The 206,765-nt window shown below is 33.7% G+C and overlaps 4 protein-coding genes and 1 pseudogene across 4 annotated transcripts in view; 3 read left to right on the forward strand and 2 right to left on the reverse strand.

Annotated features, from left to right (window-relative positions):
- Positions 1–37,706, forward strand: part of LOC145293988 (sialin-like) — a 55,965-nt gene extending 18,259 nt beyond the window's left edge. The window contains exons 2-11 of the mRNA XM_080140881.1: positions 7,893–8,089; positions 9,701–9,937; positions 16,103–16,190; positions 19,002–19,097; positions 22,563–22,705; positions 28,900–29,046; positions 32,227–32,356; positions 34,038–34,193; positions 35,454–35,539; positions 36,265–37,706. Of these exons, the coding sequence (XP_079997007.1) occupies positions 7,893–8,089; positions 9,701–9,937; positions 16,103–16,190; positions 19,002–19,097; positions 22,563–22,705; positions 28,900–29,046; positions 32,227–32,356; positions 34,038–34,193; positions 35,454–35,539; positions 36,265–36,471 (1,487 nt within the window). The 3' untranslated portion in view covers positions 36,472–37,706. The remainder of the gene's footprint in view (positions 1–7,892; positions 8,090–9,700; positions 9,938–16,102; positions 16,191–19,001; positions 19,098–22,562; positions 22,706–28,899; positions 29,047–32,226; positions 32,357–34,037; positions 34,194–35,453; positions 35,540–36,264) is intronic.
- A 6,511-nt stretch (positions 37,707–44,217) lies between these two features.
- LOC145293990 (uncharacterized) lies at positions 44,218–65,189 on the reverse strand. The gene is made up of 7 exons (XM_080140882.1): positions 65,046–65,189; positions 60,146–60,209; positions 55,836–55,974; positions 54,037–54,190; positions 52,800–53,008; positions 49,045–49,193; positions 44,218–44,440 (listed from the first exon to the last, which is right to left on the reverse strand). The coding sequence occupies exons 1-7, from the start codon at positions 65,083–65,085 to the stop codon at positions 44,263–44,265; spliced, it is 933 nt and encodes a 310-aa protein (XP_079997008.1). The 5' UTR covers positions 65,086–65,189; the 3' UTR covers positions 44,218–44,262.
- A 15,982-nt stretch (positions 65,190–81,171) lies between these two features.
- Positions 81,172–204,949, reverse strand: LOC145293985 (enteropeptidase-like). The gene is made up of 17 exons (XM_080140878.1): positions 204,792–204,949; positions 194,554–194,689; positions 194,031–194,132; positions 186,038–186,169; positions 163,344–163,667; positions 157,995–158,105; positions 153,463–153,607; positions 143,500–143,675; positions 142,801–142,941; positions 138,648–138,758; positions 130,476–130,593; positions 122,107–122,217; positions 116,741–116,778; positions 105,094–105,268; positions 100,256–100,503; positions 87,445–87,578; positions 81,172–81,494 (listed from the first exon to the last, which is right to left on the reverse strand). Exons 2-17 carry the CDS (start codon positions 194,687–194,689, stop codon positions 81,333–81,335), a joined length of 2,364 nt encoding a protein of 787 aa, XP_079997004.1. The 5' UTR covers positions 204,792–204,949; the 3' UTR covers positions 81,172–81,332.
- On the forward strand, positions 172,176–180,744 carry LOC145294256 (uncharacterized). The gene is made up of 3 exons (XM_080141356.1): positions 172,176–172,346; positions 179,161–179,249; positions 180,741–180,744. The coding sequence occupies exons 1-3, from the start codon at positions 172,176–172,178 to the stop codon at positions 180,742–180,744; spliced, it is 264 nt and encodes an 87-aa protein (XP_079997482.1).
- On the forward strand, positions 201,535–201,672 carry LOC145294353 (U2 spliceosomal RNA; annotated as a pseudogene).
- Positions 204,950–206,765: the final 1,816 nt, after the last annotated feature.

Raw genomic sequence — 206,765 nt, forward strand, 5'->3', positions numbered from 1 at the left:
CATTCACCTTTGCGTGTTTTTTTCTGTCCATGTTTTTTGTTAATTCATTTTCTTTTCTCTTTTTTTCTTTCTCGATCACCTTTTTTTCTTTCTTTTTTTTCTATTCAAGTTTACACACACTTTCTTTACGTCCTATTTTTCTGTCTATATTTTTGTGTCCGTGACATCATTAATGAAATATTTTTGAGTCTATTTTTTTCTTTCTCTTTCTCGTTTACATGTAAACTCTTGCATTGTCTTTTTTCTTCTACAGTATTTGTTCACTTGCAAAGTTTAAGCATTTTATCACTCGCCTCTGTTGTGCTACATTCTTGAGTCTATTTTCTATCACTTTCCTTTCCTCTTGTAAGGGCCGGTCCTGATGTACGATCACCAATTGTTATACAAGGTATTCCTTCTATTATATTATGACCAGGCAGCATCGGATGTTCGGGGTAGAGAGGTGAATACCCAAGACTAGGCCAAAATCTTTGGTTACGTAGATACATGACGTAAGTTACGTAGATACATGACGTAAAAGTTACGTAAATACATGACGCAATGGTACGCAGATACATGGCGTAGATATGACGTAATAAGTTAAGTAGAGACATGTTACGGAGATGACATAATAAGTTACGGAGATAATGACGCAATAAGTTACGGAGATACATTACGTAATAAATTACGGAGATACATGACGTAATAAGTTACGTAGATACATGACGTAACGAGTTTAGAAATACCTGAGAAAGTTTTAGTATTGAGTCTGTAACGGACGGCCGAAAGAGATGATCGGCAGACGGGATGGTACCCAGGAGGAGCAAGATCGATAATTAAGATTAAAACAGGACTCTATCAGCGTTGAACCCTTCCAAAATAGAAAAAAACATTCTGGAAAAAAGGTTGCCGAAAAAAAAAAAAAATCCATGGCTTGTTGTTCTTGGTAGAATTTTTGTTGCAGGTTTCCGTCCTACGAGATCAAAGATGGAGCAAGTGTGTTCTCTAATTGGCCAAATGTTGTAACCCCATAGAAAGGTATTCGTCTCTCTTGTTGAAGGTATGTCTTCCTTTGTCTGGCAAGAAACAAAGATGCTCATTCCGTTCCTTATTTGTGGTTATATGTGAACATACACCAAATACGTTGTTTTGTGACATTTTGAAAATAGGCGATCACATGTAAATACATGACGAAGAGACGCACACTCAATAAGATACTCATCACATACACGTGTACGAGGGGCCTGCAATAAGTAATGCCCCTGACCCACTTCCAGTTGTCTGATCTAGCTGAAATTTTGCATGCAATGACTTATATCTCTACGGGTTATGTGGTAAATTGCAGCTCTGAACTAATTGTGGTTTCTGTTTTACAGGTGTTTGAACTGAGTCTGATGTGAAATGGAGTCTGTTGAATGTCGAGCAGTGACCCGGTTTTTGTATTTGAAAGGACGTACACCACAGGAGACGTTTGATGAAATGAAAGAAATGTATGGTGATAATGCCCCATCATATGACCTTGTAAAGTGCTGGCATCGTGAATTCAAACATGGCCGGAAGTCTATAGAAACAGCTCCAAGACCTGGTCGCCTCCACTTCTGCCATTGATGAGACATCTGTGGGTCAAGTTGAGGCTGCCATTTTGGAAGATCGGCGCATTACTATTCGCCAAATAGCCCAAGATGTCAAGATTAGTACAGGGTCTGTGGAAACTATCATTCATGACCATTTGCATATACATAAGGTGTCTGCCAGATGGATTCCCAGGTTGTTCACACCATTCCGGAAGCGAGAACGCGTCGAGTGCTCGGGGATGAATTTGGATATGTGCCAAGAAGATGAGTCAAAGTTTTTCAAAAGACTGATTACACAGAATGAAACCTGGGTCCACCACTCTGATCCAGAGACCAAAGCCCAGTCAATGCAGTGGAAGCACTTGGACTCACCACCTCCAAAGAAGGCAAGGGTGCAGCCCTCCGCTGGCAAGGTCATGCTCACAGTCTTCTGGGACCAGGACGGAGTAGTGATGACAGATTTCCTGGCAAAGGGTACCACTATTACAGGAGCCTGTTATGCTTCACTTTTGAGGAAATTAAGGGAAGCTATCAAAATCAAGATTCGGGGCAAGATCAGCAAAGGTACCCTCCTCCTGCAGGACAATGATTGGTCCACAACTCGCATGTCGCCAGATCAGAAGCACGGGCGTGTGGTTATGAAATCTTCCCCATCCTCCCTACTCTCCCGACCTTGCACCGTCTGACTTTCACCTCTTCCCAGCCATGAAGTTGTTTTTGAAAGGAAAGCGTTTCCCAGATGATGCAGCCTTGATTTCTGAAGTCACGCTGTGATTGGAGGACCAACCTGGGGTGTTCTACAAAAACGGTCTCCAGGACTGCATCAAACGATGGGAGAAATGTATAACTCTGGGTGGTTCCTATGTAGAAAAAGACTAATAACTGTGCCAAGTTTCGTTGCTCTACTGCTATAGGAAGCGGGTCAGGACAATACTTATTGCACGCCCTTCGTACCTATATACACGTGTACATATATACACGTGTATATATGTACACGTGTATATATGTACAGAATATATACATATCCCAACAGGAATACAACAGTACAACACTTCCTTAACAGCGCCGACGACCCCAACGTTGTGTGCTGAGGATTTTTCATTCGCCTTCTCCTTCGTTTTATCTGTTTATGGGCGTATCATCGTAGTCTATCACACTAGCGACCGTCGAGGGAAGCCCAAGGGACCACAAGTATAAAAATATAATAAAAAACAGGGAAGCAAAAAAAATAACTCAGCGCCCGACACTTTCTGTAAATATTCGTTTCTCATATACACCTACTGCCGAGACTGGGGTCGTCAGTTGGTTAATCAAATCATCTCGGTTTGCTCACGCTCTCTCAATCTGGTCCAAGTCACAATCAGCTTTCTTCTGTGTTAAAGTAGAAACCATCGTCAAGTCTAACTGAACTCCTGTCAACTGCACTGTCGTAAAGAGGACTTTGTCGTCTGTAAATCGTTGTTGCAGCCAACAAACTGGAAGTCCAAGAATACTCAGGTCTTGGACTTACGGTTTGTTAGCTGTCATGGCTCTTGTTAATTCAATTTAAATATTTTAAGATTATATAAAGAGAATTGAAAGAAATTATTTGCAACAAAACTAACTTAAGCTCAATAGACTACGTTCAATATATAAAATATGTATACTATATATAAAAAAATATGTGTATGTATAATAAACATAAAATAGTATATATAATCGCTATATAAATAAATATATATATGTATATATATTTAATATATTGTTAAGGGTACACAATTTAATAATGACTATATACAGATCAAATATCGTTTTATATATATATATATATATATATATATATATATATATATATATATATATATATATATATAAACGATAACAACCACAGAATTCGCGCATAAGCCTGAGGAGTCCTAGAGAGGATTAAACGCGGAATATTCAGTGTAGCTTAATCGCCATATATATTTTATAAATTACTATATATATATATATATATATATATATATATATATATATATATATATATAAAACTCAGTGACTGTCGCAAACCCGTAGCCACTCCCCAGCATCATAAAACCCAAATCTAAATATATCTCAGATCCATTGTGTGCTTCCTGTATTCCTTTGTCTACTCCAGTGACAGCTTCTTATCTATTGTCAAATACTATTTCCTGTTTCTTTTGTTGTATTTCCCCTCTTTTTTCCTTTACTTTCCAACACTTGGGTGGGGGCGCGTATAGTATCATTAGTATCATATATATATATATATATATATATATATATATATATATATATATATATATATATATATATATATATATATATATTATGGCCCATGGAAGCTGACAGGCCAACAGTGTCGCACTAGGTGTATCAGAATTTTTGTAGGAATTTTTGACACCCCTAACACGAAACTGCGAATAAAATATAAAAAAAACTCGTAATTTCTCATTTAAAAGTGGGTTGTTTATTTTCTTTATGGATTATACTTCCAAAATAAACTATTAAAGTTGTATAAAAGGTAATAGAAATAATATTTTCTATTAAAAAAAAAAACAGTAATGAAATTAATTGAATTTTACGAGTTCAGTATTTTTCAATTTTTAAACCTTAAAAATCTATCAAATTTTTTCTATTGATTCTATTTTTACAATATTTTCAGGGTAAATGCTCTTCCTAATAAACCGAATATAATATTTTAGACAAACGTTTTTTTTTAGATTCACGCCACCCTATTTTGAAATGTCTATTAAAAAGTAAATGATTAATTTATGTGTCAAAGTTTTATATATCACAAATTGAAGATAAAAGATCAATAAATAATATATTCAAATTTAAAACAACAAAAAAGAACATTTTTTTTTAAATTTACCTGTAAAGTCCGAAGTTTAAAACCTTTTTTTTTTTAAAAAAAGCACGTTGTTTGTATTTTTTTTAAATGAAACCTTGGTCCTTGCCCCTTTAATTGAAAATAAATTAGGGTTTGAATTACATTTTTCGAGTACTTATAAGCTTGGAAAGACAGGGGGTCGAATTAATTGAAGCCCCCCCATTTTGAAATGTCTATTAAAAAGTAAATAATTTATGTACCAAAGTTTTATATATCACAAATTGAAAATAAAAGATCAATAAATAATATATTCTAATTTAAAACAAAACAACAAAAAAAAAAGAACAGTTTTTTTGGAAATTTACCTGTAAAGTCCGAAGTTTAAAACCTTTTTTTTTAAACCACGTTGTTTGTATTTTTTTTTGAATGAAACCTTGGTCCTTGGTCCTTTAATTGAAAAACAAATAGCGTTTGAATTACATTTTCGAGTAGTTATAAGCTTGCAAAGATAGGGGGTCGAATTATTTAATATTTTTCACGAAGTTTCTTACACACCTAGTGTCGCACATATTCTCTTCCTGATACAAGTTCGTTTATTCAAAACTACCCCGATTCACGGATCTAGTACCATCCCCTAACAATTTCTTTGTTTTCTTACCAGAACTACACAGGATTAAATTTGCACCATCATCTTTTGTATCGTTTTTTTTTGTTTTTTTTTTTAACCCTGAAAGCAGCTATTTACATCCTTCACTGCAAGATGTTGCATATCGGGGGTTTCATTTTAAGAGAGTCTTAGGAAGAGTTATTAAGAGTCTTTGTCTTGAGAGAGATAGGCTTTTTCTTAGTGAGAGATGCTTATCTTAAAAGGAGTTTTATTACAGTGAGGGATGTTGTAAGACTCAGAGAGAGAGAGAGAGAGAGAGAGAGAGAGAGAGAGAGAGAGAGAGAGAGATGTTGTGAGAGACTTAGATAGATATTGTTCATGTTAGGAGATATTCTTATATATTAAAATGTTCTTTCTTAGATCTTGCTGATGGAAGAAGGGGAAAGCTCTTAGAGTGAAGGGATATAGTGTTCAGACAGTTCGGACATTGTGTAGACATGATGATGTTGAGACGTGTATGTAAATACATATAACACAAATATATAATACAATTGGACTTTACCTTTGTATAAGAAGCATGAACACAAGACGAGCTTTACAAAAAACACTTGATGGTTTATTCTTCACACGGCCGTGATTCCATCATCAAGAATTCAAAGTTTCACATTTCTTCTTGAAGTGACGTCTCGCTCCTGGACGTCTGACTGTCCCTGAGTCTCTTCACTGACTGTTTTCTAATTACAGTTTTTCTCTATTCCTCGAACTTTCTCTTTTCCGTGATGTCATACACATGTTAAAACATGTGCATTCTTTCACGTGTCCTGGACATACGTGTCCAAAACTTTTCCTATTTCTACAAAAGGAATTTTAACCTATATTCAATATGTTAAAACATTATCTTATAAGCTGCATTCTTTCAATTTAAAATTTCATAATAAACTTGACAGCTCACATTCTTTTCTTGAATATTTTATCTATATTCTAAACAAATGTTTCGTTTTACATTTTTAAATTCTCACACGTAATCTATTTCTAAACCAAGATTACGAGGTTCGAATTTCTCTATTGCCATCTCATTTCCATTTTAAACTAAATTCTCCATTTTTATACTTACATGAAAAGGGGACAGCCCTTATCATGTAACACAAGACATCTACAAAGGATGTTTCACACACTTGGATTTACCCGAAGCGGCTTAACTTTTCATTTTCTCCCTGCCTCCTCTATTTTTTTTACAAACATCACATTGCACAAACAATTAATACAAACTTTTTTACAAACAGTATTTTACATTCTATGGCCACAATCATGAATACAGTTTCACAAATGATAAAACCAGAAAATCTTCTAGCCCCGCTATCTATATGTTTTGCTCACTAGTTTTCAGTCCTCTGGAGAGAAAAATTCTTTGAAACTCCGCGGAATAATGAATATCACCTCTATATGTGTTTCCTATTTACAATGCCCCCTCCTCGGGACAGAGTTAGACACCAGGATCGTTTTTTAACGCGGAGAAAAGGAACAAAAATAAAAATTGCCTCAGTCGTGAAGGATTTCTCCTCCACTGACAGAGAACAAGAAATTGAAATGCAGCATCTGAAGAACAGATACTACACTTTGAAGTATTTATTTGCTCCCCCACTGAGCAAATTAGGCACAAGGCCGATTTTTAAAGTGAGGAGTGAAGGGGAAATGGGGACCAACTCCCCGGGGAGTAGGGGAGCTGGATAGTGACAATTGGCATGAAGGGTTGCCCCTACATTGACCAAGGTCTTATATGTGGGGTTTCCCCCACATATGGCCTTTGCTTGCAGTATCTGCCGGACAGATGGTATTTATTTGCTCCCCCACCGAGCAAATTAGGCACAAGGCCGATTTTTAATGTGAGGAGTGAAGGGGAAATGGGGACCAACTCCCCGGGGAGTAGGGGAGCTGGATAGTGACAATTGGTATGAAGGGTTACCCCTACATTGACCAAGGTCTTATATGTGGGGTCGCCCCCACATATGGTCTTTGCTTGCAGTATCTGCCGGACAGATACTACATTTTGATCTTGTCCCGAAGGCCACGTCTATATGTCTTTCCTTTCCTACTAACAAATGTTTTAAACACCTGCTAAAGTATTTCTCAACATATCTTATTAAACCTAAAACCTCTCTCTCTCTCTCTCTCTCTCTCTCTCTCTCTCTCTCTCTATATATATATATATATATATATATATATATATATATATATATATATATATATATATATATATATATATATATATATTTATTCTTTATGTAAATACAGTCATATCTTGCTACGATGTGCAGACCGTTTCAATCATATTTGATTTTATCAGGCAAGAAAAACTAAAATACAAAAATTTGTAATGTGCAGACCGTTTCAATCATATTTGATTTTATCAGGCAAGAAAAACTAAAATACAAAAATTTGTAACCGGCGTGAAACAAAGCTAAAGTTCTTGGATAAAAACTTTAGCTTTGCTTTAACGCTTGTCATGGCGTATTTTCTCTCTTCAAAATTCAAAAAAGTCCGGAACCTTTTTAATTTATGTAATTTAATTTTTCTTGGCTGATTGAAATGGCCAGCACATCGTAGCAAGATATCTGTATTTACATAAAAAATAATAAAAAATATATAATTTGCTCTCATTGATTGAGCACTATCAACAACCCTTGTTGAAATTCATTCATTCTTAATTTTTATACATTTTGATACCTGGAATATATATATATATATATATATATATATATATATATATATATATATATATATTTTATATATATATATATATATATTTTATATATATATATATATTTTATATATATATATATATATATATATATATATATATATATATATATATATATATATATATATATATCGAGATCTGATAATTTTTTCCCTTTTTCAGATTTGATTCCTGCTCGTTACGTGTTGGCAGCGGTGGCTTTTGTAGGATATTTAAATGCCTACTGTTTGCGCTTCGACCTCAGTATCGCCCTCGTTGCTATGGTGAACCGAACATATATGGATTCTACAAAGCATTCGGAAGATTTCAATTTGGTCTGCAATGCCAACAATTTTTCCCAAGATACCGTTAATGGAGAGGTAGGTTACAGACTAATAAAGCGTCACATTTAAACACATGTAATAGTAAAATAAATAAAAAAAGTAATTGATTTATTATTTAACAATTAATGATATGGCAATTTTAAACGATAAGGTTTACAAAGTGCAGCAAAATGTACATAGCATAAAATAAACCCAAAATTTTAGATTCATCTTAAATTAAATTGTAAAGCTTATAAAAGTGCTCTTTTAAAATTGATAAATTTTAAATTAGATTTTGTAATTCTTAAAGTTTATATAAAAAAAACCATTCTGTTTAACAATTTTCATGCTTTGCGAGAAATGCTTTTCTAACTTGAATTTCATTTTTTAAGATTATATTGTATTTTATTTTTTAGTCTGAAATGTTAGAAAAAGAAAATGAAAATGTTTTTTCATACTTGAACAAGTTGAAATTATTTTATTGTTTCAATATGCCACTTGGTTGGAAAAGTAAAAGATATTTGTAATAAAAAATTATTAAAATCTGATTTAAAAGTAAAACAGAAAATCTACCCTGTCTTCCTCCTTCCCTTTTTGCTTCTATTTCTCTTTTGTATCCCTTTCTTTCTTTCTTTCTTTCTTTCTTTCTTTCTATCTCTCTCAGCTCATATATATTCTATCCAGGGTATTAAGCACTGTTCGATTCAACATAAGACTTAATAAGAGTAAAATTATACTATAACACATACCATCTGTATTCAGAGTATTGAGTACATTTGCATTCAGCATCCACCACGTTGCAAGTGGCCTACTACATTATTGCCTGCACCTGTCACATATACGCATTTACTATTCATCGAGTTTCCTACTGCGTTAATACTTTATTGCTTCAGAGTTTGTCTCAGATTATTGACCTCGACAATAAATAACAAAGCAGTATTAAAAAAAGTTGCTTAACATATTTCTGCTAAAACTTATTTCTTTATCTCTCACTTGTTTTAAACCCAAATTTTATCTGTCACTTTCAGGCAAAATATAATGAATAAAACAAAAACAATTTCATAAGTGAACCGTAAAAAAACACAACCCAGAAAACCTCCAGAGCACTACTGGAAACATTAATTTAAATTGAGGAGGCCCTGAGAGGACTACTAAAACCAAGTTTCTAGCCGCCTCCCACAGAAAAAATTAATTTTGAGTGAGCAGTGAAAAAAAAAAAATCAGATCTCAAGAGCAGTATGGAAAGGACTAAATAAAATAAAGAAGGACTCTAGAGTACTATTAAAACTAATTTTTACCCCTACCCTAGAAGAGAAATTATTTTTTAAACGAGCAATACCATGCGCAGTATGTAGGAGGACGTTAACACCTCCTTGCAAGAATTGCAAAACCGCAACGTCGTCATCTCCTAGACGAGGATATTCATACAACTGGGGACTGCATGTGAATTTAATATTGCCTTGCGACTTCATCCTTCGGAGGAAGCTGGTTCAACCCGCTTAGGATAAGTGTCGATGGTTTTGCAGGGACTACACTACAAAATCACCGATAAATTAGAATAAAACTAAAATGTAAAATATGTCTCTTCGGTTTTTGTATTTATGTTTTGTGTGCTTTTATTAAAAAAAAAATTTTTTTTTTTTAATTTCATTCTTTCTCTTTTTGCAGAATCATGGTTCTTACCAGTGGAGTCCATCTTTACAAGGATTTGTTCAATCTGCTTTCTTTTATGGCTACTTTTTTGCTCAGATTCCCGGCGGCATTTTGGCACAGAAATATGGCGGGAAAATCCTGTTTGGCGTCGGCAATTTAGTCACGTCATTGTTGACCCTTCTTATTCCCTGGGCGGCGGGGTTCAATGTTTACGTCCTTGTGGCGATCAGGGTAATCATGGGAATGGCCGAGGTAAGACATGCTGATTATTTTTTTAAAATATAAATATGAATATACGACAAGTTTTACAAATAAAAAAGAAAACAGAAACTTCACCCCCCTTAAAAAAACAAGCAAAAAAACCCACAAAAAAACAAAAACAAAAAAGATTAGACCCTAGTTGGTTATAACTAGGGCTATAACAACAGCATATTCTTTTCCTTATTTTGATCCTGAGGTATATATCCATTGATATGTTTTTATATAGAGTAATGTGATCCTCGGTTGATCAATTGTGTCTGTGCCGTCGGATATATACTCGAGTCAAAACAACGAAAAGAATATACTGTTGTCATAGCTCTAGTTATAAACACTGATATCTATTTCCTCTGGTAGAAAGTACGGGCTGCGAAGTGATTTGATCACACGAGGACCAATCAGCATCCAGAACGTAATAATTTTCACCTCCTCTGAAGGTCTACTTCTAGATTCTGTACGAGTAAAACTACGGTATAAGTAAAAAAAACAAAAAACAAAAAAACATTAGCAGGGCTAGTGATAATTCCACAGAGTGAGAAATATACTTAATCAACAAATATGTTTTTTCTTTTTTTTTTTTTTTACATATGTATTACCACTTATCAAGGCCTTGAGGCCACTCGAGGATAAGGGTTAAAGAGTGTACAGTAGAAATTGGACAATATGTCTTCATAAAGGTGAATAGCGCAAAAAATTAGTGTTTTGGACAGAAAAAAAAAACATGCAGCAAATTTGACATTTTTTAAACATTTCTATGAAAATAGTGTCTATTGTATTTTAAATATAAAGCTGACCTAAATGAGATAAATTAATAAATATTGAGATAAATTAATAAATATTGAGATAAATTAATAAATATTACCAAGTAAGTGATATTGTGCTACAAAGTTCAATACAAATTATAAAATCACATCGTGAGAGACAATATTTCATTTACTTCTTCAATACAGTATCTTTTGACAGACAATGTTCTTATTTTGCCCTGTTTCTTTCGAATGTTCTTTTTATGTAACGTTTCGCTGACTTCTTCCTTCAGTAAAGAACTGCTGTATGTTGAAAGTACTATGGGTGTCTTTCTCACACCATGAAAACATTAATCATATATTATTATAATAATATTTGAAAACGAAGTTGCATCAAAGGGGGAATAATCTCATATTATTTTACAGGGTTCCGAAATTTTCCTTTTTAAGTCCAAATTTTGCAAATTTGAGCTTTTTTGGAAACAGTTTGGCCTTTAAAAATTGTATTTGGTCTTTTACAAGGCGTAACGTACGGACTAAAGAAGGAAGGATCGATTAGAATATTATCAAATTGATAAAATAGAGCAGGTGATTAAAATATGTTAAATATTGATTTTTGTTTTATGACATATCGACCCCTTTCGGGGTATTTAATGCTGAATTCAGTAATTTTAGAAAATGTTTTATATACCAAGTTCTTTATATCTTCAAATATTTATTTATGACGTTTGGTTACAAAACTGTTTAAGCGTTGTCTTAAGGAGAATTGCTTCCCATCACCCTGGAAAATCTCATCAGTATGCCCTGTGTATAAGAATTCAGGTGATCGCTCATCTCCCTCCAAGTGCATCCTGAGTAAGTTGCTGGAAATTAAATAGAGAAGTAATCAAGCATCTCAGCAAAAATAACCTTAGTGACATGCAATATGGTTTCCGTTCTGCTAGATCTACAGCAGATGTGCTTACAGTTATATCTCATAGGATTAGCGAATCTCTCGACGGAGGCTACCTTTCTAGGGCAATTGTTCTTGACATATCAAAGGCCGTTGATAGCGTATGGCATAAAAGTTTACCTCACAAAATCTCCAGCTACGGTATAGATGGAAATGTCTTCTCAATTATTAAATCATTTCTCTCTGATAGGTTCATAAGAGTAGTGGTTGAGGGGCAAAAATCAGAAGCTCACAGTATTAATGCTGGAGTCCCTCAGGGGTCAATCCTGGGCCCAGCTCTCTTCCTGATCTACATTAATGATCTTCCAAACCACATCCTTACATCATTCATAGACATTTATGCTGATGACACTACTATCTATGGTAGCACATCTAAGACCATAAACGACCAAGTTCTCTCCGATTCTCTCTCCTCTGACTTTGAGCAAGTGGTTCAATGGGGAAAGAGGTGGCTGGTTACTTTTAATGCATCTAAACCCAAGCTTTTATCTTTACATCATCAACGCTCTGATCCCCATCTGGCATCAATTGAAATGAATAGCTCTCGTCTTGGGGAGGCCTCATGTTTTGACAAGCTTCTGGGCTTGACCTTTATTTCTGATCTTAAATGGAACACATACATTAAATCTGTTGCCAAGGCCGCTGGAAAAATGGTGGAATCCTTCTATCGATCCAGTAGATATCTCACTGCTGATGCAATTCTCTATCTATATAAGAGCCAGGTATGTCCAAGGATGGAATACTGTTGCCACATTTGGGCAGGAGCTGCTAGAAAGGACTTATTCTGCCTTGATAGATTTTAAAATAGACTTCGTAGCTTCTTCTCTCCTTGCAGTTGTGGTTCTGTCTCTGCTTTATTGTTATTTTCATGGCAGGCGCTCGGCTGAGCTCCAGTCTATGGTCCCTCCTTGCCAAACTTTCTCAAGAAACACTCGTCTATCAAAAACACTATCAATAATTTCCCCCACTCTTTATCTGTGCCTAAACCTAAACATCTATTTCAAAGCTTCTTTCTTAGAACTGAACGCCTATGGAATTGTCTTCCGTTTTTCTGCTTTCCAGCTGACTACAATATAGTTGTCTTCAAGTCTAATGTAAACAAGTTTTTGATGAGCCGTTCCATATAAGTTAACAAATTTACCGAATTTCCATTACTAAAGGTTACTATATTGTCCAATTTCTACTGTACACTCTTTAACCCTTATCCTCGAGTGACCTATTGGCCTTGATAAGTGGTGATGTCTATGTGAAAAAATTTTTTTTTAATTACATTTTCACCCCAAACAAGGTACATTGCCACTTTGATGTAGGGGGCTTATATCAGGGACATAAGCTACAGTGGTACTATGTGGGGAGTTGGGAAGCAAGATGTTGGTTCACGTTACACTTGAACTTCTGCATGTCAGTACAGTTGGGGAAGCAGGAACCCGGAAGGGAATTCCAAAGTCTAGTGGTTCTGGGGAAGAAACTACTGGAGTAGAAGGCTCTCTTATATTTAGGGATCTCAACTGGGAAGAGGTGGGATTTTACTGCTTGTTGGGTTTGTCAGAGGTACTTACGTCGAGGAGGTACAAGTGCTTGCAGTTCCTCGGAGCATTCACCGTTAAAGTTCTTGTAGAACAGGCAGAGGGATGCTACATTTCGTCGATGGGATATATATATATATATATATATATATATATATATATATATATATATATATATATATATATAATTTTTTTTTGTAATAGCGGATAAAGAGTTCAGGTCCCGATTCCGAATCTTGCTAGATTCAGCCACTCTGATGAGTCGTAGACGACGAAACACGTGTAAGTGGATAATTATATTTAAAAAATAATGTATATGCGGCTCCCCATGTGGGGGTACCAAATTGGTTAAAGGAAAAATTATCCTCAACTTGCATTTAGGTAAAAAAAAATGCATTTTTGTAAATAATATATATATATATATGGCACTTTGCTGGTGTGTGTGTGTGTGTGTGTGTGTGTGTGTGTGTTCCTTCTCTATGGTCTTCGAAACAGCTGGGCCAATTTTTTTTTAAATTTCACACAAATGCATTTCATGTGTTTGGGAGTACGCTTGGGTTTTGTATCAGAATGCCTCCAAGAGTGTAGAGTATCAAATATCGATAATTGAAAATCCGATTAAAGAAGATATAGTTTGCTTTTGACCAAAATTAACACCCTTATACAGTCTAACATCACATGTTCATTTGAGAAGTTTTATGATCGCACAAATAGAAGGGCCCAGTGCATAATCAACAGTAGGTTCTTTGATAAGACATGCGTACATCCGAAATAAATGTTTCTGTTTAGAGTACAATTGAACCACAGAACGATATTTGCATTTACAATTTTAATTCAAGCCACTATATAAAATGATTTTATAAATATCCAGTGTTTAATGGAATATCATTATTTTCTGTGTTTACAACATATTTAACATTTACAGAAAACATGAATCGGAACAAATGGCTGCAATTAAAGTAGGTTCCGTCTACAGTGCTATAAAACTTTTGACACCTGCAAGTGTCGTATATCCTGTTTATCCGGCCATGTATGGAATGTTCTTATCACGTCTGGGATAATATCCCCATCTTATGTTGCATAGATGACGGATAACGCCAGGAAAATATCGGATATATTGCATACGCGCAAAATCGGATCCGGGAAAAACTAGATGTAAATTGGATTACTGGTAATGGCATCAACCTTACATTCCAATCAAAGAATCGAGATCATGAAACAATGAAAGGAATACTTAATTTTGGATTGGAATTGCTAAACGTACAAAGCATAATACAATAGAATAATGTCAAAATAAGTGAGCAGTAATTTTAATATAAAAATACACACACACACACCTCTGCCGTTTCCCGCCTGATCAGCCATACACCACCCCCATACTCACTCAACTCTCTCATCTTATACTTCACTAAAATAAATAAAACTTTGTTGATTTGAGAAGTGTTTGTTTGATTAAAAAAAAAACTCACGGCATTGGAGCTTAGATGATCACTTGTCATGAAAATAATGATAATGGTAAGGGAAGATAAATGTCGAAAGATTTATAAACTTGATAATGATATATATAATAGACTCCTCAACAACGAAATTACGAAATTCTATGAAATAAATGAATAAGGACAGAAATAATCCAAAGTAAAATTAGATAACACAATAAAAAAAAAAATACTAAATCTCAACGGTATATCAAGCTCAAAAATTACAAGGAAAACTTCACAAATAAAGTGTATTTAAGATTACTGACTTACAAAATATTATAAAAATAAACATAAAAGTAAGAAACAGATTGAACTTGAATCAACACCACTGAACATCGTTTAACAATATTAACAACAACAAAGAATTTACATACATTTACAAAGGCTATTTACTCTTCCATCAAAGAACACATAGCGCATTAGATTTTGCTAAATAGATATATATAGAGAGAGATATTCCTATTTAGGGCATACTGCTCCATAGTACAGTATACGAATAAAAATGACAAAAATAGAGCTATTTAGATCAATGCATATTCTTACATACAACTCTGATGTCACGATAGGTTACACGGACGGCGCGAGGTTTGCAAGTTACCAGAACTATATATATATATATATATATATATATATATATATATATATATATATATATATATATAGTAGAAATGGTAATTAATAAAAACTGAAGAAAGTGGTCAATACTGTTGTAGAGCAAATATGCGTTTTATTTTTTATTACCGTATCTTTCTGTTAAGTTACATTATTGTTTCAGCTACCCGGCCGTTTTTTTGGCCGTCTGTAGCTTCCTCAGACTTTTACAGAACACTGAATCAATTAATAATAATAATAATAATAATAATAATAATAATAATAATAATAATAATAATAATAATAATAATAATAAAATATATATTTATGCATGGATGGACTTTGTCTTTATTTCTCTGATGTCCCTATTTACACACTTCGCCGTGAGGACATAGTTAGACACAAGGTCATTTTTTAATGAGGAGAAAAATCCAGTTCCCCCAAAAGGAATTTTTTGATTGGGATAAAAATACAAATTGCCTTAGTATAAGAACAGATGAAGTTTAGTATAAAAATAGATACTACGCTTTTAATTATTTGCTATAAAGTAAAATTAAAATTTCACAAAATAGGCACAAGGCCATCAAAAGGGTGGTGAGTTAGGATTGGTGATCATCCTCTGTCATATTCTTAGCTAGAATCATTGCAGGCACCACAATATCACATTTACTGTATGGATAATCTTACTTAAAATATCCCCAAATTGTTAAAAAACGTATTTCTTTTATAACTAGCAAGACCCTTTTCCCGACGGTGCCCGGAGAAAAGAAATAAAAAAGAATTTAACTTAAAAAGGTAAATATAAACTTTTCGAATTCCCAATTTTCTCGATTTTGTTCTGTTTATTTTAATCCTACACATTCTTTCAGGGATTCAGCTTTCCAGGAATGCATCGTCTGTGGGGTGAATGGGCACCTCCTCTTGAGCGAAGCAAATTAAGTACATTTGTCTCATCAGGTTTGTATAAAAGATTTTAACTTAGATTAACAGTTTTTATTTTTTTTTTACTTGTTATACATGAATAGAATAACATAGGATTATAAATAAATTCATATTAACTTCATTATAATATATACGAGAAAAATTCAATTAAAAATTTAAAGAATGCTTCATTTTATTACTAGCGGGACCTGTGGAAATTCCACAGGGGACTGGTCCATATGTAATATATTGATGTTGGCATTCTGTAGATATTCAACATAAATGGAGACGCTCTTATATTATTGTATGTATTTTGTTAAAACTGCAAAAGTATTTATCCAAACTAGCAGGGACGCCCGCCGTAACCCGGTCGTAAAATTCGCTTAAATATGATATTTTAATTCTTGCAGATTTCGTATATATATTATTAAATAGCGTTCTATCGATTTTTATATATTATAAAGTTGCGATTTCAAAAATAAAAAAAATATATCTATATGATTTAGGTTCATCAGCTTGAATCGAAACCGAATCCTAAACTTAAAAAAATAGATGACTTAATAATAATAATAATAATAATAATAATAATAATAATAATAATATACGAAAACCAAAATCCAAATAATGAAGAATTCTTAGTAAAATTATTTATAAAAAAAATTAACTGACTTGAATGCCATAAGCTATAATCGAAACCGAAACCAAAACTTATGAAGAATTCTTGGTAAAATTGTTTATTACAAGAAATGGAAGTACATAACAATTAAACAACCCGGATGTAAGCGTGAGACATAAAATAACGCACACGCTATCGTATTATTATGTAGATGTGATTTTATCTTTATGAATATATATTTCCATGTATATTTGTATGTATTGTAGTTTGATCTGCATTAATTTGCATGTCAATAAATTAGCAGTCATGAAAAAAATAAATAAAAAGACCGAAGGGGCAAGGACAGCAGGAGACGTGATAATAAATTGTGTGTATGCTGGCTATTATTTTTTCCTAATTAATTTACAAGCTATTTCGGACAGAAATAAAGACATATAAATTACGAGATTCATTTTTACAGTTGTTATCGCCGTTTTAAAATACGATTCGGTTGGATTTTATGAAAAGACTCGTCGTTGTTAAATGGCGAGACTAAAATTCAATTAAAGTGTCATTGTTTTTAAATCGGTTGGACTTTTTGGAATTGGCGCCGTCATGTAGTGTAAGCTAGCTGCGTCTAGCCCAGTAGTGAGTGCTAGTTCTGTCTAGCCTTGTAGTGTGGGCCAGTTGTGTCTAGTCGTGTAATGTCTGGTAGCTGTGTCTACCTGTGGAGATGGGATAGCTGTGTCTAGCCGTAGAGATGGGATAGCTGCGTCTAGCCGTGGAGATGGGATAGCTGTGTCTAGCCGTGGAGATGGGATAGCTGTGTCTAGTCATGGAGATGGGATAGCTGTATCTAGCCGTGGAGATGGGATAGCTGTGTCTAGCCGTGGAGATGGGATAGCTGTGTCTAGTCGTGGAGATGGGATAGCTGTATCTAGCCGTGGAGATGGGATAGCTGTGTCTAGCCGTGGAGATGGGATAGCTGTGTCTAGTCATGGAGATGGGATAGCTGTATCTAGCCGTGGAGATGGGATAGCTGTATCTAGCCGTGGAGATGGGATAGCTGTGTCTAGCCGTGGAGATGGGATAGCTGTGTCTAGTCATGGAGATGGGATAGCTGTGTCTAGCCGTGGAGATGGGATAGCTGTGTCTAGCCGTGGAGATGGGATAGCTGTGTCTAGCCGTGGAGATGGGATAGCTGTGTCTAGTCGTGGAGATGGGATAGCTGTGTCTAGTCGTGGAGATGGGATAGCTGTGTCTACGATTCGGTTGGATTTTATGAAAAGACTCGTCGTTGTTAAATGGCGAGACTAAAATTCAATTAAAGTGTCATTGTTTTTAAATCGGTTGGACTTTTTGGAATTGGCGCCGTCATGTAGTGTAAGCTAGCTGCGTCTAGCCCAGTAGTGAGTGCTAGTTCTGTCTAGCCTTGTAGTGTGGGCCAGTTGTGTCTAGTCGTGTAATGTCTGGTAGCTGTGTCTACCTGTGGAGATGGGATAGCTGTGTCTAGCCGTAAAAAGTGTGCTAGCCTTGTCTAGTCGTGTAGTGAGTGCTAGCTGTGTCTAGCCATGTACTGTGAGCGAGCTTTGTCTGGAAGCCCTGAGCATAGGTTTATGCGAGATGATCTTTAAGGATTATGCGTGTGTTTTGTTTTTTTTACAGAGGTTTATTTGTGTCTCTGTCGTTTTAATTGATCCAAAGAAATAACACACGAGTACATATTTCAAAATATTTAGTGCGTTTGCAAAGCAAAAAGAATTTTTACTTCAAATAAACTATAACTGCTAAAATTCAAATTGTCTGATGCGTTCGTGAAATAACGTAAGTGGCTATATATATATATATATATATATATATATGTGTGTGTATATATATGTGTGCGTGTGCATATATATGTATACATATATACGTGCACGCACACACATACACACATGTATATATATGTCTGTGTGTCTGTATGTGTCTGTGTGTGTGTGTCTTATATGTAACTTTTTGTCGGAAATGTAGTGCAAAATAAGTAGCCTGGATCAAAATTCAAGTTCGGTTAATAAATTTTAAATAATAAATTGTAGAAACTGCTACGTTGTTTAATTGTATTTAAGTTTGTAACGATTCAAAAAGTCTCCGCCAATATTTATTTAAAATAGATTTAATGAGTCTAGCGTTCAAAATGCCTGTTTATAAGAGAAATGTTCAGTGTACATGACATATGCTTATTGTTTCTGGAAAATATAGATTCTAAACTTCAGGTGCTTTCCTTGGTGCTGTCGTCGTGATGCTGTTGTCCGGCTATCTCAGTAAGAACGGCTTTGCAGGAGGGTGGCCGTCTATCTTCTATGTTTTTGGTAAGTAAAATCACCATAATAATTAAATAAATATAAGTTTTAATAAAACGTAATAAATACTATTTTAATCAACCGAATCAATAACGGAAAATGCCCAATCAATTGTTTCGAATTCTAATACATTTTTAATAACAGTTGTCTTTTCATAAATTAAGTGGTGACCAGATTTTTTTATGGAAATCGCTCCAGACAAGGCGTCGAGCCACTTAATGTAAGGTACTAACAAGAACGAAAAATGATAATCGAAAAGACAGGAGATGCTTATACTAACCGTAGTCTTGAAAAGATCAAGGTTAAAAGTAAAGGGAAACAGTCAGCAGGAAGAGAGTTCCACAATCTGGTGTTTCTTGGAAAGGAGCTATTGGAATAGAAAGTTATGAAAATATGAATTTATCTTCATTGTTTTTATGACAAATTGTTTGTAATCATCAATTAAACAAAATTTCTTTTGAAAGATGGCGAGTCTAGACGTAACGAATCTGTTCAAAAAATCATCCACTGACGAGACTGCATGTGATAGAGGATAAGTTACTTTCAGATATGTTACTATAGCAACGCAGTTGAATTGCAATAGATAATTTGGTGGACATGTTGACCTTATGTGTAGAAACTAGAAACTTCACGATGACATTTGCTTTTATATCGATGGAGAGAGGGAATAACAATGCAATCACGATTGTTGCCAATATTGACTGATGAAAATGTCTTTAAGATCGACGCAACTAAAACCATATTGTTCACCATGGAAAAGGAACATAATAACAAATTGCCCCTATTAGATATGTTGATAAATCGCACCGATCAAATGTTCTTTGAGGAGACTTGTTGTCACTCAGACCCCAGGGAACACCACAAGTTGTTCTCAAAGATAAATTTTTGATGATGGACTGTGTGAAACCTCCTCGTAAGTAAATAATAATAATAATCGAAAGAGATGGAGAGTACTGGAAATCTGGGGAGACTTGTTGTCACTCAGAGTCCAGGGAACACCACAGGTTATTCTAAAAAAATTATCTTTGATGGTAGGCTGTGTGAAAACTCTTACTGAGCAAACAATAATAATAATCAAAAGATGTCGAGAGTACTGAAAATCTGGGGAGACTTGACTCCAGAGAACACCACAGGTTGTTCTTAAAGAGAAATCGTTGATGATGGCCTGTGTGAAAACTACTAGTCGTCGTCGTCGTCGTCGTCGTCGTCGTCAACAACAACAACAACAACAACAACAACAACGACGACGACGACGACGACGACAACAACAACAACACGAGGGGCGTGCAATAAGTAATGCCCCTGACCCACTTCCCATAGCAGTAGAGCAACGAAACTTCATACAGTTATTAGTCTTTCTCTACATAGGAACCACCAAGAGTTATACATTTCCCCCATCGTTTGATGCAGCTCTGGAGACCGTTTTTGTAGACCACCCCAGGTTGGTCCTCCAACCACAACGTGACTTCAGAAATCAAGGCTGCATCAGCTGGGAAACGCTTTCCTTTCAAAAACAACTTCATGACTGGGAAGAGGTGAAAGTCAGACGGTGCCAAGGTCAGGAGAGTAGGGAGGATGGGGAGGATTTCATAACCACACGCCCGTGCTTCTGATCTGGCGACATGCGAGTTGTGGACCGGAGCGTTGTCCTGCAGGAGGAGAGTACCTTTGCTGATCTTGCCCTACCTCTTGATTTTGATAGCTTCCCTTAATTTCCTCAAAAGTGAAGCATAATAGGCTCCTGTAATTGTGGTACCTTTTGCCAGGAAATCTATCATCCCTACTCCGTCCTGGTCCCAGAAGACTGTGAGCATGACCTTGCCAGCGGAGGCTGCACCCTTGCCTTCTTTGGAGGTGGTGAGTCTAAGTGCTTCCACTGCATTGACTGGGCTTTGGTCTCTGGATCATAGTGATGGACCCAGGTTTCATCCTGTGTAATCAGTGTTTTGAAAAACTTTGACTCATCTTCTTGGCACATATTCAAATTCATCCTCGAGCACTCGACGCGTTCTCGCTTCTGGAATGGTGTGAGCAACCTGGGAATCCATCTGGCAGACACCTTATGCATATGCAAATGGTCATGAATGATAGTTTCCACAGACCCTGTACTAATCTTGACATTTTAGGCTATTTGGCGAATAGTAATGCGCCGATCTTCCAAAATGGCAGCCTCAACTTGAACGACAGATGCCTCATCAATGGCAGAAGGGGGGCGACCAGGTCTGGGAGCTGTTTCCACAGATTTCCGGCCATGTTTGAATTCACAATGCCAGCGTTTTACAAGATCATATGATGGGGCATTATCACCATAAGTTTCTTTTATTTCATCAAAAGTCTCCTGTGGTGTGCGTCCTTTTAAATACAAAAACCGTATCACTGCTCGACATTCAACAGACTCCATTTCACACCTAACTCAGTTCAAACACCTGTAAAACAGAAACTACAATTAGTTCAGAGCTGTAATTTACCACATAACCCGTAGAGATCTAAGTCATTGCATGCAAAATTTCAGCTAGATCAGACAACTGGAAGTGGGTCAGGGGCATTACTTATTGAACGGCCCTCGTAATAATAATAATAATAATAATAATAATAATAATAATAATAATAATAATAATAACTCGGATGTGGAACATCAACGGGTAAGTTGAAATAAAAAGAACATCACATGAGGCAAAGAAAATTTAAACTGCCAGAAATTCCAATAAGTTACCCCCACTAAATATACATATACGCATATGATGGCACCAGCATTAAGTGATCCGGCACAAAATGGTCGTGAAGGGCAATGAGGATGGAAAGTCAAAGAAAGAATAGCACCAACCAGACTTCTATTGTAAGGGTGTGGAGAGTACTGGAAGGTTGAAGAAGTTTTCTGTCATCTAAATTTCACGAAAAACCCAACACTTGTTGACAGCGATAAATCAATTATCAACGACCGTTGCGATTATGAAAAAATGATTTGCACCAGCTATCGAAAGAAAAAGAGAAATTCTGGACATCTGGATAGACTTGTTTTCACTCAGACTCCAAGGAATATCATTCGTTAGCAATCACTAATAATGATTTACGTGGGAATCCTTAGTGAGTAAGTGATGATGATAATTTGGTTGGGAATCGCTTAAGGCGGGGCATGAAGCCATTTGATGTATTAAAAAAAAATGAAAAGAAAAAAAAAACAACTTGTGTTAAAAAAAAAAAAATAGCTACCAATAAGTTTTATATGGATAGATTCCGGCGCAGAAAACAGCAATTCTACCTCTTTTGTCAGAAACATCGCTCATGGAACGTGAGGACTAAAGGACAAAATAAGGGAAGCTAGAATTACGAGGTTCCAAAAGTAAGTCAAACGTCCACTTTCTACTCTTGAGATGATGATGATGATGATGATGGTGGTGGTGGTGGTGGTGGTGGTGGTGTAGTATTTCGGCTTTCCCGTTGCTTCTCGTTGATTGTTTCCACATTTTTTTACAGGCATGTTTGGCACCGTTTGGTTTGTTTTATGGATGCTGTTGGTTTGGGAAACTCCAGCCGCCCACCCACGGATAAGTCACGCAGAACGTAGATACATCGAAGAATCCCTCGGCGAGTCGCTCATAAAAAAGACAGACCCACAGGTATTAAAACAAACAACAATAAAGAAAACAAAGCTATGACTTTCATTAGACACCCTATTTATTTAGGTACACCATTATTATTATTCAAGCTATACAAGCCATATGCTTTGTTATGTGAAAACGGCAATACGCTTCCCGACTGAGCTTCAATCTTTAGTTTCTGTATATAACACATTAACGGCAAGAACTCGTTTTCTACTACAAAGAAAAATGACTTCCTTCCTCCACGTGTCAATTGTCAGGCATAATTTCTATGGATATGGTTTCTTTGCAAGGGATTCCCGTTGTAGAGCACATTGCTGTGAGACTGCTTCCTTTCTGAGTACAATTGGTTGTCTCCAAATCCGATGCTAACAAATTCTTGTCATTCACCTTTCCATGAGTAATAAAACGCCGTTGGCATATTTTAGTATTCCCATAGTGTTCTTCATCTTTTGGTTGACGATCATTTCATCTCACTAACTGTTGTGGCTTCAATAGTCTGAAAGAGCAAATAGAAAGTAAATTAAAAAGGGATTATATTATCAACAAGTAACAATGGGTTATAACGACTCTATTCATAGAGTCAGGAAGAGTCCATGCAGTGACGGAATAGGGTAGATCACTGTAACATAAACCCTATATTTATCGAAGACATACCAAACCTATCTAAGAACACTGCCAGTCACATAAACATTTATGTGAAATTTCATAAAAATTGTCACGGTCGTTTAGGAGCCCATAGTGAACGAACACACAGAGTTCCTTTTATGAAATAGTAGAGATTAGTGTTATTTATCAACAATAAATGCAGCAATGGAGTATCATTAAGCGGCTCGTTTGGCATAATCGTAACAGTGTTTGTTAATGGATGGTGAGACCAAGGTTCGATACTCGGTCGAGTCATACCAAAGATTAAAAAAAAATGTCATTTAGAGCCCCCTTGTTAAACACTTAGCATTATAAAGGGAGGATCAAGAACAAGTGGAGTAATCATGATAATCGGTGTAGCAGCTAATGAAAAGGGAGCATTCGGGTTGCCCCGACTATATTCGGCATGTAGCCTTTTTATTAGCAAGTACGATACTTATGCATTATTTGGCTCGGATTTTTTCGACGTTGGTGTTGGCGCAACCGATTACTAACAAGAATCGACGGAAAAAGCCGAGTGCACGCGAACGACAGCTGTTGAAAACAACACAACAAGAGAAAATGCGGTACTATCCGTGAACTTATCGATACTTAAATGAATTTATGTGGAGACAAAAGTTTAGAAAAAATCCGTTTGGCTCCATCATCATTCACATTGCAGAAAGCTACCCGTGTGGGAATATTTCTTCCACTTCTTCTACTCCATATCCTCCTTCTCTGGTATCAACGGTCTCCCAAACAGTCAGCCGAAAAAAAAGATTCCGAAAAAATATCCTATACTCTAATATGTTCCTTCCTGACGATATATATAAAAAAGAAAAATCGCAAAAAGTTAGATAATTATTTTTGCAAATTTATATATAAAAAAGAAAAAATATTTCTTTGATAAAAATATATTAAACTACAAAAAATCTACTTTCTAGAAGTTTTTTTTCAAAAAGAAATGCAAATAAATTTCAACTTTTCTTTGATATAAAAACATAACTACAAAAAATAAATAAATAAAAACACATAAAAACCACAAAGTTTATTTTCCCTTTTCTACAACTGTTCTTGAAAAAACATTCTTAAAAAATAAACATAAAAAAGAAAACAAAAAATGGATAAAAATTAATTAAATTTTTTTTTGTATTAAAAATTTATATTATAAAAATAACAGTAATTAAATTTTGCTTAAACTTCTCCAAAGTAAAACCACAAAAGATAATAAAATTTATTAAAATTAAGTTTTTTGTTATTTTATGTTGCTTTTTTGGTACGCTCTAAATCACTCTTGTTATTTAAGTTTCTCGGCATTTCCGATCACCACTCGGCTTTTCCCGTCCGTTCTCGTTAATTGTAGGTTGCGCCCGCACCAAAGTCACAAAAAATTCGAGCCAAATAATGCATAAGTACCGCAAGAATATTTATAAGTAAAAAAATTTGCTGCTGAGAAGAATATGGCGTCTATTTGAATACAAAATTTTCTGGTGATAAAAATTATCATAGGCGGATAAAGTATTTTTGTAATGAATTAATGTGAAATAACTGTTATTTATCTTAACAAGGCGGACAAACGATAAAGAAAACTAAATGGCTAGTCATAATTAAACTAGATGCATTACTATTTAGGTCTAACTTAGAAAATACGACAGACTTAATTGCATCTATACTGTTATTGGAAAAAAAATCTTATAATAAAATAGAACTGATCAGTTCTTAATGAAGAAAATAAAGTTAAAACAAAAATCTTCTTCTCAATAATCACAGTACTTGATTATATAGCAATATGAGAAGAATACCCGTCCCAAGAAAGGTAAAATTAATTCCTCAAATAGAAGAGTTTTGCACCACTTTTATGAATCTTTAAAAAGATTAAAATCAAGATATAATGACAAAAAGCTTCCGTCTAGTATCGCTATTCAAATTTTTAACAAAAACCAATTATGATTTTGATTTTAGAAAATGTAAGGATTAAGGAGTCACAGGAAAATTTAAAATTCATGGAATCTTGCTTAATTGGTGTCTAATGTGTATGGATCATATTTAATGCAAATCTAAAATATTTGAATTTTGAAATTGAAGGTTGTGTCCATATTAATGAACTACGTTCACTCTGCATATATAATTAGGAAGCAAGAGTTGTGTAATCTCCAACTATACTTCTCCTGAGTCGGCATAACCTGATTCCAGCGGTATGAAGAAGTCCAGGACGATTTGAAACACTGTTGAGATAAGTGGAGAGATCATACAGCGCCTGGTATACCCAAATAGTTGACCATTTTGATACTCACCAGGTTCAACGAAGCTTAACATCGGCGATCTAACAGGAACCGATATGTCAACGTGATTATGGATTATGTAAAAAACATATAAAATACTAGAAACTGAAATTTAAGGGAATATTTATTAACTAGCAAGGTTCATGGAAATTTTACGGAATGAAAAATATATTTAATCAACAAATATGTTTTGACAAAGCTGATAGTTTTCTGGATAGTAAAAAAAAAGGGTTTTAGACAGAAAAACCAATAACATGAAGCAAATATGAGTTCATTAACATTTATATGAAAATAGTGTTTATGTATTTTAAATATAAAACTGACCCAAATGAGATAAATTAATCAGTACTAATTAATACTCACAAAGTAATATTGGGCTACATAGTTCAATACAAATCATAAAATCACATTATAAGAGACAATCTTTAATTTACTCCATGAGTCCAGCGCCACTTCGCAGACAACGTACTTCTTTTGCCCTGTTCTTTTAGAATGCTCCATTTTTACGTAACGTTTCGCCGATTTCTTTTTTTGGTGAAGAATAGCTACAAGTCGAAATTAATATGGATTTCATTCTCACGCCATGACAACAATAAGACATTCGAAAATAGCGAAACGTTCGTACTAACTAAGGAAGTAACACGGAGAATATTATATAGATTGATGTCCAATATGTATTATAAACATTTCACAAAAATCGAATGTATATGAATTTTCAGGAAGGTCTTTTAGTTTAGGAGTGAATTCAATACAAAGAAACATATGTATATATATAAAAAAAAACTAGCAGGTTGCCAAACCTTACCCGGTCATAAAATACGCATAAAACTGTTTTAATTCTTGCGTATTTCTTATTTATTATTATAGAGCCAATTCTCTATTGATAATAAATCAAAATTTGAATGATTTTAAAAGCTATAAAAAAAATTCACTTGGGTACCGTCCGCTAGAATCAAAACCAGATCGTTTAGTGCTCTAGGCTTCGTCGCTATCCACTTCACCAGCGTTGTTACAGTCTCAGCTATAGACAGATGAATATGAAATGTAAAGAATTATGAATGTTTAATTTTGAGCACACGCGAAGGAAACAGCAAGAGTGTTTTATTCGACTTACCCTGGTAAGGTCAACCGTTTTGTTTTCAATTTTAACCCGCTAAAAACAAATTTGCCAGCTAAAAGCCAAGTCGAAATTGTGCTACAGGTCTAATACCGTATATATCTAATTTCAACTCCGTATAGCAAAATATTCAGAAAGGAGTTTGGTAGAGACTTTTTGCACTCACACCGACAAGGCCACTTATAGGCGTACTTTTATGTAGGTAAAAAATAATTAATAATAATAAAATAATAAAATAAATAAATACGTCCCATAAAAATAAGGGCGATCTATTCATATATATGAATAACAATAAGAGCTTATAGTTTAAAAAAACCGCTAAGGTAACGGAAAAAAAGTTGTTAATATCGCTAAAAATTCCAATAACAAAATCTTATATATATAATATAATATAATCTATATAATTATAAAACTCAAATGACCTTGTAACGGTTGCGCATGCGTACATAAACAAATAATCAACGCGACAATAAAAACGTATTGTTTTACTGTGTACGTTTTAAGCGTCCCAATTGTTTTTTTTTCGCGTTTAAATTATCCAAATAAACAATTGTTAATACTTTCTGCATTTTTTTTACATCGTTCATTTCTGTATTACGTTTAAGTTATTTTAACGCAATTTTCTTACAAATAAATCCACTTTAACCCGTTGACAACCATAAGACCATTTTACAACAGCGATTTACCCACCGCCTTCATTTAAAAGAAAAATTATTCTCCATGTTTTAATACACCTTTCTTAAAAAAAACATTCATACATTTTCTTCTACACTACCAACATAAATAAATAACCCCGAAAATATGTTTTTTTTAATTTGCGTTACAAATAAATAATCAACGCGACAATAAAACGTATTGTTTTATTGTGTACATTTTCAGCGTCCCAATTGTTTTTTTTTCGCATTTAAATTAAAAGATGTATCAAAATTTTAATTTAACTTTATGTATTATGGTATCTGTTCAGTGTACATTTAACTATAAGTATGGCAAACCACTTATAATTCAATGATTTTAAGTTTTTTTTCCAAAATAAACAATTATAAACAGAACGACTCATAGAAATCTATCTATGTTCTTTTTTTCATTTTTAATATACTTTCATAGAAATGTTTCTGTTATGTCACAAAAAAACTATTTTCTTTATGTCACAAGTGTCACGCTCATACATTAATTCCATAGCTAATACAACATACTGACCCAACGGGTCACGGGTAATCTAGTATAATATATATATACGTGTGCTAAAGCGTTTTCATCTTAAATTATGCAGAATGTAGAAACTATACATAAATAGAATTGAGTGAAATAATGAAATGAAACCAATCATATAATAAGACACCATAAAAAATGAATAAGTAATTAATTAGAGCATGTTGTTCAAAAGAATATGCAAATGAGTTACTCTTCATGTAGTCGCTTGCATCTCCATGACTGAGTATATTAATAAGTTTGTTTTAACAATTAGTAAGTAGAAAAAGTAAGATTTTTATATCGATGTCGGAGCAAAAAAAAAAAATAAATAAAAATAAGCTCAACAAAAGAAAAGCTATGCACATATCTAACTATATAGAGATATCTCTTGTAAATAAAAATGAATCTAAATCATTAAATTAATTTTCTTTTTTAAAATAACTATTAATTTAAGGCAATTTCATATTTATACATACGTTATCACACAGGATCCCTTTTTTTTTTTTTAAAGATAAGATCTGTCAATCGCCGAATATGCAATGCAAAACCTGCAAGTAATTTCAAAATTTTCATCTGATGCCGCTTTTCTGTCGAGTTTGAAACTAAAATATCCAAGGCTAAGATTCAAGTGTAGTATCTGTTGCACTGGAGTCTGTGTTCGCACCTACAAAAGTTTTGGAGATATTCCATATAAGACACCAATAACCAAATATATTCTGAAATTACATTATTACAAAGTACTTAGATATGTATGTTTCAGTGTGTAAAAAGGTGGCACAATAACATCGTCAGGTTTGCGTTCGCACCGGACGTTCATAGAATGGAAATATTTTTTTAAGCGCAGCAGCAATATACAACAGATGAAGTATACCGCTGTGGAATTTCTACGGGTCTCTCTAATAATAATACTTAATAAAGATGACAGCGTATGAAAATGATTAACCGTTAATTGGAATGCATCATTTTTATTTTTTTATTTTTTCGTTTAATTGCAGCCACGAATTCCTTGGAAAGAAATCCTTAGATCGACGCCAGTTTGGGCTTTAAACGCTCTCACATTTGCCAACATGTGGATTTTTTACACTCTCCTGACATTTCTTCCGACATATATGAAAGTCATCCTAAAATTGGACATCGAAGAAGTAAGTAAATAATCAACACACACACACACACACACACACACACACACACACACACACACACACACACACACACACACACACACACACACACACACACACACACACACACACACACACACACACACACACACACACACACACACACACACACACACACACACACACACACACACACACACACACACACACACACACACACACACACACACACACACACACACACACACACACACACACACACACACACACACACACACACACACACACACACACACACACACACACACACACACACACACACACACACACACACACACACACACACACACACACACACACACACACACACACACACACACACACACACACACACACACACACACACACACACACACACACACACACACACACACACACACACACACACACACACACACACACACACACACACACACACACACACACACACACACACACACACACACACACACACACACACACACACACACACACACACACACACACACACACACACACACACACACACACACACACACACACACACACACACACACACACACACACACACACACACACACACACACACACACACACACACACACACACACACACACACACACACACACACACACACACACACACACACACACACACACACACACACACACACACACACACACACACACACACACACACACACACACACACACACACACACACACACACACACACACACACACACACACACACACACACACACACACACACACACACACACACACACACACACACACACACACACACACACACACACACACACACACACACACACACACACACACACACACACACACACACACACACACACACACACACACACACACACACACACACACACACACACACACACACACACACACACACACACACACACACACACACACACACACACACACACACACACACACACACACACACACACACACACACACACACACACACACACACACACACACACACACACACACACACACACACACACACACACACACACACACACACACACACACACACACACACACACACACACACACACACACACACACACACACACACACACACAAAAAAAAAAAAAAAAGTAGTAGCCTTCGTGTATGTGTCTGTGTCTGTATACAATTCTCCTACAACCCGCATTATTAGGCTGTTCATGAGCAAACGTGGCATGATGCAGTACACACCATTTTTCAAGGTCATAGCGTCTCTCTCTCTCTCTCTCTCTCTCTCTATATATATATATATATATATATATATATATATATACTAACAAATGTACTCGTCGTTGACTGGGTTCAAAAACAGCCTACAGAAAAGGGACTCTGATTTATGAAAGTATGATAGGTTATGAAAACGAAGGGTTGTAAAGAGAGAGCTTCGAATTTCGGGGTATCAAAACCAAAGCAAAATATGATGAAAGTAAAAATAAAATAGATAAACCCCATAATTTATTATACCATACCTGTTCACACTGAAACACTTATCACAGTATTCTGTGGATCTATATTAAAAAACCTTGTTAAATTTGTGACATTCCATTCTATGGAGGTCAGGAGTGAACGAACACCCCATAATTTTATTATACCATATTTCTTCAAACTGAAACATAATTATCAAAGTATACTTACGCAGATAGATATGAAAAGTCTTTATTAAAGTTTGTGCCTATTTCAATTCTATGGAAGCCAGATGCGAACGCAGACCCCACAATTTTATTATACCATCCTTATTTAAGTTAAAACATATTTATCAAAGTATTGTTATGTACATCTATATCATAAAACACTTGTAAACGTTTTTTTAATTTTTACATTTTTTATTTTCATACTTTGTGGACCAGGCGCGTACTGAGACCACACAATTTTAACGAATCATCATTATGCCCGATCAAACATACCCATTCCTGTGTCTCGATACATCTTCTATCATTATATGTGATCAGTTTTCTTTAATAGTCAACCATATAGGAGCCTATTCGTGACCAGGCACACACAGAGACATTCAGCTTTATATATATATATATATATATATATATATAGTAATTTATAAAATGTATATGGCGATTAAGCTACACTGAATATTCCGCGTTTCATCCACTCTAGGACTCTTCAGACTTATGTGCGAATTCTGTGGTTGTTTATCGTTTTATATGCTCCTCTTCTATTGAGATTTTAGCTAGCCAATCAGCTTTCTAGTATCCACCGCGCCCTTCCTATCAGCCAATGGGCATGCATTTTTATCGGACAAAGGATCCTCTGTCCGATAAAATGCATGCACATTGGCATTAAATTGTAGCGGAGAAGGTTATTATATTTCAAATAATATGGTACAACAATAACAAATTAAAATTAACTAGTCAAACAGAAAGTTTCGTAGCGTCATATACTGTGTCATGCTAAACTCGTTCTTGTCGACTGCAAGAATAAGTGCAACGCCGAATTTACACATGCTCTGAAGTTTGAATGCCAATCTAAACTTTCTGAATGACTAACAATTTTTATCAAAAAAAAAAAAAAAAAAAAATTTGGGTACTTGTTTAGCTTAATCAGGACATTAAAAAAAGAAAATATTGAAAAAAAAATTACAGTGTACGTACTCGTTAAGGAATAAAGTTTTCATAAAAAAAATCACTTAATTTGATCAGGTTGTTTTTTTTTTTACAGAGGAAAATCCGATTTTAATGAGATCGATCATGTCGCGGCCATCTTGCAATTTCATGAACGAAGAGAAGGCGCCAGGGGAGATAACGCCAATCATCGTTTAAAGTTTGTCAAAATTTGACAAGAGATAAATATTTTAGTTTTTTTTCACTTATTTTACAGAGTTTCTTTGTCCTTTTTTAATCCCGTTTTCATTTTGTCCTTTGTTAATCACGTTTTCGTTTAAAGGCATCCCCTCCTCCTCTGCGAAATAGGCAAGATGGCCGCGTCACGATCGATCCCATTCAATTTTAATTTTTCATCCTAAAAAAACTTACTTGATCAAATTAAGTGATTTTTGATGAATTTTTTATTTTGTAATGTCTTGATTAAACTAAACAAGTAAAAAAACTTTTTTTGCGTTTGTATTCTTTGTATTCTTTTGTTTTGTTTGTTCTTTTTTCAGAACGGGTTGTTCTCGTCACTTCCATATTTGGCTATGACGTTCACAGCCAACCTCTCGGGTATACTTGCAGATTACACCCAGAAAAACCATGTTGATCGAACCAAAGTCCGGAAAATTATCACAGCAGCAGGTTTGAAACTAAAATCATTGTTATAAAGTATGTGTTCTTGGTCCAGCATCCACATGGTGCCATTCGAATGCTTCTATTTCGAAGCACTACATCATTTAATTAGATGTGTAATTCACCAAATTAAAAAAAAAAATGAAACAATTCAAGAGCTTTTTTCGGATGAAATTACAAGGCGCCTTCAATAAATTTCCAGACGTTTTTCGTGTGGCCACATGAAACTCTAGTCCCCTTTGAAGTAATATCCCCCGGCTGCAATGCATTTGTACCGTTTCAACAACATCTGGAAAACCCCATGAAAGTCCTCTTGTGTGAGCGTGTCAATGATGCTCGTCACAGCCTCTTTCATCTTCTCAATTGTCTTATAACGACAGCCTCTAAGGTTTTCCTTGAGTTTAGGAAATAACCAAAAGTCACAGGGAACAAGAGCTGAAATATAGGGAGGGTGAGGAACTGTCTTGATCCCCATCATGTCAAATAGTCTGTGACAAAGATGGGCATCCTTGAGACAATCTTCACGCAAATCTTCCACATCCTCAGTCCCTTACGATTAATTGTGTGCACAGTTCACACACTGACATCAAACTGGGCACTTATTGTCTCTATAGACACATGACGGTCCTTATTCATGAAATTCTTTATGCGGACAATCAACTCTGATGTTCTAACCTCCTTACTCCTGCCACACTTCTCATCATCCCTCGCACTCCCTTCCTTTCTTGAATCTCTCAAGCCACTCAAAAAACTGATGCTCGATTCATGAAAGATGGTCCAAAAGCAGTTTGAAGCATTCCATACGTTTCTGTAGCATTTTCCATGTTTAAAACAGAATTTCATTGCATATTGTTCTTCTAAAATGTCCTCACGTCCACATTGCATTTTTGAAATTCACCAGCTGTGACAATGAGGGTTTAGTAGGGTGCATTCCAATTCCTGCTGTGGCTGTTCATTTGGACTTTAAACCAAAAAATTGGTCAGTCACCTAATAAGATGTATGGAAAAAACATACTGAATTTTCAAGAGTCTACAACAATTCTAAATGCCTGTACAAAAAAAAAGCCTTGAAACGCATTGAAGGCATCCCGTAATTCAGATATGTACATTTTTAAATAAAACTAGATATGATTCAGTTGCCATGGTATTTTTTCAATACGACAAATAAAAATAAGCTCAGAGTATTAATCGGTTCTATCAATCATGGGTTTAATATATTAATTTGATACAGTTCAAAAATTCAAAAACATATTAAAATTGCAAATATTATAACAAAAACATTCGACAACTGTCTTCCACGCATATGCTTGTGTCAGGGAAATACTTTTATCATCAAAAGTACATGTAAGTAAAATTGTGAACGTATATGACTTCCATAAACAACATATTAGATTTTGTCACTCATAATTCTCAGATAACATTAAATGGATATATCTAAAATCGCCAACGACAATTTAAGATAGGAAAATATGTTTCAGCGCATTATCATCTACACCAACGCCATGTCAATTATGACGTCATCCCGCAATATTTAAGTCTTGATGAAAAAAAAAAAAAACAAACAACGTTACCCTCGTGTGGAAGCAAGTCAATAGGGAGTTATTGCAATAAATTTCTTTAAATATTTGTAGTATAATGTCGATTTATTTTAGGTAAGCATTTAATTGCAATTTTTTTTCTCTATTTTCAGGTGTTATTCCTTCCGTCGTGTTCTTATTGGCAGCGAGTTGGTCAGGCTGTAACAAGAAATTGGCGGTGACATTCTTTACGTTAAGTGTGGCATCCATTGGCCTCTATCAGGGTGGTGTTGGTGTCGTCCATCTTGACATGGCGCCCGTTTTTTCAGGTCAAGTTGCTCCCTTTATTCTTTACAATTCAATTTATATCAAATTATATCTTTCTCTATTCCTCTCTCTCTCTCTCTCTCTATCTCTCTCTCACATACACGCACCCTCCCACAGATAGTACAATTTAGAAATAAACAATATTTTGAGAAATTCATTTACATAAGTTCCAAGAATTTCACGTCATAATTGTTTAAGCGTACGATCGTTTCTTTTCTTTTTTGTTTGTACCTATCATTTTGTGACATTCTTTCTAGTTTTTGCTTTTCTTAGAAGTTAGCAGAAAAAAAAATAAACAGAAGAAAAGTAAAACCTTCCTTTCGTTTTTTTTTTCTACCAACCTTTCATTTATTTTTTCTTTCATATTTATTCATGTTTCTTTTTTTCTGATGTTTCCTTCTATATTCCCGTAATTTTTAAAAACCCTATCGTTTTGTCTTTTATGCTTTGCGTAAAGTTCTTCTTCTTCTTCTTCTTCTTCTTCTTCTTCTTCTTCTTCTTCTTCATAATTATTATTATTCATTGTTACATTTATTTTAATTTTTTTATTACTACAGTGGCTTGGATTAGAAACCCGGATTTGGCAGACATCTTAAAGGTTTAAAAAAAAAAAAATAGCAAATCCTTTGTCCACGGCATCAATGAGTCTAAAACAATCAACAAAAGAATAAAATATTGTCTTGAAAAGAAATCTGTGTAACAGATTGGTCGAATGGAACTAATAATGTAATTCCACGTAATCCTTTGTTATTTAAGAGGAGAGGGGCTTTGGAACCAAGAAATAGACACACAGGAAGACTGGTCAAAAGGCGGAAGGTTACAAATTAGTCGAGTTTGTTTTTTGTTCATTTGTGAGAGAAATCAATGATAAATTAACTCATTTTTCATGAAACAAAACCAATTGATTTGCTGTCTCTATCAAGGGAAATAACTCATGCCCCGACAAGAAACGAAAATTTTATTAGATTGCGGCCCTTATATCAACTACTTAATCCGACAAACGATAAAATTGATCCTGACCATGTTGCACTATTATTTCTTTTGTGTTTTCTTGTTAACCTCGTCGTGTATTTCGCCATCTCTTTTTTTCGTTTTTGTCGTCTTTTTCTCTTTCTTTTATTACTCATTGTTATACTTCTTCTTGTTCTTGATTTTATTTTTATTGGTCTTCTACTACTACTACTACTACTACTACTACTACTACTACTGATAATAGTAATTATTACATATTTTTTTCGTTTTTTTTCTCTTTCTCATCACAGGTGCCTTGTATGGCTTCATGAACACATTTGCCAGCCTGTCAGGAATCATTGCTCCAGCTCTCGCCGGTTTTCTCACAGAAGAACACGTGAGTCCTCCTTTTTTTCAGGTTTCCCTATTCTTCCTTCATTTTAAATAAAGAATAAAAGTAACAACCTTTAAAGGAAGCGTTGTGTAATAACGTATAGAAAACTGCATATTATAACCAGGAAAAGCTAACTTCGGAGAATTACTTTTTCCCCCACATTAAAAAACAGATCGTATTTCTAACTTGGCTCTCGTAGGGCTTTGCCTGAGAAAATCTAAAAATCGTTCTTAAAAAAGGCTATACAATATCTATGAAGCAAATGTTATTAAGCTGCGCATGTTAATATTGGAACCCTACGCCAGTAATTAGCGATTATGTTAACTAGTATGAATTTTGGCGAGGGTCACATTAGTACATGTCAGGATAATCTGGCGGCAAACGGTAATAGATGCAGCGGCAGGTGGCGTGATTGAATCAGGGTCAAAATAGGTTAAAACACAAAACACTTATCCAGGTAGGTAGAAGAGTAATTTATCTTGCCAATTGGTAACATTTATTTGTTATATATTTCAGTTTTTGATCCTTTTTCGTTTGTTGGCTTCTTTGCTAACTACCCGTGTAACTTTTATTGACTTTTGTAATATTTATTTGTTATATATTTGTTTCGTTACCATTTTTTCTGTATTTGTTGATAGTAATAAATGCCCCCATTTTAATTCTATTAGTAGTGTATATGGTCATTATTTCCGTTCTTTTTATTGTTTCTTTTTCTCTCTCTCTCCCAGGAATCATGGTATTCTTGGCAGAAAGTGTTCTTCGTCTCAAGTGGCATCCAGCTTGTAGGCTTGGCCATTTTTCTCATGTTTGGCAGTGGTGAGGTTCAGAAATGGGGCATCGGCAAAGATTACGAAACCATCGAAGACTCGTACAAATCCGAAACGGAAATGCAACCAATGAAATCGATACGCGAAGATACTCAATCGATGGAGTAATCGATAAAGAAAACAAATACACGCTTTGACTAAATATTGTCACATCTCGTTTAGCATCAGTTTTTTTCTTCTATTTTTAACACTTTACTGCAGTTTCATGGATGTTCAGTTCTGAAATGTTTTAATACCTCCATGAACGAAGCTGTCCATTTGTATAAATAAATCAAGTTTCATATAAAGCTAGCGGGCTTTGCTGGCTGCTATGGCTTCTAAAAGCACACTACTTGAAACACTTGAAACAACGTTTTAAATAATAAACGTTTCATAAGTTTTTTTTTTGTAAACACGAGATAAAAATTTCGCGTTTATCCATATTCATAGAAAAAACACTAATATTTAGTCATATAAATAGATAAATATTAACATGTTGGTAACTTTTATGCAAATTTGTTCATGTTTTAAATAAGACCGTAAAGGAATGAAAAGAAAGATAAAAAAATCAATTCGCTTGAGCGATTCTATAGTGGAAGCGTTTTCTTTTTTAAATTACAATCACGAACATTTTCGATTCTTCGTCCAATCATCATCAAGTTACAATCACAAACGTAGAAAAAATAATTTTATCCTTTAACGATAAATCTGCTCTTATGAAATCTAATAGTATGAGCACGTTATCTTGATGTCTAACTGCCTTTACGCATACGTTCCATTATTATCTTGTGAAATTCTCTCCTATTTCTCCAGCTTGTTTTTTTCATTTGTTTCTTTTTCACCTTATGAGGATTCGACGAAGAATCAAAAACGTTCGTGATACATATGAAACATGCATTAAGTTTTTTTTCTCTATATATTTTAACACAAGAACATTAAACAAATTAATAAAAAAAAGCAGAATTAAGTGGATGAATCTGTCATTTTAACAATGTTTGCTTATATCGCTATATTATATATATCACATGTATTTCACTATATATTTATTTATTTATTTTATGGAAATCGCTCGAGACAAGGCATGAGGCCACTTGATGTAAGAAGCTTACAAGAACGAAAACTGATCATTGCAAAGACAGGAGATGTGTATAAATCTTAGTTTTGAAAAAAAAAAAACCCAAGGCTGTAGGTAGAAGGAAGACAGTGAGCAGAAAGAGAGTTCCACAACCAACATCATCCAGTGATATGTACTTATGACGAAGGGTTCATCATTATGTGTGTATGTGTCACTAAATGTTTATGGTGGTTCTTCACTATCTGATCCTTAAGTTATGTTGTTGCCGTTTATTTATGTTCCAATGCTATGATCGTCTAAATGTTCATGTGTGTGTGTATGTGTGTGTGTGTGTGTGTGTGTGTGTGCGGGTGTGTGTGTTACATGCATTTTACTACATATCTTATTCTCATACATCTTTGATCTTGGTCCACCTGGAATTCATCTTGTTCTTGGAGGGGAGGCTAGAACTTGTTGGAATGAATATTCATTCTCTTCCAAGAACGCTGATTGTATTTTATATAGTTTTCATTCACTTGCTAGGTATCGATCGCAGAAGAATGGAAAGTGAATAGCTTTGCTTGAGTGGTTTACTTCTAGGTCTCTATTCTGAGACACGTCAGCTCCCTCCCATGTGAAAGCAAGGGACGACCTGTTAAACTGTCCGTCCTGCTCGACGTCCAAATTCCAACTCCAATTATTCTTCTCAGCTAATGAGAACCGTCTGACCTACACGTACTTCCGTCAGCTGATCAGATGCTTCCGGTAAACTTGTCTATGATATGATTTTATTATATTTTGACAGTTTTTATCAACATTCTTCATCTTCCTCTCTTGTTTATCACTCCAGTTTGATAGGTAAATAGATAGATCGAGATGGATAGATACAGAAATAGATAGATAACTAGATCGAGAGATATATTGCTAATACACATAGGTAAATGGATAGATCGATAGATAAATAACTAAAAAATACTTTCTTGTGTTCTACCTACTACATAACGCTTTTAGTCATTGGAAAGAAGCTACTGGAATAGGAAACGTTATTACAACGCTGTATTAAAACAACAGATTGATGGACACCTCTAGACTAACGGGTTAAACGAGTTGGAACAAAGAAAGCAGAGAATAGATCAGACAATTCTGAGGAAAACATGCCATAATAGTATTTGTAGAAAAGACTGAGTCTAGCAACATTACGTCTGAGAGAGAGAGAGAGAGAGAGAGAGAGAGAGAGAGAGAGAGAGAGAGAGAGAGATTGCAGTGAAGAAGAAAGTGTGAGGTCAATCAAATTACAGATACGTTTCTGCAATGTATCAAGCACCTTCAAACGGGACACAGATTCACCAATCCAAACATGACAACAGTACTTCATACATGGTCTGATAATATATCTGTAGAGATAGAGAATAGTCTTGGATGTGGCAAAGTGCTTAGACAAATAGAGAAAAAGCAATTTTACGAGATGTAGAAAGAGCAATGGATCTAATATATGAACCTCAAGAAATTTTTGATGAGAAAAAATGACCAAGAAGTTTTAGAATCGATTTTTCATCGAGAGCAAAGCTATCCATAAGAATCTTAGGAAAAAAAGGGACAGGTGTGCGATTGTAAGACAATAGCTGAGTCTTAACAGGATTAAACGAAACAAGCCATTTCTTATCCCAATCTATAATAGATTTCAAATCAACTTCTAGATCAACTGCATATTTAAACTTATCTGAGAAAGATGGACAAGAAGTAATACCAGAATAGAAGATATATTAATTTTCTGGAAGGTCATTTATATATAAAAATAGTGTTGGGCCTAGAATAGAGTCCTGATGAACACCAGCATCGATAAGGGAAAAAAGTGAAGATACTCCATTAACAGTTACACGCAAGCTTCGATCAGAAAAAAAGCCATAACAATATCAAGAACTTTACCACCCACACCATAACCTCGAAATTTATTTAGACGACCAGGATTCCACACTCTATCAAACGGCTTTGAAATGTCAAGAGCAATGACCATACACGCACCTGAATTATCCATAAACCGGCAGATCTGTTCAATTACAACAGTTAATAGATCAGATGTTGAGCGAAAACCATGAAAGCTATACGGAATATCACTAAAGCGGCCCAGACTTTCCAGAAAATGCTGTTGACCAATCTTTTAGAAATGTTGCTAACACACACACACACACACACACACACACACACACACACACACACACACACACACACACACACACACACACACACATACACACACACACACGCACGCACGCACACACACACACACACACACACACACACACACACACACACACACACACACACACACACACACACACACGCACACGCACACGCACACACACAGAGTCACAGATTAGAGATCAAGTGAATTTTCCTATCAGATATTACATTGAGGTAAGACTTTCAGGACGATCCTAAACAAAAAGGTAAAGCTTAAGTTTAATGATTGAAGTTAAATTCTGTAAATTAAAATACGTACAAATATATTTAAGTTGAGAATGTATTTTTCTTAACTCGTATACGGGAAGACATTGCCATATTATATGTTATTACGCTCTTAATAAGTTTATTTTTAATGCAGTTTAACCAAGAGACAAAATGCAGTTTAACCAAGAGACAAAAAAAGATAAAACCAAACTACAAATATTAGATAATAATACAAATAAACAACAAACTAAAACCCGCAAACGTAAGAATAGACACAAGGAGATCCTATGGTTCAACCCCCCGTATTCCAAAAACCTAGAAACAAACATAGCTAGAGAATTTTTTAAAATATTAGATAAGAACTTTAAAGCCCCCCATAGATATAATAAAATTTTCAATAAGAACACAATTAAAGTCTCTTACTCTACTATGCCTAACCTTCATCAGAAAATAATTAGCTCTAATAATAAGAAAATTAATAAACTACAAAATACAACTATACAAAATACATCGGACTGTAACTGTAGAAGAAAAAATAAATGTCCCCTACAAGGCTCATGTAAAATCAAAAATGTTATCTATAGCTGCACAGTATCAAAAACTCCAAATATACAAGAACCTATCAACAGCCATAACTCAACTACCAGATTAAATAATAACACCAACTTAAATCAATCTACCGATCAATTACTAATCAACCCACCACATTATAATCCAACAATAGACCTAACGGAAAATAATCATAATAATCAAGAGGTAATATATATTGGTTCCACATCTGGCCCAATAAAACATAGAATTTCAACGCACAAACATTCTTTTAAAAATAACTCTCTATCAAACCAAACTACTCTATCCAACTATATTTGGCAACTAAAAAATAGCAATATTTCTTTCAACTTAAAATGGAAAATAATTGAGACTTGCAAATCATATAAACCAGGAGATAAATTTTGTACACTATGTACAAAAGAAACCCTAAAAATTTTAAAATATGAAGATATAAAAAGCACAACCAAACTAGTAAATTCAAGACACGAGCTTCTATCATGTAATCATAAACGTTGGTTTAAATTTAATAAATATAAACCACCTTAAATCATTAAAAATTACTCATTAGTAAAAATAGATTACAATTTTTTTTTTTTTTAAATAAATTAACTTAGACCAATTACCGCCCTTAGACTCGTAAATCAAATAATAAATAAAGCCAATAACACATGACAATTATCTCCCCTTAAAAACTTGCAAAATAAATATTCTCTCTATATATATTAACTGTAGCGTCTTTAAATCAAAATACGCTAACGGAAACAATTTACTGCACGAGCGTTGCCCTTTTAAAATTCATCATTCAATAAAATAAAAAGCTATAGCAAACATCTAAATGACTACTTTAAACACAGTTCCTGATTTCAAAAAAAGAAAAACTAAAAGGTAACTATCTCTATATATTTTTAAATCAAATTTATTATGTAAATTAAAAAAAAATATATATTTTTTCTACTCATTTCTATCTCTAACCTATACTAATTTTCTTATAAATTTTAAATCCAAACCTTTTATTTCAATTTTTCAGATTCATCTGCCTTACTTTTAATGCTAGGTTTATTTTTGGTGTCTTTTCAATTCAATAGAAATCCTCCTAAATTTGCTGATGAGGAGACCGTGCTTACCAAAAAAACTATGTATAATTGTTCTACGTGACTTCATGTATACCACAAATAAAAAGCACGGATTTCCGAAACGATCGTACAGATAATTGACTTTGTTGTTGTTCCTTCTTATGAAACTGATTTTTAATTTAATTAAAATTTGATTTTTAAATTAAAAATTTTTTTTTTTAATTTTTAAATTATAAATCACATTACTTAATATATATATATTTCCAGATCGAAACATATTGCTGGGTGGAAGGTTTAATGTCATATTATTTATTAAAGATCACAGAGAGTTTCTGATGTAAATATTAAAAAAAAAAAATTCGACACGTCCTTTGATTATCTTTGACACATATGTTAACATATTTGACTTTCACACACAAAAAAAAAGATAAGGAAAATCGAAAAAATAAAGAAAACGTATAATCAAACGGAAGCTCTGTTGTCTTTAATAATGCGTGTGTAAATGAAAAACAAAATGCTCACAATATATATATTAGCGTATTAAGTGACGCTCTTTGTGTAAAGAAATCGAGCGGGGCATTTGGACGATGTCAAAACATCGTAAATTCGGTACCCTCAATGCAGCAGCCGTAGAGCGTAATGTGAGAAGCCTTGAGCGGTCGGGTTTCAATCCTGGCTTAAGGCAGTTGCCTGTCTAGCCGCACTGATGAGCTGCGAAACAGTACTGTATGTGGATGACTATATATTTAAAGTTAGCAGAACCTCTTAGAAGCACTATTTATATAATTATAAATGTGAAATAAACAGATAAACTCTTTTAAAAATCACTTGAAAGCGCAAATATATTTTTCATGAACGGAAAATATCATTCGATCTTATTTATTTTCTTTCTCAATTTTTTCGACGGCTTTTTCTTTTCTCTTTTTGTTATTAAAACATGTTTTATCAATTTCGGAAACTGAAGAGTTTTCTTGCATGCAGCTAACACCAGCAAAAAGCATCGAAATATCAACACGAGGGCATGGATATTTAACTTACGGAAAAAAAAAAATGAACAACTCAAAAAAGGACCCTTCAGTCTCAGATGATGGATCTTCTAGGATCCGAAATTAATAAAACAGGGATTCAATTACAGAAAAAAGAGAGTAAAAACAAAAACAAAAAAAAAAACAAACATATGCCGAAAGAATTGAGAAAGAAAAAGAAAATAGAATATTTTTTTTCTCTCGTTAAATAAGATGTTTGCATCTTCAAGTGATTTTTAAAACAGTTTATCTGTTTATTTTACATTTTTAAATTACACACACACATACATACACACACACACTTTCTCTCTCTCTCACACACACACACACACACACACACACACACACACACACACACACACACACACACACACACACACACACGCATATACTTCCTATACTCTGTCTGTTTATCTATCTGTTCCATTTTTTTCTCGGCCGATCCGGCTGAAATTTTATAAGAACCTTTGCTATGATAAGGTGCATCAAATTAAGTATTATGGCATTCGATCAATGCAGAGTTAGGGATAAATAAGGATTAAAAAGGATTAGTCACCACTATCATATTTACTCTAGAGGTTTGCTCGGAAACTACTGAGACGATAGGACTGAAATTTTGTATGCATATTTGCTATAATAAGGTGCAGCAAACTAAATATTATGGTATCTGTTCCATGCATAGTTAAAGATTAATAGGGATTAATAGGGATTAATAGGGATTAGTCACTACAATACCACATTTTGATACAATTGCTGAGATCTGTTTGAAAACTTTTTTTATTAGTTCTTCGTTTCTGAGTGGAAAAATTGACACATATGAGATTGGCTCATCTGCTCTATGTGGAAATTCTCTGCGATTTTGCATAGCTTAAAACTATTAAAATAACAACGAATCCATGTGATTATCTCTTTACTAATTTAACATTTTCTATTTTCATTTTTTTAAATTACCCGTCCATAATAAGATATTTAAAATTTATTTTTAATCATCCCTTTTATAGTTCAATAAATGAATTTGAAAAAAAAATATATGTTCAATAAAATTATCAATAAGTTTGAATTTAAAAATTTGTACTTTTTAATTTGTTCTTCTGTTATTATTATCCTAAACGGTCTCGGCATAAACATCACAAACACACACACAGAAACACACACACACACATACACGCGTAGATACATACTAGTGATGGGACGATTCCAATATTTTTCCCTATTCCGATACAATTACTGATTCTATACTAAATTCCCAATTCATATGCAAGTACCGATTCCGGTTCTTTATAAGTCTGTGACTATTTAACTATAAAATTTGTTGCCCCCCCCCAATTACCGTAAAATACATCGTTAATGTGCAGTTATTTTCTCAAACTTAAAATATACTTGTGATGTACAATTTATAGATTTTAGTTTAACTTGTATTTTAAAATCAATAATTTTTTTATAAAATTTATCATTAATACCAGCAGTGGAAGATTTTATTTTAAACAAAATTAAATAATAAAAAAAACCCTATTAAATTAAGCGTTTTTGGCATTGGAAAATAAACACAAATTTTTCTGATACCAATTCCGATAGCCCCCAAACCAAAAAAACATCCATAGTTAAAGTCACTTAATTTTTAACATTTCTTATCTATCTATCTGTCGATAGCTTAAACAGTAACGAAGCTGGAGCGCTAAACGCTTTAATTTCAAGCTTCAAAAGTATGAATATCAAAATAAGATGTTAATGTGATAATTTATTTGGAAACTTGTTTCACAAATCTGTATCAGTTGTCTCCGATGATTGCTTCATAAAATTCCTTGGCGCAAGGTCCAATGCCTCCTTCCAGCTCCGGCCGGCCATTTGTGTAGGCGTAGGAAAGGACCTCAAAGAGTTGGGGATCGTGTTGCTGAATGTAATCACGAACGTCCTTTTCACTCTTGCATACCTGTCTGGTTCCACACCTGGAAGGAAAGGTGAAAATAGTCATGAGACGATTTACAAAAATTTCTCCGATTCCGATACAATTACTGATTCTGTTCTAAACTCCCTATTCTGATACAATTACTGCTTCCGATTCCGGTTCTTTTTAAATCGTGTCTCACACACACACACACACACACACACACACACACACACACACACACACACACACACACACATATATATATATATATATATATATATATATATATATATATATATATATAACAAATTTACATGGTTGCAACACTGGACATGCTACTGTTTCGGGCCATTTGTATGAAATATTAGCTGTTAAATCAAAAAATAATATCATTATAATATTATTTTTATTTAACAGCTAAGTATTACCATCAGGATAATAATAAAAAAAATAACATGTTCTAGTAATACGCTTAGCTGTAGTTTTACAAATTACTCACAAACATTATTACATTCTAAACCTTCAGTTTAATTCTCCCATTTAAAGGACATTACCAATGCGTATAAAATTAACAAGAATAGCACATAATATATTAAATGATATTACTTGAGTTGACTGGATTAAATTCGATTTAAAAAGATTAAAGAAATTAAGATGAAATTAGTCCAGTTGGTTTAAATGGTGATATCAGCTTGAAAAAAAGTATTGTTTCATTTGCTTCTTTTTCCTTTTTTTCCTTTTTTCCCTTTTCCTATTCTTGTTTCTATTATTTATTTCTATTTTCTCTGTTTCTTTATTATTCTATTTTTCCCGCCCTTCCTATACCCGGGATACAACTTAACCTACGTCAGCGACCGAATGATCAACTTTTTTATAGGCTGTTTGAACTCTGTCTAAATAGATCATAGTCTGCTATAGATACATATGTATACACACACACACACACACACACACACACACACACACACACACACACACACACACACACACATATATATAACTACTTAATTTACTCACATAAAATTAATATACGAAAGTATAGATTTATGCGTAAACTTTAAGTATTTTCTTCAAAAGTGCTCAATACGTAGGTAGAGCTAGTTAGTAAGTTATAAAATATATATGGCGATTAAGTTACACTGAATATTCCGCATTTCATCCACTCTAGGACTCTTTAGGCTTATGCGCCTAAGCCTGAAGAGTCCTAGAGTTGATGAAACGCGCAATATTCAGTGTAGCTTAATCGCCATATATATTATAACTTACTATATATATATATATATATATATATATATATATATATATATATATATATATATATATATATATATATATATGTACACGTGATCACTCCCCTCTATTCCTTTCATTATTACCTCTTCTCCTTACCACGCCGTTGTCCAGTCTGTTCTAACGCTAACGCACTAATACTTCACCTAGTAATAATAATAAAAAACTTTCCACCAGACTTTAAAATATTTTTCACTGGACACACAAAGAACAATTCTCCCAGGAATATGCCCGACCCGGATATCTACTCAATTATGCGGATTACCCAATATACAGCTTGGATCTTATTACCCCACTTGCTTTAAAGAACAGTCACCATGGATTTTACCGCGCAATTTGGATCTACATTTATATATCCTTTTCTTCAATTTCCCTTGCTATATTACTTCTGATTAATCAATTATTCTTGACTTTGATTTTCCATGTCTCACTGACTTTAGCAAATAGGGTGCATACCTTATAAATATTTGCTAATATTTTCTCCTCTGAATATATGGTAGACATTGAAAGGATAAGGAGATAAAATTACTAAAGTATTCTTTATCTTACTTAGAATAATAAAACTCTTTGATATGAAACTCAAACATTTCACTTCAAAAAAGGTTTTTTGAAATTCATTGAATCACTATAATATATATATATATATATATAGATTGAGATTGTCGGACTGACTTCCTCATCTTGGTTGTTATTGTCACAACGTTTCAGCCGTTTTGCCCTCCGGCCTTCGTCAGGTGTTTTGTATCGAACTGGGGAACCGTTTGTTAGGAGTCTCGAACCCCACCCTTTATTATTATTACGGGGGTACCGTGTTCGAACTCCAGCTAGGCTTTGGAGCATAGTTGCTGATTCTCTGTTTTGAATGTTACTTTTTCACTGCCTTCGTTCAGGATTGAACTCAGCACCTTTGGGTAACTGTAAACTTTGATACAACGTCTAGGACCACTCGGCCATATGTCACTATGTAATAATAATAAAGGGTTGGGTTCGAGACTTTTATCGTTTATATATTCACGTAGTTTTTTTTTGTTATTGATTTTTTTAAACGATATTGAGGTTAGCGTCTTCATCTTGAAGATCGGATGTAAATTTTTTTTTTTTTTTTAGAAATTGCCAATTTTTTATTTTGGACGTGAACAAATAATATTTTTAATTATCTATTTATTCGAGTCCTAATAACAGTCAAGCTACGCTGAAGAGGGGTATGGCCCCGAAACATGAATGTACGTAGATTACTGTTTTAAAAATAAATAAATAAATAAATAATTATATATATATATATATATATATATATATATATATATATATATATATATATATATATATATATATATATATATATATATATATATATACCTGATGAAAGTCCGAGACTACATTGACCGAAGCATTGTGAAAATGACATTCAAGGACTGATAATTCATATTTGGATTATTTGGACTACTCTTCTCGCATTGAATGTTATTCGCACTATATTTCAGTCAATGTAATCTCTGACCTTCTTCAGGTGTGTCTTGTCGAACTTGGGGAATATTGCTGTCGGACTTGGTAATCTGCACGAAATTTCAAACAGGACACTTTATTTAATTCACGGGGTTAGCATTATTTAAGATTTCTATCAAGTCATGGCTAACGGAACATGAGCATGCTACTCCCATGGATTAAATAAGCGGTTCTGTTTGAAATTCTGTGCAAATTCCCGAGTTTGATAGAAAGATTGCCGAGTTCAGAAAGATCCACCTGAAGAAGGACGAGGTTACATAGCTTGGAACGTTATTTTTATAACGTTCAAGATGAGAACAGTAGTCGGTAGAATCCAAATAATAACATAGAAGAGATAGACAATCTAAAACCATGAAATATCAAATGAAGTCCACATTTATTTGCTTCATCATGGGAACAATCTTAAACACAAGGTCATTTTTTTTAATACAAATAAAATCCAGATCACTAAAAAGAAAATTCTGGATTATGATAACAATTAAAAAAAAGTTGCCTCAGTCTAGAAGAATTTTTCTTATGACAAAAGACAAAGCAGTTTGAAATAATAATTTGTGTCAGAAATATCATCATATAAAGTCCTTATTACCCAGTCTAGAAGGATTTCTTCTCTGGCATTAACCTATGCTAATATGAGGGATGTATGTGTATATGTGGTCGATAATAATCAATACAAACATTGTTGTATAGTTAACAAAAAGTGTATTAACAAAAGTATTTTACAAAAGTACACATCATTATTCTGGGGCCACACCTACCACAAATCGCAGTATGGACATTTTAAAATTACCTTTACTTATCAAATGAGACTTTTACCTGATGTTGTTGTAAACTATATGCCAGATTGTTCCTACTGACACACAGTGTTCTTTTGCAATATATCTTATGGATCTCCTAATTCTCCAAATTCAGGTGTTATAATTGTTGTAGCAGTATAAGTTTTGAACCTCTCGTCGCCAGTGTTGTAATCTTTGCAGATCGTAATAATCAAGACAAACACAGTAATAGATTTAATAAAAAGGGCATTAACTAAAATATTTTAAAAAAAGTACATGTTTTAACTGCCGGCAACAACTGCTATGGGGTGAGTCACGACCACAAAATTAAAATGTGAACGGTAATCAAAGGAAGAAGGGGTTTTCCCCTTTCCTTGAAAACACATCACTTATTATTTTATTTTTGCTTCTTAGTCGAAACGTAGGTTAAAAATGAATTGAACAAACCGTGTGTTAAATTGAATGGTCATGTGACAGACATACTTTTTGCGGGATCGGTCTGGGAGGAGAGGGCGCAATCCTTAATGGCGGACACGACGGCGACCGAGTGAACAGCAGAAGTCCGAAACATTTTGTACACGGCCAGGCAGGCGAACTAGGGTAAATACTGTTTTTATAATCATCATCAATGAACGATGAAAGAATTTAATCGATTCCCCTAATCGATAGTTTTCTTTCTGTATTTGCTCGAGTATCGTTACTTCCTTTCTTGGATTGTTGTATGATTCTCTTGTTTTTTTTTCTGCTCTCTTTTGTTACAGTTTTCACAGTGATTTAATGAGGTTAATTGCGAAATAAAATTCTTTATCATAATTAGTATGAAAGCCTCAAGCCTTGTCCTATTTTTAACCCACTGCCGGGTACAGTTATACGATTAAACAAAATATCACTTCAAATAAAAACGAATAAAAATTCAAGTACAAACACTGTATATTATTTCTATTGTATGTATTTTAGTACATCCAATATTTCTAACACAAATTGCTTCCATCTTTGTTCGTCAGCATTTACTTATCGTAATTCTCTGCTCCCTTTCTTGCTACCATACAAAGTATTTAACAACTCATCAGAGATAATATCTTCATTGTATACTTACATGTTTAGTCCACCAGTGACATCAGTTCTCATCGAAGCATAAAACCAAGCCTCTGTCGCTTCCCCGAAATATTCTCGAGCACTTTGCATGGCATAAGTTCCCAGCGTCCACAGACGATTCGCGTAGGCGTTTCTGTAGGCAGCCTCCAACTGTTAAACAGTTTTAAAAAATATGGATTTTCAAAATATTAAATTAAAAAAGATATAAAAGACCATGGGTCTTTTTTGGAATGTATTGTGTCTGTGATGATGATGATGATGATGATGATGATGATGATGATGATGATGACGACGACGACGACGACGACGATGATGATGATGAATTTAATTGGTGAGAGACATGACTTTCTCTTTTCTATTTTCAGTTTTCTCATCAATTTGTTTAAGCTGACGATAAGATATACTACCAGATGCCAAGCATTCACCCACTATCTATTATATTCCAACCGAGAGATCATTTTAAGATTCTGACCATCCTTTTAAGTGCAATTGGTTCACCGGGGTTTATTTGCCAGGTACTCCAGTTGCTCATATAATTACAAGAATAATAGAGATCTTCCTAAGATTCCAGTTTCTTTACATGTTATACATAAGACCTTGGTGTTTTGTTATCTTTCCCCCCTCTAAGCTCTGTTTAACCAAGCATCGCTGAAGACACTATCTTTCGTTAAAGTTGCTTCTTTCTCCTTCTTGCTTAAAATCATTATGTCAGGATTAACAGCCTATTTTTCGAGGTACGTCGCTGTAGAAATTGCATAATCATAATTGATGCGTATGCCTTATTTTCAACTAACCCCAACCCTGTGTTCCAGAAATCCGTTTGTATCGTATTATAACAAGTCATGCCAAATCACATCCTAAGATCATTTGTAGGCATTTATGCTGACGACACTACCAGCTATGGCAACACTTCAAAGGCTGTAAACGACCAAGTTCTCTCTGATTCTCTCTCCTCTAATCTTGATCAACGAAATCGAATCGAGGCATGTCCAGTAAAAAAAAAAAAAATACATGTTGAAAAAATAAGTGTTCAGTTTCAACTAGAACGATTTTTGAAGAACAATAGGTAAAAAGGGAAGAGGAAACAGAAACCAACGTTGTTCAAAAGAAACCAAACTCAAATCCGCAAAAAAGTTGCAAACCTGGAATCATGAATGGAACAATGTTTCGTTCTCAGATAAGAAAACATTTCATCTTGATGATTCAGATGGCCTTCAATTTTACTAACATGATACCAGAGCTAGTGGAGGAGGAGGAGTAATAATACGGAGTGCCAATTATCTACTATGGCCGGCGTGATGATCTGATTTCAATGAAAATTTGTAGGAATGCCTTGAAATTTGTAGGAATGCCTTGATGAAAATAGCAAGCAATATGATTCCATTAATGATTTTACTAAAGCAATATTCTGTACATGGCGAAGTGTGCCAACTAATAATAAGGATTATGACAACATTTTTTTGACTCTTGAGTATATATCCGACAGAGTTAGACACAGTTAATCAACTGAGAACCACATCATAAATAAATATAAAAGCGTAAATGTGTGTATATATGTATATATGTATGTATGTATGTATGTATGTATGTATGTATGTTCGCTTTTTGTGTATGTCTGCAAAAGGCTTTTTTTCGTCGGCTCACTCCTTCTTAAAACTTTTTATATCATGTCTAAATACTAATATCTACGACTTAAGAACAGGGGTCGCGTGTGTATTTAATTTGCCCGACTTTTACCAGCTCGCCGTGTCTTCGAAAAGCGAATGATGGGGCGGGGGAAACAGTAACTGGCTTGCAGCGCTAAACTAGGTCAAACATCACACCACTTCATCGCACCTGTATATTTCACTTTATAAACTTTAATTTAACGTGATTATCAGTTCCTCTCCCCTCGTGGCCGAAATGGCTATGTCTCAGGTTTTTTTCCCTTTCCTTTCCACCTTTGCATCAAGGCTTCGGAGTTCAATCCTACCTTCCTACCAAAACTTTTTTTTTCTTTTACACCTCCAAACACCTGGCCAACGTTATTTTTAACACACACACACCTCCAAACACCCGGGCATATAAGATATCAATAAATACAAACTCGAGAGTCAAATCAATGAAAAGTATATGCTGTTGTCATAACCCTAGTGATTACTTAAAAAGTTTTGCCTCTAGCATCAAAGACAGAATTTGTGAAGCTTTGAATAATAGCGATGAAGCTACACGTTATTTTGGAATAATTTGGTTTTAGAAACATTTACTAGTTATTATTAGTAGTATGTTTCTAATGTTTTATCCATCCATTCTAGTTAATTTTACTTAAAAAATGTTTAAAGTTTGCATTTTTAAAATTTTATCATATCTTATTATATTTATTAACTTATATCATATATATATATATTATATATATATATTATATATATTATATATATATGTTATATATATTATTATCTATTATATTTATTAACTTGTATGATTGAGCCTCGTTTTAACAATCAAGCTTTTACAATTCAAAAGAAATAGAAACATCACTTTTTTCTTGTTTCTATTCTAAAGTTATGTCCAACACTGTATATGTATATATACTAGCCAGCCGCCCGGCATCGCCCGGTCATAAATACGTTTAAATATGATATTTTGATTACTGCAGATTTCGTATTTATTATTATATTATATTGAACCCAATATATCGTAATGATTTAAAAAGTAACAAAAAAAAAAAAAAAAAAAAAAAAATGAAATGACTTGTGCGCCACCACCGTGAATCGAAATCAAAACGTTTAGCTTACGAGTTACTTTTTCTTTTCCTTTGACGTTAATGTCTTACCTATTAAAACATGTTTGTAGCAAGACTAAACATTAAAACATGAGCACATAGCTACTATGTTACGTATGTATATTCGTAATACCGTCGTTCACCCTTCACTTGGCCAATTTCATTGTTTTAATTTTCACACTTTTGCACCGATTTCCCCCGGCTAAAACCCAAATATAAAGTTTCGCATGGGTTTGAATATCCATATTTGACGTTTCATGCATGCAGAGAAAAAAACTGACAGAGGAGTTTGGTCGGCAAAATTTTTTAAACAAATGCATTTATGCATACATGAACCTGTATAGAAAGAGGTTTGTGTTTACTATAATCTTTTTGCGTAAATATTACACAAATATAAATCATATAGAATATCTGCATTAACATAATTACACGTAATAGTTAAACCGAAAAAACTAATAGGGAATTAATTAAAATGAATGTTTAAAAGAAGATGCAAATTAGCTAGATCTTTTGCTAATGAATACAATTCCACGACCATATATAACAAAGTTGTGTTTTCTTTTTAAATAAATAGAAAAAAGAGTTTTTAATATGAATACTAATATACACCCACCCAAATTTATAGGAATATATATATATATATATATATATATATATATATATATATATATATATATATATATATATATATATATATAATTTTAAACATCTCAGCGTACCTTATCGTGCCAGGCTTTCGGCAAAGCTTCTTCAACCAAATAAATAGAAAAAAGAGTTTTTAATATGAATACTAATATACACCCCCCAAATTTATAGGAATATATATATATATATATACATAATATATATATATATATATACATAATATATATATATATATATATATATATATATACATAATATATATATATATATATATATATATATATATATATGAGCAAATGTTTAAAATTATATATATATATATGTATATAATTTTAAACATTTCAGCGTACCTTATCGTGCCAGGCTTTCGGCAAAGCTTCTTCAACCAAATGGGCAAACTCGTGGTTAAGAATGTTTTCTGTGTGTTGGTAAGGGTCCTCAGCACTACACATGACGTTGTCATCCAAGACTACAGTCCTACCGATGGTCATTCCAGCCATTTTATTCCATTTCTGACCATTAGCCATACAAGTATCTGCACAACCACCATCGCATCGGCCTAAAAAGAAATAATAAATACAAACATAAAGTATCTACTAAAATACTTATCCGGTATTCGTTTTAAAATTCAAATACATTTTTTGTTCGTAACATTGAAAGTATTATATTTTGATGCATGAATTCGAAAGAGTAAGTGCAATCTTTCTAAAACCTATTTTCAATAAGCAGAAAGAATAAACGGATATTGGATTACAATAGAAAATGCGAGCATGAAAAGTAATATTGTTAAGTTTAAACACGGAAAAGTAAAGGACTAGTTGCTAAAACTGGAAAAGAAAATGACAAGATATTCTAGTAAAAATATAATAAATTCATAGCTTAAAATATTGCAGCAATAAGAATTGATTATATAATGTTATAAATTGAATTTAAAAAGGATTCATCAGGCATAAGCGTGGATGAAACGCGGAATATTCTGTGTAGCTTTATTGCCATATATATTTTATAACTTACTACCTAGCTCTACCTACGTATTGAACACTGTTTAAGTAAATACTTAAAGTTTATGCATAAATTTATACTTTCGTATATTAATTTGTGATTAAATGAAGTAGTCATATATATATATATATATATATATATATATATATATATATAGTAATTTATAAAATATATATGGCGATTAAGCTACACTGAATATTCTGCGTTTCATCCACTATAGGATTCGTCAGGCTTATGCATAAGCCTGACGAATCCTATAGTGGATGAAACGCAGAATATTCAGTGTAGCTTAATCGCCATAAGCCTGACGAATCCTATAGTGGATGAAACGCAGAATATTCAGTGTAGCTTAATCGCCATATATATTTTATAAATTACTAACTAGCTCTACCTACGTATTGAGCACTTTTGAAGTAAATACTTAAAGTTTACGCATAAATCTATACTTTCGTATACTAAATTTATGTGAGTAAATGAAGTAGTTATATATATATATATACATATATATATATATATATATATATATATATATATATATATATATATATATATATATTGAAAAATGGCACTGGTAAATATGCTTACCGTAACATTCGGGTCTGTCGGCGTACCGAGCATGCTCGGGATAAACACTAAGGCCTTCCTCAGCGGTGAAGAGACCCACACCGAGAAAGCCGGTCAAAGCTGAAAAAACCTCGTCGGGCGAATTCTTGGTCATGTGGGAAACAATATCAGCCGCCTGATTAAAATAGAAGCGAACAAAAACATCAATCAGTAAATAGACTTTTTCCCCTGACAATAAATGAATAGATACAGTGTAACCCGGATAAAAGATACACGAATATAAGAAAAACGGATATAAGAGAGATTTTCTCTGGTCCCAAATTAGAGCCTGTGTTAATGTACAGGGTAACCCGGATATAAGAACTCCGAATATAAGTGTAACCCGGGTATAAGAGAGTTGTAGAGACCGGAGAATAAGTATATTATATCCGGGTTACACTGTAAAATAAAAATTACGCCTCCTTCAACAAATAAAAGTATTAAGTTCTCGCCGTTTTATTTTTTTAATTCGAAATCCAAATTTTGAATTCAAATTAAAGGAACGCTGTTGCTCTATATAATAGTTCCAGAATGTGACGTGTTGTTTGCCGATATTCCAATATCTCAGCGGGCACCACTAACAAGAGGTTCTGCACCAAGCTTAATCTCTCACTGGCGTCTGTGTTTGGTTCTTGCTTATATAATGTGAGCAAGGATGTTTGCGTTCAACTCTCTAATTAGGACTCCCCTATAAACCTAACTCCCAACCACACTGGCCTCTTACGTCTCAATGGCAATGAGCTTTGTTTGGGGTCAATAAAAGTAAAAAAAAAAAAAAATGGCATCTTCAAAAATGTGGAGAACATATTTCTCAAGAGATGAGTTGCCCACGTTGTTTAGGTTTCATGACGAAACAAAAATAAAAATGAAATTACGGAGTAAAGGACAAAATATAAACTTGTTTTCATTAATTATTGTTCAAAGAGAAATTAGTGCAACTCAGAGATCGAAACATCAAGAAATGAATGTTATACATAATTAGGCGTTTGGTGTCTTTCGGGAGAATTCTTGCAGCATTCGCAGAACCCAGAAAAGGAAACCAGTAAAGCAAGATATGTGTCCCAGAAAAGATATTTGTCCTGTTAAAGAATTATCCTTTGTGCATTATTGTCTGCGTTTTCTTAAATGTCTAAACAGCAACACAAGACGACACAAGCCGTTACATGACATATAACACATTTTGCTAGTTTTATACCACACCAAGCTATGCAGCAACATGTATATCCCAGCCATGGAAGATGGCAACGTTAGGGTTTTGCAGTTCTTGCATGTAGTTGTCGACATCTTCCTTAATACATTGCGTTGCTTTCTATAAATATATTGCCTTCTATAAATTTAAAGTTTTTTATATATACATACTACACAATGCTTCAAGCAAATTACATCAAACTCTTAACTCTAGATTGTCTAATGCATTCGCTCAAATTCGGCGATTAATAGTTCTTAATTCCCTTTATTCCCGTGACAATTGTTTGGTGACCCTGAGGTAAAAGCTTAACAAATGGAGCAAAAGGTGGCTTCGTGGCTGGGTTCAAATCTCATAACCGGCAGGAATTGTCAACCCTTGATAACCGCGGAAGCATGAAACAGTAATGTCTGTGGGTATAATTTAATGTTAAGTATATATGCTGTATATATATGTATATATATATATATATATATATATATATATATATATATATATGTATAAGAGAAAGAGAGAAACAGAGAGAGTGACAGAGAGAGAGAGAGAGAGAGAGAGAGGAAGAGAGAGAGAGAGAGAGAGGAAGAGAGAGATTCACCTTTCTCATCGCATCATCGGGAACACCTTCTGTGGCTGCAATGGGGATACTCGGTGCAGATGGTTTATAGTTGTACGCCTTGCCATCGTGGGTCACGTAATAATAGCGGAACGATGTGCGTTTTTGAATTTCAGGATAGCTGCGAAAGCATTAACAAAAAAATATCGATATTTAATTAGTATTTCAACAAACATTCGAAACATTTAAAAAAATACTTGTTTCATTCGAGATTTCACCTTTAATAACACAACCTTTTGTTTTATAAAATGGATCACCTGCGTAAACTTGTAGCAAATGAAAATATTAAAAACGAAGTGTCCACATACTTATTGTTTCTATTTAATATTTGCCCGCGAAGGGAATTCATAACCGTTTTTACTGTTCTATCTTGAAACGATTCACGTTGCACCTGCACCGTGCTGACGATTATGCTAGTATTGTGAAAGATTGTTGCATTGCGAGGGTCCATATTTATAATAGAAGCGATAGAGCTGAGAGATAGATGTGTAATGGAAGTGCGATGACAGTTCATTTAAACAGGAGGGAGATGCATTATTATAAAGGGTGTGCATTCAACCTTTGGAAGGGGTTTACATACAAAGTTCATTATACAAGACGATGAGACAAAACACATTACCTTGCGGTTGATGACAAACGAAAACAAAAGGTTTACAAAAAATATATGACATTTATTCATTCAGCTGGTTGAATTCAATAGCTCGTAACGCTGCTACATTGTCGTCTTTTCCTTCCATTTACTCCCTAAAAGGGTTTCTGTCAGTCCCCCGGTCCGCTTTACCGGACTCTCTTGGACTATCTGACTGACAACCCTTTTCTGACTCTGACTTCTAGTCTAACTTAAATGTATTTGTTGGTTCTATATTTCTTTATGACGTCAGCACACGGGCCAGACATGTGAATTCCATGCACATGCTTAAAACACGTGTCCTGGCAACACAAGCCCAGACTTTATTTCTATTGTTCCTTTATTCCTCGTTACAATGGATAATTCCTGCATCCCTGGAATCGTATCTAACTAACAAAATGTATTCATTTTAACTTCTAACAACTGCGTTCGATTTCAGCATTCCCCTTCAATAATAATATTCGACCCTAATTACTTCGTTTCTAACTAAAAACCGGGAGCTGTCTCCTTCAATATACAACATGTTGTGCTGAGTGCATGATTATTTTAATGAATACCGTTACGAACTATCGAATGCGACCCAATCTGGGATATGGTATAGGGTTCATTACCCCACCACCACTGTGACATAACCGTCCTAGGGAGCGAGGAGGCTCTCCACTGGAGGGGAGGCTGAGACTCCCGAAACACAGGAGAATGGCTGGCAGATATGATTGTTTTATTTGTTAAGTATCGTTGTATGCCAAGGCGACAGCAACCAAACTCTGCTGAAAGAAAGATTTGATTTATAAATTTTATTGTTTTGTGGAAACGACATCTTGATGTCACTTTGAGAGACCTGATGGAACATAATTTCGTTTCCGATGCCAACGAATGCTGACTCAGGGTTGTTTAGCCTCTGAGTGCAGTCACCAGACCGAGAGGTCACGTGGTTAACCTTTGGATCGTGAGAACCGGGCCTGCAATCGCAAATCCAATCGAGGAAGATGGGGCTTCCTCTGAGATGGCGTAATTAGTTGCGATTGGTCCAGGAAGCGGCCTCGACCCCCACTGCGACCTCACTACATAAACGAGTCTCTGCGTCGAAATCGGAAATACAATCGAAGGGTCGTCACTCCTCCTCTTTTCCCCGCATCCTTTCACTGCCATCGAGAGAGAGAGAGAGAGAGAGAGAGAGAGAGAGAGAGAGAGAGAGAGAGAGAGATCTATTGTTACATTCTTTTTAGCTCAGTGGCAAAATACGGACAATTGTATATATTGTGTACATCTATCTTGAATTAACCAGTAGAATAGATAAACGAGTCTGTCGTTCTTTTGTGTGCATGAGATTGATTCCCTTCCAGCGTGACAGATCGACGAAACAGGACACATTACGAGCCTTGTTTGGGGTCAATAAAAGTAAAGAAAAATGGTATCTTCAAAAATGTCTGCGGAGAAAAAAATTCTCAAGAGATGATGAAAGATTAAAAATTCTATTGGCAAGTAATACACTGGAACCACAGGATATGGTGACCCCTGCGATACGTTTTTTTCAGATTACCATGTGGAATACGATGTTTTTCTGGACCCTGGTTACGGCATTTTCCCAGCTTTACAGTGTTATTTATCACGAGGATGAGACACAAGGTCGGTTTTAAATGGAAGGAAAAAACAACTTCCACAAAATAGAAAAAATAGCCCAGTCTAGAAGGATTTCTCCTTTTTACCGGTCAAAGACAGAAAAGCAGTGTAATATAAGAACGGACATAATTTAGTCGAGGTAAACATGTAGATCTATTTCTTCTGGTCAAGAGCAACCCTAGTCAGGTTGCTTGGTCACATGGCTACTAATCAGAGTATATGACCTAGTAATTTCGACTGAACCTTTTAAGGACTCCATCCGTAGACCATTATTGGTTCGCAGACCAGTAAAAAATCTTCAAGGCAGCCAGGTCGACTAAACACTTTGAGTATAGATATCTTTACTTGATAATATACTACTCCTAAAAGGATTTCAGCAGCCGACATTTATTAAACTTATTATTGAATCCCTTTCAGTTCATTGTCGTAACTTCTGGCAACCTACATCCAACTTATGTATGCTATATAAATTTATATTAATGCTTATATAGGGTGTTTTTTTTGACAACTCTCTTTTCCTTAATTGCAGATTTGACAACTATCGGTTATTTTGAGTTCAACTTGGTTTATAAATTCATCATAAATAGATTCACACTCGAGCAGCGTTTCTAAATTGGAAATGATACGATCAATGTGTTGAACGAATAATTGAACGAAATGGACTTGTCAACCGGCAACCTTCTTGGTTCAATTAAACCACATTAAATAATTTTATGTAAAGTTCCATGTCTACGCTGATAAACCAGACACAATAGACAACTTGGAAGACAACATTCGACACGTTATTGTCGAAATACAGCATAATTTAATGCTTAGAGTTTGCGAAAAGTTGACCTCTAGATTACGGCATACACGCGCGAGCGGCGTGGGCCATATATCCGGAATTGTATTTAAATTATAAATGTTAAAAAATTAATATTTGGAATAAACCGCATATTTGTATGATAAATATATTTTCCCGTGATTTATTTTAATTTAAAGTTCGCCGCCTCTTAAAACTCTCTTTAGAACGACCTTGTTTTGCTTACTTCATCAATCCATTTTTATATACAGAGAATAGATGGTCTTATAACTTATGCGAAGATTAACCTTAATAATTACACTTTGCTTCTAGAATTGTATTTATTACTTCATTGCTTTTCGATGTATTAAATCTTTACTCTATTACTTGTCTAGCATTCGATCCTTCAACATTTCTTTCAAAATAGTCCAGATTGGTCGTTCTATGAATTATCCTAATGCGATCAAAATTCCAATAAAAAATTCGGTCGTTTACGAAAACCATTGACCGAAGGATGTCGCTATTATTTCAATCGCCTGTCAATAATAAGTGTCGAATAAAGTGAACGCATGTTATGAAGTGACCGTACTCAACACAGATCCTACAAATATATCTATGAACACCAGGTATGAATTGCCGAAATAGCTTGTACTTTTCCTACATTTCTTTTGAACACGATCTCAGTCTAATAATACTAAGTCTGTAGTGGCAATTGAAGTATATTGGTAAAATATAAAACAGTTTTAAATTGGATTCTAAGATAGACCCTTATTTCCCTAGAAATGCTCGTCAGTAGAATACAGTATCACGAGCTGCTTCCCGGTGAAAAATAACATTACCGTTTTCAAGTCCAATGTAAAAGAAATAGATATTATATACCCGGTATAAATCCGGTGACTAAGTAATCAATTTATGACTAGTTACAAGCATCGTTACTAATGTCTTCCTTATTTCACCGTCTACTTGTCTAAGTCAATAACTCTTATCCTCGAATAGTCTTTGGTCTTGCTAAGCGGTGAGTCATTTGTACAAAACATGCTTTAAAAAGAAAAACATATAAAAATTGAGTATTATATATCCATAAAGTCAACAGAAGAATGAAAGAAGAGAAAAAGAGAACAAGAAGAATATATTATTGTCGCTCCTGGGTTAGGGTTAGTAGAATCAGCTAGCATTCATGGGATATTGTTTCATTTCAATGAATAGATAAATAAATAGAGAGTTCATGTTGTTGATATTTTCGAATAAGAATAACACACTTACAGGAGAGGTTCTTTTCCAATATTGCCCCCTGGTGGCAGCGGTGGGGGATAAAAAGAATGAGCCACTAAAAAAAAAAAAAGGAATACATAATAAAAATAAACTTTGAATATATTAAATGACCAAAGGGTGGATTCAGCGTCTAAAATATCATTTGGGTTATAGTGTTAAAATTCACAATTAAAATATGTTAAGGTATGTCTAACTCAATGACTCTTATCCTCGAATGGTCTTTTGGACTTGATGAGCGCGGTGACTTGTTTGTACAAAACATGCTTTATAAATAAAAACATATATATATATATATATATATATATATATATATATATATATATATAAAATAAAATTATCGGAATCTTTTCCTCTTTTCCTTGTACATATTTGTGAATTATTCCATGGATTTCGGCCTTTTTGATTATTTTGGACCATCTTCCAGTTACGTAATTTCCTTGGATTTTATTTAAGCGAATGGAAATTCAATTAACTTTCTTGGATTTATATTTTTGGATTTTACCGTCATTAGATAATTTACCTTTCACCAGACTATCCATTCACGTGTAATCACCCTTTTCTTCACCATATTCCCTCTGCTTCGCTTTTTGTTATCAAGTAAGACCTTTGACTTACTTGCAGTTTCATCAAAGACTTTTGTATGCAAATCCCGATCTTGCATTTTGCTAATTCCTACCCTCTGATGAGAAGGAAAGTATTTCGTTGAAACTCCGCAGATTAAGGACTATCCACTTGTGTTTCCTTTTCGGATGTATATATAAGCCAACGGAAGAATGAAAGAATACATGTCTATATATGAATATACCAACTGTACCTGGCCACGCGTTGCTGTGGCTTAGTGGAAATGGAAAAAAAAATGTGGAGGATTACGGAAATGCCCCATCCCCTCTGAAATCCTCTGGTTTTTCTTTTATCACGTTAATGTCATCGATTAGAAACTTAACACGCAGGAGTTTTCTCAGTCAAGTTTTTAAAATATTATGTTTATGATTTGTATCGTTGAGTTTGATGTTTTTTTCGGTAAATTTGACAACGAGAATACGCTGGCCCAATCACCGCAAAAATACTTCGCGCACATCAAACTTACAAACTGAAACTAGAAATGAAATGTCAATTAATTATTTATTTATTTGTTTGTTTATTTGCTTGTTTAACTATTATTATTATTATTATTATTATTATTATTATTATTATTATTATTATTATTATTATTAGTCGTAGTAGTAGTATGATAATCATCTATATATTAATATCTGTATTCGCTTTGACCGTTATCATGCTGAGCATCCCTTAAAAGGAAAATGGAATATTCCAAACGGCTAATAAACAAACAAAAAAAAAATAATTAAAAATTGGTGTCGCTGTAAGATAAAACTTAGCCATATTCTGATTAGATGATTAAAATCCTATCTACATCCTGATTGAATAAAAAAAAAAACTTGTTTACCAATGAAAACAAAAAAAAATGGCGGTTGGCTTAAATACTTAAATAATGTACGTATTAACATTTATTCATAAAAACTTATAGAAAGAAATATAGAAATAAAACTCTAATTGTTTAGATGAATATTCTATTGTATGAATTTTAAATGATGTAATAGATTCTTTTTAATATTAAAAAATATTATGTGTTTGTAAATAAAATCAAGTTAGATGAAAAAATCATTCGTATGTTACTGTGCTATTTTTTAAATAGTATTTACAAGTTATTTTTCCTTTTTTTATACATTTATATATTTTAACATTTTATGTATAATTTTTATTATTTATTTTTGGATAAGAGTTTGACACTGCAGGTACTTATATAGAGAAATGACCGTGCATGTTTTTTTTATTATTAAATTCAATTTTTACGATATATTTGCTTATTAAATTGCTAGGTTAAACTACAGATTAGTTAAAAAAAAACAGAACAAAAAACACCCTCATGTTAAAAATGGATTTCGAAATAACGTTACTATTTCAGCACGGTCTTTTCTCTGTAACAGCACCATTTTTTTATTTAAATAAGCATTACAATTTCTCTCATTCCTTTGTTTTGTTTGTTAGAATAATTCTGATCAATATCTTCTTTTCTTGGTTTAATAGTAACGATGCCAAAAATTCGGTGTTTCGCATGTCCAGATAAACAAGTGAACTAGAATTCTTGACTTTAAACTTTAATCATAGCCAGAAATTAACAGTTTAAATACTTCGAAATCTCCTTCAAATGATGAATTAAATATGTTTTCCTCATTATTATTAGACAAAAAAAAAAAAAAAAACACCCAAAAAACTGGTGCTGACTGATTAAAGAAAAGGAGAAATTAAACAGAATTATTAATACTTAAAAATCTAAATTAAATTGTTAGTTAAAAGTATAACAGAATTACAAAATACACCCCCTCCCATGTTAAGAATGGATTTCTAAATAACGATTTTAGTGCGGTAACATAGACGCATAAGTATAATCTTTTTTTTGTTTCGAATTTGATGGAATATTTTTTTATTCGTAGAGATGGACTATGTTTTTTTTTTTATCTACTTCGTAGTGATATAAATAAAAAAAAAATTAAATTAAAGCAAAACTCGTTTTCTTATTTTTAATTATTTAATCAAGTAAAAAGTCCAATTTTTACTTGATTACTAACTAACATTTTTGGAGGGGTGGGGGCAGGATAAAGTTAATAATCAGACCCTAAAAATTGAATTAATCCATAAAAAGCTGTCAAGATTGGAGATTAGGTGGAAAATACTCTCGATCCATATATCACAAAAGGAATCCAATTTCCTAATCACCATTATGTTACTATTTACTTTAAGTTCTGCTTATTTAAAACTGTTAACTTCTAAGATACCGATATCATCGTTTATATATTGTTGGCATAGTAACATAACGGTGATTAGGAAATTATGTTCCTTTTTCAAGATAGAGGGATCGAGAGTATTTTCCCATCTAATCTCCAGTCTGATAAATAAAAATGAAAAATTTAAATTATTATTTGTTTATTGGGCAGACGTTTAAGAAATTGACCCCCACCACTAGCAGTGTCAGAAATTTCGTGAAAATAGTGAATAATTCCACCCCATTTTTCCAAGCTTATAACTCCTCGAAAAATGTAATTCAAGCCCTAATTTTTTTTTTCAATTAAAGGAGTAAGGACCAAGGTTTTATTTAAAAAAAAAAACAAAACAAAACAATGTGTTTTTTTTTTTTAAAAAGGTTTTAAACTTCGGACTTTACAGGTAAATTTCTAAAAAACTGATTTTTTTTTTTGTTTTAAATTTGAATATATTATTTATTGACCTTTTCTCTTCAATTTGTGATATATAAACCTATTAAACATAAATTAATTATTTACTTTTTAATAGACATTTCAAAATGAGAGGCGTAAATTATTCGACCCCCTATCTTTCTAAGCTTATAACTCCTCGAAAAATGTAATTCAAGCCCTAATTTTTTTTTCAATTAAAGGAGCAAGGACCAAGGTTTCATTAAAAAAAAAAAAAAAAAGACAAAAAGAAAAAATGTGTTCTTATAAAATAAGGTTTTAAACTTCGGACTTTACAGGTAAATTTCTAAAAAACTGATTTTTTTTTTTTGTTTTAAATTTGAATATATTATTTATTGACCTTTTCTCTTCAATTTGTGATATATAAACCTATTAAACATAAATTAATTATTTACTTTTTAATAGACATTTCAAAATGGGGGGGCGTGAAAATGGGGGGGGCGTGAAAATGGGGGGGCGTGAATTTAAAAAAAACGTTTGTCTAAAATATTATATTCGGTTTATTGGAAAGAACATAAAATTTCACATTGACCCTGAAAATATCGTAAAAATAGAATCAATAGAAAAATTTTGATAGATTTTTAAAATTTAAAAATTTAAAAATATTTAGTTTAAAAATTGAAAAATATTGAGTTCGGAAAATTCATTACTGTTTTAAAAAAAAAAAAAAAATATTTTTATTACTTTTAAAACAACTGTAATAGTTTATTTTGGAAGTATAATCCATAAAGAAAATAAATAACCCACTTTTAACAGAGAAATTACGAGATTTTTATATTGTATTCGCAGTTTCGTGTTAGGGGTGTCAAAAATTCCTACAAAAATTCTGATACTACTACCCCACCACCTCTAAATTCCACAATTAACCCCCCTTTTTTCACGTTAATCTCATCGATTACAAACTTAACTTTCAAGTTAAGAAAAAAACATTTGAAGAAAAAAAAAAGTTATGAATTTTACCGTCGGGGATTAGTTTTCAATTATAACGTTCTACTAAATTGAAAACGTACTTTGTGACCATCACCTAGAAAAATATCGCAACTCGATGAAATTAACGTGAAAAAAAAAGTGTAAATTGTGGAATTTAGAGGTGGGGGTCAATTTTCTAAACGGCCGCCGTTTATTGTGTAACCTTAGCTAACCCTTTGAAAGAGATTAAAGACAGATATGTACTGGGAATTCTATTTGCAAATGTTTGTGTTATTGAATTTAAAAAAAAAGATGGCTACCATACTGACACATGATCATAATGTTGCGAGATCAGGATAAGATCAGAACAGTTCATCAAATTGATGCAATTGTCAGCAGGGATACCAGAACTTGAAAATCCAGAGCTTCGTGATTTAGTTAAGTCTTTAATCATTCATGGTCCAACCTCAATGTAATTGTTTGATTATGTGATAAGATGTTTGTTACTGATGTGTGTGTGTTTTTTTAAATTTTCAACAACCGTGGAATTTCCACGGTTTCTGCTAGTTATTATTATTATTATTATTATTATTATTATTATTATTATTATTATTATTATTATTATCTTTTAAAAATACGTGGTTCTATGTATAAACTTACACGGCACAAGGGAGATAACCTTGGTTTAAAAAATGCATGATTTAACTTACCTGCTAGATAGCAGGCAACAATTAAACAGACGGCCTTCATAATGGTGGCGAGAAAATAGTTCGCTCCTTGGACTAAAACTAAAGAAGAAATACTGTTTAATATAACATTTGGTTATCAGACGTGGGATCAAACCATCTGCTATTATCTCTTTATCGCTTTGAAAAATACACAATTATACACAACACGTAGAAACGAACATGTCTCACTGCCCGTTAAAGATAAATAAAAATAAAATATTAAGGCTGACAAAAATTGTATTTGCTCGGTCTCAGAACATAAGCATTACCTTCCTCCTTCGGAAGTTAACGAAGGGTTTATTTATTTCGACATGTTCTTTCGGGCGGGGGGTGGTGCTTGTCATTTTAGGTACCCATATCCGTGAAATCATGTCGATGGGACAAAACAAACTATTGAAAAAATAAAATGATAATGTCATTAAAAATGCTGAATTATTTATTGTGAGAAAAAAATTCTGTGTAGGAATGAAAACTTTTTGTTGTTGCTAAATATTATATGATGAATCTTTTCGAGTTAAAATCTATTTAAAATACACATTTTGTATTGGAAAATACACACTTTAAATATGTAAACATTAGGTAAAGTTATTTAATATGGCCCAAATGGACGGCCATTTTGGATAACTTATTATTCTTTAACTCATATTTAAATATTTGAAGTGTGTATTTCTCAATAGACAAAGTATATTTCTCAACTGATTTTAATTCGAAATGATTCCTTAAATAATATTATTTAACAAAAGAAAAAAAAGAAAAGAAATGCCTACACATTTTTTCTCGCAATAAACTCACGCCGTGATTTTGCAAATAATAACATTTCGCTTGATTGAATTTTTGTTGGAAAAAGTTTCAATTGAAAAAATAATAATTTGTTAATTTCTGTCTTTAAGTTTCTAAATTTTTTAGATGAGCATTGATAATTTGTAATCTATCGAACTCGGGAATCTGTACGGAATTTCAAACGGAGTTCTTTATTTAATCTATACTCTCGTTCCGTCAGCCATGATTGGGTAGAAGTCTTAAGTAATTTGCCATTGTATTCACACACACACAAAGGGAGAGAGAGAGAGAGAGAGAGAGTAAAAGTAAATCTCATAAAACACAATTGCAACTACTCTTCCGATTTTATTTGGATTTATGTAATCATGCCGATATTCTTTTTATTTTCTTGTAAAGTTAATGAGTTCTTATTCTTCTGACAAGTCATGGCGGAACAGATTAAAAAACATGATAATTACATGAATGGTTCTGCGCCACGAAACCGGTGCTGTCATGAATTGAACATTTTAACATGTTGAAAGAAATAAACGGTAAGATGGACAACATCTTGGAAATTTGGAATATAGACTTTTGTCATTTATATGTATATGCTCTGTAGTTACATCGAGCTTAATAAATTAAAGAATTGGTATAAATAAAAGGTAAAATATAATTTAATAAGCATATTTTTCTTAAATATATATATATATATATATATATATACACACATATATTAGACACTAAGAGGAGATTATAGATAGATATATAAATTCCTGTTCACATACACCTTTCAGAATAAAGCTAGAACCCAGAACTAGATAGAATCGAGCAATTGCATCGACAACGGACAACGCCAGACCCAAAGTGGGTTTCGATGTACTGCATCTCATCAGTGACGTGCTCCGACATAGGCGCGAACCCAGGTCGTCGCACTCATGAAGTGTGCAATACTGACGACCTAACGAAATGGGCCAAGGCGCAATCTATTGACTATGCCTCGATTTTTTTTTTAAATTCTTATATTTTCATCCAGTTCTACATTCACATCGTAGAATGTAGAACTGGATGAAAATATAAGAATTTAAAAAAAATAGGAATTTATATATCTACATATATATATATATATATATATATATATATATATATATATATATATATATATATATATATATATATATATATATATTTCACATAAATCTGTGTTTTTTCGACTAATAAAATAAAGCATTTATTCAAAAAAAGTAGTTTAAAATTTACAACGACCCCCCCCCCTAATAGCCGATTATATTGATTTGTTTCGTTATTCGTATGCAAATTCTTTTTCAATAGCCGGAACGCGTGTTTCGTTTCATATGCCCAACGTTTCATATTTCTCAATTTTGATTTACAAAGTGATTTCGGCCATTAACTGAGCCATAGCAACGCGTGTCCGGGTAGAGCTGGTTAGATATATTTTAAAAATAAAAACAATTGTTATCTTTACAATCCTTATGAGAAAATAACGCATCTTGAAATAAGTTCAGTATGAAATTTGTCCGAATTTTCTACTGATCACTTGTTTTGTGTGTGTATGGTGGGATTGTATAAATATAATTTTACACTTTATTCAACAGGTCGGTCACATCAGTATATGCATAGCTCAAGTATGCTAGTGAAAGTTGTCCAAAGGCTCGATCGACTTCGCCATTGCAATACCATCGCTCGTATATATATATATATATATATATATATATATATATATATATATATATATATATATATATATATATGGGATGAGCTAAAAGTAGGTGGACAGCATTATGAATAGGTTGTGTCAGTTTTATTAATGCAATTCTTTATTATGTTTTTTATTGTCCACCTACTTTTTGCTCAACCAAAACCCAAACAGCACCAGTGCTTCAATTTTTGCAAGAGCTGGAATCGCTTCAAGATCCAGGCAGGCCCGATGTAATGCGTTGAATGAGATGGCAAGGAACATCAAAACTATTCAAAGGCCTTCATTGAGCAAACAACATAGGGAAAAACGAATGGCTTCTACATAGAATTACATGAAAATGGATTTCCAACGTGTCCTATTTACAGATGAGACCCGTACTACTCTTAATGACCCAGATGAATGGGCCAAAGCTTGGAACTCGAACAGAACTCCAACCCCTTACAGAGTTCATCGCCAACGAGGAGGTTGAGGCATTATGTTTTGGGCGGGAATCAATAGAGATAAGTTAGTTGGACCATTCTGAGTTCCAGATGGTTTAAAACTTACCAGCAATGCGTACACTGTCTTTTTGGATAAACATTTGTCACCATGGCTAGATGACCTACCATTGTCACGTCGCTCTCAGATGATTTTTATACATGACAATGCACCATCCCATTCTGCTAGGGCTTCTTTGGAGAAACTCTCAGGACTTGACCACCGTGTTCTCCAGACCTTAATTCCATTGAATATCTCTGGTCAATATTAAAAAGAGGAGTTTATGAGGGAGGAGAGCAATTTACTTCAAAAGATGTTTTGTGGAGGAACATAGTTGATATTGCTAGAGCATAACTTCTTTTTGAGATCAAACAATTGACTTCCCTGGAGGACAAAATGTTGTTTTAAGTTATTTAAAAAATGGTGGATATGTCGATAAATAATTCATTTATTTGAGGCTTAGCACCTAGGATGTGCTTTTTCTCATTATTCTCTCAGTCATCCATGCTAATATCACAGAATTACCGACAAGTAAGTTTTAAAAATGCTTTTAATCTAATGCGGATTTACCATACTAAATATACCCGTGATCCGTTGGCTCAAAACTACTACAATGACTTATTTTATTTTGATTTTATTCGAAAATTCATGAACTATAACATATCTTTTAAGAGATTATTCTAAATATAAAAACAATAAGTATCTTCGCTTTCACATTATTGTTCATAATATTATTATTGCTATAATTTTCAGTTTTGTATATATACTAGCATGGATGTCCGGCATTGCCCGGGCGTTTGGAGGTGTGTGTTGAGCAAAAAAAAAAGAAAGTGGTAGTAGGAAGGCAGGCTCGAACCCGTACCGCGAAGGAGGAAAAGAACGGGGAAAAACCTGATTTCTATGTTGTTACGACCACCGCCAAACCGGAAGTTCCATTTTTTAAAATTAAGGCTAGACAATCGAAAGGAGAGGATGACTTTCAAAAATATCAGCGAAAAAAGCGACCCCCAGTAGAAAAGTGACCCCCCTGTAGGAAATTGCCTAGTTGAAGATGAAGATATGAATGTTTTTAGTAAATTTTTCGATATTTGTCGTCTGAAAGGTCGAACTTTAAAACGATACTAATCTTGGTAAAATTCATCGTCTCTGTCGAAAATTTTAGGCAGACATGCAAACATACATACATACATGCATACATACATTTATATATTGGTAACTAAAAATTTTCGACCCAAACTGATTAAAAAGCTTGTCCTATCTCTGAATACCCATTATGTAAAATTTCAAATGTTTAGACCAGAAATTGTCTGAGTAATTTTGTAGAGACCGCAGAGATCAATTTTTTTTTAGATTTGACCCCTATTATGACTCCTTAACATTTATTGTTTTGGGCTCAAATTGAGTTATTAAGTTAGATCCATGTCGAAGGAACCTATATCTAAAATTTCCAGTGTTTAGATCCAAAATTGGCGGAGGAGTTTGGTAGAGTTCTCAAAGGTCAAATCGTTGAACTTTGACCCCTTAACAGCCCAATTTCTGGCCAAAAACCGATCACATAGATTTTCCCAAATCTCAGTACACTGTATATCAAATTTCGAGTCTGTAGACTTTAAATTGAGAGAGTTATTGCGTAGGGAAATGTAAACAGACACACAGACAGGCACACAGATACACAGACAGAAAGATACCCAGACACGTTCACTTTTATAGATATACTAGCCTGGGTGCCCGGTGTTGCCCGGGTGTTTGGGTGTGTATGCTGAGCAAAAAAAAAACAAACAACAACAACAAAAACGGTCAATTTTTTTAACTTTGACCCATATTATGACCCCTTAAAATTTATTGTTTTGGGCTCAAACCGAGTTATTTGGGCTCAAACCGAGTTATTAAGTTAGATCCATGTCCAAGGAATCTATATCTAAAATTTCCAGTGTTTAGATCCAAAATTGTTGGAGGAGTTTGGTAGAGTTCTCAAAGGTCAAATCGTTGAACTTTGCCCCCTTAACAGCCAAATTTCTGGCTGAACACCGATCACATTGATTTTCCCAAATCTCAGTACCCTGTATATCAAATTTCAAGTCTGCAGACAAAAAATTGACAGCGTATGGAAATGTACACAGACAGACACACAGACACGTTCACTTTTATATATATACTAGCATTTCAACCCGGCGTTGCCCGGGTATTTGGAGGTGTATGTTGAGCAATGTACACACACAGACACACAGACAGACACACACTTTTACTTATATATATATATATATATATATATATTTATATATATATATATGTTGAGAATGGGGTTGACTATGTAGAAAATATTAAAATACATCATTGTAAACACCAGCGTAAATTAACTCCGTGTGTGTGTTTTTAATATCTAGAAAATATTTACAAACATGACACTTATTTAATTCTGCATAATAACAAAATAAAATTTTGCCTATTTTTGACAAAAATTTTTAGCAAAAAAAAAAAAATGAATAAAGTGTACCAGTCCGTGTAAATTAAAATCAGTTGCGTAGCGATGTTCTAGACGTAAACATCCTAGTTTTTTTTTTTACAAGGGTGTCACCACTTATCAAGGCCCAGAGGCCACTCGAGGATAAGGGTTAATAGGTATACATTAGTCATTGTGATTTTAGCATAGTAAACAGTGGGAATTTTGTAACTTGGATTACTTAGGGGAACGATTCAATTAGAACTTGTTCACATTGGACTTTTTCTTTTTTTTTTTCATAGGTATCAACTCATTATCAAGGCCAAGAGGCCACTCTAGGATAATGACGTACATAAATATTACACGACTAGAGAATCATCATGAATAGTTGTTTTGCCTTAATTTGTCGTACATATAATCTCATCTAGGGTCACAATTTGTAGTCCCTATAATCCCATCCAGGGCCCTTACTTATCGTACCTATAATCCCATCTCGAGCCCTTATTTGTCGTGCATATACTCCCATCTAGGGTCACAATTTTTCGTACATTTAATCCCATCTAGGGTCACAATTTTTCGTACATATAATCTCATCTAGGGTCACATCGGACGGCGTGACCATTTGCATGCTAACCACGACTTCAAGAACGTTGTTCCACAACCCAACAATTCGGACCGAAAATTTCGTTTCCACGGATTGATCAATCAATTCACGTAGTTTTTTTTGTGGGGTGGGAGGTGAGAAGGGCAGATGTGCTGCACTTACAAATAGAATAAAGGATTTATTTTATCTCGTGAATTAACGCTCCTACTAAGCGAATTCACCATACAGTCACCAACCAGCTTGCATGGCGCATCGATTCTATCTGTCCTCCAAGGAACTTCTTCACTCCCTTGGGAATCACGATCAGTCAGCAGAGAGAGAGAGAGAGAGAGAGAGAGAGAGAGAGAGAGAGAGAGAGAGAGAGAGAACCCAGAAAGCATCGATAAAAAGGCCCCTATCCTCTCTTCTCCTCGCTACCCTTGTCCACTGAACAATCCAGCATAGGTGACAATCGCTGAAGATAACCGCGACACCCAAATAACACCCCTTTCAACTCTCGGACATTGTCCAAGTTTCTGTCATTGAAATAAACCTTTTCGTTGTTGTGTTTTAAAAGAAGTTTTGTCTTATTATTCCGTGCACCATGATCGACTACTAATTAATTTATAGAGGTGAAATCTCGCATCGCTAAAGATGAAAACATGGCGGCTAAGAACATGTCTAGCTTTGTTAAATGAAGCTCATGTTCAACTGGAAAACAGGATTCAAATTTCGTGCGGAATGTTGTCTTGTGAAATTTTCTATTGTTTTTGCTTTTTTCGTGGTGAGAGATTTATTGTTTTTCGTTGTATTTTCTTGAAAATTTTGTTTTGTTTCGGGTATTACGCAAATATTTTTCTTCTGTTTTTGATAAAATACTACTTTTATTCTTTTTTTTTTTTGTTGATTTGGAGTAATTTTTACTTACCAAAATGTGGAGCAGTGAAGATTTCTGTGTGACGTTCTGTTGTATATAGGGTTCATTAGAGAAAATAGAATATATGAGAGAAAAGTAGTTCATACTTTTCTTTACATAGGTCAGCGTCTTCTTCGGTGTCGATCACAACTGTTGGGTGTCAGATGAAATATACACGGACGATAGTTTACAACGTAAAATGAAACACACTGGAATCTGGATGAGTCTCTCTAAGGGATCACACGTACAACTGTTTTTATTTTGACATTTATATTTTACTAGCATGGGTGCCCGGCGTTGCCCAGGTGTTTGGAGGTGTATGCTGAGCAAAAAAACAAAAAACAAAACAAAAACAAAAAACAAACAAGCAAAAAAACAAAAGAAACGTTCAATTTCTTTAAACTTTGACCCCTATTATGACCCCTTAACATTTATTGTTTTGGGCTCAAATTGAGTTATTAAGTTAGATCCATGTCCAAGGAACTTATATCTAAAATTTCCAGTGTTTAGACTCCAAATTGTCAGAGGAGTTTGGTAGAGTTCTCAAAGGTCAAATCGTTGAACTTTGACCCCTTAACAGCCAAATTTCTGGCCGAAAACCGATCACATTGATTTTCCCAAATCTCAGTACCCTGTATATCAAATTTCGAATCTGTAGTCTAAAAATTAACAGAGTTATTGCGTAGGGAAATGCACACAGACACACAGACACACAGACATGTTCCTTTATATATATATATATATATATATATATATATATATATATATATATATATATATATATATATATATATATAATTATTCCAGTTGTCTCATGTTTCCCCAAGAGCCTGTTTTATATGCCTTCATATTCTTTTGCCTTTCAGCCTCAGCTTCTAAGCTGAGTTGGAGCAGGTCCTCATACGTCCTAATGGTTTGCCAAAAACTCCTAAGCTGTCTAAAATTTCTTGTTTTCTCTTTTCCGGTGATGTAGCCTATTAAAGGACTTGTCTCCTTAACGTGACTCTTTGTCACCTATCTAAATGTGGGGCGATCAATGTCACTTATCAATTATTGTTTTGAATTTCTAAATTCGTATGTTTATAGCTAAGTGCAGCTAAATCTATAAACATATCACTTAACCATATGATTAATTTTCAGCTAAAGTTATTTCACCAAAACAATGTTTCTCTTCTTAGCTTAGCCAAGTGACTGGTGTTGTCCAGAATCAGCGTTTCCCGGTAAGCTCTATACAACAGTTCATTCAAGCAAAAAGTCTATACATGCTTGATTGACTGACTTTATAGTGTCGGGTTGTTGTTCACGTATGTGGATTGGATGTGACCACATTTTCATAAGATCGGCTAGGAAATTATAAAAACACCTCTAGAGTCGATCCATTAAAAAAAAAATTTTTTTTAGTTTAGTTGGTTTTTCGTTCGTGCTTTTACTGAGGCTCCTTTTATATTGTGGCCATTTTTTTTTACTGTCAGTTTGTGTTTTGTTAGTAATCGTGCATAGTGAAGCGACCACCTGTGTTACCGTTGCAACTTACAGATAAACTTAACCAGAATGTGGCGAAGGCGTCAGCACACAAGGATAAGGATTTCATTGTTTTTTCCGTTCACATCGAGTTTGAGATTTAATACTTCGAGTTGCCTAAACCGTCAATTCCCACCACATTTTTGTCGGCTAAAATCTGACACTTTTACTATGTACACACACACACACACACACACACACACACACACACACACACACACACACACACACACACACATTAATATTTTCTCTCTCCCCTTTTCTCTCTCTCTCTCTCTCTCTCTCTCTCTCTATATATATATATATATATATATATATATATATATATCTAAGAGGAGACTCATCGGGACAATGCGTAGCTCAACAAATTGCTTTGGAGCTCATATACGATATACATAAAATGATAATAAAAAAATATATATATATACAAGTGCACATAGATATATTCGATTACCCAATAACGACGATGCATCAATTAGGGATGTAGGATAAGTAAAAACTCTTCATACCATGGCATTTCGAAGCTTAATACTTCTCATCAGAAGAGGAGAAAATATGCTAGGTAACATATTAAGGATGCGACGTCTGGCAATAATTACATTAGAAGCTTAATGATTTTGCGTGAAAGGAAAATCGTGATATATTAAAACTGTTGGGAGAGGGAAATGGGAGAACTTCAGTGATCCATCCCTTTCAGAATTCCGAAAAGGATGGAACAAATTCTGCAGGAAATCTCAAGTGGGAGAACTGAATGCATAGCAGAGCATATATAAAAGTTAAGAGAGAAAAAAACACAAAACAAACTTAGCCCGATCTCAAGGACTTATTTGAACCCACAAGGGCTTTGTCCAACGAGGAGAGATAGTCAGGTTAGCGTCTGAGCGAAATCATAGGATAAATTTACAACAGTTTTTGTTTTATTGAATAAAAGGGGGAAAAAGGGTAAAAAAGTGGAGGGAAGGAAACGAGGAATAATTTAACGGTGGGGAAAAAAGGAATAACGAGGTAGAAAGAAAGATCAAGATGCGAGGAAAGGACAAAGAAACTTGGGTGACCGTGTGGCCTTTCTCCCAAACATAAGTGGGCCATAAAATAAATTTCTTTTAGAAAATGTTTCTTTTTTTAAAGGCACTTTTTGTTCCTACACGTCAACAAATAAGTAACAGAGAAAAAATATATAACTTTAAATATTATTTTCGTATCAAATTCTATACACATTGCATTTCAGGTTATTAATTTTATTGTTCACTAGCAAGGAAACCCGACTGAAGCTCGGGAATGAATACAGATCAACAACTAATCACCTTCCCATATTTTGTCACGACATCGGTAAAATCGCCCATTTTTCAATCCTGCCCGCAGTTACTTATTCCACAATATATTGTAGTCTACATTGCACTGTAGAGAACCCACTGTTTATTATTTTAAATTATTTTTATATGATAGCTTGAATTAAAGTTTTAAATGCAAACATCAAGTATCATGATTCAATTGAGCTCTAGCCGGAAACATTCATTGCGAACGCGCCCCTGTCATATCAAAGAACGTGTTGTTGATTTTACATGCTGCGTCTTTCTACTTGTGCGATGATAATGGCTTGAATAAAAAGTTTAAAATGCAAAAATCAAGTATGATTGTTAAATTGCGCTCTTAACAGAAGCATTCATTTCGAACGAGCCCCTGTCATATCAAAGAGGCTACTATTGATTTTATATGCCGGACCCTTCTGCTTGTGTGTTAATAAAACTTCTTAAATGCATTTGTGATGTTAGACTGTATAAGGCGTTAACTTTAATCAAAATCTCCTGTTCCTTCTTTCATCGGATTTTTTCGATTATCGATGCTTATCGAAGACATTCCGATATAAAATCTATCTAAAAGCACTGCCAGGCAGATAAAGTACATATGTGTGAAATTTCAACAAAAAAAGGAGTTTATAGGAAACTTACTCACTCACATACATACATAGACACACACACATAGACACACACATGTGTCTTTTATACAATATTGGAAATATTGATTTATCTATATTGATTTGCCTATACGTAAACACTCTAGTGCCATTTTATCATTGCATTATTCCCATTTGAATTCGCCCCGCCAAGATTTCTCTAACTCAAAGTGATACTACAACATAAAAATGACAGCAACATTATTATACTTATTAGGCTCGTCACTGCTGCGATCTTTGCAGATGACTAAGTTTTTATCCCTTGCTATTTTACCCATTGTTCTTATCCAGGATATATGTTATCTTTACATATTGATATTACGTTACCTATTATTAGCAGGACCCGTTTCTCGACGTTGCCCGAGGAGATATAAAAGGGCACTAACTAATTGAATTGCTGAATCTTTTCTATTTTATTGTTTAAAAATTGTTTATGCTTGCGCGTACTTATCCAACTTTTCAATTAGAAATGCGCCTGAAACCTTGTTTTGTGTTCGCATGTACATGTGAACTGAAAACATTCAATGTAATTTATGTTATATATTTCAAAGCCTAATACTTCTCATCAGAAGAGGAGAGAAAATGCTTAACATATTACGGATACGACGATAATGGTTTGAATTAAAGTTTAAAATAAAAAATCAAGTATGATGGTTAAATTGTGCTCTGAACAGAAGCATTCCTTTCGAACGTGCCCCTGTCATCTCAAAGAGTCTACTATTGATTTTATTTTTCAGTGCGTTCGACACAAATTTGATTCCTATTTTCGTCTCGTCAATTATTAAAATTGTCTTTTTTTCTAAAGTGGTCAGTTATTTAAGAATTAAGAACCTCTCCATGTACAAAATGAAAAGAACGGTACAATATTAATCATTACTAGATGATGAAAATGAAAATGTTTGCACCCCGAGTTTTCCGTTATAAGAACAATAAGACCTCCTAATTTTCAAAAATAAAATCTTATAGATATTATTTTAAAATGCAGAAAGTATTCGTTTTTCGTTGTATTTACTCTTTTTTTTTTATTGAGAATTATCCTTAGACTGAGGTAATTATAAAATTGTTCTGACTAATTATTCTAAAATGCTGAAACCATTTGTTTTTCTTTGTTGTCGCTAACCTTTCTTTAAGAATTCCTCGTAGACCAGGGTAATTATATATTTGCCCGAAATAAGTATTTTAAAATGCTGAAGCTATTTGTTTTTCGTTATCTTTAATCTCTCCTTGTTTGAGAATTCCTCCTAGACTGTTTTTTTTTTTTTTTTTTTTTTGTAAATTTTCAAATTAATACATATACCCCCGGATAATTGCCGGGTATATTTTTTCTCAAATGTTTTCCTGGTAATGTATTGCAAATTGAAATACAACAAAAGGTTTATATATTATTATTATTATATATCATTTAATTGGAATAATTGGCAGGTGGCGTACTTTTTGGCGCGCTTGCGTGCCAAAAAAGAATTACCTCTGCAAAGGTATTTACCTAAGCTAACAGGAACGCTCGGCGTAGTCAGATCGTAAAGTAAATATGATAATTTAATTTTTGCAGATTTTGTATATATTATTATAGAGTTAATGCTCTATCGATTGCAAGTACTATTTGATTCTAAAAAAAAAAACAATTAAGGAAATGCGTAAATCAGTATGAATAAATAAAATTACGAAAAATATCCATTAGAATAATAATAGAAAAAATATCCATTAGAATAATAATAGAAATAATATCCATTAGAATAATAATAGAAAAAATATCCATTAGAATAATAATAGAAAAAATATCCATTAGAATAATAATAGAAAAAATATCCATTAGAATAATAATAGAAAAATATCCATTAGAATAATAATAGAAAAAATATCCATTAGAATAATAATAGAAAAAATATCCATTAGAATAATAATAGAAAAAATATCCATTAGAATAATAATAGAAAAAATATCCATTAGAATAATAATAGAAAAAATATCCATTAGAATAATAATAGAAAAAATATCCATTAGAATAATAATAGAAATAATATCCATTAGAATAATAATAGAAAAAATATCCATTAGAATAATAATAGAAAAAATATCCATTAGAATAATAATAGAAAAAATATCCATTAGAATAATAATAGAAAAAATATCCATTAGAATAATAATAGAAATAATATCCATTAGAATAATAATAGAAAAAATATCCATTAGAATAATAATAGAAAAAATATCCATTAGAATAATAATAGAAAAAATATCCATTAGAATAATAATAGAAAAAATATCCATTAGAATAATAATAGAAAGTAAAAACAAAAGTTTTCGAAGTTATGTATTCTTACTAGCTGTTTCCGTTTATTGTTTAAGTCTTCCTCTTCTTTTCAAATCTTCCACCAATAGTATTAAATTAAATTCCAGTTTTATGTCCTCTTTTTTTTTTACATGAAAACAAAACAATTAAGACTTTTTCACTTCTTTGAGTAATGTCATGTTAAGAACGGCTTTCGGAATATAATATTCCCACTCACTCTCGTATTTTGTAATTATGTAAACTTTTATTCAATAAATTGTTGTTCTGTAATTTTCAAATTTCACCCTTATTCTGAGGTTAAGCAAGTTTACCAACAAGCAAGATTCACAAGATTTTAGTTAGTTTAAAGGGTGATACTATGATTGTTTTCAAACTGAAAATTTAGTAGTTCTACGCTATAAAACAAAGTCGAAACATCGGACCACTAAAACTGTGTGGGTCTTGCTTGTTTAAAACTTTGCTTATAGAAAGAAAAGTAAAAATTTAAAATTTGTTTCTAAGTTCGCTTGCATACTGCGACGATAAAAATCATCACGATCGCATTGAAAAACAGATCACAACTTCAACAACCAAACTTAGAAACATTTTTCCTATATATATATATATATATATATATATATATATATATATATATATATATATATATATATATATATATATATCCCCTCTTTCACTCAATAAACTGTTGGTATCGTTACAACCGCCGTTTACAATAATGTCGTTTTTTTGACGTTCAACATTAAAAGATCATAACGCTTTTCATAATAAACTTTTTTAATCGAAATAAACACCATTAAAATCGACACATTTTTACTACCGAGAAACAAGTTTATTTATTCCATTAGCATGGAAATCCGGAGTTCTAGAAGCGATGCAATCATTGAAGGCCGATTCGGCATCATGTCGGCTTTTGAAGCATTTTTCGCGTAGGAAATTGTTGAGATGCTTGAAAAAGTAATAATCGGTGGGCGAGAGGTCCAGTGAATATGGCTGATGAGGAGGAGTCTCGTAGTCCAATTTGTTCAGCGTCTGCAGGATCAGTTGAGCAACATGCGCGCGAACGTTGTCATGAAGGAAAATGAGTTCCTTCATATTGACCAATCTCGGGCAAATACGTTGAAGCTTCTGGTACATTTCGTCAATGTGTCGGCAGTACTTCTCCGCTGTAATCGTTTCGTGCTGATCCAAGAAGCTGTGATGGATGAGACCGGCTGCAGACCGCCAAACAGTCACCATAACCCTTTTTTGTGCAATTTCACCTTCAGGAATAGTTTTTGAGCTTCTTCGGCATCCAACGACTGTACCGAACGTCGCCGGTTGTCGTAGAGGATCCACTTCTCATCACACGTCAAAATCCGCTCGAGAAATGAGTCGCTTTTGTTGATAGAAGGAGCGTTCTAAATCTAAAAATGACATTTTTTTTTATTATCATTCAATTCATGCGGCACCCATTTATCCAACTTTTTTGACTTCCCTATTTGCTTTAAATGGCGAATGACTATTGAGTGGTCGACCTCGAGTTCAACAACAACTTCTCGTGTGGTTTTGCACGGATCAGCTTAAATTAAGGCTTCTAAATATTCGTTATCAACTGCAGTCGGCCGGCCGCGACTGTCTTCATCTTCGATGGTCTCATTACCATTGTGAAATTCCGTGAACCACCGTTGTGCCACGCGTTCATTAGTGATTTCTGGGCCAAACGCATCATTGATATCACGAGCTATTTCGGCAGCTTTTCGGCCTAGTTTGAACTGGAACAAGAAAATCGTGCGGATTTGTAATTTTGTTCATACTGTCGTAATGCCCGCAAAAAGAATTAACGAAAAGCTTGAGAACGGTAACGAATAACAAAATTCGATAGAGCGAAAAACGCGCTTCAAAATGATATATAACATAGCTATATATATATATATATATATATATATATATATATATATATATATATATATATATATATATATAACACAATGAACAAATTCAGAAATCATATATAAAAGTAACATATGTGAGAAAACGATATTGTTTTTTTGCACCAACCTTATAGCATCTGTTGTTTGGATAAATTCTGATGGTATTTCAATTTATTAATTTTTATTAGCTATAAGTCAATGTAGATTAGACGACTGGTCATACCACACCCGTGCCATCGGTCCCAAACTGTAGTAACATTTTCAAAATAACATCGAAAAGAACAAAACGCAAAGCATGTGTTAATAAGTGCATCGATACTTATTAATACTTTCAATAATACAAAATATATATGTTATGTTGAAAAAGAAGACAAATTACAATGAAATAAAATAAATTCTTATATCGCAAACCAATTTTTTTTAAGAATCTGCTTTTACTGAGTTTAATCTGTTTTATACGTACATAAACCCGCGAACTATGATTCCACAATTATTGATGGAGGCGGAAGTTTTAAAATACCTCATTAGCGCGGGCTTCTTGGTCACGTAACGGTAAAAGAGACATATAATCTTTAGCATTTTTTTTTTCAAGTTTAATGGCGAGGGTCAAAAAGTGGCAACACGGTGGCAGGTTATAAGTTCTAAACATGTGAAAAATACATAGAAACATTTCAAAACGTGTGTGCGTGTGGGGGGGGCTTTTCAAAAAAGGTCTCACCGTTAAATACTACTTAATCAAAAAAAAAGGTCTCCCCGTTAAATACTACTTAATCAATTAATTATTATTTCCTGATATTGTAAAGCTGTTTACACACACACACACACACACACACACACACACACACACACACACACACACACACACACACACACACACACACACACAACCACAACCACACACAAATAGGGTGGGCCTGTACAATGCACACTACCTCCTTGTATTTTTTTCTTTTCGGTCTTTTTTATTTTTTTTCAACAGATTACACCTCCGATGATTATTTATTCGTTATGGTGTGCAGGTTTTCGAATAATGCGTCCTGAACGTGTAGTCAGCTGTTGGCTGTCATTCTTTTCATAAATGCTTTCTTCAGCCGACTTGTTTTCCTGTGCAATCCTTTCTCTTTATAGTATGGGTTTGTCAGGTTGTATTTATGACTGGGTGAGCATGTGGGAGGATGCGTGTAGTCTGATGGTAACCTGAGAACGAGTGTTTTGACTCGGGCGTTTTGCGCAAGAATCTCCTATTTCGGCGGTGGAGTTGTCCGCCTCTTGAATCTACTTCATAGGACCTACCAGCCATTCGTTTTCGGACTGTTGCTTCCCTCCACTTTATTGTGTAGGGATTGGATGGCTGGACTCGAAAATTGTCATCGATATCTAAGGGAAACAGATTTGTGTTTGGAAAATGCCTCTGGAGCGCGGGCTGATGTGACGTTAAGTTTAAAAGCCTAAATTAACACCAGAAGAATATCCCAACATGTATTAGACTCGGCAATATAGAATGAAGACAGAACTATAAGAAATAAATTAAATTTTTGTAATGTCAGTAAAAAATCTTTAAAAAATTAATGAAATTCTTTTTATTTCGTAAAGAAGTTTGTGTACAGTAAACGTATATCGACTGTTATAATCCGTCGATTTTGCCCGCAGGTTCCGCAAGTTGAGGATAATAATTCGAAGCGGTGTCAATACTGTATTTAATTTATAATTTTTGAAGGACCCAACTTTTCATTGCATAAACATCGGTAAAGAACAGCGAGTAGTATACACGACCTCTGCAGCCTTTGTGTCCGAAGCTGACGAGTCCAACTACTTCCCAATAACCGTGTGTATTCCGACATACCAAGGGGCTACCACTGTCACCCTGAAAAACAAAGCAGAAGTGATTTAAATACGACGTACATTTAAGCTTATGCGTTCATTATTTCGTTTTGTTTTAAATCGACACTTTGTATAACAATACGCTAAAGTATTTCGTCTCAGTACGTACGTTATCACCTTTGACGTACAGTGAAAAAATAAGACGGTCCGATCAGCAAAGATGTCCATTGTTGATTAATCAAATTTAATTAAATTCCGATTTTATCCATTTAAAAGTATATTTTTTAAAAATCAAATTATGTCATAAAACAGCACATTTTTAAAGAATTACATTAAAAAAGAAGTAGCACTCGTTAAATATTTGGTGAAGAATATTTAGCTGGCAATAATATATATGGGAATAAAACAGAACATATTTACTGTCATAAAAATGAAATTGCTAGCAAAAATATTTAGTCGACAATTATTTGTTCACAATACAAGCTCATCTCAACAAAAATAACCTTCTTAGTGACACTCAATATGGTTTCCGTTCTGTTAGATCTACAGCAGATATGCTTACAGTTATATCTCATAGGATTAGCAAATCTCTCGACGGAGGCAACCTTTCTAGGGCAATTGCTCTTGACATATCTAAGGCCTTTGATAGGGTATGGCATAAAGGTTTACTTCACAAGATCTCTAGCTATGGTATAGCTGGAAATGTTTTCTCAATTATTAAATCATTTCTTTCTGATAGGTTCATAAGAGTAGTAGTTGAGGGGCAAAAATCAGAAGCTCACAGTATTAATGCTGGTGTCACTCAGGGGTCCATCCTGGGCCCAACTCTTTTCCTGATCTACATTAATGATCTTCCAAATCACATCCTTACATCATTTGCAGACATTTATGCTGACGACACTACCATTTATGGTAGCACATCTAAGACAGTAAACGACCAAGTTCTCTCCGATTCTCTCTCCTCTGATCTTGAGCACGTAGTACAATGGGGAAAGGAGTGGCTGGTTACTTTTAATACATCTAAAACCAAGCTTCTCTCTTTATATCATCAACATTCTGATCCACATCTGGCATCAATTGAAATGAATGGCTCTCGTCTTCAGGAGGCTTCAAGTTTTGACAAGCTTCTGGGCTTGACCATTACTCCCAATCTTAAATGGAACACGTACATCAAATCTGTTGCCAAGGCCGCTGGAAAAATGGTGGGATCTTTCTATCAATCCGGTAGATACCTCACTGCTGATGAAATTCTCTATCTATATAAGAGCCAGGTACGTCCAAGGATGGAATACTGTTGCCACATATGGGCAGGAGCTACTAGAAAGGACTTGTCCTGCCTTGATAGAGTTCAAAATAGACTTCGTAGCCTCGTAGGAGATGTCCTTTTCTCTTTCCTGCAACTTCTATCTCACAGAAGAGATGTTGCGACTTTGTCTCTGATGTATCGTTATTTTCATGGAAAGTGTTCGACTGAGCTTCAATCTATGGTTCCCCCTCGCCAAACTTTCACAAGAAACACTCGTCTAGCTGAAAACACTATCAATAATTCCCCCCACTCTTTATCTGTGCCTAAACCTAAACGTAGATTCCATGAACAAAACTTCTTTCTTAGAACTGCACGCCTGTGGAATTGTCTTCCGTTTTCCTGCTTTCTGGCTGACTACAATATGGTTGTGTTCAAGTCTAACATAAATAAGTTCTTGATGAGCCGTTCCATATAAGTTATCAAATTTACCGAATTTTCATTACTAATGATTACTATATTGTCCAATTTCTACAGTACATTCTTTAACCCTTATCCTTGAGTGGCCTCTTGGCCTTGATAATGTGGTGATGCCTTTGTAAAAAAAACATGTACCAATGAAAACAAAGTAACAAATTCAAGGAAAGATAATTCAATACAACCTTTATTGTATGCGCAACAGATCATGAAATTGTATTCATTGAAGTGTATACACGGTAAGAGTAAGTGGAGTGATGTATGCGCATGTGTGTACGTATGTTTGTGTATGCGTACGCTTGTGTGTGCGTACATTTGTGTGTGCGTGCGTATATATGTACGTAGAGACGAAATCTATAGTAAAAATATCTGCGTATTGTGTCAAAAGTACCGAAATAGAAGGCGCGTTAACTGGAAAATGACGTCACGCAATATAGGCAAGATATGTCAAACAGTTAGACAGTCGATAATGACTGATAGCGTTTTGGAAAGGAACACACTTCAATCAATACTGAAACTGAACTTTATTCAATACTAGCAGGCCGCCTGGCGTTGCCCGGTCTAAAGATGCACTTAAATATGATACACATAAATATGCAGAAAATTCCCTCTATAATAATACGTAATCTGCATGAATTAAACTAATACATGCAGATTACTTATTTATTATTATAGACATATTTCTCTGTAGATTATTATATTGAACCTAATTAAAACTAAAAATGTATATGTATAACTTGGATACCATTAGCTAGAATCGCAATCAAAACATACAACTCTCCACTCTCATTCCTTACCCTTTGAGCCTGATCCAATTCACCTCTTTCCCATAAATGACCAGATCATCTACAATAACGACAACTCCCCGAATGTCTTGAAATTGTTAATTCAGCTTTATTTGGAATATTTTTGCTAAGAAGTTCAGGCCAAATTGTAACTGACGCCAACGGTATTGGCCAAAGCATCTCTGAAAGGTCACTTTAGGCATCATCGAGTTCAACATGCCAATGTCCTAGTGATAGGTCCACGTATTCCTCATGTCATGAAGGACATTCTTGAGAATTGGTAAGACATAGTGCTCTAGCATGAGTGCTTTGTTGAGCTCGTGAGGATCCAGGCATATTCTTATTGTTTCATTTTTCTTTATTGTGATGACGTTGACTAAACCACGGAGTGTTTTTTCTATTGGCTTATTAATCCCAATTTGCTTAGCCGGCTTAACTCCTTTTTCAGTTCAGAACGTAAAGCTATAGGTATTCTCCGATTAGGCATTACAACTTGTATTGACTCTAGTTGAGCTGCAGCGTGGCAACCTCCTTATAGTTTTTCTCTATGCTAACTGTTGCAACACGGTGGAAGTTCTGTTTTATCTTCACACGGCCCATTTGTATGCTCGCCCACAGGCTAAGCAGTGGTTGGCAGTCAACTTCATCTTTAAATATTACAAATTCTACTGAGTAGGTTTGTTGTGTTTTGTTTTTGTTTTTTTTTTAATTTCTTTGGCATAAACCGAATGGTTTCATCAGAGATTTGTTCCACATTGATAAGACTCCTGTATAGGGATTCATTCTCTTGGCAAACATTTCAGGGAGAATATTAATGGATGCTCCTGTGTCAATCTGGAAAACAACTTTTTTTATTCAGGAACATAAGGCATTTGGCCTCTTTTGGCTGTTTTGTCTTTGGAAGTTTTATCGCATTCACTCAGCGGATGTATTCTTCATCCTCCTCTGATGATGTGCCTAGTTGATGTACTCGTGGTGGAGGTGCAACGCTTTTTCTTTTCATCCGTTCGTGTGTTGTATTTCTGTTTTCGCGTCGTTCTGACTTTGTTGGGACACTTGGACTCGAAATGTCCCTTCCTGTTGCATGCATAACATAATTTACCATGAGCTGGGCATGTTGCATTTTGGTGCATGTGTGTAGCCACAAAATAGGCATTCTCTTTTGGAGACCGGTTCCTTCACTCGACTGGTTTCATGTATCCTCATCACCTGGGTTATATCTAGTTCCATTCCTTGACTGTGGGTTGAGGCCATTTCAGCTGCTCTGCATATGTCGATACTCTTTTGTAAAGTAAAGTTCTGTATTTTTAACCGATCTTTGGTTAACTAGTCACAGACACCTTCTACAATCTGGTCCTGTAGAAGTGAGTCACTGCATCGAGTGCAAAAATTGCACGTCAGTACTTTTAAATCATTGTAGAACTTGCCAAAGGTCTTCCCTCATCCTGTTTCCTGTGACGGAACGCAAATCTCTCATAAGTTTCGTTCAGAATTCCGACAGAATACTCCCCCAGTGATTGCAGTATGTCATTCACAGTACGCTCAGTCTCCGGGTTGTCAAACTGCATGCCCTGGTATATTTTCATGGCGTCATCGCCCAGGCAGTTCTTCAGTATAGCAACCTGAATTTCTCGTGGTTTTTCCATTCCTACCAAATATTAGTCATTTTTGGAAATTGATCAATGCAGAGACGAAAAAAAAGTTTAGGCAAGAATCACTTGCTACAGCAACTCAATAATAATAATAATAATAATAATAATAATAATAATAATAATAATAATAATAACAACAGACTGTAGAGATCAGCAGAGACTATGAGGTGAGGGCGCTGCTACCATGTTATATTCATGGGTTAGTATCAGAATAAAGATGACACAGAGCCAAGTGTAATCGCAGCTTTATTGAGCGGCCATCTCACAATAAGAAGTCTTCCTCTATTCATAGGACAGTTACATAGAAAGAGGACTGGGCTAGGGAGGGAAGTGGTGGGGGTTTAGTCATACTTAACAATACGTATTTTATTTTAAAATTGAAATAAAGTTTATATCACGGAAAACACTATTTTGACTTTATATATATATATATATATATATATATATATATATATATATATATATATATATATATATATATTAGTCCTCACGCGAAAATGTTTTAAATAATAATAATAATAGAATAACAATAACAAAGACTTTCGCTGGCGAGGACTACTATTGAGCGTAGCCAGTTATACACTCCTTTTGAAATTTTCATCTCTATTTTTCTACTGAATATTTTTAATGAAACCTATATGAAATATGTTCCACATTAAATTGTAAAGATTTTCTATTCTGAAAGAAGTTTTAAAAAGTTCAATCTAAAAAAGTTATTTTAAAGTTTTTGTTAAAAAATCAGATTTTCTCATTATTCAGACATGTATGACAAAGAGGGAGTAGCAAAAAAAGAGTTGTGGTATGAGGAGAAATACGAACTGAAACAGAGAGAATATTAAGACCTGTTATAAAACAAAGAGGGGGTTGCAAAAATGAGTTGTGGTGTGAGGAGAAATACAAACTGAAATAGAGAGTAGGAGAGTTTTTATATATACATGCAAAACCACATGCATTTTTTATAATCCAAATTAATAAATTAAATAAAATATAATCTTAAAAAGATACGATACAAGTTAGAAAAGCATTTCATCCAAGGCATGAAAATTGTTAAACAAAATGTTTTTACTATAGGCTTTAAAAATAAAGGCACAAGATTCAATTCGAAATTTATTTATCTTTAAAGTGCACTTTTATACATTTTACAAAGGTATTAAATGTTTATACCTTACTTCTTACTTTGTAAAATTTATAAAAGTTCACTTTGAAGATAAATAAATTTCAAATTATATCTTGTACCTTTATTTTTAAAGCCTGTAGTAAAAACATTTTGTTTAACAATTTTCATGCTTTGGATGAAATGTTTTTCTAACCTATATATATATATATATATATATATATATATATATATATATATATATATATATATATTTTACACAGTGATCACCACTTATCAAGGCCCGGAAGCCACTCAGGGATAAGGGTTATAGATATATGTATAAAGATCCATCATTTACCTGGCCTTAGACGTTTATAGAAATTTAATCTGACCTTACATGTATTTTATAAGAGACAATAATTATATGAAGAAAATTAGGTAGTGTTCAGCTGTTCATTCTTTATCGAGAAAATGTACGTACGTGCATGTGGGTTTTAGTCAGAAAAAATAGCAGTGAAATGTAATGTATAACAATGTAATATTCGGCATTAGCATACTTCATTACAAGCACATATAAATGTCCATAGAGTGGTAAGTTCTTAGTAAAGGGAGATAATATTATACTGCAGAGTTTAAAGCGAAAAAAAAAGATAATTTCCAACAGAGGAAATAACTTATGATTTTAACTAACAACATACACTTATATTTTAATAGAGTAAGGTCTTGCAATGTTTGCTTACGTTGCATCCAGTTTGATAGGGCTGGTCGTTATCAGCACAAATCATTGAATAATAGAGAATGGGAAGTAGTTGTTTACAAATAGTTCTTGACTGTATGAGAACCTTTGCCTCTTGAAGCCGAGTCGATGTTCGATCTGAAAAATACACGAAGATAGTAGTTTGTATTGAATTATACTTACATACACACGTAAGCGCGTGTACATCACACTCACATATGGAAAAAACTAGGTACGGACAATAATGGCGGGAAAAAGATAGGGGCCATAGTTTTGAAAGTCGATTTATCATAATTTTTTTTGTAGATTTTAAACTACTTTTTAATTATATTTGAAAGATTAAAACCTAAAGGTAATTTCCGAAACGAAAACAAATATTTGTACACTTGAAAAAAAATGTTATAATGAAAATTGTTTTCAAGGTGACATTCGGAAACTGACAAGTTCAGCTAAATTTTGAAGTAAAACAAATTCATTGTAAAAATCCCTTGAAAGATATGTATTACAAGTTTTCTGGATCTATTTCAAAGATAATTAGTAAAATCAAGTTCTAAGATATTGAATTAAATAAAATAAAAACACATTGTTTGTACAAAAATAGCTTAATTAGCCCCCCCCCCAAAAAAAACGAGAGATTCTGGCTTCACGCAAACAAAAACAAACAAAATCGTCTGAGAATGCATTCTGCGAAAATCCAAAATGTCAGAAAATCTGTCTGAAAATGATGTCAGATAGTTAGAGGGAGGTGGGAAGTACTAGTTTCCTTTTCTTCTCAGCCGTGCATCCGTACATTACTATCGTAAACGTTTGTATAGTCTTGACAACTTTTAAATTTAATTATTTTGTGTTCCTGTTTTTAAATAAGATTATATAAAAAATAAAAAATTATGTTGTGCTGAAAGTTACCGTTCATGCAAGCAAGGAAAACATTAGAATCTTACATATAAAGATTACGCGAAACATGTAATCTAAAAAAAAGAGGAAATATTTTTTACAATCATGATTTTAAAATGCGTGAAAATATTAAATAAACAATGCTTTATTCAATGATAATATCGGTAGTTCGAGAAATTAATTTTTCTTCGAGTTATATCGAATTCATTAATACGTACTTTAGGGGCCTTTTTTCGTAATGTTTCTGAAAAAATGATTTTTCTTGTCTATTGTTACAATTGATGATGCTTTATTTTCATAAAAAAAGCAGAAATAACTTCATGCAATAGTAACATAAGTATGTTTTGTAACTGAAAGTCATAACTTTAGTAAAGGTGTTTTTATTTTTAAAACAATTACATTTCCATTAGGATTCAAGTAAAATCAATGAGTTAATTCTATTTTATGATCATTGTTTAATAAATCCTAAAGATTTCATTAAAATTGGTTGATGTTTTGATTTTTTGTGAATTTTTAAGTAAAGGGAGGGGTCAAAATGTTTATACATTTTTAGCATCGGTCATTCATTTTGCACCTAGGAAAAGCTTGAATACCTGCTAGATATTATCATTGAGTGTCTAAAGTTTCTCTTTAAAAAGGTCTTCTTAGGACATCCTAGCAGGAGGGTAATTCCTCCTACTGTAACGAAATCGCCGACACATATGTAAATGTGCAAGCTGTGACACGAGTGTGACGCCACAGAAATAAATGTACCAGGATCGAACGCGAAGTTTTGGGGGTGATACTTTACCACTTTATTAACGTTGTTTCGTTCTCTCCCACTGCAAGGTCTTAGACATCAAGGTTGGAAGGTGGGATTGACAAATCAACGCCCCAAGCTGAGGGGGACACTCTGATCAGGAAAACGTACCTTGCCAGCACCGTCGACATCACTGTGGAGGGTGCCTTAGATGATTAGCGATAAACTAACCCTATTTTCAAATAGAGAAGCGAAGCTTAGAAGGGTGGACTCCTAGAACTGCCTAAAACTAAACACCCCCATTGCAAAATCCACAGGGACCGGATTATAGGGATGGTATAATCTCTGTTGATTTTAGGGGACCAAAATATAAATCCTTAACTTAACGTTTAACATGTAAAAGAACTTTAATGGAATATTTAAATACATATGTATTTCATACAGATATCAAGAGCTAGAACCTGAAAGAGATTCCTTGATTTCGGAGAATTTCAACAGAAGTATAATGAAACAAAAGAGAGTACATACATGATGGCAGCAAATTACTTAATATACTACACATAAAAAATATATACATACACAAATTACACAAATTACTTGATATTGTACACATAAAAAATATATATACACAAATTGCACAAATTACTTGATATAGTACACATAAAAATATATATACACAAATTACACAAATTACTTGATATAGTACACATAAAAAATATACATACACAAATTACACAAATTACTTGATATAGTACACATAAAAAATCTATATACACAAATTACACAAATTACTTGATATAGTACACATAAGAAATATATATACACAAATTACACAAATTACTTGATATAGTACACATAAAAAATATACATACACAAATTACACAAATTACTTGATATAGTACACATGAAAAATATATATACACAAATTACACAAATTACTTGATATAGGACACATAAAAATATATATACACAAATTACACAAATTACTTGATATAGTACACATAAAATATATACATACACAAATTACACAAATTACTTGATATAGTACACATAAAAAATATATATACACAAATTACACAAATTACTTGATATAGTACACATAAAAAATATACATACACAAATTACACAAATTACTTGATATAGTACACATAAAAATATATATATACACAAATTACACAAATTACTTGATATAGTACACATAAAAAATCTATATACACAAATTACACAAATTACTTGATATAGTACACATAAAAATATACATACACTAATTACACAAATTACTTGATATAGTACACATAAAAAATATATATACACAAATTACTTTATATACCACACACAAAAAATATATATATACACAAACTACACAACTTACTTGATATAGTACACATAAAAAAAATATATATACACAAATTACACAAATTACTTGATATAGTACACATAAAAAATATATATACACACATTGCACAAATTACTTGATATAGTACACATAAAAATATATATACACAAATTACACAAATTACTTGATATAGTACACATAAAAATATATATACACAAATTACATGATATAGTACACATAAAAAAATATACATACACAAATTACACAAATTACTTGATAGAGTACACATAAAAAATATACATACACAAATTACACAAATTACTTGATATAGTACACATAAAAAATATATATACACAAATTACACGAATTACTTGATATAGTACACATAAAAAATATATATACACAAATTACACAAATTACTTGATATAGTACACATAAAAATATATATACACACAAATTACACAAATTACTTGATATAGTACACATAAATATATATATATACACAAATTACACAAATTACTTGATATAGTACACATAAAAAATATACATACACAAATTACTTGATATAGTACACATAAAAAATATATACACAAATTACACAAATTACTTGATATAGTACACATAAAAATATACATACACAAATTACACAAATTACTTGATAAAGTACACATAAAAAATATACATACACAAATTACACAAATTACTTGATATAGTACACATAAAAAATATACATACACAAATTACACAAATTACTTGATATAGTACACATAAAAATATATATACACAAATTACACAAATTACTTGATATAGTACACATAAAAAATATACATACACAAATTACACAAATTACTTGATATAGTACACATAAAAAATATACATACACAAATTACACAAATTACTTGATATAGTACACATAAAAAATATACATACACAAATTACACAAATTACTTGATATAGTACACATAAAAAATATACATACACAAATTACACAAATTACTTGATATAGTACACATAAAAATATATACACAAATTACACAAATTACTTGATATAGTACACATAAAAAATATATATACACAAATTACTTGATATACCACACATAAAAAAATATATATATACACAAACTACACAACTTACTTGATATAGTACACATAAAAAAAATATATATACACAAATTACACAAATTACTTGATATAGTACACATAAAAAATATATATACACAAATTACACAAATTACTTGATATAGTACACATAAAAAATATATATACACAAATTACACAAATTACTTGATATAGTACACATAAAAATATATATACACAAATTACACAAATTACTTGATATAGTACACATAAAAATATATATACACAAATTACATGATATAGTACACGTAAAAAAATATACATACACAAATTACACAAATTACTTGATAGAGTACACATAAAAAATATACATACACAAATTACACAAATTACTTGATATAGTACACATAAAAAATATATATACACAAATTACACGAATTACTTGATATAGTACACATAAAAATATATATACACAAATTACACAAATTACTTGATATAGTACACATAAAAATATATATATACACAAATTACACAAATTACTTGATATAGTACACATAAAAAATATATATACACAAATTACACAAATTACTTTATATAGTACACATAAAAAATATACATACACAAATTACACAAATTACTTGATATAGTACACATAAAAAATATACATACACAAATTAAACAAATTACTTGATATAGTACACATAAAAAAATATACATACACAAATTACACAAATTACTTGATATAGTACACATAAAAAATATACATACACAAATTACACAAATTACTTGATATAGTACACATAAAAATATATACACAAATTACACAAATTACTTGATATAGTACACATAAAAAATATATATACACAAATTACACAAATTACTTGATATAGTACACATAAAAAATATATATACACAAATTACACAAATTACTTGATATAGTACACATAAAAATATACATACACAAATTACACAAATTACTTGATATAGTACACATAAAAAATATATATACACAAATTACACAAATTACTTGATATAGTACACATAAAAATATATATACACAAATTACACAAATTACTTGATATAGTACCCATTAAAATATATATATACACAAATTGATATAGTACACATAAAAAAATATACAGAAACATGAAAACAAATCAGTGATGGGCCGCATGAAGGTGGTTTTTAAGCCCTGCCAAACTCTGGCATTCTTTGGCACATATTGTGCACACATGTGCGCCACTTTTATGTATGTTTAAATGCCCTTTTAGACCACCTGCTGTTTTGCACGTCCGCCCGCAGTTGACACAGGTTAGATCTGGCAACACAAGACTCTTTTGTAACCCACTTCGCTGATGAGTAGTCTGATGGCTTATCAGCACAGCTCTGCTCAGACATAATCTCCCACACACCTCACACTCCAGACCAATTTGGCGCCCCAGCCCATCCACTGCTTCTGGCACCTTCACTTTCTGGATATCACATTTCAGTCGCTCATACTGGGTTCGATCAGCCTCAAACTTTCCCATACCTCCCCACAAGGTCCTTCCACACTTTACGATCCAAAGCAAAACTCTCCCAGGTTCTCTCATCAATCTCACATTTTTCAATCCTTGTATCTCATTTTAGTCTTTTGAGCCAGACGTCTTCCCTCCACGAGCTCGCCATAAAGGAGTTGTTTGGGAAGTCGACTGTGAGACATCCTCACCACATGACCACTCCACCTCAGTCTATGTTTGATAATGAGAGCTTCAATGCTCAGACATTGGGGCGGTTCTAGAACCTCAACATCACTGACATACATTTGCCAGCCCACACCTAAGATTTGCCGTATGCACATCTGGTGAAACCGCTCGAGAGGTTTCAAATGCTTCCTGTATGTTGTCCAAGTTTCACAGGCATAGAGAAGAGAAGAGAGAACGCATGCGGCATAAACCTTAATCTTTGTTGACAACGAGATCCCGTGACAACTCCACAAACGCTTGTCTAACTTTCTAAAGCCATCACTTGCTCTACTGATCTGTAATGATACCTCATCATCCAGGGCACCGGACATACTTAATGTGCTACCCAAGTATACACACTTAGGGACAACCGCTATCTTTGACCCATAGATATAAACTGATGGCTCATAGTATAATGAAACAAAAGAGAGTACATACATACATACATAATGATGATTGCAACGTCAAACGAGTACCACTCCCTCAGACACTTAAAGCCCATGAGTCCAAAAATGACTTTTTTTTCTTGTGAATTCACACGCTCAAGCAGGCATGACACTGAAGACGGTCATCGAGATCAATTATTACACGCTTCCAGCATTTCAAGCCTCCATGCGTCACAATTTTTCCATCACCACAGGACCATTTTTATAGACAAATGCCTGAGGGAGTATCTATATACAGATGATGTTACAGAGTCTTAGCTTTGCTAAGTCTCTCTCTCGGTTCAAAATGTTGAGATCCAGCAACAAGCAAGAGCAAGATAGCCAGCAACAAGTTAAACTGCCGACCAGCTTAATGTGGATACTGGTCTCCCGCTTTATGGTTTTTTAAATCAGTGATTTGCTTCTCCTAGAAAGGTTGCTTTCACCATGGCTTAGGGAAGCCCTCTCCACACCAACACACGCATACATACACACAAACACACACGGTGCTAGTGGCCGTTGACCCCGAAAAAGGACTCACTCGCCCTTTGGAAGGTCTTGTTTTTTACTCCTTCAGGAAGACTAGCCACCCTCCTCACCAAAAAAGTCTGGTGGGGGAACCAGTTTAGTCGTTGGTGACCCGACCATGAGGCAGATAGTACTGGGTTACATGGTACCATTAACATATGACATGACCATACATACATACATACATACATACATACATGATGATTGCAACGTCTTGTCAGACGAATGCCACTCCCTCAGTTACTGAAAGTCCATGAGCCCGAAGATAACCTTTTTTTCTTTTAGTCCTGCCAGCGAATTCACATGCCCAAGCAGACATTACATTGAAGACGGTCCTTGGCATACATACATATATATACATATATATACATATATATACATATACACACATACATATACACACATACATACACATACATACCCATAAACATACACACATGCACACATCCATCCATCCATACATACATACATACATACATACACAATACATATAATACATACATACAAACACATACAAACATATACATACACACATGCACACGCATATACATACATATGCATACACATATGTACAAACATATACAAATACATACACACATATACATACATATTCACATACATATACGTGCACATGTATGCACATATGCATACATACACATAAAGTTACCTACATATACCTACACATACATATATATATACACTTATACGCGTACATATATATACATATATGCATATACATATACATACATACATACACACAAATATATATATATATGCGTGTATACATACAAACATACATAAACATATATACACAATAAATAAATAAATAAATAAAAATATATACACACATACATATATACATACATATACAAATAGGTATACATACACATACATACACTAGTACATATATTAACATACATACGTACATACACACACATATGCATATATAGAATGATGGCAGATCAATTATTACATGCTTTCAGCATTTCAGGGCTACACACGTGACACTTTTTCCATCGCCACGGACAATTTTTATAGACAAATACCTGAGGAATTATCTATGCAAAGATGATGTTACAGAGTGTTAGCTTTGTACGACAGCTAAGTCTCTCTCTCTCTGTTCAAAATGTTGAGATCCAGCAACAAGCATGAGCAAGATAGCCAGCAACAAGTCAAACTGCAGACCAGCTTAATGCGGGTACTGGTCCCTCGCTTTATGTTTTTTTTTTTTAAATCAGAGATCTGCTTCACCCAGAGGGGTTGCCTTAACAAGGCTTTTGGGAGTCCTCTACACCCCACGCACACATCGAAATAAACATATACACGTACACATACAAGCATGCATACATACAGATACACATACATACGCAAACATACATACGCAAGAAAACACACAAACACACATGACAATATGCACATGCACACACACACATGCATACATACACGCATGTACGTACATATGCACATACACGTGCACATACACGTACATGTAGAATATACATGAACGAGCCTTCATGATGACGATGATGATGGTTGTTACGAATAGGTGAATTCAACATGAATAAAAGAGTAAAACAATCCGAAATACACATGCATACATACATGATGATTGCAACGTCTTGTCAGACGAGTGCCATTCCCTCAGACACTTAATGTCAAGGAGCCCAAAAATGACTTTTTTTTTTAGTCCTACTGGTGAAGTCATTGAGATCAATTATTACATACTTTCAGCATTTCAAGCCTCCACGCGTCACAATTTTCCATCGCCACAGGACCATTTTTATAGACAAATGCCTGAGGGAGTATCTATACACAGATGATGTTACAGAGTCTTAGCTTTGTACGACAGCTAAGTCTCTCTCTCCGTTCAAAATGTTGAGATCCAGCAACAAGCAAGAGCAAGATAGCCTGCAACAAGTTAAACTGCAGACCAGCTTAATGCGAGTACTGGTCTCTCGCCTCCCATTTTATGGTTTTTTAAATCAGTGATTTGCTTCTCCTAGAAAGGTTGCTTTCACCACGGCTTACTGGAGCCCTCTCCACCCCAATATACACATGCATACACACAAATATACACGGTGCTAGTTGGCCGTTGATCACCGTGCTAGTTCGCCCTTTGGAAGGTCTTGTTTTTAATCCTTCAGGGAGACTAGCCACCCTCCTCACCAAACAAGTCTGGTGGGGGAACCAGTTTAGTCGCCGGTGACCCGACCATGAGGCAGGTAGTACTGGGTTACATGGTACCAATAGCATATGACATGACCTGACAATAACATACATACATACGTACATACATACATACATACATGATGATTGCTGCATTTCTCCAGATGATCACCGTCATATTTAGTTCTCCTCATCTCGTCGTCCATGCCATCTCAAATGACTCTGCAGTCCCGCCGCAGATTTGCACATCTTTAAGCAGATGTGGCGTATAAATTGAGCAATTTCCCATGAGTTAACTTTCATCTGGAGGCTGAAGGGTATTCCTATGAACAATCACATGTCTTCTCAAACCAGCAGTAAACTTGCAAACTTTGTTGCATATCAAACAGATCGTTTGGTCCGGACTAATAGGCACAAATTAACCTGAACAGGAGTTTTGTGTGACTTGATGTGGTTGACGTAGCCAGCTTTTGAGAGAAGCAGTCATTTACAAGCGTCGCATTTCCAGCTCCGTGTGTCATCAGTTAAACCATACATACATACATACATACATACATACATACATACATACATACATACATGCATACATACATATACAATGGGCGTTCTAAAAGTAATGTTACCTATTTTATTCCACCCAAATGGATCATAGGAGATTGCATGCGAGCTGCATTGTTATGATGACTGAACTTATGCAATCATAATCTGAAAGTTTCATCTTTGTTGAAGATATTGATGGTGTGAGATTCTAAAAGAGCAACCTCTGCTATGGACGTGCGTCTGAAGCAGAGAGGCGCCATTAAATTCCTGTGCATTGAGATTAATGCTGACTATGTAGAGAAATAAATAAATAAAGGTTCCTGTCTTGGTAGTTCTTCAACTTTTTTAGTAAAACTTGGAAGTTTTACTTTTTGAACGACCTTCATATATATATATATATATATATATATATATATATATATATATATATATATATATATATATATATATAAATGCAATCTTGACTGTGTGTGAGAGTTCATTCTTTATAGACTTCGAAACGGCTGAACAGATTTTCTTTAAAATTTACAGAACTTTAGTGTATAAATCTGGGAGTGTTAATTAAGTTAAGTTTTGCCTCAGAATACTCCCGATAATTACCGATAATCGAAACCGTTATTTTAATTTATCTATTATTGGTAAAGCCATTTTTTCATGTCTTCGTTAGCAACAATGATAGAACAACAGGCCGTGAAAATTCTACTGTGGGTAAGTTGATAGCGTGTTTTTTTTCCCCTTTTTTTTTTGCATGACGTGATCTGTACGTTCAAACTCCGCACGTAAATTTCTTTAATTTTTTTTTCATTAACTGCAAAGAATTTTATAAGACTTGAAAATTTACGTGTTTTTTAGTAGTGCAAAAGTAAATTATGTTTCTGTTTTTGAACGTCCATTGAACAAGCAACTGATTCTGAAGAAATTGCAAAACAGCCAACACATATTTAGCGAAAATGTGCTTCAGAAGTTTCTTATATGTCGGTTTAACAAAACATAGGCCCCAACAACCAAGCACAAGTAGTATGCCTGGCAACATAAGATAAGGAGTTTTTTGACGCAGTTGATTAATTGTAGAACTATACATCAACAGCCACATAAATTCTTACAACGAATAGATAGTCGATGTTGTGCCTGTGGTTTTTCTAGAGTTATAATCAGGATTCGGTTCTGGGGTTCGGGAAGGAGTGAGTCACTCTCTCGAAAACAGCACGTTTCTGCCCTCTTCTTTTCCAATCGACCACACCTGGCCTCTCACCATCAATGTCACACCGCACAATCCGAACGTCAGCAATACAAAATTCTTTTCAAGAGATGTTCACGACTGCCCCAGGGAATTTTTCCCTGCTTTTATATCCTCCTATCTAGAAAAAAAGGAAGAAACAGGAAAAAAAAAATAGCTTCTCTCATCATACTCTGCCTTCCCAAGATGCCCTTCGCGTATACAAATGCGCTGGCCATCCTTTCCTTCTTCTTTCCCAAAGAGCGATGCAGATACGCCCGGGATGTTTCTTTTTTTTTCTTCTTTTCTAACCATATACCCACAGTTTCTTTTGCATGCGGTTCAAGAAATAATGCCCCCCCCCCAATCTCTCCAAAGTAGTTGGTTTTGAGCTGGAAGAATAGCTGCTAAGGGGACAAATCAGAAGAAATTGGATTGTTGCTTGTTCATTGCATCCACTGTGTGGGGGCTACGTTGATCAGTAAGGTGTCAATATAACTGAAATTTACTAAAATAATATTAGGATTAAAAAAATAAATAAATAAAGCAAATATTGGAATTACCAAAGATACAGATAAAAATAAGCATAAAAAGGCATGAAAGCAACCCCGAGCAAGTCCGGATAATACTGCTAGTATATATATTACTGAAGATATATATAGCAGCGAGTAATGTTTTTATATTCTGTGCTTAAATACAAAGATGGCGTTAGTTCAGGGAAAAATCACGAAATCGTATGAAAAAGAAACAACGACCTAAAGTAAATTTCTTCTGAATGTTTTTCTTTTATTTTTTTCTGAGAAATTATTGTTCTAGAAAATTCCTTATCAGATTGATCACTTTGATTGTTTTGGTAAATGATGAAACGACCATAAAATGAATCTATAGACTGGAAAATAAAGATTTTGTCACTAGAATCTGCTTTTATATTTTCTCTTTCCCAAAATAAGGCACATTGCCACTGCACCGTAAGGGGCTACTGTGAATTAATAGCATGACCTATAATGGCATTCTAAGTGGAGAGTTATGCAGCAAGCTGTTTTTTCACATTACATTTAAATTTCTATATGTTAGTACAGTCAGGGAAAGAGGGAGGGAATCCAAAAGGCAAGCGGTCATATCTGTCATCTAAGTGCTTCTACAAAGAAAGGATGGGACTTTGTTGCCTCTTCGGTTGGTCGAGTGTATTTATGTTGAGGAGACCCGATGAGAGCAAGTTCGTCGGAGCACCTTCCATAGAAGTACTTGTAAAACAAGTAGAGGGATGCATACTTTTTAGCGAGGCGACAGGGTCTTGAGCTTGGTAGCCAGTATGGAAACCTATTGATTTAGATGCTATTTTTTAGCACACTGCCTAACGTTAAGAAAGAGTGAGAGAAAGAGAGAGACAGATAGACATACTCGTCGTTGGTGCACCAGCCAAGACATGGTTACGATATATCATGTATGGGCGAATAATGTCTTTGTTTAGATATATGATATTGACAGGCTGGACAAGTTTTATAGCCCGGTAAACGCAAATCACCTTCTTTGCAGCAGCATTAGCAGTATCTTCTAGGTATAAGCTTCCAATTTATGTTACTTCTGAATGGTAGAGAAATTTAAATCTTGGATTTTCTGGTTTGAACCCTGCTTAGAAAGAAGTGAGAGACCAGATGTTGGTGCGCCAACAATATTCCATACATAGACGAATGTTGTCTTTGTACAAATATGAAATATTGACAGGTTTGAGAATTTTACTAGCTCGGTACATGAAACCCGCCTTCTTTCCAGCAGAATTGGCAATATCTTCTATTTATTTGTTCTAATTCATGCTACCATTGAATGGTAGGCCGAACACTTTGAATGTTAGACTTTCTTGTAGGGTGCTATCAGCCATAGCGTTCGGTGGTTGGAAGAGCTGCTTATAGTTATTAAAGGAAAGAAGTTTTATCTTAGTAGCATTAAGCTTTTCTGTAATTAATCAAAATCAGGTTATTGTAATATGACGAGTATAAAGCATTTCCTTAGTTATCAACCGACATTTTCTTTGCCATGTCAATGATGTCAATCTCTGCTATGTGGAGTAATGATATTTGTATTAGTGCCAAAAATGGTGCAGAGATTAAACGTGGATTAGTTCATTTGTCGATGATGCGTCAGCCTGGCAAAATAAATACCAAATACTTACTATTTTGCATGCGTCCCCAACCCGATAGAAAGCATTGCGTTTGTGGAACCCACGGTTTAGAAGGAAGACATATGGGTCGGATGTAATCAGTCATGACTATCGGCGAAGTCACACGCAATACAGCAATATCGTTGTGCAGTTTCACCTCAATGTAGTTCGGATGTGAACTGATTTTACTGATGTAGTATTTTTTACCGCCACGAATATTAACCGATCCAACATTGATGCTGTAATCTTTGGGCTTCTCACTGAAATAAGAAATGAATTGAGTGATAAAACAATGGATATGTTGGATATAAATATAACAATGATTACGTTTCATAATTGAACTATACAGAACATGTATGAACAGGGTGGAACGATAAAATTGTCGCTCTAGAAAAGACGACATAATTCCATTTCTGTCTGATGAAAACCGGTTTCCTTTTGTCTTTACAGACCATCTACTAGTCAGCCACTTGTGTACAAATCCCAAGAGTGATAGAAGCCTTCTGTCATGTCTTACAGTGAAACAATGTTCAACGAGCGAGATCTGAGATACGGCGCTGTAAAATTCATGCTCTCTATCTATCCAAGTTATGACAACAGGACCATTGCCAGTACCTTCAAAATGCATCGCTGGATTGCCAGAAATAGCAGCGATGTGCACAGGTTGAAAAAACCAAAGTGTCTGGCCACAGTTATAGTCTTTAGTGTTGTTTCAAATGAGGGCCACAGCATCTCACATCTTTGCAGTCGGCTTGAAAATCAATACAAAAGTGTACCTGGTTGTGCTGAAGAGTGTGGTGATTCAGGTGGCCACTGGAAGACCTTGGGTGTGGCAGCAGGACTCGGTGCCGGTCCACAAGTCCAAAGAGACTTAGGCTTGGCTTCAGAAGGAGTACTACGACTATGTATCCTTCCCTCAATGACCCCTCTCTTCTCCGACCTGAGCTCGCTGGACTATTTTGTTTTGTCATACGCCGAGAATATCACCAACTTGACCTCCCACGACACCAAAGCCAGCCTGATCGCCGCCAATCCGCCGAGTATTCGCCGAGTTCTCCCCGGCGCCTGTGGAAAAGACATGCTCCTACTCCCGGACCCGTATCGAGGCGGTGATTGAGGCTGAAGGCGGCTACATAGAATAGATGCCAGCTCTAATACATAATCAAGTTAACAGAATTAACTTTTTCTATAAAAGTTTTAGAATAAATGTGTAGTGTAATTTTCTTTAAGGCGACAACTTTATCGTTCCACCATGTAACATCAAATAGTAGAAAAAGATATAGCTCATAATTAAATAATATATATATATATATATATGAAAAATTGCTGCCTAAATATACAAATATATACAGACGTACATACACACACACACACACACACGCATATATATATATATATATATATATATATATATATATATATATATATATATATTGGTATATATTGCTATATTTTTTCATTAAGGCAAATATTATTAAATGCAACGGAGACACATTGTTTTATGATTCTTTTTTTTTTTTAATTTTTCGATTTTCCGTAGAATCTTTTTTGCATCAAAATCAAAAATATTAATAAAAGTTACATAGTTGTTGCTGTCAACTATGGAACTTTTATTAATATTTTTGATTTTGATACAAAAAAAATAGTATACGAAAAATCGATATACAAGCATTATTGGCTACACATGTGCATACATGTTTCTGCTGCAACTTCTAAGAGGCCAGATTTTATTACTTATGAAAGCAAATTTTAAAAGCCTTTCTCTTATACCAAATTTACAAAATCATAATATATTGTTTTTTATTATAATTTTCTCAAATAAAAAACAAACTTGTATATTACAAGGACTATTTAAAATTTGATTTAACATAATTGAAAAATAGAGCTCATGCATGGATACATAGATATCATGTAATTAAATAAGTGATACATAACTTATAACTAAACGCACACATAGTCGAGTACAAAATCTTTATTGCATATTTATTTAGAATAGTGCTGTACCAGTGTGGATATGTGAAGGATTTTTCACTTTGATATTACGCTTAGTTTGAATTTGTTCTAAATATAGAACGTCTGGCCGATCCTTAAAATATTCATTTGTCCTGCCCTTTTCTGCCTTTAGTTTTCAACATAATTTATTTTCATTTCAATTATTCTGACTGAAGTGAGCGATCGGGACTCTTATCTCTCATTATGAGGCCAATAATAACCTTTGCACTTAGTTTTTTGTCCGTGGCAAAATCGTTTACCGCAATTTTAAAATGTTATCTTTGCGTCTCTACATCTAACATTTTCTTTGGATAGTAACACCTTTTTTAACTGTTTCTACATCGAGTCTGGACTTCATCTGCAATATTCCTTTCATCTATACATTTTTGTATTATTATTTACCTTTAACATCTTAATACAATACGAACATCTTAATGCAATACGAACATCTTAAAGCAATACGCACATCTTAATGCAATACGAACACCTTATGCAATACGAACATTTTAAAGTAAATCGAACATCTTAATACAATAGGAACATCTAAATGTAATGCGAATATCTTAAAGCAATACGAATATATTAAAGCAATACGAACATCTTAATACAATACGGACATCTTAATGCTATAGGAACATCTTAGTGCAATACGAACATCTAAATACAATACGAACATATTAATGCAATACGAATATTTTAAAGCAATACGAACATCTTAATACCGTACGAACATTTTAAAGCAATACGAACATCTAAATGCAATACGAACATCTTAATGCAATACGAGCACCTTAATACAATAAAAAAACATCTTACTACAATACGAACATCCTAATGCAATACGAACATCTTAATACAATACAAATATCTTAATACAATACGAATATCCTAAAGCAATACGAAAATCGTATACAGTACAAAAATCTTAAAGTAATAGGGACATCTTAATGAAATACGAACATCTTAATGCAATACGAATATCCTAAGGCACTGCGAACATCTAAAAGCAATACGAACATCTTTATGCAATATGGACATCTTAATACAATACGAACATCTTAATGCAATACGAACATCTTAATGCAATGCGAACATCTTTATGCAATACGAGCATCTTAAAGCAATTCGCACATCTTAATGCGATACGAACATGTTAATTCAATACGAAAATCTTAATGCAATACAAATGTCTTCAAGGGATACGAACACCTAAATGCAATACGAACATCTTAATGATATACAAACATCTAAATGCAATTCGAACATCTTAATGCAATACGAACACCTTGATGCAATACGAACATCTTTAAACGATATAAATATCTTAATGAAATACGAACATCTTAATACAATACCAACATATTAAAGCAATACGAACATCTTAAAGCAATACGAACATCTTTATACGATACGAACGTCTTAAAGAAATACTTACAATAATGGTATTGACAAATTTTTAGATTAACAAACTCAGCTAAATCCCTATTCTAAAAGTGAAATATTACATTTTTAGGTTAAACTTGACGGTTAGAAAAGCAATCATTTTATTATAGTGGAAGATCAGTTTCGAATATAAACTTAACGCAATATAATTTGTATTTTTTTTAGGTCGCTAACACGCTATAACGTCAAATTCTAATCCGCAAATTTTATTTGCATTTTATAAATATATTATATGATGTGGGAGTACACACTGACATATTTGCTTGTCGCGGTATTTAAATCTATGTCTTTAAAGTGGAGTTTTTCCCGTTCCATTATATATATATATATATATATATATATATATATATATATATATATATAGTAGAAATGGTAATTAATAAAAATCTGAAGAAAGTGCTCAATACTGTTGTAGAGCAAATATGCGTTTTATTTTTATTACCGTTTTTTTTTCTGTTCAGTTACATTTTTGTTTCAGCTACACGACCGTTTTTTTTTGGCCGTTATGTAGCCTCCTCAGACTTTTTTGAAAAAAAAAACGGTAATAAAAAAATAAAACGTATATATATATATATATATATATATATATATATATATATATATATATATATATATGCATGTGTTTTTTGCGTGTGCGCACGCAGGAGAACACTTGTTTTTTTATTTAAAATGTTAAACGGGTTCACAACCCTCTTCGGAAATGAATTTGACCTGAAAAAACAAAAAAAAAAAACAAAAAAAAACAACAGAATCTGAATAGAACACTTTTCACACTAAATGCAAAATTTCACTCTATGATATATAGAGCATGCGTAAATAGAACTATATAACAATGCTTTTTTATGAAATGGTAACAAGCGTTGAATCGGAAACAATAAAAAACGATAAGTTAATTAATACGATGCTCTTTTGCTCAACAATATGCAACTCTGTTTATATTAACAAGTCGATCGAATATACTTTCTTTAGCAATATATAAGAAAGCTTCCATTTTTTCGATTTTGAATGTTAAGTTTGGTGTTATCATCCCGTTGTCATGGTTTTAAAGGGTACAGTTTTATGAGTAACAAAATAACAGTCGCACTGATCAATTATGGAGGTCATTAATGTCAATGACCCGCCTTAAATATATGATCTCTTCCGGGAATCAATTTTTTTTATACACAAATACACCTCTCTTTTTTTAATCACGGATAAGTAAAGTATTATTCAATTTTAAATTAAATTTTAAACCAAACTAAAAATAACCCACATTACAACCCTCTACGTCTAATAGCTGTGTTCCAAAATTTAAAATTATCAGCAAATTATTTTTTAGAATTCTTTACGTATAACTATAAAACATATACGCATACTGGACCTTATATATAGAGAGATAAATCAATTTGAAAAACATGGTTTGAAATCTGACTTACTTTCTATCAATACAGTGTGCAGCTGTGAGAACGTGCCATCTGTCAACAATTGCTGCACCACACATAAACATTTTACGCAAATATAATGCAGCTTGCCACGGAAATTCTCCTGGTGAAGCATCCTGACCGTATAGGATCATGGGATCATACAATTTGGAACTCCGTGTTCCACATTCTGAATAATTATAAAAAGTAACGATTAGTGCAGAACTAGTATGCATAAGCGGTAAAAGTCCAGAATAGTTAACAGAAAAACATTCGAAAACAAATAAAATAAAAACAAATAATTTTAGCAAACGCACCAAAAAATAATATATCTACGCACTTTTTAATTTTCTTCCTTTGAAGATTGTAACGCTGGGTATGAGGCAGTCAAACCAGCTGCCAACATTGTCCTGCTTTTTATTGAAACCAACCGAGAGCTCATTTTAGTATTCTCGTTGTTCCCTTAAGTGCAATTGTCTGGATCTCTTTTGCACTTAGTTCATCAGGAATATTAGTTAGGTAGGACTTCAGGTTCTTCTTCATAAGCCCTGTGGCATCTATAATAACTGGTATGATTGATATCTCCCTAAGATTCCAGTTTCTTTTCATATCATACATGATACCTAAATATATGGTCTGTTTCTACCTTTCAGCTCTGTTCAGACCTCCATCATTAAGGACACTCACTTCAACCAAGGTTGCAACTCTCTCTGACTTATTCAACGCACCACCTGTATATACTAACGTGTGAAAACTGTAAGATTCTTTTATTAGGCTGAGAAAAACGTTCTTGCAGAATTTTTAATTTTAATTTTAAAGGATACATTTTTAATAAGTTTTCGTTATAATAGCTATACTTTATATATAAATTCAAAGAGCGTTTTTCGCTTTATCCAATTTTTAAAATTACAATCGTTTTAAAACAACTATGTTTTCTTTTCAGAACGTTGAATACAAGATGGAAAAAAGCAAATCCGCAAAATTTTCTTAGTTCAATTCAGGCTAATAGACGATGTGCCAGCCCCAATTTTCGTGTCATCCCGTCTACGCACAAACTATGAAAAAATTTCACTTGATTCGGAGAGATTCGATGTCGTAGAGTCTAAATCTAAAAAGATATCCATGTGAACGATGCGCATTTTTTTATATTTTGCAATTCGATTATTTTTTGCAAAAGTTGAGCGTAAAAAATCATGTAAGGGAGGTAATCATTTAGTAAATATGATGTCTTTTCGGTTAATAGTTACCTCCCTTTGTTTAAAAATTCACCAAATCATGTGTTGTGTCAATAAATTTAATTTTGAATAAAGATACAATATGTATGTGTGTGCGTACGTTTTTTTTTTCTTTTATTAATTAAGCATAATTAATACAATTTTTTGAATAAAATCTCATGGCCATGAGTTTTGCATTTGTTTTAAAATAATTCCAGGTCGAAATAAATTATACTTAAAATTTCGTCAGCTATTAAAATAATCTGCTATTTATTTACATCTACAATATTTTTACAGCATTTTTATCATTTGTCAATTAAATAAATGCTAGTTATCCTGGTGTGTTACAGGCTAAAAAAAAAAAATTGAGAAACGCAGCATTACAGAAATGAATTTAATATTCACTGCACCATCAGCAAAGGATGAAGAGTTGAATCCAGTCAGAAAAGGTTGATGAGCCGTAGTAATTTTAGTCAATCCACTTTTGGTAAAGATGATCAAACTACTCGCTGTTCCTCTGTTTTCCACAGCCAAATGCATATTTTGCGACAAAGAAAAGATTAAAAAAAAAAATTGATGGAAGGCGCACCAGAGAACCCCTGCAACAATGTGAACTCATTGTAAATGAAATTTTATTGGCTGAAAAATTGAAACATGATGAAGATCATCTTTGTCAGTTATGAGATAAAGATCTTGTAGCTGCAGAGCTAAAATATTATATTACATGTAAAATCAATTATATCAATTTCTTGAGATACACAACAAAAAAATCAGTAGACATGAACAGTGAAACAAAACAGTGCTGCATATAATATTTCAATATTCTTTTATTGTAGGACCAAATACCACCAAAAAGCAATATTGGATATTTGCACGTGGTCAATGGTAACCCAACTCAACTAAGTATTTTTGAAAAGTCTTGCAATTGCTGATGAACTTGAAACTGAATGCATTGTATTGACATTTGATCTTGCATTTTATGCTAAAGCAAATACGTTGGAATGATGCCATGTATATGCAAAGAACAATTGTCAGACTGGGTGAGTTCCACACCTACATGTCATTTCTCAGTGTCATTGGAAAGTGATGTGAAGATTCGGGGCTAGCTGACATTCTACTTGAAGCCGGAACAGTGGCACAAGGATCACTACCTGGAGTTATGAAAGGTAGACACTATAATCGAAGTGTCACAGTTATAAAAATTATGTCTGAAGCTCTTATTTACTTTTATTGAAACTCAAAATGAAGAAAAAGCTAAATTCATTGAATTGTCTAAAAATTTACATAATGCTTTTCCCAAAACATGATTCCAAGATCTCTGCACATCAAGTAATTTTAAAGAGAACAGGAGATTGGGCCCTTCACCTTAAATCAGCAACAGGAATGATTCCCTGGTATTTTTCATATGACCATTTGAACAACGTTAGATATCTTCCTGTTTATATCTATAAGACGCATGCTGTTTCCGTAACACATCCTTCAATAGCAAAGCATCTTGCTGCTGGGAATTTTGTAGTTCAGCAACAAACCCAGTACCCATTTAGACAGACAGCAATGGGCCATTGAACAATTGAACAAATCATGAATAGAGATAGCAAGACCACAGGTGGGCAGATTGGATTCTCAAATAATCGCAATGCTGTTGATCGTTGGATTTTATCTTTCAATCAACGTGCTCAACTCTCTAAAAACTGTACTGAAATATGGAATTGAATGCACCAATAAAATCAATGAAGATAAAAACTTTTAGCTATCTTGAGAAAAAGAATTCACAACGATAGAGCAAGAAGGAAAGAGATTGCCTTCTTATAGTAGCAAGAACCTGAAAAGTTGACCTGGGAGAAATTTTTTCACATTATCTTTCAGAGTTTCCAATCAGCCTAACGTTGCAACGTACCAACAAAGCTGCTTTATTTCATTATTCTATTGTAAAGTTTCCTGAGATGAAAATTTATAATATTCCAAAAAATGCAGCTGTAACGTAATCCCTCATTGAGGAGCATTAGAACTACGCTGAGGTAGCTTTGTATTCCCGGGTGACGCCAGATAACCCAAGGATTTAAGATAGAGAAGATAAATATATATATATATATATATATATATATATATATATTTCATTTCATGTCAAAATAGATATTGTTTGAAACCAGAGAAATATATTTTTATGGCTAAAAGTTGATGACAGGAAATTTCACTTATAACATTGTCTGGCCTTAAATGAACTCAAGGTCGGATGTCAGAATTGACATCTGAACTTGGAAATCGTGAAAATGAGTAATTCAGATTTCAGGTGTGGGAGTCGTACTCACGCAAAACCCTAAAGCTTTCGATTTCGTGGCGAAATCTTATTGGTTGGGGAGAATTTCCACCCCATCCACATACCTTACTATATATACGACTGTCGTGCGAAAATTAGTCAGTTTAGTTAGAGTTGGGAGTTGAAGCAGATTGCTTGTTGAATCCGAGAAGACACGTGACTCCTCCACACCTCATACATCCGTCTGTCGCTGTCTGTGAAGAGATTTGAGACCTTGGAAAAACTTACAACGAATTGAATGAGAATTGTAAAAACATTTTTGTACATAATTTTGTGAAAATTAAGCTTCTGTATATAGACTACATGAGTTTGTCTTTCGTCCTGCCTATCGCTTCGATATTCGCTTTCAGCATACCAGATTTCATGTAACAACCTCAGAGGAGACTAGACTGCACGAGCCGAGATTTCTAGAGAAATAAGCGTCCTTAACCACCTTCTCAAGTGAGGGGTTACACAGCACTGATTTTAGATGGACTGGCAGGGATATAACAGTTTGCAGAACACATTCCATCAAGGTTTGGTGAGCTAAGCATTTATATTTTTAGATATGTAATTAAGCTTGCTTCTTTTTATATATCAAGAATCGACTTTGTCTGTGATAAGTACACTGCACGGAGTATTAAAAACTCTGAAAGAAGACGCTGTTTGATTACACCCTTGTTACGTGCTTTGAATGAAAAAACAAAAAACGGTACAATTTTGAAAATTCCTCATGTCTGGTGACAATAAAGAATCTTTACTTTTATTTATGTTGATGCATTGGAAGAAATTGCCATCAGAAGAATTTCATGGAAAAACTGTGATTGCGTCATTTAGCCAAGGATGTTTCTTGCTATGTCCTAACAGTAATACAAATGAAGTAATCGCAAAAACTTTGCCAAAATTAACAACTGACCACGAAGAAGCAAATACCCTTCTTTTGCTTCATGCAAAGCATGCATAAACTAGTTTCTCTTCCATTATAATTAAGACTCCACATACGGATGTTTTTCTTCTTTGTTCAACAAAATGATTTAAACTCTGATTTATATATGGCAACTAATACCAATTGATCATCTTGTTTGATCTCTACTAAATCAGTAGCAGAGAAATGCGGACCTGTTATTTTAAGTGCCTTATTTCCTTTGCATGCATTCACTGGCTGTGACACTGTTAGTAGTTTTAAGGGAAAGGGGGAAATAAAACCATTTGAATTGATGAAAGAAACAGAGGAATTTCTTCAAACTTTCACACTGTTAGGCTGCAACTGGCATTTGACTGACAATTTGTTCCAGCAAGTAGAAAAATTTGTGTGCTCTGTTTGGACAGAGAAATGTTTCTTCTTTAAATATTGCCTGTTTTAATATTTTTCACGTGACTGGAAAATTTGATAATACTTTACCACCATACCAAAATAGCAAATTATCAGGCTGCTATTTGGCGGCAGTGTCTTCGCATTAATATGAATGCTTCTTCTCCAACAAACCATGGCTGGAAATGCGAAGATAAAACACTAGTTGTTCATTGGAACAGCCTTCCCAAACTCCATCAACATTAATCAATTTAGTAAAGTTTAACTGTAAGAAGAACAGCTGTGACCACAAGCATTGTTCTTGTGTTCGTCCAACACTGCCTTGTACCAACCTATTGCCTGTGTGTAAATTGTTTTAATGTAGTTGAAAAAATAATTAAATGCAGCAGTTCAGTAAAATAGAAGATTCTGACTTCTCAGATAATGAATGATGAGATAAGCTTTCAGGATTAGAGAACAATCAATTATTTTTCAATTCCTTTTCTAAATGTATTACTTCATAATAATTTTGTCAAAATAACTAAAAAAACTTATATATATATATATATATATATATATATATATATATATATATAAATTCTTCTAAGCATTAAGGTTTGTATATCAGTCAATATGCATATGTGACAAAATTACATCAAAAAGTAAATGACCGTCCAAAATGAAGAAAAGTCATTCAATCACCAAAAGTATTTGAAAACAGTTTTTCCATCTATGATTTTTGAAAGGCACAAAATGTGGAAACATATATAAATGCGTTTCATGTCTTTTGTCAAACGAATGTAAACTGCAGTGTTTTATGAGGATATTTGCAATTTGAGAAAAGGATACGACAATAGAAGTAACGTTTTCGTTGATATGGTTTTACACAAGTTATTTTATTTGCTGAAAATTCCTAAACAAACACATCATATAAGAGACAAGACATATCAACTTCTTGTTGATACACTTTAATGTTTTAAATTACTTATTTAAATTTCACTTTAAATAAAGTAAACCATGAAAATGGACTTTTTCCGTAAATGACACACCTTGTATTATCCCCCTTTTTCTGAAGCAGTGCGCACATTTAGCCTGGAGATCTCTTCAGATTTGAAATCAGCATGAAGAATACTCCTAGAAATACTTGAAATTTGCTTATATGAATAAAATTTCTAACAACTCAAAAACAAAGCCCTTTTTTTAGCCTCTGGCCCATAGTCTATAAGCCGAAAAGCTGCTGAAGCATTTGTCCCTGGAACCAGTACTGAACGCACAGCACAATGGTGGTTTAAGAAATTTTGTGGCGCCAATGAGCATCTTTAAGATGATGAACGTAGTGTTTGGCCATCAGATATTGACAACGACCAATTAGTCAAAGCCAATCTACACACAGCTGTTTGGGAACTTGCTTCTGAATTAGACGTAACATATACGGCTATTTCCAACTACTTCGAAGAGATAAGAAAGACAAAAGAAAATTTGATAAACGGGCGCCACACGAATAAAAAGACGACGACGACGACGACGACGACGACAGTGACGACGACAGTAACAACATAAGAAACGCCGTTATTAATTGTCATATTCCATTTTTTTACGCAACAAAAACGACCCATTTCTCGACTGGGTTGTAACTTGCGATGAAAAGTGGGTTCTTTACGACAACTGGCGACACTAAGCTCAGTGGTTAGACGTTGACGAAGCTCCACAACACTTCTCGAAGCCAGAGTTACACCAAAAGAAGATCATGTTTACTGTTTGGTGGTCTGCGACCGGTCTCGTCCATTACAGTTTTTTTTTTGAATGCAGACGAAACCATTACGGTGGCGAAGTACTGTCAACAAATGGATGAAATGTATCACAAATTTCGACGACAACATCCAGCATTAGTCAATAAAAAAGGCTCAATTCTTCTCCACAACAATGCCCGACCGCAAGTTGCTAAACCAGTCTTGCAGAGAAGTTGAACGAATTAGGCTATGGAACTCTGCCTCATCCACCATATGACCACTAACAACACATTAGCATCGCCAGTTGTCGTAAAGAACCCACTTTTCATCACAAGTCACAACTCGGTTGCGAAACGGGTCGTTCTTCTTGCGTAAAAGGAAGGGAAAATTACACTTCATACTGAGACAATTATTATTTTTGGTCCCATTACTATGAAATGCTAAGTGATCTTTGGATTTTTTAATATATATATATATATATATATATATATATATATATATATATATATATATATATATATATATATATAAATTCGTATTCCTGTCTGTTTGTTTATTTGTTTGTTTGTTCACAATTTGATTAATATATATAAAAGGTTCATTCAGTCCTATATATAGTATTATATTTTGCTTTCTTTTCGGGGAGCTGGTTGAACCCCACATTAAAAACTACCTCGTTTCACATTTTGCTTTCGCCGGGAAGCAAATAAATACTAATAGAAAACTAACTATGGCGCGAGTATCAAATTGAAAATTGTATTTCTAGTAAAACGTAATACATGGATAACCGGACAGCGAGAGTGATTTTTCCCACACTCGACCTTGCACACTCAGTCACTCACTCTGTGGCCACTACTCTCTCGCTCCAAGCTGCTAGCAGTACGGATAAGATATGGAAGAGTTCATTCGTATGTAAATGTAAGTCTCTAAAACACCTATAATTATGGCCACTACATGGTCACCAGTCCTGATATAGGTAAAACCTTGTTTTCTATTCATATTATTAACGGAATCTTTTTGATGGAACAAATTATTGTACTAGTTACAGTTGTTTGTGTTGCGTATAAACTAATATACACCTGTTGTCGGGATTCTGTGTCACTGGTTGAAAAAATGTTAATGTTAATTCTGTGTCACTGGTTGAAAAAATGTTAATGTTAATTTATAAGAAAGTTTTTTTTATTACATTTTCACCCCAAACAAGGCACATTGTCACTTTGTTGTAGGAGGCTACTATCAGGGACATAGGCATCAGGGGTACTATGTAGGGAGTTGGGCAGCAAGATGTCGGTTCACGTTGCACTTGAACTTTTGCATGTCAGTACAGTTGAGGAAGCAGGGACCGGAAGGGAATTCTAAAGTCTAGCTGTCCTGGGGAAGAAACTACTGGAGTAGAAGGCTTTCTTACATCTAGGGATCTCTACTGTAAAGGGGTGGGATTTAGGTGCTTGTCGGTTTTTCGGGAGTATTTATATCGAGGGGTACAAGTGCTTGCAGTTCGTAAGAGCATTCACTGTTAAAATACTTGTAGAACAGGCAGAGGGGTGCAACGTTTCGTCGATGGGACAAAGGCTGAAGTTTAAATGACAGTTCCAGACCTATCAGATTGGCGACTCTCTTTTGAACCTTGTCTAGGAGCGAGAGACTAGTAGCAGATGCACCATCCCAAATGTGACAACAATACTCCATACATAAGCGAATGGTGGCCTTATAGAGGTATAGGATACTTTCGGGCGTAAGTAGCTTTCTAGCATGGTAGAGAGAACCTACCTAATTCGCAGCCGTCCTGGTGATACTCTCAATGTAATTGTTCCAACGCATGTTTCCTGAGAGCGTTAGGCCGAGGAGTTTAAAAGATGTACTTTCAGATAAAGAGTCATTGGCCATTGCTATTGGTGGTAGAAAATGTTTCTTGTAATTATTGAAGGAAACGAGTTTAGTCTTGGCAGCATTGTGGCACAATGACGTAGCCCCTTTTAAAGGAGCTGGGGGCTGCTCAATTAATAACCCGTATATCTAGCTTCTAACCTTGTGCCTGACTTTGTGATGCAATTAAAAACGTTTCATGCAGGTGTTTTTGGGTTTGGGAACGTTAGATCATGTCGGTTGGGTTTGAGTGACAGGTGTTATGAAACTTTTAAAGGTCAGATTTACACGCGGATATCTGAAGTTGAAAACTAAAACATTGTGTGAAAAGCATATTTCTCTCTCTCTCATTCTCTCACTCTTTCTTTCTCTATTTCTATCATTGACTTCCTTTCTCTCTCTTTCAATGAAGAAAGAGAGAATTAAATATAATTTGATTGTTGTAAAGACAGTTGAGGTTTGCTCGCTGTACGCGATGGGTCGACTAAATATGTTTCCTAACTTGTTAACTGTTTAATAAATTATATTTTTATAAAAATGTATTTTGTCGCTGTTTTCATACAAGTATTCGATTCCAGCATACCATTAATGCTGACGATAGAAAGCTGCAATGAACACGCAACAAGCGACGATGGGAAGATGCCTGCAATGACCACACATAATGCGACCCGTACCAAACAGTTATAGCCGACGACGGATCGACCGTTTTCGTTGTGTTTCCAGCATGTGCCTATCGTTGGACATCGTTCATTCCCCGTGGAGCTGGTTGCATTCCCAAGACGTTCATCAACCAAGTAACCCTCCCGGGGAGCGATAGGACTACAGCATTAAATGTGACCATCCATTTATGTTCCCATTCCACTATAGATTGGAGATCACCCTCTAGTGTTTCTGCCATTTCTTTAGATATGTGTTCATTTGTTTTCCTGTCGTGTCTGTTATAAAGCGTGGTGTCATTAGCATATATACCTATCTCACAGGCAATTTTGTCAGGGAGGTCATTTATGAATATTATGAATAACAGAGGTCCCAGGATTGACCCCTGAGGCACTCCCACATTTATATCATATTGTTTAGATGTACGACCGTCGAGGACACCCTGGATTTTTCTCTTATCTAAGAAGGATTTAATTATGTCATGTATTCTTCCAGTGATACCATATGATCTGATTTTTCTAAGACTTTCATGCCATAACCTGTCAAAAGCCTTAGATATATCTAGAGCTACTGCTCTACCCTCCCTCACTTTGTCTAGTGACTAGTATATACGTTCTGAGATTACAGTTAGGATGTCTGCTGTGGGACAGGCTTGCCTAAATCCATATTTTTGGTCAGTTTAGCATCTGTAAGGTGATGTACTAGAACTTGGTTAATTATGGTCTCAAATATTTTGGCGAAAAGTGGGAGGAGGCTAATTGGGCGATTATTTACTGGGTCAGTTCTTTCGCCAGAATTCTTGAAAACTGGTACTATAGAAGCAGTTTTTCAGCTGGCAGGAAAGTAAGATTCATTAAGGCATTTGTTGTAAAGTTTGGAGAGAACTGGAGTTACTTCGGCGGAGCACTTTTTTAATAGCACAGCCGGGATGAGATCAGGTCCACATGCTTTTGAAGATTTCTTATGGTAGCACACACCCGAGAAGGGGTGATTTTCGGATCGTCTAGTGTCTAGTCTAGTCTGTCCGCAAAGGAAAGTCAAGGAGGGGGTGATTAGAAGGTGATTAGTGGAGTTGGAGGCAAACCGACTGGCAAGCATGTTAGCCTTCTCGGTTGCTGAGCAAACAACCTCATGATTGTTGGATCGTGGGGGAATTGTTGATTGCCCATTATTTACTACACTGTTGTAGATTTTCCAGAAGTCGTGGGTTCCTAATTTCTGTGCTTCGATGCACTTTTTAGTGGTTTCAGTAAATTCTCTCTTAGCTGTCGCTATTTCTTTCTTACAGTTACTTCTGGATTCTATAAACTTCTGTCTGTTTGAAGTGAACTTATGTCGGTTAAATCTGCGGTACACATGCTGCCTTTGCACGATGGTAGCTGCACAAGTAGAAGTAAACCATTGGGGAGAGTGGGGCTTGCTATAAAATTTCCATGTGGGAATATATGCTTCAATTGCTGTTTTGAACCATTCAATGGTCTCATTTGCGCACTGTTCAGCAGGAAGTGAAAAGATATTTTGCCATGGGGTGTTCCTGATGAGATCCCTGATGGCTTCCTAGTTAGCCTTTTTATAATATCTCGTTGTTTGAGCAGTGGCTCTTCAGTTTTGGCTCTAAAGTTTAAGGCTATTTCAACCATTACCACTGCATGATCGGCGTCCCCAAGTGGGTTGTGGGCATTAGTTAACAGTCATCGGGAACTGTGGTCAGAAACAGATCTAGAAGTGATGCATGTTGTTCTTGCTGGTCTGGGAAACGGGTTGGAAACGTAACCATCTGTGATAGGGAATGAGATATAGAGAAGTTATATGTTGTGATACCAGCCGCGTCTGTGTGAGTAGAAAATCCAAGCCAGTTGCTGTGGTGGACATTGAAGTCACCAAATACATGCACTTGTGCGCTAGTGTCGAGGGAAAGTGCTGTATCTATGCTGTCAGACACTTTGTTTATTAGGGTACAGTCCTGGGTCGAGGGAGAGCGGTAGAGAAATAAAAGTAGCTATTATTTATGTTATTATTAATCAAAAAATAAACAGTCAGAAAAAAAAAACACAGAGAAATTCTGTTGTTTTAAAGTAACAGGTTACTTTCGTCTGCGAAGTGATAGATTTATCTCGTTATCTAAATACATTGTGTTTCTTTTCAGGGGAATGCGCCTTTGACAGCTTTCTTTTGATTTAAGGATCACAATGAAAAAGACAGAATTATCTCCCTTTCCTTCAAATAACAGCTTTCCTTACGTAACATTATCAGTTTGTTGAAACCACGGATTTCTCAGTTATATGTTCACAAAATGAGGATATAGATATGGCGTGATGCTACTAAATAAAACAAGTAAGTATTAAGGTTTTTTCTTTTCTTCTGTAACTTATTGTTTACTACGTTCCTGTTTATATTATACTAGTATCTATTTTACATTGAATTCAAATTCACCCTTTAAATGGATCATCCTAATTTAATACCTTATTTATTTGTTGACGTCATAGAAATGTGAAACAGTTCATTGGTAATTTCAGTTATAATAGAGATAAAGATTGGCCCCATATAGATATATTTACAGCGCTAGTATATTAATATATAGATGCACAAAAAGGAAATTGATACTCACCAGGTTTATTGCATATGATATTAAGTATTTTGCACGACCTGCAATAATAATAATAATAATAATAATAATAATAATAATAATAATAATATGAAGAAGAAAAAATCAAGGATCGATAAGACACAAGAAAACAGTAAATGCCCACTCTGTGGACAAAGAGGCGATACAATGAACCTTATAATAAGCAAATGCAGCAAACACTTAGACAAATGGTACAAGCAGAAACTAGCAGCAGTACTTGAAAACGGAAGTCACAGAATTTTATAGGACATGGATAGACAAACAGATATATCCATCCAAGCGATATCATAATTGTTAACAAGAAAATCCTCACTAGATTGTAGATTTTGCCGTCCAGCAGACCATAGAGTGAATACCAAGTAGACAAACAAGCAGAACAAATACACTGACCGAAGAATTGAAAGCGATATGGAAGATGAAAAAAATCAAGATAACATCACTAATAGTAGGAGCACTATGAACAATCTCGAAAAACATTAAAAACTGAATGGAAGAGATTGCAATCAGAGAGATAGCTGCTGAAATATTAAGAAAAATCTTTGAATGTGTACACTACAAGGGCCCGACAATATTTTTTTGGGACACTTTAGTATCCGACTTTCTGAGTACCATAAAGTGGCGAAATTCCTTGAATAGAATAGCATAAACATATAAAGACAATACCTGTAATAAAAATGGAAGAAAATCGATTAGGCAAGGAAAAATATTTAATTTTCATCATTTTTAAAAAACACACGCAACATTATTTTTCGGACATCGTTGAAAAACTGTTAATAGTCTGTAATATCACCTTTCTTCTTAATAACTTTTATCAATCTCTCTTCGCAATGATAAAACATCTGCACAATAACATCTGTACATGTTTTTATTAGTTGTTTTTTTGGCATCTAGTATTCGTTCCCATAGTTGAACCTCTTTCGTTATTTCAGGTCCATCATACAAGTTGTACAAGCATTTCCTAAACATTTTCCATTAAATTTAGATCTGGGCTTTTTGCAGACCATTCCAAAGTAGTCATATTCATTTTAGCCATCCATTCTTTCATGAGTTTTGACACATGGATGCTGCAATTGTCTTGCTGCAGAACGAAATCATTCCCCATCTCTCTTCTTATCGTTAGTAGGGATTTCTCGTCCAGCAACTGTTTGTAGCTTTCGCTGTTCTGTCATCCTTGCAGCCGCTCCAACCATATATTTCCATTAGCAAAGATCATACCCCAAATCCTATCCTCGGTCTAAAAGGGGTGAGCCTATTGTACTGAACAAACGACAGATAGGAGGATGAGGATATGATTTGGGGTATGATCTTTGCAGTACTTGGCGTTTCTATGGTTTTCGTTCTGCTCTTTGGAAGTGTCTAACAAAGTACTGCCCTAAGAAAGCAACCACAGTACACTCTCCAACACATTTTTCGTCAAATTGCCGCATTTTAACGATATAATCAAATCCGTTATCCGCAAATTCATCTGTAAAGAATATCTAGACATCCAGCTTACACACCTCAAGCAAAAACTGAAGCAACATTTATCGAGACTTAGAACATCACCCAATAACGACGCCTACACTCTACCAAATTGCCTCAGCAATAACATAAGCTTATGCAACTGCACATATGCAGTTATCAAATACAATATGTGATGTGCAATGGATTGTACATCGGTATCACAGCTAGACCACTGCATCCACGCATAAAAGAACACATAACAATCAAGACATCTTCATTAAAAAATCTATCACGCAATCACAACCCTACTAAAGACGAACTAGTGAATATAGTTGCTGTTAAAAAGAGATTTAGACAACCGAATTTAATTGCCAATTTAAACCAAGAAAAAGAGCGGTAACATCCATTTATTATATTCTCGTTCCGGATTTAATATTTAAAAATATTTCAAAATTTCCATTACCAACCGCCTCACGCTACCCTGAATTACCGTTTAGACTGAATTTAGACTGAAATTCTCACAATGGGGTTTCTGTTTATTAATAATTTTAAAACGTATTTCGACATTACTTTGCACTCAACAAGGACCTCAGAACTTTGGATAACATCTCTGTTACTTAAACTTTCATCACCCCTCCCCCCCCATTTAGCCCAAAGTCCCGAGGGGACGTCAAATCCTGGTAAAAATGAACAAACGGCGCAGTTTTAGGCTTTAATATATGTAAATTTGAGTTCTGCACCATGCAAAAAAAAAAAAAAAGAAATGTCTAAATTCATCATTTGCCCCACTTCCATTTAACCCCAAAAGTCACCAAGGCCTTAACATATTTAAATTTGAGTTCAGCACCATGAAAAACTGCTAAATAGACATACACAGAAAATTTTGGACAAATATGGTAAAATAGTCCCCAAAACAGAGTGTTCTTATTAGCCCTAAAAGAGTTCCTGCGGCACAGCCAAGAGTTATCGCGAAGTATAGACAAACAAAATTATATAGAAATCAGTTAGTTACAACTTTTTAGAAAGTTTTATAAAAATCCAAGGCGTCAATTTTTTTAATAACCACAAAAGTATCAATTTTAGCAATTTTAACTTGAAAGGCACTCCTGGGGGGGGGGGAGGCAACGAGAGTTTTTCCAGAAAATCCGTTCTGTTAGTTTTTTTAGTCATATGTTTAATGTTTGTGCAAAATTAAAAAAAAAATACTAGGTGTAGTTATTGAGATAAGTGCAGACAGACGAACGGACGATGGTGAATTTACAGGTCTACCTTCCTTTTGTTGGGGACAAAAAACTATTTATCGTTTAATTTTAAGTTGATTGTTTAATATTTGTTTATTACTGAAATTCACATTTTATATTTTGCAAAAATTGATTGTCTTCTGCTTGAAACATTCGTCATTTTACATGCATATTTTTTTTTATCTTGTCTTCTTTCTACTTCTTGTCTTGTCTTCTTCTTGTGTATATAATAAAAGAAACGCAATGTTTCCCATCCTGATGAAACTACCTTTAGGTTGACGACAACAGCACATAAGAATTACAATGTTTGTGTCATTACCCATGACGTCATCTAACTATAGATCGCAATTACATACACATTATTTTGTTATATTAAAAGAGTACAGTTAGTCCGTGGAGCGCCATAACCATCCCATTCAGCGAACCCATCTGCGTTTCGCCGTTTTCCTTGAATTGTTTAAAATAGATTACTACATATTTTATGCAACGGGGATGAAGTTACGTTTAATAAAAAAAAAACAAAAAAAAACAGCTTCATCCCCGTTACATAATTTGGATTTTCTAAAAATAATACACGTGTTTTCACATATATATATATTTTTATGTTTAGTCGCTTCATAAATGTTTCAGTTTTGTTTTACGTTCGAAAACATCGACTTCAGCCCCGCTGTTGGAATTAAATAAAATTATACGTGGATTTTCATATATATTTTATAGTTTTTTTTTTCCATAGATGCAAATGTAAAAACAAGTTGCTTTTCTTTTTAGAAAGTTATTTTTATGACGGAGTGAAATTTGGCGCGTGGGGTACTTTTTGCCGTGCTAACGTATAAAAAAAAAATTACCGCGTTATTAGATATTTATACGTTGGTAAAAAAAAATAACTGTTTTTCTTTACATATACCATCCGTTCCAAAAATGTCTTACTTATTTGTACGAGTTTTCTTGTATTTATTTATTTATTTATTTATTTATTTATTTACAGTTCGGAGTTTATTTACTTCAATTACAGGCACCCATAAACAAAGAATTCATAATTATATTTTATTTTACGTAAGTGACGTAGCGATATATTAATACGCTTTTACGAAATTATTATTCGGACACACGGTATAAAACTAGCATTTCTTTTCTTTTTTTTTAATGTCTCACTGACTAAATTTTAATCATTTAATTATTATTGTACACGTGAGGTTGTTTACTCCGAAAGTCACGTTCGAAAAAAAAAAAAATTGTCTTATTACTTATTTGTACGAGTTTTCTTTTATTTATTTATTTATTTATTTATTTATTTTTTATTCTTATACATTTTGGAATTTATTTACTTCAGTGACAGACACGCATAAAAATAGAATTCATAATTATATTTTATTTTCGTAAGATATATAACGGTATAGTAATTCGCTTGTACTACAATATTATTACGGAGACATTTTTTTTTTACACGGTGGTCACCACTTATCAAGGCCCGGAAGCCACTCAGGGATAAGGATTATTGCAAGTACAGTACGTTAGTGTGGAGATTTGATGAAGTGTTTACTTAAGGGGACGGTTCATTAGGAATTTGTTTACGTTGGACTTGAAGACATCCAAGTTGTAGTCAGGTGGGAAGCAGGCAGACGGAACAGAGTTCCACAGGCGTGCAGTTCTAAGAAAGAAGCTTTGTTCATGGAATCCACGTTTTGATTTAGGCACAGATAAAGAGTGGGGGAAATTTTTCACAGTGGATTCAACTAGACGGGTGTTTTTCGTGAAAGATTGGCGAGGGGGGGGACCAGAGATTGGAGTTCAGACGAGTAGCTGCCATGGAAATAACGATAAAACAAGGATAGACATGAGATAAAACAATCGTTTCTTTTGTTTTTTTTTTCAGTAAAAATGTTTTACGTGGGTATAATTTAATCACCTTATTGCACATGTGAGATTGTGATTTTTAAATGGTAAAAAGATAGGATGATAACATTAAATTACAGTTACATAGAGTTGCATTCAGAGGGTGGAGAGGTTACAGCTGTGGCGAGTGTTCGATGTACATATTATTATTATTGCACTTAATAAAACAACTGATTAGGCTACCTCGGAAGTACAGACCCAGACCATAGTAATTTAATATTTGGCCAATAACAAAAATAACAGCCGTATTTCAAATTTTTACGCGGGGTGGGGAGGCATACTATCAACGGGCAACGCCGGTTAACGGGTCCTGCTAGTATTACATGCAGTTCACTGCTATTATAAATCCATTCGTGTCTTTTTTCTTCTTTTAAATGTAATTTATAGGTAAATAACGAACGTATTTTAGTCTTTAAAATCCAAGAAATAACGAAATGTTTACTTACATAAACACAAATTTTCCGTTTTGAATTTTTTTTTTTTTTATATTGAATGAGTTTCAGTACAAAACATCAGGTTTCTTATTTTTCACTTTTTAAATGCAATTGTTAAGTTTTCTAATGATTTTTGTAACTTTTTCTTTATTCTTTACCGACAGTCTCACTATTCGATAGATCTTGTTTGCTATGACCTCAGCGATGACGTCATTATTAAGCTCACGGGCCTTAATGACATATATTATGATGGTAGTGACGTAGTGCGGCTATTGACGGAAATGTGTTAGCATGTTTGAAGAAAGAGATGAATGGTTAAAAGGTTTCATTTACTTACCCGACTATAAACGTTTTGTAACCGGGCAATACGGGATTTCTTGCTGCTGCTCCTCTATAGGTAAATAAGATGCCTTTACCGCGATAGACGGATGGACCAACTGAGGCATCTCTGTAAAATAATAATGATAATAATACGGATAATTATTTTTTTGATGATGGTCTGTGTAAAATCTCATAGTGAACAACAACAACAACAACAATAATAATAATAATAATAATAATAATAATAATAATAATAATAATAATAAAGAGAAGAAGAAGAAGAAGAAGAAGAAAAATGAACCAAGGAAAATCAAACTGTAATGTATATGAAAAAATGACACAAAATAAAATACATAAATCAATGAATGAAAAATGAAAATCTATCTATCTATCTATCTATCTATCTATCTATCTATCTATCTATCTATCTATCTATAAAAGTGAACGTGTCTGTATGTCTGTCTGTCTGTGTGTCTGTACATTTTCCTTCGAAATAACTCTGTTAATTTTAAGTCTACAGACTCGAAATTTGATATCCAGGGTACTGAGATTTGGGAAAATCTTTGCGATCGGTTTTCGGCCGGAAATTTCGCTGTTAAGGAGTCAAAGTTCAACGATTTGACCTTTGAGAACTCTACCAAACTCCTCCGACAATTTTGGGTCTAAACACTTGAAATTTTAGATATAGGTTCCTTAGACATAGATCTAACTTAATAACTCGGTTTGAGACCAAAACAATAAATGTTAAGGTGGTCATAATAGGGATCAAAGTTAAGAAAATTGACCGTTTTTTTTTTGCTCAACATACACCTCCAAACACCCGGGCAACGCCGGGAACCCATGCTAGTATATCTATAAAATAAACGTGTCTGTGTGTCTGTCTGTGTGTCTGTCTGTGGGTCTGTCTATGTACATTTCCCTACGCAATAACTCTGTCAATTTTTAGTCTACAGACTCGAAATTTTTATATACAGGGTACTGAGATTTGGGAAAATCAATGTGATCGGTTTTCGGCCAGAAATTTCGCTGTTAAGGGGTCGAAGTTCAACGATTTGACCTTTGAGAACTCTACCAAACTCCTCCGACAATTTGGGGTCTACACACTTGAAATTTTAGATATAGGTTCCTTGGACATGGATCTAAATTTATAATTTGATTTGAGCCCAAAACAATAAATGTGAAGGGGTCATAATAGGGGTCCAATTTAAAAAAAAATTGACCGCTTTTTTTTTTGCTCAGCATACACCTCCAAACATCCGGGCAACGCCGGGCACCCATGCTAGTCTTCTATACTCCTATAAATTCGTTTTTCTTTTGTGTGTATTGATATTCATATTAAAAACCATCTTTTCTATTTATGTAAAAAGAAAATACAATTTTCCTATATATGGGTCATGGAATTGAATTCATCTGCAAAAGATCTAGTTAATTTGCATATTCTTTTAAATATTCATTTTAAATAATTCCCTGTTAGTTTTTTTTTGTTTTCTTATGGGATGATCATCTTTAGTTAACTAATACGTGTTATTATATTCATGCAGATATTCTACATGATTTATACTTGCATAATATTTGCGTAAAAAGTTTACAGGACACACAATATTGTTTCCATATATATTTATGTATATGTATATATTTTTGTTTAATCTATCTATCTATCTATCTATCTATCTATCTATCTATCTATGTGTCTGTCTGTTTGTCTGTCTGTGTGTCTGTCTGTATACATTTCCCTACGCAATATCTCTGTCAATTTTTAGTCTACAGACTCGAAATTTGATATACAAGGTACTGAGATTTGGGAACATCGATATGATTGGTTTTTGGTCAGAAATTTGGCGATCAAGGGGTCAAAGTTCAACGATTAGACTTTTGAGAACTCTACCAAACTCCTCCGACAATTTTTAGTCTAAACACTTGAAATTTTAGATATAGGTTCCTTGGACATGGCTCTAACTTAATAACTTGATTTGAACCCAAAACAATAAAATTTAAGGGGCCATAATAGGGGTCAAAGTTAAAAAAATTGACAACTTTTTTTTTTGCTCAACAAACACCTCCAAATACCCGGGCAACGCCGGGCACCCATGCTAGTCTATATATCTATAAAAGTGAAAGTGTCTGCATATATGTGTATCTGTGTGTCTGTGTGTGTACATTTCCCTACGCAATAACTCCGTTAATTTTAAGTCTACAGACTCGGACTTTGATATACAGGGTACTGAGATTTGGGAAAATCGATGTGATCAGTTTTCGGCCCGAAATTTGGCGATTAAGGGGTCAAAGTTTAACTCTACCAAACTCCTCCGACAATTTTCGCTCTAAACACTTCAAATTTTAAATATAGATTTATTGGACATGGATCTAACTTAATAACTTGATTTGAGACCAAAACAATAAATTTTAAGGGATCATAATAGAGGACAAAGTTAAACACATTGACAGTTTTTTTTTGCTTTTTTTTTGTTGCTCAGCATACACCTTCAAACACCCGGGCAACACCGGGCACCCATGCTAGTATATATATAAAAGTGAACGTGTTTGCATGTATGTGTGTGTGTGTGTGTGTGTGTCAGTGTGTGTACATTTTCCAAAGCGATGACTCTGTCAATTTTAAGTCTACAGACTCGAAATTTGATACACAGGATACTGAGATTTGGCAAAATCTTTGTAATCTCTTTTCGGTCATAAATCTTGATGTTAATGGGTCAAAGTTCAACGATTTGACAAAGGTCAAACTCCCTGCCAAAAACCTCTGCCAAAAAAACTCCCTGCCAAAAACCTCTGCCAAACTCGTCCGACAGTTTTGGTTCTAAACACTTCAAATTTTAGATATAGGTTCCTTGGGCATGGATCTAACTTAATAAATTCATTTGAGCCCAAAACAATAAATGTTAAGGGGGTCATAATAGGGGTCAAAGTTAAAAAAACTGACCTCTGCGGTCTCTACCAAATTACTCACACAATTTCTTGTCTAAACATTTGAAATAAAGGGTATTCAAAGATAGGGCAAGCTTTTAATCGGTTAGGGTCGAAACATTTTTATTTAACAATATATAAATTTATGTATGTATGTATGTATGTTTTCATGTCTGCCTAAAACTTTCAATAGAGGCGACGGATTTTACCGAGATCAGTATCGTTTTAAAGTTGTACATTTCAGACGACAGATATCGAAAAATTGGCTAAAACATCAATATCTTCTTCTCATCTAGGCAGTTTTCTACAGGGGGGTGGGTCGCCTTTTCGCCGACATTTTTGAAAGTCATCCTCTCCTTTCGATTGTCTAGCCTTAATTTAAACATAAGTCGCTTCAGATTTGGCGGTGGTCGTAACAGCAAAGACGTCAGTTTTTTTCCCCGTTCTTTTCGTCCTTCGCGGTACGGGTTCGAGCCTGCCTTCCTTCTACAACTTTTTTTTTGCTCAACATACACCTCCAAACATCCAGGCAACGTCGGGATGAAATGCTAATATATCTATAAAAGTGAACCTCTCTCTGGATCTGTGTATTTGTGTGTCTATCTGTGTGTGTACATTTCTCTACGCAATAACTCTGTCAATTTTAAGTCTACAGACTCGAAATTTGATATACATGGTACTGATATTTGAGAAAAGTTATGTGATCGGTTTTCGGCCTGAAATTTGGCTGTTAAATGGGCCATAGTTCAACGATTTGTACTTTTGAGATAACTCTTCAAAATCCTCCAACAATTTTTGGTCTAAACACTTGAAATTTTAGATATAGGTTCCTTGAACATGGATCTTATTTTACTTGATTTGAGCCCAAAACAATAAATTTTAAGGGGCCATAATAAAGGTCAAAGTTAAAAAAATTGACCGCTTTAGTTTTTGCTCAACATACACCTTCAAATACCCGGGCAACGCCGGGCACCCATGCTAGTATATCTATAAAAGTGAACGTGTCTGTGTGTGTGGGTATATTTCCCTACGCAATAACTCTGTCAATTTTAAGTCTATAGACTCGAAATTTGATATACAGGGTACTGAGATATGGTAAAATCTTTCTGATCCGTTATCGGCCAGAAATTTGGCGATTAAGGGGTCAAAGTTCAACGATTTGACCTTTTAGAACTCTACACAACTCCTCCAACAATTTTTGGTCTAAACACTTCAAATTTTAGATATAGGTTCCTTGGACATGAATCTAACTTAATAACTTGATTTGAGCCCAAAACAATAAATGTTAAGGGGTCATAATAGGGGTCAAAATTAAAAAAATTGACCGCTTTTTTTTTTGCTCATCTTACACCTCCAAACACCCGGGCAACGCCGGGCTGAAATGCTAGAAAATATATGAATGAAAATAACCCCCCCCCACACACGCACGCACGCACATATGCTATAAAATAGCTCTGACGGACCATGAGGATGGAAATATTGAGAAGGTAGAGCAGTAACCAGATCTCTACTGGAATAGTGCGGATAGGACTGGGGCATTGCGGAGGCTTATTGCAACTCAAATCCCAGTAGAAAACCTATGCCAGAGAAAAATCAACGATAAGTGTAAGTTGCGATAAAGCAACTTACGTCGCAAAGTCTATCGATGTAAGTGGTGAGTACTGGTACACTGAAGGGCCTTGTTTTCGCTCAGACTCTGGAGAACATCATTTCTGATGATTGCCTATGTAAGAACTAGCGAGTACATAATAATAATTATAATAATAATAATAATAACACTGACAACAACAACAACAACAATAATAATAATAATAATAATAATAATAATAATAATAAGAATATATTGATGTTAGCATTCTGTAGATGTTCAGTGTAAATAGAGACGCTCTGATATTATTGTAGCTCTTTTGTTAAATTTGCAAAAGTATTTATCTAAGCTAGCAGAAACGCTTGGCGTAGCCCGATCGTAAAGTACGCTTTAATATGATATTTTAATTCTTGCAGATTTCGTATATATTATTATGGTGTTAATTTTCTATCGATTTTTATATATTATAAAGTTGCGATTTCAAAAATAACAAAAATATATTCATATTACTTAGGTGCATCAGCTTGAATCGAAACCGAAACTAAAACTTATGAAGAATTCTTGGTAAAATCATTTATAAAAAAAAATAGATGATTAAAGTGCCATCAGCTATAGTCAAAACCGAAACCAAAACTTATGAAGAATTTTTGGTAAAATTATTTATGACAAGAAATGGAAGAACATAATTAAATGACCCGGATGTAAGCGTGGCACACAAAAGAACACACATGCTATCGTATTAATATATAGATAACAACAACAACAACAACAACAACAACAACAATGATAATAATAATAATAATAATAATAATAATAATAATATGATGATGATGATGATGATGATGATGATCGCTGGCAGTTGTGGAGTAACCATATCCAATTGCGCACTAGGTTGGTCTACAGGCTCTTTGATGATTAAGCCTGTCTTTGAGCGGCATAGGCGATCGCATCTGTCACATTTGCTGGTATTTCTTGCCTTCTTTGTTGGCGTCTGAGCTCCTGGTTGTATCTAAACTCTCTCCCCATGCTCCAGTTTGGACCTAATAATGGAGCCCCATAGGTCACGGCCTTGAGCAAGTTCTTCCCAGTTTTGCGTGTTAATGCTTACCATTTTGAGATTACGCTTACAGACGTCCTTGTAGCGCAACTGGGGTCTGCTATTTTTCTGTTGCTTGAAATTAGTTCGCTGAAGCGTATGTCTTTTGGCAAACTACCATTTTTAAATCTAGTGACGTGCCCCAGCAAGTGGAGTCGGCGCTGTTTCAGGAGTGTGTACATCGTTAGCAGATTGAAACGAGAGAGGATAACGCTGTTGGTGACTCTGTCCTTCCAGCTAATCCAATAGTATACATCGTAGGCACCGTAGGTGGAAGGCATTCAGCCTTTGTTCATGCTTTGCAGAGGTAGGCCAAGATTCGCTGCCATAAAGAAGGGTACTAATCATGCAAGCAAGTCTTCAATACAAAACTTAGAATTGTCTTGGACAGAGTTTGGTCTCCTGGATGATATATGGTGGGACTATGATCCGGCAGCAATAATAATAATAATAATAATAATAATAATAATAATAATAATAATGAAAAAATCTTGCCTGAGTTAATTAATATTTATTAGCGGTTGCGCTGCGTCAGCACACACTGTAATGTTATGATCCTTTAGGCTGTGATCATAGCGTAGTATCTGTTAACTGTGGCAAGCGGGAGCAATGGTCAAAACATTATTATTATTGTTATTGTATTCTTATTAATTGATTTGAGCGACGGATGGTCGCTGGATCAGTTATTATGATTAGAAGAATAAACAATTAAATTGCGAAAGAAATGATTGACGTGTGAATCGCAAAAAGAATGTGAAAATAGAAAATATATGTAAACATTATTTTGGGGTTTTGAATAAACAAATAACTAGGTGAATTAGATTGGTATGAGACATGTAATTGAGTGACGTAAGAGAACACGTGATGTAGTTAGTTTTGGAGAGATTCAGGGAGTTAAGGATTGACCACCAGAGCAGACAGACGTAGAACAAGGGTGGACAGACAGCTGGGAGCGAGCTGTATGAACAGAAAATGTAGAAACTGCAGATCCTGTGAAAACCAATTGAGACAACTTTAATAAATTTATATTAAAAAAATATAAAGAGTTGTTTTATGGTTTTCACAAAGAAGAACAGATGTCTCAATTGGCTTCATGGTTCGTCACGGAGCAGCGGGAAGATACAGAAGAACTCTTCAAGAAAAAAAAAGGTATAAGGCATATATTATTCTTCTTACATATGAACTGTAAAAATATCCCGTGTGATAAGTCTGATACAACATTATTCAGCTTACACATCAATATCATATTCTCCTGGCGGAGCAACATACATACGATTTATACGTTTATCATCTGTCTGTTAAAAGAACAATATCTTACATCCACTAGATAACACATGACACGTTTTAATATATCATCTCCTCCAATTTCAACCAATATACAAGAACACAACGCCGAGTCAAACACAAAATCGAGTACACTGAACATCGTCTTACCTTACACCGTCTTATCAACGTTTACCTTGTGACTTCGGAGTATGGGAAATTCATATGCACAAAACAAAATCACTTAAAAAACAAAACAACCCTAAGTAAGATTAAGGATAATGAGTAAACATTGGATAAAATGATGGTTAAAATTATTACAAACTTGCCAGGATTCGAACCTGGAATCTTCTGATCCGTGTTCAGACGCGTAATCCGTTGCGCCATAAGTCCTGTCCGTATGCCGAAAGATGTTACCGTGACTGTAGCAGTATCAGAAATTTCGTGAAAATAGTGAATAATTCCATCCCATCTTTCCAAGCTTATAACTCCTCGAAAAATGTAATTCAAGTCCTAATTATTTTTTTCAATTAAAGGAGCAAGGACCAAGGTTTCATTTAAAAAAAAACAAAAAACAATGTGTTTTTTTTTTAAAAAAAGGTTTTAAACTTCGGATTTACAGGTAAATTTCTAAAAAACGGGCTTGTTTTTTTGTTTTAAATTTGAATATATTATTTATTGACCTTTTCTCTTCAATTTGTGATATATAAAACTATTCAACATAAATTAATTATTTACTTTTTAAGAGAAACTTGAAAATGGGGGGGGGCGTGAATTAAAAAAAAAACGTTTGTCTAAAATATTATATTCGGTTTATTGGAAAGAACATAACATTTCACATTGACCCTGAAAATATCGTAAAAATAGAATCAATAGAAAAATTTTGATAGATTTCTTTAAAGTTTAAAAATTGAAAAATATTGAGTTCGGAAAATTCATTACTGTTAAAAAAAAAAAAAATATTTCTATTACTTTTAAAACAACTGTAATAGTTTATTTTGGAAGTATAATCCATAAAGAAAATAAATAACCCACTTTTAACAGAGAAATTACGAGATTTTTATTGCTACCGTGACTGTATACAGACATTGCTAAATTCCGTTGACATGGGCAGATAACTTTTTCGACAATTGCACGAAACGGCCCGAAACCCCTTGTTTCAGGCTTTTTGTGTAACTCGGCGTTCTTCATTACGAATCATATATAGATAAGGACAATGTAGGGACTCACACCTTTCAGGACAAAAAAAGAATTTTTTAATTCGCCGCATTCGTTATTGGTATACACATATACACACATAAATAAATAAATGAATAAATAAATAAATAAATAAACATTTAGAATTTTATTAATGGTATTTATTACTAAACTTATATAAAGCGATTATTATTTGTATCCACGCCTGTATTAAATACTTATGTTTAAGCTTGTTTCTGGTTCTACATAAAATAAATCTTAGTTGTGTTTTAACTTGTCTTTTCCCAAACTATTATATTAGTGCTGTAATTATGACACCTACCCTTTTCCGACGTATTGGCAAAGAGTGTTAGCAATTTTCTGATACTTCAAATTATTTTCGCAAATCCGAATGTACGCCCCATTCTGCAGAAACATCATTGTGTTATTACTGTGCTTCACTGGAACAAAATAAAACAAGATAAAATAAAATAAGATAAAATAAAATAAGATAAAATAAGATAAGATAAAATAAGATAGGAAAGAAAACAAACTTGAGTAATCTCCCTTTGTGAAATAACTTAAGTGACACTTCTGTAAATTTGTAGATTCACACTCTTATCTAAATTTTCCTCTCCCCTCCCAAATTATATTCTAATATTTTAAGTGATTACGCGTCAACATTCTAAAAACTTTGTAGAAAAAAAAGAAATTTTAGAATTTATACTGAAGAGCCAGTTTACAGATATAAATTAAACATTAAATGATCACCATTTCCGGGCCATTCAAATCGTCTTAGTGTAGATCATAATTTTGTTTTACCAATTAATCCTAGTTGTAGGGTCTTAAAGCTACACGTAGTTGCCTAAAAACAAAACCTCTGGCTTAAAACCTCGCAGAACTTTCTTTTTTTTTTTTTTTTACATAGGCATCAACACATTATCAAGGCCAAGAGGCCACTCAAGGATAAGGGTTAAAGAGTGTACAGTAGAAATTGGACAATATAGTAATCATTAGTAATGAAAATTTGGTAAATTTAATAACTTATATGGAACGGCTCATCAAGAACTTATTTACGTTAGACTTGAAGACAACCATACGTCAGCCGGAAAGCAGGAAAACGGAAGACAATTCCACAGGCATGCAGTTCTAAGAAAAAAGCTTTATTCATGGAATCTACGTTTAGGTTTAGGCACAGATAAAGAGTGGGGGGAATTATTGATAGTGTTTACAGCTAGACGAGTGTTTCTTGTGAAAGTTTGGCGAGGGGGGACTATAGATTGAAGCTCAGTCGAACACTTTCCATGAAAATAACGATACATCCGAGACAAACTCGCAACATCTCTTCTGTGAGATAGAGATTGCAAGGAAGAGAAAAAGACATCTCCTACGAGGCTACGAAGTCTATTTTGAACTCTATCAAGGCAGGCCAAGTCCTTTCTAGCAGCTCCTGCCCAGATGTGGCAACAGTATTCCATCCTTGGACGTACCTGGCTCTTATATAGATAGAGAATAGCATCAGCAGTGAGATATCTACCGGATCGATAAAAAGATCCCACCATTTTTCCAGCGGCCTTGGCAACAGATTTGATGTACGTGTTCCATTTAAGATCAGAAGTAATGGTCAAGCCAAGAAGCTTGTCAAAACTTGAGGCTTCCTGAAGACGAGAGCATTTCATTTCAATTGATGCTAGATGTGGATCAGAATGTTGATGATGTAAAGAGAGAAGCTTGGTTTTAGATGCATTAAAAGTAACCAGCCACTCCTTACCCCATTGTACTACGTGCTCAAGATCAGAGGAGAGAGAATTGGAGAGAACTTGGTCGTTTACTCTTAGATGTGCTACCATAAATGGTAGTGTCGTCAGCATAAATGTCTACAAATGATGTAAGGATGTGATTTGGAAGATCATTAATGTAGATCAGGAAAAGAGTTGGGCCCAGGATGGACCCCTGAGGGACACCGGCATTAATACTGTGAGCTTCTGATTTTTGCCCCTCAACTACTACTCTTATGAACCTATCAGAAAGAAATGATTTAATAATTGAGAAGACATTTCCAGCAATACCATAGCTAGAGATCTTATGAAGTAAACTTTTATGCCATACCCTATCAAAGGCCTTAGATATGTCAAAAGTAATTGCCCTAGAAAGGTTGTCTCCGTCGAGAGATTTGCTAATCCTATGAGATATAACTGTAAGCACATCTGCTGTAGATCTAGCAGAACGGAAACCATATTGAGTGTAACTAAGAAGGTTATTTTTGTTGAGATGATTGATTACTTCTGTATTTAACACAGATTCCAGCAACTTACTCATGACGCACAGGAGACTTATTGGCCTGTACTGAGAGGGGGATGAGCGATCACCTGAATTCTTAAATACAGGGCATACTGATGAAATTTTCCAGGGAGATGGGAAACTATTCTCCTTAAGACAACGTTTAAACAGTTTTGTAAGTATGGGCGCTAGTTCAGGTTGAAGTTTTTTCAGTACTATAATTGGAATACCGTCAGGGCCAGTTGCTTTACTGGAATCAAGGTTTTTGATTAGCTTGGCAACATCACGTACAGATATACGTATATCACATAGTGTGTTTTCTGATACAGGAGGAAATATTGGGGGTTGACGGCCTTGATCGCAAAGGGTAGAATTAGCTGCAAAGTTCTTGACAAAGAGTTTGGCTTTGTCTGATGCTGACGAGATTACCTCAGGTCCATTAATAATAGTTGGGATGGAGCACACGCTTCTGTTCAGGATTCTGTTTGCTATTTGCCAAAACTGGTGGGAACCAAGCCGCTGCTCAGCTACTTTGGACAACAGATTGAGCATACAACTCTCTTGCATTCTTTATTACTTTCTTACAATGGTTGCTGGCAGTCCTGAAAGCGGCTTTAGTTTCCATACATCTATTACGTTGGAAACAGTGGAAAAAGTGATTTCTGTGCGCAATGGCAGCAGCACATTCTGGAGAGAACCATGGCTGGCTGTTAGGTTTTTGCTGAAACTTTTTCGAGGGTATGAAACGGTCAATACCTACAATTAACCATTCCGTCAGGTCTAATACTATAGAGGACACATCCTTTTTAAACATGGAATGCAGAGGTAGATCAGTTATAAATGTACGGAAGCTATCCCAGTCAGCCTTAGTGTATCGATATACTGTACGATGGAGAGGTACGTCTGGGGACTTATTACATTTCATTTTTATCTTAATTGATACAACAGAGTGGTCGGAAGAGCCAAGAGGCGACAGAACAGAAACTGAACATAGTTCAGGGCAAGTTGTGAGAAAAAGGTCTAGTAGGCTCGCATACTGGCCGTCATTGTCGGGCACACGGGTGGGTTCCTGAACAATCTGAGTGAGGTCATAGGCAATGGAGAAATCATGACAGAACCTCCCCTCATCATCGGTCTAGTTAGAGTGGGTCAACCATTCGACGTTGTGAACATTGAAGTCACCACATACGTGAATGTTAGCTGAAGGATAAGCAGATAGGACTTGGTCAATTTTCTCAGATATGCTTTGAAAGATAGTAACTCTGCTGTTATGGGGGCGATAGAGAGTAAATATAAATGCCGTAGTGTGAGCTAAAGCAACCCGGAAGCACATATAGGGTAAGTTAGGATCTTCCCTGGAGATGTCCCTACCACATGGAAAGCTATCCCTAATATAGGCACATATTCCATGCCCATGGCGATCTTGGGGGTCAGATTTAGAAGTTAAGTTAGAGTATCCTTTAATTGCGAACTCTTCTAGGGAAATAGCCTGTCCAATGCCAGTTTCACTTAAAAATAAAAGGTCTGGTTTAGTCTCTTGTAATTGGGTTTCAACCTCTGGAAGGTTAGAACGTAGACCCCTGATGTTGGAGAAAGAGACATGGTAGTAGGGGTCTACGTTGGAAGTTGGAGAACCGGGTTTAATCGTGTATTTTTTCTTGAAACTTGTCATGATGAAATTTTGGAATTTGTAGACTAGGTCGTCAGATTTACTTAGAGCAGGACAAAGAGAGGAAACTAAGAGAGAAAAAGAAATGAAGAATTTTTTTTTTTTGTAGCTAATGATAAGGTAAAGCCGTAACAATTACCCACTAGTATGGCATCGAGAGGCCCCACCAGAAGCTACTGCATGGTCCAGAATCCATTCACCAAATGGCAATACAGCAGCCCCAGTACTTTGCACCTGCTGATAGGACAGCCTCCTTAGTGGTTAATCCAAGGTTCGGGTCCCTGACTATCAGGCGGATAACGTCAGCCCAGACAAAACGTTTACCTCCAGCACCCTTACTAGTGACATGGCTACAAGGATAGACATAGAAACAGAAAATTTCAGCCATCTCTGCCAACTGTTCGCGCAAAATACTGCCAACCTAGAACTTTTTACCCATAGAAAATATTGCCTTTAAACGCTAGAATGGCTCGGAAAAGGCGGATCATTTTTGTATTACATTTATCTGCTGAACTGAGTCCACACTTTATATAATTGTTTTTTTTTTCTTGTTTTTTTTTCCTCTCCGTTTTTCGGAAAATTCACAGGTAATCGCCTAAAAATAGAATCTTATTTGTTTGGAGGGGGGATAATTAACCATCTGTAATAATCCCACAACTTTTGTTGGATTTGGGAGGAAAAACTAGGGGATTTATTTGAGGATATCGGTTAAATAGTGCAATGCTTTAATAATTGTGTAATTTTTAATCTGAATGTTTCTCATTTCATTATCGCTAATAACGTTTGACGTACAATGTTGTTGGTACCAACAAAGAAGTGAATAAATAAATAAAAATCCAGTCGGTATTTTTTTTTCTGTTTTAATAAAATTATTCTACGATACTCTCCCGTCTTGACACCACTTAAAATATTTATCGCTGTCACATGTCCATCTAGCCAGAAACATTTCTCTTTCCTCCGACCGGATTCTGACCGCAGCCGGCCGATTCTCGTCCTCGACTTTACACGCGCATTTTCTTCGACGCGCACTTCTCTCCTGAGCACATGGTGTCCTTTTCTTTTTTTTTTTGCCGCGCCAATTCGCGTACGCTCCCTAATTTGCATATGTGCCTTTTTCGGTTACTGCTGCTGCTAATCTCTTCGACAGCCAGCTATCCTTCGCAGCTGCAGATATTTTCCCACGCGCTTATATGCAACATGTTACAATGTATCATGAAATGTGAAACCTATTAGCTGTATTAGAAAAGCATCATGAAATTTGCAACCTATTAGCTGTATTGGAAAAGCATCATGAAATTTGCAACCTATTAGCTGTATTGGAAAAAGCATCATGAAATGTGCAACCTATTAGCTGTATTGGAAAAAGCATCATGAAATTTGCAACCTATTAGCTGTATTGGAAAAGCATCATGAAATTTGCAACCTATTAGCTGTATTGGAAAAAGCATCATGAAATTTGCAACCTATTAGCTGTATTGGAAAAGCATCACGAAATTTGCAACCTATTAGCTGTATTGGAAAAGCATCATGAAATGTGCAACCTATTAGCTGTATTGGAAAAAGCATCATGAAATGTGCAACCTATTAGCTGTATTGGAAAAAGCATCATGAAATTTGCAACCTATTAGCTGTATTGGAAAAAGCATCATGAAATGTGCAACCTATTAGCTGTATTGGAAAAAGCATCATGAAATTTGCAACCTATTAGCTGTATTGGAAAAAGCATCATGAAATTTGCAACCTATTAGCTGTATTGGAAAAGCATCACGAAATTTGCAACCTATTAGCTGTATTGGAAAAAGCATCATGAAATTTGCAACCTATTAGCTGTATTGGAAAAAGCATGATGAAATGTGCAACCTATTAGCTGTATTGGAAAAGCATCATGAAATTTGCAACCTATTAGCTGTATTGGAAAAAGCATCATGAAATGTGCAACCTATTAGCTGTATTGGAAAAAGCATCATGAAATTTGCAACCTATTAGCTGTATTGGAAAAAGCATAATGAAATTTGCAACCTATTAGCTGTATTGGAAAAGCATCACGAAATTTGCAACCTATTAGCTGTATTGGAAAAAGCATCATGAAATTTGCAACCTATTAGCTGTATTGGAAAAAGCATCATCAAATGTGCAACCTATTAGCTGTATTGGAAAAGTATCATGAAATTTGCAATCTATTAGCTGTATTGGAAAAAGCATCATGAAATGTGTAACCTATTAGCTGTATTGGAAAAGTATCATGAAATGTGCAACCTATTAGCTGTATTGGAAAAGTATCATGAAATTTGCAACCTATTAGCTGTATTAGAAAAGCATTATGAAATTTGCAACCAATTAGCTGTATTAGAAAAGTATCATGAAATGTGCAACCTATTAGCTGTATAGGAAAAAGCATCATGAAATGTGCAACCTATTAGCTGTATTGGAAAAGTATCATGAAATGTGCAACCTATTAGCTGTATTGGAAAAGTATCATCAAATGTGCAACCTATTAGCTGTATTGGAAAAGTATCATGAAATTTGCAACTTATTAGCTGTATTGGAAAAGTATCATGAAATGTGCAACCTATTAGCTGTATTGGAAAAGTATCATGAAATGTGCAACCTATTAGCTGTATTGGAAAAGTATCATGAAATGTGCAACCTATTAGCTGTATTGGAAAGTATCATGAAATGTGCAACCTATTAGCTGTATTGGAAAAGTATCATGAAATGTGCAACCTATTAGCTGTATTGGAAAAGTATCATGAAATGTGCAACCTATTAGCTGTATTGGAAAAGTATCATGAAATGTGCAACCTATTAGCTGTATTGGAAAAGTATCATGAAATGTGCAACCTATTAGCTGTATTGGAAAAGAATCATGAAATTTGCAACCTATTAGCTGTATTGGAAAAGTATCATGAAATGTGCAACCTATTAGCTGTATTGGAAAAGTATCATGAAATGTGCTACCTATTAGCTGTATTGGAAAAGCATCATGAAATGTGCCACCTATTAGCGTTATTGGAAAAGTATCATGAAATGTGCAACCTATTAGCTGTATTGGAAAAGTATCATGAAATTTGCAACCTATTAGCTGTATTGGAAAAGCATCATGAAATGTGCAACCTATTAGCTGTATTGGAAAAGTGTCATGAAATTTGCAACCTTTTAGCTGTATTGGAAAAGCATCATGAAATGTGCAACCTATTAGCCGTATTGGAAAAGTATCATGAAATTTGCAACCTATTAGCTGTATTGGAAAAGTGCAACATATTAGCTGTATTGGAAAAGTATCATGAAATGTGCAACCTATTAGCTGTATTAGAAAAGTATCATGAAATGTGCAACCTATTAGCTGTATTAGAAAAGTATCATGAAATTTGCAACCTATTAGCTGTATTGGAAAAGTGTCATGTAATTTGCAACCTATTAGCTGTATTGGAAAAGTATCATGAAATGTGCAACCTATTAGCTGTATTGGAAAAGTATCATGAAATGTGCAACCTATTAGCTGTATTAGAAAAGTATCATGAAATGTGCAACCTTTTAGCTGTATTGGAAAAGTATTATGAAATGTGCAACCTATTAGCTGTATTAGAAAAGTATCATGAAATTTGCAACCTATTAGCTGTATTGGAAAAGCATCATGAAATGTGCAACCTATTAGCGGTATTGGAAAAGTATCATGAAATTAGCATCCTTTTAGCTGTATTAGAAAAGCATCATGAAATTTGCAACCTATTAGCTGTATTAGAAAAGTATCATGATATTTGCAACCTATTAGCTGTATTAGAAAAGTATCATGAAATTTGCAACCTATTAGCTGTATTGGAAAAGTATCATGAAATTTGCAACCTATTAGCTGTATTAGAAAAGCATCATGAAATTTGCAACTTATTAGCTGTATTAGAAAAGCATCATGAAATTTGCAACCTATTAGCTGTATTGGAAAAGTATCATGAAATGTGCAACCTATTAGCTGTATTGGAAAAGTATCATGAAATTGGCAACCTATTAGCTGTATTAGAAAAGCATCATGAAATTTGCAACCTATTAGCTGTATTAGAAAAGTATCATGAAATTTGCAACCTATTAGCTGTATTGGAAAAGCATCATGAAATGTGCAACCTATTAGCTGTATTGGAAAAGTATCATGAAATGTGCAACCTATTAGCTGTATTGGAAAAGTATCATGAAATGTGCAACCTATTAGCTGTATTGGAAAAGTATCATGAAATGTGCAACCTATTAGCTGTATTGGAAAAGCATCATGAAATTTGCAACCTATTAGCTGTATTGGAAAAGCATCATGAAATGTGCAACCTATTAGCTGTATTGGAAAAGTATCATAAATGCTGTTCCCTCCATACAAATTAATGATTGCTCAGAAACTGAATGAGCGCAACTGGAAAAATCGCACGTCAAAATGTGGAAGATATTTGTGCCGCATCCTGTATATTTATATTTAATTTCTCGGCTGTTAACTATAATGTCAGATTATAGATTATTTAGTTGAATTAAGATTAATTTTGGATAGTTTTGGTGAGGTATAATTTTGATTGATATGGGCACACTTACAACAATGGAATTCATCGGATCCGCTTTTGCAATTTCTGATGCCATCACATTGTTGCTCCTGCGGAATGCATTCATAGTTAAGGCATTGGAATTGGTTCCGATCGCACTTTGCTACAAAACGAAAAGAATAGAAAGTATTAATAACACTGTAAACGGTGGGAATATTAATGATATTAATATTAAGGAGAGGTAGTTTGCTTCAAGCATTCCGTGGAATATATATATATATATATATATATATATATATATATATATATATGAGACAAGTCATTGATACCGTTGGTTTCAAATTCGATAATTAGGACCGTTTTATATACCTATATCAAGCTCGCTTCAGCCAATACAAATGAGTATTGGCCGAAGAGAGCTTGATATATGTATCTAAAATGGTCCTAATTATCGGGTTTGAAACCGACAGTACCTATGATTTGTCTCATCTAAAAACTTTATGTAAACAAAATATAAAATATAAATACGCTCTTATTTTCGGATTTTCCTTACAACTGAGCACTCTGCTGGATTTTCCCCACCAAAACTATATATATATATATATATATATATATATATATATATATATACGAGCAAACAGTTAATAAAACACGTTAAAAAACACTTTGAAATGAGTTAAAAACATAATTCATCTGAAAAGGAAACACTAGATAAGTGGATAGTCCTTAATCCGCAGAGTTTCGAAGAAATACTTTCCTTCTCATCAGATGGTAGGAATTAGCAAAGTGCGGGATCGGATTTTGCATGCAAAAGTATTGGATGAAACAACAAGTAAGTCAAAGATCTTACTTGATAACAAAAAAGTGAAGCAGAAGGAATATGGTGAAGAAAAAGGTGATTACACATGAATGGATAGTCTGGTGGAAGATAAATAATCCAAATGTATAACTTCAAAACTGTTAAAAGAATTTCCATTTGCACAAGTAAAATCCAAGGAAAATAATAATATTAAATATTGAATTTTAGGCTAACATGTTCAAATTTGATTTCATTATGTACATCTCTATTTGGATTCTGATTTATATATAATAATAATAATAATAATAATAATAATAATAATAATAATAATAATAATAATTTATATATATATATATATATATATATATATATATATATATATATATAACTACTTCATTTACTCACATAAATTTAATATACGAAAGCATAGATTTATGCGTAAACTTTAAGTATTTACTTCAAAAGTGCTCAATACGTAGGTAGAGCTAGTTAGTAATTTATAATCCGCGGTGGATACTAGAAAGCTGATTGGCTAACTAGAAATCCTCAACATATATAAAAACAAGAAGCAACCACAGAATTCGCGCATAAGCCTGATGAATCCTATAGTGGATGAAACGCAGAATATTCAGTGTAGCTTAATCGCCATATATATTTTATATATATATATATATATATATATATATATATATATATATATATAGAGAGAGAGAGAGAGAGAGAGAGAGAGAGAGAGAGAGAGAGACATGGAAGTCTATAAAAATACAGAATCACTATTTCTGTTTCTTGTATTGTAATTGTCTTCTCTAAATCCTTTATATGCATATTTATATTCGTTCGTTCCCCAACATGAAAGAAAGCAAGTGCTTATTTTTTCTCTTACGTGACGTGGACTCTAAAGAATTCAGAAACGATCAAAGAAAGGACATGTAAACATCAGTTGTCCGTAATATATATATATACATATATATATATATATATATATATATATATATATATATATATATATATATATTCAAACACGATAGTGTTTGAATATATATAGTTAAGTATCAGTTTTAGTCATCTAGAACTGCTTTAAAGCTTCACCGCTCACTCATTTTGTTTTATATATCTTATTTATAATATTCCGAATTTTATTATGTTCATGTAATTGAGAATTCGGTAATTGTTCATGCACCAATAAAATTTAAGTCAAGATAAGGTGACTTAATTTGTAAGCTTCAAAATTACCATTTTTTTTTTGTAATCCAGCATTCATATATTGCTTTAACAAAACCAAGTCAACTAGGATTGGATTGATAGCAACAATTTGTGTATTTTCACTGATCGTTACAATTGTTTCGCGACCATTGGGAAAATTTCAAACCTCATATCCTTTGAAAATATTCACAAGAATAGCCTCTCTTCAGACGTTGAAAAAAAACACTTTTTAATAAACAATTCATTTCCCTTTTAAGGAAAACTATGTGATAAAAAATTTACTTACATTTCTTCCTTCAGAGATTTTTTTTTGTTTGTCATGGATTTTTCTATCTACCTATTTTCGTATCTCTATTTTTAAATGTTTCAATCGATTATTCATTTATCCTAGCAACCAATTGCCTGAGTTCATTTAATTTGAGTTATTACTATTTTTCTCTAAGTTATTTATTTAAATTTTTTTTTATTAATCTTTCAAATTCCGGATCTGATATTCTACGTCCCTACCGTTACTTTTTATTTAATGTTAGCTTAGTTTGCATTTTAAATTTTGGATTTAAAGTATTTTTCTTTTATTTTTTTTCTTTCGTTCCAATCTATTTTGATTTACGGTTATTTGTTAATTTCGATGTTGTAAGGGTCATTTATTTATTAGTTAATCACTTCCGTTGAATTTTAGGCTAACACGTTCAGATTTGATTTCATTATGTACCTCTCTATTTGGATTCTGATTTATTTCCAAAGTTTTAACCTAAGTCTGCTACAAGGCCTAATTTTCTGAGGTTGCTGTTGGCTCTATTTTTTTTTTTTGCTTCTTATACCATTAATTTCAATTCAGGATTTAAGTTCTTAAATTCTTTTCCAACTATAAAATCCTATTTATAAGTATCTATTTATAAATATTCTATTTAACTCCACTCTGTTTTCCTCCGATGGAAGGGGAGGTCACCTTGGTTTTTGAATTTAAAACAAAAATATTATTTACTAAGTTAGGAGTTTTCAAGTTTTATTGATCTGAAACCAGTATTTATTAGTCCCCCACCTTTATTTCTAAGATTGTGGTTTTCGTGTGGAATTTATCTCTGTAAAGCTTCAGATTTGTTTTCTAAATTTGATCCATTTATCACATCTATTTTACACCATTTTAACCCTGGCCTTTCACTTAAAAAAACATTTTTTATTTTAAATATATATATTGCGTATGTAAATTTTCGTTTCATGCTTACATTTTTACCCTTAATATATTTTCTGGATTTTAAAAAATATTTCAACTAGGTTTTAGATGTGATAGCAGAAATTTATTCCGATGAAGATATCACTGTACAACATCCAGCCTTTTTGTTTAATATTTCTTCTTTAGAATTCACTATATCGTATGCTTCCAGTAAACACAGATTGCATCTTTTTGATTTACCGGGTTTATACTTTCTACCTTTATCTACTATTGACCATTGTAATTCAAACTCTTTTTTATTTTTATGAAGTTCCCTAACCCAATCACCTAATGCAGTTTTGTTCATCTTTTTATTTCTTATATTAATTTTTGTTCGATCCCCCTTTGTATCATTATCCCCTTCCCTATTAGTTTCATTCTCCTGTTCATTTTTGAATGACGCAACATGATTTCTGAATCTTTCCTTAAAAAGGCAACCCGTCGATCCGAGGTATAACTTCTTACTATTATCAGCATTAATCTCACATTTGTACACTATTTCTGAAGTTTAAGCATTTGCCCTCTAACGGACACTTGCTAGGTGTTCTACAATTATAGTTCCTCTCTAAATTCCGTTCTGCTGATACTGACTTATTGTTATTCCTTATTTTGCTTATTTTCCTGTTATTAGAGCTTATTATAATGTTGGCAAATGCGTAACCTTAGAAATAAGATTAAGGCTGATAATAGTAAGAAGGTTTATCTCGGATCGACGGGTTGCTTTTCTAAGGAAATATTCAGAAACCATTTCGCATCATTTTCGCCTGTAGTTAGGACCGAACCTTCAACATCCAGAAAACTCACTTAGTTTGTAATCAACACCTTCATCCGCATAGACCTGAATATATTGAATAAATACTAAAACTGTCACAAAAATGGAGTTATTCTATAAGTTTTCGTGATGCAAAATATAAAATTGCTGCCTCTTTTTAAAGATAAGTTTTTCACTTGCTTTCCTTTATCACGACTACGAAGTATTATTGTTCTTACGGCATGATTTCTCATCTGTGTCTCCGGGGCAATCTTTTTCACCGTCACATACACTTTCTTTATATACGCATTTTCTCTTGTGTGCGCGTGGTGTAAGGGTCTCGTTGACATATCTACAGGGTATCTTTGTTGAAGGGCAGTCTGAAAAATATACAAACAAACAAATATAATGTTATTACAAAATACGAACAGTAAAGGGAACACGGACAGTGTTTTGATCAAACACTTCAAAATAGATGAGAAATATAAAAACCTCTTTTGGGTAAGCTGGTTTTTTAAAAAATTTTTTTTATTACATTTTCACCCCAAACAAGGCAAATTGCCACTTTGGTGTAGGGGGCTACTATCAGGGGCAACAACTACTGGGGTACTATGCAGGGATTTGGGCAGCAAGATGTCGGTTCACGTTACACTTGAACTTCTGCATGTCAGTACAGTTGGGGAAGAAGGGACCTGGAACGGAATTCCAAAATCTAGCGGTTCCGGGGAAGAAACTATTGGAGTAGAAAGAACTTTCTGGTATCGACACTCTTTGCTCGACGTCCCACAAAAATGACTCTATCAGATGGCTACTTAATCTCTAAGTCTTCATAACAAACTGGTGGGAAGAGAAATCTGTCACTTGCTACTTAGGTCGGTATCAGAAAAACTCATATCCTAAATAAAGTATATCGAATATGAAAAGATATAAATTCTTACGTGAATTTGAGCAGTCCACTGCGGGCTGCATATTGCACGTACACAAAGAGGTGCACTTAGATATGGAGCATTTAGAGATGGAACTTTCATATCCATTGCACATCACAGATGCGATGGGTTCTTTTATTAACTGATCGTTTGTTGGATTTCCCGGAAAAGATTTCTTGGCAGTGCCACTGTAAAATTAAAAAAAACAAAAAAACAGATGACATTAGAAAAAAGAACACATACATAACTAAATTGACAAGAACAACGTTATTAAACAGCCAGAGGTAAAGTGACCAAAGATGTTTTAATGGGGTTAATACAAGAGTGCTCCATTCCGAAGTAGAGCAAGATATATTTTCTATTTGTTTTTATAAATGCAGACTTAGTTTCGTATGAGCTGCATTACCTGAAGAGGTCTCTAGTTATTAGTAACTAGCTGACGAAAACATGATCATGAATGTGCAGCGACATATCAATGCTTATAAAACACAAATAACAAGTATATATATATATATATATATATATATATATATATATATACATATATGAGAGAGAGAGAGAAAGAGAAAGAAAGAAGGTAAAGAATAAAAGAATGACAATATAAAGATATATACTAGCATAGATTTAATAATTTATTCAATATGGATGTTACATCAATTAGGGGTGTAGAATAAGTAAACTCTTTATACCAAGGTATTTCGAAGCTTAATGCTTCTCATCAGACGGGGAAAGAATATGCTAGGTAATATATTAGAGATGCGACATCTAGCGATAACTACATTAGAAGTGAAATAATGGGGCGTGAGAGGGAAAATGGAATACATTGAAACTGTGGAGGGAGGGAGATGGGAGAATTACAGTAATTAATGCGATAGAGGAAGAATTTAGTTGATATTATATACTGAGGATAGGTGGTAAGAACATTATGTGTGTGTCTGTGACTTCGTTTCGTTCTCTATTGACTGCGAAACGACTGAACCGATTTTTAAGAGAAAAATCACACAAATGTAGTTCATGTGCCTAGGAGTGTTGCAGATAGGTTTTGTATACGAATGCCTCTGATAAGTATCAAGAATTGATGATCGAAAACATCCGGTTAAAGAAGGAATAATTCAATTTTGACCAAATTATACAGCCTAACATCACAAATGGATTTAAGAAGTTTTGTCACCACACAAGCAGAGGGTTCAGGCGTATAAAATCAACAGTAGGTTCTTTGATAAGACAAGAGAGCGATCGAAATGAATTTTTCTGTTTACAACACAACTGAACCATGATACTTGACTTCCGCATTTAATTCAAGCCATTGTATATAATAATTTCATATAATCACCAGTAGGCTCTCTACAGTGCAATGACGATTACAGTATATTATGAAGAATGTCACTGTGGAAAGGCAAGTAAGGCCTTTTTTGCTGCATTGCAATGGGCCCTCGACTAGAGCGGGCAACCAATCAGTTTCATTGAAAAATGGGCGATTTCACCGACAACAGAAGTATTGAAAGTGTGGAATATTCGTTGACCCTCATTCAATAGCTGATAATGTCGGGTCTCCCTCTTGGTATATATATATATATATATATATATATATATATATATATATATATATATATATATAAAGTTGAACGTCTGTGTGCGCGTCTGGTCACGAATAGGTTCCTATATGGTTGACTATTATAGAAAACTGATCACATATAATGATAGATGTATCGAGACACAGGAATGGGTATGTTTGATCTGGCATAATGATGATTCATTAAAATTGTGGGGTCTGCGTACGCGCCTGGTTCACAAAGTATAGAAATAAAAAATTTAAAAATAAAAAAAAAACGTTCACAAGTGTTTTTGATATAGATGTACATAATAATACTTTGATAAGTATGATTTAACTTAAATAGGGATGGTATAATAAAATTGTGGGGTCTGCGTTCGCGCCTGGCCTCCATAGAATGGAAATAGGAACAAACTTTAATAAAGACTTTTAATATCTATCTGCGTAAGTATACTTTGATAATTATGTTTCAGTTTGAAGACATATGGTGTAATAAAATTATTCGGTGTTCGTTTGCGCCTGACCTCCAAAGAATGGAAATATGTCACAAAGTTTAACAAGGTTTTTTAATATAGATCCACAAGATAATGTGATAAGTGTTTCAGTGTGAACAGGTATGGTATAATAAATTATGGGGTTTATCTATTTTATTTTTACTTTCATCATATTTTGCTTTGGTTTCGATACCCCCAAATTCGAAGCTATCTCTTTACAACTCTTCCTTTTCATAACCTATCATACTTTCATAAATCAGAGCCCATTTTCTGTAGGCTGTTTCTGAACCCAGTCAACGACAGGTACTTTTGCTAGTATATATATATATATATATATATATATATATATATATATATATATATATATATATATATAAAATATATATGGCGATTAAGCTACACTGAATATTCGGCGTTTTATCCACTATAGGATTCATCAGGCTTATGCGCGAATTCTGTGGTTGTTTTTTGTTTTTATATATGTTGAGGATTTTAGTTAGCCAATCAGCTTACTAGTATCCACCGCACCCCTTCCTATCAGCCAATGGACATGCATTTTATCGAACAAAGGATCTGTTTTAGAACAAGGTTAGTGGTTTAAGGCAAACGATTTTCCTCCTTTCTGCTTTTTTTATATATATATAAATATACATATGTGTCACACATACATGCACACATACATATATATATATATGTGTGTGTGTGGTCGTTTATGTATATTCATGTTTATTTAATTTATTTATTTGTTTGTTTTCTATTGTTTTTGTTACTTTTAAAGCTATTTTGTATCGCTATCCTAGAGAAAGTTTTATTTTGTGAACACAATTGTTTGCTATTTCTCGTCTACAGTTTAATAGATTTTGGGGTTCTTTAAAGTACATGAAAAATTTGCTATCCTGTACTTTAAAGAACCCCAAAATCTATTAAACTGTAGACGAGAAATAGCAAACAACTGTGTTCACAAAATAAAATTTATTTATATATATTTATATATATATATGTATATTTATATATATATATATATATATATATATATTTATATATATATAAATATGCATATTAATACATATATATATGTATCTATCTATATATATGTAAAAGTGAAAGTGTCTGTGTGTGTATCTGTGTGTGTACATTTCCCTATGCAATAACTCTGTCAATTTTAAGTCTACAGTCTCGAAATTTGATATACAGGGTACTGAGATTTGGGAAAATCTATGTGATCGGTTTTCGGCCAGAAATTTGGCGATTAATTGGTCAAACTTCAACGATTTGACTTTTGTGAACTCTAGCAAACTTCTCCGACAATTTTGGGTCTAAACACTTGCAATTTTAGATATAGGTTCCTTGGACATGGATCTAACTTAATAACTTGATTTGAGCTCAAGACAATACATCTTAAAGGGTCATAATAGGGGTCAAAGTTTTAAAATTAGCCTCTGCTGTCTCTACCAAATTACTCAATTTCTGGTCTAAACATTTGAAATTTTACATAAAGGGTATTCAGAGATAGGGCAAGCTTTTTCATCGGCTTGGGTCGAAAATCTTTAGTTACCAATATATAAATATATGTATTTATATTTGCATGTCTGCCAAAACTTTCGACAAAGGCGACGGATTTTACCAAGATGAGTATCGTTTTAAAGTTCGACCTTTCAGACGACAAATATCGAAAAATTGGCTAAAAACATTAATATCTTCACCTTCAACTAGGCACTTTTCTACAGGGGCTCGCTTTTTTCGCCGATATTTTTGAAAGTTATCCTTTCCTTTCGATTGTCTAGACTAAATGTTAACATAAGTCACCTCTGGTTTAGCGGTGGTCGTAACAGCATAGACATCAGGTTTTTCCCCGTTCTTTTCCTCCTTCGCGGTACGGGTTCGAGCCTGCCTTCCTACTACCACTTTATTTTTCTGCTTTTTTTTGGCTTAACAGAGACATCCAAACACCCGGGCAACGCCGGGCTGAAATGCTAGTATATCTATAAAAGTGAAAATGTTTGTCTGTCTGTCTTTTCTCTATGGTAATTAAGGAAGTCTATTATACAGAAAGGCATTACTTTACATATTCACACTTTTTAATGTATACATATGCCAGAACAGTAATACGAGGGGCCTGCCATAAGTAATGCCTCTGACCCACTTTCAGTTGTCTGATCTAGCTGAAATTTTGCATGTGCAATGATTTATATCTCTACGTGTTATGTGGCAAATTACAGTTCTGAACTAATTGTGGTCTCTGTTTACAGGTGTTTGAACTGAGTCAGGGGTGAAATGGAGCCTGTTGAATGTCGAGCAGTGATCCGGTTTTGTATTTGAAAGGACGCACACCACAGAAGACTTTTGATGAAATGAAAGAAACTCATGGTGATAATGCCCCATCATATAACCTTGTAAAACGCTGGCATCGTGAATTCAAACATGGTAGGAAGTCTGTGGAAACAGCTCCCAGACCTGGTCGCCCAAGATGTCAAGATTAGTACATGGTCTGTGGAAACTATCATTCATGACCATTTGCATATGCATAAGGTGTCTGCCAGATGGATTCCAAGGTTGCTCACACCATTCCAGAGCGAGAACGTGTCGAGTGCTCGAAGATGAATCTGGAGATGTGCAAAGAAGATGAGTCAAAGTTTTTAAAAAGACTGATTACACAGGATGAAACCTGGGCCCATCACTATGATTCAGAGACCAAAGCCCAGCCAATGCAGTGGAAGCACTTGGACTCACCACCTCCAAAGAAGGCAAGGGTGTAGCCCTCTTCTGGCAAGGTCATGCTCACAGTCTTCTGGGACCATGACGGAGTAGTGATGACAGATTTCCTGGTAAAGGGTACCACAATTACAGAAGCCTATTATGCTTCATTTTTGAGGAAATTAAGGGAAGCTATCAAAATCAAGAGGCGGGGCAAGATCAGCAAAGGTACCCTCCTCCTGCAGGACAACGCTCCGGTTCACAACTCGCATGTCGCCAGATCAGAAGCACGGGTGTGTGGTTATGAAATCATCCCCCATCCTCTCTACTCTGCTGATCTTGCACCCTCTGACTTTCACCCCTTCCCAGCCATGCAGTTGTTTTTGAAAAGAAAGTGTTTCCCAGATGATGCAGCCTTGATTTCTGAAGTCACATCGTGGTTGGAGGATCAACCTGGGGTGTTCTACAAAAACAATCTCCAGAGCTGCATCAAACGACGGGAGAAATACATAACTCTGGGTGATTCCTATGTAGAGAAAGACTAATAACTGTGCCAAGTTTCGTTGCTCTACTTCAATGGAAAGTGGGTCAGGGGCATTACTTATTGCACGCCCTTCGTAGGGCTCGAGCAAAGCCAGGCGGAATTGCTAGTATATCTATATACCTATAAAAGTGAACGTGTCTGTGTGTGTGTCTGTATGTCTATGTATGTGTGCATTTCCCTGCAGAATAACTCTGTCAATTTTAAGTCTACAGACTCGAAATTTGATATACAGGATGCTGAGATTTAGGAAAATTTTTGTAATCCGTTTTCTGTCAGAAATTTGGCTGTTAAGGGGTCAAAATTCAACAATTTGATCTTTGAGAACTCTACCAAACTCCTCCGCCAATTTTGGGCCTTAACACTTGAAAGTAAAATATAGGCTCCTTGGACAGGGATCTAACTTAGTAATTTTATTTGAGCCCAAAACAATAAATGTTAAGGGGTCATAATAGGGGTCAAATTACAAAAAAATTGACTGTTTTTTTTTGCTCAACATACACCCCAAACACCCGGGCAACGCCGGGCTGAAATGCTATAATAATTAGAAAAGCAAAGGCTCAACGGCCAGACATTGTTCTCTCGTCAATAACAAGGAAAAACCTCGTCTTGATTGAATTGACAGTACCTTATAAGAGCCGGGTAGAGAAGCAACACCATTACAAGATGGAGAAATATGAAGATCTAAAAAGAGAGTTGACCTGAGAAGGTTACGTTAGAATTCTTCGAGCTGTTGAGGTTTCATTTCAGTCTCTTTATATCAACTTTTATGACAGCTTGGAATTAAAGGCCGGAAAAGAAGCGCAGCTAGTAAACGTCTAACAGAAATTACTGAACAATGTGCCATCTGGTTCTGGGTTAAAATAAATACCGAGTGGTATGTGTCCATAGTGCAGATTTATTTATTCATTTATTTAATGATTTTCATTTTCTTTGATTTTATTTAATTATTTATACATTTTTATTTATTTATTTTTTCTTTTCTCCTTTTTTATTTTCTTCCTTTCCTTTTTTCTCTGTTTTTCTATTCTTTTCGATATTCTTAACTTAACGGACTTGACAGACGCAGCCTTTAAATTTAAACGTCACGCGCAGAAAACCGCTGCTCGTTATATGAAATGAAAAAATCATTAAACATTTTTACTGTATTGAAAAGTTCATTCAAATGCCTCGCATCAACGAATGTGGCCGATGCGAAAAGCCGTAACAAGATTGGATTTACAATACCTTATAACATAAGAGAAAGAGAGAGAGCTGACGTTACAATCTAAGCGAAAAGGAATACCGCATGATATGTTCGCAAGGATCTACAGTGTAGTTATTACTGTGAGTAGATTTATCTTTTTTTATGTGTTTATGCATGCATATATATATGTTTAGTTATATACATATATATACGCATATATATAGTACTTTTATCATTATTGTTGTTATTGTTTATTATTTTACTAATAATATCATTATTTTTTCGATATTTGCGCGTCCTAAATAAAATATGTCAGACGTAGGCTTTGAACATTGAACGACATGCGCAAAGCCGTTGCGCATAACAAGAGCCGTTTAATTATCAAACGTCTTTTCTTTTAATTGTATCGCGCAGATAATTGGGCCACACATCAGTGAGGGGGCCGACACGTGAACAAGCTGTAGTAGGCCCCGAAACGGTGCATATTCTCTCCTGACCCAATATTATCTATAAGACGAAATACCCCCAAACATGACTATATAAAGTTTTAAATGAGATCTTATGCCCCCCACCAAAAGCACCATCGAATAAAACTTAGATGAAGAAAGCCCTAGAAAGGCGCTTTCTCTCTCTCTTGACATTAACTTTATCAAAAAAACACAACAACTGATAAACATCAGCATATACAAGCCTATAAGGTTAGCTGTTTCTCTCAAATACAACATCATCTGTTGTTCGCTTGCATCATAGCGAGTTTTTACTACTGTTCCGGTAGTAATTTTTATCCTCTCTCTCTCTCTCTCTTTCTGTCTTTCTCTCTCTCTCTCTCTGTCTATATATATATATATATATATATATATATATATATATATATATATATATATGGCAATTAAGCAACACAGAATATTCCGCGTTTCATCCACGGTAGGATTCGTCAAGCTTATGCAAAGAGTTGCGGTTGTTTCCCATAGTTATATACGCACATTCTATTGAGTTTTTAGTTAGCTAATCAGCTTCTCAGCTTCCTAATTTCCACCGCTCCCTTCCTAATCAGCCAATGGGCAAGCACTTACAGGACAAAGGCCCAGTTGACCTTAGGTTCAACCCTTCCTTTGTGTACTTTTTTAGCGGGAAGCATGAATCTAGTGATCTGACCTATTTTAAACCTAGGTGTAGTTAAATGTGTGTTTTTTGTCTATATACTTTTTTTAATATTATGTTACTATATCTATATCTATATATATATATATATATATATATATGATAATTTATGTATATATATATATGTTTATTTGATTTATTTATTTTCTATTGTTATTTTTAATTTTAAAATTATTATATATCGCTATTCTAGAGTAAAGTTTATCCTGTGTACACAGTTGTTCGCGATTTTTCCCTACAGTTTAATAAATGTTGTGGTTCTTAAAAGTATAGGATAGCAAATTTTTCATGAGGCATAATCTACATGGATCGTCTAGGTCTCTACATGCGTTTGCTTCTCTTACTATTGCTCGTCCGCTTTCTTTGATTTCCCAGTATTTGTTTGCTAGTATTGTTTTCATTCGCTGTTTTTTATTTTTTTAACGTACTTTTGTGGTCATAATATCGGGTTTTGAAATCTAAGGGAGTCATACCTACGTAATATTTCTTGTTAATCGGATTTTCTTTCGCAAATATTGTGGCCTGATAAACTATGCTTTTGGTTAGACATTTATTTTGAAATGGGCAAAGTGTGCGGGATCTGCAGTTGCGTTTATCTTGTTCGTTATTAGTATTTTATTTTTATTTCTACTATGGCTTTCGTTGTCCGGTGTTGGTTTATTATTATTATTATTATTATTATTATTATTATTATTATTATTATTATTATTATTATTATTATTTCTACTAGTTACATATGTGTTCTTTGTGTTAGTTTTATTTTTGTCATGATATCTACTTTTTATTATTTATTTTGTTGTTGTTTTCATTGCTTTTATTAATATTTTGTTATTATGTGCTTTAATTATCATCTCTAAATTTTCGCAGCAGCTGTATGATAACTTTAGGTTATTTTTATTGAACATTTTGTGTAAGGGATTGTTTACGGGAAAGTGCTTTTCGATGGGATCTAGAAATTTCTTGAGAAGTTTTGTTTTTATCATTTGATTGTATGGTGCCGTATACCAGATTATATTTCTTTTTCTTCTATTTTTTATTTTATTGTTTTATATAAATAAAATAAACATACATATACATAAATTACCATATATATATATATATATATATATATATATATATATATATATATATATGTAGATAAACTAACATATTATTTAAAAAATATAGAGAGAGACAAAAAACACATTTAACTACAACTAGGTTTAAAATAGGTCAGATCACTAGCTATCTACGCTTCCCGCTAAAAAAGAACACACAAAGGAAGGGTTGAACCTAAGATCAACTGGGCCTTTGTCCCGTAATTGCCTGCCTATAGCTGATTAGGAAGGGAGCGGTGGAAACTAGGAAGCTGATTGGCTAACTAAAAACTAAATAGAATGTGCGTATATAAAAACGCGAGGCAACTACAACTTTTCGCATAAGCCTGTCGAATCCTAGCGTGGATGAAACGCGGAATATTCTTTGTAGCTTAATTGCCATATATATTTTTATAACTTACTACCTAACTCTACTTACGTATTGAGCACTGTTGAAGTAAATACTTAAAGTTTACGCATAAAATTATACTTTCGTATATTAATTTATGTGATTAAATCAAGTTGTCATATATTTGAAGTCGGCGTGTTGCTCTAGAGTTCATATATATCCTTTCTATTGTATAGTAATGAGAGTGGCCAGTGTAGTATCGTTTTTTCTTGTCATAGTACAGTCTTGCCATGAATTACCTTCTTCTTTTTTAAGGGCGTGTTCAAACTCTCATGGCTATTATACATACTATTGGCGATTGACTATTTTCTATCTTTTTTTAAAAACTTTTGTGTGGTAGCTTTTCTTTATTCATGACATCATAATCACAGGCATTACATTCTAATTTTATGTAAGTGATCCTCCCTGGTATTACCCCCTTTTCTTAGCAATATAGCCTTATGATATCATTTTTACATGATTATCTTCTTCATTTGAGAAGAAAGTTAGTGTACTCTTTGATCTGTTGTCATTCCAGGCATTACCTCCTGACTACATCCGTTATCTGTATACTTGGTTATGATTTTACGACCAAACAAAGTTAATGGAAACCATTCCTTATTTTAATCTGTACACGATGAATAAAAATTATTTTTGATATGAAACTCGCCGTAAACGGATACTTTAGCATTTTTGTGGAAAATTTAATCCCCGAAAGAAAAAAAAAACTGGATTTGTTTATGTGTTTGTATAGACTGACCCGTAATCAGTTAGTTTTATTTATAATTTTTAATGACTTTACAAAACATTTAATACCGTTTCGTTGGTGGCGTCCCTAGTTTACCTATGTAATAAGTAAATATTAATGTGGAATTGTACTTACGTGTATCCTAACTCTCTGCAGACAACGTCAGCGTTACTCTGAGACCAATATCCACAAGTTTTCCTCCATGATCCCTGGTGATATATTTCAACACGTCCTTGTTTAGCGTTCCTTCCATTGTACAGACGCACTTTAGAATATTTTACTGAAAAAATATGCAATGAAAGTCAGCATTAAATTCTACAAAAATCGAATTGAAATAAAAAACAAAAACAAAAAAAACAAACACGATTATTTAGCGATCGAAATGCTATTTTAAACTTAAGCCTGACGAATCAACAAACCTACCGCAAGTATAAGCATGGAGATAATCTAATGGAATTATATAGAGCGTATTTCGCGAGGAAAATACAGAGATTGTTGAATAGAATAACATGTGTTCGTTAATAAATGACGTAATGGATAAAGTACTAAGTGCCTGGGTGTCATTTTTGGGGAGTTAAAAGGATCATTGACTATATTTGTAAGTTCGAACCCTGGTATAGTTAGCCACGCTGATGATCTGTAAATGTATCGAAACAAATGTCCGTGGATAACTATTTTATATATAAGTAAAAAAAAAACTAAACAATATATATATATATATATATATATATATATATATATATATATATATATATATATATATATATATATATATAAAACATGTATAAATACATTTGAAGCCAAAACTGCAACGCGAAATTTTTTATAAAATAAACGGGTGTTTATTTTTAAAGAAATATATTTCGGAGTAAGACTCCTTTATCAATCTTTTTTTTCTCTTCTTCCTCGACATGATGTAGTGGAAGATAGTTCGATGAAGAGTCCACATGATGTTGTTAACTGCGGGGTTTTATGAAGCCGGATAGGTGACACATGGTCGCGCATTTTAAAAATCTGGGTAGTTATTTTTGTGTATATCCGTTAGAAGCGTTGAGTGAAATTTGAAGAATAAAAGATGTATAAATAAATTTGAAGCCAAAACTGCAACGGGAAATTTTTAAGTCAGATTCAAATGAACAGCTACACGAGGAATTGGAACACGCCCTACTAAAGCCTGATTGTCACAGCTGGCGAATTTTAGAAATGCAATCTGAACGTTAGGACACTTTAGAATAATGACTTGCAATAAAATTCTGGTTTACACTTGGAAAAATGCCACATAAGCGATTGCCTTTTGACCATCTTGCATGAATCGAGTACCCTTTTTTGAGCGGCATAACAGATTCAAGGAAGAAGAAGATGTGAGAGATGATGTGTGGGAAGACGAAGAAAGTAAAAAAACCAAAGTTGATTGGGTAAATAACATTTTTCATGGAGTGTCGTGTGTCTATAGAGGCAATAAGTTCACACTTTGATGTCACGCAATTATTCACGAGCAACTGAAGGTGCGGAAGATTTGCGCCAAGTTTATCCCAAGCATACTCAGAAAAGATCAGACTACTGAACCAAGTTGGGCATCAAGACAGTTCCTAACCATCCCTATAGTTCAGACCTTGCTCCCTGTGATTTTTGGTTATTCCCTAAGCTCAATGGAAAACCTAAGAGGCTGTCGATCGTTATGATACAATTGAGGAGATGAAAAGGGCTGTGACGAGGGTCATTGAAACGCTCACACATGGATCCTTCCAGAAGTTGTTGGAGCGGTACAACAAGTGCATTGAAGCTGGAGGGGATTACTTTGAAGGGAACTAGAGGGTCATGTGTGTACTATCAATAAAAGTTGCTATACAAAAAGTCTTGAAACTTATTGAAGGCACCTTGTATACACACACACACACACACACATATATATATATATATATATATATATTGTTTTAACAAAATCAAGACATCAAAGAATGGATTGATAGCAACAAATAATGTATTTCAACATTCGTTACAATTGTTTTAAGACCACTCGGACAAATTCAAACTGTACATCGTTCGAAACACTTTTACAATGAACAATATAGAATCCATTTCCCTTTTAAGGAAATCTATGAGAAAATATTTTACTTACATTTCTTTCTTTCAAGGTTGTATCTACATCTCTTCTTTCCAAGGTTTTTTTTAAAAGATTTTTTATATATCTAGATATTTATAAATGTGAAAGTGTCTGCCTGTGTGTCTGTGTGTCTGTGTGTGTACATTTCCTTACGCAATAACTACAGACTCAAAATTTGATATACAGGGTACTGAGATTTGGGAAAATCGAGGTGAACGGGTTTCGGCCAGAAATTTGGCGATTAAGGGGTCAAAGTTCAACGATTTGACCTATGAGAACTCTAGCAAACTTCTCCGACAATTTTGGGTCCAAACACTTGAAATTTTAGATATAGGTACCTTGGACATGGATCTAACTTGATTTGAGCCCCAAACAATAAATATTAAGGGGTCACAATAGGGGTCAAAGTTTAAAAAATTGACCACTTTTCTTTTGCTCAACATACATCTCCAAATACCCGGACAACGCCGGGCATCCATGTTAGTATATATATATATATATATATATATATATATATATATATATATATATATATATATATATATATATGTGTGTGTGTGTGTGTGTGTGTGTGTGTGTATGTAAAGACTCGAAACTTGGCATAAGGGGTATTGAGATTTGGGAAAATCTTTGTAATCGGTTTTCGGCTAGAAATTTGGCTTTTAAGGGGTCAAAGTTCAACGATTTGACCTTTGAGCACTCTACCAAACTCCTCCGATAATTTTAGGTATAAACACTTGCAATTTAAGATTTAAGGTTCCTTGGACATGGATCTAACTTAATAACTTGATTTGAGCCCAAAACAATAAATGTTAAGGGGTGATAATAGGGGTCAAAGTTTAAAAATTTGACCTCTGCGGTCTCTACCAAATTACTCAGACAATTTCTGTTGTAAATATTTGAAATTTTACATAAAGGTTTTTCATATATTGAGCAAGCTTTTAAATCGGTTTGGGTCGAAAATTTTTAGTTACTAATATATAAATGTATGGATGAATTTATGTTTGAATGTCTGCCTAAAACTTTCGACAGAGGCACCAAGATAAGTATTGTTTTGACGTTCGACTTTCAGATGACAAATATCGAAAAATTGGCTAAAATCATTAATGTCTTCACCTTCAACTAGGCACTTTTCTACAGGGGGGGGGGGTCGCTTTTTTCGCCGATATTTTTGAAAGTCATCCTCTCCTTTTGATTGTCTAGCCTTAATTTAAACATAAGCCACTTACAGTTTGGCGGTGGTCATAACAGCAAAGACGTCAGGTTTTTTCCCCGTTCTTTTTTTCCTTCCCGGTACAGGTTCGAGCCTGCATTCGTACTACCACTTTTTTTTTTTGCTCAACATACACATCCAAACACCCGGGTAACACCGTGCTGAAATGTTAGTATATATATATATATATATATATATATATATATATATATATATATATATATGTGTGTGTGTGTGTGTGTGTGTGTGTGTGTGTGTGTGTGTGTATAAAGCAGAAAATGCATGTTGTTTACTATGAAAACTTAAATATTTGATCATCAGAATCAGAGAACAAAATTTAAACCAAAATTGAAGTTCGTGAACTTGGGTTGTCGAAAGGTTCTAAACAACAAATTCAATTTAGAATCTTGTCAATTCACACCAAAAGAACATCTAGTTCTAGTCTCGAAAATATGGTTCAAAACTAAAAAACAAATTTAAAGGAAAGATACAAAAAAGCCAATATTCATTAGGATCATTAATAAGAAATGCTCAAAATACCATAATAAATAAATAAGCATTGTTTCAATTTACCCAAGCAGGCCAGGGGATTAGTTGGTGAGACAACAACAACTATGGAAGGCAGTAACTACTGAGGATAAGTTACAAGATTCAGCATTCCTGTTCCGTCGCGGTTAATCACCTGAAGAAGGCCAGAGGATGAGTTGGCCGAAACATGGTGAAACAACCACAACAACTATGAAGATAAGGATAACAATCAACACACAAAAATGAAGTAAAATACGACGTAGCCAAGAACGGGATGCCCTTTTCTCTTCCCTGCAACCTCTTTCCCACAGAAGATAAGTGCGAACCTGGTTCTTCTCTATCGTTATTTTCATGGCAAGTACTTGTCTGAACTCCAATGTTTAGCCCCCCCCTCGCCACACTTTCACGAAAAACACTCGTCTAACTGAAACCAATATCAATAATCTCCACAACTCTTTATCTCTGCCTTAACCTAAACGTAGATTCCATGAACAAAGTTTGTTTCTTAGAACGGAACGTCTGTGGAACTCTCTTTCGTTTCCGTTTTCCAGCTGACTACAATATGGTCGCCTTCAAGTCCGACATAAACAAGTTTTTGATGAGTCGCCCTCTTAAGTAATCCAATTTATTAAATTTTCATTACTAACGATTACTTCGATATTGTCACATTGACTACTGTACACTCATTAACCCTTATACTCGAGTGGCCTCCGAGCCTTGATAAGTGGTGATTTCTTTGAAAAAAAAAAGCCTCATCTCAAAAGATTCTAAAAAGTATCATAATAAATAAATATTTATGCTAAAATCCATTTTAAAACTTACCACAATTATCCTCGTCTTCAGATTTTAAACAGTCTGCCTCACGATCACAAACTTTAAATTTGGGGATGCAAATGTCTGATTTGGAACATTTCCACCAGCCTTCCTCACATACTGCAGTATTAAAAAAATGCATTTTTAAAAGAAATGGAATATTAATATTGATATTAAATAAACACAGATGTTGTTTAACCAGTCTTCATCACATATTACAATATTAAAAAAATACATTTTTAAAATAAATCGAATATACTTAGGAAGCCCTACTAAATAAAAACTAACGTCTTTTAACTTATCAAAGATAAAAATCTACTACTAAAAAGTATTGCGTAGTTGTATTGATTGCCTGGTCGGATTATATTGTCGAGAGGAGGTTTGGTCATATACGATTTAAGATATAGCGAATATCCTAACTTTTAATCCTGTTACGATTTTCCTGAAAGTGAACCACATGTTGGGTTTATGGAAGCATAAAATACATTCATCTTCATAAATAAAAATCAAACAGTAAAGGGGAAATAACTCTGATAGCTTAAATAAATAAAGCTTACGTCTGTTTTGAAGAAGTAGTGATGTCGGCTTTAACACTTTATTAAAAAAAAAAATTAAATAAATCAACTTTAAATAATATTCCTAAACAATTCTATTACTAAAAAAAAACAAACTTAGAGCTAATTATGAAAATAGATTTTATTTAATGTAATATGTGAATTAGGTAATTTTTTAAAATGCAGATTTCTTTGTAACAACTAGTGAATATAGAAATTATGGAATAAACGTGTATAAAAGTCTGTTTTCAGTATGAAAATGAATTTGTGAAATAGTGTAACTGTCGGTATATCAACCAAATTGTGAACAAACAACTAAACAGGTATGTAATTTTATCAGAATGGATGGTTGGTTGTTTTTGTTTTACGGCATATCAACCCTTTTTAGGTTATTTAATACTGAATCAAAAGATTTTGAAAAAAAATTTTTTTAATAGAATATATTTGTTGTAAGTCGGTTTCTATTCAACCTATAGTTGGGACCCTAACAGGTACTACCACTCCGCGTCAGAGTGGACCTGTGAGCAATGGCAATTACAGGGTGGCTCCACACTCCTCAAAGCCCGCAAGCTGGGGCCTCACCACTGGATATAGTTTGAGGTCATATCCAGGACCTTATCAGAATGGAGAACACCTGGTATATAATACTTGTAGTAAAGTATAATAGCTTTTGCTACACAAAAAGAAATTTACTTTGAAAACTGTTCATTATCCGTTACATATTTGGGTCTTGGGAAATCACAACCGGTTGCAAACATAGCAAGCATACCCGGTGAACCAAGTGCAAGTGAAATACAAACGATTGCACTGAAAGGGACGGCTAGAATCCTGAAAAGATCTCTTGGTTGGACTCACTAAAATAGGGTAAATGTCAGACATCTGGTTGGATGTCCCATCCCCTAGAAGAAAAAGTTTAAGAAAAAAAAAAAAAAAGAGAGAAGCATTCTTCCAAATAATAAATCTACAGAGAAAATAGCAAACTCAGATTGATTGTAAAGGCTCGTATCGAGATTAAGCAGTTGATGCTTTCCACTCATATAAAACTATTTTGGTTCTTATTTAAATTTCTTAGGAGCTTCCAGTAATATAACGTAACGCAACGTGATTTTATTTTAAATTGAACATATTTTCGATCCCCACTCCCTACTTAAAAAAAAAACCCTCGATACAGTTTTGAGAAAGTGAGGGCGAAACCCGTCTAGCTGAATCCACTGTGAAAAATTTCCCCCACTCTATATCTGTGCCTAAATCAAAACGCGGATTCCATGAACAAAGCTTCTTTAATAAATTCCTAATGAACCGCCCCCTTAAGCAAACATTTCAGCAAATCTCCTCACTAACGTAATATACTTGCAATAACCCTTATCCCTGAGTGGCTTCCGGGCCTTGATAAGTGGTGATCACTGTGTAAAAAAAAAAGAAAAAAAAAAGCTAACCGACCACTTTTTTATTCTCTTCTCCCGTTCACCCTGTTTACTTTATTTTAAAACGTTTCATAATTGCGATATATAAATTCTGTACTTGTTGTGTCTGCACAAATAATTAAAAAGAACACGGAAAGTAAAGGTATAACAATAATATATTAGGCAGAAAAGTTATATACATATTTAAATGTCTTCAGATATACTTCAGTTGGAGATATTCCGGCAGGTGGCGTGTTGCATGTCTTAACTGGAGGCAACATAGGCGTCTTGCCTATTTGGCGGTCGTTGCAGAGCTCTCCCGGTATTGGTGATTGATACCTTTATATATCTCACTCACCCACCTATGTTAATTTGTGGGCGTCTCCACAACAGTATTCCTCAAAGAAATATATATATATATATATATATATATATATATATATATATGTGTGTGTGTGTGTGTGTGAGTTCCTTTCTCATACGTTCCGAAGCGGCTAAGCCTATCTTTTGCAAATTTCACACAACGATAATTAATATTTCTGGAAGTGTTCTTTAGGGACCTCCAAACTGTTGTGTACAACGTCACCATTCTTAAAAAAAAAAAAAAAGCACGACGTCATCATTTCGTGTGTTTACTGTAATCTAGGTCAATTTCTATGGAAGAGAGATTTAGCACTATAAAATTTATTTGGAAATAACGTTATTTTACAATCGGATTTACAAATTTACATTTATATTATATTGATTTAGAAAAAATGATAATTGAATATTTATGTATTTATTAATCGTATATTTTTACCTATACAATAAATAAATGTATTCTGTCGTATAAAAAATGTAACTTATTTATAATAGTTTTTTCTTTAACATTTTCTTTTAAACTGTATTAAAAACGAACAAGAAAAAATAGGTTATCAATTAATCTACGCGTATTAAAAAAATTAAACCCACCACCGTATATAACACGCTGAAACGATTAATAGTTTTTTTTATTGTTTATTTTTTATGTTGTTTATTTTTTATGTTTTAAGTTTTTTTTGTTTTTGTTTTTAAATTAAAGTTAATTCTATACAAATAGTAAGTCCCTATTCAGAAAGTCTGTTCCAAATTCGTATTTGTTTAAGCGATAAAATTCAATATATGAATCACATGAATAACGAATGTGATATTTTTCTTGGTTCCAATAAAAATAAGTTTTTTTTTTCATATTTGAAGATTATTATCTTTATTTTACGTCAAACAAATCGTAGATAATAAAAAAAAATGGTAGCATGTTCTCGTATTTTCAAGTTACATTCAAGTTACATTCAAGTTACATTCAAGTTACACGATATATTTTAATCAAATTGTTAGGTCCTGGATATGACCTTAAACTATATCCGATGGCGAGGCCCCAGGTTGCGGGCTTTGGAGAGAGTGTGCTCTCAGGTCCACTCTGACCCGGAGTGGTAGTACCTGTTAGGGTTCTAACTATGTGTTAAATAGAAACCACCTTGAAAAAAAAAATCTATTAAACAATTTTTCTTCAAAATCACTGGATTCGGCATTAAATAACCTGAAAAGGTTTGATATGCCGTAAAACAAAAAACAAAAAAACAAAACAAAAATCAAATTGTTAGGTGAAAGTACAAAATAGTTACAAACTCCCACCCCACCCCACCCCATGATAGGAATTGCTTTCTAAATAGTAACGTTATTATTTTAGAACGGTAAAATAAGTGCATACGTTCACAAAAAAAGTAATTTCTCATATATTACGAAAAACGACTAGTCCGTGTTAATGATTTGAAGATATAAGAAAAAAGGTCGCAAAGAACTCAAAATTTATACATTAAACGATTAATTTATCAATTTCTGAATAAATACAATAAAAAAATGAACAATAAAAATGTATAAAAAACATAAGACTTACCTTTTGTAAAGCAATAGATTTTTAATAACGAACTAGACAGACGATAAAATTAATTTTAACCTGTTCTGTTGATACACGTTTTGTCCTTACAGGCTTCCGTATATTTTTGAAAAAAAAAAGCGCAAATTTTGATTTCAACCTATGTCATTTAAAATAATCAAATCAAAACGAATTTTTTTTAGTCAATTTTTCTTTTGCAATTTTTATTATCTTATGGGTGAATATTTTATATGAATATATTTTTTTTTAATATTGGAAACCTGTTATAGAAAAAAAAATTCTGTTTAAACTTCATATCGCGTAATATTTGAATGTAATATCATTTAAAGCTTTTTAAAAATAATTGTTTTTTAGAATTCGTTTTTTTTTGTTGTAATTCAAATAATTATGTTACCGTGAAAAAAATATCAAGAAAAATTGTTCATTTTATTTTTTTTAACACCACCACCACCACCACCACCACACCACGTAAATGTTATATATATATATATATATATATATATATATATATAACATTTGTGCTTTCTAATATATATATATGTATATATATATATATGTATATATATAAATATATATATATATATATATATATATATATATATATATATATATATATATATATATATATATATATATATATATATATATATATATATATATATATATATATATATATATATATATATATATATATATATATATATATATATATATATATATATATATATATATATATATATATATATATATATATATATATATATATATATATATATATATATATATATATATATATATATATATATATATATATATATATATATATATATATATATATATATATATATATATATATATATATATATATATATATATATATATATATATATATATATATATATATATATATATATATATATATATATATATATATATATATATATATATATATATATATATATATATATATATATATATATATATATATATATATATATATATATATATATATATATATATATATATATATATATATATATATATATATATATATATATATATATATATATATATATATATATATATATATATATATATATAACACTTGTGCTTTCCAGGAATCTTTTCTTTTAATTCTTGTTTGTTTGTTTGTTTTTATATAAAATTGTGACTAATTTTGTTGTTAATTTAATGTTGCTTAAATCTTTACTATATATAAAATGATTGGTTGGTAATAGTTTTAATTGAATGAATATTTTCTTAAATATTTAAAGTAAAATGCATTTTTGTGGATTCGATTTCTAATTTGAATATGAAAGAAAATACGTTCTAAAATATATTTTTGTACTTTACGTTATTATATTTTTTTTCTTTTAAATAATGAACTTATAAGCAATGAAAAAAAGTGTAAGTCACGTCGATACGACAAACACACGCGTGCACGGGAAATAGTCATACAAGACATATCAATCAGTGGGATATGATTTACCTAATAGATTACAAGTTCCTTTTGAGATTTTGATGGAGTCCAGTCTTAAAATGTCATTGGTGTACTGGTTGTTACCACGGTTGTGGACGAAAGCGAATTGGTGCTCTCCCTTTTGCACTGAGATTCTCGCCTCTGCCCAAGTGTTTATGTTGTGTGGTTTTATTGTGCGCTTCTTTTTACCAATATCATATATTTTAAACTCGCCACTCCCGTGGAAAGAATAGTGAAAAGACAAACAGCTGTGCCCCGACAGTCTTTCCCTTGGCGACAACAGTACGTGCTGGTTCAGCTTGCCTTTATCAAACCTGGACAAAAAATATTTCCCTGGATAGAAAAGAAAGAGAAGTAGAAAATTCAAAATTTACTTAAAATAATAACATAGCACATGTGAAGTTTGACAGTGATCAGGAATTACTTTCCGAGACCCCCCCTTTTTTTTTACTTTAGATTAGCAAATTATCAAAAAACTCATGATAAAACGAAAATGATTAATCGTTTCAAGGGTGTGAGTTCCGTTTAGAAGCGTTGATTTAATTTGAATAAAATAAAATATGCATCAAGTGCGCTTGAAAGCCAAATCGCAACGTAATATTAGGGAAATAAATAAATATTTTACTTGCTTGAAATTTATCACATAAATATATTTCAGAGCTATACTCCATCTTCAGTATTTTGTTTTCGTCCTTTTTTCTTTCTTTTCTTCTTCCTTGCCATGTTGTAAAGTTGGAGAAAAGAAAGTCTGTTTGTAAACACACACCCTTGAAGTTTTTCTCGCGTTGCCTACGTACAGTTCCAACATTTCAAAATACAACCGCTGAGATACAACGCGCCGCTCTTTACAGAGGGCCATTCGAGGATAAGCGTTAGTGAATGAAAGGTGGTAGTGAAGTAATAGTTAATGATGTAAATTAGGTGGAATTTGATTATTTATGAGGACGACTTAACAGGAACTTGTTTACATTAGATTTGAAGACTACCACGTTGTATTCAACAGGGAAGCATGCCAGCGAAACAGTCTTCCAAAGGCGTGCAAGTCTGGGAAAGAGGTTTTCTTCATGTGTTCTATTTTAGAGGTAACCGCCTTTTAGTCCATTCTGCATCATTTTGATTTTTTGATTTTATTTTCAAAAATGCATTTTCAGAATACACGAAATAGCTCAGCATCGGATACAACGTATTTGCCTCTTTCATTTTCGTCTAGTTGATTAAATAAATAAAAAAAAAAATCTGGTTATTTTCGAAGAGACTGTTTTTATCAATATTACTAAATTCGGTCACTGTAACCCGTTAACCTTGGCAGTTTTATCTGTGATATACTGTTTTAGTTCTTCAGTTACACATTTGAAATCTTTTTTGATGTATGTAAGATTTATGGATTCGCCTTTCACTAACACTCTGCCATTTGAGTTTACCATTTCCGATATTATTAGCTAGTTATATATATATATATATATATATATATATATATATATGAATAATATGTTTACATCTTTTTCTATATTTTTCTTATTCATTATATGCATTTTGCAAATATAATTTCTTTATCGACATGAAGTTCCATTAAATAGCTTGATAGTACAGAACTAGAGCTATAATTACTTAAAATTTTTCAAACTGCAGGGAACGAAAACTCATTATGATCATCAAATAATTACTTTATTGTTCATTGGTTCAAACAACTGTTTCAACCTCTACTAATATAAAGTTCACTATATGTGTTTCTATTTTACCTGGTCAAGACAGTGTTCTAACCCACAGAAACAAACATAATCAAATGATGACCTCCACTGGGAATAATCTTGCTTGGAACTTGTAGTTTACTTAAATCTTCTCTAAGTTGTTTTATTTACCCATTTAAACGTGCCCTCTATCAGGGCTCTTTCTTCGTTTTTTTTTTCTATTCCGAGTAGCTTTGACACAGTATTAGCAGCAACTTTAATAACTTTAATGCATTGATCTAAATTATTTACCAATATAAATGGCAAGACTTCATTCACTTTGGTAGTGATAGATTTAAATCTTTTGCTATCGACAAATCGGAGATCTGGTGACTGTTCTAAATTGCTATCTCTTAGTTTCGCACCTAACAGTCTGAAAATATCAATATCTTCTTAAAGCCGTTATTAAAATGGAAAGATTGTCGGTTTTTATTCCAAAAGCCGTTCTTAATATTGGGAGGTTTGGGTGTTTATTCATGGACGCCAGTGAATTAGAGTGCATAGCACAGGTCTTTGTATCTCGAGAACTACATGCCTCTGCAAATTGTAAATAAGCTTTTCTTATTCAGCATCCTCGTAAACCTTTGAGAGTAGTAATTAAAAAAAAAAAAAAAAAAAAAGAAGTAAATTTTTACTTTAGGTCCACCTCTACAATTTTTAACATGGGTGGGTAGCCGTTGTTTATTCTGAAAGCCGTTCTTATTATTGGGAGGTTGGCGGTGTTTATTCATGTCCGCTAGTGAATTATAGTGCATAGCACAGGTCTTTATATCTCGAAAACTACTTTATTCAGCATCGTCGAAAACGTTTAAAAGTAGTAGTTTTAAAACAAATTGTGTAGGTGGACCTCAAAGACAAGATAAGTTACTTTTCTACCTAACTGGATATTTTTTTTGTGTTTTTTTTTCTTTCTGCATTACTGTATACATAGATTCGAAAAAGTTGCAAAAAAAAACAAATGTATAACAAATATTATCAAAGGCAAGATACGTTACTTTTCTGCCAAACTGGCTTCTCCAGTTAGGTAGAAAATAACTTATCTTGCCTTAGATAACAGTTATTTGTTATATATTTATTTTTCGAGAACTTTTTCGGATCTGTGTTTAGTAATACAAACCCGTTTGATTTAATGTAACGTTTAGTCGACTTGAAAAATACAAATAGTGGCGGACACTGTTGATTACGTTGTTTGGGAAAATGAGTTAAAACTAAAAAACTATACAATATACTATCAGAAACCCACCAAATATGTCAGCCTATGTCATAGTCACATATATTCGGTGGGTTTCTTACATTGTTATGTATAGTTCTTTTAGTTTTTTTTACTTATTTTCCCAAAATTAACAGATTCAACAGATTCCACGACCATTTGTCTTTTTCAAATACATTGATAAACACTGTGTGCTTTTCCGAGCTGATTAAACCTTTTAAATTAAATAAAAACACTAACAAATTATCCAGTTATGTAGAAACGTAACTTACCTTACCTTTGTTTACATTTATTTGTTTTTGGACAACTTTTCGAATCTGTAACCCCCCTCACCCAAATATTAATTGAAAAGTAACATTTTTGATTACAAAAACCACAAAAGAATCGATTAGCCATTCCAACATTTTAACAACGTTCGGCTTAATCCATTGATTGCTAGTCGAGCCCAAGCCATTATTGATGGAAACTCCTAAGGGTCCGGGTCAGATTCTGCAAGAGTACCGTTTTTGTTTTTTTTTTTCATTTTCGTATTTTTTTTTTTTCACTTGTTGGAGTAGATTGCTGTTCTAAAAATATAAGAAACATGTATTTTTCTCTTTTTATTAGATTTTTCAATTACACCAAATTGAGCCACAGCAACGCGTGGCAGGGTACAACTAGTATATTATAATACATAATATCTGTTGGAAACTGATAATAATTCGCTTAAGAATGTGGTACATTTCTTCAGTTAAAATATCTGTTGGAAGATGTTTCATCGGGGACGCCAAATCATCTATCACCGTTTAGTAAACAAAGGAGGGGCTACAATAATGAAATGTCTCGATGAATGTGCCGGAATGCCATTATTTCTAGTTACCTGTATTTTGTCTGTGATAATCTGCTGCATGTAATTAGAGGAATCTTCATTTTGGTATAAAAGCAAAACATATCGATCATGACGTCTTCTTTTCAGACACACAACTTATTATTGTACAGTATATGGGATAGTGCATACAGAAATAGGTAACTATTATTTTTTCTTACGTGAATATAGTTCTACGGAATGATCAACATCCGGGAACCTATGTTTCATTCCGTTGCTGGCATTCCGTGTTCCTGGTTTATACTCATAACTACACTGATAAGAATCTTCTACGTCAGATCCTACAATTAGTCTATTTCTCTTTGTGTCCAATTCTGTTTGTAATGATTTTATTTGCTGCATTACTCATACTGACTTGTATTTTGTCTGTGACAGTCGTAAGAGCAAATCACCACCACCATCAACACGTAGTTCTTCATAGTTGAAGATGATTAGTCGGGATCTCGATGCCTTATCCTACGGTATTGTAGCATTCGATGCTAAGTGTGTAAACTTTCCCCAAAAGTAGTGCATGGCTAGTTACAAGGGTTGTTGCCTTTGGTAATGTTTTTGTTCAGACCTAACCTTTATTTTTGCCTCTATTTCTGCCTTTCCTTTGTGAGGAATACTACGATAACAACTTCGGTCTGCTGCTAGCTCTTCCCTATTTTTCGTGTTCATATTCATTGCCTTTAGGTGGCGCTTTATCAAATCCTTGTAGCGGAGTTTCTGCCCACCAATCTTTCTGTACCTATGTTCCAAATCTCAATACAATAGGATTTGGGGATGCGATTGTTTTCCATTCTTACCACATATCCAGTCATCGCAGTTGTGTTTAGCAATTAGAGGAGTTAACATTGACAAGCTACCTAACATTAACAAGCTACCAAGAGGAGTTAACATTAATAACATGCCAAACATTAACAACATACCAAAAATTAATAAAATGCAAAACATTAACAACATGCCAAACATTAACAACATGCCAAATATTAACAACATATCAAACATTAACAACATACCAAATATTAACAACATGCCAAACATTAACAACATACCAAACATTAATAAAATGCCAAACATTAACAACATGCAACACATTAACAACATGCCAAACATTAATAACATACCAAACATTAACAACATGCCAAACATTCACAACATAGCTAACATTAACAACATACCAAACAGTAACAATATACCAAACATAACCAACATACCAAACATTAACAACATGCCAAACATTAATAACATACCAAACATTCATAACGTACCAAACATTAAAAACATACCAAACATTAATAAAATACCAAACATAAACAACATACCAAACATTAACAACATGCCAAACATTAACAAAATACCAAACATTAACAACATGCCAAACATTAATAACATACCAAACATTAATAACATACCAAACATTAACAAAATATCAAACATTAACAACATACAAAACATTAATAACATACCAAACATTAACAACATACCAAACATTAATAACATACCAAACATTAATAACATGCCAAACATTACTAACCTACCAAACATTAACAACATACCAAACATTAACAACATACCAAACATTAACAACATGCAAAGAATTAACAACATACCAAATATTAACAACATGCCAAACATTAATACCATGCCAAACATTAACAACATGCCAAACATTAACAACATACCAAATAGTAACAACATACCAAATATTAATAACGTACCAAACATTAACAAAATACCAAACATTAACAACATACCAAACATTAACAACATGCCAAACATTAACAACATATCAAACATTAATAAAATGCCAAACATTAACAACATGCAAAACATTACCAACATGCCAAACATTAATAACATACCAAACATTAACAACATGCCAAACATTCACAACACACCAAATATTAACAACATACCAAACAGTAACAACATACCAAACATTAACAACATACAAAACATTAACAACATGCCAAACATTAATAACATACCAAACATTCATAACGTACCAAAAATTAAAAACATACCAAACATTAATAAAATACCAAATATAAACAACATAGCAAACATTAACAACATGCAAAACATTAACAAAATACCAAACATTAACAACATGCCAAACATTAATAACATACCAAACATTAATAACATACCAAACATAAACAAAATACCAAACATTAACAACATACCAAACATTAATAACATACCAAACATTAACAACATACAAAACATTAAAAACATACCAAACATTAACAACATGCCAAACATTAATAACCTACCAAACATTAACAACATACCAAACATTAGCAACATACCAAACATTAACAACATGCCAAACATTAACAACACACCAAACATCAACAACATGCCAAACATTAATACCATACCAAACATTCACAACATGCCAAACATTAATAACATACCAAACATTAATAACATACCAAACATTAACAACAGACCAAACATTAATAACATACCAAACATTAATAACATGCCAAACATTAATAACATACAAAACATTAATAACATACCAAATATTCATAACATGCCAAACATTAACAACTAACCAAACATTAATAACATACAAAACATTAATAACATACCAAACATTAACAACATACTAAACATTAATAACATACCAAGCAATAACAACTTGCCAAGCATTAATAACATGCCAAACATTAACAACTTACCAAAAATTAACAACATGCCAAACATTAATAACATACCAAACATTAATAACATATTAAACATACACAACATACCAAACATTAATAAAATACCGATAATTAAGAACATGCAAAACATTAATAACATACCGAATATTAACAACATACTAAACATTAACAACATACCAAAGATTAACAATATGCCAAACATTAAAAACATACAAAACATTAACAACATACCAAATATTAACAACATACCAAACATTAACAACATATCAAATATTAACAACATGCCAAATATTAACAACATACCAAACATGCCAAACATTAACAATATACCAAACATTAATAACATGCCAAACATTAAGAACATGCCAAACATTAATCACATACCAAACATTTACAATATCCAAATATTAGCAACATGCCAAACATTAATAACATACCAAAAATTAACAACATACCAAACATTAATAACATGCTTAACATTAACAACATGCCAAACATTAACAACACGCCAAACATTAACAACATACCAAACATTAACAACATGCAAAATATTAATAACATACCAAACATTAATATTATACAAACATTAACAACATACCAAGCATTAATTACATGCCAAACATTAATAACATACAAAACATTAATAACATACCAAACATTAATAACATACTTATTATTAACAACATACAAAATATTAACAACATGCCAAACATTAACAACAGACCAAACATTAACAACATGCCAATCATTAAGAACATACCAAACATTTACAACATGCCAAACATTAACAACATATCAAATATTAACAACATACCAAACATTAACAACATGCCAAACATTAACAACATACCAAACATTAACAACATACCAAACATTAACAACATACCAAACATTACCAACATTCCAAACATTAACAACATGCAAAACATTAATAACATACCAAACATTTACAACATGCCACACATTAATAACATGCCAAACATTAATAACATACAAACCATTAATAACATACAAAACATTAACAACATACTAAACATTAACAACATTCCAAACATTAATAACATGCCCAACATTAACAATATTGCAAACATTCACAACATGCAACACATTAACAACATACCAAACATTAACAACATGCCAAACATAACAACATGCCAAACATTAACAACATGCCAAACATTAAAAACATGCCAAACATTAACAACATACAAAACATTAACAACATACAAAATATAAACAACATACCAAACATTAACAACATGCCAAACATTAACAACACATCAAACATTAACAACATGCAAAACATTAATAACATACCACACATTTCCAACATGCCAAATATTAACAGCATACCCAGCGTTAACAACATGCCAAACATTAATAACATACAAAAATTTAAAACATGCCAAACATTAATAACATACCAAACATTAATTAAACGCCACATAATAATAATATACCAAACATGAATAACATACCAAACATTAATAACATACAAAACATTAACAACATACCAAACATTAACAACATGCCAAATATTAACAACATGCCAAACATTAATAACATACCAAACATTAACAACATGACAAACATTAACAATATGCCAAACATTAAAAACATGCCAAACATTAATAACATACCAAGCATTAATATCATACAAAATATTAACAACATACCAAACATTAACAACATGCCAAACATTAACAACATACCAAACATTAACAACATACAAAACATTAACAACATACCAAATATTAATAACATGCCAAACATTAATAACATACTAAACATTAATAACATACCAAGCATTAACAACATACCAAACATTAACATGCCAAATATTAACAACATACAAAATATTAACAACATACCGAACATTAACAACATACCAAACATTAATAACATACTAAACATTAATAACACACCAAACATTAACAACATACCAAACATTAATAACATACTAAACATTAATAACATACCAAACATTTACAACATACCAAACATTAATAACATACCAAACATTAATATCATGCCAAACATTAATAACATATAAAACATTAATAACATACCAAACATTCATAACATGCCAAACATTAACAACTAACAAAACATACAAAACATACCAAACATTATCAACACACCAAACATTAACAACATGCCAAACATTAACAACATGCAAAACATTAACAACATACCAAACATGCCAAACATTAACAATATACCAAACATTAAGAACATGCCAAACATTAAGAACATGCCAAACATTAATAACATACCAAACCTTTACAATATCCAAACATTAGCAACATGCCAAACATTAAAAACATACCAAACATTAACAACATACCAAACATTAATAACATACCAAACATTAACAGCATGCCAGACATTAACAACACGCCAAACATTAACAACATACCAAACATTAACAACATGCAAAATATTAATAACATACCAAACATTAATATTATACCAAACATTAACAACATACCAAGCATTAATTACATGCCAAACATTAATAACATACAAAACATTAATAACATACCAAACATTAATAACATACCAATTACTAACAACATACAAAATATTAACAACATGCCAAACATTAACAACAGACCAAACATTAACAACATGCCAATCATTAAGAACATACCAAACATTTACAACATGCCAAACATTAACAAAATACCATATATTAACAACATGCCAAACATTAATAACATACCAAAAATTTAAAACATGCCAAACATTAATAACATACCAAACATTAATTAAACGCCACATAATAATAATATACCAAACATGAATAACATACCAAACATTAATAACATACAAAACATTAACAACATACCAAACATTAACAACATGCCAAATATTAACAACATGCCAAACATTAATAACATACCCAACATTAACAACATGACAAACATTAACAATATGCCAAACATTAAAAATATTCCACACATTAATAACATACCAAGCATTAATATCATACCAAATATTAACAACATACCAAACATTAACAACATGCCAAACATTAACAACATACCAAACATTAACAACATACAAAACATTAACAACATACCAAATATTAACAACATGCCAAACATTAATAACATACTAAACATTAATAACATACCAAGCATTAACAACATACCAAACATTAACATGCCAAATATTAACAACATACAAAATATTAACAACATACCGAACATTAACAACATACCAAACATTAATTACATACTAAACATTAATAACACACCAAACATTAACAACATACCAAACATTAATAACATACTAAACATTAATAACATACCAAACATTTACAACATACCAAACATTAATAACATACCAAACATTAATATCATGCCAAACATTAATAACATATAAAACATTAATAACATACCAAACATTCATAACATGCCAAACATTAACAACTAACAAAACATACAAAACATACCAAACATTATCAACACACCAAACATTAACAACATTCCAAACATTAACAACATGCAAAATATTAACAACATACCAAACATGCCAAACATTAACAATATACCAAACATTAAGAACATGCCAAACATTAAGAACATGCCAAACATTAATAACATACCAAACCTTTACAATATCCAAACATTAGCAACATGCCAAACATTAAAAACATACCAAACATTAACAACATACCAAATATTAATAACATACCAAACATTAACAACATGCCAGACATTAACAACACGCCAAACATTAACAACATGCCTACCATTAACAACATGCAAAATATTAATAACATACAAAACATTAATATTATACCAAACATTAACAACATACCAAGCATTAATTACATGCCAAACATTAATAACATACAAAACATTAATAACATACCAAACATTAATAACATACCAATTATTAACAACATACAAAATATTAACAACATGCCAAACATTAACAACAGACCAAACATTAACAACATGCCAATCATTAAGAACATACCAAACATTTACAACATGCCAAACATTAACAAAATACCATATATTAACAACATACCAAACATTAACAACATGCCAAACATAACAACATAACAAACATTAACAACATTCCAAACATTAACAACATGCAAAACATTAATAACATACCAAACATTTACAACATGCCACACATTAATAACATGCCAAACATTAATAACATACAAACCATTAATAACATACAAAACATTAACAACATACTAAACATTAACAACATACCAAACATTATTAACATGCCAAACATTAACAATATAGAAAACATTAACAACATGCAAAACATTAACAACATACCAAACATTTACAACATACCGAACATTAACAACATGCCAAACATTAACAACATGCCATACATTAAAAACATGCCAAACATTAACAACATACCAAACATTAACAACATACGAAATATTAACAACATACCAAACATTAACAACAAGCCATACATTAACAACACATCAAACATTAACAACATGCAAAACATTAATAACATACCAAACATTTCCAACATGCTAAATATTAACAACATACCAAACATCAACAAGATGCCAAACATTAATAACATACCAAAAATTTAAAACATGCCAAACATTAATAACATACCAAACATTAATAACACGCCACATATTAATAATATACCAAACATTAATAACATACCAAACATTAATAACATACAAAACATTAACAACATACAAAACATTAACAACATGCCAAATATTAACAACATGCAAAACATTAATAACATACCAAACATTAAAAACATGCCAAACATTAATAACATACCAAGCATTAATATCATACAAAACATTAACAACATAGCAAACGTTAACAACATGCCAAACATTAACAACATACCAAACATTAACAACATGCCAAACATTAATAACATACTAAACATTAATAACATACCAAGCATTAACAACATACCAAACATTAACAACATGCCAAATATTAACAACATACCAAATATTAACAACATACCGAACATTAACAACATACCAAACATTAATAACATACTAAACATTAATAACATACCAAACATTAACAACATACCAAACATTAATAACATACTAAACATTAATAACATACCAAACATTTACAATATACCAAACATTAATAACATACCAAACATTAATAACATGCCAAACATTAATAACATACAAAACATTAATAACATACCAAACATTCATAACATGCCAAACATTAACAACTAACAAAACATTAATAACATACCAAACATTAATAACATGCCAAACATTAATAACATACAAAACATTAACAACATACCAAATATTCATAACATGCTAAACATTACAAACTAACCAAACATTAATAGCATACCAAACATTAATAATATACCAAAGATTAACAACATGCCAAATATTAATAACATACCAAACATTAACAACATATCAAACATTAACAACATACCAAATAGTAACAACATACCAAATATTAATAACGTACCAAACATTAACAACATACCAAACATTAACAACATACCAAACATTAACAACATGCCAAACATTAACAACATATCAAACATTAATAAAATGCCAAACATTAACAACATGCAAAACATTACCAACATGCCAAACATTAATAACATACCAAACATTAACAACATGCCAAACATTCACAACACACCAAATATTAACAACATACCAAACAGTAACAACATACCAAACATTAACAACATACAAAACATTAACAACATGCCAAACATTAATAACATACCAAACATTCATAACGTACCAAAAATTAAAAACATACCAAACATTAATAAAATACCAAACATAAACAACATAGCAAACATTAACAACATGCAAAACATTAACAAAATACCAAACATTAACAACATGCCAAACATTAATAACATACCAAACATTAATAACATACCAAACATAAACAAAATACCAAACATTAACAACATACCAAACATTAATAACATACCAAACATTAACAACATACAAAACATTAAAAACATACCAAACATTAACAACATGCCAAACATTAATAACCTACCAAACATTAACAACATACCAAACATTAGCAACATACCAAACATTAACAACATGCCAAACATTAACAACATACAAAACATCAACAACATGCCAAACATTAATACCATACCAAACATTCACAACATGCCAAACATTAATAACATACCAAACATTAATAACATACCAAACATTAACAACAGACCAAACATTAATAACATACCAAATATTCATAACATGCCAAACATTAACAACTAACCAAACATTAATAACATACAAAACATTAATAACATACCAAACATTAACAACATACTAAACATTAATAACATACCAAGCATTAACAACTTTCCAAGCATTAATAACATGCCAAACATTAACAACTTACCAAAAATTAACAACATGCCAAACATAATTAACATACCAAACATTAATAACATATTAAACATACACAACATACCAAACATTAATAAAATACCGATCATTAACAACATGCAAAACATTAATAACATACCGAATATTAACAACATACCAAACATTAACAACATACCAAAGATTAACAATATGCCAAACATTAAAAACATACAAAACATTAACAACATACCAAATATTAACAACATGCCAAACATTAAGAATATACCAAACATTAATAACATGCCAAACATTAACAACATACCAAACATTAACAACATTCCAAACATTAACCATATACCAAACATTAATATCATAGCAAACATTAACAACATGCAAAACATTAACAACATACCAAACATTAACGACATACCAAACATTAACAAGATGCCAAACATTAATAGGACACCCAAAATTAACAACATAGCAAACATTAATAACATACCAAATAATTAACAACATGCCAAACGTTAATAAAATACCAGACATTAACAACATACCAAACATTAACAACATGCCAAATATTAATAACATGCCAAACATAAACAACATACCAAACATAAACAACATACCAAACATTAACAATACACCAAACATTAATAAAGTGCCAAACATTACCAACATGCTAAAGATTAACAACATACCAAACATTAACAACATACCAAACATTAATAACATACAAAACATTAATAACATACCAAACATTAAAAACATACCAAACATTAACAACATGCCAAACATAAACAACATGCAAATTATTAACAACATTCCAAACATTAATAACATACCAAACATTAACCACATGTTAAATATTAATAACATACCAAACATTAACAACATACCAAATATTAACAACATACCAAACATTAACAACATATCAAATATTAACAACATGCCAAATATTAACAACATACCAAACATGCCAAACATTAACAATATACCAAACATTAAGAACATGCCAAACATTAAGAACATGCCAAACATTAATCACATACCAAACATTTACAATATCCAAATATTAGCAACATGCCAAACATTAATAACATACCAAACATTAACAACATACCAAACATTAATAACATACTAAACATTAACAACATGCCAAACATTAACAACACGCCAAACATTAACAACATACCAAACATTAACAACATGCAAAATATTAATAACATACCAAACATTAATATTATACAAACATTAACAACATACCAAGCATTAATTACATGCCAAACATTAATAACATACAAAACATTAATAACATACCAAACATTAATAACATACTTATAATTAATAACATACAAAATATTAACAACATGCCAAACATTAACAACAGACCAAACATTAACAACATGCCAATCATTAAGAACATACCAAACATTTACAACATGCCAAACATTAACAACATATCAAATATTAACAACATACCAAACATTAACAACATACCAAACATTAACAACATACCAAACATTAACAACATACCAAACATTAACAACATACCAAACATTACCAACATTCCAAACATTAACAACATGCAAAACATTAATAACATACCAAACATTTACAACATGCCACACATTAATAACATGCCAAACATTAATAACATACAAACCATTAATAACATACAAAACATTAACAACATACTAAACATTAACAACATACCAAACATTTATAACATGCCCAACATTAACAATATAGCAAACATTCACAACATGCAACACATTAACAACATACCAAACATTTACAACATACCAAACATTAACAACATGCCAAACATTAACAACATGCCAAACATTAAAAACATGCCAAACATTAACAACATACCAAACATTAACAACATACAAAATATAAACAACATACCAAACATTAACAACATGCCAAACATTAACAACACATCAAACATTAACAACATGCAAAACATTAATAACATACCACACATTTCAAACATGCCAAATATTAACAGCATACCCAGCGTTAACAACATGCCAAACATTAATAACATACCAAAAATTTAAAACATGCCAAACATTAATAACATACCAAACATTAATTAAACGCAACATAATAATAATATACCAAACATGAATAACATACCAAACATTAATAACATACAAAATATTAACAACATACCAAACATTAACAACATGCCAAATATTAACAACATGCCAACATTAATAACATACCAAACATTAACAACATGACAAACATTAACAATATGCCAAACATTAAAAACATGCCAAACATTAATAACATACCAAGCATTAATATCATACCAAATATTAACAAGATACCAAACATTAACAACATGCCAAACATTAACAACATACCAGACATTAACAACATACAAAACATTAACAACATACCAAATATTAACAACATGCCAAACATTAATAACATACTAAACATTAATAACATACCAAGCATTAACAACATACCAAACATTAACATGCCAAATATTAACAACATACAAAATATTAACAACATACCGAACATTAACAACATACCAAACATTAATAACATACTAAACATTAATAACACACCAAACATTAACAACATACCAAACATTAATAACATACTAAACATTAATAACATACCAAACATTTACAACATACCAAACATTAATAACATACCAAACATTAATATCATGCCAAACATTAATAACATATAAAACATTAATAACATACCAAACATTCATAACATGCCAAACATAAACAACTAACAAAACATACAAAACATACCAAACATTATCAACACACCAAACATTAACAACATGCCAAACATTAACAACATGCAAAACATTAACAACATACCAAACATGCCAAACATTAACAATATACCAAACATTAAGAACATGCCAAACATTAATAACATACCAAACCTTTACAATATCCAAACATTAGCAACATGCCAAACATTAAAAACATACCAAACATTAACAACATACCAAACATTAATAACATACCAAACATTAACAACATGCCAGACATTAACAACACGCCAAACATTAACAACATACCAAACATTAACAACATGCAAAATATTAATAACATACCAAACATTAATATTATACAAAACATTAACAACATACCAAGCATTAATTACATGCCAAACATTAATAACATACAAAACATTAATAACATACCAAACATTAATAACATACCAATTATTAACAACATACAAAATATTAACAACATGCCAAACATTAACAACAGACCAAACATTAACAACATGCCAATCATTAAGAACATACCAAACATTTACAACATGCAAAACATTAACAAAATACCATATATTAACAACATGCCAAACATTAACAACATACCAAACATTAACAACATACCAAACATTAACAACATGCCAAACATTAGCAACATTCCAAACATTAACAACATGCAAAACATTAATAACATACCAAACATTTACAACATGCCACACATTAATAACATGCCAAACATTAATAACATACAAACCATTAATAACATACAAAACATTAACAACATACTAAACATTAACAACATACCAAACATTAATAACATGCCAAACATTAACAATATAGCAAACATTAACAACATGCAAAACATTAACAACATACCAAACATTTACAACATACCGAACATTAACAACATGCCAAACATTAACAACATGCCAAACATTAAAAACATGCCAAACATTAACAACATACCAAACATTAACAACATACCAAACATTAACAACATACGAAATATTAACAACATACCAAACATTAACAACAAGCCATACATTAACAACACATCAAACATTAACAACATGCAAAACATTAATAACATACCAAACATTTCCAACATGCTAAATATTAACAACATACCAAACATCAACAACATGCCAAACATTAATAACATACCAAAAATTTAAAACATGCCAAACATTAATAACATACCAAACATTAATAACACGCCACATATTAATAATATACCAAACATTAATAACATACCAAACATTAATAACATACAAAACATTAACAACATACAAAACATTAACAACATGCCAAATATTAACAACATGCAAAACATTAATAACATACCAAACATTAAAAACATGCCAAACATTAATAACATACCAAGCATTAATATCATACCAAACATTAACAACATACCAAACGTTAACAACATGCCAAACATTAACAACATACCAAACATTAACAACATGCCAAACATTAATAACATACTAAACATTAATAACATACCAAGCATTAACAACATACCAAACATTAACAACATGCCAAATATTAACAATATACCAAATATTAACAACATACCGAACATTAACAAGATACCAAACATTAATAACATACTAAACATTAATAACATACCAAACATTAACAACATACCAAACATTAATAACATACTAAACATTAATAACATACCAAACATTTACAATATACCAAACATTAATAACATACCAAACATTAATAACATGCCAAACATTAATAACATACAAAACATTAATAACATACCAAACATTCATAACATGCCAAAAATTAACAGCTAACAAAACATTAAAAACATACCAAACATTAACAACACACCAAACATTAACAACATACTAAACATTAATAACATACCAAACATTAACAACATGCCAAACATTAACACTTTTCCAAAAATTAACAACATGCCAAACATTAACAACATACCAAACATTAACAACATACCAAATATTAATAACATGCCAAACATTAGTAACATACGAAACATTAACAACATGCCAAACATTAACAACGTACCAAACATAAATAACATGCCCAACTTTAACAACTAACCAAACATTAACAACATGCCAAACATTAACAACATACCAAACATTAACAAGATACCAAACATTAAGAACATGCTAGACATTAATTATATACCAAACATTAATGACATACCAAACATTAGCAACATGCCAAACATTAATAACATACCAAACATTAATAACATGCCAAACATTAACAACCTCCAAACATTAACAACATACCAAACATTAACAACATACCAAACATTAATAACATACCAAACATTAACAACACACTAAACATTAATAACATACCAAACATTAACAACATCCCAACATTAATAACATACCAAACATTAACAACATGCCAAATATTAACAACATACCAAATATTAATAACATGCAAAACATTAACAACATGCCAAACATTAATAATATGCCAAACATTAATAACATGCCAAACATTAATAACATGCCAAACATTAACAAAAGTCCAAACATTAACAACATACCAAACATTAACAACATGCCAAACATTCACAACATGCCAAATATTAACAACATACAAAACATTAACAATATAACAAACATTAACAACATACCAAACATTAATAACATGCCAAACATTAATAACATACCAAACATTAAACACATACCAAACATGAACAACATGCCAAACATTAACAACATGCCAAACATTAACAACATACCAAACATTAACAACATACCAAACATTAACAACATGCCAAACATTAATAACATACAAAACATTAACAACATACAAAACATTAACAACATACCGAACATTAACAACATGCCAAACATTAAAAACATACTAAACATAAATAACATTCCAAACATTAACAACATACCAAATTTTTACAACATACCAAACATTAACAATATAACAAACATTAACAACATGCCAAACATTAACAACATGCCAAACATTAATAACATACCAAACATTAAAAACATACCAAACATTAACAACATGCCAAACATTAACAACATGCCAAACCTTAACAACATACCAAACATTACCAACATACCAACATACCAAACATTAACAACATACCAAACATTAATAACATACCAAACATTAACAACATACAAAACATTAACAACATACCAAACATTAACAACATGCCAAACATTAATAACATACTAAACATTAATAACATACCAAACATTAACAACATACAAAACATTAACAACATGCCAAATATTAACAACATACTAAATATTAACAACATACCGAACATTACCAACATACAAAACATTCATAACATACCAAACATTCATAACATGCCAAACATAAACAACTAACCAAACATTAATAACATACCAAACATTAATAACATACCAAACATTAACAACTTGCCAAACATTAATAACATGCAAAACATTAACACTTTTCCAAAAATTGACAACATGCCAAACATTAACAAAATACCAAACATTAACAACATGCCAAACATTAATAACATGCAAAACATTAGTAACATATCAAACATTAACAACGTACCAAACATTAATAACATGCCAAACAATAACAACATACCAAACATTAATAACATGCCAAACATTAACAACTAACCAAACATTAACAACATGCCAAACAATAACAACATACCAAACATTAATAACATGCCAAACATTAACAACATACCAAACATTAACAACATACCAAACATTAAAAACATGCCAGACATTAATAATATACCAAACATTAATAACATACCAAACATTAACAACATGCCAAACATTAATAACATACCAAACATTAATAACATGCCAAACATTAACAACTTCCAAACATTAACAACATACTAAACACTAATAACATACCAAACATTAATAACATACCAAACATTAACAACACACCAAACATTAATAACATGCCAAACATTAACAACATATCAACCATTCGTAACATGCCAAACATTAACAACTAACCAAACAGTAATAACATACCAAACATTAACAACATGCCAAACATTAACAACATGCCAAACATTAATAATATGCCAAACATTAATAACATACCAAACAAATATTAATAACATACCAAACATTAACAACATACCAAACATTAACAACATACCAAACATTAACAACATACCAAACATTAATATCACACCAAACATTAATAACATACCAAACATTAACAACATGCCAAACATTAATAACATGCCAAACATTAACAACATACCAACCATTCGTAACATGCCAAACATTAACAACTAACCAAACATTAATAACATACCAAACATTAACAACATGCCAAACATTAACAACATGCCAAACATTAATAACATACCAAACATTAACAACATGCCAAACATTAACAACATGCCAAACATTAACAACATGCCAAACATTAACTACAAATTTAACATTAATTAACATGCCAAACATTAACATAAATGCCAAACATTTATCAATATGCCAAACATTTATAACATGCCAAACATACAAACCATGCCAAACATTAACAAGTCTAAACATTAACAACATACCAAACATTAACAATATGCCAAACATTAACAACATGCCAAACATTAACATACCAAACATTAACAATATAACAAATATTAACAACATACCAAACATTAACAACATGCCAAACATTAACAACATGCCAAACATTAATAACATACGAAATATTAAAAACATACCAAACATTAACAACATGCCAAACATTAACAACATGCCAAACATTAACAACATGTCAAACATTAATAACATACCAAACATTAACAACATGCCAAACATTAACAACATGTCAAACATTAATAACATACCAAACATTAACAACATGCCAAACATTAACAACATACTAAACATTAACAACATGCCAAACATTAACAACATGCCAAACATTAATAACATACCAAACATTAACAACATACCAAACATTAACAACATGCCAAACATTAACAACATACCAAACATTAACAACATGCCAAACATTAATAACATGCCAAACATTAACAACATACTAAACATTAACAACATACCAAACATTAACAACATACCAAACATTAACAACATGCCAAACATTAATAACATACTAAACATTAATAACATACCAAACATTAACAACATACAAAACATTAACAACATGCCAAATATTAACAACATACTAAATATTAACAACATACCGAACATTACCAACATACAAAACATTCATAACATACCAAACATTCATAACATGCCAAACATAAACAACTAACCAAACATTAATAACATACCAAACATTAATAACATACCAAACATTAACAACTTGCCAAACATTAATAACATGCAAAACATTAACACTTTTCCAAAAATTGACAACATGCCAAACATTAACAAAATACCAAACATTAACAACATGCCAAACATTAATAACATGCAAAACATTAGTAACATATCAAACATTAACAACGTACCAAACATTAATAACATGCCAAACAATAACAACATACCAAACATTAATAATATGCCAAACATTAACAACTAACCAAACATTAACAACATGCCAAACAATAACAACATACCAAACATTAATAACATGCCAAACATTAACAACATACCAAACATTAACAACATACCAAACATTAAAAACATGCCAGACATTAATAATATACCAAACATTAATAACATACCAAACATTAACAACATGCCAAACATTAATAACATACCAAACATTAATAACATGCCAAACATTAACAACTTCCAAACATTAACAACATACTAAACACTAATAACATACCAAACATTAATAACATACCAAACATTAACAACACACCAAACATTAATAACATGCCAAACATTAACAACATATCAACCATTCGTAACATGCCAAACATTAACAACTAACCAAACAGTAATAACATACCAAACATTAACAACATGCCAAACATTAACAACATGCCAAACATTAATAATATGCCAAACATTAATAACATACCAAACAAATATTAATAACATACCAAACATTAACAACATACCAAACATTAACATCACACCAAACATTAATAACATACCAAACATTAACAACATGCCAAACATTAATAACATGCCAAACATTAACAACATACCAACCATTCGTAACATGCCAAACATTAACAACTAACCAAACATTAATAACATACCAAACATTAACAACATGCCAAACATTAACAACATGCCAAACATTAATAACATACCAAACATTAACAACATGCCAAACATTAACAACATGCCAAACATTAACAACATGCCAAACATTAACTACATACCAAATATTAATAACATGTTAAACATTTACAACATGCCAAACATTAATAATATGCCAAACATTAATAACATGCCAAACATTAATACCATGCCAAACATTAACAAAGGTCTAAACATTAACAACATACCAAACATTAACAATATGCCAAACATTAACAACATGCCAAATATTATCAACATACCAAACATTAACAATATAACAAATATTAACAACATACCAAACATTAACAACATGCCAAACATTAACAACATGCCAAACATTAATAACATACGAAATATTAAAAACATACCAAACATTAACAACATGCCAAACATTAACAACATGCCAAACATTAACAACATGTCAAACATTAATAACATACCAAACATTAACAACATGCCAAACATTAACAACATGTCAAACATTAATAACATACCAAACATTAACAACATGCCAAACATTAACAACATACTAAACATTAACAACATGCCAAACATTAACAACATGCCAAACATTAATAACATACCAAACATTAACAACATACCAAACATTAACAACATGCCAAACATTAACAACATACCAAACATTAACAACATGCCAAACATTAATAACATGCCAAACATTAACAACATACTAAACATTAACAACATACCAAACATTAACAACATACCAAACATTAACAACATGCCAAATCAAAATGTTGGCTACTAAGACAAAACCTGTCGATGATGACAGATCTTTCTTCCAAATCCCACGGCTTTTACTATTGTTGCAGTATATGGGAGAGCACGCATAGAAATAGGTAGCTTTTCTTTTTCTTACCTGCATAGAGTCCGACGGAATGGTCAGCATGCGGAAACTTTTCATACATTCCTTCAGTGAATGTCCACGTTCCTGGTTCAGACTTATAACCACACGTATACCGGTCTTCTACATCACATGTAATTGAAGCAGCTGAAATTAGAAAGAAAGCAATTTTTTTTTATTTCGTTACGTATTTTACTTCTTTCTTCCCGGGAAGATTCCAACGAGTTACCTGTGTGCGTGTGTGCATGCGCACGCGCGTGTGTTCGGTGTAAACATTGAAAAGTAATCATTGCCTACAAAAACAATGAAAAGTATACGACGATGGCGAATTTCAGTTGGAATTTATTCAAAATAGTTTACTGTGTTTGTTTTTTTTTCGCTCTCCTCCTCCCTTCCTATCTCTCTCTCTGTCCTCTCTCTCTCTCTCTCTCTCTATATATATATATATATATATATATATATATATATATATCGCTTTGAAAATAATATACGAACAAACCCTAGGGGCCTCTTTCATCAAGAAACTCACCAGGAGTTAATCGTTCGGTATCAAAAAATGCAAAAAGACGAATTAAATTGTTAGTAACACTAGCACCTTTGTCCGGTTTACATATATGAGTATCTTCATTCGATTTCAATAACTTAATGGTTTTAAAATGCGTGCTGGACCAAATAAAATCACGCGAATCAATCATCGAATTGGAATTATTCTTTTGAAACGATTGTAATTTAAACGAATAGATAGAGCGAAAAACGCCCTTTAAATTGATATATAAAGTAAAGGTTTTATAACGAAAACTTATTTTAAAGTACATCATTTGAAATCAAAAGTAAAAATTCCGTAAAACTTTCTCATCAACTTAATCGTATAAAAATAGTAAACTTGGATCTAATGTTGATGTTTCGCTGATCAAGGGAGATAAATTGTACAATTCACTGTGTATGATAATGCCCGAGTTTATAATGCGTACTGATTCAAGAAATCCTGGCGATATTTATTTAGAATGATATTAATACGTCTACATATGTAAAATTAAGGAAATTCCCATGTTGTAATATATTAAAGAATAGTGTATATGTGAAATTGTTATTTTTATATTTCTTTTATGTTCATCCAGCCTCTTCGTAAGTTCAAGATTTAATATGTAAACGATAAAAACGTTTTATGTAAATGTTTTATTGTTTTTAGTGTTTGTCTTATTGCTGCGTTGTTGAATATATATATATATATATATATATATATATATATATATATATATATAATTTTCTAGCTTGCACTTTTCAAATGCTTGCTAAAATCATATATGCACCTGACAATTCTTTTGAGGTTATTTTATAAAATCAACACGGAGACGAATTTATCAACATATAAATTTTATTTAAAATTGTTGTACATTGAAGGGGGCAGCTCCCGGTATTTAAATAAATTAAGTAATTAGGATCGAAAATTATATTTATTAAAAGAGAAAGCTGGAATCAGACATAGTGATCAAAAGTGAAAATAAATACATATTGCTATTTAGATGCGATTCCAGGAATGTAGTGAATTGTCGATTATAGTAGAAATAACTGTTCAACAAACTTAGGTTTGCAAGTAGATTGGGATAAAATGTAGAAATATAACATGGCATCGAATTCTCATCATTATCATCACCAGATGGAAATACATGTCTTCGTAATTGTTGTAAGCCTTTGTTTTCATCGTCATTTCAACCAGGTAATGTGATGTCTTCTGTTATTACATAACATTACGCTGTCCCATCATCTTCAATATTGAACTTTATATAAAACACCTTCCAAAGTGTTAACTGTACTCCCTCATCTATAATATATGTCTCCCTTCCTCTGTGTAGAAAAGAACTGCCTATTACACATCTCCTCACACATATATCAGCATACTATTAAAAATGTGAACTCCTCCATCTAATCATCTCATCGCCGTCGCTGTGTAACCCGCTCTATGTCTCCTCCCCATTATGCGTTTCCCGCTATGCTACACAATTACGCCTTTTGCCCATTGACATAAAGATAGGTTAATTGTATAGGGTTGGTTGGTGTGTGGCACGCCGACAGAGATGGTAAACACGTCAAACACGCTCGTCGCTGTGTCTGCTCGCTTCTGTCTTTTGTTGTTTGTGTTATCTCTTATATAAACGTCAATCCACATTCTTGAGAATGTAAATATTAAGACATTACATTCTTCGTTTCTATTTTGTATTGCAACATTTATAAACCCTGACCTGAAATGTAAACAGGTCTTTGTTTTCATAATAATGACAATTTTGCTCATTTTTATATGACACCAAAATGTAGATCAAAAGTCATCTCGAATGTGCGTGTGTGCATACCTCTGATTTCAAATGTGCGTCGCCACATGTCCATATCCAACATTATGGTTTGTGGTGTAGTCAGTGTTGTTGGAATTCCTAGTTTATTTAGAACGTTGTAAATAATTATATGCTTTATGTTGGTAGTTAGAAATCGACATCTGTTTATAATAAACGTGTTTGATGCATAGGAGCTTTGTTTATTGCTTCTGGAAAAATTAGTAGGACTTTTATGCATTTAAAGTGAAATGCGAGGAATATTGTAATTTTTATTCGACTCTGTAATCAAGTTGAAATTTTCCAGAAGCAATAATACTCTAATAGAGTGCGAAATTCAGAAAAGACTGGAGACAGCATAAAACGACATAAAAATTGCTATTCTTTAAATGCACTAGTCTCTCATATAATACAATATGAACATTCCTTTAACATTAAACAAGTAAGACTCGTTATTCCAAATAAATAATACGAGGGGCGTGCAATAAGTAATGCCCCTGACCCACTTCCAGTTGTCTGATCTGGCTGAAATTTTGCATGTGCAATGATTTATATCTCTACGGGTTATGTGGCAAATTACAGCTCTGAACTAATTGTGGTTTCTGTTTTACAGGTATTTGAACTGGGTCAGGTGTGAAATGGAGCCTGTTGAATGTCGAGCATTATGGTTATAATGTCCCATCATTTGACCTTGTAAAACGCTGGCATCGTGGATTCAAACATGGCCCGAAGTCTGTGGAAACAGCTCCCAGACCTGGTTGCTCCCCTTCTGCCATTGATGAGGCATCTGTCCGTCAAGTTGAGGCTGCCATTTTGGAAGATCGGCGCATTCTATTCGCCAAATAGCCCAAGATGTCAAGATTAGTATAGAGTCTGTGGAAACTATCATTCATGACCATTTGCATATGCATAAGGTGTTTGCCAGATGGATTCCCAGGTTGCTCACACCATTCCAAAGCGAGAACGCGCAGAGTGCTCGAGGATGAATTTGGTGATGGGCTCAGAAGATGAGTCAAAGTTTTTCAAAAGACTGATTACACAGGATGAAACCTGGGTCCATCACTATGATCCAGAGACCAAAGCCCAGTCAATGCAGTGGAAGCACTTGGACTCACCACCTCCAAAGAAGGCAAGGGTGCAGCCCTCCATTGGCAAGGTCATGCTCACAGTCTTCTGGGACCAGGACGGAGTAGCGATGACAGATTTCCCGGCAAAGGGTACCACAATTACAGGAGCCTATTAAGCTTCACTTTTGAGGAAATTAAGGGAAGCTATTAAAATCAAAGCATTTCCCAGATGATGCAGCCTTGATTTCTGAAGTCACGTCGTGGTTGGAGGACCAACCTGGGGTGTTCTACAAAAACGATCCCAGAGCTGCATCAAACGATGGGAGAAATGCATAACTCTGGGTGGTTCCTTTGTAGAGAAAGAATAATAACTGTGCCAAGTTTCGTTGCTCTACTTCTATGGGAAGTGGGTCAGGGGAATTGTTATTGCACGCCCCTTGTAGATGTATTGAATCAGCATCCATTAATAATCCTAACACAATTAAACAACGTGATAGCTTCTACAATCTATCTGCATTATTCATCGTATGCTTTCTTTTTCGAATAAAAAAAACACAAATGCTTATATTAAAAATATGTTGGGCGTCTGTGACGTTGAATGAAAGTTATTTTGTCACTATACTCATTCAGAGAAAAAAACGATACTCATCTTAAAGAGAAATTTAGATAGCAGTATAAGTATATTCATAAAAAAACTCATCGTGAAATTATCTTCGTCAACATTGATTAATTTAGCTTATAATAGGTTCAAATAATGCAAAATAGATAAAATATAAATCAGAACTGTGTAACTAGAAAAACTGAGGAATGCCTCTTAGAACGTAAATGGATTATTTCGGACATCGAATATGAATGCGAGTTTATTGAAAAAAATAGAACATTTGGTCCAGAGAATGCAGATTTAAGGAAGGTTCGTAACCATACATCATCCTTTAGACTACCTAGCGAATAAACGAGCAAAAAAAAAATCAACATCTCTATATAAGTCGGTAAAGGAACTACGTAAATATGCAATACATTAAAAGAGGAGAGAAGTTAGTTACTATACTATCTTTATAAAAAACAGGGGGTGGCACGGTCCTTAAACTGCAGTGCGCCTCCCGGGGGGGGGTCACCTCAAACACACAAAAGAGAATAAATCCGAGAAAGTAGAATCTCCACTCCTGTTGCACCCACTCTCCTGCCAGATCTGGAATCTCTGCAGCACCGAAAAATGAAGTTCGTTTTGTTTGTAGTTTCATTGCCTGTTCCTCCACGTAGCTTCTTCCATAGGGCAAATCGCCCGGGCCCGTAGTCAATCATGATCAGGTATAGTCCACCCCTGTAATGGGTGATATCGCATGCCAGTCTCTCCCAGGTCCCACTCACCCCTAATTGACCAGCTTCATGCGTGCTTGGAGCAGGATCAATCGACTGACATCTGTCGCATGTCCTGACCACTCGCCTCACTTGCTCCTTGGTGACACTTGGGTCAACTTTCTTCACCAAGTACCACGTCCTCTCTACCCCCATATGATGCAGATTGTGCAATCTCGCACGCCAACATCATCTAGATCCGATGCAGCAGCAACATCTTTCTTTGGCATAAGCCAGCTCTTCTTCACTCTCGTGAGTGCATCTGCTCGGTTCTTCTCAGAAGCTACCATGTCTACGGGAAGCTTCAAACAAAACTCCTGCATCAGCTAAGCTATAATCCCAAGCCTGCGCTTCACTAACATCTCTGCTCCCCCTTTCGTTTTTATCCTTTTTTCGCTTGAAATGAGGGACTTTAGCCAAGCAAACACCGTGGCAGAGCCTGTTTTGATGCAGATGTCACGCAGTCCCCATTTCAAGGCCAGATTGACCCCTTTGATTATTGCATCTAATTCCGCTACATTCATGTGGCTGACGTCATTCTTCTTCCTTAACCAGGCCGCATCTTCTGCAACCACTCCTCCAACTTCCATACGACCCCTGTTTCAATGCTGCTTGCATCATACCACACGACTCCATCCAATGTTCGCGGTACGTTCCAGGTTCCCCAGACTGGGTCTTGCCGTTTTGCTTCTTTCAGGAGCTCTTCCATCATGGCAACCGTTCTTCCTCCCACTTTATCATCCCATCCTCTTCCTTTTGCATACCTCTTTATGTAGCTGCATGCTGATCTAAGCCAGCCAGCAACGGGGTAATGTCCGATCAACTTCCCGCATATGGAAACAAGTTCCCGTCTCTTGAGCTTTTGCTTCAGTTGCGGGATCTCGTCCCCCCCTTCGAAACTCTGGGCTGCTCGATGCACCTCGTTTCAGCCTTAGCCCCAAAGCAGCCCCTCCGTCTAATTTTTCTGGCGCTTTGGCCACCAACCCAAACCTCTTCAAATGAGCCACCACCTCCTTGGCAGTTACCAGAGTCTATGACGTTGAATGAAAGTTATTTTGTCACTATACTCATTCAGAGAAAAAAAACGATACTCATCTTAAAGAGAAATTTAGGTAGCAGTATAAGTATATTCATAAAAAAACTCATCGTGAAAAAAATAAACCTAAATTATAGTTAACTATAAAAATAATATTTTTTAAATTGGCGATGTTCATAATAGAGTACACATAAGAGACGCTCAAAGGTGCAGTGAGATGCAAGCTAAATGCACCCGGAAACAGACACTGGAAGTAGTAGCGGTGAGCCGAACAACAGGCGTAGAAAAAGAAAAAAGAAAAAAAAACAGTTGTAAACGAAAAAAGGAAGAAAAAGGAAAGACAGAAAAGAAGATAAGATCATAGCTTATGGCGGGAGAACAATCAATTGTAAAAGTGATATTCTCCTGAAGGTTGAAGGTTCAATCCTCAGTGTGGGCGACCGAAATATACATTTGCGAATTACTTAGGACCTCTATCCAGTCATGGCTGACGGAACAAGAGCACGCTACCCCCGTGAAGTAGATAAAAGGTTCCGCTCGAAATTCCGTCCAAATTCCCGAGTTCGACAGAAACATTCCAGAGTTCAACAAGATACATCTGAAGAAGATCAGAGGTTATATCGACCGAAACGTTGTGAAAATCACACTCAAAATGAGAACAGTAGTCCGATGAATAATAATACAAAACGTAACTATATATAAAAAAAACGTAAATATGCTAGAAAAATATATCAACAAAAAAAAAATCTTAATATTTTACCCAAATATATAAGTAAGCAGTTTCGAAGAATAGCGAAAGTATTGTATCAATTTTGTGAGTCCATACTTCAATTGACAGACCTGCCGCCATATTTGAAACTTAGGGTCTCGTTTTATGCAACATTACCGATTTTTCTCTGATACGCATAAAACCATAATATATATATATATATATATATATATATATATATATATATATATATATATATATATATATATATATATATATACATCCGTTGATAATACTAACTTTAGAAAAATTACCAATGTTATTACGAACCAACATTGCCTAATACGATTTCTTTACTTTTTCTACAGTAGCGTCCAAAAGTTAAACGGTCGACCATTTTTTTAATAGTTTCTAACTTTATTTATGAAAAAGGAACAAAATAGTTTTGGTGAATTTTCCAATGTTTGATAATGATAGTTAAACAAAAATGTTGTTTTATTTTTGATTTTGAATACATATTAGTTGTTTTTTTTTTTACATATAAATAAATTTGATTAAATTACAGAATTTAATTACAAAAATTAAGGAACGCGGAAAATTCATACAAACTTTAGCAATGTTAATAAAAACTTAACAAAATGTCGACTCCGAATATTCGAGAAAAGCTATCTATACAAGAAAAACAGCTTATTTGTGGCCATTATGATGAAAAAAGTCCATAAGGAAGATTGATAAAATATTGAACGAATAACAACTAAGAGGGAGGATAGAAAAATCAGTCGATCATCTCGTTCTGGTTGTTTTAAAACTGCGGCTTCGATGTCGCGGGATTTTACACGCGAAACTGGACAAAAAATTTCCCGACAAACGATCTTATGAAAATTAAACGAAGTTGGATTATTTTCCAGAAGTCCATGCTCAAAGCCTTTAATTTCTATCAAAAATAAAAAGGGCAGATTGTTATTTGCCGAAAAACATTTATTTTGGGAAGAAAAAATGGGAAAAGGTTCATTTTAGTGATGAATCTAAATTCAATCTTTTCGGATCAGACAAAAGACCACATGTCAGAAAAAATGAAAAAAGACTGTTCCCTTAGTTCGTTAAAAGTACAGTAAAATTTGGAGGGGGCAGTATAATGGTATGGGGCATTATATCTTCAAAAGGAACTGGCCCGCTTGTGAGGATTCATGGAAAAGTTAATGCCCGAATGTACAGAGAATTGATTATGTATTCAAAATAGAAAATAAAAAATAAAAAAATTATTTAACTACGATTATTAAACATTAGAAAATTCACAAAAAAATTGTTTTTCCATTTTCATAGATGAAGTTTGAAGTCATTAAAAAAATGATCGACCGTTTCATAACTTTTGGACGCTATTGTATATTCCTAATTATCTGTGTTGAATATCAGTATTTTACATTTATGAGAATTCCGAAATTCAACAGTTTTTTTAACTAAAATTTCCCTCGATCCAAAAAACAAGCAAACAAAAAAATTGTAAACATTAACTTACCTGGAATATTAGAAGCAGCATCAGGTTCAGGTTCTTCCCCATCTTTTCCAGATAAGAGATGTTGAGTTTCAAGTCCATTTTCATTCATTAAATATTGAACTCCTTAAAAAAATAGAATAACAAACAAAGTTAACCAGCCGAACTATTTTCTGACACGCAGCACAAACATCTGGATTAACACCTAAACTAATTAACAGATGACAAATATCGGAGATATCTGGATTACTATGCACGGCTTTTACCTCTCGTAATAAAACTAAATTAAACAAGATATAGCATTCATTATCGACCATAACAGTAAACATCTGTTTTTCTCATTGATAATGTTAACTTAATTAATTACATACAATCACAGAATATTAAGATTTCTTAAATCATTAGATATTGTTAGTCATCTATGTTGAATATAACGTTATATTTAATGGCATGAAAACTCCGAAGATCAATATTTTTACTTTTACTAAAATTAACCCTCCCCTAACATAGAAATTTTTTTTTTTTTATTTCATAAGCATCAACTTACCTGGAATATTAAAAGCAGGTTCAGGTTCAGGTTCTTCCTCATCCTTTTGAGATTGAACTCCGCGGCAAGACAGAATTATAAGCAAAGTGATGCAGACGAACCAGCCGAATTTTTCTCTGACACGCAGTGCAGACATCTGGAAAAAGAAAAAGGAAAAAAATAAACAAACAAAAGTTACAGATAAATAAATAATTAGATAATTCTGCTGTATTTGATGGTATATTTTTTCCTATGTTGAAATGTTGGAATGGAGTTGACGATTATGAGGACGAAATCATCATCATCATCATCATCATCATCATCATCATCATCATCATCATCATCATCAACATCATCATCATCATCATCATCATCATCATCATCAACAACAACATCCCTAAGTTCGACGCGCCGGTCAAAAATGTAAGAATCTTAAATTAGATTTCATCTAATAATTTAGTTGCGTTTAATAAATTTTGCCATTTAGACCTAAAGGGGCTACTATATGGGACCATTTGAGACATGCATAAGAAAGATTGGTTTTATTTTACATTTAGACTTCCGCATATCAGTAAATTCAGATAGCAGGAAGGATATTCCAAAATGTAGCTGTTCGAGGGAAGAAACTATTAGTTTAGAAGCTCTCTGGCACTTAGGGACCTCAAGACTGAAGAGGTGAGATTTTGTTGATAAACAGGTTTATCGAGATTTGTACGTCGAGGGGACACAAATGCAACGAGTTCATCACAGCACATTCCATTAAAATATTTGTAAAACAGGCACAGAGATGCAACATTGCGGCGATGGGACAGGAGTTGGAGCTTAGTTGATAAAGTGGGACCTATTAGATTGAAAACTCTTTTTTGGACTCTATTCAAGAGGGAGAGGCTAGTGGTATATGCACCGGCCCAGTTGTGGCAACAATACTCCATGCATGGTGGCCTTATAGTACATGATACTATCAGGTGTGAGTAGTTTTCTAGCTCGATAGAGGGAACCCACCTTCTTTGCAGCAGTCTTTGCAATGTCCTCTTCGCAATGATTTTTAGTCTCGTGCAAGCGACTCTATAAGTCAGTCCGTCGGTCCGTCAGTCCGTCGGGCGGTTAGTTTGTCGGTCGGTCTGTCATCTGTCCGTAACACTCTTGTGCTTGGCCTTTTTGGTTAAGATCAAAGGTCTGTTCTTAATAGATGCTGTTCTTATCTTTTTAAGCTTTTCTTGGCCTTTTGGCCAAGATCAAAGGGTAATATCTGTTCCGGCAGATACTGCAAGCAAAGACCATATGTGGGGGCGACCCCACATATAAGACCTTGGTCAATGTAGGGGCAATCCTTCATACCAATTGTCACTATCCAGCTCCCCTACTCCCCGGGGAGTTGGTCCCCATTTCCCCTTCATTAAAAATCGGCTTTGTGCCTAATTTGCTCAGTGGGGGAGCAAATAAATACCTCAAAGTGTAGTATCTGTTCTTTGATACATACACCGTGCGAGGAAGTGCTGTTCTGGCGACACATTCTCGTGCTCGGAACACCTGACGAGCTTTTTCGGTAGCGTTCTGTCTGCACCCTCACTTTGTCTGTCTTTCTCTGCTCTCTCCCCTCCCGGGGGGATCCGAGCTGATAATTTACGACCTTCCCGCGAGGGAGGGTCGGAAACACTTTCTCTCTTCCCTCCACATACTTCCCACTCCCTCTCTCAGTTCTATCTCCCCTCTATCCCCCCTCTTGCCGCCTTTTGCGCCACTTCTTTTTGGCGCCAAAGTCGGCTCCCTACTTTGGACGCCGACTTCATTTCACTCATTTTCGCGATTTCCAAACACAAAGAGAGCTTTTTAAAAATGGACACCTCCAGCCCAGGGGCCACCAATACAGATACTCCCAGCCAACTGATCCCCAAGAGGACGACTCTCCAACGGGTGGAGCAAAAACACCAACAAGCAACAGGGTATACCACCCGGAAAATGAATCGCGTGACGCCCCCCAGAAGGGGGAAAACTCACCAGCAGCTCCCCAAGAGGCTGACTCCCCCCAAAGGGGAGAAAAAACAATGTTGGACGGGGCATCCCGCTCTAACAACAAAAATCAAGAGGTAGTAGCTCCAAAGGACGACAAAGGGGGCAATGCTCCCCAGGAAGACTTCTCTCCCAAAAGGGGAGAAAATCAAGAAAACGAGAGGGCATACTGCCTGGACCTCACCAAAACAAAAGAGGCAAAAGCTCCCAAGGACAATAAAGGGGACAATGCTCCCCAAGAGGCCGACTCCCCAAAAAGGGAGGCTCTTTCTGGAAGAAGCATCAAGCAAGGAGAATCGGTGCCAAAGGAAAGTGGAAAGGGAAATGTCCCCATAAAATAGCAACCCTTCCGCAAAGGAACAGCAAAAACAGTCCAACCCCACCAAAGATCCAACACCAACAAGAGGGTCTGCATGGGAGAAGACTATAGAGAAGCAACTGTCTCCTCAAGAGTATAGAAACTTGTACTTGACCAAGTACAGACAATACATAGAGGGGGCAGAAATTAAACAAGTGTCAGGCGCCTGGGAGGCAATCGAAGGCAGAGTCCTCTCCCTCATCATCTCCGATATACCGGAAAACCACCTCCTAGGGATGAAAAAGGAAGACAAGCTAAACATCCCGGTACTATAACTGTACCAGAGGAGTTACGCCATCTGAGACATCCTCCTACCCACCAAGGAAGATGCGGAGAGACTCTCCCTACAAGAAATTAAGCATGGGAGAATAAAACTAAATCCCGAATACCAGGGCAGGACAAGGACCGGGTGCAGGTATTCAATGTACCTATGCAAATACCAGCAGAAATCCTGGGATCCTTCTTCACACAGTTCGGCGAGGTGGAAAAAATAACCCCAGTACGGTCGAAAACTGGCATGCACTTGGGCAGCTACATTGTGGCCATGAGGCTAAAAAAAGAAGGCTTCCAGACGATACCAGCACAGCTGACATTTAAGGAGGCAACTATGACGGTGGTGGTGGAGGGCCATCGTTCACACTGCTGGTTCTGCCAAAAGCAGGGTCACATGGCCAAGAGCTGCTCTCAGAGGTCAACCCCTACTCAAGTGACACCAAAGGCGGTTCCAACTTCTGAGACAGCACCAGTGTCCAAACAGACTGTCACGACACTAGACACCGCACTAACACCAACACCAACAGCAGACATCGCACCAACACCAGACACTGCACCAACACCAGACACTGCACCAACACCAACACCAGGCACCACACAGACACTCGTCCCTACACCAATGCAAATCGAGCCGCCACCCCAGAAAGAAAAGAATGAACCCTGGAGGGGGAGAGACCTTTCAGATTCTCTCACTCACGGACTTACTCCAACAGGGACCCTCGCCCTTGAAACGAGGGAGGAACTTTGTTTTGTAGACCCCCTGTCTGTTGCAACGAACTTACCACACCGGCAGAGAAAAAAATTTAAACCTCTGCTGGACTGCCAACAGATAGGGGGAAAAGACGTTAATGTCCCCTCTAATTTCCTGGACGCCCCACGGCTAACAACTTTCATCAAACTTCCAGAGGCCTGCAAGACCAACGTGTGGACAATGCAGGAGGCCGCTGAAGCGGTTGTTCCGGGAATTGAACTGATTAAGAAAAATGACTCTTCCCTTGAGGAACTCGCAAAACAATGCAAGGGAAGAGTCCCAGTGTTGGTTCATCCACCACTCTATAGGGCCCTTAAATTGACTCACCCTTTGGACGTTGGCGGCATTGCGAGAGAAGGTCAGGACATAAAAAACCTGACCACGTTGAGCATTGCATACAACGTCGGTGTCCTTTCCTCAGCTGACTTCGGAGCTGAGTGTAACACACCTTAAGGTAGGTACAATGGTTTTAAATTTGGCTAGTCTGAATGCGAGGTGCTTGAGATCATTGGGCTGGGCGGTTCGCCTCCGGCACAACCTCTTGTCCCTAGGAGTGGATGTGGCTGCGATTCAGGAAACGCATTTCATTTCTTCTGTAGACTGTCAGGTGCTGGTCCGAGATTTTGAGGTTTTCTCAGCATATGGCAGCCCACGGGGGAAGGGAGTCTCCTCGGTCGACGTTGTCCATAAGGATGCGGAGGGCAGGCTGGTCATGGAAGATGTTGCCGTAAAAGATTCTGTGTTTTGGTTGATTGCAGTTCATGCACCCAGCACCGCTTGTGAGAGGGTCTCATTCTTCAGTCAGCTCAACACGTTTGTAGATTGTCAGAAGCGAGTAGTTCTAATGGGGGATTGGAATGCCATCTTAGACCCCGAGATAGATAAGGTAGGAGGCGAAGCTAGAGGATCACAGAGGTGTGAGTCCAGCCTGGCTGATCTGATGGCTAGATGCAGTTTGGTCGACAGGTTTCGGGTCAAGCATCCAGGGCGGGAGATGTGGACATAGACCAATAGTGTTTCCTCCTATCCAAACACTTACTTGGACAGGATGTTAGTTAGGAGAGGCGAAGTAGACTTCTTCTCTTGTCCCACGTTCACTTGGCTAGGCCAGATGGACCATAAAATAGTTATGGCCCGGCTGAAGCTAGGAAATAGGCCTAAGTTAGTGGCTCACTGGAAGTTAAACATCTCCCTTCTGGAGATACAAGACTTCCAAGAGAAGCTAATAGAATTAATTCAAAAAGCACTAGTGGGGGCGGTTACTGGGAGTAAGTAGTGGGTAGGTCTAAAAGCCAAAATTAGGATCTTCTCCATCAAGCATGCCCGGTGCCTCGCACTAGATAAGGCCAAGACAAAGAAGAAACTAGAGCAGAAACTAGCTCGGGCTACAGGGGACGGTGATAGGGTTAGTCAGGAACTAGCTAAGCAGGACCTTCTGCGTGAGAATAGTGAGCATTATGAAGGTCAAGTAGTCAGAGCAAGGCTTAGAAAGATAGGCAATGAAGCAGTCAACTCCAACACTGATGCGCATTGTGAAATTTTTAGGTGTGACTCGGACAAGTACATTGCAAAGGTAAGATATCCGGATGGACGCACCCTTGAATCAACTCGGGAGATCTGCGAGGAGTTTCGAGAACATTTTGAGGAGCATTTTACGCAGCAGCCCGATCTTCCAGTCGTTGAGTTTAGCGACTATTTGGCTGACTTTCCCCGCCTTGAGGCGGCTAGAGCGGCTAGTTGCGTGGGCCGGGTGATGAAGCGGGAGGTTTTTACTGTGCTGAAGCAGGTCAGCTGTAACAGATCGCAGGGACTCGATGATCTGCCATACGAACTGTATTTGAGGCTGTCGCCCATGTTTCTGCCTCTTCTGACAGATGTGTTCAACCATTGGTTTGCTCAGGGATTCATCCTGGGGCAAGTCACTAAGGGAGTGATCACATTGCTGAGGAAAGATGATGGGCATGGTGGGGAAGAGTTAGACGATTAAAGGCCCATAACTCTGCTAAACACTGAGTTGAAGACTTTGGCTAAGGTCCTGTCAAATCGGCTGTAGGTTGTTATCGGCGAATTAGTGTAACTGGAACAGAACTACGCTGTGAAGGGGAGATCGATTCAGAACAACTTGCACCGGATATGCACGATCCTAGAGGGAGGGATAGATGATGACACGGAAACCGTGCTGATCAACTTAGATCAGTCCAAAGCTTTTGATAGGGTCGACCATCGTTTCTTGGCATCTGTCTTAAAGGCCGCCAGTTTGAAACCGGACTTCTGTAAGTGGATCTCCGTGATGTATCAACAGCCCACAGCCGTCGTGCAAGTCAACGGAAAGCACTCGAAACCCTTTGTTATCTCTCAGTCGGTTTTTCAGGATTGTCCGCTGTCGCTCCTGCTCTATTTTCTGGCTTTGGAGCCCCTGCTCCGTAAACTGAGACGTGGGGAGGCAAATTTGGCCCTGCGCGAAATTGCAATACCCGGTGGCTCAGCCGCCAAGGTATCCGCATTCGCTGATGATGTCACGGTCTTTGTGTCGAGCTTCAGAGACATCGAGATCATGTCGGAGGTGCTCGCTCGGTATGAAAGAATTACAGGGACCAAGATAAACCACAGCAAGTCGGTAGGACTGTGGTTGGGCATCTGGTGTGGCAACGCCAACCTCCCGGTGCCCTTCAGTTGGATGGATGGCCCAGTTTGGATCCTCGGCATGTGGTTCGGACTGGGTTTCCAGCTTGACAAAAATTGGTTGGAGGTACGGTCAAAGGTGGAGGCTGCAGTCAATTCGTGGCTTCCTAGGAAACTTTCCTTAAAGGGTAGAGCTGAGGCGTGCACCACTTACGTCTTTTCTCTCATCCTTTACTGACTGGCCGTACTTCCCCTACCTGCTCAACACCTAACAGCTCTCATCAAACTCTTGTCCTCGCTTCTTTGGGACAGAGGAATACACTGGGTGAGTAGACAGGTCTGTTTTCAATGTCCGTGTGAGGGAGGCTTGGGAATGCCTGACTTGAAGTGTCATTGAGACGCTGAAAGGCTGGCCTTCCTGAGTCACTATATGCAAAATGACCAACCGTGGCACTCTGTGGTTACTGCCGCCTTCCCCGGCCTTGTTCTCGACCCTTCTATCGAAAGCCATCGCAGGCCGCGGGGAGAATCTGCCTACATGAAAGAGTGCTGAATATCACAGTCTAGTGACCTTGTGACTGCTACCCGTAGGGAACTCCACAGGGATCTAGTGAAGGGTGCCGCTGACAACCCGCTATGCTTGCGTTTGGGTTGGCAGCAGAGTGAGATTCGCTCCGCATGGAGTTGGGCGCCAGGTTCGAGTCATCTGAATAATTCGGAGTTCTCTCTGACCTGGCGATTGGCCCGAAATGCACTTCCACTTAACAACATACAATGCAGTTCTGTTTTTTTGGAGTCGCCTGATTGGGAGAGCAAATAAATACCAACCCCACATATAAGACCTTGGTCAATATAGGGGCAACCCTTCATACCAATTGTCACTATCCAGCTCCCCTACTCCCCGGGGAGTTGGTCCCCATTTCCCCTTCACTCCTCACATTAAAAATCGGCCCTGTGCCTAATTTGCTCGGTGGGAGAGCAAATAAATACCCTTTTCTTGGCTTTTTGGCCAAGATCAAAGTGTAGTATCTGTTCTTACTACATGCTCTACTTATGTTTGTAACGTTGTGATATATAGTGGGGGATCACTTTTCTGTATTAATTTAATGTAAAATTATCACCCATTTTACAACCAGTCAGTCTCAAAGCCATTCAAGTCATTCTCCAGATCATTCAAGTTGTTTTTGAAGGATTCCAGTTATTTTTTAAGCATTCAAGTCATTCTTAAGGTCATTCAATCCATCCTTAAGTTCATTAAAATCATTCTAAGTCATTTACTTTTTATTTATTTAAGTCATTTCAGCCCATTTTTCGGTCATTTTAGCTTATCTTTAAGAATTTCATGTCAACCCTACATTCACGCATTCATTCATTACACGAGAGCACGTGACTAATGGCTATTGGCCTTGTTAATATAACAAACATATCAAGTAAAATGTTACGGTCTTAAAGATTTAAAACAAAAGTGTTTTACATAAGCTAACAGTCGTCGCAGCTATTGCCTTTTTTAAAATTAAGACCTTATTATTATCATTAAAGTAATCATTATGTATTATAGAAACCGCAACAACTTTATGTAAAGATATCGCGGTTTCTATAATAATCTTTCCAAATTCCTCTGCAAATATCGTATTGTTCATCAGATGCAATGAAGATTATGACTATTCATGTTGGTCAAAAGTGCTTTTTAGTGACGAAAGCAAGTTCAATAGGCTAGGCAGTGATGGTAGGCAGTACGTTCGTCAGAGGAAAGACAAAAAATTTAATCCAAGGTGCTCAGTTTCAACGCAGAAGTGGTGGAGATTCAGTTTTGGTGTTGGGCATTATTAGTACCGATGGTCCCGGGCCTATAGTTCGCTTGTAAGGTCGAATTAATTCGACCAAGTACATTAATATGTTGACTGAGTTTGGTCGGAATTTGGATGATAATCCCATCTTCATACAGGATAATGCTCCCATTCACACAGCTGGCAATGTCAAGAGGTTCCTGGAAGAGCTTGATATTCCGTGTTTGGATTGGCCTGCACAACCTCCAGACCTCAATCCTATCAGAAATGTATGACATTACATCGAACAACAGCTACGCAATTATAAAATTCCAAATTTGGAAGAACTTTGGACAAAAATTAAAGAAAAGTGGGATACCCTTTCTCCGGAGTATTGCTGCAGTCTAATTCAAGAAATTCCCAAAAAATTGCAGGCTGTAAAATTACAGAACGCTTATGCTACTAAATATTAACTAGTTCATTGTGTTCCTATTGTATTTGTGTTGCATTAATGTCCTAAATTACATTTAAATAACAATTTTCTATTGTGCGGTCTTTCTTTTTGCCTCCTCAATTTGAAGTTATTTTTTTAAATTGACGTGAACACTAGAATATTTCAACTAAAAGTCAAATATGAACAGGTAAAATTATAAAAGAATAAAATGCCAATCTAATGAGGTATAGTTTATATAAACAGTTACATTAAATTAAGCTTAAATTATCAGTTTTTGAAAAAAATTACAAGTGCGGACTTTTTTTTTGCCGCCTGTGTATGTGTACAAAAACTAACTTTCACCTTAGAACAACACATAAAAACAAATACAAAAGGGTGCATAAATAATAATAATAACAACAACAATAACAAAATGATAATCATAATTAAAATAATTGATAAATAAAAATATAAATCTTAAAGATAAAATAATAATAATTTTTACAGGGGAATTTTTATATGTCACACCAGTAATTCACAGAAAATGAATTCTCAATATAGTTTGCTAGTTTTAGTGAAATTAGACAGAGAGAGACGAAGTCGAGCCCGGATCGAATCAGAGGAGGGTCTCCCTTTGGAAGCGAGGGAGGAAGTTTTAATCATGTAGTTAACTTTGAATTCCTTGATGTCATAATCATTGCGACCGATAGAATGTAATAAAAGAACACATCATATTTTGTAACTGCGTCTTCGTGTCGTCTTTCTACAACAAATGTATATACATATGAACATTGTGTTCCCACTCATCATCTTTATTAATGAACAATGTGTCTCTCTATCATAAGTAATGTGTCCTAAGAACAGATACCTTCCTCTCTACAATCTATATAATAAGAAACCAATTATACCAGTCATTATAGGAGCAACTGGGCTTATGAAAAAGAACTTTAAAAAGTACACGACAAGCATACCCGGTGAACCAAGTGCAAGTGAAATGCAAACGATTGCACTGTAAGGGACGGCTAGAATCCTGAAAAGATCTCTTGGTTGGACTAACTAAATAGGGATAAATGTCAGACATCTGGTCGGATGTCCCATCCCCTAGAAGAAAAAGGTTAACAAAAATGAAAAAAAAAATGTATATCTCTTCTCTCTCCCCTATCAAATGAATGTCCGCATCCTATCTCCTTAATAAAAGACCACAACTATACAACACTCTTAACATTTATTGTTTTAGGATCAAATCAAATTAAAAAGTTTAATCCATGTCAAAGTAATCTACATTTAAAATTTCAAGTGTTTAGATCCAAAATTGGCGGCGTTTGGTATAGTTTTCAAAGGCCAAATCATTGAAGTTTGACACCTTGACATACAATTTTCTGGCCGAAAACCGATTAAATTTTTTTCCCCAAATCTCAGTATCCCTTATATCAAATCTCGAGTGCTGAAAATTGACAGAGTAGTTTGGTAGGGAAATGTATACACACAGACGATTTCAGTTTTATAGATATACTAGCAGTTTAGACCAGCTTTGCTCGGGCTATATGTACTGTTTATAACTTTATATATATATATATATATATATATATATATATATATATATATATATATATATATATATATATATATATGGTAAAATGTCCAGGAACCCTACATTTAAAATTTCAAGTGTTTATACCCAAAATTGGCGGAGGAGTTTGATAGAGTTTTTGAATGTCAATTGTTGAACTTTTGCCGCTTAACAATCAAATTTCTGGCCGAACCCCGATTAAAAAGATCTCAATAACCCTTATGTCAAATCTTGAGTCAGTCTGTAAACTGAAAATTGGCAGAGTAATTTGGTAGGGGAAACGTACACAGACAGACAATCACACACAGAGACAATTTCATTATATATATATATATATATATATATATATATATATATATATATATATATATATATATATATATATATATATATATGGTATTTTAAGCTACGCAGACTATTTAGTTTCATACTCGTGAGGGTTCTTCAAAAAGGAGGAAAAATGGATCCAAACTTACCTTTTAAATGTGTCTACATGAGGGTGTCTGATTGCTGCAATAACATTCAGTTTTTTATGCATAAGCTAAATTCCCTACCCTTTCCAACTCCGTACACTTTTACGATTTTCTGTTACGGAAGTCGTGTCTTTCATTTTGAAGCTTTCTCTCTTTTTTTTTTTAATTATTTTTTTATGTTTTTATATTTCTTCTCCATCGTCTTATTATCATTTATTTTATCTCTATCCCCCTCCTGTGCCCTCCCTCCTTCTACCCTCTCTATCTTCTTACCCTCTCCCCTTTTCTCTTTTTCCACCAATCAATACAAATCTCTTATTAAAAGTCCTTCTGCAATTATGCCAATTACGTTCTTTTTTATTTCCTGCATCGAATATTTTTTTTTATTAACCCTCTCCCTCTCTCACTTTTCTATCTTTCTCGTCATCCCTTACTATAGGGACGCTGGTGTTAATAGGAGTCAGATAATACGAGTCATTCTAAATGGGTAGTTGTGCAACAAGATGTTTGTTTACATCACATTTAAATTGATCCGTGTTAGTACAGTAGGAGAAACAAAGAGCAGAGAATGGATTTCAAATGCAAGCGTTTCGAAGAAAGAAGCTATTAGTGCGAAAAGTTTTCCGGCATTTGGGAACTTCTACCGTGAAGGGGTGGAATTTCGCTGTTAGGTAGGTGTGTCGGATATACGTAAATTAAGGGGATATAAGTGCACTAAGTTCATCGGAACACATTCTGCGAAAATATTGCGGCGATGAAACAGGGATCAAGCTTAGTAGACAGTGCGGGAAATATTAGACATTTTTTGTATCCTGTGCACAACGGAGATACAAGTTTCTCATTCTTTTAATAAATTTACGTTTGAATCTGGTTTGATAAATCGAGAAACATTTTGAAATCAATTTGAATTTAAAGAAAAACTTAAAAAAAAAATAAACCCACGTAAATAATGTGATAATAGTTAAAAAAAAAATATGCGTAAATCTTTGTGATAATAGTTTAAAAAAAAATATGCGTAAATCTTTGTGATAATAGTTTTAAAAAAAATATGCGTAAATCTTTGTGATAATAGTTTTAAAAAAAATATGCGTAAATCTTTGTGATAATAGTTTTAAAAAAAATATGCGTAAATCTTTGTGATAATAGTTTTAAAAAAAATATGCGTAAATCTTTGTGATAATAGTTTAAAAAAAAATATGCGTAAATCTTTGTGATAATAGTTAAAAAAAAAATATGCGTAAATCTTTGTGATAATAGTTTTAAAAAAAATATGCGTAAATCTTTGTGATAATAGTTTTAAAAAAAATATGCGTAAATCTTTGTGATAATAGTTTAAAAAAAAATATGCGTAAATCTTTGTGATAATAGTTTTAAAAAAAATATGCGTAAATCTTTGTGATAATAGTTTTAAAAAAAATATGCGTAAATCTTTGTGATAATAGTTTTAAAAAAAATATGCGTAAATCTTTGTGATAATAGTTAAAAAAAAATATGCGTAAATCTTTGTGATAATAGTTAAAAAAAAAATATGCGTAAATCTTTGTGATAATAGTTTTAAAAAAAATATGCGTAAATCTTTGTGATAATAGTTAAAAAAAAAATATGCGTAAATCTTTGTGATAATAGTTTTAAAAAAAATATGCGTAAATCTTTGTGATAATAGTTTTAAAAAAAATATGCGTAAATCTTTGTGATAATAGTTTTAAAAAAAATATGCGTAAATCTTTGTGATAATAGTTTTAAAAAAAATATGCGTAAATCTTTGTCCATATTTATTCAATAAATTAATTGTTTCGAAATTCAATCAATGTACTAAGGAATTCGAGAAATTTACTTTGCGATCTTAACACATTACCTAACAATTAAGATTAAAAAAAAAAAAAACCAACATAAATAAAAATATGTATTAATTTATTAATATTGGGAAATGATTTCATGTGAAAAATTATTAGAAAAAAATTCATTTCATGTAAAATA

Source organism: Euprymna scolopes, chromosome 15 (assembly GCF_053919585.1).
Source record: "Euprymna scolopes isolate OS-2025 chromosome 15, ASM5391958v1, whole genome shotgun sequence".
NCBI classification, from domain to species: Eukaryota; Metazoa; Mollusca; class Cephalopoda; order Sepiida; family Sepiolidae; genus Euprymna; species Euprymna scolopes.

What these genes read in the sequence shown, in the direction of transcription:
- LOC145293990 (XM_080140882.1), bottom strand. Translation starts at nt 65,085, where the DNA reads ATGAAGGCCGTCTGTTTAATTGTTGCCTGCTATCTAGCAG. An exon ending in TGTTGCCTGCTATCTAGCAG is followed by an intron (nt 60,210 to 65,045) that starts GTAAGTTAAATC and finishes TTTTTTTTTTAG; the next exon opens with TGGCTCATTCTTTTTATCCC. An exon ending in CGAAAGCCTGGCACGATAAG is followed by an intron (nt 49,194 to 52,799) that starts GTACGCTGAAAT and finishes ACTGTTTAACAG; the next exon opens with TTGGAGGCTGCCTACAGAAA.
- LOC145294256 (XM_080141356.1), top strand. Translation starts at nt 172,176, where the DNA reads ATGCCAGACATTAACAACACGCCAAACATTAACAACATACCAAACATT. An exon ending in ACATTAATAACATACCAAAC is followed by an intron (nt 172,347 to 179,160) that starts ATTAATAACATA and finishes ATTAACAACATA; the next exon opens with CCAAACATTAATAACATACC.
- LOC145293985 (XM_080140878.1), bottom strand. Translation starts at nt 194,689, where the DNA reads ATGTCTGCACTGCGTGTCAGAGAAAAATTCGGCTGGTTCGTCTGCATC. An exon ending in TATCATATGCAATAAACCTG is followed by an intron (nt 105,269 to 116,740) that starts GTGAGTATCAAT and finishes ATAATTATTCAG; the next exon opens with AATGTGGAACACGGAGTTCC. An exon ending in GCACACTGTATTGATAGAAA is followed by an intron (nt 100,504 to 105,093) that starts GTAAGTCAGATT and finishes TTCTTATTTCAG; the next exon opens with TGAGAAGCCCAAAGATTACA.